General features: G+C 46.4%; 1 protein-coding gene across 1 annotated transcript; it reads right to left on the bottom strand.

Annotated features, from left to right (window-relative positions):
- Positions 1-48102: 48102 nt before the first annotated feature.
- LOC105694410 (dachshund homolog 2) lies at positions 48103-198929 on the bottom strand. Its single transcript, XM_023431732.1, has 11 exons — positions 198893-198929; positions 195441-195663; positions 189882-189944; positions 154985-155061; positions 152637-152807; positions 146323-146547; positions 113678-113761; positions 62776-62922; positions 60320-60580; positions 51253-51339; positions 48103-48182 (listed from the first exon to the last, which is right to left on the bottom strand). The coding sequence occupies exons 1-11, from the start codon at positions 198927-198929 to the stop codon at positions 48130-48132; spliced, it is 1428 nt and encodes a 475-aa protein (XP_023287500.1). The 3' UTR covers positions 48103-48129.
- Positions 198930-207344: the final 8415 nt, after the last annotated feature.

Genomic DNA, 207344 nt, shown 5'->3' with positions numbered 1-207344 from the left:
ATATTTATCCTTGGATCTAGTCTGGGATAAAAAAGAAATTGTGTATTAAAAATGAACTTTCACGAGTACCATGTTCTTTATTAGAGAATTTATAATCGCGTGCTGAAGCTTCCAACGATTCGGTGCATCCAGTTTGGCGAAAGGTTTTATAATATTTTGACGTTTCATATACATAGAATGACCCTTTCATATTACCTTAAGGGAACGCGTTACAGGAAATCCCAAGGAAAAGGAGCACCACCGTATTTAGCTCAAATGAATTGTCATAATTCCGAAGAAACGTTGCCCTCAATTTATTCCAGTTTATTTGAGTCAAATAATAATTGTTTTAATTAAAAAAATATATCCTCGGTATTATTCAGAGAAATATCTCTTTGGTTCAGGGAAATTCCTTCCTCAGGATATAGATCCAGTGCCGACCTTAAAGAAACCTTTTCCTCGGTGTATGGACCCACAAAATGGGTCGTGCGTATTCCTTTTGTAATTTTATCCATTTTCCTTTTTTTCTTAGCAACAACTGCTCGCCACCCATGTAGCAGCCGCCCGCATGGCGAAACAAAAGACGCCGCGACGCCGATGGCGTCCCGAGGACGCCCGCAGACGTCGGTACGGAATATCGAGTGACGTCTTTCAGAATCGGATATTCGGCGTCGGATCTCGCCCGCATCTCGGATGGGCGTTAAATCGAGAGCCGAAAATCGGGGACGCCGGCCGGCGTCGCGACGCCTCGCTCGCATGACGGAGGCGGCGACCGCGGCCATAACTCGCCCGGAGGACCGAGATATCATCCCCACACGCCATGCTTAGCATATAGAGTGCAACAATTAAGCCCCGAGATTCCGCCTAGCGATTGCGACGCCGCGTTCGATTCGACTTACTCTCATTGTCGTCGCCCGCAATAATCGCGCGTCCTGGGATTAATGAGCGCTAATCACCGCATGCGGCGGCGGCGATTCGGAGACCTTTTGCTGTCCGGAAGGCATGTTAATTTAGAAAAATGCGATAATTAGAACCAAGCGCTTATCTGTGCTTGGCTCAACATCTAAATAACAAGGAAGGTATCCCAGCTCGATCTCTCCGATTTCATTTCTTTTATAATATGTTATAGTAGACTAAAAACTAAGCGACACGTATTTTTTTTCATCTGCCATTAAACGCTTTAAGGGGGTGAAACCACCATCCAAAGTAAGGCATGGTCAAGGGGCGATTTGGCAGTTTCACCCACGAGAACATATTTTTTAACCAAACAACCTGGAAAAGCTTTCTCATAACGAGAAATGGAAAATATAATTTTCTTAATTAAGAAAAAAAAATTAAGGGGTGAGCCACCCCTCACAGACCTTACTTTGGATGGTGGTTTCACCCCCTTAAAGTGTTTAATGGCAGATAATAAAAAAATACGTGTCGCTTAGTTTTTAGTCTACTATGACATATTATAAAAGAAATCAAATCGGAGGGATTGACCTGGGATACGTTCCTTGTAAGAATAATTGTGCCCATAATTATGAAAGTGGTCTAAGTCATGTATTTTTTGTTTCGAAATTATATTGAATTAATTTCGTTTGAAATAATATGGCGTGAAATAACTGATAAACTCATTTTTTTTTTAATTTTGACTTAGACCACTTTCATAATTATGGGCACAATTGTGTATTATTTTTATGGATTTTAGACGTTGATCACAGCTGATGTTCCGCATGCGGTGGCGCCACAGCGGCGGCGATCCAGAGATTTTTCGCTCTCTAGAAGGCATATTAATTTCGCCTAACGTGGTAATTAAGAAAAATAATTAGAGGGTAATTAGTGCATATCCTCTGCCTCCTGGTTCATTGTTTGATCTTGAGAACAGTCCGTATAATTCTTACGGATTTTACATAGATATTACATAGATAGAGATGGTTAAAAAAATACTTGGTCTCCTTTCATCACGTCAAACATATAATAAGCATGATAAATAGGTACATGGTAATTAGACATCCACAATTGTTATTCCTAGGTATTTCAATTTTTTCACTCCTATTTCTCTCTTTTTCCTCAATTTCCTTACTTATAAATCTAAAAAAAAGTACCATGTAATTATCACGAATTTTACAGTTTACTCGGAAATTCCGCATGCGGTCGCCGTACCGGAAGCCGCGACGCTGCGGCTGAGTCGAGCTTCGGAAACAAAATGAGATGGTTAAAAAAATATTTGTAATTACCGAGACACTGTCATGGTTTCCTTTCATCGCCCCAAACATATAATAAACATGATAAGTAGGTACGTGGTAATTAGACATCCACAATTGTCATTCCAAAGTATTCCAATTTTTTCACTCCTATTTCTCTCTTTTTCCTCAGTTTCCTTACTCATGAATCTAAAAAAAAGTACCATGTAATTATCACGAATTTTACAGTTTACTCGGAAATTCCGCATGCGGTCGCCGTACCGGAAGCCGCGACGCTGCGGCTGAGTCGGGCTTCGGAAACAAAATGGCGGCGCACAGGAGTTCCTCCCGACCGGAATGGCGGCCAGGGACTTCCCCGAGGAATCCCGTCGACTCCCTCCTTTCTCCTTTTTCTCTCCTTTTCTCCTCTTTCCCTGGTTTTTCCTCCTTTTCGTCGCTTCGTTAAAGGTCCCCCTCCGCGTAATGGCGGCCGAAGGCGCGCTTAGCCGATCGCCGCTCGACTTTACCGTAAACTCGGAGGGGAGGGACGCCTCGTGATTTACCGGTACGCGTTTCCAGAGATAGGTTATCGTCGAGTTATCGCGCGCGCGCGCTACCTTCTCGCGTCGTGTATACGCAAGGCCTAATCGCGATTCGCGAGTATTTACTCGCCTCGGCTAATCGGCGCCGCGCGTGGGCGAGCGCACGAGAGTCAAGATTAGGGAATGCGCGATAACACGCTCGATAACTCTTCGCCCGATTAATTGGAAGTGGAAATCCGCGAGTCGCGACGTCCCACGCCCGGCCGCCGTCGCGGTTATGATGCAACGCCGCGCGATAACCTTTATCAATGCTTTACGGTGGTTGTTTCAATTTCTTTTAATTTTTAATTCCGCCCCCGTTTTTATCGCCAGGCGCCCACGGCGTCCCTTGGCGATGCTTGTCTTGGGTTTATCGCCGACTCGATGCTCAATTATTCAGAAATGAACGTTTAAATATCGCATCACCCAAAATGAGCTGCGGAATTGTCTTATCGGATTTTCATTACGAATAGATATGAAGATTGTTAATTATCAGACTCTTGAAATTAGTGGCTTCAGGTGGGTCATTCAATTTCAGGTTATGTTGTATATTTAATGAGTTACAGAGTGTTAATGACTAGGTCTCTGGAAATTATTGGATTCAGATGATTAATTTAATTTGAGGTTATGGCGTGTGTGGTACCGATCGTGTCTTGTAGGATACTTGAAGTTCTTAAATTTTGTAAAGAACGAAATAATGAAAGAAATTTTTGTCATCCTAGGTCGAAAGGCTAAACTGGGGTATAATGTTTTGTTTAGCGATGATTGTTAATTATCAGGATCCAAAGGCTAAACTAGGGTATAATACGTTTTTTAGCAATGATCCTTTCGGGTTTATCGCCGCCTCGATGTTAAATTATTATATAATTTATTATTACATTAATACAATAAAAAAATTATTAATAAACGTTTAAATATCGCATCACCCAAACTGAGCTGCGGAATTGTCTTATCGCATTTTAATTACGAATAGATATTAAGATCGTTAATTACCAGCGCTCTTGAAATTACTAGTTCCAGGTGGATTATTCAATTTGAGGTTATGTTGTATATTACATGAGCTGCAGAGTTATGTGGGTCGTATTTTAATTACGAATAGGTGTTGAGCGTGTTAATTACTAAGTCTCCGGAAATTATTAGTTTCAGGTGGATAATTCAGTTTGAGGTTATGGTGTATGTGGTAGCGTTCGGGTACTTTGGAACACTTGAAGTTCTTAAATTTTGTGAAGAGCGAAATTATCATTACATTAGTGAATAAATTAACAAATGTGTAAATAAATAAGGAGTATAACGTGCTGGCATTTTCTATAGTCAAGAGGAATTGTTTCTAATTATATGAGCGGTATATATGTACAAAAGTGTCTAAAATGACGTCGATGGGAAATAGAGTTCGAAATTAGGGTGTGCAAAATTTGTAAATGGAAACCTACGCTTCTTTCGGAGGCCTAATAGATTTCCAGATAAACCGAATCGTTCCGTTTCTAATTATCCTGCTTGGGGAAGTGTTTCCCAGGTATCCTGGGGTGACTCGACGGATGCAGGATCGATTTCCTTTAGGCGATCGGAAGCGATCGAAAATCAAAGCCAATTCAGGGACCGAAGAAAATGGCCGTCAAAATCCGGTCCCGCCGCCTTTTGCGGCTCCTTTGTTCGCGGAAAGCCGAATCGAGAAAAAGAACTAGACAAAGAGAAAAGAAGAATAGTGAAAATGGAGGGAAGGAGACCGTTAATCAAATCTTGGGCTACCGTGCTTCTCTGGTGGAAAGGTGGCGCCATTTTAGCTACTTCCGGGGCCATTTCGTCGACTGACATGAATGCGGGGAGGAGAATGCCTCTCGAAAAGTTGCGGAATTATCACGAGAAATTACTATGTTTCCCAGGACAAGGGGGCCCGGAGAGAGTTTAAAAGAGCATGCCGTGTATAATTTCTGCCGCGAGAAGTAGCCATTTTTCTAGCCACGCCTTACCATTAACTTTTAGATAGCATGGTGCCCGTTGACACACCGGAGGGGTAAAAAGTGCTAGAAGGTACGAGAAGAGAGAGAGAGAGGACATTGCCATTATTTTCGCGCTGCCGGTAATTCTTTCAACGGTAATTTCATAGTAGTTATTCCTTTTTCTAACAAGAACCAGTCTAAATTTCATAGGTACAATTAAATTGCCACTTGTTCCGCTCCTAGGTATAAAAGTACATAATTTATATACACGAGCAAACGCTGATAGGAAGTCAAGGTACATCAGATTACGCTGGAAAAATTTGTTTAAACCTTTCGTAACCACTAGTTCATTCGTGATCAAGAAGAACTGCATCCCTCGAATCATTGATATCAACTCTTGACTTAAAGTGACGATTAAAAATTATACAAAAAAGGAATTCAAGAAAATTGAATGACGATTTCCTCTTCACTCGGGCGTTCGATGAGAGTTCAGTTATCCTCGATACTTCTTTCGATCCATCTCGTTTATCTAAGGTTATTTAATTCTCCCGAATCGACTTAAAACTTGCAGTTTCTTCAACGTTCCTAGGCGTATTTCCCGAAGAATTCGTTGCTGAGGAATATTTACAGGCGCCGGTGGGATTTTGCGGGGTCAAAGTCGCGAATCGAGTCCCTTTATGAACGGCGGCCATCTTGGCCGTTCAACTTTTCCGCTTTCCTGTCATTCTAGGCGACAGTCAACGGAACTTAGGAACATCGAGGGGACGATTTGTCACCCTGGGAGAAAACGCAGAAAAGGGGGATTCTTAGCTGTCCGGGGGTGGCTCGCGATAAATAAGCGCGTTAAAAGGCGGCGGTGGTGGCAACCCCTTCGCCTCGGCCTCCGGCCCGCGAAAGTGGAAGAAGCATGCCGGGAAGACGAGTAACGACATTAGTGCAACTAACTGGATAAAACGCAAAGTAGATACGCCGAGTATTGTAGTCCGACGGCGGGAGCGGGGGTTGCGGGGGGCGGAAAAAAGGAATACGCGTACAAGGGTTGCCCTTTTCCTCGCGCGAGTCCCTAATGGCCCGGCGGTTCTTAAGGGCGATTTAAAAGGCTCTTAATGACATCCCGAGCCCACCGGGAGGGGCGTGGGCTCTAATTTCATCCGAGTGAAAACCGAAGAAACAAGTGAATTAAGAACGCCGCCTCTCGCCACCCCCGCCTGGAGCTAATGACGGATCGAGTTCGCGGGGGGTGTCGACTTCTGCCGGGACCCGGAGGACCTCCTTGGACCGTTTCCCTGGACTCTTTGTCCTGGCCATTTAAATCGAGCAGCCTAACCCTTGCAGCCCTTCCAAAGGATAAGCCTCACCTACATCCAGCCGCTCCCCTAGTTCCACTTAACCTCAATCTGTAACAATTAATAAGGAACACATGCAGCTTGAAAAATTCCACCTCCATTGTTCCATACTCACCCTCGATCTGAAACAATTAACGATAACGATACGATAATCCTTAAAGGTTACATTTCATTAGCACGTTGGCAGGTACATTGTCAAAATTTGTTTTCATCGTGGCACGCCTTGTAAACGGGTACCAGTGATACAACTGTCATTCTTACCCTCGTGGCATGACAGTCGGTTCTCCAAATCTTGCACAGCCGTCGAGGTGTTGAGAAAAAATTTCCGCTTAGAATAAAAGTACCACATTAACATCTGTAAAAGAATGAACTTCTTTCGCTCGGTGATGCGACTCCTATTCTTACACTTGTAACAAGAGCTCCTCCAAATCTTGCACGGCAGTCAACGTGGTAAGAAAAATTCCGCTTCGAGTAAAAGTACCACCCCATCTAAAAAAGAATCGACTGGTTCCATTTCCCACCTTCCTTTGCCAGGTCCCCTCTCCAAACCCGACATATGCTGCACGCGCTACATTAGAGGATCACTCGGAGGGCAGAATCGCTCCTCTCTCATCGTCTTACCACGCCCTCCCTTTGGTCATGGACTTTGACCGCGCCTTGAACTGTATTTCACGGTAGAATTTCTACCAGCGGCGAAAAGAAAGGGTTCAAAACCGAGAGCGGGCCGAGTTTTACGCGTCTTGGTCGGTGCGGGGGTGCAGGGGGAGGGTGGAGGGCGGCAAGGAGGATAATCTACATAGGCCGAGTCACCGCTCGAACCCGAACGCCCGACAAAGGCCACCTCTCCTCATTTTTCTCTCATTTGAATATCTTCATTAATATCCCTCCCCCCTGCTTCTTGGGACCCTCCCCTGCTCCGTTGCCGACTGCATGCATTACCCACTGGGTGCCTTCTTCTTATTCCGCGGCTCCCCCCTCTTCGCTTCTCTCCGCCGACTTCTTCGTCGTGTTCTTCTTCTTCTTCCTCGTACTTCGTACTTCGTACCCACCTCTCGTGCCACCGCCATCCGGTTAATTGATCTCGTTCATAAATCAGCAACCCCCCCTCCCTTCGGCTCCGCGACGATTTCGCCCCTCTTCTGTCCATCCGCGATTATTCGGGTTTATTACGAAAGGTGGAGGGGATAGCCAAGGAGTATTTATGTGTGTGGGTGTCTGAGGTTTCTTTTTTTTCAACAATTTAATAAAAAAAATACACACGCTAGTGCATTTATTTTTCATATTTCTTGGATTAATCATGTTTTATAAGAACGTGGATGAATAGGGTAGTTGGAACTCTGCTGTTAAGTGGTGTTGTTAAATAGGCACCTATATTTATTATCATACGGCATTGGAAAATTGGTATTTATAATTGACATTATGTGCACTGGGAATTAAAATTTCATTCGACCAAAGTGACATTTCTTTGAATAGTGCCAGAAGTACTTTGTTAATTCGAAGAAAATTTACTCGACAGAAATAAATCGTCATAATTCGGAGAAAATGTTGCATTCAGTATATTTGAGTTTATTTTAGTGAGATAATTATTCCTCGACATGACGTCTCATTGATATAGTTGAAAAATATATTTCCTACGTTCAGTGACAGTTTTTTCTTAGGGTGGTTTTGGAAAATGGAACATGGAGTGCTTTTCCCCTTTTGCGAGGATTGTTATTTAACCCTTTTAGTGCCGGATAACCATATATCGTCGTTTTATAAGTGCCGGTCGGGTTAAAAGTGACTGATTTTAGAACGAAGATGGTATGGCTATAGAAAATGTTTCTTTTTGGATCGTAGACTGCAATGGCATTAAGTAACTTTTTTTTTTTTTTCTTTAATGTATGGAAATGGTATGGCTATAAAAATGGTTCTTTTTGGATCGTAGACAGCAATAGCATTAAGTAACTGTTTCTTTTTTTTTTTTTTCTTTAATGTATGGAAATGTCGCATCAGGAATTAGTGAAACGTATTGTGGTGAAAAGATGTATCCTTTGATGTAAGCGTTCAACGCATTACCGGTTTTCGTTTTAGCCTCGTTACGGGGGTCATTTTGATCGAGCTGGCCGGAAAGTGAACTCGATACGGGAGGCCGGAGGAAAGGTGAAAATGCGAAAAGTGAAAGCCACCCGATCGTGCCACAGGTATTCCGTTTAACATTATCCGTTAACCGCACATCCGCTTCTCGCCCACGCGTTCACTCGACCCCTTCCTCACTTCGCAATTTCCGAATCAGCCCACGCGGTCCTTCCTCGATTGGGACGCGCGTTCCCTTTTTCTCTTTTTTTTTTTTTGGAACCAGACGGAAATCAAAATCCCCTCGTGAAGGGGAATAACCCGGTCGCTGGTCAGACGTCTCGGGAGGCCATTAATCTCCGCAGGCTCTCCTAATCGTTCGATTCCGCTAACGATTCTTAGGCCTCCAGGGCCTGATGAGTTTCGACGAAAGGCCCATCGACCTCCTCTTCTTGGTTACTCCTGTCGATTCGCCGTTTACGCGGCGTAATCCGTTAAGATGGTGAACGCGAACGTATATGCGATTCTGGATAGAATTGCGATTTAGCCGTTTACGCGGCGAAAATCGTCAAGATGGTGAACGCGAATGTATATGCGATTCTGGATAAAATTGCGACTTGCCGTTTACGCGGTGTAATCCGTTAAGATGGTGAACTCGAACATCTATGCGATTCTGGATAGAATTGCGATTTGCCGTTTACGCCGCGTAATCCGTTAAGATGGTGAACGCGAACGTATATGCGATTCTGGATAGAATTGCGATTTAGTCGTTTACGCGGCGGAAATCGTCGAGATGGTGAATGCGAACGATATATGCGATTCTGGATAGAATTGCGATTTAGCCGTTTACGCGGCATAAATCGTCAAGATGGTAAATCCGAAAGTTCATGCGATTCCAAGCAGAAGAACTTCGATTCGCCGTTCACGTGGCGTAAATCGCCAAGATGGTGAACGCGAACATCTACATAATTCAGGATACAGGTATTAATTAAAGAGTCCACCTGCTGGACCACGCATGCTCCGGGGATCTTCATACCTCTGTCAGAAGACAAAAGTACGAAATTCCGCCATTCCACCGCGAAACTACGAATTTTCACCCTGGATAAACTCTAGGTCCCGCAAGAACACCGTCTTCCATAAAAACTAGGGCATCTTCTTAGAGTTCACGTTCTCCATTTTCTCCAGGGTATCGAAGGTACTTCTCTCGTCCCACGTCCTCCGCGGTACGAACTTGGACCATGCCCTCGTCAGAGCATCCACCCTACTGCTTCCTGGACCCACGCATTGTCGCCAATGGATCATCTTTCCTCGTGTCCTGCAGCATTTCATCATACCGGAGCCAGAATTCTGTCTGGGACTTAGGGGAACTCCTTCCAGAAGTGGAGTTCGATTTTCTTCCCCATCGGAAGGACACTCCAAGGGGTCGTCCTTGCACTCTGCGCTTCCGCGGAGTGTCGGTCCCTCTTCTTGCAGCGGTGCCGCCCGCGGCCGACCTGGGAGGAATGCAAGCGCGGCAATTTGGACCACCCATCCGTCGGACTAATCATAATGGCGCTTTGTTTTGGGGCTTTTTGTTCCCCCTCCCGTGGCCTGCCCACTCCGTGCCTTAGGTTTCTGCGCGCGTATCCTCGGCCCTCGCGTATACGTTCGGGCGCAAGGATGGGCAGGGAGAGAGAGAGAGAGAGAGAGAAAGAGAGTAGTCGGCCCAGCTACGCTGGCCCGTGTAATAATCGCCCGGAACCATTAAACTAAACCGGGAATAATATTATATCGAGCCAAAAGGGACGGCGGATTGGGCAGCCCGAATCGGCCGAGCGACGGGGGCGACGGGGACGCCGAGGTGCCCCGGCTTCTCAGAACTAAGTAGATTCGAATTTCGATACGGATGATCGGGCTGAATACAAATTACTCATATATGCCTCTCGTCCCGGGTAATCACACGGTGGCTGCTCCACCGTCCAAAGAAAAATGCGTTGCCGGTGCTCTCCGTTCGTTCCTTTTCTCTCGCCGTCCCCCGTTTCGTCGCCTCCTCCCGGGCGCCCCCCTCGGCCGCCATATTTTTTTATTCCCATCGCTAAACCCGATTCTCGCGTGAATCCCGTACCGAAATATCGCAGGTTCAGAGATGCGCTTCCTAACTTACTCCCGTTTGCCGACAGCCTCCTCCGCACTCTGGATCCATGATTTTGGAACCGATGCTTCGAGATGATGCAACTCTTTCATGGAGTGCGTCACAATTTCTGGCGAAATTTAGTTACTTCAGACTATACTCGTTTCATTGGAGAAATATAGCTTTTTTGTCAATTTCATGCAGTTAGAAATTGGCTACAGTCGTGAATTAAGTTTATCAGTCGTTGATGAGGGACAATTGATTTACTTCTGTTCTCCAATAGGTGAACCTCCATTTTTCAACCGATGGTGAACAGAGGTGGTACCAAACTTGTTATGACATTTCGGAAAATCTGTGGTCGGATGGTACTTCTTTACATTAATGTTTTTAATATTCCGAAAAACATTCATATCACAGTGATATTTCAAATATTGTCATACATTTCAGTCTCCAAAATGGCGGATGTACCGTACACGATTCTTATTGATTCCAAAGTACATTTCTGAACGGAAATACCTGCCTGCGTTTAATCCTGCAATTATTAGTATTTAACGTAAATTTGAATTTGAAATTTTTCCTGGAAAGGCAAAGTCGAAACGGTACCTAAATGTATAAAAACTGTTTAAAAAAATGAATGTATGAATGCATTAGTTGGCGCGATACTTTCGTGTTTCCTGATTTAGTACCGTAATTACCAGCAGTTAATGCAACTTTGTAAAGGACATTTTTCCAAGAAAGAGAAAACCTAAATTTATAACAATTGTTTATCGAGACAGGAGAATTCCTTCGCTCCAAATGACCGCTATTCTCCCGTGACAACCGCACCTCTCCTCGGTAACGGGAAAACTAGTTTATTTAGATTACGAGTACTTTTTCCATGTAGGCTCGCTCAGACTATGTAATTGCGACCGCGAGACAATGTCACTGTTGCGTTAGATTATTTTCACTCTTACCTCCTGCACTGCGGTTTCCGAGACAGCCAATCCCATGTATTCCTATGTACGGGTCTCAAGTTTCGTACCGTTGTCGAGGGTTAACTTTATGTCAGGTCAGGTTAAGTTAGGCTCGAGGAACGTTCTTAGAACTGCACGACAATCTCGACGCCACGTTAAGCCGGCTCGTATCGATCTTTTACTTCGCTATCCGACACGTATCGTGAACTTACATCTTTTCCTTTTCCTCTACTTGCGATTTCGACGATGATCGAAATTATTTAATTTCGCCTATGATAACTGCATATTCCCCCTTAACGTAAAATGAAACAAAAAATCAGTCGATTCGAATACAACACTTTTTTTTAAGGGTATTGGACCAAACCGTCCGAAACTTTGACACATGACTCGTGATCGTTTAAGAATTGTCCTGACACATTCCAAATTTGGATTTTTAAGAAGAATCTTTTAATTCAGCCCAGACCAGAACCAAAATGGCGTCGAGCTCTCACATTTCGATCAATATCCAATTATTGAAGACTCTTATATGAGAAACGAAAGGGTCAGGATAATTTTACGACGATTTAGAACACTTTGGTAATCGATAAACTCGCATTTGAACGGGATAAAGGCAAAAAAAGTGTTATCTGCGCTTCTATGCTAAAACGATGGGAATACGAGGTCTCGGAGTGAAAGTTAAGTTATTCTTAAGCTAGTCCGCCATTTTGGTAGCGCCGAAAACTGCACATTCGAGCCGTGCCTTATGACCACTTGAGTATTCAAAACGGCATTACCACCAAAAAGGGTATAGATGAATTTTATTTTCTCGATGTCGATTAAATTTCTTAGCGCCTTTCATATTCTCTTAACACATTCGCGACCACTGACGTGAATTCACGTCTTTTCAACATCTATTCCTGGTTGCCGCTAACGTGAATTCTCGTGATTTTAAATTCTATTCCTGATTGTCGCTGACGTGGATCACGTTCATAACGTTACACGATACAAGTTTGTGGCAACCAGTTTCAGAATTTCATTATTTTCGTCAGTACTCAGTATGTGAAACAGAAAAAATTTGCCGATCGCGAATGTGTTAAGCTAGTCCGCCATTTTGGTAGCGCCGAAAACTGCACATTCGAGCCGTGCCTTATGTTACCACTTGAGTATTTAAAACGGCATTACCACCAAAAAGGGTACAGATGAATTTTATTTTCTCGATGTCGATTAAATTTCTTAGCGCCTTTCATATTCTCTTAAGCTAGTCCGCCATTTTGGTAGCGCCGAAAATTGCACATTCGAGCCGTGCCTTATGTTACCACTTGATTATTCAAAACGGCATTACCACCAAAAAGGGTATAGATGAATTTTATTTTCTCGATGTCGATTAAATTTCTTAGCGCCTTTCATATTCTCTTAAGCTAGTCCGCCATTTTGGTAGCGCCGAAAACTGCACATTCGGGCCGTGCCTTATGTTACCACTTGAGTATTTAAAACGGCATTACCACCAAAAAGGGTATAGGTGAAATTTATTTTCTCGATGTTGATTAAATTTCTTAGCGCCTTTCATATCCTCTTAAGATAGTCCGCCATTTTGGTAGCGCCGAAAACTGCACATTCGAGCCGTGCCTTATGTTACCACTTGAGTATTCAAAACGGCATTAAACACGATTAAATTTCTTAGCGCCTTTCATATCCTCTTAAGCTAGTCCGCCATTTTTGTAGCGCCGAAAATTGCAGATTCGAGCCGTGCCTCGCGAACGCCGGAACCCTTTGAACCCGCGGCGTTAAGTAACTCGGCGTAACGTCGTAACGGCGCGTTACTTCGTCCTTGGCAGGGCGGACCTCCTCCCGGAAGAGTCCGGCGGCGATCGGGCTGGAATCGATTCCCTCTGTCGATAGGATTGGTCGGACCAGGCCGGTGCACGGGGGGCCCGCTCGCAACCGGGCAACCGAGCTGGCAACGGCACGCACAACACTCGGGCGAGCATAAATAATTAATAGTAGCCGAGAGAGAGAGAGAGAGGGAGAGAGAAAGAGAGTCGGCGGGTGTTTTGCGGTTCGGAGGCTCCGCCCAGGAAGACTGCGGCTCCTCCCTGCACTCCGAGGTGAGAGACCCTGGGGGACCGCGAGGACGACCGGGACCGCGAGCCGGAGTGCCGGCCGCGGCCGAGGACGCCGGGCGTCGGGACGCGCCCGGAACCCGACGCTTCCGGTACCGCCCGCCCCCGCCCCGCCTCCCGCCCAACCCTCGGGACTAACCCGGAACCCGGCTCGAGGTTTCCTCTTCTGCTCTTCCTTCTTGGGGTGTGACTTCGACTGAGCCAACTGGGTCGGCCCGAGGGACTATTGATCCGGCCGAGTGTTTCCTTTTCTAACCTAGGGAATTGTTTATTTTAGGGTTGGGACTGGTGCTGGTGGGTAGTTGGGGATACGTGAAATCTGTAGCGTTTCTGTAACAACAAGAACAACAACAGTAATCTGGAACATTTTCGAGTATTTCGGTTTTTAACCCAAGGAATTGTTTATGGAATTCTGGGGATTGGCTGGGAGAGGTCTTCCGGAAGTAGGTGTTGATTGTCACCAGTATTATGTGTGCTGGAATCTTGGACGGTGGTACCATTTTAGGGTTGGCACTGGTGCTGGTGGGTGGTTGGGTTTCTTATGCGAGATCCGTGATTAGTGACGGGGAACGTATGATAGAGATACGTGAAATGAGTAACCTGGGGCATTTTTTAGTATTTTATTTTTTAACTCAAGGAATTGTTTATGGAATTCTGGGGATTGGCTGGGAGAGGTCTTCCGGAAGTGGGTGTTGATTGTAACCGGTATTATGTGTGCTGGAATCCTGGACGGTGGTACCATTTTAGGGTTGGGACTGGTGCTGATGGTTGGTTGGGGTCCTTATGCCAGATCCGTGATTAGTGACGGGGAACGTATGATAGAGATACGTGAAATGAGTAACCTGGAACATTTTTAAGTATTTCGGTTTTTAACCCAAGGAACTGTTTATGGAATTCTGGGGATTGGTTGGAAGTTGTATCTCCTGTTGTATCTCCTTATACTACTTCCGATGATTGAATCGGTATCGGCGAGTGAAGCAGCAACAAAAGGGATGAACAGATTTAACGTATGGAGAATTTTGTTCCCCGAAGGACGACTACCGTCGATTTGAATATCGATGGTGCCGATGACCGGCTGGACCCGCTCCCCAAATTCCGGGAGCCTGGCTCCACGTTGGGGGTTCCCGCCTCTCCGGGACGTCCCCTCGATAACTCGGTCGGATTTCGGCTTATCCGGCGGACGTCTTTAGGAGGCCGACCGATGCGCCCTGACGTTTATGTAAAACGGAGAGCGCGACGATAATCACCGCGCGAATAAACCAACCGTGGACCCGGCGACCCGGACGGGTCCTATAACGCGGAAGACGGCTCCGGGCCGTGGGGGTTGCTGAGCCGGCGATAAGGAGTCATAAAAAATAATGACCGGAAAATTAATCGAACTCGACATCGGCCCGTCACCTCGCGTTTTCCGTGCTCGTCAAGAAGTCGGGCCGAAGGGTGCTACCGGGAAAATCGGACGGCCGAGGGGCGTCCTCCCCTGGATCGGTCGTCCTGGAGATTTATTGAGAATTGGATGGACGCGACATCTTCGACCCGGCGAACTTCGGAGGAGCCCAAGAAAAAGACCAAGACCTGCCTCGACTCTACGACGGAAATGAATTCCCACCTCCTAACCTATCTTTTTAATGTGCAATTCCTAATTCCTAACCTCTCTTAGACTCGATCTTCACCTTGGATCCTCTTGATGCACGAATCCCACATCCTAACCTCTCTTTTCAAGATGCAATGTCTACTTTCTATCCACTTCTTGGTATTAATTCCTACCTTCGATTCTTTTAACACATTAGCGACTGGCAAATTTTTTCCGTCTCAAATATCGAGTACCGGCGAAAATAGTGGAATCCTGAAACTGGTTGCCACTAACCTGTATACAATTAGTGAGCCGACTAACAAGGAAACATTCCCAAGTGTCCGCCCCCAATCTTATTGATTTCCATATATGTTGAAGAACACAAAATTCTAAGAGAAACGTGTTTTTTTTATATCTGCAATGGTCCACATTCAAGGGGTGAAACAACCCCCCAAAGTTTGGCGAAAATTCAGTTTTTATAATAATTTTCGTAGAAGCAGTGGAGGGATTTCGACGAAACTTGGTATAAACGTATTCTGTATAAGGACGGTGAAAACACAATATTGTCCAGCAATGCTACACCCCCCCAAGGAGGACGTGATTCACGTCAGCGGCAATCAGGAATAGAATTTAAAATGACGTGAATTCACGTCAGCGGCAACCAGGAATAGAATTTAAAATGACGTGAATTCACGTCAGCGGCAATCAGGAATAGAATTTAAAATGACGTGAATTCACGTCAGCGGTCGCGAACGGGTTAGCCTGCAAATCCCAATATATGTTGAGTATAATTCTTTCTAAAATGTTATCTTCGTTCTTTCGTGGTATATCTTGGAGATATCTTTTGCCCGAATTTTCGCGGGATGTTATATCGTTTGTCAATGGCGATTCGAGCGTCCGCGGAAATTCGTAAACGCTTTAACTAAAGGAGGGAGGGAAAGTTATTCAGCGAGAAAACGGATCAGGAGGCGGTACCATGACTCCTGACAGGCTCATGCGGATAACCTGATCAGGTGGGGTGATGTTGGTGGGGTGACCTTTCACGTATCACGACGTGTTTACATGATCTTGTCGACACAATGTTCTTTTCCGTCAGTGGATTCGCCGACGTCGATCCACGTGTATGTAATCGGTCTTTTAAGTGCACCTCCATTTCGTATAACTAGTAGAAAATATTTTTGACAAATCTGCGAAAATAAATGTGGCTTAACTTCCGCCATTTTTATATAACTTTTAAGAATACAGTTTTTCTTACTGAACTATTTTGACAATGCCACGCTTCATTTCGGGAAGTCATACTTGGAATGATACGCTGCATTGTTATAATACACACTTATAGATTTCATTTGTTATTGAAAACTTGTCGTTTTTCTTGCTTTCACCATATGAGTACATTAACATAAAAGAAATCTGTATAAAATAACATCAGCCTACAATTTGAATGCTACACTTAGGCTGCACATGGAAGCGCATTCTTGCATTTCTTCCGCTTTATACCGTAAAGTTATTACGTACTGGTAAAATGTGTATTGCAACGAAGTACATACGGAAGTCTTGTTTCATTCATGACGTTTCCCGTAAATAATCCCATAAAAGTGTCTAAACCTCTCGGAATGCCAGGTCGAGTATTCCGTAAGAGGCCATTGAAAACTTTTAGTTTTTGTCGCTTTTGCCATATGAGTACATTAATATAAATACATTTTATATAAAATAACGTCAGGCTAAAATTCCAATGCCACACTTATTGTTAGGCTACACATGGAAACGCACTTATGCATTTTTTCCGCTTCATACTTTTTTAAAGTTATTACATATTGATAAAATGGTTTGCAACGAAATACATACGGAAGTCTCGTTTCATTCATGACGTTTCCCGTAAATAATCTTATAAAAGTGTCCTAAACCTCTCGAATTAATATAAATACATTTTATATAAAATAGCGTCATGCTACAGTTAGTCAGCACATGGAAACGCATTCTTGCATTTCTTCCGCTTTATACCGTAAAGTTATTACGTACTGGTAAAATGTGTATTGCAACGAAATACATACGGAAGTCTCGTTTCATTCATGACGTTTCCCGTAAATAATCTCATAAAAGTGTCTAAACCTTTCGGAATGCCAGGTCGAGTATTCCGTAAGAGGCTACGCCGAGCGTCCGCCATATTGGTTTTACCTTAATAAGCGGCCTCGCTTTGGTTCCGCTTTATCTAGCTATATTTATTCCCTTGTTCCTGCGGACTTCCATCCAATCCAAGGAGGAAGCGATTTAACGGAAAGGCAGGCAGAAAATCGAGCCCCCAATTTTACGGATAATTTATACCGGAACCGGGGAGAAAATGAAGAAAAGGCGCGCCGGATAAGGTGAGAAGATATTTCGAGGATTTATTCCCAAATGGAGCCCCAGGGATCCGAAGGAGTCCCGAGGGCTCGAATCCCGAGTCGTTGACAATACGGATTAAGGGGCCAAGAAGAACGAAATGGCCCCGGGATTTTAGACCCTGTCCAAACAACCCTTTTCCTTAATCATTTAAGTGATTCGACGAGCACTCGTCTCGCCTCGAATCGCGGCTAACTCTTGTGTAAACGGCAACCCCTTCTTGCCTTGGGAACCAGCCGAGGTCCTTTGCGATCCCTGATGGAGTTGGGTGAATAAGGAGCTGAAGAGCTGCCGGCGACAGAAAAGCTTATCTTCTAGGCATTGCTGCATATCTCTACCACCTTGTCAGGAAGAATGGAAATCGGCGAAGACGAGGAAGACGATAAACCTTATTAAGTATAATCGGTGGAAAAGTGAGTAGCTTGACTATTAGATTCTGGTCTTACGTTTAGAAGTGACGTCGATTGAACACCTGTACTGTAAAAAATGTCCTTTAAAGGCTGCACTGTTAAAAAGGTTCTTACAATTCGTGCACTTTTAAAACGTAAGCCTGTAGTGTAATTATACATTTGATGCCTTTAAAGTGAATTAGTATACATTTATTATACACTTATAACGATATCATGTATAATTTTGTGAAATTTTCTAGGCAATTTAATATACTTATGTACCAAGTTTATATATATTATTTAATGTACAAATTTACAACACGTGTTTTCAGAACGCATCTATAAAATTCTGTAAAATTAATGCATCGCGTTAGAAAATGACTTTAACGAAAATGTTATAAAATTGAAATCTATTTTTAACGGGGTAATTACGGATCAGCGGACCCTTTCCTAGTAATTTATTTTTTTTTCTAAAATAAGTCAAGGTGAATGAATTTTTCAACTCCTAGCATCCTGGAATTAGATGCAACAAGCAGTGAGTGCAATGAAGGAATTGGTGCATCCAGATACAGCATAGCGTTTAATCGTGAACAAATGGCGAGAAAAAATTCTCTCAAAGAAAGAGTAATTCCGGATCGGTGGACCCTTCCCCAGTAATTTATGCCCCGTTAAGGTAAAAAGCTAAAACGACGAGAAAACTCGGTAGAGTCTGGCGGCGAGTACATACATTGAACATTCAGCTCCCAGAATCCTGGAATTAGGTGCAACGAGCGTTGGGTGCAAGTATCGGGTGCAGCGAAGGAATTGGCAGGGTGTGCACCTTTCCCAGGAGCACGAGCCACGGGCCGTAGTAAAAAGGCTGGGATCCTGGGGGTAAGGCACTCGTTTCCCCGGTCAGGTGGGCTCTCGGTTCAGGGAAATAAGGGAATAAATGCAGCCAGATAAAGCCGGTCTAAGCAAGAGCTCTCGCCCGGTCCTCGCAACCGCTTATTAAGGGTCGAGGAACGACCCTGGGGTGGATGGCGGCTCTCGAGGAGTCCAGGACGTCCAGGACCGGTGGGTGCCGATCGATCGGGCTCGAGTTTGGGCTCTTCTCCTAGGAGAGTCCGCAAGGGCAGGAGGAGATGAGTGATAAACCCGGCCCTCTGACACCGGGTTACCTACGAGCGGCTCCAGGAAGAATTAACCCGGAGTCGGATCTTCCTCCTGGCTCGCCTCTGCCCTCTCGCCTCCTGTCGGGACCCGGAGCGCTCCGTGATCGCCGGGCTCGCATTAAGACCTAGGGGGTAGACCTCACCTCCGCAACGAGAGGCCAAGAGGCATGCTCGTATCGTTACACTTTATTATAATATAATTATGTATCCTGGAAGGGATATCGATGCTCGCCCGGATAGAGGCTGGAAACGGCTGAGCAAATACTCGGTCACGAAGTCGTCCAGGGATCATCTGATCGCCGGGGATGGGTTCACCGATTCCTTCCTCGTCTTCTCAGGTTCCGAGGCTCTTGGGTTCCCGGGGTTCCCGGGGTTCACGCTATCGTTTCCTCTACGTGGAAGCATGCGATGGGATGGCGGGTTGGTGTAGACGCGTTCGCTCTTCCTTGGACTCCTAAGGAGGAAGTGGCACGGGATGAACGTCGTAGGTACCTCCACGACTTCGAATTTAAAAATGCCTAATTAATGTTGCAGATCTTGGTGATCATCCCGAGGATTTAACGCGCCAAATGATCTTACATTGTTAAATAAGAGCATATTGTAACGTAAATAACACTTTCGTTGGAAATTACAGTGTACTGATTTGACATGTTCTACGATGAAAGTTACAAAGTAGGTTATAAGTTTAGTATATAAGGCACAGTTATGTGCTCAAAATAGTGCAATTGGCTGAGTAAATAGTCATGAAGGCGTTTAGGGATCATCCGATCGCCGGGGATGGGATTATGGATTTCTTCCTCATTTTCTTGGGGTCTTCGGCTTTTGGGTTTCAAGGGTTTTCGGGGTTCGCGCTATTGTTTTTTTTATCTCTAAGCATGCGATAGGATGTGGAGTTGTCATAAACGCGTTTCATGAATGCCCCTTGAACTCCTGAGGAAGAAGTGACGAATGACAAACACGACTTCACCCTTCAAAATGGCTTCTGACATAATCATCGTAAGGTCCTCATCTACGATATGATCCTATCCCTCCAATCTTAATTAGAAATGGAATCTGAATTTGATCAGTCTTGCGATAATCGGTTTCAATGGGACTTGATATCAAACCTGGGAAGACGTTTCCTTGTTTCGTGAAAATGAATCGTTTCCTCGATTATTAAATCCTACCAGGGGATGGGAAAGACTTGCCTGACATTTCACCAACCCGTGGAATGTCAAGATACGGAACATAAAGATACCACTTAGGCGAGTCCACGGGGAAAGCGTCGTATTGGTCGGCTAGATTTCACATTAAATTAGGAATGTCTGAAAAATTTGTATAAAAACACTTTGCCTTACTTCGCGCGGAATCCAGCCTGCCGAACGGCTCCTTTTTATGGGGAATTCTCGCATTTTATTGGGAATCGCATTTACGCCCCCGGCTGGATTGTGCACTGCTTCGCTACTTGCAATGAGCCTTCGGACCATTGGAAAGGACTCGTTTGCATAATGCATCTGAATCATTCGGTTATTACGCACCTCCACCTAGCGAACAGGAAGAGAGAGGCGGGTACCCTATCGTTTCCTCCGATGTATAACGTGGCCGGCATGAGCGCATTTTCTATGGACGCCATAAATGTGCTCAAACAGATCATGGAAGAACATCGTGTTCCGTATTGCGAAAGTTACACCGTAAAAGTGTATTTTAAAAAACTCCGATTGAACTTATTCAGTCGATAACCCAAAATTCACGTCTACGAGAAAAATCAATTTTCTCAAAAATACTGAATAAATATTGGATCGTTGTAAAACGTCGTTAATTGGTAAAAGTCTCTGAAACGCGTATAATTATTCCGAAAGGAGAAATGCACTTTATCGAGGTTGTAATTCTTTCTTTGACGTCGAAACGTACAATTTTTGGTGCCGAGGAGTCCGTAAATACTGTCTGAATGTCGTTTATTGTAACTTATCAATTCTTTAAAAAATATTAAATTTTCTTTCCCCCTAAAACGTCGATAATTCATAAAAATCCCTAAAACGCGTATAATAATTCCGAAATGAGAAATGCACTTTATCGAGGTTGTAATTCTTTATTTGATGGGTAGATATACAATTTTTCATGTCGAGGAGTCCATCTTGAATACCGTCGACCTATTGTTTCCGGTGCAGTGGCTCCGCAATCTTTCTTGTAATTCTTCTTGTCAGATATTAAGATATTTAATTTTCGCCGTCTTCAGTACTGGATGGATGTCGTGGACCATCTAACTTTTTTTCTCTACGAATGGGTCCGCCATCTTTTCTTGGCTTCGTTGAAGAAATTTATGCGGCCGTCGGGGAGTAAGGCTTCGCCACTACCAAATATATGGTATAATAATTCTCGATATCAGGTGCCTTTAATCACCTTAAATCCACAGCCGGGCACACCCCGACGTTCACTTAACTTCAGGGTTATCTTAATCTTTCGACAGCTGCCCAGCGCCTCCTCGATCGCTCTTTCGGATCTCGTGGATGAGGCCAAATGCGAGCGTGTAAGCGTCCCGTACGGAGTGAAGGTGTCGGCAACGGCGGCCATCTTGCACCCGGGCCCATTCCAACACCGCAGTTGTCAAATGATGTCTTAAAAGCGATTTTCAGAAAATCCTGGCCCACCCCGTTCGATAAAAAATTACGTTTACGGTGGAAAAGAGCTCCTTACGATATGATTGGCAGTCAGTCGGGCGATATGGCCGACATTTACGGCGGTAAATTTAAAATTCACTTCGGCCAGAAGCCGATGTTTTACTTCCACCATGATACCTTATCTAAATTGCAGTACGTATGAAAAATAGCTCCTGTCGGCACCTGGTTCTTGGAAATTAATCCTGTACTTGTTTCGTACGATATGTATATGTGTATGCCTTTTTTAAATTTACACGCTTATGCTAAGTAAAACGGCAGCGAAAGTGTCTTTGCAGCGGAAGTCGATATTGGTACCGATCAAAGACGCTGAAACTGGTGATTTGTCTTTGGAATGAGTTTTCGGAAGTGCACGATTCGTTGAAGTTGATAAAAAGTGGAGCTTTTTGTATTATTATTGGTACGTTGGCTTAATGCAGGCATAAATTTACACATTAAGCGAGTATAAGCATCTTGCTGGTCGGAATTAAGTCGTTTCCTTTTGAATATTTTTCTAGTACAGAGGTGAAGAATCCGACAGGGGGGTACCAATATCTGCGATCTGCGCCATTTCCTGCTATTTGGTTGCATATGAGTGCACTTGTATGCTCTTCGGTCATAGAAAGAGGTGTCGGTGGCGGCACTAATTGCAGCCATCTTACCCTAGATATCACGTTATGAAAAATCGGGAGATGATTGCGGCTTTCTACACTTGCAAATTTCAAAAGAGCGATATACTTCAGTTTACATTTCATTTCAAATTACACTGATATTTATACACGCAATGAATAAAAATGTATACAGTCAACTAAAATCTATCTATACTCTAAACGCTTAATTTTTATGTCTTTGCCCTCGGTTTGTTACCTTTTTTTACGTGTTTATTAATTTAAATGCAGTTTTACGTCGCACCTTCACTTTAATGGCCGCGCAATAAATTTTACATGTGTGGTATCCGGATAAAATTGCGCGGAAAGATACATGAATACCCGGAATGCGTAAAGCCTATCTCGAAACACCGAACGATTTTCGTCAGCGATTTATGCGTCTAAATTTGAATACTAAACAAGGGAAAACATCTGACGTGGCTGACATTAAGTTGTTCCGTCAGTTAATATTGGCTGAGCATTCAGGTGAAGAAAATAACTATAAAATCATGAAATTCATAATCTGCATCATTGCCTGGTATTCGACCGTACACGAGCGCCCCGAAGAGAAGAAATTATCGGCGAAATTGCGACCATTTCTATCCGCACCCATTCCACCGTGCTTGTTAAACAATGCCTAAATGGTTTTTTGAAAAATTACCGATTCCCTGTATTTTTTTTTTAAATTGTTCTCTTAGGGATTACCAAACTAAGGAAGAATCTGTAAACCCGGCCAAAGCACCCATTTCGATTGACCATGATTGGATTGGGCAATTTAACATGTAATTCCATCGTGCTTGTTAAACAATGGTTTTTTGAAAAATTACCGATGCCCTGTATTTTTTTTAAATTGTTCTCTTAGGGATTACCAAACGAAGGAAGAATCTGTAAATCCTGCCAAAGCACCCATGTCGATCGACCATGATTGGATCGGGCAATTTAACATGCAATTCCATCGTGCTTGTTAAACAATGCCTAAATGGTTTTTTGAAAAATTACCGATGCCCTGTATTTTTTTTAAATTGTTTTCTTAGGGATTACCAAACCAAGGAAGAATCTGTAAATCCTGCCAAACACCCATTTCGACTGACAATGATTGAATTGGGCAATTTGACAAGCAATTCCATCGTGCTTGTTAAACAAAGTCTAAATGGTTTTTCGAAAAATTACCGATTCCCTGTATTTTTTTTATTGTTCTCTTAGGGATTACCAAACCAAGGAAGAATCTTTAAACCCGGTCAAAGCACCCATTCCGGCCGACAATAAATCCTTGTTCAGCGGGTAAACCTCAGTTTACTCTAAAATATAGTGAACTGTACTTTTTGCACTGTAAAGCGTATCCAGCACTATTCTAAGTGCATCCTTAAACGCGTACTCTAGCCCGGAAGAATAGCAAGAGCGGCCATCTTGCGGCCGTTGAAGACTCGCGGTCTTCAATGAAATCCTGCAAATCTCGAGGATCGCTTCAAGGGATCTAAACCTGAGAAATTCCAGTAAATTCCGGAATCTTTGACATTACAAAAAAGTGATGGACTACTATCACTTCACGACTATCAATGAACCGCTTACTTATAGCGGCCGCCACTTGTGAACTCAACATCCGCACGTTTATCATTTTCTTTTCTATATGAAACCTCTCACGGCATGACACGTATAAGTCTGCACGTTAATAAAAGAAGTCCGATTTAGAGAACAAAACATTTATTATTAACTTATTTTACGTAAACATTTCCTAATAGGGTTAGCGCGTTATTTAGTAATTTAATAATTGACATTTAAAGTGAAGTACTTGATAAAAGGTGATGCAAAACAATCATTATCCTGATATTCGAAGTCTCACTTTTAATGCGCGTGGCGGTCTCATTATTTACGAATATAGGATTGAACGGATTCAGGATAGGTGGTGATACTTCAACTTTTTTTATCATTTATATTTCTCTCAACTTCTTTCAGTCGTCCGAGTTGCTTTGCGAGTTTGTCTTGTACTTGCATCGGATTCGAATGTCCTCGTCCCGATCGGGCCTCGCGGGGAAAATCGGAAACCTTCAATTTATTCCTCGGGAATAAAACCCGGGGAAATCGCTGGTGGAAAGTCCTCGCTGGAATGGCGGCCGATAATAAAAGCTAGAGAGCGAGGCTCGAAGCGCTGTCGCTCGTTACGAAAGAGGTCCTCCGGGTCTCGCCTTTTAGAACTGCGACTCGGATCTCTCTCTCCTTTGCGCGCGCCATTACGGTCCCACCTTTCTTTCCCGGGTTGACTTTTCCTCTCTCCCTCGAGGTATTTCCCTCTCCCTCGATCTTTCTCTCTCTTTCTCTCTCTCTTCGCCTCTCGCGATATTCCAGTTACCGAACGATAAAGTTCGAGTACCTGTTCTCCGCGCCTCGGACAAAATGGCGGCCGCGGTACCACTGCGCGCCAAGTATGGACGCTCCGTTGTGTTCTCCGAGGAATAAATTCCTAAACGGCACCACTAAACCCGGAGCCCTTCCTCGAAGACAGCCATCTGACAATAAATCCTCCACGTTTTACAACGAAAGGCTGACACTTATTAAATGGTGGAGTAAGAAGAGGATCCTTGTCAATTTTTGTATCCCGATGTAGCGTCGAGTATATTTATTAGGTTGTTCCGTAAACTCTTTTCGGAGATAACGGCATGTCTATATTAAACACTCGGGAAAGTGGTAAAAAGTGATCGACGATGTTGGGGAATTCATTGTTAATTAACGCGTGGTTCATTTTCTCGCAACAAAGGTTACTTTTGGACCTAGACAAATTTGATCGGGAATTTATGGAACAGCCTAATGTTAATGGCGGTCCTATAGATACAGTAACGTAAATTAATACAATATAGATAATTCTAAAATGTCTGCAATTTGTATAGGTCTTTATAGATTGCCAGAAGAACAGAATAATTATTTTCAAATGACACAAGAAAATCTGAGATTTACTTTTGTGGGCCTGAGCCACGTTGGAAATCAAAAGTGACGTTCATATCTCGAAAATGAGAATAACTAACGAAAATACGCTCGGTGCATCATAAGGTCCTCTCCTTGACAAGCAACTTTCGTCCGAGCCATTTTTTAATACAGCGGATATTTACTAGATTATGAATTATTAAGTTTGTAAAGTTGTGGCCTCACCCGGTATACGCTTACGGCCGGTTTAAGGGACGCGTCCCGGGCTAATAAACTCCTGGACGACAATTTCGTCTCCCAGCTTTCTTATTATTGCCTTCGGGATTATTATCTCGGAGTCGGTTAAGGCCCGGTGCGGCCCAGGATCTCTTAATCGAGCCGTGGCTCTCTTAATTATTGCACGGGAGGCACGGCGCGTGTATCCGCGGCTGATAACACCAAACGCGATAAGGACCACACTTCCACGTGCTCACCGATTACAGACCTTAATGAAAAGTCGATCAATTAGCTGTTAACTCCGCGAATCTATATATACATCCCTGTTGCGTTTAACTATCAGTCATTTTTCCCCCGCTATCGCGAGAGTCAATCCAGAATATAAATTTTTTTAAATTTGCCTCCGATACCGAGAACATTTTTGCGCTAGGCAAATATTAGTATAATTAGGCTGGGCAATTATAAGGAAAAAAAGGGGAAAGAAAAAAGAAATTGAAAGCGTGCTGGGGATCTCGTCCTGGGAGTTCGGGTACCACCAGTGGGACGACAATTTCTCTCTGCATTCCCTCGGCGTCTCCGTGTTTCTTATTATTACCTTCGGGATTATTATCTTAGAGTCCGTTAAGGCCCCTTGCTGCCCAGGATCTCTTAATCAAGTCCCGGCTCTCTTAATTATGGCGCAGGAGGCATGCCACGCATATACCCGCGCGTGCGCACGCCTTACCACGCGTCCAACACATCGCCACCTGATATCACTTCGATCGTCACTTTTCGCAGTAAAAGCGGTTAACTGTTCCATGCCGGGGAAATAAATGGACGCTGATAAATAAATATTCCATGTTTATACCGTACCATGTCACTTTAGAACGACCGAACCTCATCACGCTGTAAAAAAACGCTTGGATAACCATTGATTTCCATTCTGCACTGCATTAATAGAATCAATGCATGTAAATGTATTTCAACAGCAGGTCAATGTTTAATGGCATTTTTAATCGATCGTCATTTTTCGCAGTAAAAACGGTTTACCGGTCCATGTCGGGGAAATAAATGGACGCTGATAAATAAATATTCCAAGTTTATGCCGTTCCATATCACTGTAGAACAACCGAACCTTATCATGCCGTAAAAAAACGTCTGGATAACCATTGATTTGCATTCTGCATTTCATTAATAGAAACAATGTGTATAAATGTATTTTAACAGCAGATCAATATTTAATGGCATTTTTAATCGATCGTCATTTTTCGCATTTTCGCATAATACATAATACATAAGGTATNAGATCAATATTTAATGGCATTTTTAATCGATCGTCATTTTTCGCATTTTCGCATAATACATAATACATAAGGTATATAAATGTATTTTAACAGCAGGTCAATATTTAATGGCGTTTCTAATTTATTTCCCTAAGATATAAGGACGAATTCGGAGATCAGCCTAAATGATTTATCTAAGTAAATGTGACCACGGATGTCATGATAACACAGCTTGATAATACCTTGGACGTGCCGACATAACCTCCTCCGTATTTATCACCTCGGAATAACTGAACATTACCTTGTAGGAAATAAATATCTAGATAACCAATTACAATCACTGTGCCTTCTATTAATAAAAAGTGGACACACATATATTTTATAGCAGATGGAAATATAATATACCCTCTCAATCTGTACCCGAAACTTTTAATTATGAATTCGGGGATCAGGGGAAATGAGTTACCTACACCGAAAAAAAAAAAAAAATCAATGAACCAAAGAAAAATGTTATTAATTAAAAGAATAATTATTTTACTTAAAAATACTGGAATAAATAGGATGCAACATCTCTTTGGAATTATGACAATTTATTTGGGTCAGATAATTGTTCTCTGAATGAACAAAATGTATCTCAGGTTCAATGAATGTTTTCCCCCAGGGTAAGTACCGCTGGTGAAATGACAATTTAATTTGATAAGGTTTTCGGATATATCGGTGTAACTTCGTCAGGGGGTATCAAGAGACTCTTGGTTGTGCACCCCACGCAAAATCGCGGCCCCAACCCCGCCAATTAATTTTTTCCTCCACGTAGGTGGGTCCTGCGCTCGTGCTCTTCCTCTCCCCCGCAGTCTTACATACCTCCCGGTCCCCGGACTCGCGACCTCGAGCCTCTTAATCGAGCGAAAGACTTAATTATTGGATCCGTAGTGTGCCCGTACACCTTATTACGCCAACGATCCTTTTAGCCGGTGGAGATGCAGAGGAAACGATAGCGATTCCAGCTTGTTAGCTCCTCCTTTAATTGCCTGGGGTTTTCATCGTCCGTGAATGCGCGCGGATTGCCTTCTTTCTCTCGCCTGATGGGCCTCCTTGGGTTCCGGATCCCCACGGTGTCATCGAAATGCCCATGAATGCGAAATTTGTCAAAAATGAGCTTTGGAGATGGCTTGTGATGGATCCTGGGAGGTATGAGTAGGTAATGGTAGGTTCCGGATCCCCATGGTGCTATCAAAATGCCCATGAAAGCGAAATTTGTCAAAAATGAGCTTTGGAGATGGCTTGTGATGGGTCCTGGGAGGTATGAGTAGGTAATGGTAGGTTGCGGATCCCCATGGTGCTATCAAAATGCCCATGAAAGCGAAATTTGTCAAAAATGAGCTTTGGAGATGGTTTGTGATGGGTCCTGGGAGGTATGAGTAGGTAATGGTAGGTTCCGGATCCCCATGGTGCTATCAAAAAGCTCATGAGAGCGAAATTTGTCAAAAATGAGCTTTGGAGGTGGCTTGTGATGGGTCCTAGGAGGTATGAGTAGGTAATGGTCGGTTCCGGATCCCCATGGTGCCATCAAAATGCCCATGAAAGCGAAATTTGTCAAAAATGAGCTTTGGAGATGGCTTGTGATGGGTCCTGGGAGGTATGAGTAGGTAATGGTAGGTATTGGGTAGAGAATAAGACATAAGGATGATACTAGGTTCTGGTTAGGAGTGATGGGTAATGAAAGTCCTTTTGGTAGGTCCTAGCAGATATCAGGAGGTCTTGGTAGATACTAGTAGATATGCCCGACAGATATTGGTAGATTTTGTCGGTACCGGTATGTCTTTGTAGGTATTGGCAGGCTTAGTAGATCCTGGCAGGTATTGGCAGATCTTTATTGATATGGTAGGTCCTTCTGGGTTTTGACAGATATTGCCACAGATCCTCATACGGTTTAGTAGTTCCTCGTAGTTATTGGCTAGATCTCGATAGATATTAACAGGTTCTCGTGGGAATTGGTGAATCCTGGTAACTGATTAGTATCGTTAAGATTCGACAGGTTCTGGGATACCTTGGCAGGTTCTGTCAGATCCTGGGAGGAAATGGGACATTTTATCAGAGAATAGTGCGTTTCCGAATTTCTTGCTGTTCTGATAACCTAGGTCTTCCCAGATACCTCTTGGCAATTTCTGACTGATACTGGCATGGAAAAGCTCTCTTTTGCGACCCTCTCGATCCTCCTTTTCATCCAGAGTCGGCTCCCAAGAGAGCTGCTGCACAGTAGCAGAATGTAAGTGCATTATTTTCCAATATTCCTATCGAATGGAGGGGAAGCTGGATCACGCCTGGATGGGCTCCGAGCGAGGGAAAAGGACGAGCAGGGGTCTAAACGGACCCCAGGGACTCGTCCTTTCGTTCCCCGGATTCTACGATCGGATGCGAGCCTTCGATTGCGCCCGATCGATCCCTCGAAGGAAGGGTAAGGGGTGGGTCAAGATTTAGGCGAATACGAAAAGAGGAAATAATGGATTTAAGTAAAATGGAAAAGAAATTATTCCAAGGAATTATTCCAAGCGGATACATAAGGGCTTCTTACAACTTTTTACACTAAATTCGGCAGAAAATTATATTTTCCACAAATTTTTAATGTATGCGTACAGAAAAGCGTCAAGTATCGATTTTTGAGTGAATTTTTGTTGACATGGAAAGTGCTTAAAGAAATCCTCCTGAATAAATTCCGAGATACGGATTGGGTATGCAGGATTGAATGTGCACTTGCATTTTAACTATGTGATCAGTGCCCGGGTAATTAATAATCACATTTTCATTATAGCCAGAAACCAGTCTCCCTTCTTGAAATAATGACGGCCGAGTTTAGCACGGTAATGGACCTGTCAATTTTTCAAAAAGAAAACGTCGTGACGCAATGTAACGAGTGGAACGATTTATCGGGGTTTACGCCATCTTGGAGTACATCGATGAGTCAAAAGGTGCGTAAATGTAACACACGGTTACGTAGAATCGCATTCACCTTCGCGTACCTTTACAGGCAGTTTGCACTCCATTTACGAGGTGATTTCGCCTGCAAACCCTCGACTCGAAAATTGTGAAATCCTGCGAATATTGCGAAATGTTGCGTCTTGGACGTCGCGTCAAATCGATGAAATTTTGTTACGCAGATTTTGGTTATAAGTTTAATTGGTGATAATATCCTTCAAACAGCTGCAAGAAATTCAAAGAAACATGTCCTCTCAGACTCCAATCAGTCCAAGATCAAATCCTAAACTTGCCTCTTAAAATCGAAGAATGATGGTTTCGCTCCTTGAAATGAATTTTCCTAAATTCCTTTTGCAATTCCGCAGGACCTTTTCAATTTTCCTTAGGTTTCGCAAAGGTTCCCCAAAGGATGAGAATCGGTTTGGCGATCGAACCGAGTTCGCTTAAGGGCAGGTTGCGGTTTTCCACGCGGCGAGAGGGACTCCGTTCGGAAAACAATTCGTCCCAAATAACAATCCGGGCGGAAAATGGCCGTCGGAAAAACGCGTTTATATTTCACCGGGTGCGAGAGTGAATTCCCTTTGTGATTGCAGGATGACAATTTCACGGCATTTAGCCGCGACAGGAGCTCGGGTCCAGCGGGCAACAATGCGGCGATGGCGTTCGTTCGTTCGTTTGTTCGACGAGCGCTCTTTCCATCCCTCCGCTTTCTCTCTTTCCCACCCTCCGCCACCCTTTTTTCCGCGGGAAACAAAAGCGTTATTGCGGAAATTAAATGACACATCGCCCGGCGATTGGTGGGAGGGTGGAAACTGTCGGCTTAAAATGCTTAAATTAAAAGCTCGTACCGTGAAATTCCGGGGCGCGCTTCTCGCCGCGGCGACTACCGTGATTCTGTGTAACGCGGAAACGCCGAATTTTGGCGTATCAAGGACTTGTGAAAAATGTGTATCAAGCTACGTTTAATCGACTTTTTTATTTATTCCATTATTTTGCCCACTTTTTGTAACATTGAACTGGGTGTATGAAGTTTAGTCCAGGTTTCGAGGTGATTACCGCGAGTACAAGTAACGCGGAAAGGAGCGAATTGTACGGTATCGTAGATTTGCGGAAAATTTTTAATAATTTTTTATTAATCGATGAATTTTATTCCATTATGTTTGACAGTTTTTATAATTGAGTTTTTATGTTTTGTGGAAAATTGTTAAGAATTTATGTTTAATCGGCTTTTTCATCCCATTACGTTTAATTTTTTTTAATAAAATTCAGTTCGGAATCGTGTGTTTAATCTATCATCGCGACTCTATGTACCACAGAGAAGAACAAACTGTGAGGTATTGAGGACTTGTGGAAAATAAGTACTAAAGTACGCTTAATCATTTTTTTTTATATTGTATTACGTATATTTTTCTAAAATGACATTCGATAGTTGCTCTTTGAACCTATTCGTTTTGTTGAGACGGTCATTGCGACTTCTTGTAAGGAGTAAATAGTGAGACAAGGAATAAACCGAGGATTTATAGAAATTCAACACAAAGTTACGTTTAATTGTTTCTTTATTCTGCCTAAAATGGGATGTTAGTACTTGCATACTAAGGATCACATTACCATCCTTCTTTTAACAAGTACAGAAAGCTGGCAAGTTTTTTTCATCAAGTTTCAATTCTCATTTCCCGAGTAAGTTCCCGAGTTCCTTGATACAACCTCCATACAATACATTACAATGAGTAATTCCCAAAATCGAGTCACGAAAATCGCGAACACTTGTCTCGAAATTTCGTGCATGCTTCTTACCGTTCCACGGTTCGGTGAAGCGACTATCGCGATAATAAATACAAAGAAAAGAGGGAAATTGCGATATCGGAAGCTTGTGGAAAATCTGCCCCAGGTTCCGAGTAGTCGATTCCATACATTGTATCACATGTATTTTATATTCATAAAATTGAATTAAAACATGCGGAGAATTTCCGAAGCGACCGGCGTGACTATCGCTCCGTTACTTACACCGGGAAACCTTGCACTAATTACGAAATCGTTGCTCTTCAAATCATTAAACCTTCTTCCCACTGTACGACGCGTAATGCATTCATGAATGAAATTAAAAGCCCGTGACCATGAAATTCCTAGGGTGCACCTACACAGTAAATGATCATACGAATGGGAGAAAATTAAGCCATACCAGACGCACTAGGTAACTTTGCAACTGTTTTACATAAGAGAATTTTCCATTCACCTTAAAAGGAGGGCATCCTGCACGCATCCAGGAAATACAATTCACGTTCCCCATAAAGTGTCCGATGAATGAACAAAATGGATTCCCATGATAATGAGAAGCGCACTCTGCAAAAAAAAAAAAGAGAAAAAAATTATATATGAGGTAGCTGTTAAACTGCTTAAATCCCATATTTCTTGGGCAGATATTACCCCGCGTTTCTCCACCTGTTAAATCACTTTCGCCGATTCTACGGCAGAAGTTGAAACGCGAGATTGCATGCATCTTTCACGTAATCTCTATAATTTCTCGCCCCCCGCCGGGGGGAGTCGAAGATCCTTCGCATTCTAGCTATATGTACCAAGGTTCATATACATATAATGGACGTAGGATGTGTAGACTCTGCACACTGATGTGACTACAAAGACGGCAGAAATTAAAACGCGAGGATGAAGGACTTTTCTCGCACTTTTCCTCTGTTTTCGCCGTTTTCAGGGGAATATCAAGGAATGGTTGAGTTTATTGGATTCGTTTATCTCACGTCCATGATTAGATTACGAAAGAAGTGGCACCGAAGGAGATGAAAGACGCAGGGTATATGGTCCCCATATGCTGATCCGACTATCAAGATAGTAGAAGAGAGAGAATCGAGGATTGTTTTCTTCCACTTTTTCTATCCTTTTACGTGCATTGTACATTTTGTAAATATTTACCAGACATTTGAAATATTTGCAAAACGTTTACTTTAGAATATTACCTCTATAATATTTATATGAATATTTTTCTACCAGATGTACAAAACATTTCGTTTCCTTTTAATACAAGTAATTTTTAAATATTATCTGCCGAATATATTATAAACGTTTTAAAAATATTTAAAATCAAAATCATACGTTTTGCTCCCATAATGAGATAGCGGAACGAAAATATTAGAAAAATTTATTGTGTTTTTTGATACCAAATGAAGTGTCCTATAATAATCGTGAAGTAAAAGAAATGTATTTTTATTATATGTTCATAAATTAAAAAATATAATTTCTACATATGTTTATAAATTATTGAAACTAAACATGTCATTAAGACTTTCAACAAATATTTCCGATATCTTCGAATGAAATCTACAAGAAATCTTAAAAAATCTGTCGCTTGCGATATTTAGCAAAGATTACAAAGAAAAATATTATAAATTATCCTATGCTACTAGGGTCTGTTTGCTCTCTCTACTTTTCGATGCCTTCATATGATTGCCTAAGAAATGATCAGGTTTGCGAGTTCCATATATCCAAGATCAACGATCCATACATGGTAATGCTTTCGAGTCATATCTTTAGGCAATGATCAAGGATTTTTCTCCAGTCATGGCGTGAACGTAACGAGGATCTCGAAAGATCGGCGATCTTGGGGTAATTGATTTAATTATTAATCGCGGATGCAAATTGGTCGCCGACGCGAGTTCTTCCTCCAGGACCCCCTCCTCGCGAGGTCCCCTGAGAAAACCCTTTGGCGGGCAATTCTATTGTGTCCGATCTAGGATCCACTTAGGTCGCGGTAATTGATAGATCCCTCCTTAGGAGGTGGACGGAGGGATCGAGGAATGACAGGTTAGGGGCCCAGATATGGGGTTCGCACGACCCTACTTCGCGGACGTGTTATTAGTTAATTCTTACAATTACTCGTCGTCCCTATGGTTATTCCATTACCGTCCACGAGTCTCGTAGATCATCGGCCGATCTTTTCGCGGGATGCGCCTAGGACCTCGGAGATCCTGGGACGAGTCCTTGCGGTGCATCCGTGCCACCTGTGCCGGAACCAAAGGGTCCTGCTGGGGCACGTTCCTCATGAGATGGTAAAAAGGTGACCTCCTTGGTCGTCCAGGTCCTTTCGACACTCCTTGGAGGACATTCAACCTGGTGGAGTTTCATAGATGCAGAATATACACTGAACATACCTATTGTTGCTACAGGGAATTAATTGACTTATTTCGAAAGTACATCGATGGTACCCAGTTCCAAATTCGGTACCTTGACTTCGGCTGTCTGATCAGACTTAATGATTAACAATTTTTACTTCACTTATCGTTCCGTGGTACCAGTGCATACACATGTGACCTGTTAATATGTGTAATGGTGATCGTGCGATCGCAAGTCCTGAGTCCAGACCCTAAGATGTCTCCTGTCGTCCTTCGGTGGACTGAACAATGCTATCTATCCAAAAAACTCCATTTCGCCGATAACTCACTTTGGATTTTCCGCGATTTGGTTGGAAATCAGAAAATCTCCAACCGGGTCGAGATCGAATGGATTTACAAAATAGGAACGGCGAGGATAAAAACGAAAGTAGAAAGTGTTACGGTTTCGTCCACGCCTTCCCCTGCAGCCGTTTCCCACTATTTTCCAGGTGAACCGTTCCATCGCAGGTGGAACACACGAAAGCAACACTTGGCCATCGTGTGCGACGCCCCTCGGCGCCTCTGAAAGCGATTCCGCGCCCGCGGGAACCATATCTCCGCCGCGTGCGGAATTTCCGCAGGCCTAGCCTCAAAAAGAACTGGCCGGCGAGTAATTAAATAATAAGCCGGGTTCTGCGCTCGCAGAGTCGCCCTGTAAATCACCGAGTAACCGAAGAGATAAGAACCGAGGGTAATAAAGTCAGCATACCCGATCGTGCGAGCCTCGTGCGCAAGAGAGCGGGGGCAAAAAGGAGCTCCAAGAAAGTCCTGGAGAACAGAGGGAAACGCCCCCCGGGGGGAAACGAATCGAAGAGTTTCGCGTCTTCTCCGTTCTTGTGACATCGATTCGCTTGCCGATTGCCCGATTGAAATTTCGGCAATGGGACAATTAAATTCTGATTTCTAAGTAAGTGTTGGGGTGCTCAGACTACGTATGCGAAGCAAATGCACCGTCGATGTAGAGGACAAGTCGAGGAACAAAAGAGAGATCAAGGATCTCGGGTGGTCCACCTGGAATCGAGATTCTTGTATGACGATTTGGTCTTATTTTTGGGTGTCATACAAACATACCATTGATTGTACAACGTCGAGGATTTAGTGTGGTCTATCCAGGGTTGCGTTCTTTTTATGATGATTTAGCCCTATTTGGTCTGATAGGACAGATATTGTAATGTCGCTGCCGCCATGTTTTCTTTCTTTCATTTCTGGTGTCTTTATAGTCAGGTTACAAAAGGAGATCTGTGCACCATACGTCCATGTCGCAAATACACTACTGATTGTACAACATTGACGGAAAAGGTGCCAAGAATCTCGTGTGGCCTAATATAGTTTTTTGTACATGGGTTTCGTTTTATGTAAACATATTATCAATTGCACAGCGTTGATAGAAGAGACGTCGAGGATTTGACACGGTCCAACCAGTGTTGGGTTTCTTGTGTGATGATTGGGTCTCAGCTATTTTCCTCTTCTGGAGAAGCTAGACGACCCGCGGCGTTCGAAGGCCTTGGCAAGGTGATCCTTAGCCAGAAACGTTGTTGCAACGTGGGTGCAACAAGTTATCAGTTGTACAGCATTGATAGAAGAGACGTCGCGGATTTGGTATAGTCCATCAAAAGTCAGGTTTTTGGCATGATGGTTTCGTTATATCTTGAAGATACTATCATACCATCTAAAAGCACCACCGATTGCTCAACATCGACAGAAGGGACGTTAAGGATCGGACATGGTCCAACCAGTGTTGGGTTCCTTGTATGATGATTCGGTCTCAGCTATTTTCCCCTTCGAGAGAAGCTAGACGACCCGCGGCGTTCGAAGGCCTTGGCAAGGTGATCCTTAGCCAGAAACGTTGTTGCAACGTGGGTGCCTTTCCCCTGATCCTTTCGTGCAGAGGGTCCAGGGTGCACGCAAGATTGCAAGTCGCAAGTTGCGGCACACGGTAGCTCGCTCCTCCTCCTCCTTCGCCTCAGCCCGAGTAAACGATCGGCGGATGTGGTCGGCGTTTAATCGGACCTCTTGGAAAAATCTCTTCCGTGAGAACTTCCAGCTCCGGTGCTCTTCTCTCTTGGGATTATTCCTTGCCTAATTTGCCTACGCCCTCTGCTTGCCTCCGCCGTCCTCATCAGCAGCTCCTAGCTGCCTTTGCATGTTGGATAAAAGAGATTGAATATCTATGACTCTGGGAATAATCGCAACCAACTACCACTAGAAAAGGGATGAATCTCATCAGTGAATACTCTTCATCTCTGAATACGTCGAGACGACCGAAAAATTGTGGTCACACTTCGAAGGGACAGCAGTTGATGATTTTATTGGGGTATGGTTCAGAAAATGATCAACAAGAAAATCCTTTCACAAATCCTGACATATGTTAGATGTTTTTCTACCATATCCAAAGGATGCCAACAGTATCTTGCAGAGGTTAAAACGGAGTTACTGTTTCGCACAAGGTGCAGTACTCCTAAATCAAGTAATCTTAACTCGATCAACCATCATCAACGGAATTCTCTCTAACACTGCTCTGCTTATCCTTACCACGTATATCTTTAAATCAGTACAGATGTCGATACCGTGTAACGTTCAATCCACTAATTGAAGGCCAATTAATGCAGATAGTTGCATCCAGGGTAACCAATCTCGATCCCTGGATCCCGATATCTCAGAAGCGATGCATCCATTCGAGATTCGACAGCCGCGAAGTCGGAATCGACTTCACGCTCGAACGAGCCTCGAAGAAAGGTCCGAATCAAGTTCTCCCAGGTAGGCAATCGATCTCGGATGATCGAAGAACCCATCGATTGGAGCGCAGCCAATCGGGCGGGACATTTGCCGCTGGTCCGCGACTCGCCGGATTACGCGGCCCTATTCCCTGGACCCCTCTCCTAGCCCTCCCTGGTCCTCCTCCGGGGATGATGCACTTTGCATTTCGCATACCGTCGAAATTACAGTGCCGCCCGGTGGACCATCCCGGCGGACTCCGCTTTTTTGATATTCCGATCCGATAAGGAGCTATTCAATTTCGCCGGCGCGCCGCCGTTCCTGCAGGACAAATTTCCGAAATGGCATCCCTTCGGAAGGCGACTCGATTATCCCTCAGAGCGATTCTCTGCAACTTACCGGATCGGCAAGGATTCGGATTGGTCGATTTGTCGGGCACGTGTCAATCACTAGACATCTTATAGAGGTCTCGAAGCCTGATTTGCCGGCATCTAATGATGATGAGCATTACAAGGTGCAACCTTTTGGAATAAGGATCGGTTCTTAGGTGGTGGACAGGACTCGTAGAACCGATGACGTTCCTTTTCTCCATGTTGGGGACGTTTAGGAGGGGGTGCAAATTAGGAGTCCAGGTGATCGTGGGATCGCGGCTCGTCAATGATTCGCGTTGGTGCGTCCTCTGCTGCGTCGCTTCGCGGGTGTTGGGTGCATTGATTTTCGTTTATCCTCCCCTCGACTCTTCCCCTCGTGCCTTCCTCTCCTCTAGCCGCCCCTTCGTACCGCCCCTAAGGGATGTTTCGTTATTTAAATGGATTAGCTGCACGCCGCGCGGCAGGGTGGCTCTGGAGCACGGAGACCGCTGCGTCTCGTAAGCGCATTCGATTCCGTGGCAATCTCTCCGTTTGCAAGAATTAACGATCATCATTGCTCTAGATCCTTCCAGGTGGTAAGCAGGAAGAGAAGTCAACGCGATGATAAATGAATAGAAGCTACGTTCCGCGGAAACAGAAGCACCATCAACGCGCGATCTGATCATCTGCCGAAACCATCATGGCAACGGATCCTACTTGCATTGGGGATCGATGGATACCTTTAGCTTTTGGTATCGGTCTCGTTTTTCCTGAAACGATTCCGGATCTGTAATTGAATTTCGCTCTTTCGTAGGTATCTTCGAAATTGGGAAGGCGTCCTGCCTGGAGCCCGGGGTACCCGGTCGCCTTGGGTTCCCCCAAAAGCCACTTCTAGGTAAAGCCATTTCGGCTTGGGGAATCGTTTCCGAGAGATGGTCGATTTCTAATACAAATTCATGAACGGGTCGAGGTAGTTTAGCCGCCATTAGAGGGGTAAGCGCGAACAAAACGGCCGGCATCCTAGCCGGTGCACATTGGAGGTGGATACCGAGCGGGTAGGGCCTGCCGTTCGTAAATCAAACTGCGAAATTCCCGCGGACGAGCCGTCTGCGAGACGGTCGGCACAGGTTGAATGGTCTACCCGGTCCTAACAGTCTGTCGGGTCTGGACCCGGCCAAGTAACCCGGTGCTGGTAAGGTGTAATTAGACCCAGCCGACGTAGAGGTCAGCCAAAAGAGAGGAGACGACCGGGAAAACGCGAGTAGCTTCTCCTAGCGGGCCTTAAATCCTCCTCCGGAGGGCACCGATCACCCTTTAACGATCTTCGCAGGGAATTATGTTATTACGCGACCAGCCTGATTTCCATTAGGGACCAGCCACTTGGTCCTGGCGGGCACCGTCCACGGGGCACCAGCCATGATCAGACCGGCGACCAGGCTCGGGCTATTCGTCTCTTCTTGACGGACACCTCGATTACCGGCTCCGAGATCGCCAGGCGACTTGGACTTTTACTTATTTTCTGATGTCCAGGCTAGAGATAGAAATTTCCCAGCACCCGGGTCCCACAGTACTCACCAACGGTGAGGGTGTAGGGCACACCTAACACCGGGTATCGCGTTCTGGACCTTCCTCGTGTCGTCTGTGATCAAATTTGACGTGGACCCCAACGCCATGGTAACGTGACTGGGATGTGGGTAACACCTCATTAGGACTAGTTGTCTTCGAATTAGATAAGTTTGACTTAGGCGTTGTCTGGTACCCTGACTTTTACCAAATTTATTGGCAGATGATGAACAACTCGGTCTTCTTTAACGGCAAAATCCGCAACATTATAATGAACAACCTATTAGCCGCAACTCCTCCAGGAGGGTTCGCATCACCTCTGGAGGATTTTCAGTGCTACCTACCAACATGGACGTGTCTCGTGATGTGGAGCAATTTGTCTGGTCTTGACAGACACCGCGATTACGGGTCTCGTGATCTCCCGAAACACGGTGTGGTACTTTGACTCATTTTGAAAAACCCGAGGCAGACACGGTGCTTCTCCAAAGTACTGTGGAGCTACTTTGAACAAGCAACATTTTGGACAAAACAAGACATTGTTGCCGCCACTCCAGGCATCTTTCCAGGCTCTGCACGATCTGCAATTATGAGAACCTGCTGCCGGCAGCCCCAGCACGTCCGTGAAGTAACTGACACTCTGAGGAGTGCTTGGCACTTTACAAGTCTCTAACGACCCAGTCATTCTGCAGCTACGAATGGCTGCGGAGTGGAGCGAGGTTGGATAAATAGGTGATGGCTGATTCAAGAGACAAGTCGTGGGGAAATACTGCTGATCGTGTGGTCATCGCGTTTGTTGCTGAAGCAACTGCCAAGGGAGCTATTGCGACTTGGTTGTCGGTCAATGCAGATAAGGAATTGAACTCAGAATCACTGGATAAGGGATTTGGATCCCGATTTCTTCTCTCTTACGATCATCGATTTGCAGGAACAATGAGAGGCATGCAAATCGAGGACACCGAGAGTGGTCTACTTAGGATTTATAGGGTGGTTGCGAGTAATGGCGTCGTTAAATGCAAAACCAGGAAATAGTGCCATATGTGTGTTGGGATGTATGTTCCGGTTAGGCTTCGGGCACCGCTTTCAGACGCAGACGTGTCTCGTGACACACGGCAATTTGTCTCCTCTTGACAGACACCTCGATTACTGGGCTCAGAAATCTGTGGTGCCTTCTTTTCACTGACTTTCATAAGTGAAGCAGACTAGGACGGGTTGTCCAAACGCATGCCTTGACCTTTTCCCACATAAATGACATCACGTAATGGTACCCTATAAAGGCGTTCAGCAAACCGTTGGAGGCTTATCGATACAGAACATCACCCACTCAGGCACGTATCATTGACCGACCTACACAATTCACAAAAAATGGTTATAAAATAGAAGTAATACCTCCGCGTTTCTATGTCACGGCTTATCATGTCAGAAATAGGCATTAAAAATAGATTTACCATGTCACCATCAATTTAAAACGTACACCAAATGATGTTGCCATTCAGGGAGCGCAAGTAGTGTGTTATTCCTCGTAATGTCCTCACCCCGCGATGTACAATTTGTGTGGTTTGATCTAAAATCAGTAGAGACTTTTAGGAAAGTCCTTCTTTTTTACAAGTCATTAGCCAGGGGATGGCTTTTGGGAGAACTGGCGGTCTTGTGGTATCAAGTCCGTGTTTTGGTCCTGGGACCAGCACCCTCGATCCACGGCCAGGGTTTCCGAGGCTGAAGGGTGTTGCCGCCAGTCTCCGAGTTGCGAAAAGAGTTTAGCATATTTTATTGAGGGAACTCCTGTTCGGGGAGGTGGGTTCTCGGAGACTCGATAAAAGTGCGTTGTTTTGCTTACGGCCTTTAGCGCCGAGGGGATGCGGTTAACTCACCTCGTTAGCCGCGGTGACATCTTGACGAACCTAAGGGAGCCAGCAGGAAATTCCCTGAAAATAGGCAGGATTCCCCCGGGACCTCCGAAAAAGTCCTCCGGTTCCTCTCCTCCCAGGAACGGCAAATGGAAAAATCCGATTACGATCTGGCAGTTCTTTCTACGCATTTATTAAGGTGAAGTGAAACACGTCGAGGAACTTGATCGACGTCGATAAAGATGATTTTTCTAAATGCCTACGTTGCCGACGTTCGTTTCTATATTGACAGCTGCGTCGAATTATATTGGGTATTGTACCAAATGGCACCTGTCGTTTTCGTACAATAAATATCAAGAAATCGAAGTAAATCTCCAGAAATCCTCTGGATTTATGCTTTCTGGGGCCCTAATTGACTGCAGAGGGACCCCCTGCGCCATCTGTGATTTCCAGGTCAATTGAATTTTCACTCCGAGACCTCGTATTCCCATCGTTTTGGCATAGAAGCGCATACAACACTTTTTTTGCCTTTATCCCGTTCAAATGCGAGTTTATTGATTACCAGAGTGTTCTAAATTGTCGTAAAATTGTTCTGACCCTTTCGATTCTCATATCAGAGCCTTCGAAAATTGTATATTGATCGAAATATCAGAGCTCGACGGCATTTTCGTTCTGGTCTGGGCTGAGTTAAAACAATTTTTCCAAAAATCCAAATTTTGAACGTGTCAGGACAATTCTTAGATGATCAGGAGTGACGTGTCAAAGTTTCGGACAGTTTGGTCTAATATCTTTAAAAAAAAGTGTTGTTTTCGAATCGACTGATTTGAAGGGGGGTTTCACTTCACCTTAACGATTGGTTTGCTGATCCAGTTAGGGATGGCGTTCTCCCTTCCAACGAGGGTTTACTTTCTTGCGAGGCATAAATAAAATGAGAATCGAAGGTTAAACGCATGTAATTTACTTTGTGCTAATTTTTAGCCTGCATCGGACACCGTGCTATGCGCGTAATTGTAATACGTAAATTACAGCAGCACGCGAGCAATTTTAATGATAATAAAATCTGTATGTACCGGTGGATGATGCCGTGACTGACGTAGTTGCGAGCCGATGACGTGACTACAGCGGTAACGCTGCTGCATGGCGTCGATTTGACGAGACCAGTACACGTGGCTGACCGCTCTCATCGGCTTAAATCTCTGGTTTCCAATTAATTTTCTAATTACATTGCACAGAAAGTAAGGGAATTTAATTTCCTGGATGTAAATCCTTTCTGCTCGTCCCGGGCAACAAGGGGCTGCTTTTCTGCGAGTCTCCGAAGCCCTAACGTTGAAAATCGCGAAGTTCGAACCACCCGCGAGTAAAGAACCAAGACAAGTATTTCTAGACAAGGGAAGACTACACATAGTCTTGACTTAAGTTGGTAATCGGCTTATCCATAAGCCGAGAAAAATCTTCCGGCTCGTTAAGCCTGAGAGATCGCGGCAGGATTTAAAGATCCCCCCCTTTTCATTCTCCCACCATTTTAAGAAACCACGAAGAAGTCTCGACAGTTTGGATTTCATTTCGTTTTGGATTTTAAGAAATTTAATCGCGTTTAATGTCGTTTTTAATACTCAAGTGGTAACATAAGACACGGCTCGAATGTGCAGTTTTCGGCGCTAACAAAATGGCGGACTAGCTTAACACATTCGCTCCCGGGAAATTTTTCCCGTTTCAAATACCGAGCACCGGCGAAGATGATGAAATTCTGCAAGTGGTTACCGCAGACTTGTATCGTGTATCGTCATGGGGGTGATTAACGTAAAATAGAATTAAAAATCACGTGAATTCACGTCAGCGTCACGAATGTGTTAACATAAATTCCAAATTGGCTACCTCCGTAAGTCGGGAAAAATCCTCCAGCTGGTTACCCTCGATAGATCCTATCAGGGCTTAAAAATCCGAGCTTTCTGAATCCGCTGCCACTTCAAAGAACCACGGCGAAGTTCCGAGAGTTACGGTTCCAATTAAAGGATAGGTACCCCGGAGTACGCGCCCCGTCCAAATTGGACGTGGCTAATCGCCCTGCGGAATGGTCGGGGGACGTGGGGAGTAGTTTAGGGGTGAAAAAGTGAAGAGAGAGAAAGAACCCCGGACGGCAGGAAGATCCACGGAAAGGAAGAAGTAAGAGTCCCGAAATTAGTCGTCCTCGCGCGGGCATTACGGCGCCCCGGGCGGCCGGGGGTGGCGTAACGGGGCGCACCCCCTGGCGGCGTCGTTTTATTCGATAATTATGCAAATGCCCGAATGATTGTCGGGCAATATGTCCTCCGAATAAAAAAGCGGAGCGCCCGATTCGGTTATCTTTATGATTCGAGGCCGCGCTGGAGGGGGCAAAGTCTCGAGGTGGGTGGCGCTCGAGTACGGGGGTTGGGGCCTGGGGTGGCTCGAATCGGGGCCGCGAAGTCAAGCCCTTCATTTGCATCGAAACGCTCGTTTTTCCTTTCTTACGCACAAATATGCTGACAGCGTGCCGAGTCGCGCTTTACATTTTTACGCCGCGCCGCGACACCTCCCAGGGGGTGGCAGAGGGGTGAGCGACTAGAGGGTGACATCGGAGAACGGCGGTTCCTCGAGATGGCGGGATCGATAAGTCGCGATCTCTGATCGGAGGAACGGACCCGAGGTCTTTTAACCCCTTGGCTTAGGATTTAAATTCAAATAGCACGTGCCATAAAAAACAAAAATGTCGGTCATACATCGGGCCATTTCACGGTTCGGCTGAACGTTCAACGTCTCACACGTCTCTCACACGTTTTGTTCACGTTTGGCCCGATTGATATACCACGCCTCTCACACGATATTGTAAGTTAAGGGGTTACAATCGAGAACCGCTCCTCGTAAGTGGCGATTGTAAAAAAAAGAAAAAGAAAGGAATTCAAACTTACGATTCATTTCTAGAGACCAGAGTTAGATCAAAAGGGAGCTGTAAGCTCCGAGCCCATTGGAGAACAACCCCTGCGGTGCCAAAACCTTGAAAACTGCCCCTAGTAGCACAAAGCGAATGTCGTATATTTTGTAAATATTTAGCAGACGTTTGAAATATTTGCCAGACGTTTACTTTAGAATATTATCTCTATAATATTTATATAATATTAGCTCCATGTGTTTTCATAATATTTTTCTACCAGATGTACGAAACATTTCGTTTCATTTTAATACAAGTAACTTTTTAAATATTATCTGCCAAGTATATTATAAACGTTTTAAGAATATTTAAAATCAAAATCACACGTTTTGCTCCCATATTGAAATAGCGGAAGGAAAATATTGGAAAAATTTCTCGTGTTTTTCGACACCGAATGAAGTGTCCGATAATAGTCGTGAAGTAAAAAATGTATTTTTAATATGTCAATAAGTTAAAAAATATTTCTCTATATGTTTATAAATTATTGAAACTAAACACGTCATTGAGACTTTCAACAAATATTTCAGATGTCTTCGAATGAAATCTACAAGAGATCTTAAAAAATCTGTCGCTTGATATATTTAGCAAGGATTACGAAGAAATATTTAGAAATTATTCTATGCTACTAGGGACCCATTGGAAGTTGAACGCGAAGCTAAAAATTGATGTAAATGTATAGCGACTACGTTTAGAGATGTGCCTAATTAAACTACAAGAGAGAAAGCCCACGAGTTCTGCAATGATCGAAAGAACTAACACCAAGGTCTCAAAATCGAGGACAACCCCTTGAAAGGGGATGTAAAAGATTCCTCTTCATTTATAGGGCGCGAGTTTACATGATCGCGGTGAAAACCGTATTTAGGGAAAAGATTCGAGGGGGTTACGATACGGGGATGAAGACATTCGGCGACCGAGGCCGGCGATTTAATTAAGGGGTGTTTCCCGGTCGATGGCACCGCGTTCCCCCGGATTGCGGTTATTTATTAAAATATTCCCAGGGAAAGGGTGGAGCCGCGGCGGACCAATCGTGGAGGGTCGCGTGCCTCGCGTCGTTACGGCCCTACAAATTGATAAGAATGCCTTGTCCCGCGATGCACGCGCCCTGCCACCCCCTTAATACCTTCGCTTCCTTTCCTCCTCGAGCCTCGGGTCAGATAAAAGCGCCGAAGCGGCGTAAAAGTACGTGTAAAGGGAATAAACAAAAAAGTCATACGTGGAATAATCAGCGTGATAGCATGGCGCGATAATTCCCCCCCGTCCACCCCATAACGTCGTTGCACCCGGGGAAGGAATTACCACTTAGGAGGTCGATACGCGTCGGGAGAAAAATTACAATAATTCCGTGGAACTCGATTAAGCATCGCGGTAACAATCTCAGAGATGGTCCTGGGAAGCTGTAAATTCAAAGGGAAGAGGCAAGCAGTAGGCGAGACTGTTACAATAACAACTATTTATTCATACGTAATAATGGTGAATTACATGAATACACTTTTGCTGAATTCTCGATACTAGACTGTAGAAGAGTCCGCTCGCGGGGCGGTGAGGGGGGGTTGGGGGCCCCCCGGGGCCCGGGGCTCGGTTTCGGGGGCGCTCGTCGGGGGCCGGATTCTCGCCGCCTCGTGCCGGGGCCCGCGCGTGCCCCGGACGGGCCCGTGAAATCGCCACGAGGGGCCCTCCCCCCGCCGGGAGGACACCGCGCCGATTTTGCCCTCCCTCGTCATATTCTCGTTGGAGCCGAGTGCTCGGAACGATATCGATTATCGCGAGTCGACGCAGAACGGGGCTCGGCCGGCGAGTCGCGGAACCGTCATTGCGACCCACCAAAGATTCCCAAGATAAGCACGCAACGAATCTCTCAAGAAGCATATAGCGCATCTATGTACTTGTTTTGATTAACACGGACAAGTATGTGGGCGTAATAGATGCTTCTCCAAATATTGCCCGCGTTATTATCGCACGCATCTTTGGTGGGCGGCCTGAGAAACGAGTCGGCGACGCGCGATCCGTCCGACGCGGAGTCTGGGCGCGGAATGAGGCCCGACAGCGAGGACTGCCGATCGTCGCCGAGGACCGCCGACCGTCACCGAGGATTCCCGAGCGTCGACGGAGTCCGTCGAGCGGCGCGCGACTTTGTGCCGGAATTCGAGCGCGGGCGAGCGCCCCCACTCCTCGGCCGCGCTCGGGCCCGTTCGGACCCGTTCGGGCGCGCTCGGGCCGACGTTCGGGGCCCGCTGGTTCGTCGCGTCGCCCCGCGCGCCGCCGGTCGCTCGCCGGAGGCGGAGCCCCTGCGCTCGGCGCGTACTCTTTGGGGTGTACGCGCGAGTCGGAGTAGCTTCGACTCCTCTCCGGGGGGATTAGCTATTTATATCTTTGTATGTATATATATATATATATTTATATGTATAATATGTATAATATAAATAAGATGTTAGCCTTAAAACGCTAAGAAGAGAGTTCTCAGGATATTTTACAGGGCGGTGCAGGCCCCGACCGGCTGCCCCCGGCGCTCTCGGATTGGGCCTTCCTAGGGGAGGTTCGCGGAGTCTCTTTTCTCTCTCTCCCGCTCCCCTCTATCTCCCGGCTCTCCCACTCCACGAGGAAAAGGGCTGCTCTCGAATTCGGGCCCGAAGTCACGCCGTCCTTTAAATACCGCGACGAGTTCCTCTCCCCACAAAGGGTTCCAGAAATCAGCCAGCCGACGATCGCGTCGCCTGGTGTTCGTCTCTCTTTGAAATAAATAGATTTACGACTTAGAATTTCATGCGCAGCCTCGGCAGGTCGCGTTTCAAAGTTGACCGGGCCTTGTGTTTCCGCGAGCCGTCCGCTTAATTCTACCGCCATCGAGGGCGTTCCACGAATCTCGACATGGAGACGTTAAAAAAGTAGATTCGCGGATCCGTTTATACGTAAGAAAAGTCCCAGGGTGGTCGAAAGTCCGCGTGGGCCCGGTGTCCGTCGTAACCGCCGGGGGCCCGGTCGGGGCCGGACCAGGAAAAGTCAAATAATACTCGAAGCCCTTCTTACACGCACACTCGGACGAGAAGGGCGGAAAAGGGTATAGAAACTCGAGTGGGGTCGCTACCGTCTTAACTCGCTAGTTAACTCGCTCTCGGATACTTTTAGTGCGCACTTACAACTCTAGGAACGCATGCGGACGCGCACGCACTCTCGACGCAGTCTTTCTTTTTTTTTATTTATTTCTTCTTATTTAAATATTCCACCCCCCTTCTGTCGCACGGTTCCGACTGCGAGGACCTCGGTGCCCTCGGAGACGTGCGTGACGCACGGCCGGTGCGAGATCGGTGCTTAAACGGCGATAAATCGACCCGAATTGGGCCCAGGATGGGCCCAGGAGCGGCCTTTATAGTCCTTACAGGGTGCGCGCCGGTAAAGAGACTCGGTCGCGTCTCGCGCCGCTCTGATATGTGTAGCCGACGTTGGCCACGAGGGAAACGTGTACTTGGCGTGGTGGGTCAACGGGTCGCTTTCGGCGCACAGTGGTCTGGACATCGTATGTACAGGTTTCATATCCCAATCCCAAATCCCGCCCGAAAATCCCCACGTCAAGGCAGTATGAAAACGTTCTTGCGGTCGAAGACTCCAATCGCGCCCCGGATCGACGACCTTTGAGGTCCTAGTCCTTTAATCTACCCTGTAAAATCACTTAAAAACGTCACCACGGTCGCCGTTCACCGGCGAATGCGATAAAAGGAGGTAAAAGTCGTCAACTAATTCGTTAACTAATGTCCGATGAGCGTACGCGACTAGCAGACACACCACTGTGCGCCCTGGTCGTTGGGGACCCGTTGTGGTCTCTATGAGCAGCCATGACCTTTTGAGGACACTTAATACCGTCAAGGCCGTCCATCCATGAACGGTTGCGACCGTTCGTTGACCCTCGGGAACCGCCACAGACAGTTCGTGGAACCGCGCTGACCATCGAGGTCGTTCGGTGACCATGGTCGGTGAACCACCACCATGAACCACCGCAACCGTTCCAGGACGCAGGGTCCCTCGCGAGCCATCCCCATTGTTCCTGGACTGTCGAGATTACCCGGCGACCATTAATGCCATTCGGGACAGTTCCGATCGTTTGGCGACCATCGAAACCATTCGCGAACGGTTTCGACCGTTCGCTGACTGGAAATCGATTCTTGGATCAGTTTGACCGTTCCGCGACCATTGGAGTCCATGACCGTTTCGACCATTTGGCGGCCATGGACCGCTTTGACCATCTGGGGACCATGGACCGTTTCGACCATTATCGACCATTATCGACCATGACCGTTTTGACCATTCGGCGAGCATCGAATTCGCTCGTGGACCGGCGCATTGCCCGGGACCGGCACAGGGATGTATGTACATTAGGCACCCTCACATCGGACACATGGAATTCAACCCTTGGAGAATTAAGTGCCTTTCTAGTGCTATTTTAGTGCTACAACCCTGATTTTAGTGCTTCACCCCTTATACCGAAAATCGGCGGTGGTGCTGAGTGAACGTTCACCCAGCACCCCCACAATGCAGACTTCATTAAGGAAGAGATTGACGGAAAAACAAGTACGCAGTATTTTGGTGCTAATTTAGTGCCCTAGAAATATCGAAGAGCCAGGTCCAAAACACCACCCCTTTCACCCGAAAACCACCCCAAAATCGCAAAGGCTCCCAAAAAGAAGAGGTGGAAATAAGAACACTTTCCAGGGTCTCTTCTCGAAGTATTTGCATTGAAAGCACTTCATTCTCCAATTGGTTTCATTCCATATTTCCGATGTGGGGGTGCCTGCTGTACTTACATGGCACAGGGCTAAGCCCAACATTTCGGGGCTGATTGGTCGGTACCGTCCCTCCTTTGATTCGGCGTAATCTCTAATTGCGGTATAACTCTTGATTTCGCCTTAACGAACTACATTCGGGCGCTCTAATGACTTCGGCGCGTTACACACCTCGCGGGGCTGAGTCTCTTCTCGGGCGAGGATGCACGTAAGATCCGTCGTTGGGAGCCTGTTATCTCGGTTCCGACTTCGTTCTCCCTCGTTGCCCCTTGGTCCGTGTCCTATCCTGGCAGGTTGCAAGATCCCGTCGCAGGATCCTTCCGGGAGAGGGTGGGTCGAACGTAGCCACCCAGGATTTCGCTGGACTCGCCAATATCTGCGCACCAGCTCTTATCGCGCGTCCTCGGCCCTCTTCTAGGTCGCACTCGTAAACAGCACTGAGTTCTTGTAGTAACCCGCCCGCGACTCTGCAACATAACGCGAAATTGTTGAGTAACTGGGACCTGGACTTGGGATCGATCAAACCGTACCACGTAGTTCTACTATCAACTAGACACTTTGGCACCAAGAGCTACCTGGACGTAATATAGGTCAAGCCAAGACGATTATGTAGAAGAACCAAGACCATTGGAAGGTTTATGGTTGATTAGGACGAATCGTCCTTTAGAGGCATACACCACCACGTATGAAGACCCACCTTGAAGAGGTATGCTTGTATCGGTTTAAATCAAACAAACACATCGAAGTAATACCTTTGATCACCACCACGATGATCCCAATTAGGGTTATCAGACACTAATTTCATCAGGACTTTGTTAATTGGTCAAGCTCCATGGTCAAACGGGACGTAGTATTTCAGTCAATTTAAGTTAATACGCGTCAGATAAGTACCTTCGATCTCTATCAATTTCCAGGCGGGTCGATCAAATACTGATATCATCAAGAGTTTGTTACCCAATTTCCAGAGGTGAGATACGCGGTTAAACGCGGCAATTAATATAAATCCCGGCACGTCCTGGACAATTACGACTCCTCCCGTGTTTAAAAGGCTGACAAAGGAAGGGTAGGAGCCAATTTCCGCCCTTATCATGTGGGAGTGCTTCGGTATCGGTCATACGCGATGAAGGTTGGTGGAGACAAGGGTGCAAGGGGGAGGTAGGTCGTAGGTGGGAAAAGAGAAGTACAGGTCATGGATCGGGATAGGGCGCCGCTCACTAATTACCGGTCCAGGAACACCGGGAAGGGTTAGGCTGGTCAAGGTGTCCGAGGGTGGAGAGACGAGGACGGCGAAAGGGTTGGACCCATCCTTGGAGGGCCAGTCGAGTCATCGGCAGCTTTGAGGTCCCGCCGGCCTTCGACTTTTTATCGGACTGTCGCGTATGATCGAAAAAGACTCCGCATTAATGATCTCTTTTTCCCTCCCCGTCCCTCCCGATATTTGGTCCACACCTCCTGGGCCCGTCGCGGTGCTTTGTTTAACGCAACATTGCATTTCTCGAGGGATTGGGAGGTGTGGCCGGCGGGACCACCCCGTTCTTAAAGCGTGGGCCTCTCGTATGGGTCGCCTCTTTTAATCTTTCCAGTCGCAGCTTTTTCTCTGCCCTTTGGTCGTAAAACGAGCGATCTCTGCCAGATGAGATTCGACTGCCTTCCGATCGGCCGATGATGCAGGTGAAAATCAGATCGGGGAACGTTGCTGACCAAACCTTTCTTCAGTCTGCTGAGATGTGGAGCAGAATGGGATTGGCTGGATGGGAAGGAACCAACAAGCGTCTTGCTAAATTAAAGTGTTGAATGGTATCTGCTATACTAAATTCGTGACGGATTATAGATATTTGGTGAAATTGCAACTCCAGGAAATGCTGCTGATCGAAGACCAGGGTTATCCAGTTACTGTAGGCCAAATTGGGAATCTGGGCTCCACGAGACAAAAAACGGAAAGTCAATTCCTGAAAGTAGTTAAAACGCTACTGCTAGTGTTGATGCTTCCGACATGAGTGCACTTGATGTTTGCGACACGAAGTTGCAGACTTTACGTCTTTTAGCCAGGGAGTGATGGACGTAGAGTGGGAATTATTCAGGGAACTTCGTTAATCAAAGATCCTTCGGTAAAGTTCAGCTCCAGTTGGCGTTCTTGGTGTGAAACACAGTCGAGTTTCTTTGTGGCCAACCGAATAGGATTTTTCTCATCTCCTATTTTGACGTCTACAACACGAGGTTGCAGACTTTACGTCTTTTAGCCTGGGAGTGATGGACGTAGAGTGGGAATTCTTCAGGGAACTTCGTTAATCAAAGATCGTTCGGTAAAGTTCAGCTCCAGTTGGCGTTCTTGGCGCGAAACACAGTCAAGTTTCTTTGTGTTCACTCGAATAGGATTTTTCTCATCTCCTATTTTGACGTCTACAACACGAGGTTGCAGACTTTACGTCTTTCAGCCAGGGAGTGATGGACGTAGAGTGGGAATTATTCAGGGAACTTCGTTAATCAAAGATCCTTCGGTAAAGTTCAGCTCCAGTTGGCGTTCTTGGTGCGAAACACAGTCGAGTTTCATTGTATACATCCGAATTGGGATTTTCTTTCTTCACCTGTATCAAAGTGGAAGTGCAAGGTTCGGTGGTTGGGAATTTTAGGAGGTTCCTGGGAAGCCGAAATATCGGCTCTTGCTGGAAATTTGGGTGCCCTCGGGTAGACGATTATTTGCGAGGCTTCGAGTAGGCTAGACGTCACGGGCAGGCGCCGCGGCGCTTTTTGCTCCGGAAAGTTGGCGGTTCTCGGCCGCCATGGCGGAACCAAGTTTCGAATCTGCCGGTGATGCCGTCGCAAGAAGAGAAGCGCCAAAGTCCGCCCGGCGGAGTTTCTAATTAAAGATTGAAATTTATTTCTCGATCGTAAGAAACTGGCTGGGCGGAGCGCCGCGACGGCCCCGCGACGGTGGTCGTCGCGGTGCCGTCACGGCTGCACTAATTCCCCGATGGCTCGAGGGAAAAACATTCTTAATTGTTGTATGTAGTCACGTATCATTGCCCGTAATTACACATGGCGTGCAGGCAATTAAATGCAAATACAGGAGTTATAAATAAAGTATAATTGTGACATATAACCGCGCAACATTGAATATTTGAGAATATCCACAGAAGGTTGTGAATACTTATACAAGTGATCGAGGCCATAAATAAAAATTTCATTCCATCAAAGTGTAGTTAGAAAACTGCCATTTGCATACATCGCCCTTCCTCGTGGCATCTCGATAAAAGTAATCAACTTTTAGGATTAAGGGGTGACTCGAACCATTGGATCGCACGTGTCGTCGGGACTTTTGCAAAGTGCGTTAATACTTTCTTTGGGCTCTTGAGGAATTATGGCAAAAGTCTTTTGGCGACCATTGGGTGTAAGGCTCCTACGTGGTATTCTAAGTTCTTTCTTATAAAATTAATTTACTGAGTTTCTTTACTTATACAGCGTAGAAAGGTAGTTTCGGTCGGTCTCGGTCACGGCATGTTTAGTAATAGACATGTCAGGTTTAGTGCGTACACGCACCTTGGAGCGGCGATTTGACCTGGTCCCTCTCGGCCGCCTGATGCTGCCGCGTCTTTCGCTCCAGCTCCAGCTCCTGGGCCAGCGATTCTGTGACAAAATTGAGAGAAGACTATAGGGAGAGAAATAAAATGGAGAGAAGACTAGATCATATCAGCCGGACCAGTGCTGCCAACTCTGAGTATGTTCGTTCGAGTACAGTAAGACTAAAATCCCAGACAGCAGAAACACATAGCACAGAGGTTCATAGGATATTCTTTGAAAATATTTCAATATTAATAGGATATGGATTTACGTGCTATGTACATATCCTAAACATAGGATAAATGTACTTTTGGTAAGTTTTTTATATTCGAAATATTTTATGAACATGGAATTGATACTCCTTACACACATCTTACAAGTTTGAAACGATTAGGCATGAAACTTAATAATGTAATTATGAAGGCTATAAGGAAGGTCGCGAATCCCATGATATTTCAATTTTTAAAAAATTTGTTTACAGGTATTATATAAACTTTTTATAAACAAATGAATTTTCACGAGTGTCAGGACCTTCCTTATACCCTCCACGTTAACGTTGTAAAGTTTGAAACGATTAGGTACACCCGTCTCGAAGGAAAGTTTCATGAACAATTGGCCTTTCGGATGCCACTTTCGCACCCCCTTAATGATTTACTTAGAACTTTATTTTAAATACCAGGGTATAAGTTAACCAGGGTCTGAATTTTTACCCGCGCAGTGGGGTTGGCAAAATGAAATCTGAAAAAAGGAACGGACCGGGTTCTTTCCGTGGAGTGCGAAATCGCTTTAACTTTCCGAATCGTGTTCTTCCCTTAAAGGGGTAACAAGTATCGGAGGGATAACGCGCGGCGGCAGGCGCGAAGGAAGACCCGGGGTTGGTCGCCCCACGGGAGCCGGTGGGGTAGCTCGAAATCCGCGGGATTAGGGCGAAAACTGGAAAATGTCCCTTTAATGACGTTACGTTGAATTAGGCACCGTTGAACCGACGGAAAGCGTCGGTGCCCATCGCGTCGCCCATCACCAAACACCCCCAAGCCAGAAAAGCTCTGGTTGACAAGGACACCGACAAAACTGCACAAGATTGGGAAATAATTTACAATAATTTTCTCAATTAATTCCTTGCCGTATAATGACGTGATCAAACTTGAGTCTCGAGTCGGACTTGCGGTAGATAACAGAAAAGAAAACGTTAAACAAAATTGGAAGTATTAAGGTGAAGTGAAACATCCTTCAAATCAGTCGATTCGAATACAACACTTTTTTTTAAGGATATTAGACCAAACTGTCCGAAACATTGACACATTACTCCTGATCATCTAAGAATTGTCCTGACACATTAAAAATTTGGAATTTTCAAAAAAATTTTTTAACTCAGTCCAGACCAGAACCAAAATCGCGTCAAGCTCTCATACTTTGATCAATATACAATTATCGAAGGCTCTGATATGAGAATCGAAAGGCTCAGGACAATTTTACGACAATTTAGAACACTCTAGTAATCGATAAACTCGCATTTGAACGGGATAAAGGCAAAAAAAGTGTTCTATGCGCTTCTTTGCTAAAAGGATGGTAATACGAGGTCTCGGAGTGAAAATTTAATTGACCTGGAAATCACAGATGGCGCAGGGTGTCCCTCCGCAGTCAATTAGGGCCCCAGAAGGCATGAATCCAGAGGATTTCTGGAGTTTTACTTCGATTTCTTTATAATTATTGTACGAAAACGACAGTGGAATATGCCATTTGGTACAATACCCAATATAATTCGACCCAGCTGTCAATATAAAAACCAACGTCGGCAACGTAGGCATTTAGAAAAATCTTTATCAACGTTGATCAAGTTCCTTGACGTGTTTCACTTCACCTTAAGGTGAGACCCTACACCTGGGTGCAACGTCATTCCGACACTAGGAGATAGATAACTGAAAATTAGCGGACAATGTGTGGTGACGAGATTCCGAGGATCAGGGCATTATGGAGAATCGGGCATCGATACTCTGACAGTGGCTGTCATTAGGCTTGACATCGGTCGTAGACGTTCCTGGGACCCTGGGGGCGGTGGAGGCGAGGCTTCGCGGAACCTCCTCGACACCTTCAGCGAGGAACTGAGCGGTGCAATGGTAAAATCCAATTGCGAGGCCATTAAGCCTCGGTTAACTGACAGAGCGTAGCAACGGGTGTAACGGGCTCGAGGCGGCGGCGGTGGCGGCGGAGATGGTGGAGGCGGATAGACGGGGTCGAGATTCCATTATGCCTTTGAGCAACAATAGCTGAGGGCTGTTTCCTCGGTCCGCGTGGGCGTGAATCGTAGCCGGGCCACGGGCGCGACGTTTGTGTTGTCGCCCGTCCAAATTACCTCTCGCGCCCTTATCCGAGCTCTCGGCTGTTTTGTCCCTTTGATATCCAAATGACAATTTAACTGCTCCAGGATTCGTCGGTCCCGGGGGCGGGAGGATCGAATCGGAGGCGATTAAGGTGAAGTGAAACACGTCGCGGAACTTGATTGACGTTAATAAAGAAGATTTTACTAAATGCCTACGTTGCCGACCTTCATTTTTATATCGACAGCTGTGTCGAATTATATTGGGTATTGTACCAAATGGCATACTCCACCTGTCGTTTTCCTACAATAATTATAAAGAAATCAAAATAAAACTCCAGAAATCCTCTGGATTCATGCTTTCTGGGGCCCTAATTGTCTGCCGAGGGACCCCCTGCGCCATCTGTGATTTCCAGGTCAATTAAATTTTCACTCCGAGACCACGTATTACCATCGTTTTAGCATAGAAGCGCATGCAACACTTTTTTTGCCTTTATCCCGTTCAAATGCGAGTATATCGATTACCAGAGTGTTCTAAATTGTCGTAAAATTGTCCTGACCCTTTCAATTCTCATATCAGAGCCTTCAATAATTGTATATTGATCGAAATATGAGAGCTCGTCGCCATTTTGGTTCTGGTCTGGGCTGAATTAAAAAATTTGTTTACAAAATCCAAATTTTGTATGTGTCAGGACAATCAGTCAGGGCCCCAGAAAGCATGAATCCCGAGGATTTCTGGAGTTTTACTTCGATTTCTTGATATTCATTGTACAAAAACGACAGGTGGAGTATGTCATTTGGTACAATACCCAATATAATTCAACGCAGCAGTCAATATAGAAACGAACGTCGGCCACGTAATCATTTAGACAAATCTTCTTTATCGACGTCAATCAAGTTCCTCGAGGTGTTTCACTTCACCTTAATTGAAATGCTACTTCCTTTGCTATTCCAATGTGCAAGACGTATACCGTTCAACGAGAAATAAAAACCTCTGGCTTTTCGCGGAGAAAAGTCGATCGAATCGGGTCCGCTCCTGGCGGGCCCTCTTGGGCCGACAAAATCGATCCCTCGGTTCCCGGTCCGCCGAGCCGATACGTGGGCCGGATCCTTTATTTCGAAAAGCCAGAAAGAGAAAGAGAAAAGGAGAGGGACGAAAGAAAGGGAGCCGGGCCAGCATTGTGTCGGAGTTAATTACGGCCGGTATAAACGCAGAGTCACAGCGTGCGAGGCCCCTGGGCCCTTTCAGCGCGCGAGGCCACATCCTCCGGGGGCCTGAGGTGTGCACCCCATTAAAAAATCGGCCCTTGTCGAGGGCCGGGCCACAATACCATCCGTTTAGGTCTCAAAGTCTCATCCGAACCGGCCTGAAATTGTTTCCATTGTCCGGACGATTTGTCAAGGTGTAAGACGGGTAGCGAAACTATTAGCGGCAGGTCCCCGGCCTCTGGGCCCGTCAGCCAGGTCGGCGATTCTTCGCCCTCTTCGGGCCCCTCCTACGCCATCTCGGAGAAGAAAAAAAACCCAACGGAATCCCAGGTCCGAACTAGACGTATTGACACGATAATTAAGGTAATCGCGTTTCATCGTAGCATCGACGAGATGGGGCAGAAATTGCTCCCTCGTGCCCAATACTTGCCCACGTAAAATGGACGATTTCTCGTCCTCACAATTCTCAACGTAGACTCTAAAGGCCTTCAACATAAATATAAATATATCTAGAGGTCCAGTTAACGTTAATCATCGACGCGAACAGATTTCTACGACTCGACGAACAACAAATTTCAAAACACCCCCGCGACACTATGCAAAGTGTTCAAAGAATTAGTGAGGTTCAAAATCGCGTTTCTGTCCTTTTTCCACAGGAGGGATTACTTCCTTAGGTCGGGCGTTCATCGAAGCCCTTTCTTGCAGGGAATCTCGCCCCTTCCCTCCCTCCCTCCCTCCCCCCCCATGGGGTTGGGGTCTTACGCCGATATCGGGTAATCGGCGACGAGGGCTCTCTAAACGGGCGTCTTGGGCGAACGGAGAAAAAGGCAATTTAAGTATCATATCAGAGAGCAGTAATTGGCTGAATGCCTCGCTCGCTCGAGGAGGAATAACGTAGGGGGGCTAGGGGTTGATTCCGTGTACCGTGCGTTTTTAATGCTCTGATCTTTATGTAAAACAGAGCGCCGGTGGGGCGCGCTCCAGCGTCAAGCCGACCGTGAAATTGTATGAATCGAGAAGGCGCGATGGAGACACAAAAAGCAAAAGAAGAATGCCCTCTCGCTTTCGAATCCCGCTTTTATAATTTCAAATTTCCGCAGGCTGTCTTCCGGATCCCTCTTCCCCCCCTGCCTCACGCCGCCACCCCCTTTCCGGCACCCTCGCGCGCCGCGAAATCGTTTCTTCGGCCCTTGAAGAGGGACGTTCCCTGAAAAGTCTCTCCAGGAATTGGATTTTCTCGTCTCTGGCAGAAATTCGAATTCGAAAAGTATCCAGCAGGGGCATTGCGTAGTCTTGAATAATTTCCACGGTGTAATCGAAAAATTGTCGCCATGCCGAGAGAGTTCATTTCCTCTCGGTTATTGGACTTACCCCAGTTGGTGTATTAGCGAAATCCATTGCGACGGTTTAACATTATCAAAGAGAATTTCTCTGGCTGGCAGCAAAAGCAGCCCTGTAATCGGATTTTTGAAAGTCGAGATATGACTTAAGGGGGTGGGAAAGTTGCGTCAGACAGGTCAGGTTTATGAAGCTTTCGAATGAAGTAGGGGTGAATGATAATTTCGAACTTTCCAACGTGGATGCGGGGGGGATGTAATGAAAGGTGCCGACACCCATGAAATTTCGATTGAGAAGAAATTTATTTACAGGTGTTTTGAAAAATTCTTTCTAAATAGATGAAATTTCAATTGAGAAAAAATTTATTTACAGGTGTTTCGAAAAATTGTTTATAAATGAATGAAATTTCCTGGATGTCGGGATCTTTCTTACAGTGTTCATGTTCGCGTTGTGAAATTTGATGCGATTCGATGCACCCTGTTCGGAGAAAAGCTTCCCGAACGATTGACACTTCGGATGGCATTTTCACAGCCCCTTAAGAATAGAGGTAAAAGTGACCCGAGAATTTGGGACTCAATGCCAGAAAGGAGGGAAATCTTCTCCAAGGAACCTTCGCAACCGAGCGCAATAACGTCCTTCGGAATAGGGGCACTCGGAATTCGGCGAAAAAGCAACGAAACTTTCCTAAGAGTCGTTTTCATGTCACCAGAGGGGCGACCATTCCGCGCGATCCTTTCTATAATTCAAGGAAGATGGCGCTCGGCAGGTAAAAAAAGAGATACGAAGGAGAGAGCCTCGCGGGGTCGGCTGGTCGCTCTTCCGACACCTCCGCGCGGCGGGCGGCGATCGTTTCAATTCCGCAAAAATTCTCAAAGGCCCCGCCCCTCAAATATTAAGCCTGCCCGGCGATTTAGAGTGATTGCGGTCGCGAGGTGGTCGTGAGGGGCGCGCGGGCCGAGGGGCTCGGGGAGGGGGCGGCGGCGGTAGCGCGCGCACACGGGTGCGCGCGCAGCACCCGCTCCCGTATATATAGGGGCACACGCGGCCACATTCGCGCGAGAGCGACGCGGGCCTGCGCCGCGAGCGCGCGCAACTGCAGCGAGACCGAGAAAGAGAGAGCGAGAGAGAAGAGGCATCTCGGCCGAGCCAGGGGCCAGGGGTAGGCGGGCGGAGGAGGGTGAGGTTATGGTTGCTGCGAAATTATTGCATATAGTCTGAATATTAAAGCGTGGCGGAGTGCTTCGTCGTACTCGGGGTGGAACGGCGGACGAGGAGGAATCACAGGAGAGGAGAGAGAGAGGGAGGACTGGCAACGCCACCGAGAGCCGCGGTGGCCGCCGGGGAAATTACGGCTCCTTCCTTACTTGCGAGAGATGTGCATAAACTCTGCATTACACCCAGCGGCTCCCAACCGCCGGCGCCGCGGCGCCCCCTGAGGGCCCTCGGGGCCAGAGGTGGCGGGCAGGGTTGGGAGACCCTGCTCGTATAGAATGCATGACTCGAAGACACGAGCGGCCCCGAGGTCCCCTCGGTGGCGTAAGTACCGCGTCTCCCTCCAAACCCCCCCGAACCACCCCACGTAAGGACGACGCTCCCATCCAGGCGGCTAAATCTCCATTGTTTATTGCAAATGGATTCCCGGCCTCGCGCACGCAAATGCAGGTGGGACGCGGGATAAGTTTTCGCGAGGACGCGTCTTGATGCGAATCAACGACGGATCTTGATGGGCCGAGCTGCCGGATTTTTCATTATCGGGGATATCGGCTCGCGCCCGATATCCGCTCGTTAGGCTCCTGGGGTGGGGGAAAAATTGCAAGCCCCTAATGCGCTCGCCCGATTAAACCTCGAGAGGGGGTTGCACTACTATGGCTGGAAATGGCGTTTCTTTAGCGGGAAGGGGGAATTGGATGTTTTTAATCGGTTCAAGGGTTACGGCTGGACTCGGTGGGGTGGAATTCTTATTTCCTACTCCACGGTATTGGTTTAGAGGCTTGGTCAGTTAATTCTTGTATTCTGTGCGGATCAATAAAAGAAGAGAAACTAACGGTCGTTTAGTCATCTGTAGGATAGACGAAAACTTTGGTCGCCAGTTGAGAGATTTCCGCCAGACTCCTGATCGAGCTTATACTTCGACCTGTAGTTTCGACGAAATTCGATCGAATGGAAAGCTACATGTCATTCTAACAGGAGTTAAGAAGGATTGCAAGGTGTGCTCTCAACGAAATAAGCCCGGCGAAAGACATTAAACAACACATTACTGACAGTAATTGCCTCGACAAGCCGAGGACGCATCTTGGCGATTGTTTTATAAAATACCATACAATGGAACGATACAGTCGTTAATACTTAACAAATTTTCATCTTTCACGTGTAAGTATACATGAAATATTAAAATATAATAGTTTTAAACGTTAATTTCTATGTGAGATCATTTTAAGTTAGCTGGATGAAGTTAACCAAGTATGCGGAAAATCGTCTCGAGTTGCTGGTTCATCCGGGTGAAAAGGCCTCGAGGACAAAGGGGTAAATTCGGGGGACGGGATATATGTTCTTGAGAGAGATTTAGGAATAACATGGTAATCGATAAGAATGTATGCGAAAGGATTGATAGTAGTTCGTACGGAATTTTATGCTGAGGTTAGGTTAGTCCGGGTTATTTAGCGCACTCGAAGACACTTTCCTGATAGAACGTACCACGCGAATCTACCTCGCGCACGAGCGTGCCAATCTCGGCCTCAATTCTCTTTTTACCGGCCAGATTCATCGGGTAGAAATAATCCGCGCACGAAAGGGTTAACTCGCTCGGGGGTTGCCGGCCATTCCAGGATCGATGGGGTGAGCAGGACCGGCCTTCGCGATTCTTCCAGCATTCATATCTCCGGATCTCTTCGCTAAATCCTAAATCGCGCATAATCTACCCCCGAACCCACTTAAAAAATTGATATACATGTACAGGTTCACCACCTACTAACAGTACCAGCTGATGTGCCAGGGAAACACAGACAAAAACGCAGTTAACATCGTGAAACAATAGGGAAGAAACATAAGTAACGAGAATAACCACGGAAGACAAATGTACCCAAAATCTAAAGTGAAGACCTTAACGGTGGCTACGATAAACCGTAACGATAAATCCGTACAAACAGGCAGGTTCAACTGACTGGTGGCAACGGAACTCGATGTACCTGCACATATTGTAAATCATCACGATTTACCGTCGCGATTGTAGAAAAATTAGCTGTATCTGAGTTTATGCCACGATCAGAACCCCCGTTTCCCGCCTCATCAGCCTATCTGTACAAATCCATCCCAGTCTAGTTCTGGTCTCTTTAACATTTTCTTCATCAACGGACCGAGTCCAATTGACACAACGATACTCCAACTGCAATTCCGGTGTAGAAAAATTAGTTCTATCCGAGTTTATGCCACGATCGGAATCCCCGTTTCCCACTTCATCAGCCTATTCGTACAAATCCATCCCAGTCTAGTTCTGGTCCCTTTGACATTTCCTTCATCAACGGACCGAGTCCAATGGACACAACGATACTCCAACTGCAATTCCGTTTATAGAAAAATTAGTTGTATCCGAGTTTATGCCACGATCGGAATCCTCGTTTCCCGCCTCATCAGCCTATCTGTACAAATCCATCCCAGTCTAGTTCTGGTCCCTTTGACATTTCCTTCATCAGACCGAGTCCAATGGACACAACGATACTCCAATTGCAATTCCGTTTGTAGAAAAATTAGTTGTATCCGAATTTCCCGCCTCATCACCCTATTCGTACAAATCCATTCCAGTCTACTTCTGGTCCCTTTGACATTTCCTTCATCAACGGACGGAGTCCAATGGACACAACGATACTCCAACTGCAATTCCAGATCCAAATTCCGTTTGTAGAAAAATTAGCTGTATCCGAGTTTATGCCACGATCGGAATCCTCGTTTCCCGCCTCATCAGCCTATCTGTACAAATCCATCCCAGTCTACTTCTGGTCCCTTTGACATTTCCTTCATCAACGGACCGAGTCCAATGGACACAACGATACTCCAACGGCAATGCCAGACCGCGTCCCAGGGGAGAAACGTTTCACCGGTGAAACGTATCGGGTAGATATAATCCGAGCGGGCAAGGGTTGGTCCGTTCGGGGGTGGTTTGAGGCTGGTGGGGTAAGTGGGACCGACCTTGGTAGTTCTGCCAGAAAGCGGAAGCCTGGCTGCTCATAAGGTCGAGGCCGCTGTAGCCCCAGCCGGGCTTTTCGGGCGTCGGCGGCTGCTGGGGTGGACGCGCCACTTGCGCCTCCCTGTATTGCTGGGCCTGCTGCTGCAGGGGTTGCTGGCTCGTCTGCTGCTGAGACGACTGTTGCTGCGGCTGCTGCGACTGCGAGTGCACGCTGCTCTCTTCGGCCTGGTCCGCGCTGGTGCGCGCCTCGGCTGCGACGCTCTCTGTTGAAGAAGGATCTTTATTTCACTTTAGTTGTACATCACTTAATCCTATTATACTACTATTAATCAATCTGTTGTATAAACTCAAAACTTGTAACTGCGTACGGGATCCATTTTCCTATCAACGCGATTGCGTAGAATGCAAGTAATGGATAAAATTTCTGGATATTCTCATTGTCAACCGCGAAGCTTGGACTCACCCACACGGTCTGATGTATTCATTTGTTTGCCGATTTGTATGGATTTTAATTGGCGTTTGGAATAGAAGATTTAGGTTTATTGACTTAATGACTGAAACGTCACCTGTAGGAGGTACTTTGAGATGAGTTTTCCCAGCTTGTGCAGTAAATGCTACTGACCGGCGCAGGTTCCTCCGTGCAGCAAAAGCTACTGTACGGAGTATGTACGTTTTACCGTGCAGAGCAGTAAAAGCTTCTAAGCGGCTAGTATAAATTTTATCCTACATTACAGTAAAAGTCACTAGGCGGCCAATGCAGGGGTACTTAGGGCCCTTATGTCTCCCCTTTTTACCGTAGTTGCATAGTAGAACATACGGGGTTTCGGACAAAAGTTGACTGCTTCTTTCTTTCTTTCTTCCTCTTCTTAAGATTTGAGTAATTGGTCCTTGCTCTATAAACGTGTCCGAATTTGAGGACTTAGAAGAAAATCCAAGATTTCGAAGCTACCTGACTCGAAGCATCCAACGTGCCGATGAAACGTAGGACTAGACCTAAAGACCTGGAGATGATACCCTACTGATAAGGATAAAGAATTCCCTGTGAAAGTTGTTTCACTAAATGACTAATGGTAATTTTCATTGAATACAAATTGCGGCATTTGGATGTTCATGCTTCTGGTGACTTTTCGACATTTTTATTTCCAGGTTCCCGTCTCGATTTCCTCCCTGGGGACCCACCCCTGAGCTTAGGTTCCTACCGTTTGATTTGAAATTAATATCGCGACTCTCTGGGGCTGACAGGGTTAATCAGCGGCGAAAATGGCGGCGAGGCGGTGCGCGAAACGTTATATCGGAATAAGAGATTTCACTTAAAGGGTTTCGCGTTTGAGTTTTGGTAGTGACAGGACCTGGGAAGGGGTCGCGCGTCGACGTAGACGGGATCTCCAGGGGTGGAACCGAGTCGAGGTAAGGCCAAGTAAGGCCAAGTAAGGCCAAGTTCGGGGAGGAGGGTCTAAGTCCGGGGTGAGGCGAGCTGCAGCGGCAACGGAGGATAAGTAAGGAATCATATTCTGCCGGGTGTCAGGGTGTTTGCTCTGCTCGGCGAATTAATTAATTTATTCTGAGATCACGACGAGTAGCCCGGGGCTCCACTGGCTCCTTCTCTGTCCCATTCCCCGTCCCGCTCTTTCCCTCTTCCGGGGACTCCAGACCTTTGGTTTACGCGAAAGTGGGAGATAACTTAAAGGAGACTCCTTCCGGGAGGAATTACTTGTTTCCAATAAAGTGTACCCAGTTGGGTGCGGAAGTTTGCGAAAAGATGAGAAATCGATCATCGGACGTTTCGATACCTGGCGGACCTTGAAACCCCATTTATAGACGAGCAATATGTACCCTATGAATCGACTCAGTGACTGTTGTGCAAAGAAGTAAGACTTTTAGTTACATATAATTTTTAACAACGCAAGTTGATTCACGGAAAAGAAAGAATGATTAGGAAAAGTACTGTTGTGCTAATCGTAACCACGTTGTGAAGCAACATACGGGATAATCTATAAGATACTTGTGGTAACACCGCGCTTATCACTGCATTGTTAATATTACCATGCCAAATGGTAATCACGACTTCAACTTTTTAGCACCACGTTGTGGATACGGCAACTATTGGCAAGGGTACATGTACCATTACACGTGATCAGTCTCATCATTTGTGTGGTTCGTATTACGACAATATTTTAGCCATGTCGATGTAATTGCAACCGAGTCATTTTTTGCATTGTTAATAGTACCATACCAAATGGTAATCACGACTTCAACTTTTTAGCACGACGTCGTGGATACGACAACTATTGGCAAGAGTACATTTACCATTCGATGTGATCTTTTGTGTGGTTCGTATTACCACAATATTTTAGCCATGTTGGTGTAATTGCAACTTAGTCATTTTTTTTTCTGTGTTGGTGACTTTTCTGGCGCAAAGTGCAGAGCCCAGGACAGGTGGACAGCGGCCAGCACTTACCCGTGATCGCCCTGACTTGCTCGATGGACGCCCCCGTCGCCTTGAGCGCCTCCTCCAGCTGGGTACGGCTCTTGATCTCGAGATCGAGCTGCTCCTGAAGTTGCTTCCTCGCCTGTCGCTCCCTCCTCAGTCGCTTCTGGCAGGTCACTGGAAAATAACGAGATCGAATCATGTAGCACTTCGCAACAAACGTACTTCTACGCATTTCTCAGCTGTAAGACAAAAACCACGAAAACAACAAAAGATTACAGTTTAGTATCACGCCAACTTGATAACAGGATGACCCAGACGAGAATTGCGCACATAGGTTACGTCTTTGTTCCTCACTCTATATCGAGATTACATAATGGGACCATAACAAATTCTCCCAATAAACGCAAACTAGTGGAATGCACGTTTCATATACATAGATGTAGTGGAAATATACTGCAGGTGTAAAAAATAAACCATAATCACACACGGTAATTTTCTCAATATTGTATATCTGTACGAGCATTGAATTTCTTTGCTACCTTTTTGATGCATTTGTTCCTGGTCAAGATAAAATTTGTGTGTCAACGTTATGCTTTTATGGTAATTGAAAGTACAGTAAACGATCATGAATGATGCCTTTTTATATTTGGACTGTGACATTTGTAAGACGTTTTCGAAATTAATTTTTTCCATGTATTTTATGAATATGCTAAATACGTACTCGCTTATAAATGTTTAGCAATGAATTCACGATACGCAATGGTAATGATAGTTTAATATCCGCAAAATAGACGCACCATTAACGTTCAATTTCGCGTAGCAAGGGCGAAGATTTGAACGTTCAACCCACGTTACACTGTTCCTAAAGTTGAATTGCAATGTAATTGTGTGTAAAGATGCAGAGTTTAGAGACGTGGGCAAAGATTAGTGTAGGAGCGATCAGGAACTGAGATTTAAAAAACTTCCGACGATGAAAAGTCAGTTTGGAAGCCTTTTAATCCTTACAGGACGAACTGGAGGGCTATGAGTTCCCCAAAATTTGGTTTTTTCTATTTTCAATAAATCAACAATATCCAAATACCAAAACCGATATTAAAACTACTGGAAATACTTGAAAGATATCATCCGATTAAAAAACCGCAGCTTCAGACAGGGAATTCCGAAGAAAGTCCAGACTTTTTTTTCTCTCAAAAAGTTGAGAAAATAATACGAGGAATCTAAAGGATAGGTCGCCGTGGACGTGAGTATAACTCAGCTGGTCACTTGGTGGTCGAGGTGTGGACGGGGCCTGATCGGTCCCGTGGAGCGTCATCCACGGGAGGCCGACACCCCGGTGCGGCGTTGATCCTACGGGATGATTTCCGCGGCCCCCTGTGCCGCGGGGGGCCCGGCTCCTATCGCGCCTATCGCACCGATCGTCTTGATCGTCTTGATCGCCCCAATCGCGGGAGGTGGGCTCTAAAGTCGCAGGGGTCCACGTGGGTTGAAAAGCTACCGATATCGTCCGACGCGTGGGTGATACCGGGGCCTGATACGCGGCGGGGCCTCTTCAAAGTGGTTTGTCTCTAACAGAAACAGAACAGAATAAGCGGAATCATGTCAGCCGTCAATCTATTAATTGTTCACATGTATGTCTTTCGGACGCTGTAAAGTCAATTCCAATAAATATTAATGCTTGACATAATTCCGAGTGACTGTATAAACGTTAATAAATATATTGTAAAAATTCCAAAATGGGGTATTCCCATGTTTATATAGAAAAAATTCAGAAAAGGGGAAAAAGTAGAGCCGTCACACGGTACGACTGCCTTAACTCAACCGGAATTTTGGGTACAATCAGGGGGCACGATGATGGAGTTGCAAGTTGGTAATTGATAGTGTGCGATATCGTATCGATATCCCATCGCCGCGGCGTGTTCATCCGGGACCGATTGATCTCGGTTGATAGAGTCGCTAGGAACCGGTGTCTTACAGAATTCATCTGACCTTGCGATGACTATCAGCTGACTGACAGGATCGTGGTACTTGGTCGGTCTACTATCTAATTAGGGATCAACTTGTCCTCGTATTTATTACAGGGACAATTAGAGCCGTACTCACAGTTGGGACTATCGTTAAGGATGGCTTAAGCCCAGTGGATCTGTTTATAGCTGATTGATTCCCAAATTTCGGAATAGCTTCATAGGAGTGGATCAGCTCCCAACAAGGCTAGACCTTCGACGTCAAGGATTATCGTCTCCATGGTATGATAATCGACTTTAATCGATTTCCAGCCGATACCTGGCAGCCTCTCTTAGTTTTAACCAATCGATCCCCGAAGTAACTACCAAACCGCTTAATTGTACTCGGCCAGGACTCCAGGCGCAACCAGAGAGGACCCCATCAACTACCACCATCGTCAACCAAGGACCGATCGATCTCTGCCGAACCATGACCACCACTTGCTAGAATCCTCCCGGAAAACCTGATAGATCGTAAGATCATCGACCCATCTGAGTGTCTACAACTCGGTACATCTAGTCCCGACTAGTAGATACGTTGTCAGGAATCGAGCGGGTCGTCACGCGCGATCGAAGTCGTGTATGTGCCCAACACCCATTCTGCCCATCGATCGGTTTGATTGGTTACCTCCACCATCATCCCCTTCTGGCGGCCCCTTTGAGGCGCCCTCCTTCAGCTTCGCGTTAATTATTTTCCGTCATTGTGAACCCGCCGCGTCCGGCCATTGTGTCTTCTAGGTTTGCTTCGGCATTTTTGTGCGATGGCCTCACGACGCGCCGCCGATTGCTCCTCAAGCTTTGTTCCTTTTTTCGCCCATCGTCCACCTCTTTAGACACGGTCCCCGACCTAGGGCTGATGGACTATCACGTGGTTCCTCAGCAAAAAGTCGAGATTTTCATCAGATACGTCGATAAGACGACGGAAGAGGTCCTCGGAACAATCCTTGCCGTTTGGCAGATTTTGCTGACCCGGGGGAAACGTTTTATCAGTATCGTCGAAGAAGATGACGGACTTTGCTGGAGTATGTTGTTCCGTCGACTGGAAATCTTGCTGGTTATCGTTCTTTTGTTTGGTTTTCTTGGAACATAATGCTTTCTGGGTCTAATTAGGAGTTGTCCAGCTGGGACGAACAACTCCGTTGATCGGTCGGGCTTCGATTATTGGCCAGCGCGAAGAGTATTTTGATTTATGAAATGCTGCGTCAACGTCTCCGTCCTAATGAACGCTAATGAAAGCCTTCTTTATGGTTTTTTGTTCCAGACAACGAATACGCCGCCAAGCGGGTGTCGCGAGCTCTCTAATAAATCAACCGGTGCAAAAATGCCCGTTCAGAAGTGGCGATACTATCACCAGAAATTACTATGTTTAGTGGCGAAGCGGAATTGAGTAAGGGACACGAAGTAATTAACTATTTATAGTTCGAATGATTATCCGGAACGTGGAATGGCGATTCGGGTAATTTCCTGCCGTCGTGTCCTACCTCACGGGGCGCCTGATGTGATAAAGGGGATATTCTTATCTCCACCTTTTCCAATGCTCTAAGTACTGTCACCGTTCGCGACCAACAGTCATCTAACACAGTTCTTCTACCGGTGGTTAGCGAAAAAAATTCCCCGAATCATTTATATTCGTTTTTAATCCAGTTTTAGTCATCGACCGTTCCGATATCTATTTCTCTTATTTTCGCCGGCCCGTCAAAATAAAAAGATTAAAAAATGCTGATCTAGCTTATGCAATACTCTGAATCGACAGGATATTCACACACGTATCATGGGCTTTAATACTGGAAATCCCGTGGAAATCATTAGGAATATAGCTGGACAACGTATCGCGTTAAAACCATTAGAAATTAAGCGACTACGATAGAACTCATTAATCGATCACGCGATAACCCGTAAAAAAATGATTTCCTACTTCAGTCATCACCTGACCGACCGAAATCCGTTTGAGTTTGACCAGAAGCAGTTAAATCCATGATGATCCGCAATGATCCGCGACGATCACCCAGATTAACCTGTGAATTCCTCCAAGTAGAAATTCGCAAACGTAGGTTAAGTCAACACATTAGCGACCGGCAAATTTTTTCCTCTTCAAATACTGAGTACCGGCGAAAATAATGAAATTCTGAAACTGGTTGCCGCAAACTTGTATCGTGTATCGTCATGGACGTGATTCACGTCAGCAGCAATCAGGAATGAATTTAAAATGACGTGAATTTACGTCAGCAGTCGCGAATGTGTTAAGATATGGAATTTAAGTGTTCAATATCTCGATTGGGGAATTATCCTCGATGAGAAGAAAGATCTCTGTCGACATCGCTTAGGCTCCCCCAGGACCGTCCCTCCCGTAACCGCGTTTCCAGTGGACGCCACCCTCGGTCTCTCGCCCCTGCCCCCGGGGGCGGAGGTCTCCCGGCCTTGACATCGCGGAGGTCTCTCTTCGGAGGAGTGCACGCAGCAGTAGCGGCGTGCACGTACGGTTTAAGATTACTTTCCCTGACAGGAGATGGTAGCCGAGGCGTAGGTGCCGCGTCGCCGTGGGCGTCCTCGGGCGGCGTCGGCGTCGCTCAGGGTACCGCTCCCGACCGCCCCCCCAGATCCGCGTGGGCCCGGGGGGTAGAGGGTGGTCGATCGCGTCCTTCGACCCCTCGATCCCGCAGGGTCCGGGTCCTCGTCGAGGGATCGGCTGAGAGCCACTGGCTCGTGATTGATTCCCGGCAGACAAGGCGCAGACAACCCCTTTGTCCCTCCCCTCCGGGTGGCACTCCCTCCCCTCCTCCGCTCTTGGACCGCACTTTTGCTCTCCTCTCTCTCTTCGTCTTTCCTTTCGTGCATACGTAGGTACGCGCATCTTAGCTTGGGGTGTCTCCGTCTACCGCTCTGATCGCGCCTCCTTCCCTCTCCGTCCAGACCGCGTCCTTTCTTGCTCTCCTTCTCCTTGGTTCCCTCTCCGCGTCTTTTTCTCTCCCTCTCCACCCGGGGGATTGGAAGCCACGGCGAGAGGGGCGGCTGCCGGTGGTGGGGCGCAGGGGCGAGCGGGCGGAGGTGGATGCAACCCGCCTGGAGGGGGAGGCGGGGGGCTCGAAGGGGGCCGCGAGCACAACATTATGATGCAAAGATGGCGCGGTGGCGGCACCCTAGAATTAGCCCGAGCACTCGCCATTGGCCGCTCCGCAAACCACTCCTTCGGTAACAACCGACTGCATACGTTGCATACTAAGGATACACGCGAGCCCGCCAAAGAACTGGCCGATCCTCTCCGCCGCTCCTTCCGCGGCTCCGCCGCTTCTTCCGCGGGTCCTGGGCCAGACTCCATGCCCTCGCGAGCTCGACGCCGATCGACGGAAAAACGAGGATTCCTTGGCCCTAAGCCTGGCCAAGGACCTGGGATCGATGTCGACGTTGGGGCTGGTGCAACCTAACTTTCGCCTTGTTCCTGGCTGATTTTTAACCAGTTAGGATACGTTATGGTAGACGGCCCTACTTGGCAACACACTTCATCTAGTGTCCTAAAATCTACGATCTCTGTTTATGAATTAATGTTAGTTAGCTTCAATTCATCTGGTAGAGCATATCGGGCAGGCCAATCGTAGACCGGAGTCCCATGTTCATTTCGCTCCAGGTTGGACTCTGTCTTTCTTGGGATGAGCCGACTATTTGGAAAGCGCTCTGGGTCTTAGGCAGCAACAATTCAAATGTAGGTTCAGGGCCGAGAATATTTTCTTTGTTAATGGCATCGCTCCTAATGTGGGTTTACTAATGTTGGATTATGTCCTGGACGAGACCCCATGGCCTCGCGATCGACGGAAAAACCAGGATTCCATGGCCCTAAGCCTGGCCAAGGACCTGGGATCGATGTCGATGTTGGGGCTGGTGCAACCGAACTTTTGGCTTGTTTCTGGTTGTTTTTAACTAGTAACGATGCGTTATGGTAGACGGCCCTACTTGGTAACACACTTCACCTCACGTCCTAAAAATCTCGGATCACTCGTTATGAAGTAACATTAATTAGTTTCAATTTATCTGGTAGAGCATATCGTCGGGTCTTAGGCAGCGATGATTTAAACGCAGATTTCGGTCCGAGAATATTTTCTTTGTTGATGGCATCGCTCCTAATCTAGGTTTACTGGATTAGGATTTTCAACTCCCGGTTTGTGTACAATATCTGAATATCTGGACTCACGCCGTCGGAAACGTAACATCGGACAGAATATGACGGACTTATCGGAACTTTTAGATATGGAGGATCGGTTATTGGCGTTTTTAATATACTAGCTGGGAGAAAACCATACACCTCTTGTGGAGGTGTACCTGGTTCCTTGTTCGGTTACGTGACGTCTGGAGAGCGTTGGTGCCCGGTATTTGTCCAGGAAGGCTGTTAACTTTAACGTGAAATCGATTGGACTCGAATTGATAGTGGATAACGTTGTACACGTGACAAAAGTTCGGTATCATAGTCGACCATGTCACGAGTCAACTCCGATCAGCAGGAGTTTGTCTTGTTGGGACCCTATAAGACCTCGTACATGGAGGTACATGTACCCTTGCTCGATCAGCCCGTTGCTGGTCACGCTGTTGAGGTACGGGTGTTGTTTTCAGGTACATCTCGTGTACAAAATGCCAAAACAAGATCCCCGGCAGTGCGACAAGCCCCCTAAAAATGGAGACTTGAGAAGATCTCTACGGCGAATCCCCAGGTAAGCCGGATAGTGTTGTGTATCGCGTAAAATCCTTTTATTTTTGTCACCTGTGCCCTTGCAATTTGTTTAGAAAGTATCTACTGCCGTATTTGAGCCTCTACGATATATGCAATACCATTTCGATTGTTATACTGCGTAAAATCCCGATTTTTTCCTAAGTTCATCCTTAGACTTGGGATAGAACGTCCAATACCCCCAAATGGTCTCGTTGATGGTGACTGAACGCGACTTGGGATACATATTCATTGCGTTGGGTTGGGCCCCAATGTTTCAGAGTTCCCTTCGTGCAGAAAACAAAATGTAGGGCCCTTCGCCTGTCCATTTTGGAAACGGTTCTTTTCGGTCAGCTCCGGAACGCGACGGTAAGAACGAAGGGGAACGGCGTCTGGACTCGGGCTCGCCGATTGGTCGCTCTTAGCGGGATCATTTTCTCGGTTATTAAGTATTTTTCGGAGTCGAGTAAACCTTGGATTGGACAAGTGGACTGGGAGGAGCATAAGTCGGTAATCGGAGCTCTTTTCGAGTGGTTTGGCTGCTCGAGGGCGAGCTCCGAAGAAAGCCCCGAAACGCCCGACGGAATCGGCAGAGGCTGGGGCTTAATTCCCCCGTAAAAGTAATACCGTCATTCGGGACTGACGAGACGCGTTTTTCTGCATTCGATGACGAAGCTGCTGTCTTGGACTACAAGGTGTTCCTCTGTTACCGATATCTTCGCAACTAGTTTAACCTACAGCGGTCGATATCGCATCCTCTACTCTTGATCGACTCGAGTTCATCGATAATTTTAGTGCTGATGAACTCTTCTACATTTTGTCCTAGGACACGTTTAAACAAAGGATATCCCTTTTTCATTTCTTCTGCACGTAATCATGAAAACTGGAATAGAGATGGAAGTGCCACGGAAGTTTCTCATGGTGCAGGATTTCCATTTGGGGCGCATTTTCATGCATTACGTTCGTCTTGGTTGAGTCAAAGACTCGCTGAAGATGGTAGAAGACCAGTTTACGGTGAGACTTTCTCCGCAATTACGAGGACCGACGCAAGGGCGAGGTCGGTAAGACCTCAGGATGAAATTTAATGCCAAGGATGATTTGCAGGCCGAGGGCGAATGCGATCTGTTGGCGGGAGCAACAAAGCATATCTCGTATCGGCGATGATAGTAGGTGTTCGTTGTCTTCGCCTTTGGCATTCCCATCCTCCTGAAGTCGCAATGGCGACTTCAAGACTGCCAAGGCTCGGCTTACGGGCACTTTCGTTGCGAGTTGCGGGGAGGATGGCCTCCAAAACGGCAAATTGCGCGCAACATGGGAGCAACATCGAGGAGACTTTGCATACGACCACCATCTTGGCGTTTATGCCCCCTGTATTCACAGAACATGTGACGCACGGGAGAACTGTGTTTTATGGGAAGTAGTACTCGCGATAATAAGAGCACCAGCACGCGAAGAGCGGGTCCATTAGGCAATACGGTCACGAGAGTTGGAACGAGACTATTTTAGTAGCCGCGTTCTCCAGGAGCTGGTCGTGGTACCGGGACAATTAGAACAATTCGAGCCCCCGATATGGAATACGTCGGTGGTTTCGAAGTTCGTGGGCTGATGCCAAAGTAGGATAGAAATAGTCAACCATCAGCTCCGGATTGCTTGGAAGCGAAGTAACGCTTCTGAAGATCATCAGAGCCAGGAATGAAGAATGAAAATGTTCAGGTTACCTCTAAACGACTTCTACATGTTCGAAAGAAACTCTCTATTAGACCAATGTGAGGAGTGAAGAAGCGCAGCGTTTAGTCGCCACCATGTCTCTTGACGGATCAACTTTACGCTGATGGGACCTTCTAGAGACGTGAGATCCAAACTCGAATTTAGGGTGCAAATATGATCGTTGGGTGATTAAACCCTTGAAAATCCATTACACGATCTTCAAGCCTTCCAATAGGAAACTGCAGATGATAAATCGAAGTTGTGCCTATGTCCTGGTTGCACAAGAAGAACCAAACCGATTGCACCCAGGCGTCTGTGCCATGATAGCGGATCCCAGATCCCAGATCCCATACGTCGCTGCCGCTATCTCGCCCGTTATCAAATCCCTCAATCCACATCCATATAAGCGTGGTCCGCGACAAAAGAGCGGATCTTCGGTCCTGAAATCGGATTCCAGTCCAGGCCAGTCGCCGCGATACCGAAAGAGCCGACTTAGGGTTTGGCCTCCGGCATTCGGATCGCACATATAGGTCGGATAGGTCCGATCTCGATCGCGATCGGGCGGACACGCGTGCGCTTGAGCACGGGCACGCGGAGGCCGAGAGCGGCAGAGGGTGGTCCATTAGATAATGCGGTCAACGGAGAGAGAAGCGGCCTCTCATCGGGCACGTCAAAATACATCAGCTACCGCTGTGCGTTCGCTCGGAAAGCCTCCGCTCTCGCCGCTCGCCATTCGCCGCTTCGACGGACTACCCACGTCGCCGGTCGAGTAATCGTCGGCACACGAGAGTCTCCGGGACTTAAACCGCGAGTTCTCTCCCCTTTTGGCCCGCCGACACGGACGTCCTCGTCCTGGAGGCGCAGTCGGACCGCAGGAGAGGATTCGCGCCAAGGACGCGGCCGGGTCGTGCCTTTCGCGAAACGGCCGCGGTTCTTGCTCTTTTGGAACCTTTTTTCGCGTGTTCTCGAGTTTCGTTCTCGATTCTGAGTGGCGCTTTTCTACGGATGAGTTAGGTGCCTTTGCATTGAAGGTGGTGAAAGTGGCACCCGAGGAGTCAGTCGTTCATGACATTTTTCTTCTCTTTTAATTCTCTTTGCTCTTTTAGAATTTTAAAAGGAACTTCTTTACCGATAGGAATGTGTTCGGTGTCTTTGCATTTAAGGGGGATGAAAGTGGCACCCGGGGAGTCAGTCGTTCATGAAATTTTTCTTCTCTTTTAATTTTCTTTGTCTTTTTAGAATAGGCAGTCAGTCGTTCATGAAATTTTCCTTCTCTTTCAATTTTCTTTGCGTTTTTAGAATTTTAAACGGAACTTTTCTATCGATACGAATGTGTTCGGTGTCTTTGCATTTAAGGGGGGACGAAAGTGGCACCCGAGGAGTCAGTTGTTCATGAAATTTTTCTTCTCTTTTAATTTTCTTTGTCTTTTTAGAATAGGCAGTCAGTCGTTCATGAAATTTTTGTTCTGTTTCAATTTTCTTTGCGCTTTTAGAATTACAAACGGAACTTTTCTATCGATACGAATGTGTTCGGTGCCTTTGCATTTAACGGGGGATGAAAGTGGCACCCGGGGAGTCAGTCGTTCATGAAATTTGTCTTATCTTTCAATTTTTCTTGCTCTTTTGGAATTTTATACGCGTGTTCTAGAGTTTCATTCTCGATTCCGAGTGGCGCTTTTCTACGGCTGATTTCGGTGCCGTTGCATTTAACTTTTTCATTTTTATATTTTTATTTGTATGTTACCTTAAGGGGGAGGGAAAGTGCCATCAGTGGAGTCAGTCGTTCATGAAATTTTTCTTCAAATTAGGTGCAGCGAATCGTTTCAAAATTTTCAATGTCAATTTGGAGGCTATAACGAATCTGACACCTATGAGATTTCAGTTTTTATGAGAAATTTTGTAAGTATCTGTGAACAAATTTGAAGACAATGAAATTTCATGGATCTAAGGCCCTTGCTTATAACCTTCGAATTCACGTTGTAAAGCGTGAAACGGATTCGGAACTTGAACTAGGATCTCTAGATCTAAATTTGTTGCGCTGAACAGTTTTTCCTGCGATTTTGGGATGTCGAAGTAGCACCTCGGCGGTACTTATTATGACCAATGACTAAAGTTAAGTATCTACATAACAGGTAAATAAATGCCCATGTAAAATTGCCACCGAAATTATTTGTGCACATAATAGATTTTAGGAAGGTTGAAGAATGAGATTCTAGACACGTAAACGGTGTCTCTAGATTTGTGCTGATGATGGATTCTGGAAGCAACTTGGAGTGATGGTCGAAAGGATTCTTGCCTAGAATCTTGCGTTTTGCGTCTTTCAGGTAATACTGGCCTTTACGAGAATGACAAAAAATATGAATTAGTATTGACACCAGCTATTTTATCCGTGTAAAAAGCTGATCCTAGTCGGATAGATGGAATACCGTGCAGAAAGAATGATGATTCCGATTTCTCGTACTCAGCTCGAATGGATATTCTGAGTAAACATTTGCATAAACGTCGAGACGTGGTTGTTGCCTTTTAATTAATGAAATGCCATTAGTTTCAAAACGAAGGAGGGGGAGAGATTTATACAGGTGAAAGGTTTGTATTTATGCATAATTAGGAGGCATTTGCGTTGCAACGTGACGAGCGATGACACGACGCGGTCGGGTAAATGCGCGTTCTTGTAGAGGATGATAACACTATCAGTACGCAGAATAACATCCCAGTTTCAGGCTGTACTCGTTAGAACGGTCCAAGGATGTCGTAGCTGAAGGTACACCACGTCATGATCCAAGGCTGAACACTTTGTGGTCCTTAGGACCATGCATAGAACGTTCATGAAACGGATATTACATCTTCGCGGGATGTTCCGTGTCCTGTACTTAGATGTACCTCAGGTCATGACCTGACTTAAACCTGGGGGACCCAGTTTCAAACACCTGTCTAATATGAAATTCGGTTTTCTGCACTGTGCAGTTGTTCTTAAGTTCTCTGTTTGCCATGCACAAAGAAAATGATTGGTCTGAAAATGGATGGAATTAGTAATTTCAAATTTTCTACATTTCTGCATTTTTCTCTTTGGTTAATTCTTTAGCCTAGATTCTCAGATACTAAAGATTCAAGTAGTTGCTTTTAAGGAAGTGAAGGATTAAGGTCTGACGAAGTAGCTCTCTATATCAAATGAACGTTTCAGGAACGAGGCGCGATGAGCAGCGAATTCGAGGGCAATATGAAACTTAATGAAGTTTCAGCAATTTTTATTGTTGGTGTATCATGTACTTCCCAGACTCGACCGCATTTTTTTCTTCGCTATCTTAATCAACGATATATTCGCCATCATAATCAATCTCATTAAGTCATTTCCCGGTCAATGAGCGAATGTCTTTCTTCCAAAAATTTCGCGATAGATGAAATTAACGAAAACCAAACCTGGTAGGAACCTCTATTTGTAGGCCTTAAATAGGTTTTGAGACAATTTAACGAAGGATACCCGAGTCGAAATTTTGATCCTACTTAAGACCTCCAATTGTTAAAAGAATAAGGATCCGAGGAGATCATACTTGGGTTACGCAGGATTATAGGAGAGCTAAAATTTCTACTCAGGGTCTAAACAATTCAGGCTCTAATCTAGACTTTAAAATTGGTAGATGTTTCCATTGCTTCTAATTTTAGGCCTAAAGTAGGACTTAATTCGTACCGAGTAGATCGTACAAGGTTGAAGGTAGGACATGAAGAATACAACCAAACCACCCAAAAGAGGCGTTAGGTTATGAAGGTACAAAGTAGACCTAAAATTGAAATATTGAGCCAAATAAAAAAATTTGGATTACATTTTTCCTTTATCAGTTCCTAACATCTCACGATCCGTTCACACCGGTGGAAGATCGCATATCTGTCATCTGATCATTTTGGTTCCGGAGAGCAGAAAAAACGGCGCACGAGAAAAATTTTCAACTAAACAGCCAACCCAAAAGGTTTGGATATCTTTCCCTTTCCAGTTTCTAAAATCTCACGATCCGTTCACATCGATGGAAGATCGCACATGGGTCGTATGATCATTTTGGTTCCGGAGAGCAGCAAAAACGGCGCACGAGGAAAATTGTCAACTCGAGCCAACCCAAAAGGTTTGGATATCTTTCCCTTTCCAGTTTCTAAAATCTCACGATCCGTTCACATCGATGGAAGATCGCACATCGGTCGTCTGGTAGTTTCGGTCCCGGAGAGTAGCCAGAGCGGCGCACGAGGGTAGCTTGGCAAAGGTCGGATCTAATGACGCCCCAGCAAACTAATATCAAGCCCGGCCAGCCGATAGGAGTCGTCCCAGTCCTCTTCAAGGCGGTGCTCCGAGGCCAGATAGCGAGCAAGAGGAAGACGGAGCATCGAGAGCCGCGAGAGGGCGAAGCAGCCCGCGCCGAGACCAGCAATATGATTTACATTTTGCGGGTATATTGACCATTCCCGCCACCTGCAGCAGGCGCTTCGACTTGGCGGCCGCGGGCCATGCCAAGAATGACCGGGTTCTTCGGGAAAATTAATATATATATGGGGCCGCGGCCTCCAAAGAGAGATCTCAGGCCAGGCTGGATCCGCGAGATCTATCCGAGGTCTACGATCTGGCCTCCCTGTCGGATCCCTTCCTTCCTTTCCTTTTTCCACGTGGCCCTGTCATGTAAATTCGTCGGAAACGCGGATCCGCTCTGGTCAGTGCCGGAGCAGGTTGGTCGGACCCCTTAGGGGGTCCTGGTCTTCCAGGATCGGGAGATCCCCGAGGCTTCCAGGAGATCCTGAGACACCTCGTTCGCCACCTCCTTCGCCGGCCCCACCGCGGGTAAACGTGGGTAACACTTTGTCAAATAACACCCCGCGGAAAGGGTTGAAAGGAGGCTCGAGGGTTCTTAGGCACCCGCTGGACGGGCACGCCGGCCCGGCGGTCGGCATCTGTGCTCTACGGCCCGATATCCATACAAAGCTGTCTGCTGAATAATATTACACTTAACCCCGTACCACTCGGATGATTATAGTTGGAGCGACGTCGATAGTAGTTAGAGCGTGCATCCTGTGAATGCTAATTCGGACGGCGTCGGAGCCGACTGTCGGCGATCGGTCTTAGATGGAAAGCAGGGACCAGGTCGGAAGGAGTGCTCGTGGCCGCCGATCGCGAACTGTCGGAAGTATGCCCACCGGACACCCGATTTCCCTCCGAGAGTATGTGCATCTTGATGCAGATCGGGCCATGGATTTAGGTCGTTCCAGGAAACCGGCGAACTGGATCAGCGGTTGAATTAGTCCTCCCAGAAAAATGGTGTTTCGCTCTAAGTCCTGCGTTTGATCTGCTAGGATTTGGGCAGCACACCCTTGAACCTTGGTTCTACTAAGGTAGCATAATAAGGAATTAGGTTATTAGTTGGATTTGACTTGCACTAGGGAACTGGTACTTGGTCCTGGCTTTAATTTCAAGAGACTTGGATGCGATACGCTTGAACCGAGGTACATGAACAGCTTACTAGATTATTTTTCAAGCTTGGGGATCAATCCCTGGATACTACTTCCAGGACATCGATACCACACAGTGAGTCCTTGATAGGATTGGATGCGATTCACTTGAACCAAGGTACCTTAACAACGATCTAGATTATTTGGAAACAGGAACTGGGCCCCAAGTCCTGAATTTCAACTTAGGTTTTGGCTAACTCCCGAGTCGAGATATATTAATAATTACTTAAATTACTTGCTGCATTGAATTAGCAATGAAATAGATTCCTCCCAGGTTTACGAGGTCTCTTCCTAGAGTTAATGCCCGGGAAAAATGTTCACGATTGAGATGTTTCCCTTTCCTTTCCTTGAGCCCATTTAATTTCGGCTCTCTAGGGGAAACTTTCGGAGTCTTTTCGCGGACGGATGCGTGACTTGGGTTGACTTTCATCCGAGATGGAAACGCGCTGGACGAGAAGGATGGCCAAGGGCCAGAAGGGGACATACGTTCGAATATCAATTTCCTCCTCGACGACAAGTTTCGACCACCGAGCCATATGGAAATGGGGATCGGTCATCGGAATCCAGTTTGCGAGTGGAAACACCCCGCGAGGGTCAGCCCCGCGAGGTCCTTCGCTCCCTGTCGGGGTCCGCACCCTCGAGCTTTCGGTATAAACTCAAAAGCTTCTCGATTTTACATATTATTCTTACATCTATCTCGCGCGTCACTCGCCATCCGAGGGCGACCCGAAGGGGACGAAGCGGGCCAATTCCGGCCCTCCTTCGACCGAGAAATCGACAATTTCGAGTGGTTTAAACGCATTATCCCCTCCGTAAAAAATTGTCCCGAGGCACCTCTGCCTTCCCGCTTCCTTTGACTTCCTTTGTGGTCGAGCTAATCATTATCAGTGAACGAAAAAAAAAAGAAAAAAAAATATCTGACGAAGCGTTCTCCAAGAGTAGCGGGGCTACGTATGCCGCCATCTTGGATTCAGCGTTCTCACCGCCTGGTTTTGTCATTCTCGCTAGAAAACGTTCTAAATTACTATCTAGTTATACTTCAGTGTATACCTCGACGTGCTCTCCGTCATTATTCCGTTTTCCTTCTGTGCATTCTTCCAAGAAGTTTCCACAGGGGCAATGCCAGCAAGTATGCAAAGCGCACGGCAAACCCGCGGCCATCTTGCTTTTCGCGAGGTTCCCATCGACGTTCTCCAAGGTTCTACCGAGAATTTCCCGGTTCATTACCCAATTCATGTATGCCGGAATACGCCCTTTCTATTCCTCTCCCCTTTCCGGGCCGAATTCGCCGCAGATCGGAATTTTGGGCCCGGAATGGCGGATGTTGGACATGGAACTCATTTTCGCGCACATGAGTCAGCTCCGGGAGCAGGCCAGCAGTGATAGGCGGTTGAGTTACCTTGAGTAAGGTAATACGAAAACATTTACCTCCGGTGGAGGTGACCATGGGTCATTTGAGAGCACCGGATCCGGTTACTCCTCTTTCTCTCTCCCTTCCTTTCTTTCTCTTGCGCCGGGAATTGCGAGACGCAAAATACCGACGACTTAGAGCGTTTCCGAAACGTTCTTGCCGTGTTCATACCTTGATAAAAAAGTATGGAAATTTACATACATTTTCACATAGCCTCATAAGAAGGTTTACAAAGAAAAGCGTAAAATGGAAGAATTACAAATTAGAAAATGTATAAGTACTCGTAGCACTTTTACTTGAATTAGATGTAATATTACGCTATAGTGTTCTTTAACTTAGATGCCGAATGTGATATTACGGAGACAATGTAATTTTACGGCAATTTATTGTGGCAAGGAAATAACCAATGATTGAGTACATAAATTTACACGGGCATTTTTATCAGTATATGAACGAATCGTTAGTTATCAGAATGTATTTAGACGTAGCGAAATATTGTTTAGAGAAATACAAAATTACCTAAATCGTCTTGATTAACGGAAACCTAACGCTATTTGGGTTGATCAATTTTTAAGTGACTTCTTATGTCATGATAGTATTAACAAGTTTGCAGGCTAAAAAAGGGGAAACGTATAGAAAAGTGAAACGTTTATTTATTTTCACTTTTATGTGTATTATCATACTCAAAATAACTAGTGGCTACTAACTAGGCATTTCGTGAAATGCTAATTAATAATATGTCTAACGTAGAAGTTTCGTTTATATCGCGATTATTTTTTTATGTCGCGTGTCAAGTATTTTTCTGAACAGTTTAAGTATTTTGTTATATTTTGCGGTTTTTGGTGATGTTCGGTCCTTTTAGGCTCAAGGTGACGATTTATTGTTGTACGTATTGTTCACGAATCGCTTTTTAAAAATGGCGGGTTCCAAAAGGGTTAACGTCGAGTTCAGTTCTTTCTTATCTTTAAATTATTTAGTTATCGCAAAATTATTCAGTGCTTTTATACGTGCCTTTTTTTATTATTCCAGTCGTGGTGAACCGAGTAACGATTTACTAGGATACGGTGCACCGTAGGAGAAACATCCCCAAGAGTAAAAGCGTGTCGCTGTTTTTTTGCAACGCGCCATGTTCTTTTCGGTGGGCTCGAAATGATTGATAACCGCCATTTAACGAGTGGCACTTCGGTTAAGTCAAGAGCTGAAGAAAACTAGCCTTTTCAATTAGCATTGCGACAGCGCGAATCGATGCCGTGGAAAATGCGCGCGTTCGCGTCCAACGACTACGACGTCGTATCCACTTTGAATAATGTCTTTTTAACAATAAAATAATAAGTTCGCAATAACTTTACGTACTTTTGATAGGCTATAGGACGTTCATTTCGACGTAGCATGTGAGATCAATCATCCTGTATTAACGGGAATAAGGTCAAGTGCAGAAAAAGAAAATCATTTTCGCGTGTGAACTTAGATATGAATAAAATTGAACTGTCCAACACGCTTGTCAGCGATTTGAAAATAAGTCCATATACACAAACGTTTCACTTCGTTTACGTGGTACTTGGAAATGATCATCCGCTTTTAAAATTATCGCCCACTTATTTACCTGGATTTTAATTAAAAACGATCTAACCTATTTTAATTAAGCTTTCGCATAATTTCTAAAGGATATTCCCGGACATGATCTGCACATTGTTTCATTTTGATACATCGAACGGTTCCGAAGTCATGAAATAATTTCCGCCGGCGATGCACGGTGAATATTTTGGAACATTTTGAATTCCGACCGTTACTCCCGACATTTGAAATGATTCCAGTCGCGCGTGCTCAGTCCGCGTCGGTGCGTCGTAGCGAACGGACGTGTCCCGGAGCGTTTATACTTTCTTACGGTAAAATGGAGTAATTTGATAAAGTATCTTCAATATATGAGCAGTAAAGTGTAAGTACTGTGTAAATAAAATTAAAACACGGAATTCTTCCAGATCGACGCACGGCCATACGTTCGCATCCCGAGTCTTATCTCTCGTGGGACCCGTTATCAAGGAAATACAGCGACAGTCATGGAGAATGTTAATTTATTTTTTACGGCAAAATAACAGAATTTGATAAAGTATCCTCAGTATATGAGCGGTAACGTGCAAGTAGTGTATGAATGAAATTAAAACACAGAATTCTTCCAGATCGACGCACGCCATACGTTCGCATCCCGAGTCTTATCTCTCGTGGGACCCTTTATCAAGGAAACGCAGCGACAGTTTTGGAGAACGTGTCTGAGCGTGACGCGCGTGTTTTATTGCCCGAAAACCGACAGATATCAGGATTATGTGTCGGGTCTCTGTTCCGGCGAGGGTGAAGCCTCGATCAGGACCGAGGGGTGAAATGGACCAATCCTCCCCACCATGCAAACATAATAAAGTCGAATGCCTTTTTATTGGCCTCCTTTTTCATTTAATAATTCGGTAGCACAGCCTTCCACATCCTCCTTTGGATTATTTAACCATTAGTCTAAGGAAGCCACTCATGTAAGAAACACCTCATCCATGTATGAGAGATTCGACTCACGAGACTCCTAGAATTTCTCCGGAAATAATTGTAAATATTACATATCAGCGTTAGTACTAGTACTAGTAACAAGTATTACTAATCCATGTTATACGTACAAGTACACGCAGCATTGTTATTATTCGGTACCAAGGATGGACGTATTTTCTTCTACGCGACCAAGGGAAGTAAAGGAATTAAACCGAATGCATATATGCAAGAGATGCCCCACCCCAGACGAGGCAGCACTCCATTGTCAAGACCCAAAGAGGCCCTTAATAAAAAAACTTTCCGCCCAAAAGCCGAAAAACCTAAGCGCGACCCCTGCTATCAATAATTGCAGTAATTTCCGAGTAAATAATTGTACAATTTACAGTCCGACCTGGCGGTCATTTTCATACATAAAAGTGTATCGGCGAGTCCGAGGGGCCCGATCGTCGGGCCCGGCCGGCCCCTCGGCTGGGCCTTATCCTGGCAAAAAGGGGACAGCCGAGCGGCCCCACCCTGGCCTGGCTCGGCTTTTAGTTTAGAGGAGCATTTTTTATCCTCTTTCCGAGAAAAAAATAGCGCAGGAGGGCGTAAGGGGACCCGATCGGGGCTCTGGGCCCGATCGTTTCGCTTGCCCTCGGAGGGCTTTATTCGACGCTCGGTGCTTCGTGCGCCTCTCTCGTTGGTGCCCCTAAAAAGGATAACCCGGCATTAGAAGGGGCCCTCCTTTTATTTTATCGGTCTGCCCGCGATTACGGCGATAACCATCTAGCTGGTGTTTTTCGGACTCTGCACTTCCACCACCGACACACCGAGGACCCACCCAAACCTCCGACTCGCCGCGCCGCCATTATCACCCCGGCCACGCTCGATAGCAAACACTCGTTCGTTTTATTCTCCACCCCTCGTCCCTTGACGCGACAAGGATACCGTTTCCGTTACAGCCAATAAACGTTATGGTCCGAGGATCGCGGCCCAAATTGATGTTTTACGCTCGACTTTGAATGGGCCTCCACCTTCGGCCGACGCAGAATTTTCATGGATTTCGCGAATTATGACTATTACATATATTATTCCTTATTAGAGGAAGGAGCTTGAGGCTTCAGGTATTACCAAATGAATATCAATCGCAATAACACCGTCGGGGTAAAAAAACATCCCGTGCCAAATACATTCAATTGGTAAGCATATTTTTCTAAGTCATACCCATACAGGGGCGATTAATCGTACAAAAGCAATGAGATCAGATATTTGTGCCATCGGGTGTTACATGCAAAACACATATAATATGTTACATTTAAAACAAGGTATATTTGAAAAATGAAAAAAGGAAATATTTACCGAGCCTCGTCGATTATCCCTTTTGAACATTTAAGCGATCGTTCTGAATTCCAGATTTCGGAGAGTATAGATATTATTACGGGGCTCGGAAAATAGTTTTTCTTTACTTTTAATATATATTTTCTTTTAAATGTGACATACCATACGTGTACATACAAGCAAAACTTGCGAGAGGATATGAGCCATTGTGAGACCAAAGGCACCCAATTTTTCATGCAACATTTCCGAATTCTTTTCTTATCTTCCCATTTACCTTTGTTATCCATGAGTTTTTCATAAGAAGCGGCATTTGCAATTGTCGCAATCGCGACCGACATACCCGAATCGTTCGTAATGTTTATTCAACTAAAAGCCGCGAGTTCCTCCCGATCCCGAAATCCCGGCACTCCCACGGGAGCTATCCGGAAACACCCTAATGTTTTCCTCTCCTCCACCTTTTGCCTCGATTCCGGGCCAATATCGGGGACGCTATCTTCCATTCCCATGGCGAATGCGTATACACATAGATTGATATAGGTTTATACATACATTCCCATGTACGCGGGAGAAAGAGGGACAACATCGCTCGGATGATATTTCATTTTTGCCCGGCTCGCCGAAAATAAACGGGGGCAAGAACCCCCGCGGAACCCACCCTGAGTGTTTTAGCTTATCACGTTTATGCGTTTAATACCTCCTCTGCGGGGTTTGTCCCTAGGGCGACATACGGGAGGTTAATGGTGATTTTTCGGCGCGACACGCACCGCTTTCGATGCGTCAAGATAGAAACATGGCGGCCCGGAAGTGACGTCACCAGCGAGAGCCCCTTTATGATCCGCCAAGGGACTTCCGACTTTCGAGTTGACTCCGAGAAGATTTTCCAAGTCGCGGGGAATCTCTCAAAAGAGTTTTCCATTTCCTCTTATCGCATGCAAATTAGACGATCGAGTTGTAAGAAAGGCTACGATTAAAAATGAAATGCTCGAGAGGAATTGTTAAAGTCCGTTCACGGCTTCGATTTCGTTGCTACTATTCTTTAATTTCTATAATTAACTGAGGAGGGTATGTAGAAGTTTCAATTTCACGATAAGTACTATTCGTTCATCAAGAATTAGCCGGTATGACCAGCGAGTGTTATTGTTGCAATATTATAATTAACTAAAGGTTGTTAAGGTGATGGGGTAGTGACGAGAAATGGGTCTCGTTTATGAAACTTTTCTCCGAATTGGGTGTATCGAATCGTTTCATACTTTACAATATGAATGTAGCGGTTATAAGGAAGGTGTTCATGCCCGTGGAATTTCAATTTTTTTTCTTAATTTGTGTATAGTTATTTTTAAAGAATTAGATATAAAAATAAAATTTCATTCTAAGTTTGAGACGATTCGTTACACCCTGTTCGGGGTAAAGTTTCATGAGCGATTGATATCTCAGATGCCACTTTCACATCCCCTTAATCAAAGAATTTTGTCACGCCAACTAAATATTGGGTTGTCCATATAATAATCATAGTCGAATCAACAAATATCATATTGACTTTTCTGCGTGTACGATTTAGCAGTTATCATCGCAACGAGGATGATTAAAAGTGTCATAAATTCTAGTTGGGCGTATAAAAATTGTTACAATTGCAAAGTTGCTTTTACAGGTGAGCATATGTAATGAACACCAGACGAATGTAATAATACTGCAATATTGTAATCGATCAAAAGTCATTAACCAAAGAATCTTGTCAATCAAATATTCCGTTGTCTATATAATAACCATAGTCGAATTAACAAATGTCTTATTGACATTTTTTCGTGTACAATGTAGCAGTAATCGCCGCAACCACGATGGTTAAAAGTACCATAAATTGTAGTTGGACGTATAAAAATTGTTACAATTGCAACGATGCTTTCACAGGTGAGCATATGTGCCGAACACACTTTTCTCTATATAAGAGAGGTAATACACGGTTACCATGCGCGAAATAGCGGAGAGAGAGAGAGGGAGCAGGGTCCCACAGAGGCAGACTTTCCCCGCGTGTTTCCGCAGCGGAAACGCGCGCGGCCCGAGCCGGGCGGAATAACGAGAGTCGGTGGGAGGGTCGCCCGCCCCGTACAGGAATTAAATTCTTAAAGTTCCCTCCCACGTATGCCGGAAAGTCGCATTCCGCGATTCCCCGAGACTCCCCCCGCCCGGGGAGCCAATATTAATTCCCATAAATTTCCTTTCAACGGGTACGTTGAATCCCCCTCCCCCCGGCCACCCACCCACCCACCCACCTTCCTCGGCACGCTCCCTCCTCCGCCCTCCTTCTCTAGCAAAGGACTGTTTGCCTTTTAATCCGAGTATGCAAAGAACGTTATTCTTCTCCTCGTCGCGGAAAGAATCCACAGAACGGCAACGCGAGAGCAATATTTAATCTCCCCGGAGAGAGGCTGCGTCTTTTTATTGGGAGCCGAGATCTTAAATCTTGGGATGCGACGCTTCGACTTTGGCAGGAAAAATTAAATATGGTGGAAGAGAATAGAAAGGTGGGCAATTTTTCTATTGAGATTGATTTTTAGGGAAATTATGGACGAGCTGAAATAGGGATGTTTATTAAACCCGTTTTGTATTTTGGATACGACCTAGAATTTCTACTGAATAAATCTTGGGATGCGACGCTTCGACTTTGGCAGGAAAAATTAAATGTGGTGGAAGAGAAAAGAAAGGTGGGCAATTTTTTTATTGAGATTGATTTTTAGGGAAATTATGGACGAGCTGAAATAGGGATGTTTATTAAACCCGTTTTATAGTTTTGGATAAGACCTCAAATTTTTGCTTAATAAATCTTGGGACGCGACGCTTCGACTTTGGCAGGAAAAATTAAATGTGGTGGAAGAGAAAAGAAAGGTGGACAGTTTTTCTATTGAAATTAATTTTTAGGGAAAATAGGGGCGAGCTGGTCCATAGATATTTATTAAACCCTGTTCTGTATTAAGGAAAATACTTTGAAGTCGGAGAATTAATTTCTGATGGTGTGGTCTTACAAATCGCTGCCTCGAGTCTCGAATAAGTGCTGAATAAATTTTGCACGCGACGCCTCGGTTTTTGCAGAAAAAATGAAAGATGGCAAAAGAGAAGGTAAAGGTGTGCATTTCCCATATTTCTATTAATTATAAATAAAAAATAATGGACAACCCGGTTCAGGGAGTCCTTTTAAACCCTACAATGCACTTTGGATGACTTTGAAGCTGAGAAATTAATTTCTCACTAGATGGCCGTGCAAATTTTAATTTCTCACGGGATTTCATCTTTACACTTTTTATCACCCGTGTAATCGAAGTTACACATGAATAAGATAAGAAGAACATCCGATATGGACAATGTAGAGGGTAAAATTAAGTTTTTCATCTTTACACTTTTTATCACCCGTGTAATCGAAGTTACACATGAATAAGATAAGAAGAACATCCGATATGGACAATGTAGAGGGTAAAATTAAGTTTTTGATACTTCTCGTTCTCTTGAAATTCCAATACTCTAGACGGCAACTTCAGTGAGATGTTATTGGACATTGTGTGGCGAATGAGTTGAGCCACTCAAAATCCGCAGAGGGCGAAAAGAGACTCCGAAATCAGACGGACGAATCGTTGCGGGGGTGGCTTTGTAAATCGCAGCCTCGTGTCTCGAGTCTCTTGTTTATACAATGTAATGGACTCGACAGGGCGATTGTACCAGCTCGTTGCGCTCGCTTCGCGATTCTCTTTCGCCATTGGTTTGCCCCGCACTTTATCACGCCCCTAGATTGCCGCATTAAAGTTCCAGCAAAGAGAATTCCATCCCCGGAGCGGCGGAAACGTCCCGCTCGCCCTCTCGTTCTCTTTTCTTTCCGTTCCATGTCGTTTCCACGGGGCTGACCAGCAGGCCGCATCGATCGAACACGAAACCCCCCCGACATCTCGACTTCTCCGTTTAATACGACTTCACAGGCGTGAAGTAACCACCCCCAGACCACCAAGCGTTAAACTTCCTGACAAAACGACCCGTCATCGAAGAAATCGTTTAAACACCCCATTTGGATCCATTTATGTGAGAGAGGTGAAAGTCACAACTCAGTCCAGTTTCCTGGTTACTGCGTTAGAAGATATCAAGCTAAATTCTAGAAATACTATGAAGTCTGTATTCGATGCCAAATTAATTTATAACTAGGCCTTCTCTAAACTGAGTGTACCGAATCGATACAAAATGTACAATATAAAAATGGAGGGGTACAAGGAAGGTCTTGAAACTCATGAAATTTCAATTTTTCTCAAATTTCTTTATATTAGGTGGACCGGAAAGTAATGTCGTTTCCTTACATTAAATTTAATGCGCAGAAACGATATTACTTTCCGGTCTCTCTAATACATACTCTCGAAATTCTTTATAAAAAAATGAAATTTCATGAGTGCCGGGACCTTCCTTATAGCCTCCACGTTTACGTAGTAATGTTTGAAGCGATTCGACACACCCAGGTCGGAGAAAAGTTTCACGAATTATTGATTCTTCGGATGCCACTTTCACATCCCCTTAAGCAGGAGAAGATGCTTCGAATCAAGTTCTAATTAGGACCTACCATAGCTATAGACTTCTAAGATGTCCTAGCAGGGGTCTAAGTACTTCAAGATTTTCTAATTAGAGTTCTACACGGAAGCTGATCGCGATAAGAGTTCTCCGTCTAAAAAAAGCTTAATCGGTGCCAGGGGATTCAGGAAATGGATTCGATGATACGATTTCTCTAGAAGACAGGGATTTCCTGCGCGGACACCAGATCCTGGGAGTCCTTTCGCTGGAGCTTCTCCATTCAAAGAGATGGCCGCGTGGGCGGTTCGGAGGCGTCCGAAACATGTTTGATACTTAAGGAGAAGGTGTCCAGAAAGTAATGGCAGGTGGAAGACGAGCGACCTCCCTTCTGGAGTCGAACCTGCACGTTGGGTGTTGCGTTACGCGCCATGGCGTTTTGGTGTTATGGTGTCCCGAGTCGCTCGACCGTGGAGAAGAGGGATCGGGTATAGAACTTCGATTCCTAAGGTTTGAGCGGATACGGCGACAGTTGTCCATCGCAGGAACCGCCATCCTTGATCCTTGATCCTCGTCCCGCAACCGGGAGGGTGTCCAGGATGCGAATTAGAGTCCTTACCGGACCTTATTCGGCTCGGGGCTTCTCTTCTTTCCTTCATCGACACAACCGAGGTTTCCTTACGTCCCTGGGTCTCCGGAATTCCTTCCGCGGTTGTTTAGGATGTCCACTTCTTTGTGCACTTTTGCAGCCCGGTCTATTGGAAACCGCTATAACGACGAACCACGCATCGATGCTGATGAGGTTTCGGGTCTTGCGCTCTTTCGAGTTGGGGAATTGGGGAACTCGATCGGAAGAAATTTGCTGAAGAAACATGCATTACATAGTATTCCAAGGTTTCCAGGTTTTCGACGTAAGTTTCCATTTAGGGTCTTATGATGGGATTAGGGGAGTTAGCGCCCACCTTACTGCTTAGTTTGGATTTTTACTCCCAAAACGTCACTTTGATGTGTTTATGAAATTCCGAGAGCTTTGTTTTTCTGAAGTGTTGAAGTACTATGGACGTCTTTGTTTTGGGTTCTAAGCTTTGTTTTTGGTTCTAAGCTTGGACTTTTACTTCCAAAACGTCAGTTTGACCAACGGATAGATTATGAAATTATCAAGTGTTGAAGTACTATGAACGTCTTCGTTTTCATCAGCACCTGGGTTTTTTACTATGAACATCTTCGTTTTCATCAGCACCTGGGCTTTTACTACGAACATCTTCGTTTTCATCAGCTCCTGGGCTTTAATATTCCACTGGTCCAAGTGACTTCTTCGAGCTGTCGAGTCTCTTATCCAAGTCGGGGCAACAAGCTTGGACTTTTACTTCCAAAACGTCAGTTTGACCAACGGATAGATTTATGAAATTATCAAGTGTTGAAGTACTATGAACGTCTTCGTTTTCATCAGCACCTGGGCTTTAATATTCCGAGGCACCCGGACCCCTCAGGCTTCTCCACCGGTCCAAGTGACTTCTTCGAGCCGTCGAGTCTCTTTTCCAAGTCGGGGCAACGACGGCATAGCGATCGCCTTAGCCGGGAAACTAAATTCACGCGGAAGGGGCGGGGGCGGGGGCCCGACGCAAAGCGGGGGCGGCTTATAATATCTTCGAAGCAGAATGGCCGGGTAATTGTGTCAAAGCGAGTTTCCAAATTTCAATCAGGAGCGCGCCGTCGCCCTCGCCCCTCGCCGCCCTGCAAAACCATCGAGGCATTATGTATTTGCTCTCGAGTATAACCTGTTCAAGGTTCACCCCCGACTGAGCTTTTCCCAGTCTTTGAATGGCTTTCTCTCTCTCTCTCCCTCCACCGGCTCTCCCGGTCTTTCACCCCCGTCTATTTCTCTCTATCTTTCACTTGGCCTGCACCTTCACCCTCCGGCTCGTTCTCGCGCCCTGTCGCCCGCCGCAGTTATTAATATTTGCCAACAATTACCGAGCTTTGGGGGTGGCTCGCCGCCTACCTAGCTACCCCTTTAATTCCGCCGCGAGGCGGCCAAGACACGTTCCTGAAATTGATCGAACTTGTCCCCTCGGCAGGGGGTGCGTCCGATGCGTCGCTCCATGGCATCCTGGGTTATCACAAGTCCCTGGAAGAAGTTCTGCCTCCTTATGGTGATATGAAAGGGTCATTCCATATATATGAAACGTCAAAATATTGATAAAACTTCTCCAAACTGGGTGCACCGAATCATTTGAAACTTCAACACGTGGTTTCAGAGGAGAATTTGAGTAGTAGTTGAACGTCACAGATGGCGACGTTGGTCCTAAACAGTCGTTAGAATATTGTATTCCTGGGATTTCGACAGTTGTACATGAATTTCTTCATCATTACTTAAATGGGACGGGACGCGCCAACTTATGTTACCACTTGAGTATTCAAAACGACGTTCCCGCCAAAAAGGGCGTAGATGAATTTGGATTTATCGACCTGGATGAAATTTCTCAGCGCCTTTAATATCATCTTAATATCGCGACTAATTCCGCAGGGTAGAGTCCAATGTTCGTCCCCTTGAAGAGGCCATCGTTCATCCACTTCCTCGGATCCTCAAACCACCAAGAGTCCTTTGGCTCGTTTGGTCAGGCCGCCGGAAAGACTTCCGGCCTCCTTTGCGAGGTCACTCCTGGAGTCTTCCAAGGGTGGCCACCCCCTGGGGTTTTTGCATGGCCGACGATCCGGGTTCTTTGACACGGAAGACGTCCGCCATAGATTCCGGCCAACGGACTCAGACTAGGTCCGAAGGTACCCACGATGACGAGAGTCACGTTACGACGCGCTCGCCCATTGGGTGATCCATCATACTCCTGCTCTCTGGTGCGACATCTCGTTAACGGCTGAGTAATTACAACCAGGGATGGCCAACCTGGGCCGCGGTCCATCGAGTCCAGTCCGCTGGACAGACAGCTGGGCAATGGACGGACCCGATGAGCACCTCCGCCCCATCTTTGCGGGGATCAAAATTGAGTTAAATACTACCTCAAATAGCATTCCCGTACGTCGTCGGCCCTGGACCCCATTACCGGCCATGAGCGTTCCGTTCGACCGAAATAAAACGGATCGCTGAATGAAGGACTGCAAAGTGGGGACCGAAATAAAACTCGAAAGAAAAAGCAAATCGGGTCTATTTTTACCGACCGATGCTGGAAGGACAGGGAGTTAAGGTGACATGAAGGTGTCATGTATATTAGGGGTACCTATAAGTAATCAATCTTTTTTTGCGAAAAGATGTAAGACACAACGTAGAACGAGAAGTTGTCATCGTAAGTTTCCTAGCGGATGTCTTTCGTGGAAAAGTATGGGGAAATATTGGAGAATTAGGACTTGTCTTCGTAACTCCACCGGTAGATGTCCTGACAGACAATGTTTCGGGGGTTTTTCCGAAAAGACGTAAGGTACAACCTTGTAGAATGAGAAGTTGTCATCGTAAGTTTCCTGGCTTATGTCATGAGAAATATCAGTCCAGGGATTTCTGCGGAAGGTTTGGGGCGAAATTGCCGCTTAATTTTCCCCGTTCTGGAGGACTGACAGGGGCGAATAAAGAGGAGGCTATAGGGGGCAGCCGGAATTTTTAGCTCCCCATATTGTAGCAGAAGTCGGACGTACAAATGACTCAATTTCGGGGAACACCTTTCCTGGCGTCGCGCCTCGTTCCTTTCCACGCCGAGGAGCTTTCCACCCCCCGGGGGGTTGGAGACGTATTCGTCTCCATTAACCCCTATAAAAGCGACGATATTATTACCGACTGGCACGTAGCCGAGCTCTAAATTCTCGTTAAACCTGGCCTCGGTTGCGGCGGCCGATCGGTCGGCCAGATACCCCGTCAGGACACCATTTACATAATTCGAAATCGATCGGCAAATTCGAAGAAGAAACGGAAGAAAGTCGGGGACATTCGGGAAAGGGATTGCCGAATCGCGGACGTATTTGAGCGCTTTCACTTCTTTCCCTTTGCTAGGATAAAAGCCGACGAAAGAACCGATGTCCCTGGAAAGAGTGGCTGAACGCGGTTAATGACCCTGGTAGTTCAAACCGCAAATGAAAAAAAAAAAAAAAAAGAAAGAAGAAGAAGAATAGGAAAGGTGGCCGTGACACTTTATTTATTCCAAGGAAACCTCACGAGGATGTAAGCGAAATCTGCAATCGACGTGCAAGAAGGATCTGGACCTCACCAAAGAGAAAAAAAAAATCTAATTTGCCGTTTGGCGTTACTTAGATTAATTCTAATGATTCCAGGTATGGTCGAATATGGCGAGAAAAATGATTCCTGGAATACAGATTTGCATTCAAGGTTTTGTAGATAGTCATGATATAGATGAACAGTTTTTTTTTTTTATTAATAAGTTAGAGTGAAACTCAATTTTAAACGCGGTCTTTGATAGAGGCGGATTCAATGATAGAAGAAATAAGTTCATATCTAGACCGGCTCGTGAGAGGCTGATTCGCCTCTGGTCATGTCACCCGAGGCGAGAATTAACAAACCAGTCGATTCCACCTTCTCGTAATATTTTACCCCCCTGTCTAGCCCAAAGACCTAGATTCCCTATAATTTCATGACTTTGTGGAATAACTTCTCATCCAGTATCTAAACGTATCTGCCATTTTCCCTGTAAGTTTTGTAAAAGTGTGTATAGACCAGGACGCCTATGAACCACGTTTACACATAACCAGTACCTGCACAACTCATACGTACACCAATGTACGAGAAACATTTGTAACTGGTCCAACTCGAAATTCGGTAGCAGTGATAGAGGACGAAAGGGACGAAAATGGGACGCCACGTCCCATTTTGGAACTTATACATGGGGACGGCGCCAGATTTCCGCCAACGGAGGTCGGGCGAAACCTGCGGAGTATCCAGGATTTCAGGATATCCAGGATGTCCAGGAGCGCCTGCATTCCCGGGTCTTAGGGTGCTTCCGTATCCTCTTACTCCGTCAGAAGAGAGACCGCGGCCCGCTGACCACTGGCCGGCTTCGGCGTCTCCTGGCGGCCGCAAAGCCCCGTAATTAAACTCGGGCAGCGTCTTAGATGCAAAACGTACTTAGTAAGCGGAGCTTACGCCCTAAGGGCGAGTCATGGCGAATAGGGGAGGGTCGTAGGGGTGGACTCGGGGGGGCTTTGCGCGCAAGGGCTTGGCCCGTCCGAGGTCCGGCGGGACGGCCCGAGTTTCCGGTCTCTCCGTCGGACCCGCTGATGGGTTTTCAACCCCCGAGTGGAACCCAGGCTCTAACTTGGACCCAGCATCGAGTTTCCCAGCTCGCGGATCCGCCGAACTGGAAGGGGCGAACGATTCACCCATACGCGCTGGGATGACTGGATGACCGGAGCCGGATGAGTACCGGAGCGATCGTAATCTCCTTCACCAAGGTGCAAACAGGATCCAGGAGCTTCCTTGGGGCCCTGGAACCTGTAGATCCCCCCAACATCCAGCTTTCTCGCTGTATCCTTTGGTGGGGTCCCGCCCAGCCGCCCAGGACTTTGCCCAGGACGTCTTCTAACAGGGTAACCATCAACTGGGCAAGGCGTCAAAGTTCCCTCGGCAATAAACAGCCCCGCTGCCTAACGTTTCCTCGTTTCCTTCATCGGCGTAGATCAAGGAGCACCCGCAACTCCACTCCATCGAGTTTCCCAGCTCGCGGATCCGCCGAACTGTAAGGGGCGAACGATTCACCCATACGCGCTGGGATGACTGGATGACCGGAGCCGGATGAGTACCGGAGCGATCGTAATCTCCTTCACCAAGGTGCAAACAGGATCCAGGAGCTTCCTTGGGGCCCTGGAACCTGTAGATCCCCCCAACGTCCAGCTTTCTCGCTGTATCCTTTGGTGGGGTCCCGCCCAGCCGCCCAGGACTTTGCCCAGGACGTCTTCTAACAGGGTAACCATCACTGGGCAAGGCGTCAATGTTCCCTCGGCGATAAACAGCCCCGCTGCCTAACGTTTCCTCGTTTCCTTCATCGGCGTAGATCAAGGAGCACCCGCAACTCCACTCCATCCTTCGTTAGGTTCGGTCGAAGCGTTGGGATATCGCCTCGACCCCAGGAAGCCGGCCCATCAGAAGAGGTCACCCGAGTCAGTCGAAGCCTCCTGGTCCGGGGCCCGTTTCGAAAATTCAATTTCCAGCGAGTGCGAGCCCAAGAAACCGCCTCCCGGCGGTGACCGGTAGCCCAAGGGGGTCAGGTCGGGGCACGGTGGCGAGTGGGTTCCCGAAATGGGTGGCCGTCCCGGTAGCGAGGCCAAAGGTGCACCGGCGGTCCAGGGGCCGGCCTAGGAAGCAGGGGCATAAAAGCCCGTGGAATGACGTTTTACAAAGGGTCTATCAAGCGTGGAGCAATGTTGATGGCCAACGGATAGGCGGAGGCCGGCGCAATTTTCCCGTGCACCGCAGTCAGCGTCCGGCGCGTCCGCTGCAGCGGCGCGGGTCGCGGCGTTACGATTTTTACGACGACCCCCCAGCCCCCCCGTTTCTCCTGCCCCCTGCCCCGGTCCCCTCGCGGCCCTTTACAGCCGACAAAATGTAATTCCCAGCGATATGCGCGGGTATCGCAGAGAATCGCGAGAGGGCAGTCGCGCGCCGCGACGCCCTTATTTAGGGGGCAGGGCACCCCTCTCGGGGGACTCCATAAAAGCCCCTCTCGCGGGGGAGGGGATTGCCCTCCGCCGCGGAGGGCACGTACTTTACGATCCGGGGCCCGCGCGTGCGGGGATGCGCTTCGCTACGCGCCGCTAAATCGGCCGATGCGCATCTCCCCCTTCCCCCCCCCCCCGCGCAGGAATTGAATCTTGGAATTTATTGTGCCGAGCTTCCGTTTTGGGCGCCTTCGCGCGCTGGCCGAGCCGCGCGTAAAGTAGCCGGTTTTACGATTGGGGCCCGGGCCCCGAGGGGCCCCCGGTTAATTGGAAGTCCGACCTAACGTCCGCTCGGCACACCTAGGCCAAAGATCCGACCCCGTTGCGTCGATTTCGATCTCTGGGATTCTCCGCTTCGCGGAAGCTACACGGAAATTGTGAAAAGGGTGCCACTTTGTTGGGACAGAGATCTTCCGAGGGAAGCGTTTTAACGCGCGGAGTGACCGTATGTATATACAATTTACACGTAACACTTGTCTACCAGTGGTCGTGGTGCCCTCGTCCCTCGGTCCTGCGAGTACCCAAAGCGGTCTCACGTCCTATCACCCCTTAACTTTTATTCTCCGAAAAAAAAAAGAACTGGAACTCTTCCACCCTCCCAGTCGATCCGGCTTGCCGGCGCAGCGCGACGCAGCAGTCGCATCGGCTCGGGATAATTAGGTTTGAGTGCACTCTGGCCGCCGCAGTCGGTAACTCAGTTATCAGTGGACACCCCGCGAACAATGGCTATCGCAACGGCATCAAACATAACGCATCAATTAACGTGAACAATAACCAAGCCGAGTGGGCGGCCCCTGCGCGCCTGCAGCGCCGCAACCCGCGCGACGCGCGCGTCGAGGGGCGAGCCGCCACCAGGCGCATCCCTCGGTGCACCCCCCGATGCAGCCGGGGTGCATCCCGACGCATCCCGACGCACCCTTGCGCACTCCAGCGTGGCCTGCCACATTTTCCAGGCCTCCGTGCACTTTTGGCACATCCTGGCTCTACCCCGATGCCTCCTGGAATGGTCTCGACACCCTCCAACCCCTTTTGAAGCTTCTTTGCCAAAACTACCCTTATCGCCGGAGTCGTGACCATACCGGGAATGCTACCGAATTATGCGGACGTCTTGCGCGACGAAACATTAATCTCTCCCGGGCAATATCGCGCTGATAATATTCGGGGCACGAGCTTTGCGGTCGCCTTGTCATTAGGGGGCGGCGCACCCCCTGAGTGCGTGCACGAGGGGTGTCGATACGCGATTACGCCGAGTTCGATCGAAACTCTTATCCTGGTCCCTCTCGACGCCCAGAAGTGTCAGGATTTCGTTGACAGAATTTAATAACAGTTTTATTTCAAGATATTTTACGTTGAGTCTCGTCGAAACTTTTATTTCAGCCCTTGTCGTCATCTAGAAGTGTCAGGCATTCGTTGGCAGAAGTTTTCCGAAATTCTATTTCAGAGCATATTACGTCGAGGTCGATCGAAACTATTTCCTCACGCTGTGATAATTATTCATAACATTAACACGCTTGCAATAAATTTCATAGCGAATTGGTATGCATTTACAGAAAATCTCGAAATGAAAGCATAACTGTATAACGTAACGTTACAATTTTGTGAAATCATGTAGGAGAAATTAATTCCCTTATGCACTAAATTAAAAGAAAATAATGCGTCAAATGTCTAATACATGCGCGTGTTAGAAAACATATAAACAAATTGTTCTGACATCAGTGTACTAAGTCTGAACTTCCGTACAAGTCTAAAAATTGCAGCATTCATTTCAATGGTGCGGCTTCTTAAGTCACCGGAAGTATCGTCATGCTTCGTTCTAAATTTCCAGGCATTTTATCTACAAGTACATTCTTGGGGGTCCATTTTAAGGGGTTTCGACGATCGTTCTGTAAGTTAGACTGCGTAATAATTCGGAAGGGTCATCTCGGCGTAATCGAAGTCGGGGAGCGCACCCCGGGGGTTGGATTCCTCGGGGGTGGATTCCGAAGGCGACGCGACTTCATCCGACACAGTCGTCCCAGGAACGATAATGGCGGCTATTAACGAGCCGCCGCGGCGGCGGGAACACCTGAGCTCCGAAATATCACCCCAATTAATGCAATTATAGTTTACAAGTCCCCGTGCGCTAAGACCGCCGGCATTACTAATTCAATGTGTGCCTTTCCGCCGGAAGGGTTGGCCCTCGAAACAGTCGATACCGGGCTTCGAAACCTTGGGGAGGTTCGAGCCTCGTAGCAACCCTGAACCCGTTCCGGAACCGTTCCGCTCCTCGGGTATTCCGAAATCCGGGGGCGGTCGCCCCGCAATTCCGCCCCGCAGGCCCCCGCCGCTTGCGGCCCTCGCTTGCGGTCGAGGTAATTACGGAAGGACCCCCGCGAACATCTTGTGCGAAACCGCGAACGTCTTAGCCCCTCTTTTCCACCCCCTCGGCCCGAGACGCCCCCGGCCAGGAGGACCCTCTTGCACGCGCGAATTGTCTGAATACCGTAATTACCGGATCTTTATCCTGATATTCAAGATCCTCGAAATCACTCTCTTATATCGGTACTGGAGGTGAAGCGTTCATTTCCATTCATGATTACGCAACGAAATGTAATGAACTTCATGGGTACAACCGTCCCTCAATTTACGCGGAATGTCGGTTCCACGTGGATTTGTTTTACGCGAATGAAAATCGCGTAAATAAAGTCTGTCAGTACAAAAGAAAAATCTTTATCTTTCGACTGATACCTTTTGACTACGAAGGATATTTCGAATCTACTTATGTTAAACGACAAATTTCATTTTGTGTTCGTTGATTACATGCTATCGGGAAATACATTAGATTTTATATAATTAAACTGCATTCCTGATAAATGCTCCACCGTTAAATGAAATTCATGCATAGATTTTGCACCTGTAAATGAATTCCAATATAACCTGAATGTTTAAATCAAGATATTTTTAAATGGACTAAATTCACAATAAATTCTTCTTTTTTAATTGATTCAGGCGTAAATTTCGCACACTTTATAATTTTAAATATAAATTCATACAGAAATTTTGAACGGCCGCCGGGCGGAACGAGGCCGTCGATAATTGGTATTTAATTCAAAATTGTTATAAGTTGTTAACGAAAAGTGTCGAAATATAAATTAAATGGCGTTCCGGAAGTGAATAAAACGCGATGGCGGGGTTTCGGGATGCAAATCCGTCGATTCGATGACTCAATGACGAGGTGCGAGAATCGACCATTTACGGTCGTAACGCCGTCGTCATGGTCGTCGTCATCGAATGGGCCGGCCGCGAAGCCATCAGCATTTATTGGACCGACCGTCGGCACAATCGGTGCTGATGATTACAACCGAAACACATAATCGTTAACGCCTATGAACCATCGATGACTATGGACCATTCTCTGTAACAAATTGGTACTGGCGAGCACGTCGCGTCGCCGCCTGGCAAATGCTGACTGAATCTGGTCACAGTTTGATGACGTTTCCTTTGAAATCAAAATCATCTTTGATGACTTGATAAATCTACGAACGTGAAGAATACGCGGTCTAATGAAAAATATCTTGGCCATGATTAAATCATTTTACCTAAAGGCGTATTACAAATCCTTCGGTGTTGGTCAATATGGTCAAGTGCTGGACAATAAGGCATAACGTTGGGGGGTTTTGTTGTGGTCTTTCGTTATTGGTCAAGTGTTGGACAACAAGGCACAACGTTGGGAGGTTTTGTTGTGGTCTTTCGTTATTGGTTAGTGTTGGACAGCAAGGCACAACGTTGGGGGTTTTGTTGTAGTCTTTCGTTATTGGTCATGTGCTGGACAATAAGGCACAACGTTGGGGGGTTTTTCGTTATTGATTAAGTGTTGGACAACAAGGCACAACGTTGGGGGGTTTTGTTGTGGTCTTTCGTTATTGGTCAAGTGTTGGACAACCAGGCACAACGTTGGGGGGTTTTGTTGTGGTCTTTCGTTATTGGTCAAGGGTTGGACAACAAGGCACAACGTTGGGGGGTTTTGTTGTGGTCTTTCGTTAATGGTCAAGTGTTGGATAAGGGACAACGTTGGGGGGGTTTGTTGTGGTCTTTCATTATTGGTCAAGTGTGGGACAACAAGGTGCGACGTAGGGGTGTTTTGTCGTGGTCTCCGTTATTGGACGTAATTGCATCTTTGTACAGGTTGTCAAAGACCGATCTAACTTCCTGCGGTTGTCTGTGGGGAGGAAACCCAGTGTAGGGGTAACAAGTCCCTGTTGGAGCCGAATCGCTCGACTTTTTGTGGGTTGGGGCGCGAGCTCCCGAGTCGCATGTGTCTCGCCTCGTCGAAATGACGTGTAATCATTAGAAATATGCTTGTGCCCGTAATTCCGGGGCCCGGGGCGAGCCGGAGGGGCGAATAAGCCCGTTTACTGCCAATAAGGGACGCATGCATAATAGAAAGCCCCGTAGATGGTGGTCGAGCGACAGACAGCGGGACTTTCGCGGGGGATGCTACTTTACGAGGACGCGTATTACGGAGGGTGGCCCGAACCCACCCCGGCCAACTTCTGGGTAATTCGACCAAGGAGATCCGAAGAATCCGCTTGCTCACCCTCGCCGCAATCGTGCCATCCCTTTCGGTCACGAAACGTTTCCATTACCTTTCTTCTTTCGCTTCCTATCCCTAAGAATTTTGAAGACACACCATCGAGCACCTTAAGGGGATGTAAAAGTCGCTTCTAAGGGTTGAATCGTTCATGAATCCGAATCGTTTCAAATTTTACAACGTGAATATGGAGGCTACAAGGAAGGTCCTGGCGCTCATGAAATTTCATTTTTTGTATAAAATGTTTTAAAAATGTATAAACAAATTTTTTTTAAATTGAAATTTCACGAGTGTCAGGACCTTTCTTATAGTCTCTATATTAACATTAAAATGTTTGAAACGATTCGAGATATCCAGTTCGGAGAAAAGTTTCATAAATGAGACATCTTTGAAGCTACTTTCACATCATCTTAACCCCTTGCGCTACAATCACGAGCTTGACACATTCAGATAGAATGTTTCATATTTAAATCGATGCGCAAGGGGTTAATAGGAAAACGTATCATTTTTGGAGATTGTTAAGGAATTGTGGTCGATGATAATGACACCGACACCGGAGAAAGAGTCCCGTGGGCGGGGTGGGCGTGAAAGGGTATCCCCGTGTCGTCGAAGGGGTGACACCGGGGCGGCCGTAATTACGGGTTACCGGTTTACGTATGAACTTTATTTATTTAAGCCTTCCACCGGCAATTTCTGGTAATACCGGGTTCCCTTTGCGGCACGCACTGAAATCACTTTTAAATATACGCCGAGACCGGGTAATCTCGGAAAATTGCTCGACACTTTAGAATCCTTGCTCTCCTGGCGGCGTCGCTCTCTTGAGGCCGTCGTCCTTCGGGAGAACCGGGAAAAGGTCCTCCAGAACAGCCTGGATCAAAGAACGCTCTCACTTAACAAATTCAACGCGTTGCAAATTCATTAATTTCGGCTGCCTCGAGATATGTCCGCCTAATGACTCGGAAATAATTATTCCGCAACTATCAGCTTTCGTTAGTCGCACCGAGGCAATTAATCCTGGCATTAAACACGTTTTCGTTGAAATAAAAAAAATACACAAGCAATCTTATCGAGTTATCTTGAGATATTTTCCTGACGAATGGGAATGCGTACTGCTAAAAATCTGTAATGAATTTATGACATATCTATTAAGAGATTTATTTAGACACCTCATACCGAATTTATAATACATTCGCGGGTATATGTAATATGCATGTATTACGGCATTACAAGCAATTTTAAACGATTACCGATAAAATGTCGTCAAACTCGAAACTCGTTCACATATGTACACGGATTTTAATCTAATTAAAACGTCATATCAAGTTTGTTAATTCGGTGAAGCATCGTGTACTCATGATAGGCGTACGAGATTTACAAACATTTTTGACAGTACCGTTGTACAAAGGAATTCCTCGATTTACCTATGTAAAAATTGTGGAATTCTGTATGTAAAAGTATATCACCAGATAGCGACGTCGATGCAGGGTCTCGAACCAATAAGCGAGATGATAAGGAACGTGAGAATGTCGTTCTAATTGTTAAGAAATAAATGATTTCTTGCCAAATCTCGACTTTCCGCGTTGCGAAAAATCAAAGCGAATTTATAATGAAAGATATAATACACATTTATAATAGCGACGTCGATGCAGAGACTCGAATCAATAAGCGAGATGATAAGAAACGTGAGAATGTCGTTCTGAATGTTAAGAAATAAATTAATTCCTGCCAAATCTCGACTTTCCGCGTTGCGAAAAATCGAAGCGAATTTATAATATACAATATAATACACATTAATAATAGCAATGTCGATGCTAAGTCTCGAATCAATAAGCGAGATGATAAGAAACGTGAAAAGTCGTTCTAAACGCCAAGAAATAAATGATTTCCTGCCGAATCACGACTTTCCGCGTTGCGAAAAATCCGTAGGAATTTCATGGTAGGGACCAGGAATTCGGGACTCCAGGGAATTCCCTTTCGACCGAATTCCCCGTCCCTGCGTTTACGCGTTTTCCGCCGGGGAGGGCGTCGGCCGCTTAGGAATCCCCGCGTCGCGTCGCGACGCGCGACCTCTTACGTGTCGCGGAGTACGTATCGGCCCTGTGTACCTAACCTGTACGCGTACTCGGCAGCCAAGTAATTCGCGCAATTTCATCTAAATTCCACAGGAGGAAATATCCCGTAGGTTCGGGATAACGAGCCCAGTCTCGACCAAGGTCTCGCAGCGGAGGTTCCGCGCGATAACGGCGCTGCGGTATTTCTTACGCGCTCTCTTCGTTTACCCACCCCTTCGTTTTGCCCCCCCTTTATCCTCACATCGCGTTATCGCGAGATAGGAATAAGCCCGAGTACGGAACTATTTTGGGGAAGGACATAGCTCCCAGTTTCCGGGCGATAGGAACCCCCCAATCCCGCTTAAAGTTTCCCGCAGGATGAAGTACTCTCGGGAGCTGAATATGCAAATCCGTTGCAACGTGACCAACTTTTCTTGAGATTATTCAGAGATCTTAAGGTGAAGTGAAACCCCCTTCAAATCAGTCGATTCGAATACAACACTTTTTTTTAAGGGTATTAGACCAAACTGTCCGAAACTTTAACACATCCCTCCTCATCATCTAAGAATTGTCCTGACACATTTAAAAATATAGATTTTTCAAAAAAAGTTTTTAACTCAGTCCAGACCAGAACCAAAATGGCGTCGAGCTCTCATATTTCGATCAGTATACAATTATCGAGGGCTCTGATATGAGAATCGAAAGGGTCAGGACAATTTTACGACAATTTAGAACACTCTGGTAATCGATAAACTCGCATTTGAACGGGATAAAGGCAAAAAAAGTGTTGTATGCGCTTCTATGCTAAAACGATGGGAATACGAGGTCTCGGAGTGAAAATTTAATTGACCTGGAAATCACAGATGGCGCAGGGGGTCCCTCTGCAGTCAATTAGGGCCCCAGAAAGCACGAATCCAGAGGATTTCTGGAGTTTTACTTCGATTTCTTGATATTTATTGTACGAAAACGACAGGTGCCATTTGGTACAATACCCAATATAATTCGACCCAGCTGTCAATATAAAAACGAACGTCGGCAACGTCGGCATTTAGAAAAATCGTCTTTATCGACAAAAAGGAAGACCACAGACACTTCTCCATACGCTTTCCATGAAATTTAGTATTATTCGCCAGAACGCGTATCTGTGGAGGTCGATTCGAGGATCAAGATTTTCGGGTATGTAGGCTCTAATTGCGTAAATTTACAAATAAAAAAAAAGAAGACCACGGACACTCCTCCATACGCTTTCCATGAAATTTAGTATTATTCGCCAGAACGCGCGTCTGTCGACGTCGGTTCAAGGATCAAAATTTTTGGGTATGTAGGCTCTAATTGCGTAAATTTACAAATAAAAAAAAGAAGACCACGGACACTCCTCCATACGCTTTCCATGAAATTTTGTATTATTCGCCAGGATGTCGATTCGAGGATCGAGGACTTTAGGTACGAAGGCTAAATATTTGCGGCTTCCAGGGAGACGTCGCTAAATGTTTACGGGGAAGCTCCGACGTAAGGGGGGTATTTAAGCAAACTTTTGCAGCTTTTAATGTTTCTCTTCTGTTTCCCGGTGACAGGGCCGGTCGATATTCTACGGACACTTAGGCGAGCGTCAGAGTCCGCGGCTTCACGGGGTAACGATGAGAAAATAGGCGCGGCGAGTTATTATAATGCCAGCCGGCAATTGGGGCCGCGAGAGAGGCTCTCTTTTTTTTTTAAATCCCCCTTTCCCTCGAAGGGATAAAATAAGCGAGGTTACCGGGAAAAGGCACCCCCGCAGGGGGCGAGTTACCCCCCGGCCGCCTTATCGCCCGTCCACCCAAAGCCCGCGAGCATGCGAACGGGCTTCTGAGTTTCGTTTCTCTTTTTCCCTCTTTTCCTACCCTTTTTCACCCCAGGGGGCAACAAGCGGAATATTTTTCCCGTCCACTTGGCAGGATATTATGCACACGTATAACGCGCCAAGGTAACCGAGAAATTCACCCCACGGCTCCCCGGGAGACTTGCCCCTTATCTCCGCGCTTCACCTACATCGGGGGTAACATTCTCGATTCGAGATCCAACCCCTTCGCTCCCGGGTATCGGTCCATCCCGTTCATTTTCACTATAATTTAAATTTAACGCATACCTAATCCACGGACTCCGTCTCAATTTACAAACCCAACCTAAATAACGTTCTAGATTAAAAACCACGGTTTCGTCCCGAAAAAAAGTTTCATTAATCATTATCTCGTTATCGTTAGCACGACCCATTGTCGCTATAATTAATCATTATCGTCAATCATAAATCATTGATCTCATCTTTATACACGTGCCCTGGTGGTGAAGAGAACTCTAACCGGTAATAACATATGAGACGAGCACCCCAAATTTCTATTAACAAGTTTATCTAAATTTCATCTCTCTATATATTATTATTACACCGCACAACAATATATTAAATATTAAAATTCAAGTTGAATATACCCTTTTACTCTCCCTGGGATATCTTGTTTCTTTTTTTCGGGAATTCAGGAGGCCGAGATTTTCGGAAATTAAATGCAAATCGCAGGTGTCTACTTCTTCGAGTACATCCCCTTCGGAGAGGTCCGTGTAGGGGTTTTTAATGCACCGGGTACAGTACATGTGCGATGCATTTATTTTCACCGTAGACGATCCACGGAGTGCCGAGCGAGGCGTAAGGTAACTCTTGCGAGCCGCTGTTAGGCATGTGTCTATTTTTACGTAAGGGGTTGGTACCCATGGACGCGCCACCAGCTATGCCATACACGGCGTATACAATGCATAAACGCCGGTCGAGGCCCATCAGCGCATTAACAATTATATTACGGAAGCTCACTGTTATGCGCGAGCGGATTCATACGCGTGGGTATACCGGGCGCTCGCGCGAACGGGTACATACCCTTCGTCGAGGGAATAAGGGAGGAATCGAGGAGGGCGTGGAGGGAGGAAGTATGAAGGGACCGTTTGCACTTTGCAAGGGAAAAACCGGTGACACCTTTTTCCACCATTTATTATACTTCCGAAGGTGGTGCAAAAGGCGCTACTGATGATAATGAATTATTCTAAGTGATGTGTCATGTGAGTACATCTGTGTTGATAATTATGTCGCGCTATAGTGAGAATTGTTTGGAATGCATACTCGATATGTCGTTTCGGTAGAATTAGTATAAACGAGATTGAAGTCGAGCCGTGAATTTTTATACTACAATCGATTGCACGGCTAAATGCTGCATTTATTGGAAACTATATTTTTAATATAAAGACACTTATGGTGCCGGTGTTACCCACGCCATAATCCTTAAATTCGGGGTATGGTTTTTATTTTTTCCCTATCTGGTTTACTTTTTACTTTTGTTTCGGGGCTTAATGTATTGTTTTCGATTGATATCACGTTTGAAATTATTGAGAATGATTTCTGCGACTCTGAATGGTTACTTCCGGGCCTTCTTTAATTGATTAATGACAAAATATATGACCAGAAAGTCTCGTTGATTCTGGTCAGAGCTAAGCAAAAGGATTAGTAAGAAATGTAATTTTTAGAGTGTAGGAACGGTCTCAGCGCGTCTATAACTATGTGTTAATTTTTAGATAAGTCTAATCACCTTAAGGAAAGAATTGATGCCCAAAAGCGCTTCTACCATCCCATAGAGAATTGATACCCTATTTGCAAGGTTTATAATATTCTGCATTTTCAGTCCCACACAATTAGGGGATGAAAAGAAACCGAATTGTTTGGTGCAAACAATTTTCCCAAAGGCGTTTAATTCCCGACATCCCCCCAACGGAGGTGGGAGCGACCTAGGGGGGTGAAATCGCGGGTGTCAGGGGTGGCCGTCCATTCGAGAGCCGGAGTAGTCTAGGTGAGACTTAATTAAACAGCGGGGTGGCCAGCTTAGTTCACAAAGTGACCGCGGCACCTGCCGAGCTTTCGCCACCCAACACCCACCCACCACCCACCACCCACCACCCACTGTCCGCCACCAGCGACGCTTGCCGGGGGTGGCAGGTAACCGGGGGGTGGCGGGCTGTCGTGAGGTGGACGAGAGGTGCGCCGAAGGTGTAATACAACCTTCTGGAACCTAACCGGCGGAAGTAGGTGCCCGTTAGCTGATCGAGTAAGAAAGGGTACGGGAAATTGATTTTGGCCTCAATGTCCGGGAGAACCGCGGGGGTGGGCGTCTATGGGGAGGTCGATGTTCACTTGGAATGTATTATGGGGTTCGGGGTACGAGAGTTCCAGGGTTTGCATTTACGTTTAAAGAGCTCGGGATTAAGTCCCTGCATGGCGGATTTTCATTAAAAAGCGGATAAAAGCTGGTCTTTCAAGAGACGTAATGATTAAGCGACGATCTTAGGAAATGGTATCAGCGGAGATAAAAGTGTTTCATAATTGTTTCTATCCCTCGCCTGCATTACCGAAAAGCATCGCGGAATATGAAACAATACTTTAAGTCTAAGGTCTATACTGATTTCTCAGTTTTAGCGATAAAAGATGTCTCCTAGCCATTTAAAGATGACGGATAAAAGACGTCCTTTAACACTAATCGTAAGAAAATCTGTCGCGAAAAATCCGTACCTAACCATCACTAGCGTTCTAAGTGAAACTTCCTTTTTTTATGTCCAGTTCTTTTCAAATGTCAATAATTACCCGAGGGAGTACCAAATTATCTGAATACTAACACGCAAAGGCGTATATAAATAGTAAATGTACTAGTATCGTATACATGGCTGTTTAACAAAGTATCGATAAAACGTGCGGAGGGATTCGATACACCTCGCCGGGGGAATTTTCAGCGAAATCCGTCGGAGGGTCGTCCATCTTGGACGATCCGGATGACCCGCTTTCGAGTGAACGGGGTACCAGAAAAGCTCCGATAATCGCATCTCCAAAGACAACCCGGTGGATTCCTGACGTCCGGAGCGGGCGGGCTCCTCGGGGCGTGAAAATGAATTTCTGGGTAAAAGCGACAAAGTCGCGAGGGTGCACAGAAGGAGGGAGTATCGGGGGTAAGAACGGCTTGCGGAGAATGTCCAGCCTTCTCGAAGTGTCGGCTAATTCTCAAAAGAGAATACGCGTCGGCGACACGACCCTTCGTGTGTAACAATACGCGGCCCGCTTTGAAGCGGCGTCCACCCTTCGATACGTAAGCGAACGAGGGCGAGACGAGACCCGGGACCGGACATCCCCATACCCACACTTGGGAGCTCATGGGGGTTGACACACACCCCGGTGGCGGTGCACGCGCAGCGACGCGTGTGGACGTACATACTCGCGTACCTGGACTCCGCCACCCTCTCCACCCCTGGCGGGACCAACCCTTTCCCCTAGGAGGGGTCTAGGTGGATTCGCGCAAGAAGACCCTTTGTAAACGGGGGCTTTGTAAGCGGCAGGCTAACGTTTATGTGTCGTATTCTGATTCATTGAATCTTCGGTTACCGGGAGGGGGTGCGAAGGGGCCGGCCGGAGGGGTGCGGAACAAAGTCAGAACGCCGCTCGGGACAAACATTAGGAAGCTCGTGGCTCCGTCCGGCACCTACCACACACCTCCACCCTGATACTCCGACACCCCCGCCGTCTCCGGTCCGGCTCCCCAGGGTGCGCTCGCGCTCGACGCTCACCCCCTTTGTGGCAGTTTAGCGTTTCATGTCGTATTCCGACTCATTGGAAATTGAGGAATACGGGGCGCCGAGGGGAAACGGCTTTGAGATAAAAAGAACCGGCCAGTCGACCACTGTGTCTACCCGTCGCGAAAATAAACCCGCAGGAGCGCGTCAAAGGTGTCGCGCGCAACCCTGCCGCCACCCACCGCCACCCACCGACGTCTGGCGTCGCCCGGCGTTGCCCATTGCCACCCACCGCCACCCACCGAACCCGACAGGGTGGCGCGGCCCACTTTGACACCTCCTGCGAGCTGCCCCTTTCTTACCCCTTTCGACATGTACAAAGGACTTTGTACCTGGTCTTGCTAAACTATCCACCTCGAGGTGGAGGTGCTCCACCTGGAGAAGGAAGAAACCAACCTGGAGATTCCGTATAGAAGAACGAACTCTTCAGGAGGGTGTTGCATCGGTAAAGGTGTAATGATCCTTGTTAGATCATTCACTTTGAAGTTCGATTTTCGGTTACTCCACTTTATGGTGCAAGACTCTGTATGGAGCAATCGTCGAGGACTTCGTTTAAAAAGATACGAGGATTCCTACGTGTGAATCGTTAAGGGATGATCATTGACCTTGATTGATTTTCGGATACCTCATATATATATATATAAAACGTTACATAGAGCGAGGAAGTTCATTTTTTAGAAACGTCGTTTGTTCAAAAGGGCGTAAGGATATTTTTGCGAAGACGGGTCTGCAAAATTTGTTTATTCTAAAAGATACGGGGATCCTCACAAGAGGATACGCAATCAGGTCGTGATCGTCGACCTTGAAATTTCATTTTTGGATCCCACACTTAATCATATATTTTTCATTTACGTTGATTGCGCGCAAGGCTCGTCTAAACGGCCGTTCGAGAAAGTTTAATTGCGCAGGAAGTACTAAAAGATCTTAGATCCACATAAAACGCGTAACCTGATACGTCCTCGGTGTTCAAGGAGAATTAACTTATTAGCCGCGTTTTCTACCGTCTAATTGCGGTTTAATTCGCCGATTACACGGGGAGGTGGGTTCTCCATATCACGGGAATTACGAAACCATCGAAAGCATTAAGAGTAATGCCCAATTTCTGCTCTCCCCTTTAATCACTATTTACATTCATCATAGTGTTTCAACGTCGACTTAATGCGTAAATTTTCCTTTTACAGTCCACTACCCTTCATATTTATCATTGCGTACTAATATCGAATCAACCCGCGTGAACGTTCTCGTTTCATGAGAGAATCAGGCATTTCGTGAGAGAATCATTAAGAGCAGAATATTAATTAATATTGTTTGTTATCATTGAGGATACGGGTGTCAGGGGTGGCCGTCCATTCGAGAGCCGGAGTAGTCTAGGTGAGACTAAGACCACGGACACTCCTCCATACGCTTTCCATGAAATTTAGTATTATTCGCCAGAACGCGCGTCTGTCGACGTCGGTTCAANACGTCCTATCTCGCGGTGTCATTCCCGAGAGGGGAGGCATTTTTAATGGCGTTCGCTTTCTCTCACCCTCTTATTATATTAATTAATAATCCTTGTTATCACCGAGGATATGAAATTTCGTCATGAGATATTTCCTTTTAACTTAAACTAATTTTTATTTCTCTTCCAAATTAGATATCCTAACTCGTGGTGTCATTCCCGAAAGGGGAGGGATTTTTAATGGCGTTCTCTTCCTCTCACCTTCCTAGCTGCGAAAATTCGTCATCGCCGAAGGGGAGGAACTCGTCACCGGGGAGCGGGACCCGGGCAATCCCTAGGGACCCAATTACACCGACACCCGATCCTGGCATTACCGGCCTGGCTAATTCGCGAGGGGGTGAATCGGATGAATCTCGGACCCCTGATCGCGCCGTTTCGAATCCGTTTCGTTGAACGATGTTTTAGTCAATGGGGATGTGAAAGGAACCATCAAGGGAACACAGGAAAGCGAATAATCGTTGCCTTTTGTGCTCTTCGTAATCGAACCCGCCCCGGAGACCTTAATTCTAGACAATTACACCGCAAAAGGAGAAACAAGAGGTGCTATGAACATTTCCGTCTCAATTTAATTTACCAATAATAAACGTCATATTCGTGACGCTTTGCATTTTGAGCACACCATTTTTTAATGGGAAATACAATGCATTTTGAAAATAAAGCCACAATTTATACGTAACTTTTAAGACACAAGTATTTCAATTTTATGTAAATCTGCAGGCAAACTGTGTTCAGAATAAATTTGCTCCTTTAAACGAAATTTGTGTATCACTAATTAAAGAACGGCAATGCTTTTTGAAATTATGGAGGCAAATCGAATTAAAGTTTGCATGGTTTTTAATAACGGAATTATTAATTATTACCTCTTTAGGGTATTGTTCTAACAGCTCAATGAAATGTTATCGGTACAAGGGTACTCAGAAGAGACCTATTAGTGATGGTCGTATCTTTTGCATTGATTACCCCGAAAGTATGGGACATTTTGCGCTTTCTTAGACCTGGTTCCGCCTAGAACCTCGGTTAGGGCATATCCATCATTCCGATAAAGGTCATCTTATTGTTCTGCCCAAGTCGTAGGTACCATCTCCCTCGACGAGGGTTCCTGTAGACACGGCAGGATCTAGACCCTCCACCCCCGCGAAGATAATGTAAGCTCTTTTCAGAGGGAGCCTTGTAAGGGGGTGCCAACCTTTAGCGAAATGCCAAGCAGTCCTCTAAATAGGCTAATATCGTCCCTTTCATCGGGCACCGTCCCGAACTACCCTCTCCCCATTTAAGGATTACTTAGCATCGGGATGTACCTCTTACGAACCTAATAAACCCGGGCCGACACGGTGAAATTGCATCGACCCTTTATGAAAGACGTGCAAAGCAACGCGCTACACTGCAAAATGGCTACCCATTAAACGAGGACGATGTACTTTGTAACGTCACAAAGAAACATCGTATGTACCTTTGTAAGTTCCTGTTACGCGGAGATGAGGATAACTTGATCCTGGTCCATACCCGGTTTGATTTCAATTTCTAGGTAATTTGCCAACGGTGTCCAGGAATTGTGCGGCAACGAGTGAAGCTGGCTTTCAATTTGGGGACAATTTGAGAGCGATTAGATAGATTGGTGGGTCATCATCGGTGGTGGATCATACGCAATGACCAAAGTCATAGTTGGTCATGGACTAGCGCCAACTGATGGAATTCACTTATTCCCAATATTTAGTATAACTCCGGCGTTATTTATGCGTTTTGAATATAATTGACATTCTACTCTACCTTGACGAGTGAAATATTTTACACATAGATTCCAGTGAGGATCAAAAACAGGATAGTCTCTTCTATTATCATTTAATGTGTACCAGAATGCAAGAAAATAATTGTCGGCCTAATAACAACAGAGTGCCGGTTTAACTTTGAGTTATAAAAACCATTTACGAGTTACCCATGCCCAAAATCTGTAAGACGCCTGATAAGGGCACCGCAGGATAATTCGCTGGTTAATTGTGGCGTACCATATACCCGATGGAAATGCCGAGTACATTCACCGGTAGATGAGTCTCTTCCGGCATTACATATTTATTGGGATGCGAGGATCACGGTCGTCGTCCGCGTAAACGGAGCCGGGGCTGGGAACGCCCTCGTTAGCGCAAAAGGGTGGCTCCGAGGAGACGGAACGAGGGTAAAGGAAAGGCGGGTGTGGTATCTCTTACGAGACGGTCATTAGTCGAATGAGCGTAGGTATTTCGAAGAGTGTGCGCAAATATCCGTGGAGCTCGTCATCGATCATCGTGCCGCGGTCGCACAAATTACGTATCGTCTTACGCCCTCGTTCGGCCTCCTCTAGCTCTCGAGCCGGGTTAAAAAAAGAGCCCTCGACGCCTTTCCGGGGAAACGAAAACCCTGACGGTTCGTCTCGAGGAAAGGTACACCCTCGATTGGGTGTCCTCCGATTAATAAGGGCGCGTCCACGCACGATTGATCGCCCTGAGACCTCCGGAGGTGATCTCCAAATAGCGCGCCTTGACACCCCGTCATGGTGTGTATTCAGAAGCCGAAAGGGGACAAAAAGAAATTCGGCCATTAGTTGATAAATAAGAAAGTTTCGAGACCCATTTATAAGTTCTGGCGAAAATAGATTTTTCTCTAAATTAGTGGAGAACGCGCATCCGACACCCCGCGATGGGGTGGCCTTAGAAGCCGAAAAGAGGGGCGAAAGGGGACAAACAAAAATTCGGCAAATTCAAAAATTAGTTGATAAATAAGAAAGTTTCGAGACCTAGCAAACCTGCGAAGGTATTTATAAATCTAGGAAAAATATATATATATATATATATTCTTTTAAATCATTTGGAAAACAATTCCATACCATTCTGCCTCATGGCGTGCCCTTAGAAGCCTAAAGGAATGACGAAAGAACACTATAAGAAATTTCACATTACTTCTTTTTAATCGTTTCAGAACCCCTTCAATGCTCGACCGTGCATGGGGATGAAATCGTTGAAGATAAATCATCAATTAATTATAACGAGGATATTTTTGAACTAGCGGCGGCGTAATAATTTTTTTAACAAAATTCAAATGATTCCTAGATATCGGGAGAATATTTCTGGAGTTTTCCTTTGCTTGGAAGAAGTACTTCCCGATCAATGTCCCTCGACATTGCAGCCAAAGATAGAACGAACTTCGCAGAACCATATCAGAAGGCAGAGAAAGACGGTAACGGATAGGGGTGGCCATTTTCTAATATTTGCTCGATATGCCCAGGCCAGGGGAGTGCGGGGCACGCCTAGGTGACTGTCCCTCACATTCATGTATTGACACGGAGCCGGTTGACTAATGGACCGCTGTTGTCCCAGGTTCGAGTTACCATGGGGGTTCGTCAACCCACCCCGAGACGTCCATCCCTTCGGAAGGTCTTGGACCAAATCGGAGGCGCTTCCGCGACATTATTAAGGTGATATGAAAGGTCATGCTATATATNTTTATATATGCATGCAATTGATTCGAATCATTTAAGAGACACGTGATTATGGAAGCCCTAAGGAAAAACGCGATGCTCGTGAAATCTCATTTGTCAAAGAAAATTTTCTTTTATTTGGCCAAGACTTGAACCAAAAACACATTTTTTTGGGGAAAAATGAAATTTCACGAGCATCGCCTTCTTCCTTAGGGCCTCCGTGATCACGTGTTAATGTTTGAAATTACTCAGTGCACTCAGTTTGGAGGAAAGTGGAAGAGTGGTGGTTTGGAGGATTCTTTTTTTCTATGAAAACTTGGTGTTTCATTAAGGAAAACCAAAAATGTTATAAGACGAAAAAAGTGATTTTTCAGTAAAACCAGTGCCATTTTGGTAAAAATCGGAATTTCGAAGAATCCTACGTTCATTCAGCAGTCTTTCACGTGTAGAATGAAAGTAAATTTTAAAGCCGATCGGTAAAATACTTTCTGAGATATCGTGGTCATCGCAGAAAAAAAACCTTTTCGGAGAATTGTTGTACCTCGTCAATTTTTTTAATACATCTTGACAAAAGAAAAATGATGTATTAAGTTCAATAATTGTACTATGAAATCACGCACGGTTTTCGATAAAAAAAAAAACGGATTTTAGTTATGAAAAAGAATTCCTGAATTTTGCCTATCACAACTGCATGTAACCCCTTATGTAAAAGTCCTTTCGATATTACCCACTTATCTGTTTTAGACGAGTAAACTCATCATGAAATCCCGCTTTTCAAAGAGGTCGCAACAGCTACCTGGTTAAAAGTAAAAGGATTTCAAAAAGATACGATAATGTCATGACAAAAGGAAAACCACTGAGCCATGGGAGAATAATCGCCGTAAAATTGGAAACTCCTTACACCCCTTTAGAGGAAGAGTCTTTCTCATCTTGAAGTTCCAAAAAATCCTGAATAGATATGTGGAGAAATATTAACGATTAGGCAAACCTTATCTCATCTTATCAGGGGAAGTTTGGCAAATCTGATTCAGGGAGGGGGCGTTTGTGGGGGTCCGAAGGTGCTTCTGCAGGGTGGGCGGAAGTGGGTGGGAAAGCAAGGACGCAAGTCATCAATCCCGGATCGGCACGTCCGTCGTCGATCCGTCCTTCCACCCCCGACGGGGGCGATTCGCCCCCTCCGTGCAGTTATCTGACACGTATTGTCGACGACCATATTTTACCCGCGTATATTACGCCCGCGCTGAATCCGTAATGCGACCGAGTCGATATTTGGTGTCGCGATGACGCGGGGTTGGACATCCGACACCCCGCCTGGGGGATGTTCCCATAGGATCTTCCGATTTTAGGCCGAGCTAGTTTGCTCTCACCGAAAAAAGTCTCTCTCTCTCACTTTCCTCCGATAAATCCTCCGCAAACATTTCGCCGTACACCTTCGAAAGTACGTAGTCTATACGTCACCGACGTCCGTCGATTCTTCCGCATTTTCCCCCTAGCCTAGGGATATTGCCACTTCTTATGTATGCTATCAATACTAAAAATCGATAAAAGTTTACTCATTTGCATCTGAGGCCATGACACGTATCAGATAAATGATTTTAAATGGCAAGTCGTCGAGGGACAAAGAACTATAACTACGGTCAAAGTGATCACCTCGTAATGGCGAAGAAATAATTCCACTGCAGCGACGAGGACGAGCAGGGAACGTGATAATGGTTGCACGTTGATAAGCTGCGATATATGCTGTTTCCATCTCGTGATCGCCATGGGACGATTGAACAACAAAATGGCAGTCATCGATTCCACCTTTTCATGAAAAATATGCTGACATGTTCGTTTCTTTTCATCATCTCATCAGGTTTAATGTACTAATTCATATTAGTTTGTTTTTTTGCGAATGTATGAACAAGCACCGAACTTAATTAAGTTTCATCCACACTTTTTAAGCTAGATGGTTAATAAAATTATTGTGTATTAAAATCCTGGTATATTGTACCGGAACAGATCGTCCCATATGTTTCATGAATTCATTACTATTATCTTTCAACGGTATGGTTTCAATTAATGAAAAAGAATGGAATAAACTTTCTCTTCTTGCAATATTTATACCTGAAATAAACAGCCACGTAGCACGGTGGGTTTTTCACGTCGGAATGAAACAAATGCCTTTCAATGTAACATAAGCATTTGTCTGCGAACGTAAATTTCATATGCAAAAGGAAATTTCATGGGTGTCAGGACCTTCCATAGGGCCTCCATACCCACGTGGTAAAATCTAAAAAAATTCAATACCCCCGAACAAAAGTTTCATAAAGGATAGACCCCCCAGCTACCTCCCAGTTAAAAAGAAATTATTAGCGTTTATGACGTCGTTACGGACTTTCAACGTAACATAATAATAATTACCTTTCAATGTAACATAAGCATTTGTCTGCGAACGTATTTTCAAATTTCATATGCAAAAGGAAATTTCATGGGTGTCAGGACCTTCCATAGGGCCTCCATACCCACGTGGTAAAATTTCAAAAAATCCTATACCCCCGAACAAAAGTTTCATAAAGGATAGACCCCCCAGCTACCTCCCAGTTAAAAAGAAATTATTAGCGTTTATGACGTCGTTACGGAAGCGTGCTTGCTAGGTAGAAGAGGAATCCGTGAAGACCTGCGACGACCATTAGGCCTTTCCAGGGTTCGCAGGTCCAGGAAGGGTAGTTTTCCATGGGTCGTCAAATTGCCAAGACTTTTTCCCGCGTTTCCCCTCCGCGGGTTCCATCATTTTCCCCGGGCACCAAGTACAAGTGATTCGTCTTCCTTCGGAAGGCTCGATGCGCACTTAGAGGCTTATGGACGGGTGCTTAGACCGGATCGTCGCCGAGTCCTGAGCAAGGACCATCCTCGAGGCGAGGAGACAACGGTTCCATTACTCGGCTGACGTCCGATGCAAACTCGGCTGAGTGATCACGGCCTTTGGCAGGATCCGCTGGTTTCTACCATTACTCGAAAGGGGGTTGGGGGGGTGGCGGTGGGGGTGTAGAGGTGGCGGAGGTGCCGGAGGGGGCGCATCCCAAGACGGAATAATAGGATACGCAGGATCCTCCTGTCCGTAGGACGAGACTTTATAGCGCGGTGCGTGTCTCTACAGCTTCTTGATTTATTACCGAGTTAACCCTCGGTTCGGAACCCGCTCGAGACGTTCGATATACGTCTACCGATTATTATATCGCGATTCGACGTGGCTCGAGACGGGACGGCATTAAGGGGGAGACAATCGGGAGACGTCCATCGGCCATTATTCGGTACATGGTGTACACGGTGTACACGGGATGCACCCGATGCACACGGGCTACTCGATGCACCCCGCGAAGGAAGCCCGGGATCGGGTAAGGAGATTGTCACTTACCTCGCAACTTCTGCTCGTCCTGCAGCTGCCTCTCCAGGCTGTCCTTCACCTCCCGCTCCCGCAGGACGTTCATCTTCAGTTCGGCTGCAACAGGGAAAGGGGATTTATATAGCTGGTCGCAAAACTGCCGCCGAGTTTCCTTATCTCGATATTCCACGGACAAGAAAGAGATTTGCATTCTTAACAAAGGACTGTTGTCGATGGCGTTGCTTTTTCTCCAGAAATCAGTCCGCCAATGGCAAAAGGGCTTGCAATTGCGTGAACGTTTATGGTAAGCTTTCGAAAACTTCCTTTAGGATTTTCAACTCATTTTTACTAAATTAGCATGGAAATTTCAGCCAACTGATAAAAATTAGTATTGCTATTACTACTCGACGAAATGGCGGCATGCAATTTTTTTTATCCCTGGTAAAGTATATTGCTAAAATTATGTCATTACTATAATTTACAGAATAAATGCTCTTCCTGTTGTCCATGCAGCAAGAAGGTTTTCGCAAAAGATTTCGCTGTTTCATTTCTAATTATTTCACATTCGCTGACCAAGTATAATTTATTATCACGATTGTAAATTATTTCCCTTCGTATGGTATTCGTTAGTCGAGCAATGAACATTTAACCCTTATAGTAAGAAGCTTACTTTCAAGACGCGTTTCTTTCATTTGAAATCCTTCTTCTGAAAATTTCATTTAAAATTTCATTTCGTTTGAAGTTTGAAAGTATACTTCAATTTTAACGTATATTTTCTAGTATGTAAAAAAAATTGTTATATAATTTATTGAAAAAGAAGAAAAAAAAAATGTGGGAAACCCAAAGTCTCCGGTATTTTTAAGGTTAACGGATCCATCTTATCCGATCCAGATTTGAACGAGGTCTGAAGAGTAAGTCCTTTGTTAACAACTATCCAAAGGGGATTTGAGACTTCTCGAGGTGCAACCCTTACATTTAGGGTAGTAATATTTTGCTCATGTGTGAGTGCCCCAGAGTAGTCAGTTGGTTCCATTCCGCGGGAAGGACTTTATATCGTACCAACGGACACGAGGGACAATCGTCCCAATCGAGTCCAGGGTAACCAGTGCGTTATAACGGAATCTGGCTAAGACTCCCTCGACGGCTCTCTGGCAGACCCCTTAATTTGAGAAGAGGAGCCCCCAAGAGTCGGGGGTCGAGGAGGAGGCCTAGGTGGAGGTGGCCCAGGTGGAGGTGGGCCAGGGGGCGGATGGGAATATCGCACGGTTCGCTGGGTCCGTGATTAAATCCAACGGCGATGGGCAGAGTGCGCATAGTTACCTCTAATAGAATTATATTAAGACACGGAGAACGAGAGGGAATAAGGGGGAGAGAAGGAGAGAGCTACCTAACTCGTCCCTTACACCCCCACGTGGTCGTCGCTCGCGGAACGCCCTCCACCCTAGGGAGGTAACTCTCGCTAAATTAGCCATTTCGAATCACGGCGACGAGGGTCGTTAGAAACCGACGAGGAACGAGAGACTAAGATCCAGGGACTCGCAAGTGACTTCTCCTGGAGGCGCCCTTGACCCTCCACTTTCCGGCCACCCTGGGACTTGATTTCCCTCGGCGGTACCGGAGGACCTTCACCGGAGGGTGAAGCCACTTGCAGGATTAATAACTCCATTTTTTTATGTCCTTCAGATGAAATCCCTTCTTGTCCTCTGGAGCCTTGGAACTTCCTATCATTGCTAAACCATCAGCTGACGAAGATTCGACAGGAATCGATGTTCGGGATCCTCCTCCAAAAATTTGTGGAACTTCTTTTGAGATCTTCGAGACTTGACAGTTGGGCAAGAACGAAGTTCTGTCAAGGTGTGATGGTAACCTCGCCTTCAAGGTTTCTTCCAATGATTTGAGGAGGGATTAACGTTGAAGATTTCAGGAAGTCATCGCTCGGCTTCTTAGGAGATTCTTCGTTTGGGGACGTTCTGGCAATGTGAAGCGATTGCTTTCTCAAGTGGAATGCCTGCAAGGAACCGCGCGGAAGGACCGCGCGGATCGACTGCGTTTTGGGAGGCCACTTCCGGAAATTAGAGCGGAGGCCCTCGGCGCGGAGAATTCTCTCCCTCTTTTCGCAATTCCGCCGGCAATTTGGGAACGTTTGCGAGTCCATTAACGACCGGCTAACTCTTCACGAGCGGCCGCCACGAAGATTCAATTTGAATGCTAACCAGAGCAGTAGGAAGTACGGGCTCGCGCTCGCTCTCTCGCACGCGGAATATCCTGTTATTGCCAATTTCAGAGCCAGTTTCTGCCCACTTTGCGATCGTTTAGATTATCATCTCTTGCGCACCGGCCCCTCCTTAGTCGGATCGTCCTCGAGGATCATTAAAATCCATTAAGGGACGTCATCAACGGTATCGGGGACGATCGCGCCGCCCGTTCCTCTTCCGAGACCTCGGAATTGCCAAACTCCGCCATATTGAAAAGTCCTGATTAGTCGTTTCCGAAAGAACATGGCGGAACTCGAAACGCAAAACCAACCCTCTTCGCATTTAGAGACCTGCCTTTCCACCTCTTCAAGAAAGAACAAATATCCCTACCCAAAGTTCATCAAGATCCTTTGTTCTCCATTTTTCGTTCTTCATCCTCCTCGTCCATTAACTAATGCCGCGGTGGAAAATACAGAGAAACAGTTAAATATGAAGGATCTATGAGGTAATACCACGAGAAGAGCTAATGTATGCATTTCTTATCGAGGGTCACCACCATGGTGATGGTCACATCCCAAGCGGCTGGCCTCATGCACTTGATGGTTTAGGTATCCAGTTCCTTCGTCCTTATTACCGTCTATATACCCAGATTGCAATTTTTGCTCGTAATAGGTATCACCCTTTTTTCGCACAAGTGCCATGAAGATGTTCTCAAAGATAGGGGGTGTCTTCGGGGTCTAGCTAGATCGCTCGCTGCAAATGGCCTCCCCTTCCTTCCGAGGTAAATTCACGCTTTATGGCGCGAGACGCAAGAGGAGGCTAATTGAAATAAGAATAACGCCGAGTACAGGAGACCGAGGGCTCCCGGCCATAACTGTGCATCACTTAAGAATTAGACATGGCCGTTTCCACCCCCAAGGCGCGGCCCATTAAGCCTGGCGCATTTCTTCGCCGATATTAATCCCTGCAAGTTTAATGTTTACGAGGCCGCAGCCTAATTTCAATAGGCCCGGTCTAGGGGGAGATTGGACTCTTTTTGCCGAAGTTCGACTCGCAGAAAGTCGATCGATCATCCCCGCGAGCGGGGACTCCCCGACATTGGGGAGGGAAATAAAGGGAAACCAGGAGCGAGCTCCGAGGAAATTTCTGAGAAGACCTAGAAATTATAGAGCCGACCTGATGCGAAGTAGGAGTTTCTTCATTCCGCGTGAAAATTGAAAAGAAATTCGTCTCCTTTTATTACTTATAAGGTATGACACTAATAAGGGGTGGTTCAGATTATACGTTCTTTCTGGACATGGGGTGGTTCCCCCATATGACTGGAAACTTTCAGCTATTGAGGAGGGACTTCCTAAAACGGATTCGAGATTATGGGACTGATTTCGACGAGGAACTGGATTTAGTTGGCCTTCAGTGCCATATGAAAAAATGTTCCTTTTCAATTGATTAACTGATAGAGATGAGATATACTTTTCATAGGATCGTTACTTTTCGCCCCTGGTACAATTCCTGGCAAGATTGGAAATTTAGCACTTTCCGCGAAGTGATTTTTAAAAGACAAGATTATGATGGTAATTTACAATTTTTACGTCAGTTTTCAATTTACGATATAGTCATCCCTTTTCATCCGGCGCGGTACTCGAAGACGTGCCAAATTTTCACAACCCACCAGGACATTTATGAAAACAGCTTAAGGTTACAAGTTAATCCGACGAGAAACTAAATTTAGGAGGTTCAACACTAAAATTGCTGAGTTTTCATCCGTTGTCATTGAACAATAACGATAAGCAACGCTCCCGATCCACTTTTTCATGCCTAAGGTAGTTCTCGGCAAGATTGAGAATTTTCCCCTTTTAGAGGTAACTTTTGAAAGAAACAATCTTTCCGCGTGGAACTGTGAAAATCCTGTTATATTCCGTCAGTTTTCGCTTTACGGTGATAACGATAACGAGAGATAGCCTCGACCGGATAGTTGCTTTTTGCACCTGGAGCGGTTCCCGCAGGAGGGGGTCGTAGGAAACGAGGAAGGTTCCCTTAAACGCAGAGGGAGGATCCGTGCAACCCCCAAAGGAGGCAGGATTTCGTCGCGGGAAATAATTACCTAGGATCACCATGGACCCATGGGGGGTGTCGCGTGGGTAGCGCGCGTCCTACTACGCGAGATGCAAATAAGGGAAATAGGTATCAGGCCGAGCGTGGCAATCCCCTAGGCACTAAATTATAAAATAATCCCCTCCGGTTAATTCCTATCCGCGGTTTATTACCGCGCCTGATCCGCGCGGTAAAGACGGAATTCATAAAATCGGCACCGATTCCGTAGCCGCCCCCCGGCGCCAGAAAGCGCCCCCGAGGCGCGGCCTCGCAGCACCCAGGACGAACACGAAAACCGCATTATACTATTCAAATGGATCGAGAAGTTGACACTGTTGTTTCTGAGGGTGGCCTCGGGGTAGACGGGAGTACCTTAGAGCCCGATACGTGCGCACGCGTTGCGTACACGCCCGCTGGGCGCGTTCAAGGAACGACCAAATAGTGGAACTTGCGCGTTCCGGGGACCGTCCGATAGCTACGACTCTGGCTCTCGGAACCTCCACCCTCGACTCCGCAAATTTCGCATCTTCCAACCTTGGGAGGTTGAAATGAAATTTGACAATGAACATTGGATGACACGTCGAGGCCAAAACCCACTGGTACCGAAAATCCACGTCAAAGGACGAGGTATGAAAATGTTGGACCTGAGGTTAGGGCGATGTTAAAGTGGCGTCGAAGAAGTCTCCTTTATGAAACTTTTCCTCGAAATGGGTGTGCCGAATCGTTTGAAACGTTGCTACGGGAAAGTTTCATGAACGATTGACCCTCCGGATGCCACTTTCATATTCCCTTAAGTTAGAGGATGGAATACGGAAATGATTGTCGGGAAATATAGATTAACTTCAAACTCCAAGTTGCAACGTAATCTAAGGAACATCTGATGGGCGTCACTTAAATTTCCCAGATATGAGATTATCAAAGCTGATGGGAAGTTTCTTTGCCATTTAGAACTTGTTCATTTGAATTTTCCTAATCTCCAGGAAGGTCAAGGAAGGAAGGGGGGTTCGCGGATCGAAGGGTCCGGGTCTTGATAAATCTGGCGATCCTAATCCTGGCTGATCCTAACGTCGGAGTATTTACCGAGGCCTGAGGACCGAGTTTGGGGGATATTATTGTTTCTGCCCCTGCATATTATAGTCGAGTAACGATTAAGCGTGGCAGGAAGTTTGTCCTATACGGCGGCCTCGGGGGTCGAGATTGAATTGTCGTAGTCGATTAAATCGCCGCCCTTAAGTTTCTCGGCCGGGAATGGTCGTTCCTGGTCGGGTCCTGATCAGACCTCGAAGTCGATCCTGATTCAGTTCCCTGGAGTCCTGGGAGAGAGAAGTCGATGTCGATGTCGACGTTGATTGCTTCTTTGGTAATTAACCCGCGACACCGTCGATAATTCCGCGACGGTTCCGCCGCGGGCAGCTCGCCGTTTAACGCGCGAATCTCGAGACTCGGTACGAGGACGAAGCCAATAGTTATCCTTGGTGGATTAGGACCCTCTATTGAGGGTCCTCCCTGCCAGGATTTAAGACGGACTTAGCCCTTGTTCCGGTTGCTGACCACTTTGCCTCCCATTAACCATTAACGGATCTAACGGAAATAGGATTAGATTCGTTGCAAACCTCCCAACTACTGTTCGAACCTACTACCACCATCGGTCGGTGTCGTTAATCCGACTGATTTTCCTCTTCTAAAAAACGACCCGAGTTCTTTACGAAAATTATTTTGCCTCCCATTAACCATTAACGGATCTAACGGAAATAGGATTAGATTCGTTGCAAACCTCGCAACTACTGTTCGAACCTACTACAACTATTGGTCGGTGTCGTTAATCCGACTGTTTTTCCTCTTTTAAAAAACGACCCGAGTTCTAACTTTACGGAAATTATTTTGCCTCCCATTAACCATTAACGGATCTAACGGAAATAGGATTAGATTCGTTGGAAACCTCCCAACTACTGTTCGAACCTACTACCACCATCGGTCGGTGTCGTTAATCCGACTGATTTTCCTCTTTTAAAAAACGACCCGAGTTCTAACTTTACGGAAATTATTTTGCCTCCCATTAATTATTAACGGATTTAACGAAAATAGGATTAGATTTGTTGCCTAGCTCAAACCCGCACTGGTCGAGCCCACCAAAACCATAAATCTATTCTACCATTATCCCCATATCAAGAAGTAGTTCGAGTTCAAACTCTTACTCTTTGCATATCATTAACCAATAACGGCTCTAACAAAAATGGAATTAGATTCGTTACCTCGAACGCCGTTCATTCCACTATGTTTCCCCTTCTAAAAAATATGACCCGAGTCCAGATTCTTACTCCGTGCAATACATAAGGTACATAATAATGCAGATTGAAGGCACGATATAATTACAACTCGCATTTATCAATTTCTGATCGGGGACGACGGCCGAGTGATTAAGTAACCGTAATGGATGGTCAGTGTTTCCGTCGGGACCTGTTGAGGGCCAAACGAAAAGGAGGAATTTCCTCGGTTTTTCAGAATCAGTCCGAGATTGCATATTTTTTATCTTACTCCGGACTCGGGAAGGTACCTGGTGTTCTCGTAACGAGGCCGGGCTTTTAACCGATAACGTAATTAAGAGTGCAGTAAAACGTAGGTGCACCATCTGGCGTGCATTCGAACGATGCATGGAGCGAACGTGCGTCGCGACGCGTGTCCGGGCACCTGTATCTCCCTAGTGTCAAAGTACAATACCGATAAAGTCAGTGTTATGCAAATACGCGTCTACGAGCCGCCATATTGTATACTATGTACAAACGCGTTGCACCTTCCTGCCATATAGCGCTTTCTAAAAATATTCCGAATAAAATAAACGAACCATTCTAATCACGCAGAAGGAACCGTAAATACATATATTATACATTATAGTTGCCCCTGAGGACATTTTTCGACACTACGCACATATATACAATGTCGTATTCAGAGATAGCGGCGGTCAAAGTGTATATACCGGCGCCATTTTTGTACCTTGATAAAATATGTGCTAAAAGGGACAAAGGTTGTGAAATTGTGTTTTCCATTAATGTTTTTAAGGGCATAAAAATTTGTCTTATCCTACCACTCGTTAATAATCAAGAGATTTGCTTATAAGAACCGTCCTACAATTTACTTACATAAACTATGATTTGTATAAATGAAATTACAATTAAGAGGATGGATTAAATTAGTTAACATCGAAAGGTTATTTGCAAAGTTTATTCGGCTGAAAAAGTCGGGACATGATAGACATAACATGAGGTCTGCCCATTTTCCTCCTTACATCTTGAGCTTCATCCGCGCATCAACCTTCTCCATCCCTTTCTTCTTAAATCCGTGATTACCATCCATCCAAACTAAAACGATAATTATACGATGGGATTTCTATGACGTGTATTTACCCAATTACGAATAAGGAGAGGTTATGTTAAAGGTTACGTAGCATTGGAAAATACCGATATTTAATCGAGGAGTTGGCAGATAGAAGGCACGTGAGATCGTCGGTCCTTCGTAGATCCGCGAGTTTCGCGAGTGGCATAATGGCTGCCGTGAGCCGAGGCCGTAACGATTCGAGCACGCCCTGAGATCCTGACCGGATATCCCGATATAATCGGCCGATTAGTCTCGCCGAGTAGCACCTGCGTCGCGTCTGGATATTCCGAGTTAATCGGGAGCAAGTGCGGCGCGATGCGCGCCCCGTATATGTCCGGTAAATCCTGAATCGCGATTGCTGAACTTTCCGGTGGTCGCGACGATTCGAACGACGCTCGGGAAAACTTTGCGCAACGTCCGGGCAGGTTCGGGCAGGTCCGCCGGCGCTCGGCCGCGGTCGGCCGCGCTCGGCGGCGCTCGGCCCCCCGGGCTGCAGTGCACCGCCGGTCGGGGAAACGAGAGGCGACGCGCGAGTGAGAGTGACGGGGCGTCCGGAAAACCGCGGGAAAGAGAGAGAAGAGGTTACGAGAGATACGGCCGAGAGCGTTTTCGCGTTCCCCGATAGCCCGCGAGAAAGACCCTCCGCGTATCTGGGGAAGTTATTGCTTCGCTCCGCGGACGGGCCGGTCGGAAGACTCCGTTACAAACGCTGCGATTTCCTGGCGGCAAGCTCTTTTCGAACCGGCGGGTTTTCGAGGACCTGCAAATATTTCTCCGTCTTACGTAATTATTCGCGTAATCGGCCCTCGGTAAAGCGGCGCACGACTTCCACCTACGCATCCTTCATCGCAATCGCGCAAAGGACCCGTAAGTTCTGTTTACTCCTTGGACAAGCGTTAATACCATGTTTGTTTTTCAGAACATCAAGATATACATGGATGGCGATGTTTCCTGCATTTTTGTGAAATGTCCGGGTGCAATTAGTGATAGGTACAGGCGTTCCTCAATTTACGCCGAGTATTCCGATTCGTTCTAGGCGAATAAAAATCGCGTAAATAAAATATGCCGGTATAGAGGAAGAAATATTGGAGATATAAGCTAGAACATATAGGTTTTAGAATTACATATTTATTTCAAGTATCTTATTAGAATAGAAATAATTAAAACAAATAACCGCGTAAATTGAGGGAGTGGTGTACATTTATATACATAGCATTTATAATTGCACGTGTTAAAAGAAAGAAGAACGAGAAGTACCCGTCTCCTTCACCACCCGTGAAGAGGATCTCCGCCTGCCATGGTTGTTCATTTACGACGTGTCGACGTTACTACCACACCTTGTACCTTTAAATAAGCTTTATTTGTCATTATAATTTGTATCTCAAATGAAATGATTAAGTCGGTTGCGAGTGTTAATATTTTCCCTCCATCTCATCGCGGCAAGAAGTTACACTTCTCGCCACCTAGAGTTACGAGGGCCCGCGCGTGTCGGGCTCGTTTTTTACCCGCGACTTGTTGACGTTAACGTCAGATTTTTTACACTCCCGAGAGATCCTCGAATCGCGGTCGTTATTAGGAGCGTGCATCGTCCTTGTGCGTGCGCGTTCGCGAAATTATTTATGTGCGTCCGCCCGGCGCGTGCATTGCGTGCACCGGAAACGGCACTCGCAGTTGTAAAATCGCCTGACGAAACCGGCCGGTTCCTGGCCGGTTCCTGGCTGGTTCCTGGCCGGTTCTTCGCCGGTTTCTCGCGGCAGCTGGCCTTCCGCGGCGTTTCCGCCGCGGCCCCTCGTGTCACTCGTGGCCCGTAATTAACAATCATTTTTAATGAATTCCCCGGGCTATCTCCATCTTTACAGCGCGTCGCTGCAGCGCGACTCGTTCACGCTAAATTACAGTTGTTCGCAAGCATTACGGACGTCGTCATTATCGCTGTCAAGTCGACGCGTTGGGATGGTGCCGAGAGCCCCGAAGCCGAAATGAATATTCTTCTGCATTTCGTCGACGATGTGGCGAAATGAGAAACCGTTTGTTTGCACGCATTTATCTCACAGAAATTAGCAGGTTTTAACAGTTACTTCTATCCCGGGCGTTATCAAAAATCATTCCTTAGGAACCCACCTAGACATCAGCACGTTCATCTCGCGAAAAGCCTCCTTAAATTGTCTTTCTTAATCGTTATCAGGAGATATCTCAACGCGATCCGCAACAAGTATCGCACCAGTTTCCCACGACAATTCGCAAGGGCAGCTATAATTATTCTTATAAGACCGTAATTCAATTGACTGAACTAATTATCCGGTAAACAGTTCTCGATGAAATCTCGTTAACACCGTCCTGCTTTATTTTTATTATGGTTATTATCGGCTTATTATCCTTTCAGACGCCAGAGATGTCATCTTTCCGTTATCAATTGAAGCGAGGCGAAACTAATTGCGCTTTAAGGTAAGTTTATTTCCTAAAGGAAGTTGTTACGGTACGATCCGAGGATTCAATTTTCGCCTTTTTGGATTCCTGGCTGATTCACGATCGGCGATCGCAGCTGATCAATCTTCGATCGGCGATCGACTGGGTCGTGCCTCCTCCTCGGTTTCTTCGCCTCGTTCCCCGTTCGCTCTTTCTTTCCGCGGGCCTGCCGATCGTAAATAACCACCCGGTATAATAAGACATCAACGAATGGCTCTGCACCTACGCGCCGATACAATCTTTATGGACATGACAGTCGGAAGTTGTATATTTTTTAACTCGAGCCAGCCAGCCTGACCAGTCCGGCCAGCTCCGAAAAACCGAGCCGATTTTTCCCATCCCCAGGGTCGCTGCAGCTAGTTGCATCCCGGTGCATCCTGCTGCAGCTTGCTACATTTTGCTGTAGTATGCTGTAATTAACCAAATTCCGCGACAGCATGCCGTACCCTGAGGCAATTTGTTGCAGGGTTCAATAGATCGTAGCAAGTTGCAGCGTGCTGCAGCAGTATGCAGCCACAATTGCAGCGCACTGCATCAGGATGCGATATATGTAGCAAATTGCAATATGCAACCACAATTGCATTGCGCTGCATCAGGTTGCGCTAGATTGTAGCAAGTTGCGACGTATTTCAGTAGTATGTAGCTACAATTGCAGCGCGATGCATCAGAATGCGATAGATTGTAGCAAGTTAAGACGTACTTCAGTAGTACGCAGCCACAATTGCAGCGCACTGCATCAGGATGCGATATATGTAGCAAATTGCAGTATGCAACCACAATTGCATTGCGCTGCATCAGGTTGCGATAGATTGTAACAAGTTGCAGCGTACTCCAGCAGTATGCAACCACAATCGCGTCGCGATGCATCAGGTTGAGATACATTGTAACAAGTTGCAGTGTGCTCCAGCAGTATGCAACCACAATCGCATCGCGGTGCATTAGGTTGCGATGCATTGTAACAAGTTGCAGCGTGCTCCAGCCACAATCGCATCGCGGTGCATCAGGTTGCGATACATTGTAACAAGTTGCAGCGTGCTCCAGTAGTATGCAACCACAATCGCATTGCGGTGCATCAGGTTGCGATGGATTGTAGCAAGTCGCAGCGTACTCCAGCAGGATGCAACCACAATCGCATCGCGGTGCACCAGGTTGCGATAGATTGTGACAAGTTGCAGCGTTCTCCAGCAGTACGCAACCACAATCACGTCGCGGTGCATCAGGTTGCGATACATTCTAGCAAGTTGCAGCGTGCTCCAGCCACAATCGCATCGCGGTGCACCAGGATGCGATTGTAGACCGCTGCAACTCGGTGCAGCCTGCTGCAACCCACTGCAACGCTAAACTCGAAACGACCTCGCGTCGCCCACGCACCGGGCGGAAATAATTGCTCGTCCTCTCCTCGTCGCCCTGGCGGGATTACCTCGAACGTCTAATTAGCGAGGCGCGGCCGATCGAAAAGCGACGCGACGACTTTTACGACTCTTCTCTCTGTATAAGTACTTTGTTCGTACTTCGTGGTATAACCTCGTTATGTACTCCTACTTCGCCCTTCTCTCCCCTGTCTCATTGACTGGACGCTGCGCCTCTCGTCCCTCTGGTGGGGCGCGCTCAAACGACGACCTCGTAATGGCCCGGCGAAAAATAACCGTGTTAACGGCTTCGAATGTTCCCCGACCCGGCGAGGCATTATCATGTGAACGGACAATATGTATAAACGATGTAAAAAAAAATTTCGAAAGTTAAAGTGCGAAGTGAAAATGCAAAGCGCTTCAAGGAACGGTACGGTATACATTTATACATATATAATATGTATCATATACTTATACATATATGGGGCTAGGAATAAAAAGATGGAGCATAAAGTGAGATTTTAGACGGGGGACTTCAATTCGACGTATAAGCCAGCGCAGCAGCCATCTTAGAGTCGGCAACAAAGAGTAGTAACTAGCCAGCAACAAAGATAGCCGTCATTTGTTGGATACATGCAAAATGGCGGCCGATCGTCGTGCAGCACAAAATGTCACGCTGTTTTATAAAACTTCAATATTTTCTTTAACAGTGTACCGTGTATTTCAAAATTTTCCTATATGTGTAAAGCAGGGAAGGACGTCAGCAACAAAGATGGCCGTCATTTGTTGGAGACATGCAAAATAGCGACCGATCGTCATGCAGCACAAAATGTCGCGCTGTTTTATAAAATTCAATATTTTCTTTAACAGTGTATCGTGTATTTCGAAATTTTCCTATATGTGTAAAGCAGGCAAGGCCGTCAGCAACAAAGATAGCCGTCATTTGTTGGATATATGCAAAATGGCGACCGATCGTCATGCAGCACAAAATGTCGCGCTGTTTTATAAAATTCAATATTTTCTTTAACAGTGTACCGTGTATTTCGAAATTTTCCTATATATTTAAAGCAGGGAAGGACGTCCGCAACAAAGGTGGCTATCATTTGTTGGATATATGCAAAATGGCGACCGATCGTCATGCAACACAAAATATCGCGCTGTTTTATAAAATTCAATATTTTCTTTAAAAGTGTACCGTGTATTTCGAAATTTTCCTATATATTTAAAGCAGACAAGGACGTCCGCAACAAAGGTGGCCGTCATTTGTTGGATACATGCAAAATGGCGGCCGATCGTCGTGCAGCACAAAATGTCGCGTTGTAAACCGGCGATGAAACTTGCTGTAGCCCTCGCCGGTGTTTATCGAGATATAAATATGTTTCTTTTCTCGCTTTTCAGCGCTGTTAGCTCTATCACGCTATCATTAGTGCTTCAGGCTTCGCTTTGGGGGTGAACGAAACGGGTGAACACGTTTATGCCGACGGCGAACCGGTGGTTCCATATCGCGGGATCGAATGATAAGAAGGACGAACCACGAATCGATGATCTCGAGAGTCATCGATAACTTGATTCCGTAGCCATTCGACTCTTGTAATGGCAGATCGATAGCTGACAATTCCCCCCTCGAATTTTACAACTTCTAATCTTTCCCAAAGAAGACGACGGAGAGATAAGGGACTCGCCTTGAGTATTACGATCGGATCGGTGGACGTCAATTTTGTCCCATTTTCTGGTACTCCTTTCTTTCCTTACTCTCGACATTTTACTTTTTATTTCAGATCAAGTCCAAGCCACTACGCATCCTTAACTCCTGTAATTTTGCTGAGGCTCGTTCCGCGTCTTGCTTCTACGTCAAGAAAGTCTCGTTAACGGGCAAAAAGGCAGAAAACGTGGCATTTCAGAGGAGCCGAAGAAAGGGTAACGGAAGAGAGAAGAGACTCTACTTCTCATTCTTCTGCACGTACTCGTATTCATTATGCTCGGTAATAAGCAACGCATTACCCGGGTACTCATTTCGTTACCCCTAAATCTCAAAAACGAGATATTTCCACGATTAGAAAAAATGTCCTTTACTGTATCAAGAAACATTTTCTGAGACCCCAGTAGCACGAAATATTTGCCTAAGATTCTCTACATACTCAACGAATATCGTATGTTTTATAAATATTTGCCAGACATTTGAAATATCTCCAAGACATTTACTTGATAACATTATTTTTATAATATTTCTATAATATTAGCTCCACGTGTTTTCGTCATAGTATTTTTTTTACAGATATACAAAACATTTCGATTCATTTTAATACAAGTATTATTTAAATATTATCTGCCGAATACATTATAAACGTTTTAAAAATATTTATAATCAAAATCACACGTTTCTCTCCCATAATGAAATAGCGGGACGAAAATTTCTCGTCTCCTTTGATACCGAATAAAATGTCCGATAATAGTCGTGAAGTAAAAAATGTATTTCTATTATGTTAATAAGTTAAAAGATATAATTTCTCAATATGTTTATAAATTATTGAAACTAAATATGACATTAAGATTTTCAAGAAATGTTTCAAATATCTTCGAATGAAATCTACAAGAAATCTTAAAAAATCTATCGCTTGAGATATTTAGCAAATATTGCAAAGAAATATTTAGACATTATTGTATGGTACTGGGGAGAGTTCGAAGTCGACTGATTCTTGTTTCCCGAGCCTGGGTTTTTGTTTCCGCCCTCAGGACTCCGTCCAGAAGTGGGATGGTGAAAGACCAGAGCCGAAGCTGGCATTCTCCGTTCTCGGAGTGTAACAAAATATTCGTTCCTCGCGGCAATAAACGGCGTCGTTAACGACACAAAGTCCGCGTTTGGCTCCCCCGCTCCGCTGGTCGGCCGCAGTCGGTCTCGCGGCCTTTTATTGCCGGTAAATTACGCGTTTTATTCGCTCGCGCGACGAACCAAAGCAAACTGTATAATTGAACGGTAGTTAAAACTGCGGTAGGTCAAGTTTCTCTCTTTTTATCGGGGGCCCGCTTACGGCCGGCCGATTCCGCACCGCAGCCGCACCACACCCGCAACTGCGTCACGTGCCAAGATGCGAAAGAGATGCAGAGATATAGCGAAGATAAGCCGAAGATGTTTCCAGGAAAAGTTAAAAAAATTCACCGGGATGCATCCAAGATCACCCGAGATGAGTCCAAGATGCGCTTGAGGCATGTTCAACGTGCACCCAAGGTGCATGTAAAATGCATCAATGTTGACTTCAAGGTAAACTTGCGGTATGTCCAAAATACATACGAAATGCACCGAAAGTGAACTTAACATCACTCGATATAAACTGTAATGCACTCGTGACATGTCCAAGATGCATTCTAGATATTAAGTTCCAGATAAGATGTTTCAAGGTAAGCTTAAAAAATTCACCGGGCTGCATCCAAGATCACCCGAGATGCGCTTGAGGCATGGTCAACGTGCACCCAAGGTGCATCTGAAATGCATCAATGTTGACTTCAAGGTAAACTTGAGGTACCTCCAAAATACGTACGAAATGCACCGAAAGTGATCTTAACATCACCCGACATAAACTGTAATGCACTCGCGACATGTCCGAGATGCGTTCTAGATATTAAGTTTCAAATAAGACGTTTCAAGATAAGCTTAAAAAATTCACCGGGGTGCATCCATGATCACCCGAGATGAGTCCAAGATGCGCTTGAGGCATGTTCAACGTGCTTTAGGTGCGCCCTAGATGCACACGAAATGCACTCGAAAATAGTCTAAGGGCAAACTGCATTAAATATAAATTCAAGATAACACGAAACGTAAGCTTCAGATGCGCCTTATATGCACACGAAATGCACTCGAAAATAGTCTAAGGGCAAACTACATTAAATATAAATTCAAGATAACCCTAGTAGCATGGAATCATTTCTGAACTTTTCTTCGAAATCTTTGCTAAATATCTCAAGCGACAGATTTTTCAAGATGTCTTGTAGATTTTATTCGAAGATATCTGAAATATTTGTTGAAAATCTCACCGACATGTTTAGTTTTAATAATTTATAAGCGTATATAGGAATTGAATTATTAAATTTGTGAACATATAATAAAAATACATATTTTAATCCAGGATTATTTTCGGACACTTTATTTGGTATCGAGAGACACGACAATTTTTCGTAATATTTTCGTCCCGCTATTTCATTATGGGAGCAAGACCTGTGATTTGGATTACAAATATTTTTTAAACATTCATATTAAAATGAAACGAAATGTTTTGCATATCTGTCAGAAAAATATTATGAAAACACATGGAGCCAATATTATATACAAATATTATAAAGATAATATCCTAAAGTAAACGTCTTGGAAATATTTCAAATGTCTGGTGAATATTTATAAAATGTACGATATTCGTTAGATATATAGAATATGTAGGAGAAATATTTTGTGCCATTAGGGAAGACGAGGGTATTTCCAAAATAAGCCGAGATGCGCGCAAATGACACGAAATGCCCCGAAATTAGCCCAGGATGAACTTGAGATGCGCTCGAGATGTACCGAAGAAGGTCCCGAGAACGCATCTTGGCCTTCCAGGAAAGCCCCGGGAGACTGCGGGAACTTGTATCCTGGCCGTGAAGGACACGCCAGGAGGATACTTAAATCCTTCGCATCGCGATAATGTACCGAGGCGGCCGGACCTAAAGAGGCCCGTTACTACTTCGCCGTTAAGAGCGACCAGTAGAAACGGCCTCTATGAGTCCGGCTCGGTGCTGCCGGTTATCGAGCCCTCGTAAATCCGCATTTTATAATGCAATTTCTCCCACGACATGCCGCAAATTCCTCCCTCGAATCCTCGGTCACGGGGGAGGAAAACGATAGTAGTTCCTGGGAATAAGGACAATTTCGTATCCCGAAGAAGAAGAAGAAGAAGAAACACTTTCTTTCGCGATCCCGTCTATGGAACCTCGCCATCTTGCCGATTCAAATTCCAGGCTAAAATGCATGATAACTCAATCCCATCCATGCTGAAATTTCTTTATCGACACCCTGAACCTCCTTACGTGAGAAATTTCATCGTCGAATATTCACTTTATAATTGAGTTTTACAATAAATGAATTTTACAATTCAATTACTCCAAGACGAGCCGGGAGGATTCAACCGGGTTATTGAAATCTCCTGCAGAGGAACGACTTTCTTCGTCTTTTGGAGATCCTCTGGCTGCAAAGAAGGCTATACTTGATTTTTCCCCGAAATTTCGGCATTTCACCATTTATTCGGTGAAGTTTGGGGTTACAGGAAGGAACGTCCATCTCATATAATTGAATTGTACGATAATTGATTTTCACAATTCGATTACCCCAAGACGAGCCGGGAGGATTCAACCGGTTTATTGAAATCTCCTGCAGAGGAACGACTTTCTTCGTCTTTTGGAGATCCTCTGGCTGCAAAGAAGGTTATAGTTGATTTTTCCCCAAAATTTCGGCATTTCACCATGTATTCGGTGAAGTTTGGGGTTACAGGAAGGAATGTCCATCTCGGAGCGTCGATTATCGGGCGCCCGTAAATTTCAATTTTATACCGTAATCTCTCCGCGCTAGAAATTCCTGCGTCTCTTTGTTAACTTGTTATCCAGGCGTCGACGGCAAAGAAAAACGGCACGATGCCGATAGACCTCGGGAGTAAAGAGGATCCTTTTTGCAGTCTCCAGAGACGCAGCCTCTCTCGCGGATCCTTCCGCTTAGGGATTTTTGTCCTCCGGCGCGACGTCGCGAAGTCATTGTTTTGCCATTTTCTTGGCCAAAGTGCCAAGTCGTAATGGATACTGCCTCTATGGTCAGGCTCCTGGCTACTGGTTATTGAGCGCTCGTAAATCCCCATTTTATAATGCAATCTACCAGGCGACACGCTGCGAATTCCCGCAGCTTTGTTAACTTTTCGCTGCGTTTTAAGTACGGATAAAGTATGGGAGACAAGAGACGGGGAAAAGCGTCCGGCGAAATCCCGCAAAGTATGGCCAGCTTAGCTCCGAGAGGTACGACCGAGGATCCTATTCCGGACATCTAATCAATGTAACACAATGCGTCGTATTTTCGCGGACGCATCGGAAGAACCGCGACGATTAACTTCCCGCGAAACGATTATGCAAGATTAATCGAAGTTAATTACTCTTTCAATCTCCATCTACTATAAAGTAACATCTGTCCCCCTCTCGCTGATATCTTGGTTCATCCAATTACTAAATCATTTAATTTAATCAGAATTAATTTGCGATTCAAAGCGATGAACTGATAACTTCAGGCGGTGCATTAAACATCTTTATCAGATTTAGCATTATTCGCTCGGATACTAGATCGCGGAAATGATTCCCGGAAAGGGTGTCCTTAAAAATCAAGTTTAATTAATTTTAAGGGGTTCGATCCAATCCAGAGAAATTATTTGGGCCCTTAAAATCGCATTTGTCCGTACATCTGTAGCGTCTTAGCTCATGACAATTAATTTCACGTGCATTAATTTTATAAAATGAATAGGCATCAATTTCTGTATTCTATTTAATCATCTGTAGCATGCTAGCATATGACAATTAATCCCACGAGCATGAATTTTATAGAATTAATGAGAATTAGTGTCTTCTCGAGTTCCCATCTCTACCATGAAATTGCACGATGGGCCGATGTATCGATACAACGTACACTGATAAAAATCGATGGAAATGGACGTGATATTACAGAGACAATGTAATTTTACTGCATTTTATTGTGGCGTCGAAATAACCAATTATTGAGTATGTACATTGACATGCGGAATTTTATCAGGATATTGATAGCGTCACACATATCATTCTGTATCTGGAAATTCACCTCCAAGTTTACCGGAATTAAATGTAATATTACATTATAATTTTCATTAACTTAACTCAGATGCTCGACGTGATATTACAGAGATAATGTAATTTTACTGCATTTTATTGTGGCAACGAAATAACCAATCATTGAATATGTACATTGACATGCAGAATTTTATCAGAATATTGATAGCGTTACACATATCAATCTGTATCTAGAAATTCACCTCCAAGTTTGCCGGAATTAAATGTAATATTACATTATAATTTTCATTAACTTAACTCCGATGCTTGACGTGATATTACAGAGACTGTAATTTTACTGAAATTTATTGTGGCATCGAAATAACCAATTATTAAGTATGTACATTGACATGCGGAATTTTATCAAGATATTGATAACGTTACACGTATCATTCTATATCTGGTAATTCATCTCCTGGTTTACCGGAAAAGGAGTGCAGGCAAGACTGCACCTCTTTCCCGCGAAAATGCTCCCCGGAAAGGATATCTCCGAGAATCGAGCTCAATTAGTCCAGGGAGGGTCCGATCGGATCCTGGGGAATAATCCTGGACCCCGGGAGCGCGTTGGGTCCATAAATCCGGAGTGCGTTACGCCGGTGGATGCGCATCTTCTGCACGGCAGAAACGTATTAACGCGCCTTTGCAGCGGGCCGGCGGAGCGTGCAGGGCCCGCCGCTTCTTTTATCGTTAAATAAATAATCAAGCAGTTGTTCCCATGTTAGGCATAATTTATTATCCTCCCGGTCTATACCACCGCCCCTCGATCCGGCTTCCATACTCTTAAATTCTCTCCTCCTCGGCGTCCTCGAGGATCCCCCGCCTCCAGGGCCGATTCCTCCCGCTCCAGGGTCGCCTCGGTGCACCTTTATTTTCCCCTTTCCTTCCCGGTCCCTCTCGCGGTCTAAGTGGTGCCTTATGCTAACGGGCCCGTGGTTTCTTTAATTGACAACCCCTCCGGCCGGGCCCGTGCTCGGGCCCCCGGAGGTGGGAACCGACATCGAGCTCGGCGCGCCAACATCGTATTGTTCCGCGTTTTTATTTATACTTTTCTGTCCCCGACTCGCCCCTGCAGCCGGGAATCCTCCCTGCTGGGACTTTGCCATGGTGCGTCCCATTAGGAAGTCGCGCTCGGAATATCTCGGTGACTCAGAAACTCTGGAAGCTGTAATGCGCCCTTTTTTGCGCTGCCCGAGGGGCTCACTCGGAAATCAGGAAAACGATTTCCTTCGTTCAAATCGATTGTCTTGATTTCATTTGATAAACAAAATGGTGACATGCGATGGTCAACCGTAAAATTGTGGCCACAAAGTATTATAAGGAAATAGACCCAAGAAACTCTGGAAACTGTAACGCGTCCTTTTTTGCGCTGCCCGAGGGGCTCATTCGAAAATCAGGGAAAACGATTTCCTTCGTTCAAATCGATTGTCCTGATTTCATATGACAAACAACAATGGTGATATGCGACGGTCGTCCTTAAAATTGTGCCCGCGAAGTAGAATAAGGAGAGAGACTCAAGAAACTCTGAAACCTGTAATGCGCCCTTTTTTGCGCTCCCGAGAGGAGATGCTGGAATGAAATTCTAGAAGCTGAGCGATGGCCTTTTATTTTGGTACTTCTAGAGTCGAGATGTTGCTCTTGGAACATCGGAATAACCGAGCGGGTTTAGAAATGTTGATAAGTCCCTTATCGCGATGAGCTATCTGTTGGAAGGAGGTACGGAAAAAGCCGCAATTAAATTTGAGAGTCATAAAATGGTTAATAAGGTAAGTAAAACTACGGACAGACAGAGGTGCTCTCGGAATGCAACATTTTGTAAGCACGTCACGTTTAAACGAGATTCACTAAGGTCCGTATTTTATGTCGGTGTAGAACAGGATACCTAACCTCTTGATGGGCCATAAAGAAACGGTGACGAGGGATTTAACTGGCAGCTTCGATATCGTTGACAATTGTGACAATCACTGTAAATCTTTCCGAATGTCCCTCCTCGAGGTCCCTTTCATTACTGAAGAAATTGAACAAATGGTTTAATCGCGTAGACCTGTCTGTCAAATAATTGAACCGCGACGTTAGAATAATGGAAATAGGACTCACTGAACTCCCGCTTCCTTTTATCGCCACTCTTCACTGTCCAAATATCGAAAAAAGTGCATCGGCCATTAAATCTTGGCAAACGTCAATTATCCATCTTCTATAAACGTGTTAAATCTCTTTCTTTTATTCCCTGAACCGAAAGAGAGAAATATTTTTCTAGCGTATCTTCATTTATCGAACAACGGTTCACCTAGTACCTGAAGGTACAACTTCAGGATTAAAAATGTTTGTTCGGTGCAATTCCGCCTATCGAACAATTGCTTATGAAACATTCTTACCGTGAGAAATGTTCTTGCCGTACTATATACTATACATTAACCAGTAATTTCAGTATTGAAAATGTTCTTATTCCGCATGTCCAGAATTTGAAGATCATTGAATGCGCCCATCGTCAGAAATGTTCTTGTCGCGCACCTCGGTCTGCCTTAGAACGGCTCCCCGAATATTGTACAACGGCAAGACCCCAAAGGATGCACCCCAACTCATCTTTCATCAACAGTATCCAGTCAGCCATCAACATCAACCAGTAATTTCAGCATTGAAAATGTTCTTATTCCGCATGCCCAGAATCTGAAGATCATCGAATACTCCCACCGTCAGATATGTTCTTGTTGCGCAACTCGGTCTGCCTTAGAACGGCTCCCCGAATATTGTACAACGGCAAGACCCCAAAGGATGCACCCCAATTCATCTTTCATCAACAGTATCCAGTCAGCCATCAACATCAACCAGTAATTTCAGCAATGGAAAATGTTCTTATTCCGCATGCCCAGAATCTGAAGATCATCGAATACTCCCACCGTCAGAAATGTTCTTGTCGCGCAACTCGGTCTGCCTTAGAACGGCTCCCCGAATATTGTACAACGGCAAGACCCCAAAGGATGCACTCCAATTCATCTTTCTCCACGTCTCCATCCTCCCCTGTCCCTAGATGGGAAGAAAAGTGCGTGGGCTTGCAATTTGTTGCGGGTGGAGGCTTCCGACTTATAAACGCAGATGTAACCGGCGTTTTATGCCCGCCGACAGAGGTGGAGACGGGGGCGAGATGATAGATGCTAGTAGTTCCTATCGGAAGGATACCCAAAAAGCATACAAGCTCATCCTACCAACGCGCGTCTGCATTTCTCGTTCTCTTTGGGACCACTGCCTTTACGAATGCAGTTCCGAGCTCTCCCTCCCCCGTTTCTCCCGCTATTTCTCGTTCTCGCTCGATTCCTCCTTTTTCCTCTCGTTAGTTCGCCCTCTCCCTCGCGCGCACCCTGTTCCTGGCTAACAAGGAAACCTTGCGAACCCATAAATTCCGATTCGAATAAACTCCACAGAAATATGGCGCGGTACGAGCCACGAGCGAAGAAATTGCTCGGTTTCGCGATCGAATGCGATTTCGAGCTTTACAATTAATCCCCACTGGTTGCGTGGGAGGGAAATAAATCACCCGCTAAAAGAAATAATTATCTTCAACAGAGTTAGCAGGGAAATGACAATTGAAGTCTGAAGGAACGTTATTCCGAATCGACGTAATGACAAAATCCCTATTAACGTTTCCTCTTCATTGGTTACCCTAGAGACACTTCAAGTACTTATCCATTTACTTGATTAATAAATCGTACCCCATCTTAGCTCTTCATGATATGAATCGATAAATTAAAAAAAATAAATAAGTTGGCGCGTCCCGTTATCGCCATTTATATTAATATTGAAACCTTTCACAGTCTATGTTGACAATTATACGAAATGAAGCGTTTCATATGTCCATTTCAGTAAAGTAACGATAAACAGATCGATGTAAGACTGTCGAAATCCCGTGAATTCATTATTCTAACGACTGTTTAAGACCAACGTCGCCATCTGTGACGTTTAGCTGCAACTAAATATTTCCTCTAAAAGCACGTGTTAGCTCCGAGATAAGCCAGCATTTCACTCGCAGAAAGTATTTTCCATATTTTCCCATATGACTCTGTAATATTCCATTTCTACGGTATTCTAAATTGTTCGAGCTAGGCCCTGAAACTCTTTATTTCCGATTCAAAGTCTCCAAGAAGCATGAAACATCGAAAACGTGCACGGACCACGCCAAGTTGGTTCAAGTCCATGATAAATAAATAAATTTTTCATGAAAAATGAAATTTCCTGGGTTTCAGGACGTATCTTAGAGTGTGCACACCCACGTGGTAAAATTTGATAAAAATCGGTACATCCAATTCGGAGAATACTTTCCCCAACGATTTGACCTCTCAGATACATACATAGACTGACTCTTTCATATCGCCTTAATTCTTACGGTTTATCGTCAAAGGCATTTCATTGAAATCTAGGTAAGTGACGACTTCCCTTTACGCTTCTTCCCCTTCCTCAGCGTTATCTCGAGCCAACCATCTATCTTTCTATTTCCCATCTCCGCTTCGCCCTCTCAGCCTCGGAGGAAAGGGCAAACCGAAGAGCGAGTTACGATTTCGTTTTGCGCTTCCCCTCTCGCTCCCCGAGCGCGGCGCTTCTTCTTCTTCTCTTCTCGTTCTTCTGGAGCGAACGCGTTCGCCGTTCTAGAGGTAATTAAATATCCGTGGCTGCACTCAGGCCATGCCGCCCAATGCGCTACCTTAACGATTGTCTCTGGGTCAGAGGTCGCGCACGCACCCTGCTCGGCTCATACCCCACGACAGGGCCGGCCCGCCATGGGAACTATTATGCTTATTAAGGTGGAAAGTAATAAATTATAGGCGGCTAATAATGGGAACCGCGAAGCGTAATAATTGATGTATGCAAAGGAAGTCGTTCGCGAACCGGGACCTCCGACTGTACGACTGAGGCGCCCTCCACTCTTCCAGCCGCTTCTCACCTCCTCGCGGTTAACGCACCGTGCGAGGTCACCACTATTCCGAGAAAGAAGGGACCCAGACACCGTGCGTTGCTCCTCTCCTTATTCCCAGGAATTACATCCACCTTCCGAGCGATTCCTCACCGCGAATCGTCCCCGAAGAGCCGGAGTTAGAAGAGCCTGGTGCCCAACGAGAGGTCTTAATGGAATCCACAAAAAGTTTCGTGTCGATGTCTCATTAGGACTTGAATAGAACGCAGGGAGACGTGATTTAGGCTTACAATCCATATTTAGAATCGAGGAGATCATGAAAATTCAAGTGGAAACTCCAAAATCGAAGATATAGTACCCCCATCTCTGTGGTTGGTACCCAACAAGAGGTCTCACTTTGTTGGGCAGCATGTTTCGTGTTGATGGCTGGTCGGAGGCTGGTCAGTAAAGTCCATATCTCATTAGGACTTGAATAGAACTCAGGGAGACGTGATTTAGGCTTACAATCCATATTTAGAATCGAGGAGATTATGAAAGTTCAAGTGGAAACTCCAAAATCGAAGATATAGTACCCCCATCTCTGTGGTTGGTACCCAACAAGAGGTCTCAATTTGTGTGGCAGCATGTTTCCTGTTGATGGCTGATCGAAACTTGGTCGATAACACACAGTACAGCGTGGTTCTGGATTAGAATTGCAATAGAGCCCATAAAAATATGCGTGGAACTCTATAATCGAAGACGTAGTAGCTCCAGTTCTTCTAAAGGTACCGATAAGGGATCAGCTCCTAATCAACACTACCTGACAACTCACGTGGAACTATCAGTTGCTGGAATTTAGTGCATCCTGATTTCGGTAGTTTACCGACTCCTAGTTATCTCTAGTTTTGATGAACCAGTGGAGTCCACGATTGCGAAAATGTGGAGGAAACAAGATAGAGGGTTTGGGGTCCTCGGCGAGCGGAGAGAGTTGGACGGAAGGAGGTGGACCTAGTCTCGGAGCGGCCAGACCACTCCTGTCCGACGTCCTTAAACCTTCCAGGACGAAAGGTACAAGGTATCTCTTCGAGGCGCAGGGTAATAAAGGTGCGAGGTATTTATTGCTAAGCGCCACCATATAACGAGCTCGCGGGCTACACGCGCCGGACTCGCGCGAGGCGTCCTCGCCCGGAGTGGGCGCGGTGCCAATAAACCGATTCCGGTCTTAATTAAATCTAAGACAATGCCGTTAGGCCCCTAATTAAAGTAAACGTCGTCTGTGCAATAAAAGGGCGGCCGGTCGCGCGTCGGGACGGCGACGTCGTGGCCGATTCCTCCGGCTGTAAAAGCCAGGCCGTTTCGGTTTATCTCGGGGAACGCAGACGCTTCGCCTCGTTCGGCCTTGGAGGCCGGTGTTCCCTCGATAAAGCGCATTACGATCCTTAAACGTACTTTTCGGGGCGGCGCCGCCCCTTTACGAGCGACACCCCGATCGCCGTTATCGCGCAGCTAGCGCCCTCCTAGTTGGCGTCTTGGCGACCTTTCTCGGAGCTTGCGGAGAGCTTGGATCTTGGGGGCTGGTGGAGTCTAAGGTGGCATCGAGGGTCCTGTGGATGTCCTGGGGGAGAGACTGGTACTCGGGGTGGAGTTCTTTGGGTTCCTGGTGTCTGAGCGCTGATGACGAAGGGGGGCAGAGACGCCTCAAGTTAATCTGGAATGACCTCGAAGATGCCGTATCAATGAGTGGATCATCCTTGTACAGATGCATTACGCGGTGATCATCTGGTCATGAATCACCGATACATGGAGCATCGAAGTGCCTGCAAGGTACCACCGAATGATCAGCAACCAATTCCAGGCATCACGGATCGGTTCATCCCAAAGTATCTACGGGTGTGGTACACAAACCTAGGCACAACGACTGACCATCACTATTTTCCCGGGTACCATGGATGCCCTGCATCCCAATTCATCCCAAGATGCCACAAAGAGTCGCGTATCGATCTACTGTCACGGTATCATTTACAATAGGTTATCACTCCATCCTTGAAACGCCAGATATCAGTTCACTCCGTGTTACCACCAGCACATGTTGCGTTGATTCACCTCCTAGGAGGCAGATCACCTCTTCAAGGGTGGAAAACGTCCCCCATGCGGCATTCCCCGAGCTTCTCCGTGCAACTCGCAGCTATGCGATAATGGCTACTCGTTCGCGATGCAGGAGAGATAGAGCTCTCGGTCGGACTCGCCGAGTCGGGAGGGTCGCGGCTCGGCAGGGTGAGCCGTAAATCAATCGGGCCGCATCGAGGAGCGCCGAGCGAGCGGCCGTCCGAGGCCGACCGGGCCCGGTAGGTGGACAAGCGGATGTTTATATCAATATTTCTGTTTGTTCGCCCGAACGTTTATGCGCCGTGCCTCACCACCCCCGCGACGGCCCGGCCGACCCCCGACGCACTCGCTGTCGACTCCGACTGGTCCACTGGCCTTTTCCTAGAAGCTCCGCGCCATATTTTCTGCAGCTTCGGAAGCCACGGTGGAAGACAGATACAAGAGGGGACGGAAAGATCGGAGTGGCATGTCCAGAAAATTGATGGTCCCTAATTGGCCGATTCCATCGGATGATACGGAGGACCCATCCTTTCCTTCTTGGTTGACCAGAACCAGGGACCGGGGGACGGCATGTTCATCCATAAATAGGGGTGCATACAGAAATTAACTTACCTTGCACTTTCCCTGGAAACCCTGGGAACATTGACACGTTTCGGTGGTCCAATCACAGTTCAATGGAAAATGAATTTCCTGATAACATCCATCGACGATGATCGTATCATCAGACATCAAATGTTCCCTTTCATCTTCAGATGGCTTGAACTTCAGATAGGCACTTTGCGCTTATTTCGAGGAACGCATCTTGAAATTCTAAATCCAGGGTGAAAGTCCATTGATGGGACTGCACTTCGTGTATTTTCTAGGTATACGATTCGCAATTTAGACTCTGGTGAGTTTGGTCTCGCGAGATAGGCTCTGGTCGATGTTATCGTTAACCGAAGCCACGTAACAGGGAATACGTCTCCGGCACGCGGGAGGATCGGTGCATCGGTGCATCGGTCCGGTAGCGCATCGGCGCATCGATGCATCGGTATTGCATCCTGCTTGGATGCAGGCGGGAGCAGTGCCGAGCGGGATAATAGGATTTCAGGCTCGCAGCCTCCCAGGCCGAGGCCAAAAATCGCAGGACTTTACGGCGAGGGGGCGGCGGTAGGGCCGCTCCGCGCGAGCTCTCCAGCCAGGACCCTTACAATTTTAATTAACCCGGTACCGGGTAGCCGATCGCGATCGAATCGGGTGCACGATCTACAAGGAATCTACATAAGATCCTCCACTCTTGGCTACAACTCAATCCCCTCTCGTTCCCGAGGCCTTAACCGGCCCCACAGGGCCCGCGATCCGCGTTGCCCGGCCGGCTTTATCGCCCGAAGGATCGCTGATCGCTCAGCTCCTGGTGGCGTCTTTTTTTTTTTTAAGGACGCCACCAGGAGATTTCAGATTTTCCGCAGACCAAGGATCTTGGATCATATCTCCGAGGTCTTTCTGGCGATCCGCGGTCTCGAAGAGGGAGTTCTATGGGGAATTTCGAGTGCTTGGTGTTCCTATAGCGACTACCTTGGAGGATTCAATCGTCCTGGGAGTAAGGAACTGAGTGCGTTGTCGCAACGTAAAGAGGTGATTTTTTTAATCACATTCTGCGTATCAAAAATCTCGGGTTATCTCTCTATGGTCTTTACGATGATGATGATAGGCAGAAAGGAACAACGACTGGCATAGGGAATTTCGGAAGTGCCTTGACGTTCTAAAGCTCGGGGTTCAGGACGTCCTGGTAAGAATTAGATGTTACTGTTCGTACTATACCGGTATTAACTGGTGGTTCCTTAATTACATCCTCTAAATGAAGGATCTTTGATCATCTCTCTGGCGTGCTTGGGATAATTTCTACTTCAAAAGGAACTGTGAATTTGACTAGGACTCTTCTGTGTTTTGGGGTTGGGGGTTCAGCAGATCTCTTAATTACATCCTGGAAGCATGAATGAATATGAAAAGTCGTCATTTTACCGTCAAAGGACGAAGGATGAATACTACCAGCGACTGTCTTTGCTAAACGGCGCGCAGGGACCTGCGTCGATTGCGTGAAACGGGAGAGCGATGGGCAAAAAGACCGAAGGATTCAGCAGGCGGCTCGCTCGGTACCCGTGCGGAATATTAGCGCATTTGTGAAACCCGATCCTCGGACAAATAAAAGTCCACCCCACGTCCGAGTGTCTTGCCGCGGAGACTTCCACCGGCGCTCCCTCGCCCACCCATGTCCACCCTGGCCAGGGCGCTCAGGATGGAGGATCCTCCTGACGCACGGACAGCCTTTGCCACCGACAAAGGCCAATAATATACACCGAGGACATCCCGTATCGGAGATATTTCACACGAACTGGCACGAGCTCTCCTGAGTGCGACGTTCGTTAAAGCTGCTGGATGAAAAGGGTCGCCGCCTAGACCCCAGATGTCGGACCGATATTGTTGTGGTGTTCAACGTTCGGTCGACCAGAGCCACGTGGGTTCAAAACATTTCGTCGTTATAAGGCTTTCAACCAAGTACCTGAAAGTACTTAGTTCTTTGAATTCGCTAAATTACACACTCCCTTACCACTGCAGTGCGCAAAGGTACCAGGCATCAGCACCTTAGCTGGTGCATGGTACCTTTGTACCAGCACCTTAGCTGGTGTCTTGGGCCTTGCAGCAGCTCTAGACCCTTCTCCATTTGTCGAATCATGAAAAGCGAGTCGCAAAATAAAGAACTGCAACTTCCAAAGAATGCATAGTACTTCTATGAAGATTTCTCCGAGACTAGTGTTCGAACTACCGTCCCACGCTAGGACCTTTATCCACCATTTGTAACAATAAATCTGATACTGAAGAACCCTTTCGCTGGATAGTTGGAAATTCCCCGGGGGACTCAGATCGCATCAGTAGATCTGCTGTCCCAGGTGCCAAGGGATCCTCAATCTAGACGATTTCCTGGACGACTGATATCAATGTCGTTCACTAGGACCTTTGCCATTCGGCCGAACGGTGGAGGATCTTTCTGCTGAAGGATTTCGAGGATGACTCTCGGTGCGGAATATTACAGCAGTAGCAGGACCCGATATGACACAGGGGCAGATAAAGATCCTACTTCCAGGGCAATCCTCGCGGAGGAACCTCCCGTTGGCGCCCAGCCAGGATCGTCCTGGACCGCCCGGGCGAGGACACGGCCCATCGCGGGTCCCCCCGACCTACCGACAAAGACCACTAATATATCGGGAATATTCCGCATCGAAGGCATCTCACGCGAATTGGCTCAGAGCTGGCTCGTAGCTGGCTCGCAAGTAACACGATAGCGGCCGTATGTAAAACCATCTGGTGTAAAACGAGCTGCTGGCTCGCTCGAGTATTAAATCGGGCAGCCGTCTCTCTCCCTCTTTTTCTCTCCCTCTCTCTCTTTTCCCCTTCGCCAAAGTGCGCCATGGCGGACTCGCGGTAGCGCCCTCTCGCTCTCTCCCGACCTAGCTGCCGACCTGGGCATCTCCACCTCTCTCTCGCTCCTTCCTCTTCCACATATCCGCGTCCTACTTTGCGACTTAACGTCCTGCCCGACTCGGGACGACGGAAATCTCCTTGGCACGCACGTGCGCGTACCGCAGCTTCCCTCGGTACTCTCGGTACTCGTGTCACGCGTCTCTCAAAGACCCCCGACCGCATTCCAACATCCGAGGACTTATTCCTCCTCTTGGAGCCGTGGAGGCGCATCGCCTTCGAAAAGACCCTGGACCCTCTTGGATTCTTCAAAACAATACATACGAATTCTGGAAAGCTCACAGTTCTCAAGGTGATATATATGTACCAGAAAGTGAAAATATTTATAAACATTTCCTCCAAACTAGGTGCACCGAATTATTTGAATTTTTAACCCGTGATTATGGAGGCTCTATGGAAGAACGCACGTGCCCGTGAAATTTCATTTTTCGAAAAAGAAATACCTTTCTTTTGGTTTTTGTCCGAGATAAACGCAAAATTTTGTTCGAAAAATCTAATTTTTAGGGCACCGCGTTCTTCCTTAGAGCATCTATAATCACGTGTTAAAGTATTATTTTCAAGCGCAGATTTCGCTTTATGTTTTAATGACAATTGCTTTTAGTATACTACGTACATTAAGCTTCAATTAGGTACCGGTTTTCAACTCGATAAACAAGTAACAAAGTCTAGCTAGGACTTGAAGAAAAGTTCTGTCTTTAGATTTGAAGTGACGGTAAGGTGGACCACTATGGCAAACTACCAATCTCAATTTGAGAATAGTTAGGACTGAGTTTAAATTTCCTAAGGAAAGTGGGAATAAACGCGTTCTGGTAACCGGCTCGAGGTTTTCTGTAAAGTCCTCTCTGGGGTCCTTTAGATCCTCGTAGGTTGATCTGACCCGAGAGCCGATCACGATCATCTCCGGATTGCGGAGCAACCCAACAAACTACCAATCTGAATTTGAGAATAATTAGGATTGAATTTCCTAAGGAAAGTGGGAATAAACACGTTCTAAAAACCGGCTCGAGGTTCTTTAGATCCTCGTAGGTTGATCTGACCCGAGAGCCGATCACGACCATCTCCGGATCGCGGAGCAACCCAACAAACTACCAATCTGAATTTGAGAATAATTAGGATTGAATTTCCTAAGGAAAGTGAGAATAAACGCGTTCAAAAAACAGGCTCGAGGTTTTCTGTAAAGTCCCCTCTGGAGTTCTTTAGATCCTCGGAGGCTGATCTGACCCGAGAGCCGATCACGATCATCTCCGGATCACGGAGCAGCCCAGCACGAGCGTCACCTCTCGCGAGCATAAGCCGCTAAATCGGCGAACGCATTAGTTAACGGCCCTGAAAATGACACTTTGTATCGGCTAATGGGTAATTAACGTCCCGCGTTCCGTTTCGAGGGAATTTATGAAACGTACCGTGAACCGAGGGCCCTCTTGGTCGGGCCGATATCGGTCCGACTTTATGGGCCCCGGCGAGGGTGGCCAATGCGGATAAGGCCCCTCTCGGGGACCGCATCGGCTCCTCTTTTCGCATCTCTTTTCACTTCTTTTCGCCTCTTCTCCTCTCTTTTAGTCGCTATCCTCCTCGCTGTATGTGTATGCATGTACGTACCTATGAGTGTGCATGCAGGGTGCCGGTAGTGTCAGCCCTCCCGGAGAGAAGTGCTCTCTCTTCTCTCTCTCTCTCTATTTTTTTTCGCCGTGATCGAGCAATCCCGAATTGGTCCAAAACGTCGCTTTCCACCAAAGTAAATATAAACAATTTTAATTTTAATCGGACGACTCGAAAAAGGCCACGCGTGATTCTACCAAAATTTCACCACCGCTTAATTCGACTTTGATGAGTATCGCGTTTGTGATCTTTCTTTCTTTTTTTTTTTTGTATAATTGAATTTCCGTAATCACTCCTCGTCAATTCACTTTTTGGATCGAAAAATGATAAGCAGTCTTGATAGCCGACCAATGGCAGATTTCGTAATTGATGAATTTCGGGGGAAATTTGAAAATAGGCTGAGAAATTCGAGGCTTCCGGCGAATCTGCAATTGCTCGAGTATCGAACCCCATTGGCAATGTGTACTGTATATGATTGGTTTTTATTTTTTAAACACTCTTCTCTTATCTCCAATTTCCATGATAAAAGGTCTCAAGGCTTACATCGTTCTATACGTAATAAGTATCTACGAGTGCGCTCATAACAATTGGCTGAATTTCGTTAATTCGGGATCTTTGACTAATCGCGGATAATTGGTTAAATAATATTAGTGACTAAAGTTTCGTGTACATCGAGATTCGAGTTTCTTAGCTTAGGACTAAGTTCTTAGGGCTAAATTCATCTAGGGCTGTAAGGAAATCTGAATCGATCCTTTTTTTTTTACCAGGGCATGTGAAATTCGAAACTCTTCTTGTATAAAAAAATGTCAAACTCTCCATTAGAATGGGTGTAATGTTTCCCTTTTATAAAAGAAAACGTTATGTATTTTGTAAAACGAATAAGAGTCCGAGCACGCCAAATGAAGCAGCGAATCAATAAAACAATTCATTTCCGATTTTAAAACAATTACCATCTCACTTTAATACTACATAAAATTGTTCATTCCTCCTTTTCGTTTGTCCTCTTCTTTGCAACGTTACAAATTCATTTAAATCTTTAGCGTAATGGATGAAACTCTCAGAGCAATGCGACGAATAGATGAAATTATAAACATTGATGAGGTCTTAATGACAACGATTTGAGATATGTTTCGAGACGTTTCTATAAGGTCCATATTCCTGTAGCTTAGTAATAGGAATATCAACCTTAAAATCGACTTATCAAGAAAAGGCCTCTTTTTCTTCATTCCGAGACAAGTAATGCGATTAATATTGTAATAAAGTTATCGACTAACGTTAATTGACGTACAAATTCACGCCTACATGCCCTGGTACCACTACGACTACTATCGCATCAACCACCCCCTTTTTAATAGTTGTCACACTCATTAAAATCTCTCACTCTCTCCCTCTCTTTCTCGCTTTCCTTACGTATATCGACATCTCGATACGATAATACACCGAGATTGAGAAAAAAAAAAAGAAAGAAAAACGTTCGGAGAAACATCCTCTCCTCTACGATATGAGTATACTACCTACATGCTACTTTGACAATAATTAATCATTTTGTATAAATAGCATCGGTGCGAACTCGGGGGTATTAGCAGGAACAAGCTAGCGGGGCTTTTACAGAGAAATTTGCGTTTCTTACGAATAAAGACTCTCCGCAGGAGGGCGACGGGAATGAGGAAGGAAGGAAGAGATGAGAAGAGGGCACCTGAAGTAGGAAGAAAGCAACTTGTCCCATGTAATACGATAATTATCGATAAAATATCATTGTTAGAACACGTCTAAACAAAAAATATGAACGTACGACCCCTGGCGACATCTCTTATCAATGTCCTTTTACAAGTGTCAGGGATGCAGGGTGGAACATTAAATTTCTGAGACTCAACATGTTTCTCTTTCTTCGGATTCCATGAATTTTATAGGATATCCTGAATTTTTTTTTCTTGAAACATTACAAGAAACGAGAAATGTCGGTAATTTTCTTATCTCTTCACAAGGGACACAGAAATGCGATTTGGATTTTAGGTTTGGCGAGGTTGCGAAATCATATTTGGAAAGGGTGTTTCCTCTGTGGGGAGGTTTGCTAGAGCAGTAATTTGTTTAATGTCGAAGAGGTCTCAGGGAAATTTGTAGTAGCACATGGGACATTTTTCTTGCTAGCTACTTAGCGCCTTTCGATATGGTTCTGGGACAACTGGAAGATAATGAAATTGTGGAGAGCGCCCTCTAGCGTCTTAAGAAAGCCCAGCCACTGACCTTTCTCGTAGTTGATCTGTCGTTCCTGCTGCCTCGCGTTGTCAGCAGCTACCTTGAGGAGGCCCTGGATGTTCCTGAGGAGGGTCTCCGTGCTGGACACCGAGGGGTCCTGGGACCCCTGGGACACGGCTACCGCTGCGGTGGCGATCTGGGAATAGTTCAGGGCCTGGGGACTCTCGGAGCCCGGGGCTGGCAAGGGCAGATTTTCTGGCACGTCCGAGAGATCTGGAAGAACAAAACACCCAACGTAAGCTCGTCAAGAGATCCATCAGTTCCAAAAATCTGAACGCAAATAGGCGCAACTAGGACTGGGAAATCTGGAGATACAGAAGAGGCAATGGCCAGTTCGAAAGATCCATCACGTCCCAAAAACCCAAACGTGAAGCTGACCGGTATCATTCTTCGCCTCTTCAACTTGTACCGATCACTTCTAAAATCAGTGATGACCAACAATGAAAGTAGAACATGAAAATGGCCTGTTTAATCGGCACCGATTCCTGAGAAGGTGCCTAGGTCGCGGATCGACAAGAAGAAGACTTGGTTCTCGTCCTCTCGCCGTTCCAAAAATAAGTTCCTCCGTAAGTCCAGGCAAAACGGCGCCACCGATGGAAAGCTCATCCGCGAGGTTACCCTCCGGGCATAATCTCGCCTCTACAAGCCGCATTCCTGCTCCTATGACGATGATATCGATAAATCGCAGACCCTCTCCTTCGAGGGTCGCGTGTCCGGCCGCCGTGAGCGGTGGGCCGCATGCGGCCCCGCGTCCACCCACGCATTCCGCGAGCTGGCCGATCTTTGATTTAGCCCTCGCCAGGATCGGAGAAATTCGTGGGCATCCCCGGGATCCCCTCCACCTGGGGGATCTTCTCCGGTTATTGGGGGTCTGGTTAGGCCCGACTCGGCCGCGTGGGCCCGACCGCTCGCGGCCGGCCCACACCGCCGCCGGCAGGCCGGCTTTAAGCCACTTGCTTTATGGCCAATGATATGTGGTTTATTGTATCGTCTTTTAATTATCAGCGCACACCTACAACCGCGCAAAGCGGCCTTTAGCTAACTTATAGCGCGCCGAGATTCCCCACTCGCTCGCCGGAGCGGATTTAATGCTCGCGCCTTAGACCCTCGGAGCTGATAGCGAGACGCAAGCTGGGCCCGCGACCATTACAATTATCGGCGAACAAGCCGGACTCGCGTCACTCTGCATCGCTTGCACGGGAGTGGAGCAGCGGAGGGCCCAATGATCGACGAATCGCTGGGACCGAGATTGGAACCTCTGGTTGGACTCTGTTGGTGGGCCCGATGTTGGGCATCTCGAGACCGCGAGTGAAATTAGTGTTGGGACTGATTCCGTTGGTCCTTAGAAGGTTGTCACAATCAGTGAGATGCTCAGAACATGCGTCCCCTAGGCAAATGGCTCTTTGTGTGGTTGTTCAAGTAGTTACCACGTTCTAAGAGCTGATCCCTTGGACCCTCCGCCGTCCCATTAGCGTTCGTCCTTAAGAATCAGTTTATCCACTTGCATAGACAAACTGGGTTCGACAATCCCTAACCATGATCAAGTGATCAGTTTCATACATAGACCGGGACATATCGGAACTCTAAACGTTCCTCCAATCCTAAAACTACACCGCATGTACTTTGAGCAGCATAGACATTTAAACCAGAGACAAATCCTCGTTCGTAGCCTATCAGATCCTATTTACATCCAAATCTGTAAGGGATTCGTGTTTCCCCGCCCCAGCTATGAAACTCGTGATGCTGGACTCGGCATCGATAATAATTCTCTCCGAGATGCGAGATGGCGAAGTACCACCTTTCCAGCCGAAGGATAACCCACGCCAGCGTCGGAGTATCAGGCAAATTGACGGAAATCAGCTGATCGGGGGTACCGGGCCCCAGGGTCTCGGGGTCCGATTCGATCCGGGCCGCGCTAGGCGCCTCCGGTCGTCGGCGGTCGTCTCTCATTAAATCAGAACGGCATTCCGCGCTCGTGTACACTCCCACGGGCTTTCGATGGGGTCTACTTCGATCACCGCATAGGCAGGAGGCACGGGGATAACGTCCCGGGTACATCTCGGCGTAGGTCCCCGACGCACGCTGGGAAGACACGCCGCATCCCGCGAGTCCCGGATTTATATACGGCCGCGTGCGACCCGGGTCCATCTTCTTTTTTTTTTTCTCCATAGGGCCCAGTGCTGATTCCCCGCCTACCATTTCATTGCGCCTCGGCGCGCGATCGTTAATTCCGTTAATTAGCATTCGCCGGTTTTGCCAGCCCTCGTGGCTTACCACGTGCAAATCGTTCCAGGATCACCGCTGTCAACCACGGGGCCCAGTTTCGCGCCGAAGTCCTTGGACACCTCATCTCCGTCTCCGAGCTCCCCAAAAGACTAGAAGACTATTCCGCGAACATTAAGGACGCTCACCACTCCAGCGATTTTGCAGGGCCTCTAGCGCCTAATATCGAGCACCTTTTTCAGGATTTTCGAGTTTCTCGCGAGGAATTTGGGCATTTCTTAGCAACCGTTGCCGACTCTAGGCGGAGTGTCCAACTGGCGTGTGTGGGCGGCCGGGTGTCACACACGTTTCGGCGCCTAGTCCAGAGGTGTCTAGCCGTTGTGGGAGTCCTATACGTGCAAAATACGCACACATTTTTCGCCCGTTGCTAAACACTGCCCATTGTGCGTCGCGTCTCCTTCATCCGAGCGAAAAAGTACATTTTGGTTCCCTCCCACCGAATTCGATGCTCATGCCACCTACCGGTGGAAGTGATCGTCCCCACTTTGGTGGTGAACGCGGTTAAACGTTCCGTCATATGTTTCTGCCGATGAGGTCCCAACGAGGAGGTGAGTAGACGACCAGCTCCGAGTTCACCGGTGCCAGGGCCCGCGATCTGCGGGGTCCAGAAAACGACCGCTCAGAGGGGGCCCCTCTTATTCCTCTTTTCGATACTCTCTTTTCGTTACCGGTTCTCAACTCCGCGCGGGGGAAACAATATTCCACGGCGCGACCTAACGAACCTCGGGTGCTGCCCCCCCTGGTAATGGCAACCGCACTTACGGTAAACGACTTTCCGATCCACCCTTGACCCCTGCTCTCCCTCCGAAGGCCCCGGTGCCGCCCCTCGTTCCCGGGGCCCCCTATTCGAGAAAGGGAGCGGGGGGATGAACAGGCGTTTACATCCAAATAAAGCCACCACGCCTTGACCGCGTTAAAGATACGCTAATAGGTACTTCCCTCCCCCTTTGCCTCCCCCAATATCTACCCTGAAGCTGCACGTCTTGGACTTCGCGACCCCCGCCGACCCCTTCGCCTCTTACTGGGAATCATCACCTCGGCACCCCCCGTCCATCCCCCTCGCCGTAAGGCCCATTTACCCCAAAATGGGAGCCCGGCCCAACTATATTTTATAGTGCTCGTTAAAACCGAAGAAGCCGCGCCCCCCGTGACCATCTGATTTTTTTTATTTCCTCCAATTTCGACCCTTTAGGGCCCCATGGGCCCCTTGACAGGTTTGCCCGCGAAACTCGCGCGGGTAGGCGACATGCCCATGGGCCCACCGACGTCACCGTCGTGACGTCTCGTTGGGCCCTAATTGGCAGCCAATCTACGTGCCTGTGCGCGACAATGAGCGAATCGATTAGAAATCGATGCGATTAATGCTGCTTCGATGGGTCGAAGTGTGAGGCCGGGGCGCGAGATAACGGCCCGAGATGGTCCGGCTCCAGATCATATCTCGGGCCATCTTTCACTATTAAAATGAAACTAAATACAGGAGATGTGCCTCTAATGATCCGCCCGGGGCCCGACAGTGGTTCTCCACCCCTGGGGGGGACGCGGCGGGGAGACTCGGATGTAGAAATGATCCGAACAAGAAATCGGGATCCATCTGGGGACATTGATCGGGAGCGTTCATCGATTAATCCAACTATCCTCTGTTCTTGAGTCTACGATAGGATCCGATTAAATCATTGAAGCCCTCTTCATGAGAACTACATCGCAAGTTGGAAAGTCTGAAAAATGACTCGTGGTGCCATGGGGTATTTTGATCACGTCAAGATAATAAAAACTGATCTTGATCATTGTTATCTTAGTCACGACGTGGAAGAACGTTTAACCACGGCGTTACACGCAAACTAGATTGTTAACGCAATTTCAACTATAAATGATTTAGAGCACGAGGCAGATCATCTTGGTCGGATCATGATGTCTGAGTACCACTCGCATATTGCTTATGCGAGTCGACCGCTATGCATATTAATTACAAACATTGGTTAATATCCGTATCAGTCCTGGTTGTTGATTAAGCGAGTAATATTCGTGTGAGCTGATTAATGCGCGTATTACTCGCGCGGGTTGATGAACGCGCGCATTACTCGTGTGGGTTGGTATTAACGAGTATTATTAACGCGAATTGGTTAATGCGCGTATCACTCGCGCGAGTTCTTTGATACGCTTATCACCTGCACGAGTCGGTTAATGCGCGTATCGCTTGCGGGAGTTGTTTCAGGCGCTCATCGCTCGCGCAAATTAGTTAACGTGCGTATCACTCGCGAGTTTTTTGATACGCTTATCACCTGCACGAGTCGGTTAATGCGCGTATTACTCGCGCGAGTTGTTTGATACGCTTATCACCTGCACGAGTCGGTTAATGCGCGTATCGCTTGCGCGAGTTATTCGGTGCGCATATCTCTCGCGCGAATTAGTTAATCCGCGTCTCACCAGGGGAAATTAGTTAATGCGCGTCTCACCAGCGCGAATTAGTTAATGCGCGCCTCACAAGCGCAAATTAGTTAATGCGCGAGTTGTTTGATACGCTTATCACCAGCCCGAGTCGGTTAAGGTGAAGTGAAACGCGTCGAGGAACTTGATCAACGTCGATAAAGAAGATTTTTCTAAATGCCTACGTTGCCGACGTTCGTTTTTATATTGACAGCTGTGTCGAGTTATATTGGGTATTGTACCAAATGGCATACTCCACCTGTCGTTTTCGTACAATAAATATAAAAAAATCGAAGTAAAACTCCAGAAATCCTCTGGATTCATGCGTTCTGGGGCCCTAATTGACTGCAGAGGGACCCCCTGCGCCATCTATGATTTCCAGGTCAATTAAATTTTCACTCCGAGACCTCGTATTACCATCGTTTTGGCAAAGAAGCGCATACAACACTTTTTTTGCCTTTATCCCGTTCAAATGCGAGTTTATCGATTACCAGAGTGTTCTAAATCGTCGTAAAATTGTCCTGACCCTTTCGATTCTCATATCAGAGCATTCGATAATTGTATATCGATCGAAATATGAGAGTTCGTCGCCATTTTGGTTCTGGTCTGGGCTAAGTTAGAAAATATTTTCCAAAAATCCAAATTTTCAATGTGTCAGGACAATTCTTAGATGATCAGGAGTGATGTGTCAAAGTTTCGGACAGTTTGGTCCAATACCCTTAAAAAAAAGGGTTGTATTCGAATCGACTGATTTGAAGGGTGTTTCACTTCACCTTAATGCGCGTATCGTTTACGCGAGTTGTTCACATCGTTCGCGCGATTCGGCTAATCCGCGTATCCCTTGCGAATCCGCGGCGCGAGGCCAAAAGCAAGAGGTGCAGGTCCGAGAGGCGAGATAATCGCGTCATAGCAAGTCGCGCCGTTGTCATCCGCTGTCGTCTCCTATCGTCCCGGCGGCGTCGCCGGTACAGGTGGTGGGCACACATGACAACCGCTGAGAGAGCCAAGCCAGCCAGGCAAGGGAATCCTGGAACGTCGGTCCTCTCCCAGAGATGATCGATGAGGGGGTCCCCGACCCATCGGACTCGCCAACCGGGGAGGCCTCCTTCCCCAAAGGCGCGTCCACTTGGACCGATATAATTATTTCCATTTGCATATGCAACGCCGACCGGTCCGACTGTCCCGGATCGGATGGCAAGCCGCCGATTATCGAGCGGTCACCCTCGATCCGAGTCAACCGACCGGACGCGATTCGGACCGGTCAAACAAAGAGCCCGAAGGATCGGATTCCCCTCGATCGACGTCCTCTCCTTTTTCCAGGCGCTCCTTCTCCCCCCATCGGTCACCACTCGAAGAAACCGAGGAAATACGCCAGGCAAAGGGAACACACCAAATCGAACGACGCGGCTAAGTGGTCGATGATGGATCGCTGGATGGTCAGAACCGATCACTGGAGTGACCTAACTCTGGGATCTCACTAGGTCGGTCTGCCTATTGCCAGGAAATCGGGAACGAAAGGAAACTGGATCTGGGGTGGTATCCTTTTTCGTATGAAGGTAACGCCTGGCCATCACCAAGATGGGTCGCACACTAACCTTCGTCCTTCTCGTTGTCGTCCTCGAGGTCCTCGGAGAGGTTGTCGTCCTCTTCGTCCTCATCCTGCGAGCGATGCGACGCTTCTGCCTCGCTTCCGGAGTGCTCCCCTACGCTTCCGCTCCCCGCTGTCTTAGACAGGTTCAGGACCGGACTGTGACCATTGGAGGACCCTGCGAATGGAGAAACGTCGATGTGTAATGCTCGCAGATGAGATTCAAACGCAGGGGGCTCGGTGGGAAAAATTGGGGGCCCCCAAATTAGCCGGCAAAGGGAGAAACGCGAGAAAAAGGAACTGAGAAAGACAGAGGGCGCCAGCTGACACGGTGATGGATTTTATTTGCCTCGTGCCGTTCCCGGTTCGGACGCTGCGGACTGCCATCTTTCTCTCGCTCGCGTTTCCTCGCCGGTTGTTTCTCTTCAGGTCTCCCTCGCTCCCTCCTTCCTACCGTCCCACACCCTATTTGATATCCTAGCATTTTAATCCTGACGTGGATGGATTCTGTTTGGGCAGCGGTGACCGGCGCCCGAAGTGACGCATGGCCACCCACGCACGCGCGCACTCCGGAGGGTCCACCTCGACGAGGCGGGAAGATTGGGGTTGAAAATCCAGAGAGACTCGTGGAGAGCTGGGTGAACTAGTCAAAGGTACGGGAAATGATAACCGGAAGTTGTTTGCCCTCCTGGATTTGATATCATCACTTTCTATCTCAGCGCTGCTGTTCAATGCTGATGCCCTTGTTCCTTGCGCTACTTGTTGGGCCCTTCGGATAAATTACGATTTCTTTCCTGAAATCTTAAAGTTACGAGAAAATGTTTCGGACGAAAATTGTGAGGGATGGTACGGTGGAGAACTTTTGTTTCAGGAGTTTTTTGTTTATAGTGACCTGAGAAGAGATACGGCCCTAGTTTCGAGGAAGGAGGCGCGCAGTTAATACCCTAGACTGGTGGCCGGCAGAGTCGAATTCCGGATTCCCCATCAAATGGGCCTTACGCGTGTCCGAAGGACACTGAGAGTCCATCTCGACGTGGTATAAAGGGCTCGTCCAGACGGATTAAAATATTACGAGGAATCAGAAGGAAAGGAGACGATGCCGGAGAACGGGGCATCCGCGAAACCCGATATCGGACTTAATCTCCGGGGCCCTAAACGGGGCCCGAGGGCCGGTCCGTTCGCCGAGAAGCAACGGGCCGATCGAGAGGTTCACGAGTCCCAAAAGGACCGCGGCATCCCGAGGGACCCGAAAGTCCAGAAAGAGAGAAACGCGATTAGGAGCCTCCCCCGCGTTATGGGCTTAGGGCCCGGACCCCGATTAGGGATCTCGCGTTACACGAGTAAGTCCCGGTGACACGAGTCCCGCGAGTCCTGCTAAAGAGGGTAACGCTAGTCTCCATTCTGGATGGCCTGGGACTATCTTCAGCCCATCCAGATTTAACCCTTTAATACTCCACCCATCCAGTATGACACCAAACCGGTCTTTGGTCGCAAACTTCGCGAGCGTGCAAAAAGGGCCCATGAAACCGGACGTGGCTTATTATCGAAAAATCGTCGGGCGAAAGTCTAGTTGTCAAATGACTTTTCCGAAGATGACCGACAACAGTCAGAAAATCTAACGCCGGTAGATCATAACGTTTATGGCGAGTTGCGTTCTCCATTAGCTGCTGGTTGGGACGTGATGTCCTTTCCGTGTCCCTCCTTCAAGAATTCAGATTTTACTTGAAACTCCAAGAAGAAATTGTCATTGATAGGTTGCGAACTATTAGATTAATTTGTATAGAACGACAAGGAAGCTGGGGAGTCCAGTCTAGGAATCCGTCTCTTCAACCACTACCCTAAACACTGTCTGAAGGGAACCATCCATAACTTGGAGGAAGAGTTAACCTCGGTCAACCACAAAGTTCCTGTTCCATTACAGAAACTAGCGCAATCCAGCAATGCTCTAGTTAACGCCAAGGCAAACGATTAATCCACCATCGTTGGGGGACCACCTCCAGGACTCATCCCAGAGGCCATCCTAGGAAGTCCTACTCCTCCAGGTTACGTAACCTGACTTCATTAGGAAAAATTCTCGGTCAACCACAAAGTTCCTGTTCCATTACAGAAAATGGCGCAATCCAACAATGCTCTAGCTAACGCCAAGACAAACGATTAATCCACCATCGTTGGGGGACCACCTCCAGGACTCATCCTAGAGGCCATCCTAGGAAATTCTACTCTTCCAGGTTATGTAACCGCGCAACGCATCCCGAATTCATCGAACTTCAGCTTCTGGAAAGCTGGGGCCCGATGAAGTCGTCGGGAAAAATCCTCTCGTAGTCGAGAAGTCGCAGAAGCGAGCGGATGATTTACCGTTGTGAGAGCTGAGGTCCCGTGGTTTGTGGTCCAACGCCAGCGCCCTCTCCGTGTCGGTCCTCTCCTCCCTGAGCCTGGAACAGAGACGGGGACAACAATGAGGAAGGCTGCTCGTCTTCGATTCGTTCCTACGGGGTCGCGGGCCTCGCCCCCTGGGTATTAATTAAACGATTATACAGGACCGCGCGGAGGTGGATAAGTGATGGTCCGAGTCTTGCGCCGACGTCCGAGACCGGCGACGTCATTAATTCGTTATTGTTCCCCGGCGAGCGAATCGACGTCTTTGCTCCTTATTGAGATATCGCCGCTCCTCGGGCGCACTATAGATTGCCCTTTTCTCGCCTTAATAAGGCCCGATCGCGATAATTTCCGACGTTGCATCCAGGCAATTCGATACCCTCCGAGGTGCTGATCATGCTGGATCGGGAATTAATGCTAAATCGCCGCAATTGTTATTGGAATCTTGTCATTGGTTATCTTTGATTAAAGTTTGCGGAATTAAGTGCCCCTTTTGTTTGACTGATATTTCGACATTTCATCCGAGACAGTCGGATGGTATGTCACACCGCACACCAAAGACGTACACAACAAACGCGCATCGAATGGTTTGAAATGCGTTTAATGTTCCTATATTAGGCACATTTACGCACATCGTTCATTCGGTGGAAAGATGGAGCATGTTCTTTTTGTCGATCCGTGTGCAGAATCTATCGTGGGCATTCTGACCGACAAAATGTATAGTCTTGTACATCTTGTACAGGAGTTCATGAAGACTGATAGTAGGATGCTGCGGATGCCGTGTTACGTGCAGGCTGACATAACTCTTAAGGCCACAACCCAAACCCAAGCCCTTGCAATCGCGTTTCCCCAAATGTCTCGCATAATGACACTCATTACGGTACAAAACGCGAAACTTTTAATTTCGGCTCGCGGCCTTTACACTCCGGGACCATGAAGCTCAATCGTTAAAGCACCCCCTTTAAGGAGGGTGCGTCTCTGCTGGGCGTAAAAAAGTAAAATCTCGTCGTTCGGGGTGCAGCAAACAAATGAAAGTTCAATTTCTGCTTTTACGGGGACCTAACCGAAGGTTATCGCCTCCTATACGAGTTTCTCATTTGACGGTAAGAAAATAAAAGAAATTAGTGTTACGTGAAAAAGAAATTGATAAGAGGACTGGCCATGGATATCAATGATGATTATTAATGACCCTTAATAAACGAAGCTTCTTTGACATGCGTAACGACGACGCATGTGGTTAATGAACCCCTACGGACTGTAATTTCTTTCAATGTCATTTTCGACAAAGGGGGTGCGTCTCAGGCGATTAGGATTTGGACAGATCCTCCCTCTTCTTCCGACTTCTTTCCCCCTTTTTCCTCCACAAATTATCCTCAGGGGTGTGCTCTCCTTTTCGCACCTCGAATCGAACCACGGGCCATTACGTAAGTAAGAAGTTAATATCATTAAACATAATATCGAGCGCATCTGGGAGCGGTGGAGCACTTACCGCCCTCTTTCCACCCTCTTCTCGGCCTCTTTCCACCCTCGCCGCGGTCTCGCGCGGAATCGTACCCCTCGCGGACGCTCCCCGTAACTCGCCCCCTTCCGCGGTGCGCCTTAATTTTTTAATGAGAAAATGCTTTCAAAGAGCCGAAGAGAAATACCGTCTGCGCGCAATGAGTTACGACGGTCTTAAAGGGAACGGCGAAAACGCCTGCGGAAAACGTTACGACCCTCCGGAGGGTGCGGGAAGAGGGGTCGGGAAGTATTTATTGTACGGCCATTGGCTCTGGATGGACAAAAAAAAATATACATCTCTAATAAGAAATTAGTATAGTTTTAATATGCGAAATTTCATCTCCTTCCTTTACTCGATGATATAGTCTGAAGAGGTACTTCTAATGAGCGAATACATATATGCAATACATGTAATTCCCTTTTTTACGTTTAATTTGGATCTTTTATAATTCTTTGAGCTGACGCTTTGCTCTGATGAGGATCTAGAAGCCGAATTCGTGGAAGCCGTGCTTGGGGATAGTTTTGAGGGATGGAACGAATAAATATACATTTGCGGCACATGTAATGACACTTTTTTACATTTTATTCAGATCTTCTTTCATTATGTCAGCCGATATTTTACTCGAACAAAAATCACGCGTCGAATCCGCGGAACTCGCGTTTGTGATTCAGTCGGGGGTCGAAATTGACAAAAGTATATTCAACAGTTGTAATGTCACTTTTTCATCTTAAACTCCTCCCATTTTAATTTTTTCAGCCGATACTTTATCTCGAAGAAGAGATGTGTCGAATCCGCGGAAATCGCACTTGTGATTCGGTCAGGGGTCGAAATGTACAAATGTACGTTCAACACTTGTAATGTCACTTTTTCATCTTAAACTCCTCCTATTTTAACTTTTTCAGCCGATACTTTATCTCGAAGAAGAATTACACTCGAATCCGCGGAAATCGCACTTGTGATTCGGCCAGGGGTCGAAATGTACAAATGTACGTTCAAATGCATGGTCAACTCGTAATGACACTTTCTCACCCTAAACTCCTCCTATTTTAACTTTTTTAGGCGATACTTTTTCTCGAAGAAGAATTACGCGTCGAATCCGCGGAAATCGCGCTCGGGGGTCGAAATTGACAAATGTATGTTCAACACATGTAATGTCACTTTCTCACCTTAAACTCCTATTTTAATTTTTTAAGCCGATACTTTATCTCGAAGAAGAGTTACACTCGAATCCGCGGAAATCGCGCTCGGGGGTCGAAATTGACAAATGTATGTTCAACACTTGTAATGTCACTTTCTCACCTTAAACTCCTCCTATTTCAACTTTTTCAGCCGATACTTTATCTCGAAGAAGAGTTACGCGTCGAATCCGCGGAAATGGCGTTCGGGGGTAAGTCGGGGGTTGAATCGGGCCTGGCCAACAGGGCCGACACACCGCGACGCGGTAATAACCGACGCCGAGGAGGGATTATTAAATACGTAATTAGTCGAATATTACGCCGAGCACCCTCCCGATCCCCCGAGGGACCCTTGGGGGTGCGTCCGCGAGGTACACGACATGCGCGATACCCGCGCTTCGATGGAGTGGGAGGGTAAGGGGGCAATTTGTCTTTGTCGATAATGCCAATTATTATTTATTTAAAGGGCTCGCGCGAGATCGCAGGTGTCCAGGAATTAACGAGGGCCCTCGGGAAGGGCCCCGGGCCTGCCCTCTCGCTCGCTCCCACGCGATACCGATAAGCGGGCCCTAATCGCGAGAAGCGCGCGCCCGGGCCCACCTCCGCCTTTAATTTTGATTCGGTAATGACGGGCCCCGCGGGGGGCCCCGCGAGGAGCGACGGCCCCGAGCCGCGGGAGTTCATTAGACGTGGGCCCAAAAGGCCCAGCCGGGCCCAAAAGGCCCAAAAGGCCCGGCCGCGCAATTATCGGACGTTCCTTCGGCTAGGACCTGCCGCAATCGCAAATTACAAATTACCGTTCGTTATTTATAATCAACTCGTGAGGAATAGTGGTTTCAATTTGCATTTATAGGATTGTGATTTCGGCCGGGATTAATTGGGAGGAATTGCAGGAAGGGCCCGCAAAGGACCCCATGGGTCTGCTAATTGCGGCCCGTGATTTAGGGTCACTGAAAGAGAATACGTTTGTATAATTCCCAGGGACCGCTCGAAGATGATTAATTGAGGAAAATTGTAAAATTGCCCGGGTGGAGTGGAGGCTAAAAGGAGCTGAAGTGGGACCGGCATTTTTGGGGCCCCAGACTGGGTCAAGGCAGGGGAACAGAAAAGAAGATCTATGATTCGTTTAACCCAAAATCTCAAGGATTCTTAGATTTAGTTCGATCGACCAGTATAAGTGTCATCGGATGTCAAATCGAGAAATCGCAACTCCAAGTGATCCGCGGCGTCGAAAATCGCCGCCGGTTCCGAGGGTCGCTTCGGGGGTGGTTAGGAACGCGCGGGGTTGGGAATCAAACGCATCGTCCGCATAGCGCGATAATGACTGCGGCAATTGTAATATGACGGGGACAAAGGCATCCGCCGGTTTTCCGATAAATCGCTCGCGGGCCGCCGCCCCCGCGTGCCTATGTCTACGCGTGCGGCGGAAACAGACGCGGCCCAAAGGAACACGGGGGTTGCAAAGCGACACAGGGGCAGCACCCGAGCGCGTCCACCCCTTAGGACTCCTCGCCATTCGAGAAAAAAATGTCCCCTACCGATACATAATACACATACGTATATGCCTCAAAAACACAACAAACTAATTTAATAAAAGCAACCTTTAGTCCTGACCAATCCTCCCAGGGTAGGTCTAAGAAATTAGACGTCAAGGAGTCACGGGGGTTGATCCCAAACGGGACTCATCGTCTACGACAGAAAAACCATCCCTAGACCATGATGCGCATGCAAATCGGTGTTAAATTAATATAATAAATTAATTCAGAAGGAACTCAAAATCTGATCTTAAGGGGTTATATGTAGTTGTCATAGGCGAAATTCAAGAATTCTTTTTCATAACTAAAATGCAATTTTTCATCGAATCGAAACTATCATGACAAAAAATATTATATATTAAGTTCAGTAATTGTACCAATCACGCTCTGTTTTCGATTGAAAATGCATTTCAATTATGAAAAAGGAATGCTTGAATTAAGGGGATATGAAAGTGGCATCCGAAAGCTCAATCGTTCATAAAACATTTCTACGAACTGGGTGTCTCAAATCGTTTCATACTTTAAAACGTGAATATGGAGACCCTAAGGTAGGTCCTGACACTCGCGAAATTTCACTTTTTATAAATTATTTTTAAAATACCTATAAACAAATTTGAAAAGAATTTCAATTTCATGAGTTTCAGGACCCTCCTTATAGTCTTCCTATTCACGTTGTAAAGTTTCAAACTATTCGGTAAACCGAGTTGGGGGCAAAGTTTTATAAACAAAACCTCTTCGGCGCCACTTTCACATCACCTTAACTGATGAACCAGGAAAGGTCGAAGGAGTTGGATCCCAAGCGCGTCCACCTAGGAAGACATCAGGGGAAAGTCATCCCTATTGATGCAAACGAGTCTCGGATTAACACAGATAATTAATCGGAGGATGAGAAACATTATCTTTGTTCGTCTCAGCAGGATAAGTCGAAAAAGAAACTGGAGTCCAGGGATGGCATCAGACGAGAAGGCTCTGTTCAGGCATCGTCAGATCCCGGTACACAGGGGAAACTAAATACGACGAAGAGTCACTAGATTTTCCCGGTATTTACAGGGACGCGGAGAAAGTCGTTTCAACGTCACCCGAAGCGAAAGGGGTGCGTAACGAGGACTGGGAGGAAAAGAGGCTCCTCTGGGAGTCTTTCCAGGACCCCGTCTCCTAGCGGCGGCGTTGCGACGAATAATTACGAGCCATCGGCGATCGGGTTACCCGGGGCATCCCCGGCCCGTTTCCGGGGGAGGTTTCCGAGGAGGGCCCGCCGATAAATCATCCCCTCACGGCCGTGAGCCGGAGACTCCGAAACAGCAGCCGGCAATCGAGTCGCGATAGAATCGAATTACAGTCGAATAGGATATCCGAGTCAGGCGGCACAAAGGCCCTCCGACTCGGCTTCTCCGGGAAACGACCCCCGGCCTCCTTACAAATATTATCAAACATATCGCGGCCCCCGGGAACATTTATCAAACCCGAGGGGGCGGACAGCGCCTTCGGGAGGATTCAATCAGCGGATGCCCGACATTCCGGAGATTTCGATAAGACGGAATAAGGCGGCGGATTGATCCGCATCCCCTTGACCATTGGTTTACCAAGGGGTGGCATCAAGAGGGTGCAACTGAGAACGGACTTCCCTCCGTTGCACTTCTATTCTTCATATATAGATTCATTTCTAATGATCGAATTAATTATATATTCATTTTCAAACCTCTCGCCTCGTGCTTCTATCGGACCACAGGCAAAAGATATGAAGCTTTGTCCTACAAGAAATTCTATTGGTGCCGATCTATGATTGTAATCATATTGGTTATCATATTAGCGATTATCATTACGCTCGCTGCTGTTTTAAAAATATACCTTATCATTTGTCCTAACCACTCTCTGCGGTTTTTAAGGCAACTTCTTCTCCTTCATCATGTGATCTCAATTGTTTCTCGCATCATGAGATGTAACCGTTCATCCTCCTCTAGATTGCACACAATGCGGCTTAAATATTTTAGCTTCCGGCTTTTTATTGTTTGCACCGTCTCTGCACCTTTTTTAGGTCTTCCTAGACGTCTTCGTTCATGTTACAAATGTCAAGAAATTATTAGCGCTTGATTTTAGGATTTCAATGGGGCTTTTCTTTAGATCGATCAGTTCCTTTGAGGCCTGTCCAGGTAATGTAGACGTTGATTTGGACCAATACGAGCATATTGACACGAAGACGACCCGCTGGGAGGCTGCGAGGCACCCCGTGTGCTCCTTTTCCTCATCTTTCTTGCCGTCTCTCTCTTGGCATCACCCCTTGACTTTTGACTAATAGATCTCAGCAGCAGTCGTGACGCAATCGTACACAGGCTACCGTTGCTAACTTCGTATCAATCCGAAGAGGCATGCGCCCCCCGCCCTGTTTCCCCTACAACGAGGTGTGATAAATGATCGCAACCAGGCTAAGATTGAGATTAATTTTTCCCGCTTTATCTGCGGGGTTGTTCGGTCCTCCGAGTCGAGTAAATCGTTCCTTCGGCTTCCATACAACGCACTCCATTCACCGGTGTATTAACGCATCAGACATTCGCAATGACAGGTGTATCATTTTTCTCCCGACAGCGGTAATTGATATTTGAATCGCAAACGATGGGTCGCGTATCTCTTCTTTCAACGCATGATAAGGTACCATCAAGGAATATCACCATGTCAATCTTAATTTTATTCCCGATTAGTTGCGTTAAGATAGATTGACACTAACGTAAAGGGCGCGGAACTTGAGGAGAAGTTCCAAGATAGGAATCGGTTCCACCGATAATAATCGTACTAAATGTAATGGTTGCGAAACTCCATAGCTGGATTTAAGAGACGATGTCCGATTTTTGGATCACTTTCTATCCACCGTTAGATTTCAATTTCACTTATGACTATTGTCGTCATGAGAAGTCGATGTAAGTGAAAGATCGCGTGGATCCAATATTTCAGTATTGGGGAGAATTTCAAAGGGGAAGGTCCTTTTCCAAAAAGGCCTTCTGCCCCATCAAGGGGTGGAGGCGAGATAATTTCCAGATAAATCGATCCAGAAGCAAGATTAATATCTCAATTTACTTACAACTATTGTCGTCAAGAGAAGTGGATATAAATGTAAAGATCGCGTGGATCCAATATTTCGGTATTGGGGAGAATTTCAAAGGGGAAAATCCTTTTCCAAAAAGGCCTTCTGCCCCGTCAAGGGGTGGAGGCGCGATAATTTCCAGATAAATCGATCCAGAAGCAAGACATATCTCAATTTACTTACAACTATTGTCGTCAAGAGAAGTGGATATAAATGTAAAGATCGCGTGGATCCAATATTTCGGTATTGGGGAGAATTCCAAAGGGTGGAGGCGCGATAATATCCAGATAAATCGATCCAGAAACAATACTAATATCTCAATTTACTTACAACTATTGTCGTCATGAGAAGTCCATGTAAATGAAAGATTGCGTGGAACCAATATTTCGGTATTGGGGAGAATTTCAAAGGGGAAGGTCCTTTTCCAAAAAGGCCTTCCGCCCTGTCAAGGGGTGGAGGCGCGATAATTTCCAGATAAATCGATCCAGAAGCAAGACTAATATCTCGGTTAGGGTGAGCTTGCGTCTCAGGATCCCCTTCTACCCCTTGCTCGGAACGAGCGAACCAGCTAATTATGTATCCCCTGCGGGACCCCCGCAGACAGGAAATGAGACTCCCCGAGTTCTATCCCGTTCGGCGCGCACACACCCCGGCCTCGCTTAGGATACAGTCGGATTAACCCCGGCAAGATACGACGGCCCAGATAACCCGAGTTTATGTCCGTGGAGGACAGCGGTTTAATTAGATGACGGAGATTCGCCTAGAAATGTTGATTGAACTAAATTGTTTTCCGGAGTCCCGTGCGTAAGCGCGAGGACCTGCGGAGATCGCGCGCGATTCGCCTCCCGTAGACAATGCTGATAAGAACGGCTGATACGGACCAATATACCAGAGGGGCGAAACCCCCTCTTCGAGTTTAAATATTTCCAACCCCTCCTCTTGTCCTTTTCACAATTTCGGCAGTTTCAAGTTTAACTTCGAGCTAAAATCTCCCCAATTAATCATACATTAAATTTCGTTAAATAAAATGAGGCCATTTTGAATTTCCTGGTTCATGACTGGTTCTTACACTATTTCCGCTTTGATTATGGGACACGATGGTTAATCGCCGGTTAGGATTTTTTTTTCTTTTTTTTCATGGTTCTTTTATAGAATTTCGAGTTTCAGGTTAATTTGATTGAACATTTTTAACGGCGCAAAGATCGATGTAAAAATTATTCAGTTCCACTTTCAGGGCCGAAACGTTCCACATTGGGCCCGGTCGTCCCGTTCCGGGCGGAATTTACGTCCGGCGGGCGGCCGTTAATTTCGCGCGTTTCGCGCCCTCATTAACGCCGCGCCGCCCCGTAAGCCGCAAACTGATACGGCCTGCGTAAACGCCTGCGTTACGCAGCGAAGTTACCGCGGGGGAGGGGAAACTGGAGCTGAATTTCGAGTTCCCTCTGAAGCTACGCGTATCGACTGTGTCTATCTTCCAGTGAACTGGGGCAAGGACCAGATGAATCACGAACCGAATAACCCTACGGTTTTCGCCTATAAATTTGTTTAAAAAATTAAATATAAACTTATACTTTGGTATTAACGGTCAATAATCAAAGCGTTAATATCACTTTAGAGACAGGAAAAGTATATACGTGTGAAAGAAAAAATTTCCCTCGCGCACGTAAAAATGCTCGGGTCGACTGCGTTCCGCACCAAATATGTATCTCCCCCCGCTCGACTTTACGTTACTGGTTGGGAAAAACTTCCAAGTGGTAGATGCGAGTGTCTTCTGCGTATGAAAAATTGCGTAAACGCTTGCGTTACTGGAGCTGAATTTTGAGTTCCCTATGATGCTAGGCGCATCGACTGTCTATCTTCCGGTGAAAATGGGGCAAGGCGCTAATGAATCACAACACGAATAAAACGACGCTTTTTGTCCATAAATTGGTTTAAGAAAATTAAGAATGAACTTAGACATTGATATTAAAGTATATACGTGTGAAAAAAAAAATTTCAGTTGCGCACGTAAAGACATTCGGGTCGACTGAGTTCCGCACCAAATATGTATCTACGCGCGCTCGACTTTACGTTACTGGCTGGTAAAAGCTTCCAAGTAGTGGATGCGAGTATTCTTCTGCGTATAAAAAATTCAGAATTTCAGGTGAAAGTGGCCGGCTCCCTTTTTAGCGAGCTGGGGGGTCGAAGAGGGATAGACCGGACTCTCCTCGCAGATAAGGGTGGAAATCGCGTCTCGCCCCGTAGAAAGCATTTTTCAATTCGGCGAAACTTTACGATACGGATCACCCCGAGCTCGCCCGCTGCGAAGAAACATTTGTACATAAATCTGAAAATTATGACCTCGGTCCTACCCCCGAGAGCGGGGCATATGCCTGCCAACGCGTAACGGGAAGATAACCGAGCCACCCCTAACGCGTCCGCGCACCCTCGCAGGCCGCGGCGCATCCGCTTGCGGATTCCGCACCGCGGATCACGCATTTGCTTAAAAACGCGGACCCCCAGGGAGCATCCCTCTGCGGGGGATAAATCAGAATCAGCCAATAATAAAAATCACTTTCCAGCATTGTGGCGACGGCGCCGGGCCCATTGGATGATTCGATTAAGGGCTATCGATGGTCGTTACGGGGGTGAGGCCAGGAGAGACCAGAGAGGACAGGGTGGCGGTTTAGGGCTGGCGGAAAAGCTTATCGCGGTCGAGGATGGAGCGTGATCTCAGGGGGTAGCTCGGCCGCGGATCCACCCCAATTCCATTCCCCTGTGGATTTTTTTATATTGCCCTTCCCTCCCTCTCGCCAGGATCCGAGAACGGGGAAGGGTGTTCCTTTCGCGCTTTTCAGCCCTCCGCCGAGGTTCGCTACCCTTAAGTCGCAGCCCTCCGACCCTCCCTTACTTGTCAACCCTCCAACGACTTTAGCCTCCCGGGCCCTCGGAGTGACGAGTCGAACTTAGCTTCGTACATAATGCTGAAAGGAAGTTGGGGGTTGTCCTCGAAAAATGGAGACACCCTAGAAGTTGACGTTGAAAATATTTAACCCTCCCCCTCATCGTACCATTAATATTTTGTGCAATTTATTAAAAGAGCGGCGAAATTGTTTTTATATGTTCGGAAGGTGTGAATAGTCAAAATTGGGATTTTGGAAGAGCTACCCCCTTCGAATTAGTGGCTTTTGTTGATGGGACTTTTGGGGAAGATCTCGAGAATTTAAGCTCGACGTGGTATCGATCGAACCAGCGGTATGCGCATGCATATAAATAATTCCATTCCGATTTACCCCTTTCGGCATCGCGGCCCCCGGGTGCCGGGGGCGGTTTGGGGGTGGTTGGGATCAGGGTGGAGGGTCGAACGACGATAAGTCTCTGCGTTTTCGATCTCCCTCCTGCTCGGCGAACGCCTGGATGCTCAGCCGCCAGGCAAAACGCAAATAAACTCGTGATTCCACCCTCAACCCCAAGACCACCCCCGTAACAAGCCTCGAGTGTAGATTGAAGAAAAATATGCCCACTGGCTTGCGAAGAGACTTTTCGGCCGCTGTTGCGGAGACATCTTATAACATTTCTTTTTAAGTCAGCCGCAGAGACAACTAGGGGGTGGTTTTCTGCGACAACCCCAAAAGGATCCAATTTGTCCCCTATCCACACGTTTTGCACCCCTCAAAAAATATATTTCTATGAATTATGTGGAATTGAAATACTTTTGCGTTGTTTCAGGGGCAAATTATTTATCTCACCCCCATGAAAGTTTTAGTTCCAGGATTTTTGGACGATAGGGAAACCACCCCATCGATGTGGGGTTCACGTGAGACTCGGAATCGGTCAAATCCAGATTTTCCCAAGAACCGTCACAACCTCACATGCAACCCTCCACCCGAAGGGGTGGAACCGGAGTCGCTCGCCCTCGTAGGGGGTGCGTGCGCGGGTACACGCGTAAAAAGCCTCTTATCGCGTTTGAGCAAGAATAGGATTCGCCGACGCTTCCGAAAGCCATAACCGAAACGGTAACTGCCACCCCTGCGACTGATCGAACTTATTCTTTTCGTTCGGCGATCAACCCCCGTTCCGATCGGCGCCCGATCGGGTCTGAGTTCTTCGATAATATTTGTGGATGCGCGGAAGGGTGGCGGTACGGGGTGGGAGTGCTATTTTTCTGGAAAATTGAATAGTCAAAATTGAATACACCTAACCCACCCCCGGAGTCTCGGGACACTTCGGGGGTGAAAAACGCTGCCGAAGCGAGGGTTGGCTCGGGGTAAACCCGGCGGAAATCTCTTCGATTTACTCGATTTATCGCTAGATAAACTTAAATATCTTTTAATTAACAGTTAAGAATATGTACAGGGAAATGATATGTACGTGTCAGAATTTTCCTTTCCATTTTTGGTAATTCGTTCCTTTGGGACGTTTAAATGGATTCTTTTTCTTTATATCGCGTTCCCGAAAATCGCGGATAGATAGGAAAAACGGGAAGAGGGAAAGAGAGGGTGCTGACAACCCTTCGTTGCACACCTTGGAGCGGTCTCATCAACCTCCGGTTAATTTCTAACCCTTCCTTTTGGCTCGGGGGCGGCCGAGGTGAGAGTCGGTGTACGGAGTATATTAAGCGACACTCGGAATTACAAATAACAAATTGCTATTTGATTCCCCGCCGGCTCTCACACGGGGAGCAGAGTCGAGGGGGCGCAATTTATCATTAGGGCCGACAATTTGGTGACGGCCTCCATTTCTCGCCGCTTCGAGAGGCCGCGAGGGGTGGCTCCACCCCCGAATTCACCCAGAGGGACCAAGAGCCGAATGAGAGGCCTCGAATCGACCTTTTTTCACCGAAAATGCGGAGGGAAATTTTTCAACCAACGATTCAATGCCGGACGGTCATACTTAAGGGATGAAAAATGTGAGTTATTAATTACGAAGGAATAGAAAAAAATCATTACATCGTTCCCCGATTCGAACGAAATTTTAGTAATAATTTCGTTTCTTAACAAAATCGTTAGCCGAAATAAAAAAGAAATGTTTCATTTTAAGTTTATCCTTGGAGTAGGATATATGGACAAATTAATGGGGTGGGGGATAAAATTCAGTCTTTATAGCGTGAAATAGAAAACATCTAAATATCGACGCTTGATCCGAAATAAACGTTACTAATGATTTCATTTCGTAATACTAATAGAAAATGTGTGGTTATTATTGTATTTCTTCAAGGGGTGAAATGTAAAAACTGGCCAGACAATATGGGAGGGTGGAAAAAATTATTAATTACCAAAGATAAGAAAGATCGATTCTTGATCGGAGACAAAATTTCAATATTTAAAAATTTCATTTCATAATGATAATTGGAAATGTTTAGTTATTATAGCATTATCCGAGGGGTGGAACGTACGGATGAAGAAGAGGGGTGAAAAAGTTCAGTATATCGATTCTTGATCCGAGACAAAATTTCAAAATTTCATTTCATAATGATAATTGGAAATGTTTAGTTATTATAGCATTATCCGCGGGGTGGAACGTAAGGATGAAGAAGAGGGGTGAAATAGTTCAGTATATCGATTCTTGATCGGAGACAAAATTTCAAAATTTCAAAATTTCATTTCATAATGATAATTGGAAATGTTTAGTTATTATAGCATTATCCGAGGGGTGAGACGTACGGATAGAGAAGAGGGGCGGATGTATGGCCGAAGGCGCATCCCCGGAGTCGTATTGATCGGTGACTTTAAAATTCAAAGAGACCGACAATAGCTCCCCTTCCCGCCCCTTCGCCGCGATATCATATTCCGTTCCTTTCGTTTCATTGTCTGGTAAAGCCTGCGCTAATAATAAAAGATTGCTACCCCGTATAAGCCGCATGTCGGCGCCGAGAGAGAAGGAAAAATCGAGCCCGGAGCCGGGCCGAAGGGGATGGCAGAAGTCTTCTTTACGAACTTTGGTACTACGTCATCTCGACAACTTTCCATCCCGCGGGAAACTTACGAAATCTCCGAATTTCATATTCCGGACACGGGGGTTGTTATTTCCGCCGCGGTGGAATAATTACGAGTATTTAAGCTGCGTATTGTACGTCAAATTTGTATCCGCGAAGAGAATAAAAGGAATACCGAATATTTCCGGATAAGAGGCACGAACCATCCCTAAACAAGCCAATTAATTCATATCTTGTTGCGCTGAAAATATTAATAGCTCAAGATTTGACGTTACGATCATATGTCGCGATTTTTAATGGAAACTCCGGAAATTCGATATTTTAGAAATAAATGTTACGTGAAATTGAAAGTGAATTGGAATAATTAAATTCTTTGTTTAGGTATTAAAATATAGGTTGATTTTTTAATAATAATCAAGGGAGGATGGTTGTTGCATTCGATTTATACAAGGGGTGTGAACATGTCGTCGAACGGTCAAATATGGCGGATACAAGGGCGACCAGTGGACGGGGATGACGTGATTCTCCCGACAATACATCCCGTACAAATGATGCGAGTTATGTTGAAACGGGAAGAGAGCTCGCAACAATGGCGATCGTATTAAATCATAAATATACACGAGAGGGAGAGACAGAGGAGCGATGTAATTGAAATCTATGGAATCCGCCGGGGCTCCTTTCTTCCACCCTTATGGTCCGCTTTCCGAATATCCAAGATGGCGGCCGAACCTCGCCTTCGCGATTAAAGCGAACGAGACCGAAACAATTAATTAATAAATACAACACGTACATTTTAAAGAAAATAACAAACGATTTATACATGAATTTCAAAGTAGATATAACTCGAAAAATACGGCAAGGGAAGGAATAAAACCGTACACAAAAGAAGTAAAAAACGATCCCCTTCCTTTGTGCAGCGAGAAGCAAGATGGCGACTGCCAAATGTATAATACATGAAAAACAGCAAATCCCGGAGAGCCTTCAGAAAAAAAAAGGAATAAAATGGAAACGCTGACTCATTTTGTCGCTTATGAATCACTAAGGCTCATTTTGGAGCGACACTCAAAATGGCGCCCAAGGGGGTGTAATATATATTAAAAAGCGGATACCGGAGACAGATCCGGCAAGCGGATCGTGCGAACTCGGAGAATTGGGGAGAAAATGTGAACCCTTCGTGAAAAGTGAAGAAAGGGACTCCGATAAAGGATGTGTAAATCGAGAAAATTGCCGATTCATTTTTTGATCCTAATCGCGGGGACCTATTGTTGCGTCCCTTATTGTGCAGCGTCCACTGGAAAGGGTGGGAAAAGTGGAGCAGAAAGAACTTCGACTTGGATTTATTTCAATTATATCCGTTATCGATATGCCAAAGGCAGACAATGAAATAATTATGTGTCTGGATGATTTTCGGGGATTGTTTTAAAGAATAAAAATAAAGTTACTAATTTTATTTGAAGTTCTGTGCTTATTAAGGAGGGGTGGGTTTATCGGGGAGTCATCGATTCCGAACCCACCCCATTTCCATGACAAGGGGTGCATGACAGAAGGCGTCCCTTCACCCCTTCTCCGCCTGATAATTAGCGAATTCTTTCCAGGTCGTGGGGGAAAATTAAACGAACTTTTCCGGCGACCCCGCGACGAGTCGAAACCACGCACGGCTTCAACCCTTTCGCGCGTTTCCACCCCCTGTGCAGTGACAGGCACCTCGCGAGAGGCGCCCACCTGAGCTGAAATTAAACGTTTAGAGAGACCCGAAATGAAATATTTAGCGATCCGTCGGTCTGCCCCGCAACCCCTGGGATTTCACCGCCACCCCGCGGCGCCTTTGTGAGGGACGACATCCAACCCCCGGACGCGAAATGCGCTCCTCCACCTCTGCGGAGCGCTGCATTGGGATGTCGGGTGCAGGGTGACATTCGATGTCTTTTATTCCCCGATCGACCGATTTGCAATTGCTCGATCAACCCCGAATTTCCGACAACAACGAGTTATCAGTTGATTCTGACAAAAGTCCAACTCGATGAGACCGATTCTTATCAGCTGATGCGATGTGTCGTTTGATACGAAGGGGGTAGGGGGATCGCTATAAGAAATACAAAAAAATGCGTTTCTAAAGTTTTAGAAACATGGTTCCTCTTCATATTTGATTATATCGTGTATTGTGATTTTCGTGACGTTCGATGTAATGTTTCTTAACATTGTATTTCGTTGTTTGAATATACATGATATTGAAATAAAACATTCGGTTTAGAAAAACTCGCCCTCTGTTTATCGCCACGAAGGGGCGCCGGAGGGGAAGGACCACCTCGGGGGTAGTTTGAAAAAGGAAGTCGCGAGTCACTCCACTCGCGCGACTTCGCGCGAGTGCTCGCGCTAGCACGACCGATCCATCTAATCGCGAGCATTCGTTCAATGGAGCCGATTGAAACGTCTCGGGGTTTGAATGGCGGCTAAAAAGAACTACATTAGCCAGAAGCGAAGGGTTGCCGCGGGAACGAGACCATTCGGGGTGGTTTACAGGGCTAGGGAGTACAAAAAGAAATCACCGGGGGATGATTTCGAGAAATAGAGCTCCTCTCGCCTTTACCTTTCATCTTCCTCGCAGGAGGAAGCGTCGTTTTCCGAACGCCGGGGGTGCGGAACCGCAGGGGTGTAAGAAAAATTCACCCTCCTCGCGACGCGCGGCTTATCTTTATTTAGTGTAACCACGCGTTCTCGCCGGGGAGTACCTTAAAAACTTAGTCTAATAAAACCCCAAGCCATTTGTCAAGTGATCGCGCACCCCCGCCGCCCCTCCTGGGTGCCGTTACGAAATATGTAAAACACATCCACCCGACGACACGGTCGCTTGACTAAACCTCCCCCCGACGACATCTAAAATAATAAAACTCGCCTCCGTCATTTGTCAAGCCTCCTGGAGACGTCTAAGAGTCGGCCCCGCGCTCTTGCTCCCGTAATTTCGCCATGGCAGCTGTGCCCCGTGCTATGGGGTAAATGCAAGCCCGTCCTTTCGTTTACGGATATTGCCGCTTAGCTGCGACCATCCCGAGTCGTTTTTTCAAAGGAACTTATTAATCCATTTATGTGAATCTACTTATATATTGAACGAGGTTTGTCTTCGTTCGTCACGCTTCGTGTTCTAAATTTTGACTTTCAGGAAAATGCATTGAATTTTCTATTTATGAAATTGTGGTTTCGTTTACGGGTATTGATACTGAGCTACGACCATCCCGAGTCGTTTTTTCAAAGGAACTTATTAATCCATTTATGTGAATCTACTTACACGCTTCGTGTTCTAAATTTTGACTTTCAGGAAAATGCATTGAATTTTCTATTTATGAAATTGTGGTTTCGTTTACGGGTATTGATACTGAGCTGCGACCATCCCGAGTCGTTTTTCCAAAGGAACTTATTAATCCATTAATGCAAATCTACCTAGATATTGAACGAGGTTTGTCTTCGTCACGTTTCGTATTCTAAATTTTGTCTTTCTGGAAAATGCATTGAATTTTCTATTTATGAAATTTCCCCATTTAAAATTCCATACTTCTAGAAAATACATTGAATTTCTCATTTCTACAACAGGACTCACCTTAAACTGTATCTTTTCAAACCGAATTCACGCATGGATACAGCACTGTTAAATAACCTACATTCATAATATATTTTGCAATTTTAAACTAAATCATACACGTATTTTTAAATGTTCCTTGAACGAAACGAGATGAACGATGGTATATCTATTAACTACGTTCAATATACAAATACGTCTGATTCTGACGTTAAGAATCCGCATCATTAAGGGAAGTTATAAATACATTGTAAAAAATTGAACGGTAAACGAGTACAATACAGAAATCTTTCATTTCTAATTTTAAGCTCAGAAAACGACACAAAACTGAGGACGCCGAAGAACCAAAATGGCGGCCCGGCGTGGTCTGCACCCCGAGATAAAAGAATCGGAAGGACGAATCCAGGAATACTTAAACAGAAGTATTCCCAGCCCAACCATTCTACATCATCAGAAATCCTAACAAAACATTCCAGAGATCATTCCCTCATCCCACGTGATACCTAAATTATGAACCTAAAATCCGACGCACCCACAGCTACCACCCCAAAGTGAAGCAACAGGCCCACGCGTTATATAACGAGAAGTCCTTGAAAGGAGCAGTAAATCCTGCAGGACTCTTAATTTCGGCCCGATTAGCGAAAACCGGGCAACTTCTGTCAGCTCTTCGCCGTTCTCCACTAGTTCTCCACGCATGCGCCGTGGTGATGATCACCCACACCAAAGTAGGAACGATTAGCGAGCCGTCTAGGGGGTTGGACGGGAGAAGAAAAAGAGGAGCGTCGTTCGTAATTCCCCAATTCCCATTCCTCGGAAAGGAACCAGGAATCGATTCCGAAGGACGAGGCGGCCGGGCGAGTTCTTTATGCGACCGCCGAGAGGCGGTGTAATCCCCGTCTGGATATCGCGCAGACGATAATAAAATAATATATATCGGCCGATATACCGGGTGGCAATAATCTAGCAAAACAAATGTGCCAGACGACTTTTATGAAAGGGTCCTGGACGGTTCCTCCGGGTGCCGGCGAGCGCCCTCTCGCGCGCGCGGTGCTAAAAAATAAAATCCTAACCCTTCGGCAAGGACGAGCGGGAGAGGTGGAGTGAGTCGACGGAATAAAACGTTAAATACGAGCGCTGAACACCGGGGGCCGCCAATAAAATCCTCGTAAACTATTCCCTCGAATGTAATGCACCTGCTCGGCCCTGTTATCCGCGCACGAGCGAGGATGTCTCCTGTAGATGTCCCATGGACGTCCTGTAGATGTCCCATGGATGTCCTGGGGATTAGCGCGCTTCCTTGTCTCTTGGGACCGGTTCGTTTGGTTTTGCTTATTGCACCTGCTATTTGTCTTAATAAGACCTAGAAAGTGCTCGAAGGGGAATAATTTAGTTGATTGGTGCGAGGATAGTCACCAGTTTCTCTTTGGGGCTCATGTGTTTTGGATAAATAAGCGTTTGTCCAGTCTTCGAGAATCGGACCTGCATCAGTTTCGTGAAGAATATGCTTCGTTCTAGTTTCCCCTAGGATTATATTTTTAAGCGACGTTGTTCTCGGGTAAGTATCGTGGATGTTGATTGAATGTTTAAGGGACGTATATCATGTGTTCTGTGGATTCTTCCCTGGTTTTTTTATATAATTGATCCCATTGGTAGTTAAGGGCCTTGCTAAGACGTGTTCCTCATATCTCGTCCTTTTGACGCTTTATGAAATACCTCGAGAAAGTTTCCATAATTTTCGGAAATTCCATGGCCTGAATCTTAACACGAGAACTACCGGCGGACTTTCTTTGGCTGTGGTGGGCCATTTAGAACCAGTGATTTTACAGGGCTTGGTAGTTTTTGTGTTAACCAGGAAGAGAAAAGACGTCCTTTGTCGATAAGAATTCCTCAGGTCCCATAGACGTCCTTTAAACGCCTCGTGAATGTCCCGCGAAAGTTTTCATAATTTTCTGTCACTACCCGCAATATATCCAGTACCTGTCTAAGTATTAACATAGAAGAGAAAATCCAACCGACGACCACAAATGTCACTCACGTCCAAAGGACGTCCTTTAAAGTCCTGGCGAATACCCCGCAAATTTTTCTGTCATTTTCTGCCATCGCATGCAATGAATCTAGTGTCTAACTGTTAACAAGGAAGAGGAAAGACATTCCACGCCTAGAAGAGCTCCTTAAACGTCCCGTCGATGTTCCGCAAATTTTTCCATCATTTTCTCCTCTTACGTGCAGTAAATCTAACACCTAACAAGTGTTGTACAAGAGTACCTCAAGTCCCATGCGGGTATCTAAAAACGTCGCTTAAGGTGATGTGAATGCGGCATCTGAAGGGTTAATCGTTCATGAAACTTTTTTCTCAACTAGGTACCGAATAATTTGAAAGTTTACCACGCAATTATGAACGCCCTAAAGGAAGGTTCTGACACCCATGAAAATTCTTTTCGGTTTAACCATAAGGAATTATTTTCACTTCTCGTATGAAATTTCATGGACGTCTTTCCAAGGGCCTCCATATCCACGTTGAAAAATGTGAAACAATTCGGTAGACCCAGTTTAGAGAAAAGTTTCATACGAACATCTCCTGGACGTCTCGTGAACATCTCATGGACGTCCCATGAACATCTCATGGACGTCTCGCGAATATCTGATGGACGTCCCTCATGGACGTCTCGCGAATATCTGATGGACGTCCCATGAACATCTCATGGATGTCTCGCGAACATCTCATGGACGTCCCGCGAACATCTCATGGGATGTCTCGCGAATATCTGATGGACGTCCCGCGAACATCTCATGGACGTCCCATGAACATCTCATGGACGTCTCGCGAATATCTGATGGACGTCCCGCGAACATCTCGTGAATGTCTCGCTAACATCTGATGGACGCCTCGCAAACATCTCATGGACGTCCCATGGACATCTCATGGACGTCCTGCGAAAATCTCATGGACGTCCCGCGAACATCTCATGGATGTCCCGCGAACATCTCATGGACGTCCCGCGAACATCTCATGGACGTCCCATGAACATCTCATGGACGTCCTGCGAAAATCTCATGGACGTCCCGCGAACATCTCATGGATGTCTCGCGAATATCTGATGGACGTCTCGCGAATATCTGATGGACGTCTCGCGAACATCTCATGGACGTCCCGCGAACATCTCATGGACGTCCGTGAACATCTCGTGAATGTCTCGCTAACATCTGATGGACGTCTCGCGAACATCTCATGGACGTCCCGTGGACATCTTTTGGACGTCCCACGACGATCTCGCGAGCGAACACTCGTCTCACGGTCGATGAAACGAATTTACGTCGGTGACGACAAATGGTTTTTAGCCTCGGAGTCAGCCCTCGGCCGCTCTAGGAACGCGGGAGTGCGCCGGCAGATGCGCCATGACTGATGGTCCCCACTTCCAGATGTATCCTCCGGACCTTTATCGCTGCTTGTTTGTTCAGCGTCGTTGCCGAGGCACGGCTCTCTTTTTTCCCCTTTTTTTCAGCCCCTTCTTCACGAAGCGACAGGAGGATTCGGTCCCAAGAATATCCGCGGATGGGACTGTCGAAGGCGAGAAGAGCGAGGCTCTTCGCTGGCGCGACGACGGACAATTATCACGCGAACCTCGACGACTCCTTTCGGGAAGAGGGGACGAAGAGGAGGATATCCGAACGGGAAGACGCGTTTTTTTGGTATATGACTCCAGGAAGGCGTTACGAGGCTCTGTTTACACTCAGGAAACCACACACGAAAGGGGTCGGAATGGCTCCGATGGGAAGTGATGTCTATTTTCGTTCGATTCGACGCTCTTTCGGGACTTTTGCGATTCCGGCATCGGTAGAATGGGGATAACTGATGATGTGGATTTTGTATATGTTATAGTTTACGGTTTTTAAGAGAAGTCTTGGTATGGAAGGCATTTGACTAACTTGGTTACGGAGGAACGAATTAACGTGAACGCCGCAAAGACGCGAGGTGAATACTTTTTCATTTTGTGTTCTCTAAATTGTCTTTCCGTTAACATCGAAGCGGCAATCGTTAATTTGTCGCTTGATGCAACGAAAAAGATATGCGATGAGAGATTTTAAATTGTGGATACGTCTCGTGCAATGATAATTTGTGGGGACTTTCGGAAAACTGTCTTCGCGTCGACGTAAATCCCGCGTGGTCTCGTATAACATGACGTCTGTCAATGGAGGTGACAAGAAAATAAATAAGATAGTAGTCTGTACATTATCAGTAATTTCTACGGAATGACGACTCAACTGTCGCGGAAATTTCCTGAATGGGTTCCATGAAGAGGTTTGCCGAAGAACTTTCCTGCGTCAGTGGGAATTTATCCGGACTCTAGAAATGTATCGCTGGTCGGTAGAATTAAATTAATAAGAAAAAGAGACGCGTTAAAGATCAGCAAACGATCACCATAGAGAGAGAAAGAGAAATTCATCGAACCAAGGAAATATTCGAATATTTCAAAGAATAATTTACTCTAATTAACTCAAATCAATAGTCATGATTCCGAAGGAAGGTTGCGTTCAATTTATCCCAGTTTATTTGAATTATATCTCGAATTACAGAAATATTTCTTCGGTTCAATGGACATTATTTCTTCCGCGTCCCGACGCCTCGACGGGGACGTCGAGTTCCCTGAAGGACCGGCGTCGACGCGGAACGCGGATCCGTCGACTCGGCCACTTTTCATTAGCACCGTGCTTGGCCGGTGTACGCCTATGTAAATTGAAGAGGTTACACGGTTTTACATATTTCAACAGAAGACCGCAGGGGTGGTTTTTGGAGAACGGCCACCCCCTCAACCCCCGGCTGCGCGCGGCCACTCGAAAAGTGCAGTCGCGGCGTTTCCTCGAGTGTTTTATGGAAAGCTTTAGAATTGTAGATTCCCTCCCTCCCTGGTGCCCCGCAGGGGGTGGCGATTTATGGGGGGCGGCCACCCTGCGACACTTTCCACGGTATATATTTAAATTCTTTGAAATTTCTGCCCAGCCGACTCTTCGACTCGGAGGGCCGTCGCGAACATTTCGCGCCCTCGTGATCGATCAACCCCCGGCTTGGCCGGTCGCTATCGAATTTCGATTGGAAAACGATTATTCTCTCTCTTGGATCGTTTGTCACCCCGAGTCATCTTCCGGGGGTCCTGTCATCCGCAGGACTTTTCGGGCCCGCGACCCCGCTTTGACTCTGCTCTTCGTCCTCGGTTTTCTCATCTCGGAAACTGGGCTGAGAACGGGAAAAAATTGCCGAAGAAGGAGATAAGGAAATGAAAAACGGCGCCTTTATCTCGCAAATTTCTCGTCACTTCGTATGGAATTTCGAGTGGAAATTGAAAGGTCTCTCTTGAAACTGAGGTCTTGGCTTCGAATATAAAACATCTGAATGGATGTAAATTATTTACAAAATAATTTATAATGTTAATCAATAAAAAAGTGTTTTAAGGTCTGTTCCGAAAAACCCACCTTTTTCTAGAATTTTCATTAACTTCATACAGAATTCTTAGTGGACATAGGAAGATCTCGCTTGAAATTGACGTCTTGGCTTCGAATATAAAAGATCCGAATGGATGTAAATTATTTACAAAATAATTTATGATGTTAATCAAAGAAAAAGTGTTTTAAGGTCTGTTCCGAAAAACTCGCCTTTTTCTAGAATTTTTATTTACTTAATACGGAATTCTTAGTGGACATTAGATCTCTTTGAATGTAAAAGATCTGGGTGGATGGGAATTATTTATAAAATGATATAGGGTGGAAATGAAAAAAAAAAGTGTTCTTAGGTTTGTTAATTAAGTGTTTCCCAAGGCAGAATTGTTCTGCGGCTCTGTTCGCGATTGTAAATGCCATAAATGTCTGTCTGGTTTTGCACGTAAAAGATCCGAGTGGATGTGAATTACGTACAAAATCATATAGCATGTAAATTAATGAAAAACTGTTCTTAGGTTTGTTCTATTCATCAGGAGGGTGGAAAAAAACTCGCGGAATTTCCTTTGAAAATTCCACTTTGGATGCTGTCGAGCATTTCCACATTTTTCTCCGTCTTGATGAAGTGTTTCGCAAGGCAGACTTGTTCTGCGTTTCTGTTCGCGATTATAATGCCATAAATGTCTGTACACTGTTTGCGCACGTTAAGGACGGGAGGCTCGCTATTGGCGCAAAAACTTCGGCTATTATTGGACTTCCTCATAAATATCGTTTGCTCGAGTGCAACTCTCGGATTCTTCGGATTCTTCGCCGACGTTTCCTTCCCTTTATCTTTAGAATTCCTTTTGCGCCATTTATGCAATTCCTCGGCTTCTTCACCGAGAGCTAAATTAGCGTGATGGCTAACAACGGATTGTACGAAAACCTGAAATTATCAGCAATCACGGACATGACTTTTATTCCCATGATTTATCTATCCTTAAGTTAAAGAGCATGAAATCATATTTAGAAATGCATTTTCCTAGGATATTAAAAAAAAAACATTCGTTCGGTACTTCTTCTTTTTACTTATTATTGGTATTATTTTTACTTCAAATGTCAACCGATAGTATAACGCACACAGAGAATGTTTACACGTATTGCAATGAACTATAAAAAAGGAAAAATGTTTTACTCTCTGCAAAAATGAGTTAGTGGAGCTGTACATGAATTTACACTTTTCACTGTAATTAGTAACGTAAAATAAGAAATGTCAGTTAAAAAGGGAGATCAATTTTGAGAATTCGAGTTGGAGGTTGTAATTGACAAATGGAATAAGAGGAATTATTACCGTGAAAGTTATCGAAAATTTGAGCTTCTGGATCGAAGCCAGATTCAGAAAAGAGGGCCGCGCGTTGACCCCGCAGGGCAGGCGCGTATATGCGGAAGGGCCGCGGATATCACGCATGTACGCACATACGCGCACGCAGTCCAACGGACACCGCAAATATTAGTTCATTACCAAAAGTGCCGGCGAAACCGGCCGCCCTCCCAAAAACGGACGCGCAGGCCTCGTTTCGAAATCAAAAACCTCCCTAGGATATGTATCCGACGGTCAACACTCTGATTCCAAATGAAAAATTACAGAAGACGGGGAACATCATCAAACGCGTATCGATCCGTCCGACCAAATCACAAATTTCGAGTATCGAAACGAGCGAAAGCGTATAAAGAACTCGACAGTGACTTTCTATCATTAATTTTCCGCCAATTTTGAGAAATGAACGTTTCGACGGATGAATATCTGGACTGGGATTTTTTTATTAAAGAATAATAATACTTAGTTAAAGATGACAGGGTTATCTTTACCATTTTGTAAGAGAGCCATCTGGTAAATGATAAAGAACTTGAAAGTGACACTTTATCTTTAATTTTCCGATAATTTTTAGAAATGAAGGATTCGACGGATGAATATCTGGACTGGGAATTTTCGATTAAGGAATAATAATATTTAGTTAAATCTGATAGGGTTATCTTTATCATTTTTTAAGAGAGTCATCTAGTAAATGATAAAGAACTTGAAAGTGACACTTTATCTTTAATTTTCCGCCAATTTTTAGAAATGAAGGTTTCGACGGATGAATATCTGGACTAGGATTTTTTGATTAAAGAATAATAATACGTAGTTAAATCTGACAGGGTTATCTTTATTATTTTTTAAGAGGGTCATCTAGTAAACGATAAAGAACTTAAAAGTGACACTTTATCTTTAATTTTCCGCCAATCTTTAGAAATGAACGTTTCGACGGATGAATATCTGTACTGGGATCTTTTTATTAAAGAACAATAATACTTAGTTAAATGTGACAGGGTTATCTTTATCATTTTGTAAGAGAGCCATCTGGTAAAAGATGAGACGGCATCCGTTTCAATCGGTACAGGGTCTTAAATCTCTGTTGAATAACTATTTTCTCAGTCAACAAAGGGTTCCTTCTGACACATGTACACGTTGTTGCGCCGATCACCAAAAGAATTACGAAAGATCATTGGTAGCATCAGCTGTTAAAGAACCACTTTCTAACTTCTTCGACTGATGCATTTCAAAATTTAATTCAAATTCTGTTTCAATTCTGAAAATCCTCTTTTCAATTCTTCATTGACGATTGTAGAGATGTGCGCCCAAGTGTATATACTTTGACAAAAACAATATCACCTTTTGAAAAATATACATTATTTCAATGTAGGTATATTAAATTCCTCTTTCAAGAAGTATAAATTTGTCTGAACTTAGATATATTAAATTCCTCAAACGATTCGCCAATTTTTCCGAGGCACCCCGTGCGTCGCGCCATGTTGGAGGCGCGAAACATGAACGTAAATCAAATTCCATCGTCAAGGAATATTTGTTTAATTGACGCAATATACTTCGACGAGAACAATTATCCTCTTTCGAGAAATATAAAATTTTTCAATGTAGGTGTATTAAATTCCTCAAACGATTCACTCATTTTTCCGAGGCGCCCCGTGCGTCGCGCCATGTTGGAGGCGCGAAATATGAACGTAAATCAAATTCCATCGTCAAGGAATATTTGTTTAATTGACGCAGTATACATCGGCGAGAACAATTACCCTCTTTCGAGAAATATAAATTTTTTCAATGTAGGTGTATTAAATTCCTCAAACGATTCACTCATTTTTCCGAGGCGCCCTTTGCGTCGCGCCACGTTGGAGGCGCAAGGTGTCGGGCGGAACCGCGAAGAATCGCATGTCGCTCGAGCATAAATAAAAGCCCGGTGGTATATAGCGACAAGCGAGACCCGTGCGTAATATACTGGCGTGTGTAGCGCCGAAGGGGGACCATTTAATAACAATATATCTTGGCCGGCGCAGACAATGCTACGGGCATCCGAGAACGTGCCAAGGCGGACGCGCGGCCATTGTTGTCCCGTTTAGTCGGTATTTGTTCGCGAGCTGATTTAGAGGTGGCCAGGTCGAGCTCGTAATTAAATTCTGCCGCCTCGAGACAGTTTCGGAGCTCTCCGGTTTCCCGGGAAAAGGGCCCGCCCTGTGGGGCCCGAGTCGTCGACAATTTCACGGGACATTTCCGACCGGTCGCGTTCGAAGACGTTCTTGGTCCCGCGCCATCGGTTCCGGGTGCTGGCCTCCTCCTCTTACTAATTATGTTTTTCATTAATCACCGTTTTGTCACTTCGAGACGCCCCCGAGACCGGTCGCGTGCCCGGGACGCCTCGTTACCAGGGCCAATAACGACGCTCCAGTAACCACGGTGATGGTTCCCGGAAACTTCAGATATTTTAGACTCCTCGCCATCCGAATGACACTTCCTCGAAACACCTTCTGGATAATCAGTTTTTTGACTCGACTTGTATTCGAATTTAAAAATTTTCAAGATGGATTTGTTTTTAATGGCCCGGATTGGATTAAACGTTTGGGGTGTTGGGTCCTTTCTATCTTTGTTTAGAATATTAAGGTGAAGTGATACATATTTTAGGCTCCCCGCCGTCCGAATGGCACTTCCCCGAGAAATCTTCCGGATAATCATCTTTTTGACTTGACATGCATTCGAATTTTCAAAATTTACAAGATGGAGTTGTTTTTAATGGCTCCGCATTGGACTAAATGTTTGGGGTGTTGGGTCCTTTCTATGTTTATTAAGGACATTAAGGTGAAGTGAAATACATATTTTAGACTCCCCGCCATCCGAATGGCACTTCCTCGAAACATCTTCTGGATAATCATTTTTTTGACTCGATTTGCATTCGAATTTTCAAAATTTGCAGGATGGAGTGGATGGAGAAGATCCAAATTTTGAAAGTGTCAGTATAATTCCTAGATGCTCACGAGTCACGCGTCAAAGTTTCATACGGTTCGATCCAATACCCATAAAAAAAAGTGTTCTATTCGAGTCGACTGACTTTAACAGGGGTTTCACTTCACCTTAAACCCTTCCCAAAGTCTCTTCTCCATTTTTGAAACCGACGCTCATTGGAAACCTGGACTTTCCCTGGGCATTTTCCCTCTTTTTCTTTTTAAATTTGACGTTCTTTATGGGGTTTTCTTTTTTAGAGCGGATTTTCACGGGGTCCTCGTTTCTCTTTGGCATCCGGTTTTCGAGTCTTTTCCCCTCTTTGAGAAATCCCGGGTTTCTTGGGCTCTTTCTCCCCCTCTCCTGGAACGCCTCTTAGGGTCTTCTCCACTCGTCGGAGAACGTCGTTCTTCTTGGGGTTGACGTCGCGACGCTCCTCGGGGTCCCCGGAGGTGTTCCCTCTCTCCCGCTAGTCGTTTGACTCGCGCCCCGAGAAGTTTACGAGTCGAAAGATTTACCGTTGATGTAACAAGTGCGTTAACGCTCGACTACCGGCTACCGGTCCCGGTTTTATATCACTTTTCATTAGCTATGAACATTAATCTGTCGCGGCCGGGATGAGCATTCGACGGTGCACCCCGCGAGGACCAAACGAGTTCGTCGACGATCCGCGTCGTTAGGACCTCGCCATATTTTGCGACCCGCTTACTGTGTGCGCCGTCAAGAGATCCCGAAATTGGCAAGGGCTAATTGTCGCCTCGCAGCATATAGGGATTTCCATAACATATGGATATCGATACCACAGGATGAGCCTAAAAAGGGAACCTCTTCCACGCACCTCGGCGATTAACTTCCCACCTCTTAAAGCGTCCCACATCCCTCAGCCCCAGAGCCCCAGCAAAAAAACGATATTTCAAAATCTCCCCTTAGAATTAAACCTTCACCCACGGGGATATTTACCTAATTCACTCATTAAACTTGCAATTACACCCGTGATGCCTAGTTCTTATTCATTGTGGTTTATTGGGAATTTTTAACAGGGTTTTCAATTGGAGGGGTTGATGTAAGACGTGGGAAGGTAGCAGCAACGAGCATGAAAAATCGACATATTAAAGGATAATCGTTGGGAATTATTCAGAAGAGCCTCTTCCCGGGAAACTGTGAATTCTAGCATGACGATCTCCTCCTCGAGGAAAAAAAAATTATCGGTGCTTAGCCTTTGCCAGAGTATACCAGATTTAGCGCTAATTGCCCTCAAACGAACCGTCCGCGCCGTTGCGTTTGCGCACTGCACGCGCAACGTCATCGCACGCGGTTGCGGGCGACGCGCGTGTACGCGGCGCTCAGCACGCAAGCGCATCCGCATTATGATTAATACCCGACGTGTGCGCCGGCACACCGTGCTCGGCTTCAACTTGTCAGCGGTTGCAACGTGATCTGGTAATTACCGTCACCGGGGGGCGGTTTTCTCCGGGCGAGCGCCCCCCGGCCAGTCCCAACCCCGGCCGTCATGGTCCGGAGGATCCGCATCCGCGTGGCGGACTCAAGTGGTGTGCAGGAGCTGGAGGATCTTCACGGAAGGTGGACGCGTTATGGAGATTGCGTACTTGGGGGAGATGGAGAGTTTGAGGCCCAAATAGAGTTTGGGACCAAAGGGAGGTTGGCTACATTACGCGGTAAATACATTGCATGGGGGTCCCAACACATTTCGTCATGGTCCTAAGGATCGGCATCCGCGTGATGGACCTAAGCCGTGTGTAGGGGTTGGAGGATCTTTACCGAAGTTGGATGCGTGATAAAGAGTGTGTATTTGGGGATAGTTAGAGACTTTGAGGCCCAAATAGAGTTTGGGACCAAAGGGTGGTTGACTACATTACGCGGAAAGTACATTATATGGGGGTCCCAACACATTTCGTCATGGTCCTAAGGATCAGCATCCGCGTGATGGACCTGAGCCGTGTGTAGGGGCTGGAGGATCTTTACGGAAGTCGGATGCGTGATAAAGAGTGTGTACTTGGGGGAGTTAGAGACTTTGAGGCCTAACTGGAATTTGGGACCAAAGTGAGGTTGGCTACATTACGCGGAAAGTACATTACGTGGGGGTCCCAACACATTTCGTCATGGTCCTAAGGATCAGCATCCGCGTGATGGACCTGAGCCGTGTGTAGGGGCTCAGCATCCGCGTGATGGACCTGAGCCGTGTGTAGGGGCTGGAGGATCTTTACGGAAGTCGGATGCGTGATAAAGAGTGTGTATTTGGGGGAGTTAGAGAGTTTGAGGCCCAAATAGAGTTTGGGACCAAAGGGAGGTTGGCTACATTACGTGGAAAGTACATTACGTGAGGGTTCCAACACCTTTCATCGTGGTCCTAAGAAATCCCAAGGTCCTAAGCAATTCCAAAGCCCTTACTCAACGAAAAACCTACTTCAAACCACTCAAAATAAAAAAAAATTGTATTTCGGATTAACCGTCGCCGTCCCACCCCCGTCATCCCCCGGAAGATTAGTCCCATTTCTCGGGACATATCTCCCGTGAAAGGCGCGAAAGCCGTAAGCCGTGAGTCGTCCCGCGATACGCCAAATCCCAAGGAGGGTGTCCGGGGGTGTCTTAACGGGACATCTTCGTATTTCATTGGCAATCACCCCCGAGCCGCGATCGCGAAGTGGGCCGTTAAGGGAGGAAGTCTCCCCGGCGCCTTGCCCTCCCCGACGCCACCCTCTTAGTCGGTAACGACGGCACCGGCTCAACTTTATGAATATTATTTTCCAGCAGATGTCTTTCCCGATAAGACGTCGCCGTCGACGTAATTAATGACGTCCTCGGGATCTCGGACGAGAGCGAAAGGGAGGAAAGGGGGTGGCCGGGAGAAATTCCGGCGGAAAAGGCCGACGATAAGAAGCACCCCCGGAGGAAAGGAGAGGGCTGGATAAGGGCTGCCCGGGGGACGACAATGCGCGCGAATTATGCCGGAATGACGGGGTGGTTTTAAAGCCAGGAAGCCGACATTAGCGAAGTCGCGCATTGATACCGGCCGTTCCGTGGGAGACCATTAATATTACTTACTTACGGAGGGGGTAGCTTCGAGGTAGCTTCGGGGTAGCTTCGGGGCGGCTTCGGCACATCGGCCACCCCTCACAAGGTACGCGAGTTCTGTCGCTAATGAGGGAAAAGGGAAAATCGATGGCAGATAAACATCCTTGGATTTTCCTGCCGATATATGACCGACCACCCTCTCTCTTAAAACCACCCTCGACTCCACGATTACAATCTAAGTGCGACTACGTCATAAGATGCGTGCATTAAATCGGAAATCGGAAAACCGATACCGGCAAAGCATCCTCGTATTTTCCTGTCGATATATCCTTGACCATCCTCCGCCCTTAAAGCCACATATACTATAAAAGGGTACACTATTCCTGAGAAAAAGTACCTTGTAAAAAAGAAAGGAGACTGCATCCCTACCCCCAAGTTAATATAGACTTTTAATTTTTGACAACCCCAAATAGATATTTCGAACTTACAATTAGAAAATACATATAAAATTGACAGTTTTCAATGCAGAGGGGAAGAGATTAATACTTGTCAGCGGAGCTGGCTACCCCTTATCGCCACCCCTTATGAAAAAGATATTCTAATTCCATAAGGGTACCAAGGAATCCGAAAAATCCCCTTAATCTCAGGGCGCGGGCCTTGATACAGTCGGCCTCCAGGAGGAAGGGTTTAATTAAATGAACTGCGTAAACGCAAACGTCATAAATAACCCTTCGCGAATCCGGACGCGGAAGTCGGCCGCGACGCCCGGGCGGATTAACCGGAACAAATCGGGGGATCAGACGCGGTCCGGAGGGGTGTCAACCCCGTCAGAGAGAGAGAAAGAGAGACGGGGAGAGCCGAGGCTTGCGAAATCAAAAGGACAAACAATTAATAACCCCGGGGCCAACGATTAATCAGACTTTAACTCGCGGCTAAACGGGCGGACGGGCCTCGCGAGAGAGCTCGGGGTGGCCACCCCGAGAGGGGGTGGCGGATAAACAAAGGTTTACATCAGTGTCAGTCGCAACAAGTCCGATTCCGTCTGGGGAGGTTCAGCCCATGAATATTCAGGGGGTGCGTTCGCGCCCCTTTCCGCCCGGTCCGCCCGGGGGGTGGAAAGGGCGCCCTGGGCGCCGCGATCCGTCCTATCGGGCGCGAATTCCCCCAGGGGGGCGATCGCGGCTCGGTCAAAGGATCGAATCACAATACGCGTTTGTCCGGCGACGCTCGCGAGGCCGAAGGCCAAATAGAGAGACGGGGTGAGTGGTCATTGCCTTTGAATTGGAAATCGCTTCTCGCCCTGCCGGGTTTGCGCTGGACTTCTCGCCCGATTAACGTCCGCGCCACCCCTGCGACCTCCTCGGGGACGAATGGACTTTATTCCGCCCCTCTGGGGTGCCTAACTGCTGGATTTCGTTGCAAATGTGGCGGTTACAATATGTGTATGTTACAGTGAAACACCGAAATCTGAAGAATGTCGACTTTCACCGGTAAATGTCAACATTCACATAGTCGCTTAGTGTATGTCCGAAATATTTGCTAAATACCCTTATTTCTGACTTACACCGGTAAATGTTGACATTCACCGGTGTGTGATGTTGACACACACTGGAGAGGGTCCGAATGTACAACAATGTAATGAAATATTCGATCTTTCACCGACGTATTTGGTATCTGTTGACATTCACCGGTGAAAGTCGACATTCTCCAATTTCGGTCATTCACGGTAACATATATATCGGAAGTTCTCATTTTTACATGGCCTTCGATAAGCCAACGGTTACGCTCGTCAGGAAACTCGGTAGAGTTTCGCACCAAATACATTTAAAAACATGTGCAAACGGCATCGCTTGCACCGTGAAGTCTCTCAGGTGCGAATCTCACTTAGGACAGATTTTTCAGGGCCTAAGGCAGGGTCTACCTGATAAGCCTTACTAACGAGTTCACAAGCAGGCCCGGAACAAATCACAAAAACTGTGGCAACAACAATCATTCCCATAGAACGTTGCTGCCAAACAAACCATTCCCGGTTTCCGTGATTTCTCGGGGTGAATTATGCACGGTTAAAAAAAAAAATTCATACACTTTTAGTACATAAGGTTGGAGTAAAATTATAAATTTGACGTCTTATCTCAAACGTCCCCGATTTTCTGCACCAACAATGTGACCCTAAAAATCCATTCAAGCACGTGAAGTCATTCCGATCATTCCAACTCACACCATCCCAAGTTTCAAGTACAATTCCTAGTAATAACAAAAATGTCCTGAATTTCCTCCGCCATCGGTATAAATGGAAAAACTCTCTCAAGCCGGAGAAATCCCACTATTATCGTCCCTAAACGTATTAGATAATTTCCTACCCCAACATCATCTCCATCCACCCCGATGAAATCTTCCTCTGGAGCCGTTTCCGCCACGGCGTCCTCCCTTGCATCGCCTCGGCGAATTAAGGGGGTTAAAAAGGATCTAAAAGGAGGGGCTGAATCGCACTTCCGGGGGCGAAAGGGTAGACAGGGTAGTCCCGGACTTCGGGTCGGGTCCGACCGATGATTTAATCCCCGAATGATGGACGGACACGTCGCGGCGATGATCTGCGTCGCGTGAAGTGACAAGTGGTTAGGATCACGGGAGGCCGGCGCGTGCGTTTTCCGCGCGCTCTCGGCCGCACCGCACAAATCATGTCGGTATTACCGGCGTCAGGTCGCGGACTCGGCCCGTCGCCCGGCCGGAAATTCGACGCCTCTAATGCTGATTTATCGGAAGTGCAACGTGATGCATCGAATGGCAGAGTAAGAGAGAGAGGCAGAGACATGGAGAAAGACACAGACCGGGGGAGGGGGGTAACAAATAGACAGACAGATACGAGACAAAAATTTGACGTTGCCCCCCGACTCGCGTTGGTTCGATTTAAATAATAATGGGCGCTCCAAACAATGGAGATGAAGTGCTATAAAAGACGCATGGGCGTTATCAAAAATGATTTTAATGTCTGCGAACGCGGTTGATGGATGTTTTTTAAATTCCTTACAATTTTAACTGGTTAAGGGTTCTCTTTGTTGACGGTATGACGGAACGTTCCCTTGATTTTGTCGGGATGACTAACTGAGCTGATAATATGAATGATGTGTTTTTTATTCCCGTAAAATTGGACCGATTCATGATTTTTCAGCGAAGGGACGGAACGTTCCCTTGATTTTGTCGGGATGACGGAATGAACTGATAATATCCCGCGATAACGGATGCCTGCTAATGATAATTTGTCGGAGGTGCAACGTGATGCATCGGATGCTGCAAAAGAGAGAAGCAGAGTCGGGGAGGAAGACAGAAGAGCGAATGGGAGGAGAGGGGCGAACAGATAGGCAGACAGATACGTTGTAAAAATTTGACGTTGCCCCCCGTATCGGGAGGACTCATGTTGGTTCGATTTAAATAATAATGGACGCTGCAAACAATGGAGACGAAGTACAATAAAAGATGCACGAGCGTTATCAAAAATCGTATCAAAGTCAACAGACGCGGTTGATGGATATTTTTTAAATTCCTTTTAATTCAATTGATTAAGGGTTCGTTTTTTTTTTTACAGTATGTTGGATACAATACATTCCCTTGACTTTGTCGAGATGATAAAGCGAGCTGATAATATTCCGTGGTAATAGATGCCCATAATTACAATTTATCGGAAGTGCAACGTGATTCATTGAACGCTAGGGTGAGAATCTCAGATTTTAACCGATTACAGGGTTTCTGACTTCGCAATGGAACGTTCTCTTGATTTCGTCGGGATGACAGAACGAGCTGATAATATCCCGTGATAACAGCGGGGATGCTGCGCCGGAGTCGAACTTAACATGTCGGAGTTTAAACCGAGCGGGAACTCGATGCCCACTAATGATGATTTATCGAAGGGAGAGCGTTGGGTGAATGCCGGAAACAGAGATCGAGGGATAGGAAGAGAGAAAGGGAAACAGAGACATCCGGAAAACCTCGCCATCCGATCCTCCGCAAACGATCCGCACGGTCCGCGGGGTATCGGTGTTATCGCAAATAAATGTCCCGCCGATAGCTTCCATCATGAGACACAAACTTAAGGTGAAGTGAAACACGTCGAGGAACTTGATCAACGTCGATAAAGAGGATTTTTCTAAATGCCTACGTTGCCGACGTTCGTTTTTATATTGACAGCTGGGTCGAATTATATTGTGTATTGTACCAAATGGCATACTCCACCTGTCGTTTTCGTACAATAATTATAAAGAAATCGAAGTAAAATTCCAGAAATCCTCTGGATTCATGCCTCCTGGGGCCCTAATTGACTGCGGAGGGACCCCCTGCGCCATCTGTGATTTCCAGGTCAATTAAATTTTCACTCCGAGACCTCGTATTACCATCGTTTTAGCAAAGAAGCGAATACAACACTTTTTTTGCCTTTATCCCGTTCAAATGCGAGTTTATCGATTACCAGAGTGTTCTAAATTGTCGTAAAATTGTCCTGACCCTTTCGATTCTCATATCAGAGCCTTCGATAATTGTATATCGATCGAAATATGAGAGCTCGACGCCATTTTGGTTCTGGCCTGGACTGAGTTAAAAAATTTTTTTGAAAAATCCAAATTTTCAATGTGTCAGGACAATTCTTAGATGGTCAGGAGTGATGTGTCAAAGTTTCGAACAGTTTGGTCTAATACCCTTAAAAAAAAGTGTTGTATTCGAATCGACTGATTTGAGGGATGTTTCACTTCACCTTAAATACGGTGACGAGAATGTTAATAAATGTCTCCGTCGGCGAAGCTGCTATCAAACAAATTTCTTAATTCACGAAAATCAACACGGTAACAATAGGCGCCGTAGTTCTGAAAGATCGCAATACCGAAGACATGACAGAATGCAAAAATATAATTATATGCCCGAAATAAATGCAACGACGTAATCGCAAACTCGACAGAGTACAATGATGCAGATTGCAGACCCCCCAATAATGCAACAATGGTACTGTGATCGCATTTTTATTTATAAAAAAAAAATATATATCTTTTACATGTCGAGGCCCAAAGTGGATGAAATCGAAAGGGGCTTGTGCAGGGACGCAGGGAATTCCCGATTTTTCTCGGTAATTCAGAATAATTTCTAGGGGGTAAGGGGTGGGCTTTCCTCGCCTGCGTAACGCGTTTTTGATTGGGTACTTTTTTTCGATTTCGAGGGCACATAGTCATGGCACAGACTAATGGCTCGGTGACACCTGTAGCCCCGCCACTTTTCGAGGGTGACGCCCAGTCGAGAGGCCGGGAGGGCGAAAACTACCCCTAACGCTGTTCCGGAAAAGAACGAGCTGACCTACCTTTCCAGATGTTTCACGATGTCCTCGTACGCCGCTCGGCAGTTCTCCCAAATCCCCGTCGACCTAAGGGCAGAAAGGGGTAAAGGGTTAACAATCGCACAGGGCATTGGGGTTACGCACCCCCTAGAAGCGCCCCAGGATTCGCGGGAAAGTCCTGTGGGGGGGTCGGTACATCCGCGGGGTGGACTGTGGACGTGCCACTTTTTATATTTCATTTCTAGTTAGTATTATGTATAATTATTATATTACACCCTGTATCGCGGTGATTAGACAAAAAGGATCGATGATCCTTGAGTGATCATTAACTTCTGATTAAAAGATGCATGATAATTCGGTGAATAATGTGTAGGTGGTGGTAATCATGGCACTGATAAAATAATTTGAGTCGTCGCTTTTGAGTTCGTTCTTTGGTTGATTAATACATTACACCCTGAATCCTTGTGATTAGACGACAATAATCGCGATTATTGAGTGATCATTAATTGTCAGGAAATGTTTGCAAGAAAATTTAACATAGGTGGATGTGGGTATATTGAAGTATAGAAGCCTAATCAATATCCAAGATGAAAAGTCCGTACCCTCGAGATTTTATTTTTTATTTTATCCAGACTTTCGATCCATATAAATATTATCAGAGATTTCCCGGAGCCGAGCTACCCCTGGACGCGCTTAAAGGCGCCGACTCGTCCTCGGACGAGCTAAATGATAAAGTAAACGCATTGATTATGACCCAGAGCCGAATTAGTAATTCCACCCTCACCATCGAGACGATCCGCGACGAGGGACGTCGGAGGGACTGATTAAGGGTGGATGAGGGGATGTGCTCTCGTTTTTTCGTCCGCCCATCTCCAGACTCGCGGCCTTTTCATTCGATCGTTTCGCCAGAGCTTTGAAGTCTCTGATTAAAAAATATCCCGAGACTATCCCGAAGGCTCCTTGGTCACCCTCTCTCCACCCCCGTGACGGGGTAAAAAGTCTACGTAAGGGTGGAGTCGCACCCCCCGCGGCCTCCTCGAGGGCTGCTGCCTGAAGGATCATCCAGCGACACTTCCTGGACTCTTTTCAAGAGGACTTCCCGTTACACTTTCCACCCCCTCCCACCTGCAACCCCAAATCCGTTTCGAACCAACCCCCGAAAGGACCAGGAGAGCATTTCTCTGCCAGAAAGCCACTTGCAACTGTACCAACGATAAGCTAAAGATAATTCAAAACAGGGGAAGCAGAAATGGTCGAGTGGTCATGGATGTTGGGGTAGACCAAGATAACAAAAAACTAACCTAGGCTTATCTAAGAAATATGAAAAAATCACGAAATGTATCCACAGTCCCCATTGTACTATTCTCCGGTACTCGTTCGTCGTTTCAAGATTCCTATACTAAAGAAATCATATTTTAGCGATTTTTCTTTTTACTTTTTCCTAGGGTGGAGGCGCCTTCCGTGGCGCCGAAAAATAATTGACTCGCTCCACCCTCGGTCAGGGTAACTTCCGAATCCTTCCGAAACAACCCCCTCAAGAGCGGTGGAAGCTCGTATTTATTTAGCGGAAGATACATGGGAGCTTGGCCAGAAACGGACAGGAGGTTGGGCAGAGGTGGAAGGTGGAGGCGAAGGTCCGGAGAGATCGTGGATGCTGGGTCGGGATGGGGTTGCGTTGAATTAATCATATTCCGGTGTTTGTCGTGGCACCCCCAGACGTAATCCGTCTTACCTCCCGATCTCTCGCTCCTCTGCCACGATAGATTTGCATTTTAATTAAAAGCAAAGCGCTGAAATCATAATGCGGAACGTGTGGTGCCGCCTTCCCATCCCCACGACGTGTGCGTGTGCGCGTGTCTTTATATTGTTGCGTTATGTATCCATATCTTGAAACATCGGCGAAGTAAATACCCAAATTCTCGCGAATCAGCCCCAAAATCGTGGAACATCCCTTAGATATCTCACAAATGTACCATGAAATTAACCCTACCCGTTTATTTCTATTTTTATTTCAACTGTTTTGCAGTATAAAAAAAATAATTTCAATGTCTGTCGTTGAAAATCCAGTGTTAATTCCTCTTTAAGATCACTTTTAGTCATGTTCGATTACTGAGGTGAATTCGAGCATACCTAACCACCCTTGACATGTTGCTAATTATTAAACCCGACTCGTCAATAAAATCCTATCATTTACTAACAAATCACGTAAATCAAAGGCTGATACATGAAGTATAGGGTAAATATAGCGATTTAATTTTGGTTTAACAAATATTTGTAATTGCCAAGCATGGACGTAGCCTCCTATCAATATGCTAATCGATACACGTGGTTATCAGATATGCACAATTTTAGGCGCTGCAGCGTTTCTGACTAGTATTAATTGAAATTTATGCATTATGTATTTATGAAGACTGCATTCACAAATATCGTTTCGAAATAAAGTTACATTAGAGAAAACAATACAAGTGGACATGTTACTGATAGGGACGGAGCTTTGTTAGAAAAAGAATGGCGAGTGAGAATATTACATGGAAATGTACAGTGACCATGACAGGACGAATTGGGATGAAAGAACGAATCTAATGAGTTTCGTGGGACCCCCTGCAAGTATAATAACGGTTACTAGAGTAATAACTCTCTCGGTGAAGGGTCACGTCGAATTTCATTTGCGGATCGGTACTGGGCGAGGGACGAGTCTTGTAACTCGTTGCTAATGCTGGGCTATTTAATTATTTTCGCGGTAACTATATCCCTGCCTTGGAAGCTACCCCGGTAGCTGGGTCCTTATTTCGCTCTCTAGAGCACCTTAAGCCTTCTGAATGATTCAGATTAGCGAATGAGTACTAATTCAAGGATATCTCGGCATCCTTCAAGCTGACAGGGCCTTTCTCGGTAGGCTGAGGTCTGAAGCCGAATTTTGCTCCTGGGAAATGTCCTAGCGAAGGGAGAGTAACGTGTATGAGGTGTCTGAGCCTATCTCCAAGGTAGGGGGCGAGCTAAACCTTCTTCTGAGGTTTGGAACCACGTAAACCCACCCTTAAGGTATGGTCCCATCGGCAGCAGAAAGCCAGGACAGACAAGTCGGGGACTCATATATCCGGACCCGCCGAGAAGCTGTTCGTCCTAATCCCGGCATTTGTTAACGCGTTTCTAATGGATGTTTCCTGGAAACTTTGGGGGTTGGGATCTGGAAAGGATTTGATAGGATCTAGAGGTTGGAGGACGGGAGACGCAATCTTTCGACTGAAGAGTTCTGGCCTGATGATGTGACGCAGTGATTGGATTTTGCTTGGTATCGTATCGCGGGATTTAATTTGTCTAAAATGATGGAATTTCAAAGTGTAACTTATCCTTGGTAAGAATTGCTGAAGAACTTTGGGGGTTGGGATCTGGAAAGGATTTGATAGGATCTGGAGGCTGGAGGATGAGATTCGTGATCTTCCACTGAACAGTTTTGCTCTGATGATGTGATGCGGTGATGGGGTTCTGCTTGGTATCGTATCGTGGGATTTAAATCATCAAAAATGTTTGAATTTGATATTGCAATTTATCCTTGGTCAAAATTCTGGAAAAACTTCGGGAGTTTCAGGGAATTTCTTGAATACTGGTGGCTGACAAGGATTCAATGGGTTGTCAAGACTGAATATGGGGAATCGTGATAGGGAACCTTTTGCGTAGGGCGTAACAGTTGTATCCTGATAAGACATTTCGTGCTACGAGGTGTTGCATGCCAGTCCATCTTGCAAATGGAATGCAGATTGCTTTCAAGACTCGTAGCTTTTAGGTTTGGGCAACGCGTTGCATGCAAGCCCATACCGCAAATGGAGCACAAACTGCCTTCAAGGCGTGCTGAGCTAACCTGACTCGGTAATCTAATGGCCCCAGAACGAGGAAAGGCGAAGGAAACGGACTTAAAACCTGGAAAGAACCTGAAAGTACCCAAAGAGTCTAGAAAACTGAACAGAAAATTGCTTATCCGCCCAATATGTCGAAAGAGAAAATATGCCATCACTCGAAATAAATCGAACTAATAAGTCCCGTACAAATCAATCCTCATTGCGAATTCCTCCACCGTCAGAAAATTAGAATGATGAGAATTTTAAAAGGGTTTAAAGAGGACGACCGAAACGCTGCGTCCATCCCTTCTAGAGGGAAGAACTTGATCAGGAACTCAGTCTGTAAAGAGATCATAAAATGACAAGCATCTAAGAAATGAAAGCAAACAAGCAGAAAAGGCCTAACGTGTCAAAAAGATATCAAGAGGAAGTGACTAATTAAACCGCCCCTAAAGAAACCGTGAAAGAAATGGAGCAGAGAGCGCGTAATTAAATGAAATCGATAAGTCCCATAAAAATCAAGCATCATGGGGGATCAGTCCAAGTCTCTCCCCTGTCAGAAAATTAGGATTACGAGAATTCCAGGCGGGTTTAAAGACGGGGAAAAAGGTGGGTCCGTCCCCTCGGAAGGGCGCGACCTCATCGGTAACCCAACCTGGCTAATGACCAAAGAACGAGGAACGCGTAAGGAAACGGACTTAAGAGGCAAGAAGAAGTAGAAGGGAGAGCACAAGAGAGAGATCAAGCAGTGTCGAGACCCCTCGGATTTCCACGGCTTCGCCGTCTCCTGGAATCCTCTTAAAGTTGTATTCTTTTGGCCTCGCGAGCATCCCCCGAGAAGGAGGGGAGAAACGGAGCGAAAAGGGACGGACCGGGGGAGAACTTAAAACAAATAAATCCAATTTCTAAATGCTCAGTCGACGTGCGTCCCGTTTTGCCGCCCCCTCGGCTTCCAGGGGGTGGTCGGCACTTCCCGGCAGCGGAACTTTCCTAAGTTTTACACCCCCCAGGTCCCACCCCCGGGGTTAATGAAAATGTTTCCCGCTGCGGCGCGCTTCGTCATTGCCCAAATATATATCATTAATGGCCGACAAGGCTCGCCGGAAATCTATAAGCGGGCCTAATTTATTACCCGAGGCCCGTTCCCACCGATGCTAATTACGTTTCGCGATGTCGTCCCAATAACCCGGACGTAATTATAAGAGGAGACCCTGCTCTCCTGAAAAGAACATCGTCGGACAAACCGAGGCCGAATGGTAATCCCGGGCAGACTCTTACCGAGCGTTACCCCTTATGACAGGGTAATTAACATAACTCCACCTCGGTGTGCAATGCTAATTACCAATAATCCACCTCCACCCTGCTACCGATCGGCAATACCCCATTATGACGGCGTAATTAACATAACTCCACTTTGGTGGGCAATACCTATCACTGAATTTACTTTTACTGCTACATTAAAATTCCCACGGGATGGCAAAAGTATGTCTAATTGCGTTTGAAATAACCCTTCACATAAATCCTCGGCCTCTCGGCTTCGTTCGCCCGTGATTGATGTCGCCGATTCTGCAATCCCTCATTTTTTATATATTTTTATAGAAGGTTGCGATAGTTCAAACATCCCTACTCCTTATCTTCCTTAGCTTAGCTTCCTAGAGATCCTCGATTCGTCGCTTTCAGTGTACGTAGATTTGAGTAGATGCTTGATTATATATTTGCGTATGTGAAAATAGATTCGTCCACTCACCTCGCGATCGCCTCCATGTTTGTCATGTTGGGGTTCACCTTAAGGCCCTGTTCCGCCCTCGCCTGGGCCTGAAGGTGGTGGGGTATGCTAGCTGGGGATAGGATGGCCGTGTGGCCCGCGGCTGGGTGTCCCCCCAGCTGCATAAATTGCATGTGGCTTAAATGCGTCGGGGGGTGATTGTAGCCATTGGCCAAAAGCGGCGATTTCTCCATCCTGGGCACGTCTGGAACATTAAAAGGAAATCGAAATTAGGCGACCCCCAACGCATCTCGCGCGGTAAGATCCAACAAGAATGGACTAACTTCGGAATGTGTCATCAGCGTGAAATGCGAAAATAATTCACGATTTCCGTCTCCTCATTCTACATGCTCATCAAATTGTCAACAATTCTTCGATAATTAATTACGTTCAGACCTTGGATAATTCCTGAATTTGCAGGGCTAAGTGATTCTTAGCTGGCTTGCGAATGATAAGGGTCCCATATTCCGTATATCGCACAACAGTCCAAGGTACCCTAGTCACTTGGGTCATTTTAATGAGACAAGATTCAGTGATACGACCGTGTCAAGGTCCAAATCCCAACTGACTTAATTATTTTGTTCCAGTCCTTCTGGGGCGGTTGTTGATCCTAAATTCCTGGTGGAGGTAGATCAGTCCGATGTTCATTGGCTTGTATGAAGGTTCAAAAGACACTGGACGATGACATGTCAAGTGATCGCTGGGAAAATTTCAATTTGGTTGGCAAGTCATGTTGTGGACGCGGATAGTCCGAAATTAGGGATTGAAGAGGGCTTATCAAAAAAGTATTCTCGGTGGCACTATGGTCATTTGCTTCTATAAAATCGCCAGTCAATTTGGTACTTTCCCGAGTGCTGTGCAGTCGCGCGGTACTGGCCGAGTTGGAGGGATGAAATTGAATTTCGAGGGGGTGCAAGCAAGCAAGTCGAAGCCGAGACGTGTAGCTGGCGGCGAGCCGCGGATAAAGAGCGCTTTTGTACACTTGATGGATCGCCGACCGCTTAGTCAAATATCAATCACACCGCGGCCTCTGCATATAATCTGCACGCCGATTCCGCGGCCATGTTTGCACGTCGACTTTGCCCAACTCCTATCCCGGTGCCTTTGCTTGCGTGGAGAGAACAATTCGCATATTTAACATTAAACCGGTGCCCCTCTCCGCGAAGGGATGAAAGGATTTCCCCGGAACCACCGATTTCGGAGCGTAAAACGTTATCGACTACTTTCGACGATGAAACAATTGCCACTCGTCGAATTTTCTACAGTCATCCAATATCTATCAGGATAAAAATGTTGAACCGTTTGCAAGTTACGTGAAACTTTACTACGACCTGGGTGTGCCGAATCGTATCAAACTTTACAACGTAGAGACCCTAAGGTAGGTCCTGAAACTCCTGAAATTTCCCTTTTTACAACAAAACATTTGAAAAGGTCTGTAAAGAAATTAAAAAAAAATTGAAATTCTACATATCACCTTAAGAATGACGACGAACAACATCATTTCTGAAGACGAAGAGCTAATGAAACCCGATTCCTTGCAGATACTTCGGGGCGAGATCTGGAAGTGGTACTTCCAAGTCACCTGTTGATGGATCACGATGGCGATGCAAGAATATTCGGATATCTGGGGATGGTCCAGGTTAACATTCCCGGCAGAGTCCTCCCATCGGGACAGATCGAGCGTTGGCAATTTCTGGCCGGGATCAGGTTCTCCGGGTTGGCCAGACCCATCCCGGGCGGACGTTGGTAGCCTCTCTCAGCGTATGCGTACACGAAGACGGGGTCTCGGTCGGCATCCCCGCTCCAGCGGGTAAATTGGCGGGTTCGCTTTTAATAAGGAACCTCCTGGCGAACCATGTACGGTTCAATATGGCGCCTCGGTGGGCCGGGAAGGCGCGTGTGTTCACGCGATCCCGCGGCCTGCCCCTTTATGCCCGTCCCGGTTGGGTCCGCGGGCCCCTCTCCGTCCGAGGCAAAGTTATGCCGTCTTTCCACGAAGGAAAGCCCCCGAGGTCTGGCCCATTGTAATATATGAGACAGGTGAAACTATTGTCATTTGGGCGAGCCTAGGTCGGCTTGCCTACGTTGGTCGGTTCCGCGGCCCGGCTAGGGCCCCAGAAGTGTGGGCCTCGTGGCGGCATAGGTGAGCCTCGTACGTGTGCGCCTGTGTGCCGCGTGCCTATTCATTACAAATTATCTAAATGGCAGTGATTTCGGCAGGCCGGCTGGCCGTTTGACGAGTAAGTGGCGGGTTCGAGGAGCCGCGCTGCTGGCCAGTGTCTGCCAATCGGGGCCCGCCGGGCCCGATCGGGCCCAATCCGGCCCGGGTCGCCGGGTCGGCCGCATGAGACCCCCTGCCCCAGTCGGCCCATGACCGAGCCCGAAATTGGACTTATTACAACTTATAGAGCGCGATTTGAACGCTCCGCTCAATAACATATATTATCCCCAATCCATATGATTTAATGGAATCCTTCTAAACTCTCCACTTAGACCTGGTCCTCGTACCCGCTTACGCATATATGCATCGGCATAGGGTAATCGAGTACGTCCATTCGGCATTATAGGGTAATCGCGACCTGTGTACCCCCGTTTTGGGATGTCCTATGGAGGTCCTGCTGGGAGACGTACTTTTATTTGAAAGCCGAAACCAATATCATACATTATAGGAAGGGAATCTGCTGGATCAAAATCTGTTGATGTGTTAACAGCTACGGAACCGATAACGCAATTTTAATTACCTGAGCAGATGAACATATGTCGTGCTGTTGTGTCACAAAGTGGTACTTCCGAGGTGGAAGTTAATCTCAATCAGGGTATTGAACTTCTTTAATGGTGTTCAGGCAGAAGAAACCCGCACATCTTGTGGGGATAAACTGAACAACGTATTTTTAGAGTTTTGGAGAGGGAAGAAAAATTATCAATGACAAAGAGGGGTGTTCAGTGCCAAAAAATCTCTCTCGGCCCCTCTTCAGAGAAACCGAAATTAGCGATCATCGGGACATTCTTTCAGGACAAACCACGTGTAATGGATAAATTCGGTCGATCATGTGGCATCTTGGATCTGTTACAACTTATGGACCGCGATTTGAACGCGCCGCTCAATAACACATTATCCCTAATCCACGTGATTTTGTAGAAAAATTCTAAACTCTTCACATAAGTGTGGTCCTTGTACTTGCTTACTCATACAAGCATGCAGCATGGGGCAATTAAATACGCTCATTTAGCATTATGGGGTAAACGTGACCTGTGTACCCCATTTTTCAGCGTTTCATGGAGATTCTACTGTGCAATGTACACGGCTGTTCAAGTTGAACATAGAAACCGTTTTCACTCCCTGGAACTATAGGAAAGAGATCTGCTGATAGAGTCGAATCGTGACCCAGAGATGTGTGAATGGGTACAGAGTTGATGGTGAAATTTCAACTAACTTGTGTTGGGCAACAGAATATTGGCAGATGAGCCCATCTGGTGTAATAGGTAAATTTGGTGCGTGTATGCCGATGTTGGGTACCTTGCAATTCTGCCGAATTCTGACCTGGGAGACCCTCCAGATTATATGCGGAGAAATAGGGCCAACTCCCAAAGTCGGCCCATGACTGGGCCCAAAATTGGACTGATTACAACTTATAAGGCCGTGGCTCGGACCATCCGCTCAATAACATAGATTATCCTCAATCCGTAGGATTTAATGAAATCCCTCTAAACTCTTCACTTAGACCTGGTCCTCCTACTCGCTTAGGTAAATCCGACGCTAATATGGCGGCCCGAAACACTCCTGCGTGTTTCGAAACCGCAACCTCTGTCTAGCTGATTTCTAGGATTGCTTGCTTTCATGCAAGATTTTAGACCTCGACATATCATTAACAGCTAGAACTCGATAGGTTTTAACACGATCTGTCCGTGGCGTTTTGAGTAACCTCTCCTTCCTCCCTATTAGAATGTATTCCTCTCGATCTGAGTTGTCCAATTAGGTCCTGAACGACACACATGCATCAGCCACTAATGCACAAACTAATAAGGCTAGTCAAATTGTTCCCAATATGAGTTATTTGATAAGGTCCTGAACTATCCATCAGCCCCAAATCCATCGATCACATTAACGGATGAATAAAATAGCTAAAACTGACCTACGCGACGTTGAAGATTTCGTAAGACGTTTTTCTGGTTCATGGTCGATTCAATTCCACGAGAATGAGATCCGCTGCCACCCACGACTGGGCCCAAAATTGGACTTATTACGGCCGATAGAGCTCGATTTGGACGATCTGTCCAATAATATACATTATCCCCAATCCATATGATTTGCTGAAATCCTTCTAAACTTTCCACTTAAGACCTTCGATCCACCCAACCACATGTGCACCTGACATATGGGCTCGCTGGATTGGTGTACCGAGGTAATCCAAGATGTTTATTTTGCCGAAGACGACACTTTACCAGGGTAGCTCTCCACGCCTTCCCGAGAACGTTCCCCGGGGTGGGAAGACATCGTCATCGGAGCATTGCTCATCATTCTGGAACACGGGTCCAGGTCTTCGACCCCAGGTTTCGGTGTTGGAGGTGCGCAGAGACCCTTGTAGGGCACGGGGCAAATGGTCTCAGGGGAAGGGGCGAGGGGGCGTCCGGGACCATTCGCGGAAGGCATTCGGCGAAAAAGGGTGGCGGCGAGGTCCCCGCAATCACCTCTAGTCGGTGGGAGCCTAAAGCTCTAAACGCGAGCGCGGCGAGCAGCGGCGATAAAACGCAATTTGAGCTAAAGACTGCACTCCTATAACCTGCGCGTCCCGTTCACCGTCTCCGAGCGGGCACGTCCTCTCCTCCCTGCGTGCGTGCCCCTCCCGAGCTGATGAGGTGACAACCCATAATTATACAGACCGCTTTCTGTCTGGCCTGACTGCAGTGGCATGCGGCGAGAGAGACAGGGCGATGGGCCCCATCATCCTTGGAGCCCGTGCCTCCTCCGACCGGGCTCGGCCTCCTCCTCGACCTCCTCCACTCCGGGCCCGGAGACGCTTAATAGTCACGGGAGCGACGGCCCGAGGGACAAGGGAGCACTACCTCCGCCGAGTAGGGGCAGCCTCGCTACTTCTTTCCTCGCGTTAATTGCAAAACGCGAGAATAAATTGCCGAGCTAAATGAGCGCCCGGAATGCCGGGGTCCGGTCGCTTTTTGCCCGCCACCCCGCGGACGGATCCGCGGATGGGTGGATAGGAGACGGACCCGCCTTATGGGGTCGGGACCCGAACCAGGGTATGGGTCCTGAACTAGGAACAGGGGTTTCCTGCGGGAGCTGAAGATCCAACCGATGAGCTATGGACAGATCGTGGACAAATCAGGAGTGCTGAACCACACACGGCATAACAAAGGCACCCAAAGTCCATAACGGGTCTAGATATAGACTCGTAGATGGGTGGAAAGAAGATGGGCTCGCCTCGTGGAATCGGGAGCTGGAGTAGGGTCCGAGTCCTAGACTGGGGTCTGGGGTTTTCTACGGGAACTAGATACCCTACTGACGATTCTAAACCACAGACGTGGAGCAGCGAACCAAATCGCGGAACTACGATCCCGCACACAGGGCCGTGGGGACACCCAAACCACAACGGGTTCCGATAAGGACGCAGGTAAGGACAGAGGCGCGGCGCCGACCCTGGTCCGAAGTTACGTGCGAGCGATCAGAAGTAACCGAATCGGGCCTAAAGGGATTAATCTGGCTCATCGATCCGTGGAGAGGGGGGCTGCTGGCCGAAAGCCTTTGCCGAAATTCGTTTCGGCCCAGTCGCTTCGGCCACTTTGCTTAATTCGCGTTTCCCGACCGGTCGATCGACCGCCCACGAGCCTCTTCCTAGAGTTACCGACAGGATTACGCGAAACTTTCCTTTTTTCGCCGCCTCCCTTCGGGGTCCATCTTCTCCCCGTCGACCCGGCCGACCGGCGCAGGAAAGGCCGCGTGAAATTATTCGGAAAATCTATCCTTTGTTCTCGGCGCGACTCTGCCGAACCGCGGCGCCCCATTGTTCTTCGGGAAGAATGTCTCCTCCAGAGGTTCCTTGACGGTCTTCGAGTGCTATCGAACGAGACGTCATCGGGATGTCCTTTCGGTGGCGACCTTTCTCTCGGTCCGGAAGTCCTAGCCTTTGGTACTCGGCGTTGATTTGCATATGCATGACTCCCGTGTTAAGGGGCTTGGTCGGGCTCGGTTGCCTGATGGATCGTGGAAAGTCACCTGAAATGTCTGGAATGTCCTCACCTGGGGGGATAACTGATTTTCTGCGCACACTGCAGTTGGGGTATGGTTAACTACGTGAGGTTCTCGATACGACCAACAACCTGCACTTAGGTGCATCGTGCCAGGAAAGCGTGCCGCATGCGGAGATGCACGTCTAAGATGCGTTCTCCACTGGGTGCTACTTTTCCAGGGTGCCGATGCGGCACCTTCAGGGCTGCGTTTCGCGACAACGTCGAACACCATTTTGCAGTTCGCCACTTTATAAATGAAAAAAGAAAACGGCGTTTGCGAATTAATATTCTTCTTTCAAGATTTCAAAGCACAACAACGTTCAGTGACCATTTCTGTAATTCGGCAACAGACGTCATTGCAGATAATTGGTCATCACCCGTTGTCTAACAGCACGAACAGGGGAATTAAGATAAAGAAAGAATCTTCTATGAATTTATTTCGTAGGATCAGAATCATGCGGTGCCACTATTCAGGACTGCGTTTCCACGGACGCCTCAGCAAGTACGTTACATGCCAGCAGTTTTGCGGCTAAACTAATTCCAAATATTAGTCCTTATTGCTAGAAAGGAAGAGGAAGTCAACGGCGTTACTGGTTCGCACTTTGATTATTTCCCGACCATTGCTCGTGTCATCCTATCGTCTCTCGGTAACACTTTACATATGGACCAGTTTGCTGTTGGTGGTCCTCCAGCAGTCCCATCCATCTGGGACAAGGTTCCCTATTCGAAGTACATTCAGACGACCAGATTTACGCGTACGGTTGTCCAAGAAACCATCTTCGAAGAGGTCTAACTGATATTACAAAGACATCCGATCGGTGACTTTCTCTCGAAACGAGGGGATTGGATGACACCCCGTGTCATCGCCGGCCAACCACTTCATGACCAGGTTACACTGCTCGAGTGTGCACTTGCATACACGATCGGCGATATACGAGGGTCAGGCATGTATCGGTACATAAACACGAGCTACGGGAAACACAGTTTGGCCCATGGAATCCGGTTTTTCAAGTAATTGAGAGCCGGCCCATCCCGTCTGCCAAGACTCGGTCCTCTAACGTCCATAGCTCCTGCGAACGGGGCCCAATATGCATTCGGTCGCGTCCAGATCGAGAAGAAAATGCATTTAATAACGTCAAATGAATCGAAAACGGCGAAATTAAGGATTTCTTCTCCATCGAAAAATTTCTTTAACGGTGACCCGCTCTAACGTTCACGGATCAAGATGTCACGTTCAGTTTTCAGCTGCCTGTATTACTTTCAGATATGTTTCTCAAGTTCCATCCGCCGTGTCGAAACGCGCATTTGTTAACATACAAACGACAATGCAGTATAAGGATCTGCTTACGAGGTAAAGGCATTAAAATTCCATTCCTCGCGCCCATATAAAAGTAATGCAATCTATTCGGCGGTGGGCAATAACGCTGCAACGTTTTGCCGGTCATACTCTTTCGCGATAACGCCCAGTGTTTAATGCAATCGTTGCCATGATCACGTCTAAACTCCAAATCGTTCGAGCCGAATCATTACGTGCCCTGACTCAATTGTTCCGACCGTATCTCAAGTAGACCACTAAAAGCTGCTGCCCCGACAATGTAGGTTTGACCACACGACACAATATGTGCAGCTCTACGACTGACAGTAACTCTCCTATTGGGCACCGCAAAATCGGCTGCACCAGGCCCCATGCATTACGGTGAAACCTAAGTACAGTTTAGCGCATTTAGCATATTTCTCCTTGCCAATAAAACGCCCCACCTCCTTGCTGGTCGCAGTCCCGATGACGGGGTACTTCAAACGGTTCCAAAACGATGTACCCCACCAACGGCGCATGAGCCGCAATTACACGGATAACAGTAACCGTTTCCATCTGTTGACCGTATGGGTCCGTATTGGGCAATAAAACAATCATGGTACAGTCTAACATGATTAGAGTACTTCAAGGCGCTTGTGAAACGCTTCAATACCTTGGTAGTCAAAGTGTTAACGACAAGACATTGGGAATGGTTCCAAACTGGTGGGTCTAACAATGGTTGAACCATAATTACGTAAAGAGCGCGACTATCTAGGCTATGGAAACCGTCTCTATCTGGCCAATGAACTGGACTACTAGATCATGACTCACCTTGGATACAGTTCAACATCATTGGAGTACTGCTGTTCACCGATTAAACGTTCTACCACTTCGGTAGCCGAAGAGTCGATGACGAGGCACGAAGAACGGCCCTAAACCGATGTAACCAATCAACCGAACCACAACTACGTTAAGAATACAACCAGGTAATAGTGAGCGTTTCTATTTGTCGACTGAACTGCTCCATCAGACCATGGCACAAGTTTAGTACCCTTTAACATAATTAGAGTACTACTGTGCGGCAACAAACCGCTCCACCACTTCGGAAGTCAGAGTGTCGATGAAGCAGCATCAAGATCGATCCCAAACCGACCATGGCCAACCAGAAATGGTTTCAGCTCGACTGCGTTAAGAATGCAGAAATCTAGATAATAGCAACTGTGTCCATTTGTCGGCTGAACTTCTCCATCAGACCATAGCACAAGTTTAGTATCCTTTAGGGTAATTAGAGTACTACTGTGCGCCAAAGATACGCCCCACCACATCGGTAGCCAGAGTGTCGATGACAGAGCACCAAGATCGGTCCCAAAAACCAACCATGGCCAACCGGCGATGGTTGTAGAACGATCACGTTAAGAATGCAGAAATCCAGGTAACAATGACCGTTTCCTTTTGTCGGCCATGCCCGGGGCGTGTGGTGAGGTCTTTCGCTTTGTGTCCGGCTGGGATCCTCCTCTCCTCTTTCCTTCGCCTTTTCTGGGGAGGGACTCCCTCCTTGGGAGGAAGAGAGATGGGCAGAGAGTCAGACATCTTTTCCTCTCTCCTGGGGCCTTCCGTCTCTCGCGCTAGGCATCGCGAGGTATTGAGACATAGGTACCTTACGGCCGATAAATAGGAGCTGGGACCGAAGGGCCCCGAAGAAGCAACCAATCTTCTTCTCGGGCCTTAACGACAATACGGTACGCGCCCATCGAGGAGCGTACCTCCCTCGGACCTCCTCGTATATAACCACCAACTCGAGTATTTGTTCTTCGAGTGGTTCGCGTCCCCCGACTCGAGTGCACCAACATCATCCGAGGGCAGTAAACCCTTTGATATATAGTCGAAGCTTTTTAGAGTTCTGTCAGCCACGCCCACAATCAACCTTAGTATTATTTACACTCCTTCGTACTTTCCTAGCCCTCTCTTTTTCCCCGAGGAGGGCCTTCGTCGTGCAATACGTGCTCATCCACACCCTAGGTGCATTGATTTGGGTCTCTGATTGGGACTCATAGGTACCCTCTTCATCCAAACGGTCTATGAAATCCTGGAGTTCGCACCTCTGATCGCGAAATGTATAATTCATGGTCAGACGTCGAATTTTAAGTTTTCTTGCAGTTTTTATCTCCACTTGCACTTAGAGGTATTGACTGATTTACAAGTAAAGCACCAGATCTCAAGCAGCAAAATTCGCAATAACTCTCTGGACAACCTAAGAAGATCGAGCAAGGTCGATTCTGCGTTCCTCTTACGTAGGAATGATCAGAAGATTGATTGGGTACGAGCAACGAAGAGGTCCCAATCTGCATATGGGCCCATGCCGTCCCTGGGGTGTCCAGAACGGGCCCGGGCCACATCGGCGCATACGTCCGGTCCGAATGCCCCGGAATCGACGAAATTAGGGCCGTAGAGCCGCGGCCCCGCGAACCATCCATTTCCGAGATTCCCGGCGTCATCCCCCGCGGGACCTATACTTCGATTTGGGGCCTTAAAGATTGGGTCCGTGCGCGTGGGTAGCAAAAGGAGCAGACCGACCGACTCCGAGGTGGGATGCATATTTTATTATGGGAACGAGGCAATGCCTCCGCCGATCCACCTTACCATCCGATGGGGCCCAGCGCTATGGGCCCGATCGGCAATAAAATTAATCCCGCGGCGAGCGAGTTGCCTTCGACAAAACTGAAGCGATAATGTATCCCGAGGTCAGAGCGGGCCCGGATTTCGGGGGAATTTCGCAAGCCGGGCCCCTCGGAGGACCGGAGAGATTTTGGGCCCGAAACGAGAGAGATAGAGGGAGACGGAGCGAGTGCCACGAGGTTCTCGTCCGACTGACCGTCGACGCGGCCCGAGAGATCGAACTGGCCCAATCTCGAAGGTAAATCTCACCACGGGCCGTATCGAGACGGGGAATCGGGCCCGAGCGGGCCCATCGGACCCGGCGGGGCCTTACGGGCCCGCCGAGTGGCCGTATTCTGGGCCATCTGCCCTGGCCGCGAGTCGGGCCCGTGCACCCGTAGTCCTGAGAGGGACTCGGGGCCCGTAAGGCCCCCGACTGCCGCCCGGACGATACTTTTCACGGCGCCCGCCAACATCGGCTAATCCGTAGCATAAACATTGTATTGTGTTTCGCAAGGGATGCCCCCATTATATCATATTTTGTTATTAATATCTTCCGACTGGCTGGGCCCGCTGTAGGTCCCGGTGGTGGGCTGCCGAGCGTACTCTTCCATCCGGATATGGCTGAATCTTCGAGCGGCCCCTCGACGCTCCTTTTCTCTCCTCCTTTTCCTCTCGGTCGGTCCAGATGCGCTCGGCCGATCGCAGGACAAAAGTGGCCACGGTTACGTCTAGTTGCGAACAATCGACATAGCAGGAAGTGCTGCAATGCTACAATTTCTGTAGAAATTATGCTAGATGGGTTTGCCACGAGGAGGGTATAACTGCATTCCTATCGATGATAACGTATCGGGGGAATTATTTTTACCGTGATTACCGGGACAATAATGGCCACGGTTACGTCTACTCGCGAGCGATTCGAATAGCCGAACGTGCGCCAATTTTTATGCAAATTATGGTACATAGGTTTGCCACAAGAAGAGTCTAATTGCATTCCTATCGATGATAACGTATTGGAGTAATTATTTTTACCATGATTTGAAAAACGCCCCGACTTTGAATTAGACGAAGTACGAATGTATGGAAATTGAAGTGACAGCGATGGGTGCAAGTGCATCGTGCAAGTGTAGGACAACTGCAGCAGATATTCGAAGGGGTAACGGAGAATGAAACGAATAATGAAAATGAAATATTAACAAAATTTAAACGAACGAAGGTTTAATGAAAACGTTGAAAGTCATCTCGATTACCGAGGAAGAGTACGCGATGAAGCACCCTCGACCGAATATTGATTCGTAATAATTGCCTACTTTTTTTGTATTGTTCTGGTCTATAAATTAACCAAGTTTCATTTGGATAGAGCAATTACTGCTCGCGTAAGGGGTAAAAGAAGTATTCAAAGGGGTGGCTCACCCCTTAAAAATGGATTTTTTCGAAAAATTCCAAATGCACGTTTCATAATTCTTCATCCCCTACATTTTGACGGTTGTTTCATGAAAATCGGTCGCGAGCTTATATATGAAACAGCCGACTCACCCCATTGCACAGCCAACCTTGAAGCCTGATTTGACCCCCTAAAAGTGTTTATCCGCCGATAAAAAAAAACACGGGTCCCTTAGATTTTAGTCCTCTATAACATATTTAAAAATGAACAAAATCGGAGGGGGACACCTCAGGTACCTTCCTTGTTAGAT

This window comes from Orussus abietinus, unplaced genomic scaffold (genome assembly GCF_000612105.2).
Source record: "Orussus abietinus isolate OABI.00-Male unplaced genomic scaffold, Oabi_2.0 scaffold165, whole genome shotgun sequence".
Lineage (NCBI taxonomy): Eukaryota > Metazoa > Arthropoda > Insecta > Hymenoptera > Orussidae > Orussus > Orussus abietinus.
Note: the sequence above shows the minus strand (reverse complement) of the source record. Positions and strands in the feature narration are given on the sequence as shown.

Bases quoted from the DNA above. Each gene is read 5' to 3' on its own strand.
- LOC105694410 (XM_023431732.1), bottom strand. From the start codon at position 198,929: ATGGGCTCATCTGCCAATATTCTGTTGCCCAACACAA. The intron at 189,945-195,440 runs GTGAGTGGACGA...TTCTGCCCTTAG, and splicing joins AACATGGAGGCGATCGCGAG to GTCGACGGGGATTTGGGAGA. The intron at 113,762-146,322 runs GTCAGTGGCTGG...TCCCTGTTGCAG, and splicing joins ACAGATCAACTACGAGAAAG to CCGAACTGAAGATGAACGTC.